Source organism: Cryptomeria japonica, chromosome 3 (assembly GCF_030272615.1).
Source record: "Cryptomeria japonica chromosome 3, Sugi_1.0, whole genome shotgun sequence".
In the NCBI taxonomy this organism is placed as follows: Eukaryota; Viridiplantae; Streptophyta; class Pinopsida; order Cupressales; family Cupressaceae; genus Cryptomeria; species Cryptomeria japonica.
This window is the reverse complement of record NC_081407.1, coordinates 976,483,248-976,771,605: the sequence shown is the minus strand read 5'-3', so window position 1 is coordinate 976,771,605 and position 288,358 is coordinate 976,483,248. Positions and strand designations below refer to the sequence as shown.

At 37.2% G+C, this 288,358-nt stretch overlaps 1 protein-coding gene across 5 annotated transcripts; it reads left to right on the top strand.

Annotated features, from left to right (window-relative positions):
- Positions 1 to 91,779: 91,779 nt before the first annotated feature.
- LOC131076214 (uncharacterized) lies at positions 91,780 to 231,757 on the top strand. 5 transcript variants are annotated; one of them, XM_058013283.2, is made up of 11 exons: positions 91,781 to 91,906; positions 92,042 to 92,191; positions 122,905 to 123,025; positions 123,288 to 124,844; positions 129,541 to 131,373; positions 140,113 to 141,297; positions 149,272 to 149,376; positions 149,676 to 149,765; positions 169,027 to 169,137; positions 229,980 to 231,112; positions 231,230 to 231,757. In XM_058013283.2, exons 3-10 carry the CDS (start codon positions 122,957 to 122,959, stop codon positions 230,832 to 230,834), a joined length of 5,805 nt encoding a protein of 1,934 aa, XP_057869266.1. In that variant the 5' UTR covers positions 91,781 to 91,906; positions 92,042 to 92,191; positions 122,905 to 122,956; the 3' UTR covers positions 230,835 to 231,112; positions 231,230 to 231,757. The 5 variants fall into 5 exon arrangements, with proteins under 5 accessions (XP_057869270.1, XP_057869271.1, XP_057869266.1 ...); XM_058013287.2 differs by lacking the exon at positions 169,027 to 169,137 and having other exon boundaries at positions 91,780 to 91,906; XM_058013288.2 differs by lacking the exons at positions 229,980 to 231,112; positions 231,230 to 231,757 and adding an exon at positions 198,586 to 198,774 and having other exon boundaries at positions 91,780 to 91,906.
- The last annotated feature ends 56,601 nt before the right edge of the window (positions 231,758 to 288,358 follow it).

The following is a 288,358-nucleotide window of genomic DNA, read 5'->3' as shown; positions in this document are numbered from 1 at the left end:
ATGCAAGATGCAATGATGTTTATTGGGTTGAAGGTTTGAAATACAATTTGTTGAGTGTAGCACAACTAAATAATACAGGATACCAAATAGAATTTCAGAAAGGAATCGTCAAAGTTCATGACAAGGATGGAAAGTTAGCTACTACTGGGACACAAACAAAAGGTAACACATTTCACCTTGACTCAACTCGGAATAAGTGTATGTATGCAAACATAGATGATACCTGGTTATGGCATAAAAGGTTTTGTCATGTAAATTTTGATAATCTGATCAAAATAAGTAAGAAGCAACGAGTAAGAGGTCTACCGAGTTTGGAAAAACCTGAGAATGCTATGTGCCGAGGATGCCAGATGGGTAAGATGACAAGATAAAGCTTTACAAGTAAGTCTTACACTTCTAAGGGAATTTTAGATCTTGTGCACACCGATCTTTGTCGTCCTATGAAAGTTCAAAGTTATTATGGTGATAAATATTTCATATTATTTGTGAATGATTACTCAAGGATGATGTCAGTAATGGCTTTAAAAGAAAAATCAGAAGCTTTTCAAATGTTTAAATGGTACAAGGCAAGATTTGAAAATGAAATAGGAAGACAACTGAAATGTCTTAGATCAGATAGAGGAAGAGAGTTCACATCTAATGAGTTCAACTTATTCTACAATGATCATGGTATTAAAAGACAAGTCTCTGCACCGAGAACTCCACAGCAAAATGGAATAGCTGAGAGAAGAAACAGATCTATCGTGGATTGTGCCAGAACCCTAAGGATTGAAAAGAAAGTGCCACAAACATTTTGGAGAGAAGCAATAAGCACAACAGTTTATACCCTGAACCGAGTACAACTGAAGAAAGGAACTATGATGACACCATATGAAATCTAGTATGACAAGAAACCTAATGTAAGTTATTTCAAAATCTTTGGAAGTAGATGCTATGTACACAAAGATGATAGAAATGGCAAGTTTGATCAGAAAAGTGAAGAAGGAACATTTCTTGGTTATTCTTCTAGAAGCAAAGCATTTAAATGTCTGATCAAATCATCTAACAAAATAGTAGAAAGTGCAAATGTGAAAATTGATGAATTTGCAGAAAGAAATGATGAAGGAAATTCCAAGGAACCAGAAGACTACGATGAATTTTTCTATGTTCAACCGACAAGTCTTACCGAGAAAATTGTTGAAGAAAATGAAGAGAATATCCAGTTACTGAGTGATGTAGAAGATTATACAGAGCCTACCAAGCCTGTATTAGCCAAGTATGTCAGAAGACATCATGCACCAAGTCAGATTATAAGAGATAAGGATGATCCAATGATGACAAGGAACAAACTGAGACAGAACACATGTCTAATATTTGAATTTGAGTTGAGAATAGTGAAAGAGGCATTTAACAGTAAAGATTGGATAAATGCTATGACAGAAGACATTGATCAAATCAAGGAGAATGACACATGGACACTAATCCCAAGATTGAAGGACAAACATGTAATCGGTACAAAGTGGATTTTCAAAAACAAGCTGAATGAAAAAGGAGAGGTCATTCAAAATAAAGCAAGACTAGTTTGCAAAGGTTATGCCCAAGAAGAAGGAATTGATTATGGTGAAACTTTTGCACCTGTGGCTAGACTTGAAAGAGTAAGAACATTGTTGGCATATGTTGCTTACAAGAATTTCAAGGCATATCAAATGGATTTCAAATCTGCATTTTTGAATGGAGTATTAGAAGAAGAAGTTTTTATTGAACAACCTGAAAGATTTGTTGAAAACAAGAATGAAGATCAGGTATGTAAATTGAAAAAAGCTTTATATGGTTTGAAACAAGCACCTAGAGCATGGTATGAAAGATTTCACTCTTATTTAATCAAGATTGGTTTTATAAGAACAAGTAAAAACAACAATATGTACATGAAGAATGATGAAAATGGAATACTGATCTCAGCCATATTTGTTGATGATATTATATTTTGTGGAAATGACTCTGTATGCAAGAACTTTGGAAATGAAATGAGCAAAGAATTTGAGATGTCATTAATCGGTGAGATAAAGTATTTTATAGGTTTATAGATACTGCAAATGAAAAATGAGGTTTTCACTACTCAATCCAAGTACATAAAGGAAATCTTGAAGAAATTTGGAATAGAGGATTCAAAACTAGTAAGTACTCCTATGACTACTAACTGTAAACTATCAAAGAATGATGAATCTGCATCTGTTGATGAGAAACTTTACCAATCCATGATTGGAAAGCTACAATATGTTGTTCATAGTAGACCAGACATAGCACATGCAGTAGGTATAGTTGCAAGATTCTCTGCAGATCCTAAGGAAACACACATGACAGCAATCAAGAGAATTTTTAGATACTTGAAAGGCACTAAAGATTATGGCTTAGTATATTAGAAAAGAAATGAATTTGATTTAAAAGTTTATACTGATGTTGATTGGGCAGGCAACATTGATGACAGAAAAAGCACAAGTGGAGGAGCTTTCTTTTTAGGAGAAAGACTAGTGAGTTGGCTTAGCAAGAAACAAGGATGTGTTTCACAGTCAACAGTAGAAGCTGAATACGTTGCTGCAGCATTGAATTGTACCAACATAGCATGGATCAAACAACTGTTGGAAAGTATAAATGAGAAAGTTACTGAGCCAGTAACTATATTCTGTGACAATACTAGTGCCATTAACATTTCAAAGAATTTTGTTATGCACTCTAAGACAAAGCACATCTCTATCAAATATCATTATCTTAGAGAAGAAGCGCAAGAGAAGAAAGTGGTGTTGGAGTATGTTAGCACAAAGGAACAAATAGCAGATATCTTCACCAAGCCACTGCCAAGGGACACTTTTGAGTATCTCATAAATAAGTTAGGGGTCCTACCCCTATCTTCTACTCACTTGTCGAGTTTGGTGAAGGCATCAATTCGATGACTCTGCAGAATATCTTTTAGGAGTTGATGTTGATTTACACACTTTAGGATGTTTTCTAAAGGTGTGCGGGAAACAGTGCAAGAAACAATACAAGAAATAGGAATTGAAGACAAAATGCTCTGACCGAGACTAAGTTGATACATCACAACAGGAAATCACTTCATACAGGAAGAAATTATGTTCTAGTTCTTTACTTTTTGGCATTGTTGTCAAAGGGGGAGAAGACTGGAGAAGACTGAAGAAAAGAAAGACTGAGAAAAGACGAGAAGTATAATGTATGGGGGAGAAAACTGATGATAGGAGGAGAGCATCTTAGAATCTCACAGCAATCGGAATCAATTAGGTCAAATTAATTGGTTTTGCCATCAATGCTAAAGGGGGAGATTGTTGGCATTATAGAAGACAATGGGAGATTGTTGGCATTTCAATAAGGATATTGAGAAGGTTGTTGATGATTATGGATATAACTGATTAAGGGTGATTTACTATCTTAATATTATTATTTTGTCATTGATGTCAAGATATTGATTTTCTAAATCAGTATGATGTTGCCATATCTTGAGAAGTATGATTTGATGAGTATAAAGATGTCGGTAAAAGACACAGAAAGAATATGATGAATAAGGGGATGAATAAGTTATTCAATGGGCAACTATTACCGAGTTAGACAATGATGAGATCATGATGTTTAGATTGTTTTGATATCATGCATATGTTATTGATTGAAAGGTTAATACTATACTATGTTACCGAGCAAAGAACCTAGTCGGTAAACCCTTAGGTTATCGCTATCGGTTAATGAAGGCGAAATGTCTACTGAGTGAAGTTTAGTATTTATCAAGTTGTAACCGAGCTATAACAGAATGCATTAAATGATTACGTGCATTATTTAATGAAGGAAGCTGATGAGCTGGCTATGATTAAATGATTGGTATGTTGTGAATGAAGTTTGTTAAAGAATCTATGGCAAAGGAAAATCGACATGAAGATCTACAGCTCAAATTGAACCGCAATACCCTAACACAAGTTCCAAGAAATGTATGCAAGTTCCAAGGTAGGGTAAAACATTTTCAGATCGAAGGATACATTGAACCTGGTCAAAGTTTGAAGATCTGATGGCTATGATTGATCATAGGAAATGTGATCAAGGAGATTAAGCAATTGGCGAATTATTTATAAATAGGGAACTATTGATAAACAATGTATGCGGGCAAGTGTATGCACAGGGATGCTACATAGTGATTACCGAGCACAGAAGCTTGAAGATCTGTTTTGAATAACAGAGTATAGAGCCCAGCAGATGGACAAGATTAGTTCTATGTCTAAATTGTATTGAGCAAATAAGAATCTGCTTTAGCATTTTAGATGTGAAGTTGCAGATAGATTTTATTACTGTTATTTTGTGAAGTGATAGAAAATCTCTTAATCGAGTGGACTTAACAGTCTTATTTGTAAAACCCTCTAGCAAGGTGACATTATGATTGAGTATTTGAAATCCTTTAACAAGGTCACTTCTAACAAGGTGAAGATCCTAACAGATCTGAGGGAAATCCCTTAATCGAGTCACATCTAGCAATGTGTTTGTAATCTTTAACAGGATTTGCTTTTAACCGAGCATACTCTAGAAGAGTATATTTCTTAGTGGGTCCGAAATCCCACAATGGTTTTTCCCTATTTTTGTTTCCATGTTAAATCTGGTGTTATGAGGTTTATGATGTTTATATGCTTTTGAGTTTGCATGTTTAACAGTTTTGGTTATATTACTGAAATATATGTTACCGAGGTTGAATTTGATGTTTTAATGGAAGATTAAGTTTGTATGATTCACCCCCCCCCCCCCCCCTCTCATCTTATCATCTTGGCATCTGTACTTATTATTAAGTATCAGAACTATCATATTTTACATATCTAAATGCTCCAAATCCACCATATTGTTTCAGATTTGCACAAAAATTATCAACACTATGTACATCTTCCTTTTTACTCTTAACAATCTGAAATTTACTTACGTCTTCAGATTCGGTGTCACTAGACTCTTTATTCAAAATGAATCTTCAAGTAGATTTCTTATAAGTTTTTGTTACCTTTGGAACTGCAATATTTTTCTTTTTCTTGCTTGGTGACACTGCAGATGATCTAGTGTTGGGGCACTTCACTGAAGGAGTCGGTGACACCTGTGATGTATTTTGTTTCTTCCTTTTCAAAATTTTCCCCTTTGGCAACTCGGTGCTCAATGTAATAGTTGCTTCTTGGGCTTCAGATTCCTCCTCGGTGATGACTTGAATGCTCTTAACAGGAGTGGAGGAAGAACCTTCTCCAAATTTCTCCGTTAATGCTTTAATATTTTTTGTTGCTTTCCTTGTAGCCTTTTGTACTATAATGCTCATTTTGACTTTTTCTTTTAACTTCTTCATATGTACCGTATCTAATCTCAGTAGCATGCCTTTGCAGTGCAAGAAAAGAATCTATCTATTGTTGTGTAATGTCAAAATCAATCTTATAACCCATAGGTGGCAAAGATTAAGTTCTTGGTTCTATGGCATTGACATAGTAGTAGTCGGTGTCCACTTCAAAACATATACTATCCTTGTATTTTTCCACTAACTGGGGTGGTATCCTGTGCCTATTATGCATCTTTTCTTGAAACTTGCTAAAATAATCATCCATAATCTCATTGAAGTTATCACCTAGTTGTTTAATGAAGTCATTGATTTAATGGGTGATTGGTCAGTGTAGCTCCCAAACTACATTACCGATTGATGGAAAGAATTTCTCAAAATAGAAAAACATGCATACCAAAAGTGATCCAAACTTCAGTGTGTTTGTCGAGTTATTCTTCTTCGGCTTCCTTATGGTGTTGAGATTTTCAAACAGATTTTTCAACAACACTTCACATAGATCAATCTTCATACCTTTCTTCACAATTTTATAGGCTAAATCAATAGCAACACAGGGTACACTATTTTCCCTTGCCAATTGAAAGAAATAATAACCTATGACTCTAATTGCAAACTTCAGCTCTGCATCTGTGACATTGTTCAGTTTCAGACCTCTGCAATCAGATTCAACTCCGGTTAAAGTGATCAATTCTTTCTATGAAATCATTTTCTGAGCTTGGGCATGGTCAAAAATAGGGTAACCGGTGATCAAGTGGATGATTTCCTTGGTGATCTTGAATGGTTGCTCCTCTAACCACATAAAGTCATCATGAACTCTGCTCAAAACAAATTTAACCCATTAGGGTTTGAAGACTCACGGGTAGGTTAGGGCTTCGATCAATCCCTTGATTTTAATATGTTCAAACTTGCTATCCAGTTTTCCATCAGTACACAATTCATCATATGTGTCCTTGATCTCAGTGTGACCTAGTTCCTCAACACGACACTTAGTGAATAATCTGACATCCTCAACTAATAAAACCCTATCTGGAATGAGTGAAAATGCAGTTTTATCATTCAGTTCAGATGCTACTTTAGGAGGTAGTGAGTATTTCAGTACGAGCTTCTCAATGTTCTCAACAACAACGGGTTTCTGAATCTTAGGAGCCATTTCAAACTTTGGATAATCACTAACGAAAGAGCCTTAGGGTTTGAAAACTTTTAACCAGCAGATGCTTTCCACTAAATATAAAATAGATATTCACAACTGATATGATCGGTTAACTTGCTTGAGAATGCGTTGTGATTGATATAAATACCTTGAACTTCGCTTCGAAAGAGATTTGATCACCTTTGAATCACTTTGCTTTGCTTTCTGAAAACTTGGTAAGTGTAAAATGACCGTGCAAAAGCTTTAAGTACACATTTTACCTTATCGGGCTCCGTGCATTTAGGTCAGAAAACATTAAATGCACTTGGTTCCACTAAACCAATTTACCTTCCTTTTTGTGCTTTTACCGAGTAGCCAAACTTCCTGAATTCACCGACTTGACAGGCTTCCTGCATTTATCGACTTGACTAGTGCTCCAAAAGACTTGATAAAATTTCAAACTTGCTAATGCATCTTAGCTATGCAGATTTTGAATTAAGTACATGATAAAATAGGAACTATTAAGATTTAACCTTGAGAGAATGCAGTCCCTTCATACCTGATTAATTTGGAATAGATGCACCTAACTCGGTAGGTAAGGTGCTTTCTTCATTTGACACAATTTCCTTCTTTTTCCAAATCATCTGGAATTTGCTTTTTATTTCTTCAATATCTTCTCTAGGTTGATCTCTGCAATCTCTAGCCAAGTGTCCAACTTTGTGACAATGAAAACATGCCATACCAGGATTTCTCCATGATCTTTAGTTGTTCATTCCAAATCCTTATAAAGAAGTTGGCACTTATATGTCCATATCTTCCACAACATTCACACCATATCCTTGTATTTTAATCCCATGGTACTGCAGTATATTGTCGGTTATATCTGTGTGAGTTTGGTAACTTCTAGCATTTTCTCAGTGTGCAGACCACATATAGTTCTTCTGCTTAAACCAACACTTCTCGGTACTGTGTCCATATCTATTTCAGTTTTTACAAAACTCTTTGAATTTTGCCTTTTGATAATTGCTAACAAACTTTGTCCTACATTGATTAGATGTGTGACCATACTTATTGCAATTGTAGCAATAACCATCAAACCTAGTGACATTCGGTTGCTTACCTTTTCTGATTTGGCATGAGTTGACAGTATGTCCTTGTTTTCCATAGTAGTTGCAAATAGGCTTCTTTCCTTTGATGTTTTTCCTGTTTCTAGCTTGCTTTGATGATTCTCCTCTCTCGGTAGTGTGGATTCCCTTCTCGGTAGAGTCTTTTCCTTTGTAACTGAGTCTTACATCTTTGTTGGGTCTTCTTGTAGTTAGTTGCCCATCCAACATCTTTGATGCTTCATAACTCTTCTTCAGTGTTTCTTTGGATTTCTTCTCTATTTCAAGTTCATCGGTCAATCTTGATAGTTCAAGTTTCAATTCTTGATTCTCATTTTCCTTTAGACTTGCTTCATGATGTGCATAACCCCATTGATCAGACATATTACTTTGAATTCCAATCATCCTTGTGATTTCATCATTCTTTTCAGACACTAATGCTTCTAGCTGTTGTTTTTCCCTTTCCATATCTCTTAATTTATCCTCATCTGTCCTCAATGCATCAAGATTTTCAATCATCTGTGTGCTGAAATGTTCATGTTCTCTTTTCATTGCTTTTAGCTGATCAGTCAGTGCTTTGTTCTTTTCTTTCAATGCTCCAATCATTTCTTCAGTCTCTTTAGATATACTCTTCTCAGATGATGTTTCAATTTGTTCCACCAGCTCTTAAGAGTCCTGCAAATTATCAGGCAATCTTCTTCTAACTTTTAGTGATCTTTGCATTTGTTTCTGCATGTCAGCAATCACTTGATTAGCATGATCCAATTCATTTTGAAGATTCACAATTCTTCGAGATTGTTTGTAGCCTTCTATTGATAAGATCTTTCTCTTTAGGCAGTTAAACCCTTTTCCAAGATTCAAGCTCTGATACCAATTGTTAGGCCCAATATGGAAAGCTAATGTACTGAGAGGGGAGGGGTGAATCAGTACTTCAAATCTTTTCTTCAACAATAACTTTAGTGTTAAGCATAAACTAAATATTGTTGAAACATAATATAATGCTAAAACAAATAGATAACAATCATACATGATTCACTCCATAACACATATATTTTGGTTACGCAGAAACTCCTTGTTACAGAGAAAAACTGCGGTGGGGATGGCACCCACAACTTCACTACTGTAATAATAAAGGGTGCCCAGTTAGAGCTACATGTTTAGCTATTTTTGATAGCTTACCCTGTTAAGAGTATCAAGATCTTTAGATCTACCTTGTTAAAGTCTTTTACCTTGTTAAAGGTTTCTCTTACAACTCAAAATATTACAATCAAAATCTTACAAAATATCTGCAACTTCACATCTAAAATGTTATGGCAGATTCTATGTGCTCAAAATGAAATTACCTTGCTTATAGCATACCTTGGTAAATCATAAATTAACTCGGTAAACCTTTCTGTTTACTCTGTTCCTTGACTATTCTCTAAAATCCTTCTCGATGACCTCTGTGTATCTGTAACAGTCATAACACTCAGTGCTTTCCCATAATTTTGCTTTTCACATATGTCTAGCTTTACACACATTTGATCCTTAATTCATGTTGTATAAATAGATCTCTTATGACAATGATCTTGTTCATGCTTTGATCTTACAAACATGATTCATCAAATGAATAACCATATAAAATTATTTCATTGGATAGATGTCCTCAAAATCATACAAAATCTTAAGTGCAATTTCCAATGTGTTAACGGTTTCTTGTTCCTCGATCTTGTAACACATTTCCCATATATGTCTAGGTTCAATGAATCTGGTAACATGTTTCACTCGGTGTGTATTAACTCGGTATACCATCTTTGCTGCTCGGTAGTCATAGAACGTTACTCGGTAAACAGCTCGGTGTATACTAAACTCTGTGACTTGTAACTTTTGTAACCGACTGCTCTGTGCTTACAAACTCACTATTTCGATAGTAATAACCGACTAGAGTATATAGAATGACTTTGGACATAAAATTAATGACAACTTAGTAAATAGTAACAGCTTCGGTATATATGTAAGATCTTATTTGATCGAAGTAGAAGTATGGAATGTGAATGTAATAAGGTATATGCAAGAATAAGCAAAGCTATACACATAGACATCATTTGAAGGTTGAAGGAAGGTTTTGTGAAGACATGTCAGAACTACACCGATACTGAATCCAGCATATGAAGATGTTATTTTGAGCAGTACATCATTATTGGATTTAACCATCCAATTGTAGTCAATTTGACTCCCATTTGTGTTTGAGCAGTGAGCTCTAGGCGCTTGGCCTTTCTGCATGTATAGACCCCTTATTGTATACACATACTATCTGCAATAGTATCATTTGATTGTGGGTAAGGTTTCCCACCATGGTTTTTCCCCTTACAGGGTTTCCATGTACAAATATTGGTGTTATATGTTGTGGATGTTATTGTATTTTTGTTTCATACATTAATCTTTACCGGTACTGCAATTAACTGATAAACTGTCTATCGGCATTAAGTTTGGTTTACCAGTATTAAGAATTAAGTTTGGTTAAGTTATTTTGGTTTAAATTTATTAGACAACTGATTCACCCCCCCCCCCCCCCCCCGCCCTCTTAGTGGTCTCCGGGAGCTAACAACTGGTATCAGAGCTTAGTCCTCTTTTGTAAAAGTTTAACAGCTTGATGAGATCCAATGTCTTCTAACTATTTCAGGAAGGACAGTCCTTAACTTGATGGAACCAACTATGGCATATGGAAGATCAAGATGGAGACACATCTGAATTGCATTGGAAAGAACATCTGGGAAGTTACAAAGAATGGCTATACTACTCCTACTCCCGGTCATCCTAATCCACCAACTTTAGGAAAATATGAAGAAAATGATTGTAAGGCAAGAGAAGCACTTTTGAGTGCATTATCAGATCAACAAATCATGGGATTATCAGATAGATCTACTGCTAAAGCTATTTGGGACCATTTGGAAACATTGAATGAAGATGATTTCACAGTCAAAATTGCAAAACTTGAAAGCTTCTGAGTCAGGTATAAAAATCTAAAAATGGAAGAAGATGAAAAGATTTCTGCCTTTATGGAAAGAGTAAATGAAATTGTTTTGGGTATTAAATGTTGTGGAGGAACCTTAAGTGAAGATGAAATTGTTTCAAAAATTTAAGAGGATTGCCATCGACATACAAAATGAAAGTTACTGCTATAAATGAGTTAAGAACAATGCCTAATGCATCAGTAACTAGAGATACATTGATTGGAAAACTTTCAGCTTTTGAAATTGATGAGTTTGGCCTTGTTGCTACTATAAAGACAGATTTAGCTTTTAAAGCATCAAAATCATTTGCATCATCATTTGACAAGTCTGATTGGAAAGCCTTTTATGCAAGAGAACTTGAAGAAAGCAGGAGAGAAAATGAAGAACTTGAAGCACTATTTGCAAGGAAAATGCCTAAAGGTCTAGTTGGAAGTAAGTATGAAGGTAAATCACCCTTTAAATGTTTTAACTATAATAAGATTGGTCATATGGCTTCAAGATGCCCTGATAGACATGCAAGATTGAAAGAAGAAGCTAGAAGAACATACAAGCCTAACCCTAAATATCAAAGATACAGATTTAAGAAAAATAAAGACAAGTCTTGTTATCTTGTTGATGAAGGAGTCACTGATGATTTTGATGAGGATCCGACAGACAATGGATGGGTCTTTGTTGCTATAACAAAAGATCAACTGACGCCTACTGTTCAACCGGTAGAGCAGGCCCTGGTAGCTAAAATTGAAGTTAAGGATGAATGGATTATTGATTCAGGATGTTCAAATCATATGACTGGTGATAAAAGTAAATTCTTGAATTTTCAAGAATATAATGGAGGTCCATTAAGTTTTGGAGATGATAAAGTTTGTTTGATCAAAGGAAAAGGTACTATATCTCTTGATGGTAAGCATAATATTGACAATTTTTACTATGTTGAAGGTTTAAAGCATAATCTTTTAAGTGCTAGTCAATTAGTTGAAAAAAAATTTCAGTTACAATTCAAGAATGGGAAATGCAAAATTATGAACAGAACTGGTTTGGAAATTGCAACCGGTAATCAAACTAGAGGTAATATATTTCATTTGAATAACAATGAAAATACATGCTTGATTGCACATATTGATGAAAATTGGCTATGGCATAAGAGACTTTGTCATGTAAATTTTGATTGCATTGTGAAAATCAGTACAACTAAAGCAGTTAGAGATTTACGTAAGATTGTTAAACCTCACAATCTGGTATGTAAGGAATGTCAATTTGGAAAACAAGTTAGAGCATCTTTTAAAAGTATTCCAGAAAAATACAATAATGCTCTTGACTTAATTCATACTGATTTATGTGGTCCAGCTAGAACTAAAAGCTTACAAGGTGATAGATATTTTATGATAATCATTGATGACTATTATTGAATGTGTTGGGTTACTTTTCTCAGAGAAAAATCAGAAGCACTTGGGAAATTCAAGCTATTCAAGGAAATGGTAGAGAATGAAACCGGTAAGAAAATCAAATGTCTGAGATCAAATCAAGGAGGTGAATTTACATATAAGGAATTTAATACATTATGTGAAGTAAATGGAATCAGAAGACAGTTATCAGCACACGGACACCCCAGCAGAATGGAGTTGTAGAAAGGAAAAATAGAACTATCTTGGATGCAGCTGGAAATATGTTATCAAAAGAAAATCTACCACATGTATATTGGAGAGAGGCAGTAAGCACAACAGTCAACACATTCAACAAAGTTCACATCAAAGGTGAAATTGGTAAGACCCCTCATGAACTATGGTTTGGTATTACTCCTACTCTTAAATATTTTAGAATATTTGGAAGTAAATGCTATATTAGAAGATATGATTATAATGGAAAATTTGATCCTAGAAGTGATGAAGGAATACTTCTTAGTTATTCATCTAAGAGCAAGGCATATAGATGTTTTAACAAGAGATTGCAGAAAATTGTTGAGAGTACAAATGTGAAAATTGATAAACAGTTTAGAGGAACTTAAAGGTATATAGACTCTGAACTGGCAACAAAGATACTGACAAATGAACCTACATTCAACACACTGGTATAGAATGAAGATCTAGTTACACTGGTATCATCTGAAAATTCTACAATAACTGAAGAACAACAGCAAACAAAGACACCCTGGTATGTAAGATTGAACCACTCTGAAGATCAGATAATTGGGAACAAATATCAAGGAGTTATGATAAGAGGAAGACTGGAAAATGAAGAGGTATGTCTTATTTCTCAAATTGAACCAACATCAATTAATGAGGCATGTGAAGATAAACACTGGATTAAAGTTGTGGAAGAAGAATTAGAACAAATTGAAAAGAATAACACATGGATATTAGTTCCCCGGCCTAAAGAGAAAAATGTAATTGGAACAAAATGGGTATTCAGAAACAAACTTAATGAAGATGGTAAGGTAATCAGAAATAAAGCAAGACTAGTGTGTAAGGGATATTCACAGAAAGAAGGAATTGATTATAATGAAACCTTTGCACCGGTAGCTAGAATTGAGGCAGTCAGATTATTCTTGGCTTTTGCAGCACACAAGAACTACAAAGTATATCAAATGGATATTAAATGTGCATTTCTAAATGGAGATATTGAAGAAGAAGTTTACATTGAGCAACCTGATGGATTTTCTTTGACAAATAACAAAGATATGGTTTGTAGGTTAAGGAAAGCTTTGTATGGGTTGAAGCAAGCTCCAAGAGCTTGGCATGCTAGATTGGATAAATATCTTTTGAAGATTGATTTTTTTAAAGGTAATGTTGACAGCAACTTATACTATAAAGTGACTAATAATGACATCTTGGTTATAGAAGTTTTTGTTGATGATATAATCTTTGGAGGAGAAAATGGACTATGTAAAGACTTTTCTATTGAAATGCAGCAAGAATTTGAAATGTTTATGATTGGAGAAATAAAATTATTTTTAGGATTGCAGATTTCACAGACTGATAAAGGTATATTCTTGAGTCAATCTAAGTACTTGAAGGAGTTACTAAACAAATTTGGGATGGAAAACTCTAATCTGGTAAGCACGCCTATGACTACAAATGACAAATTATCACTAAGGGATGAATCTACACCTGTTAATCCAATTAGGTACAAATCTATGATACGAGGTTTACTATATTTGACACAAACAAGACCTGATATTATGAATGCAATATGTATTGTTTCAAGATTTTAGATTAATCCTAAAGAAAATCATGAATCAATAGTAAAAAGGATTTTTCAGTACTTACAAGGCACTACAAATCTTGGCCTATGGTATCCTAGAAATGAAAACTTTGAATTATGTGCATACAGAGATGCAAATTGGGCAAGAGATGTAGATGACAGAAAAAGCACCACCGGTGGAGCAATTTTTCTTGGAAGCAGATTAATTTCTTGGTTGAGTAAGAAACAAAGTTGCACATCTTTATCAACAGCTAAATCAGAATATGTTGCAGCAGCAACCAACTGTGCATAGGTATTATGGCTTAAGCAAATGTTGAAGGACATAAAGGTAAAATGCAAAGAGCCTATAACTATCTATTGTGATAATACATCAGCAATTGATATATCTAAGAATCCGATACTACATTCTAAAACTAAACATGTCTCTATCAAACTGAATTTTCTAAAAGAGAATGTTGAAGCAAAAGAAGTCAAACTGGTTTATGTGAATACTAAAGAACAGATTGTTGGCATTATAACAAACAATAAAAGATTGTTGGCATTATAACAAACAATAAGAGGTTGTTGGCATTTCACCTAGGATATTGAGAAGGTTGTTGATGATTATGGATATAGTTGATTAAGGATGTTTACTGTCTTAATATTATTATTTTGTCATTGATGTCAAGAAATTGATTTTCTAATTCAGTATGATGTTGCCATATCTTAAGAAGTATGATTTGATGAGTATAAAGACGTTGGTAAAAGACACTGAAAGAATGTGATGAATAAGGGGAGAAATAAGTTATTCAATGAGAAACTATTACCGAGTTAGACAATGATGAGATCATGATGTTTAGATTATTTTGATATCCTACATATGTTGTTGATTATAAGGTTAATACTATACTATGTTACCGAGAAAAGAACCTAGTTGGTAAACCCTAAGGAACCTAGTTGGTAAACCCTAAGGTTATCGCTATCGGTTAATGAAGGCGGAAGGTCTACTGAGTGAAGTTTAGTATTTACCGAGTTGCAACCGAGCTGTAACAGAAAGCATTAAATGATTAAAAGCGTTATTTAATGAAGAAAGTTGATGAGCTAGAATTGATTAAATGATTGGTATGTCGTGCATGAAGTTTGTTAAAGAATCCATGGCAATGGAAGATCGGCAGAAAGATCTACAGCTCAGATTGAACCTCAATACTTTAGCACAAGTTCCAAGAAATGTATGCAAGTTCCAAGATGAGGTAAAACATTTTTAGGTCGAAGGATACATTGAACCTAGACAAGTTTGAAGATCTGATGGCTATGATTGATCATGGGATATGTGATCAAGGAGATTCAGCGGTTAGCAAATTGTTTATAAATAAGGAACTGTTGATAAACAATGTATGCGGGCAAGTGTAAGCACAGGGATGTTGCATAGTGATTACCGAGCACAGAAGCTTGAAGACCTGTTTGATTAACATAGTATAGAGCCCAGCAGAGGGACAAGATAAGTCCTATGACTAGATTGTATTGAGAAAATAAGAGTCTTCTTTAGCATTTTTTATGTGAAGTTGCAGATATATTTTATTACTGTTATTTTGTAAAATGACAGAAAATCTCTTAACCAAGTGGACTTAACGGTATTATTTGTAAAACCCTCTAGCAAGGTGACATTCTAAATAAATGTTTGAAATCCTTTGACAAGGTCACTTCTAACAAAGTGAAGATCCTAACAGATCTGAGGGAAATCCCTTAACCGGGTCACATCTAGCAATGTGTTTGTAATCTTTAACAGGATTTGCTTTTAACCGAGCATACTCTAGAAGAGTATATTTCTTAGTGGGTCCGAAATCATCCCACGGTGGTTTTTCCCTATTTGGGTTTCCATGTTAAATCTGGTGTTATGAGTGTTGTTATGATTATGTGTTCTTAAGGTTGCATGTTTTACAGTTTTGATTACATATATCTGTTTAAGCTACTGAGGTTGAATCTATTGATTTTATGGAAGATTAAGTTTATATGATTCACCCCCCCCCCCCCCCTCTCATCTTGTTAGCTTGGCATCTGAACTTAACAATTAGTGTCAGAACTATCAATTGGTATCAGAGCTTTGGACTATGGAAGAAAAAGTTTAAAGGTACTTGAGGAAAAGATCCAAAGATGTATAAGAGGGATGCCCCGAAGCTGAACAAGTCAAGCTTCTCTACATGGCAAAAAAGGATGAAGCTGCACCTATCAGGAGTTGGAGAATATGTTATATATTATCTAGAGAATGATTTCATTACACCTAACACCTATCCATTGACAATGGAAGAGATAAAGGCAAAGCAAGAACATATTCAAGCAATGATTGATATAACATCTGCATTGACTGACTCAGAGTTTAATGATCTATAAGGCTACAATGACGTCAAGGCAATGTAGGACAAGCTCATATCTGTGTATGGCGGTGATGAACATGTTCAAAGAGCAAAAGTGGATAGTCTAAGAGGACAACTTGAATCTATGAGGATGAATGAAGGTGAGAACATAACCCAGTATAGTACAAGACTAAAGGAGATTGTCAATCAAATCAAAGGAGCTGGAGGAACCATTGAAGAAAAGGATGTCACAAGTAAGTTATTGAGAACCCTTCTACCTGCTTATGTAATCCAAGTCTCTGCAATCAATGAATTGAGATCTGTACCCAATATGTCAGTTTATTTCGATGCTACTATTGGTAAGCTACATGCATTTAAGTTAAGTTACTTTGATAACAATGGGTCTTCGGTAAATAAAATTGAGTCTACATTTAGTTCTTTTCATCTTGGTGAATCTAATGATTACAATGATAGAATGAGTAAGTATTCTGAAGGGAATCACAGTGGAACAAGTGAAAGATTTCATAAGAACATGGAAGAAGTACACAAACTGTATGACGAAACCAGAAAGCAAGAAGAGTTTGAAGCACTATTAGCCAGAAGGTTACTGAGAGGCAAAGGTAAGTATACAGGGAAACTACCTTTAAAATGTTTCAATTGTGATAAAATAGGACATATGGCTTCTAACTATCCTAACAAAGATTCTACTGAAAAGAGAGATTATCGAGATGACGGACAGAAAAATAATCATTACAGAGGATACCGAGACTTCAGAAGAAGAGATAGAAAGTCATGCCTAATAGCCGATGAGGAATCAAATGATGATAAATCAGATGAAATTGATACAGAGGAAGTAGTTTATGTGGCTATCAAAGGTGGATCAAATGAAGAAAGGTATGAAGAAAAAGCCCTAATATCTCACATAAATACTAATGATTCTTGGATCATAGATAGTGGATGCTTACATCACATGACAGGTGATAAACTCAAGTTTGTTAAATTAGAAGATTATGATGGAGGCTATGTAAGATTTGGTAATGATGCACCATGTCTGGTAAAAGGTAAAGGATCCATAACACTTCTTGACAATGCTTAATGTAATGATGTTTATTAGGTTGAAGGTTTGAAATATAATTTGTTGAGTGTAGCATGGCTAAACAACACAGGTTACCGAATAGAATTTCAGAAAGGAATTGTCAAAGTTCATGACAAGCATGGAAATTTAGCAGTTACCGAGACACAAACAAGAGGTAACACATTTCACCTTGACTCAACTCAGAATAATTGTCTTTATGCAAAGATAGATGATACCCGGTTATGGCATAAAAGGTTTTGTCATGTAAATTTTGATAATTTGGTCAAAATAAGTAAGAAGTGCTGAGTAAGAGGTCTACAAAGTTTGGAAAAACCTGAGAATGCTATGTGTCGAGGATGCCAGATGGGTAAGATGACAAGATCAAGTTTTACAAGTAAGTCCTACACTTCTAAGGGAATTTTAGATCTTGTGCACACTGATCTTTGTGGTCCTATGAAAGTTCAAAGTTATTATGGTGATAAATATTTCATATTATTTGTGGATGATTATTCAAGGATGATGTTAGTTATGTTTTTAAAAGAAAAATAAGAAGCTTTTCAAATGTTTAAATGGTACAAGGTAAGAGTTGAAAATGAAACAGGAAGACAACTGAAATGTCTTAGATCAGATAGAGGAGAAGAGTTTACCTCTGATGAGTTCAACTTATTCTGCAATGATCATGGTATAAAAAGACAAGTCTCTGCACCGAGAACTCCATAGCAAAATGGGATAGCTAAGAGAAGAAACAGATCTATTGTGGATTATGCTAGAACCCTAATGATTGATAAGAAAGTGCTACAAACATTTTGGAGAGAAGCAATAAGCACAGCAATTTACACCCTGAACCGAGTACAACTGAAAAAAGGAACTTTGAAGACACCATATGAAATCTGGTATGACAAGAAACCTAATGTAAGTTACTTCAAAATCTTTGGAAGTAGATGCTATGTTCACAAAGATGATAGAAATGGCAAGTTTGATCAGAAAAGTGAAGAAGGAACATTTCTAGGTTATTCTTCTAGAAGTAGAGCATTTAAATGTCTAATCAAATCATCTAACAAAATAGTAGAAAGTGAAAATGTGAAAATTGATGAATTTGCAGAAAGAAATGATGAAGGAAATTCTAAGGAACCAGAAGATTATGAATAATTTGTCTATGTTCAACCTACAAGTCCTACCGAGAGAGTTACTGAAGAAAATAAATAAGATATTTAGTTACCGAGTGATGAAGAAGATCATACAGAGCCTACCAAGCCTGTATTCGCCAAATATGTCAGAAGGAATCATGCATCGAGTCAAATTATAGGAGATAAAGATGATCCAGTGATGACAAGGAACAAACTGAGACAAAACACATGTCTGATATCTGAATTTGAACCGAGAATAGTGAAAGAGGCATTTAACAATGAAGATTGGATAAATGTTATGATAGAAGAGATTGATCAAATCAAGAAAAATGACACATGGACACTAATCCCAAGACCGAAGGACAAAAATGTAATCGATACAAAGTAGATTTTCATAAACAAGCTGAATGAAAAAGGTGAGGTCATTCAAAATAAAGCAAGACTAGTTTGCAAAGGATATGCTCAAGAAGAGGGAATTGATTATGGTGAGACTTTTGCACCTGTGGCTAGACTTAAAGGAGTAAGAACATTGTTGGCATACGCTGCTTACAAAAATTTCAAGGTATATCAAATGGATGTCAAATCTGCATTTCTGAGTGGTATATTAGAAGAAGAAGTTTTTATTGAACAACTTGAAGGATTTGTTGAAGGAGAGAATAGAGATCAGGTATGTAAATTGAACAAAGCTTTATATGGTCTGAAACAAGCACCTAGAGCATGGTATGAAAGATTGCACTCTTATTTAATCAAGATTGGTTTTATAAGGACAAGTGAAAATAGCAATATGTACATGAAGAATGATGAAAATGGAATACTGATCTCAGACATATTTGTTGATGACATTATATTTTTTGGGAATGATTCTCTATGCAAAAACTTTGGAAATGAAATGAGTAAAGAATTTGAGATGTCATTAGTTGGTGAGATAAAGTATTTTATAGGTTTATAGATACTACAAATGAAAGATAAGATTTTCATTACTCAATCCAAGTACATAAAGGAAATCTTGAAGAAATTTGGAATGGAGGACTCAAAACCAGTAAGTACTCATATGACTACCAATTGTAAATTATCAAAGAATGATGAATCTGCATCTATTGATGAGACACTTTTCCAATCCATGACTGGAAAGCTACAATATGTTGTTCACAACAGGCCAAACATAGCACATGCAGTAGGTATAGTTGCAAGATTTTCTGCATATCCCAAGGAAACACACATGATAGCAATCAAGAGAATTTTTAGATACTTGAAAGGTACTGAAGATTATGGCTTAGTATATCATAAAGGAAATGAATTTGATTTAAAAGTTTATACCGATGTTGATTGGGCAGGCAATATTGATGACAGAAAAAGCACAAGTGGAGGAGCTTTCTTTTTAGGAGAAAGACTAGTGAGTTGGCTTAGCAAGAAACAAGGATGTGTTTGACAGTCAACAACAGAAGCTGAATATGTTGCTGCAGCATTGAATTGTACCAATATAGCATGGATCAAACAACTGTTGGAAGGTATAAATGAGAAAGTTACCGAGCCAGTAACTATATTTTGTGACAATACTAGTGCCATTAACATTTCAAAGAATCTTGTTATGCACTCTAAGACAAAGCAAATCTCTATCAAATATCATTATCTTGGAGAAGAAGCTCAAGAGAAGAAAGTGGTGTTGGAGTATGTTAGCACAAAGGAACAAACAGCAGATATCTTCACAAAGCGATTGCCAAGGGACACTTTTGAGTATCTCAGAAGCAAGTTAGGGGTCCTACCCCTATCTTCTACTCACTGATAGAGTTCGATGAAAGCATCAATTCGATGAATCTACAGAATATTATGTGTGGATTGATGCTTATTTACACACTTTAGGATTTTTTCTAAAGGTGTGCAGGAAACAAATACAGGGAACAGGAATTAAAGATATAATGCTCTAACCGAGACTGAGTTGACACATAACAACAAGGAATTCACTTCACAGCGGAAGAAATCATGTTTTAGCTTTTTACTTTTTGGCATTGTTGTCAAAAGGGGAGAAGACTATTGTATGGGGAAGAAGTCTGATGACAGGGGGAGAGCATTTCAGAATCAATTAGGTCAAATCAATTGGTTTTGCGATCAATGCCAAAGGGGGAGATTGTTGGCATTATAATAGACAATAAAAGATTGTTGGCATTATAACAGACAATAAGAGATTGTTGGCATTTCAATTAGGATATTGAGAAGGCTGTTGATGGTTATGGATATAACTGATTAAGGATGTTTACTGTCTTAATATTATTATTTTGTCATTAATGTCAAGAAATTGATTTTCTAATTCAGTATGATGTTGCCATACCTTAAGAAGTATGATTTGATGAGTATAAAGATGTCGGTAAAAGACACTAAAAGAATGTGATGAATAAGGGGAGAAATAAGTTATTCAATGAGAAACTATTACCGAGTTAGACAATGATATCCTACATATATTGTTGATTGTAAGGTTAATACTATTGGTTAACGGATTGGATTTCTCAAAATTTACAAATAAATACCCCTGTTGCCCAAATAGAAAACCAATGATAACCAGCAGTTGGGTAAATAGTTATTGTTCTTACCCTTTGCATTAAGGTACAGCTCCCTATATAATATTCAATGAATTTTGAATAATTTTCTCTTTATGTGATTCACTTTTAACCAGAAAGTAAACAAAAGGCTTCAACATTCATTAGTCAACCCAATATGAATGCTTAATGATGGATAATGAAATTCATAATAAGAGGTTTGATCTCAAATGGAAATTAACTCTCAGGATGATAAAAGAATGTTTGAATTCTGATTGACACTCACTCATGTCTCACAGGACAAGGGGAATCAAAAAATTCAAAAGCTTACAACTAGTTTGATTTACCAAATTAATTCGCAGACTTCAAATGAAAAATCAGAGAAAAGAAATTGATACACGAACACATCATCATTCCAACATAAATTTTACGCATTCAAAACACACAGGTTTCTCAAGTTGTATCATATATTTCATTCCACTCAAAGATGGGTATTTCACTGAAATTACAAGTGAAATTAGTCTCGTCCTTCAAGTTTTACACCCAAAAAATATATATCGCGCAAAAACATCCTTACAAATATATATAGCCACCAGGCTTAATTGTCTTTTTAAATAAAATGCAAATATGAAATTCCAGAAACAACCGCCTATAACTGAAATTTAACTAAATGGCTACAAGTCGTAAATAGAGCCCTAACTAAAAGAACAGAAAATGGCCTAAATTGTCTCTGAAGTGTGCGTGGTGCCACATATTTTGCCACTCCATATGAGCCACGGAGAAATTATGAACTACTTGGTAATGCGGGAGACCAATGTGTAGGATGTGTTACTTCCAGACTTCTTTATCCATACCCACCTGCGTGACTTTAGTTTTATGCACCTCTAAATGATCTAAACAGACAACCAACATGGATTCAATGTGGGCCACTTTGGTGAAGTCATCGCGGGTAAAGGATTTTGATTCTTTAACAGAATTGATTTTCCCTTTGAAATTCCGCACCATATCTACTACCTGTTCAATGGTCTGTCTGTCTTCCTTCAGAAGTCGTACATCGATGCACTTCAAGTCTTTCTGCATCATGGCAATGAAATCTTTCAATTATTTTAGCAACTTAATGGACTCTTCATGACCTTGTTTTATGATTGAATTTCTCCATTCAATATTTTCTTTGGCCACATGCAGTACCTTGTCATCTAAATCATTTACTACCTTTTTTGTAAGGAAGTTCATGACACCATACTTCTATACATCTTTCATTTGAACCAGTACTACAGCCCATTTTTTCCTTTCCTTTTCCCACGCTGACACCTCTGTTTCCAGCTCTTGAGTCACAGTCACAGCATCCTCATATGCCTTTACCAGATTAGCAATATACTCTGTTCCTTGCTGAATTATGAACTCAAGCCACTCTTCAAAGGTTTCTGCGAGGACATGATTTCTCTAAACCTTATCCAACAAATTTTGGTTCATGGGAGATCTAGGATCAAAATTTTGAGGAACCTGTGATAGGGGCTGTGGGCTGGGATGATGAATGGCGTTAATATACTCCGCCATCTACTTCATGGTCTACTTCAACTCTTGTTTGTCTTTCTCATCCTTCCATGTTATGGACAACATTTGTTTAGCAGAGGAGTCTAAGTGTTTTGCATCAGCAACCCTTGAAGTAGTTCCTAAATCAAGCTTTTCAACAACAAAATCCTGCTCCGTTGCATTTTCTGGATCTTTGTCAGAAATAGGCCTAGCCACTTCAGCTATCTAGTGCCCTGTATTCTCATCCACCTCTAACATAGCTTCTGCTTTTAGCTTTTTGGACTTAGGTGTTTTTCCAAGGCATTTGCTCACCATATCTTCCATGGGTACACTAATAGGGACTACATTGCATTTCTTACTTATTGATGCTCCTAACCACCTTGAAACATTTGAGGATATCTTAGCTAGGGGCATTTGACATTCGATGAATCCATGGTCACCAAAGTATTCACTTGATCGGGGCCTTCCCCAGACTGCTCCTTTTCTTTACCTGCATCTTGAGCTGCAGGAATGTTTATTTCTGGTTCACCCATACTCACTTGCACATCCTCAGTATCAAGAACTATGATGGTTTCTTTTCCTGTGATGTCTGCACCTTTCCTTTTACTTCTGGAATGGGTGACTCGAACCGATGAGGGGCCAAACAGTGGTTCTTTAAGTCTTCTGGTTTGAACCTTTTCACTCCAAGTACCAATGACACCTGCAATATCAACAACAATGTTAGAAGAAGAAATTGGTACAACAGCATGAGATTGCTCAACTGATTTCTCGACTGAGCTGGCAACAAATTTTATTCCAGGCCTATGCTCTCTTAACCATTTCTCTGTTCTCCTTATTACATTAAAGGTTCTTGACTGAATATTTTCTTCTTCTTTCCTATCCCAATCAATTTCAGGAATAGGTTGCACATGAACTCTTTTATTGAACTCTGGGTCCAATACATCTTCATCTTCCGCTTCTTGTATTCCTGCAATGTTCATGGGCAATTTCAAAGTAATAATTTGTTGTAAAGTGAACCTCGACCATAATCTTCTCTGAACTTCAAATTCATCACAGCAATCCTCCCAATAATCTTCTAATTGGGGTATATGTGAGAAGTTCACATCAACATTCAGTTGCTTCATTGCATATTCTTTGCTGTCGAACCCCTGCCGAGCAACATATGGTGGCAAATTCATCTTCTTGAGCTCCAATTCTAAGTTCAATGCATCAGAAACAGTTTGGCAACTATAATGTCCGAGTTCAACTAGGAAAATTGTTTCAGATTCACTTTTCATCCCAAATCTCTTATCCACATGAGCTAGCTGTCTGCTAACTTCTAAAAGTACATAGTTGTCGAGAGCATATCTGGGTAATCTAAAAGGTTCATCTTCAAAGCCTCCAATTCTGATATAAATGAATCTAGGAAATTGAATGAAACAACTCCCATATGTGGTGACCAACTTTAATGCCTCGGGTGACATCCTATTATTCAAATTTCCCTGCAGTTCAAAAGTTAATCTTCCCGCAAAGACATCATTCCATCTCAAGAAATTTTCTGTGTATCTCTATATTTGTAAATGTGGATAGCACTCATAAACCATCATTCCATTAACCCAGGGTTCCTGATGTAATCCTGGCCATTCTTTGATACATGCTAAAATATAGAACAAGTATGAAGTCATGTGAAAATTAGCTATTCCAACAAAATTACTCAACCCTTCATGCAATCTTTTAGCAATTACTTGCGCCAAGTCCAGGTATTTCTCACTAGCTAATAATACCTGAATGTAAAAATACATCCAGTCCTCCCAATAGAAGGCATGTGAATTCCCCTTAAGCCTGTTCAAAAGGACCACAATATCCCTAACTTTTGTGATGAAATGCTCTCTTGTTAAGGGTTTGGGCAACCTAGAACCTCCCTTTTGTATTTTAAGGAGCCAGTTCCTTGCTATGACGCTCCGATAAACACTTCTCTTCTTAGAGAAAAATGCGTATGAGGTTCCTATGGACCAATCTTCATACGGCTCTTTGTGAGGAATTCCAATTGCAGCCATTACAGTTTCTCTGTCAATCCGCACTAGCATGTCTCCATTATTGGCTCTAATACACCTATTACCAGCATCATATCAGTTCATACATGCATATACTAATTCTGGGCAAGGAGCAGTAATTGGGAATGCAGCGGCCTTCAACAAGACCACTATGAACTATCTTTTCCATCATGGAATTAGTTGTCGGGTTCTTGGCCCTCTCTAAAAAGTTATCTAACTCATCCTGAATGAAGGTTGTATCATCTAACTCTGGAAGGGTACTAACCAGGCATGATGTTCGACCCAATTTGGGCAGAATCGGTCTCATTTTTTCTTTAAATTGTGTCAATCAGACAACATTCAATTCCGAAGCAAAGAATTACACTTTCCAATTTTCAGAACTAAACAGAGCAGGGGAAAATAAGCAATTGAACTCACCTATCTTCAACATCAAACTGTGAAACCCTCAAAATAATTGAGCTAAATTACCTTCTACGTCTCCACTCTTTGCCAATGGCAACAATAATTACCTTACCTAAGACGCCCCATATTTAAAGACGGAAAAGACTGAAATGAACCAACACACGCTTTGACCCAGCTTATTCTCCGTGTGAAACCACTTGTGATTTGATATAATTCTGACATGCTTATTAATTAGAAATCAACTCCACACAGTCGACACGCCTTCTCATGATTTTTTCCATAATTACAATTTGAAAACATGAAAACCAAGGAAAATTTTGTTTTGATTGCGCCGCCTTTTTTTTTCATGACACCATCGGGCTGAGTTGAAAACACCGCTTTGAACCTTGAACTCATTTTTAATTAAGTTCATTGGTTCAAAGTTCAATGACAACAAGTCACATTTGCGAACAAGCAAAAAGAGACAAAAGGAACATTCAAAAGCACGGGAATGAACCTTGAACCTTGAACCATTTCAAAACAAAAGTTCAATGGTTCATGTTCAAAGCGAACACAAGACAAGCACTGAAAAGACAGCCACAAAACACAAGACAAAAGACTGATTGAACCTTGAACCTTGAACCGTAAAGGTTCAAAGTTCAAGTTCAATGACTATGCTAATGACAACATGGAACTTTATGGAATGCATTTCTCTTGAACTCGAATTGTGAACTTTATTAAAGGTTCGATGAATGAGTACGAAGCTCGTTTAATGAAGACTTAAGTCCTAGAAAATAATTACCCTCTTTTTTTTTATAGGCTATAAATGAAAAATAAAAAGGGGGCAACAAAAACTATACTATGTTACCAAGCAAAGAACCTAGTCGGTAAACCCTAAGGAACCTAGTCGGTAAATCCTAAGGTTATCGCTATCGATTAATAAAGGTCTACCAAGTGAAGTTTAGTATTTAGTGAAGTTTAGATATGAGTGAAGTTTAGTATTTAATTGCAACCGAGCTGTAACAAAATGCATTAAATGATTAAAAGCGTTATTTAATGAAGGAAGCTGATGAGTTGGAATTGATTAAATGATTGGTATGCCATGCATGAAGTTTGTTAAAGAATCCATGGCAATGGAAGATCGGCAGAAAGATCTACAGCTCAGATTGAACCGCAATACCTTAGCACAAGTTCCAAGAAATGTATGAAAGTTCCAAAACGAGGTAAAACATTTTCAGATCAAAGGATGCATTGAACCTGGACAAGTTTGAAGATATGATGGCTATGATTGATCATGGGATATGTGATCAAGGAGATTCAGCGGTTAGCAAATTGTTTATAAATAAGGAACTGTTGATAAACAATGTATGCGGGCAAGTGTAAGCACGGGGATGCTGCATAGTGATTACCGAGCACAGAAGCTTGAAGACTTGTTTGATTAACAGAGTATAGAGCCCAGCAGAGGGACAAGATAAGTCCTATGACTAGATTGTATTGAGCAAATAAGAATCTGCTTTAGCATTTTTGATGTGAAGTTGCAGATATATTTTATTACTGTTATTTTGTAAAATGACAGAAAATCTCTTAACCAAGTGGACTTAATAGTCTTATTTGTAAAACCCTCTAGCAAGGTGATATTCTAAATAAATGTTTGAAATCCTTTGACAAGGTCACTTCTAACAAAGTGAAGATCCTAACAGATCTGAGGGAAATCCCTTAACCGGGTCACATCTAGCAATGTGTTTGTAATCTTTAACAGGATTTGCTTTTAACCGAGCATACTCTAGAAGAGTATATTTCTTAGTGGGTCTGAAATCCCACAATGGTTTTTCCCTATTTGGTTTTCCACGTTAAATTTGGTGTTATAAGTGTTGTTATGATTATGTGTTCTTAAGGTTGCATGTTTTACAGTTTTGAATACATATATCTGTTTAAGCTACTGAGGTTGAATCTGTTGATTTTATGAAAGATTAAGTTTATATGATTCACCCCCCCCTCTCATCTTGTTAGTTTGGCATATGTACTTAACATTCTAAAACTAAACATGTCTGTATCAAACTAAATTTTCTAAAAGAGAATGTTGAAGCAAAAGAAGTCAAACTGGTTTATGTGAATACTAAAGAACAGATTGCAGATATTTTCACTAAGCCTTTGCCTAAGGAGACCTTTGAATATCTCAGAGATCAGCTTGGGGTCATACCCCCACTGGTAGAAACTTAGATAGTTGATGTTTGTCATCAACCGGCAATAACAGAGAAATCTTTTACTCCAGCTTTGATGAGGAGAGCTACTTCTCAAGGGGGGTAGTTGGTATACTGAATAAGTTGGTATTTTGTATTTGAACCTAGTTTTTGTATTGCTTTGGCATTTGATGTCAAAGGGGGAGAGATTGATATGGAAAAACACACATTGCTCCTAGGGGGAGAGATTGTTATTTTGGGAGAGATTGATTACTCTCTGTACCTGAATTTTGATTTCTGGTTTTGATCTCTTTTGGGAGATTGTTGGTTTTTGGTATTTGGCATTTCTGTTTTGACACTTTGATGGTTTTTCCATCTTGTGTTGCCATCAATGCCAAAGGGGGAGATTGTTGGTATTTGGGATATGTTGATATGGTTTTGTCATTGATATCAACACTTGTCAACTCTGGCACTTGGAGAATTGGCAATGTTCACCGGCAAGCTATTGACTTATGCACAGTCACTAGTATCTTGTTCACCGGCACTTGGAATGACATGGAAAACACTTGGTTATGTCGAAGACATCATTTGGACACTTTGTCTTCGAGATTTGTTCATTGGTATATTCGTGTTTACATATTTGTTGTTACCGGCAAATAGGTCCAGGATAAGCACCGACAGGCTTATCTATTCCAAATCAGTACGACACGCTATGGAGATGATTTATTAATATTGTAAATGCATTAAGTTGACATGTTGAATCAGATATTGCATCGGTTATTGTTTTACTTGAAAATTGTTTTTATTGTATCTTTTGTAAAGTTGACCTATACATTTTGGTCCTAGGCTTCGGTATATATGTAAGATCTTATTCGATCGAAGTAGAAGTGTGGAATGTGAATGTAATAAGGTATATGCGAGAATAAGCAGATCTATACATGCAGACATCATTTGAAAGTTGAAGGAAGGTTTTGTGAAGACATATCAAAACTACATCGGTACTTAATCCAACATATGAAGATGTTATTTTGAGTAGTACATCATTATTGGATTTAACCATCCAATTGTAGTCAGTGTGACATCCATTTGTGTTTGAGAAGTGAGCTCTAAGCACTTGGCCTTTCTGCATGTGCAGACCCCCTATTGTATACACATACTATCTATAGTAGTATCATCTGATTGTGGGTAAGGTTTCCCATAGTGGTTTTTCCCCTTATAGGGTTTCCACGTACAAATACTGGTGTTATGTGTTGTGGATGTTATTGTCTTTCTGTTTCATGCATTAATCTTTACCAGTACTACAATTCACTGATAAACTATCTACTGACATTAAGTTTGGTTTACCGGTATTAAGCATTAAGTTTGGTTAAGTTGTTTTGGTTTAAATTTATTAGACAACTGATTCACCCCCCCTCTCAATTGTCTCTAGGACCTAATAGTTGCATCATCCATCATATGCATAATAATTTTTCTCCCTAAGTTGCACTTCAGGGGGAGTGTCGGAGTAAATTATATTTACTCACAATCTTAAGTCTACTTAGGCATATCATTTTCCTAGGTAGTAGGTAAAGTTTATTATATTTTACCTACATTAATATTTATGCCAATAGTTGATAGGTAGTTGTACCTACCCCTACACCTCATTGGTGCTCTCATAAATCCTCTTGCCTATATAAGGAAAGCTCATATAAATTTCATTTGCTCTCAATCTCAATATCCTTAATCTATTGGTAAAATATCATATTCTCTATTGTGAAGGTTTATAGTTGTTTGCGGGTCTTGGGAAATTGATAGTTTCTACAACACAACATAAAAAAAAAATACCATATTTATATTGGCCATTATGCAATGCATTTCTTGTGCTTGCCCTCAAATTATTTTTTGATTAGGTATTAAACTCTATAGTTCTCATGACCTATGATTTCATCCTTTGGACCAGAGTTTGTGTCAACGATCTCCACCAGTGCAACCTCTTTGATGACCACTCCACATTCTTCTTCATCATTTTCGTGTACTAGATCTTCAACCCTCAAATACTCCTTTATCAAATCACCCCCTTTATTCATTGTGATCCCCAACAAATTTTTAAGAAATACAATATTCCTTAGAATGGTTGGCTTATAGTTTTAAAAGCCCTCTAGTTCATAGATGGAGAAAAATAGCATCTTGGACACCTCTTTCCCACGACAACGAATGAAAAAGTAGTCTTGTAGGAACAAAACCCTCAATTCTTCATCCACATTGGCCAAGACTATATCCAATTCACCAAGAATGTGTCATGGAATATTTTCTGGCATAGGAGATTCACTCCATCTTTTAGCTCCTCCATCCTAATCATTATTGCCACAAATGTGGCAAAGATACCTGTATGACAATATATGTGGTTAGCATTCAGAAATACCTCCCCCAATATTGCCCTAATTACTTGAATGTAAATAGACAATATGAGTGCTTTAGAATGGTCTTGAGCCTCTTCTTTGTCATCTTCCCTAGATATGACATTTACCTTTTGTCAAAAATTAATCTGATAGGAGTGTCCTTTTTGAGCTCAAATCTTTCATTCCAAACACAAGGTTAACGAGTCACTAAGATCTGTCAAAGGGAATAAATAGGAATTAGCAACTTGTCCATTTGAGAATCAATGCCAACCTCACCCACTAAATGACATCATGTCTGTTGGTTCCCAAAAATGGGTCTACACTATGAGAAACATAAACCAAGTTGGTTCTTCAAATACTCATGGAGAAGCCAACTCAAACTGTCAATATCCTTTAGACTTGGACCAACTGCGACAAGGATACAAGATCCTTCTACACTTTGGGCTTTGAAAAACCCAGGAGGGTAATCCCTTTAGTGAATTTCTTGATCTCTACACCACACTCAAAGATTCACTAAAACAAAGAAAATAATCTCATGTAAAGGCTCAACAGAAAGGGATAATGCTCAAGGAAGACAAATCCTTCAATGATCCTCAACCTACCTAGAGCATGAGACAAGTGTGACAACTCAAACATACATAGAACTTGAAAATATGTCTTGATTTTAAATGATTTATGTCAAATCATAAATAAAATAAACAAGAAATTGATAACCTAACAACACCTTCTAGCAAATACCAATGTCTTATCGATTGGCCTATAGAGTCTCTGAAATATTACTGAAAACTTGACACAAATTTATCTAACAACTGATTTGATCTTAAACGATATTGCCTTACAATATCATTTTATTTGCAATTTCATACCCAAACTACTTATCAAATCCTAGTACAAGCATTATCTCTTTGTAATTTCATTCAAGCATTTTTAATTAACCCCTTGGATTAAACATTTGAATGGAAAACTACATACATTATAACAATGCAACAAGTAAATGAAACCCTTGATTCCATTAACTCAAAAGAAAATAAAGTCACACACAAGAGAGTAAGGATTTGAAATTGTATCTCTGTTAATTTTAAAAGCCATCTTCTTTCAGATAACAAAGTACATTTCATTTACAAAATTACCCACTTGAAATCTAAAACTAGCAACTATCCTGTATCTTTCTCTGCAAAATGATATTACAATTTCTTCTATTTACTCATGACTTCCCAAAACTAGAACCTAATCTTGTAGACCGGACCTACCTAAAGAGACCATATTCATAGATTTTAGAACCCCTTCTTATGGCCTTGATTTCCCTTTTATAGAAAACAAGGGAGCAACAATCTTTAGGCCCAAGGACACATCACCAAAAAATTAAGCCAAGGAGGCCATACGCAATTCAATTACAAAATTTTCCCTATCCATATGTCGACACCCGAGATGAAGTGGAATCAAAATCTTTAACTAATTATTGGTAGAAACAAAAAATGCTTGAGTCGTGTCATTATCACCCTGACACCTTCAAATGGACTTTGAGATTCCTATTCTGTTTTACACAATGTTTCCCTTCTCGAAAAGGAAACCAGATCCTGGCAAGGAGTAAAATCGCCCACAAACTAGAGGAAGATCTCCAATATTTATGCCTCAGATCAGAGGAAGTGGAAAGAGGAGCTTAAGGGAAAACATAATATGTTGAGAAGGCATTTCAACTTCCATGTTGTTGCAAAGATGACTGGCTACCACTTCTTACTCAAACAAATCCTTCTTTCAGTTCCCTATGGGCTCCTTCCTCAAACACTCTACCAACAATTAGCAGAGTAAGAGCAGAGAATATGTCATGGGTGGATTTTTCTGATAAGAAAAGGTTTTCACGCCCCCTCTGAAAATCTTCCAAACTTTCACAACCCCTCTAATAATGAGCAACCTCATACCAGAGAAAAACATCCATCCAGTAAAAGTTATGATCAAGTTGTTAATAGATTATATAGAGCCCTACACCCCAAGTCCTATCAGCATGAATTTGTTGGTATTTTGATGATATTTTGTTGTGATTGTCATTGATGGACACACACTTATTTAATGAATGAATTATTCTCAATCGGTAGTTGTTCTAATTGGTATTGTATGTATAGTCTTTATTTGTTGAAGACTATCGGTGTTTTAAAGAAGAAGCTTATCGGTCAAGTGGTATGAAGACCTCAAGCGGAACGGAGACCCCGAACGATAGTTAATCTTTTGATCAAATCGACTATGATCAATTTTTCCAGTCTTCACTTGATAATCGGTGATTGGTATATGTAATTAACCGGTATACATGTAATGTATGATGAGTTATCATCCACCGACACTTTAGCGGTGTTTCTATGTGGTGTTATCAAATGTGTTTAGATGCACTATACCTAGGAAATTGTAGTCTAATCCTATTCAACCGACATGAAATCAAGTTCCTATTTAAGGACATCATGTCTAGGGTTTTATAAAGAGAAAAAAAGTTGATATGTGTGAGTCTTTGAGAGGAAAGGTATCTCGTGACTGAGATTGAGAGTGAAAAGTATAGAAGACTGAAGTAATGCTTGAATGCATTAACAAGGAGTTGTCAAGGATATAATCAAACATTTTGTGCTACTACTAGATCATTCACTTGTTAATTACTAATATCTTCGACAAGTCTGAAACCCTTAACCGGGTAGGCCCAACCAAGCCTATTGTAAATCCTCTGTCAAGGTGGTTCACACTCGTGGATTTGAAATCCTTTAATAGGGTAGTCTTTAACAGGACTTATCTCCTAACAGAGATCTGGATTCCTAATAGGATTTGTTTTGGTGAAGAACATTGTAAGGCCTTAACCGATATAGTTACTATTCTGTAGATAGTTGACTTGTGAGTCTTACTCACCGTGGTTTTTCCCATTTGGGTTTCTATGTCAAACTATCTTGTGTTATGGTGATTGTGCTCTTATGGGTGAATGCTTTATTTTCTATTTGGCTTATTTATGTTTTAACCAGTTTGTTGTTTAAACTAGTACACCGGTCTGTTGGAAAATTGGTTAAGTTCTTAGGCATAATAATTCACCCCCCCCCCCCTCTTAGTATTCATCAATTGGTATCAGAGCCAACCTTTCTATAAGTCTAACCACTTGGAAGGAGATATGGGAGAATACAACATGAGGAACTCACTCACCATTTGGCTGAATCTAAAAGAGCCTATGATGAACTCAAGATCAAGTTTAAAGCCTTTTTAGCCAAGAGAAGAGAGCTTGTTGAGCAGTTGATGGAACTTACTAAAAACAACTCTTCTGATGAAGCGGACATGGATTCCTTGGTTGGAGAAGTGGAAAAATTAAATGAATCCAAAATTAACTTAAGGAGGGAGTTAGAAGGACTAACTATCAAGATGAGTTAGGAATTGGAAAACAGGAGAAAAGCTGAAGATTTGGTAAAAGACAAGGAGCATGAGATCTTTAAATTAAAGCAAGAAATTGGTACATTACCGCTTATCTACAGGAGGGTAAAGAAGAGAAAGAAGAAATGCAAGCTGAATTGAATGTATATATCTCTGAAAATGAAACCTTGATGAAGACCAATGATGCTCTTTCCAAGGAACTTGCTGAGACAAAAGAAATACTTGCTAAGTTCAACCGGAGTGCTATCAAGTTAGAACAAAAATTTGAATCGGTAAAGCCATCAAAGGATACCATTGGACTTGGTTTCTCTGGATATGAGGAAGGTGAGACCTCTAGAACCAAGAATCATGCACTGAAGAAGTAATCAACACCTAAGGAAAACAGTAGAAGTAAAGGTAAGCAAAAGTTTAAACCTGTTTGCTTTAACTGTCTTAAGGAAGGACATGCTATCAATGTATGTAGGAGAAAACCTTACAATAATTTTCCTTATTTTCAAAACAATGTGGCTAGACCTGGTAGATTTAATGGTCACTATTATACATGCAACAAGTTTGGGCATGGAGCTTTTGAGTGCAAGTCAGTTATAAACAACTCTGGGAATTATCCACCAAGATCCAATGGAGTTGTCCCTAAACCTCCTATGAACTGGAACCCAAACCAGTATAGAATCCATGACCATCAGTCAAATTGTTGTGAAGTGGCAACCAGTTGGAGAGCAACCTGTCTAATTTGTCGTGGTAGCGGTCACACTACTGCAACATGCAAAAGGAAGAATGAAAAAGTGAATATTGTGTTGTCCTCGATTTTAGCATGGCTAAAATCGTGAGGCAACCCTATGAAACTAATCCATTTCATGCCTCATGTCCTTTGGGAAAGGTTGATTGACTCCGTCAATTAGCCTTTTTTGCTTTTCATCTTTTTTTTCTCATTTTTTTTTAAGTTTTTTAGATTTTGCAATTTTGATTGCAGGTCGGACTTTAAAGTCCGACCTGTAGGGTTTTTCTTTGTTAGAATTGCACATCGGACTTTAAAGTCCGATGTGCAATGTTTTGGTTCTTTCCCTACAGATCAAACTTTAAAGTCCGACTTGCAGGCAGTTCTTTTCCTGCAAAGAGGACTTTAAAGTCTGACCTGCAGGGTTTTTCTTTGTTAGAATTGCACATCGGACTTTAAAGTCTAATGTGCAATGTTTTGGTTCTTTCCCTGCAGATCGGACTTTAAAGTCCGACCTACAGACGGTTCTTTCCTGCAAAGAGGACTTTAAAGTCTGACCTGCAGGTGGTTCTTTCCCTGCAGAGCAGACTTTAAAGTCTGACCTGCAAGTGATTCTTTCCCTACAGAGAGGACTTTAAAGTCCGACCTTCAGGTGATTCTTTCCCTGCAGTTTGGACTTTAAAGTCCAACCTGTAGGGACTTTTCCCTTGCACATCGGACTCTAAAGTCCGATGTGTAGTTTGGAAAAAAGGAAGTTGCACATCGGACTTTAAAGTCCGATGTGCAAATTTTGAGTTTCCTTCCCAGCTTGCAGATCGAGCTTTAAAGTCTGACATGTAGTTGCTTGTCAAGTTTTTCCCTTGCATATCGGACTTTAAAGTCTGACCTGCGTATGATGTTGTTTGAAATTGCAATTCGGACTTTAAAGTCCGACCTGCAAGTTTTTCCCTTTTTGTCTCCTAAGTCATTTCTGACTCCTGTTTCTTGTTCTGATTGATGAAATTTGTTGGTCTGATGGTGATCATTTTCAAAACACTAGTGATCCATGTTGAAATGTCCGAGCCCTCTCCCAACAAATCGACAAAGAAAAGAAGATGCGCTAATGAGATTGTTGATATGGCGCTAGACAAAGCTAAGATGCAGGTTGCTTTAGCTTGGTTTGAAGAATTTTATAAATCCAATGAGGAGGAGAAAGATGAATAAATTGTCCTCTTTTTGACACTTTCTTTTCATGTAGTTGCATTGTTAGATGTTGCAAGTTTTCTCGCAGCTGCATATTTTCTTTCTACTGAAGTTGTAGTCAAGTGGGACTGTGCAGTTGAATTAGTCAACTGTGCCCACATTTTTCTCCAACATTTTCCTATATAAGGAGGACCCTCATTTGTAAATAAGATCTTTTTGGCAATGCAACAAAATTTTGCCAGTTTGTATGTGCACTATAAGACTTTGAGTTTAGATGTAAATCAGATTGTTTTCATTAAAAGAGGCAAGTTGTGTTGAGACTTTGTGCCAATTCAAGTTGTTATGTGATGACATTTTCTAGAGTTGATTTTGAGTTTTGTTTTATTGTGAAAGAGGGATTTAAATTCAATCTTGCAGACTTTGAGCTGCTAATTGTATTTAGAGTTATATGTTTGGTTTTTCAGATTTGGTCTTGTAGACTTTGAGCTACTTATCATATCTAAAACTAGTGTAGAAAGTTAAAGTGGGAAGATAGCTTGTAGACTTTGTGTTGCTTCTATTTTTAAGACTTGTGCATGTGAGTTGAAGTGCATCATGTAGTTAGACTTTGAGCTACTACATATTGTGCTTAGTTAGCAGAAAATCATCTAAAAAGGTTGATAAGAGAATAGATAGTTGAACACTTTGAGCTTTCTTTCTATTTTCCCATCCTAGGGAAGTGACGGAGGTCTTTGTGCCTTCATGGAAACTTTGCTTCCCTTTATGTTCCAAAAATCCTACAAAGAAGTCTCGTTTCTGTATTTATTGTTATTTATTCCCAATTGCTATTACTTTTCTGAGAAGAGAAAAGAGTATAGTTTTTCTTGAAAGAAGAAGAAAGACTGTTGTCCCACCCATATTAGATTAGTTTAGTTTGTAGATAGGGGGATCCTTCCCTTGAATAGGAGAGTTTTACTCACACACTGTGGTTGAAGCCACAATTTTGTATATTTCCCCAAGTGTACAAAATTTTCAACCAACAAACTACACCATGGAGAACACCTGGAATGGTATGCTATCACTGCAACAAACTGGGACACACCACAAAAGCATGTAGACTGAGAAAGAATCCATCAAGATACATACCGATCAACATTGAAGGGAAGATTTATGTTGAAACCGTTCAAGCGGATATGGACAAACTTGGAAAAAGAAATTTGAAGTGAAGCCACATGATGAACCAATTTCCGCACCAAGTGTGGAAATCCATGAATCGGTCAACTAAGCTTCAAAAAGATTAGGGGGAACATATTGGTATAAATATTTAGAAACCCCCAGAACATATTGGTAAAACACCTTTATCGATAGTTGTTACCTGTCAGCTAATAGAAGAATCGAAGTGGTAAAAAGTGAAATTAGGGTTTTAACCCTAATAGTGATGCATTTATTATGGTAGGTGGGAGTTTGTTTAAAAGTGACCTTTGTCATCATTTTTACTTACCTAGCTGCCGAGAAACTTTGTTTAAGCTGAGAAGCGCAACCAGAGCTATTCATCTCGCATTCGAAAAGAATTCAAAAAGGAATCTTGCACAAAATCTTGCAACCACTTCATACTATCACTATAAAAGTCAAAGTGGTAATCAAGCATCTGGAGAAGTGTGTTTTTCTCATCATCGACAAACCCTAAAGCTCGAAGAATAAAGGTATTTCTCGCAGAAACATTCTTATCACTTGGAATTCGTTTGATATGGCATCTGCATCTAATGTCCCCTCTAGTTCTACTAAACCTAAGGAAACACCTTAGCTTCTTAAGATAACATATAATGCCCTATCCCAAATTCCCACTGGAGTCATTATCCAAGGCGATGTTTCAGGATACATTGATTGCAAACTAGAAGACCTAGGGTCCCTAGTAATTCACTCCCAGTTGAGTCTGTTCTGTGGAGAGGATAAAAAGATTAAACCTGAATATAGCATAATAGAAAAGAAGAAATTGCACAATGCAACATATTTTCTCAAAGAATTTACCAAGGAACACATTAGGATCATCCTCAGTAGGGTTCATGGTGACAAGATGTACCTTGAATGAACTCATGATATTACACCAGAGGCAATTTATGCCGTGACCAGATTTTGCAATATTGGGGAAGTGCCCGTTCTTAGAAAAATCCCCAAAACCAAAGTAACAAAGCTCACCAGTTATGTTAGTGACCAACGAGCAATGACTGTCAATACCATTAAAGATGACTTGGTAAAATATGCATGTATGGTAATTGGATACAGAAAATTCTATGCTAGCAAAATAAATTATGTTCCTTTGGCAGTTGTGCATGCCGCTTACAGAATGATAAAAGAGAATGCAAAATGTGACCTATGTACCTGTATGCAGAAACAACTCATAGATAACCTAAAGTCAATCAAATCAGATAAAACTCAGAGGTTCAAGTTTGGTCAACTACTTATTGGTTTATTTTTCTACTTTCAAAGTTACTTTCCTGGAGTCGGTGATGTTCAATGGTCAACTGATTCGCCGGTTCCCAAACAAATAAAGGAGAGTCTGCAAGCAGCAGGAACTGCATATCCAGAGACTTTGAATAGGTATTTTGATGAATTCAAACTAAAAATGAACTAGAGAATGAGAATATCTGGTGATTTAGTTAAGAAATGTGAAGATGACATATGTTTCACCATCAAAACAGATGAATGCATAATGGAAGCAATTGAACCCAGAAAAGATGTAGTTGGGCCTATGGGCTATGAGGTGGTAAATGATATATTGATAGGATATGCCTCAACCCTTCTAGCCTCACCATTGGAACCCAAAAAGAAGAGGACTGGTACTTATTTAGAGAGGATCGAATCTTCTGAGGAACCAAAGGAAACAAAAGGTAAAGCAGTACCATCAGCATTGACACCGATTGCATCTGCTACTAAACCCAAAGTGACCAAAAGGTCACCTGCTAAGAAGAAACCGGAGGTGATTCTGACAAAGTTGTTCAAACGAACGAGGAAAACCAGGAACAACTCACTAGATATAGAAGACTCTGAATCAGAGGTAGAAGTAAAGAAGACAAGGCAATCTACCAAGAAAATGAAGTCAATTGGTAATGTACCAACAATCTTTGCACCGGTAAAGTTAGAAATTTCTTCTTACAAACCGATGACACATTATCAAAGGACCATAAAGAATATTAGAAGAAAATTCCTTGATGATTTAAAATATTACTTTGATGATTTCAATGATAATGAAAAGGAGGAGGTTGAACAAGAACTTATTAAATATCTATGCATAAATGATCAGTCACCTTCTGAGATTAAATCTGTTAATCTAAATCCTTGTATGATTCTTTGGACAACAAATGGCGCATTGCTATTGACAAAGAGCAAGACATCGGGGAGAAAATTTTTGCTCAATATTTTCCAGATGTCTCTAATTCAGAATTGTTTGAACTCATTGATAAGAACAAAGGCATTTTCTTCATGTGAAGAAGAAGACTTCAGCTACTCGAAGGCAAATTTTTTGAAGTGGAAAAAGACACCCATTTGAAGGTGAAAACTATTGCAACATGCAAAAAGTCCACGCAGCTAATCTGTTGGATGAACAAGAGCCTAATATATCCACAGCCAAACCTGATGTAGTCTTTAACAGTATGGGTGAAAGAATAGCAGAACAAAATGACCCCATTGATGTTGATGCACTAGAAATAGAAGATACCACTCCAGATAAGGAGCAAGCTGAAAAAGAAATATTAGAGAAAGAAAAGGAAGAGAAAGAAGAAAATGAGAAACTTGAAAAGGATAAAGTAGAGAAAGAAAAACAAGAGAAAGAACAAGCGGAGAAAGCGCAATAGGAAAAGAAGAAAAAGGAAGAAGAGGAAAAGAAGAAAAAGGAGGAAGAGGAGAAGAAGAGAAAGGAAGAAGAGGAGAAAAAGAAAAAGGAAGAAGCATAAAAGAGGAAAGAAATAGAGAAGAAGAAGGAAGAGGAGAAACAGAGAGAAGAAGAGAGAAAGAAACAAGAGGAGAAGGTTGCCAAGGTAGCTCAAGAAAGAGAAGAAGAGGAGAAGAGAAGATAAGCAGAGGTCCAGGCCAAAGAGGAGAATAGATTCCTAAGGCAGCTAGAGATCAAGCCAAGTAGGTTGATTCCACCAGTTCCACTGATTCGACTCTTGCCTATTTGACCCAATTGGCTGATGAAACTGAGCTACTACAAAGCATTCATTTAGTGCACGAGAGATTGGAAGAACTAAGGAAAAAGAAAGAGTAGGATGTCATTCAGTTTGTCATTGACACCCTCTCCAATCTAATTCTCGGTACTAATCTCCCCAGTACCGACTCCTCACTAGCTAAGCTCAAACTACTTTGCATAGTAGTCGATGACCAGGTACAATGTTTGGAAGATGTTGCCCAAGCCACTACAAAGAAAAGCCATGAAAAGGCACTCACAGTTGCCTTAGTACAACACATGAATCATAACCAGGCAAAATTGCTTAAACAAAAAGATGGTATAAGTTCAGCTATGGGTGAAGGTCACCTACTCTTGAGTAAAATATGTCAACCTCGCCTATTCTATGAAGATGCTCTAAAGCAGAAGACACTACTACAAACAGAGTTGCAGAAGTACATTGGCAACTTCAAACTACCCTATGATCTGTTCACAGCCTATGGACACTTTTTTCATCAGTATCAGCATCAAATTGCCAAGCTTGACTCAGAGATCTGCAATCGGACTCAAGATTTGCAGGAGCTTCAATTGCTCCTATTGCCAAAATTGCAGGTTCTTCAACAATGCTTTCTGAACTTTAAGCTATCATTGTGACCCAGGAGTTGAGCACCATAGATGCGATGGAAGAATAAGCCTTCCAAATGAATACTAAGAGTGAAGTTGTTGCCTCACTTCTTGAGTTGTGGTCCTCAGACATGAAGATTTTTCTGCAAAAATTTAAATTTCTTTTTGAGAAATTTTATTCTTTGTTGTCATAAACACATACTCTGTTTTTACATTATGCAAACTGGCAAAATTTTGTATTTGCTTTGTCATTGTTGGCAAAGGGGGAGTAGTGTATCTATCTTCAAATTTTTATGTTCAAATTTTGATGAGTATTTTTGCACATACTTGTAATTTTTGCAAAGGGAGTAGTGTATATGCTTAGGGGGAGTAATTTTGCTTATGCCATTTTTTTTGTTTGTTAGCACTTGGATGTCAAAAAATTTCCTAAGTGTTGCCATCAATGCCAAAGGGGGAGATTGTTGGTATTTTGATGATGTTTAGTTGTGATTGTCATTGATGGACACACACTTATTTGATGAATGAATTATTCTCAATCGGTAGTTGTTCTAACCGGTATTATATGTATAGCCTTTATTTGTTTAAGACTATCGGTGTTTTAAAGAAGAAGCGTATCTTGCAAGTGGTATGAAGACCTCAAGTGAAATGGAGACCCCGAGCAATAGTTAATCTTTTGATCAGATCGACTATGATCAATTTTTCCAGTCTTCACTTGATAACCGATGATTGGTATATGTAATTAACCGATATACATGTAATGTATGATGAGTTATCATCCACCGACACTTTAGCGGTGTTTCTGTGTCGTGTTACCAAATGTGTCTACATGCACTGTACCTAGGAAATTGTAGTCTAATCTTATTGGACCGACATGAAATCAAGTTCCTATTTAAGGACATCATGTGTAGGGTTTTATACAGAGAACATAAGTTGATATGTGTGAGTCTTTTAGAGGAAAGGTATCTCATGACTGAGATTGAGAGTGCAAAGCATAGAAGACTAAAGTAATGCTTGAATGCATTAATAAGGAGTTGTCAAGGATCTAATAAAGCATTCTATGCTACTATCTAGATCATTCACTTGTTGATTACTAATATCTTCGACATGTCTGAAACCCTTAACCGGGTAGGCCCAACCAAGCCTATTGTAAATCCTCTAACAAGGTGGTTCACAGTCGTGGATCTGAAATCCTTTAACAGGATAGTCTTTAACAGGACTTATCTCCTAACAGAGATCTGGATTCCTAATAGGATCTGTTCTGGTGAAGAACATTCTAAGGCCTTAACCGGTCTGACCTTAACAAATTTGGTTACTATTTTGCAGATAGCTGACTTATGAGTCTTACTCACCGTGGTTCTTCCCATTTGGGTTTCCACGTCAAAATATCTTGTGTTATGGTGATTGGGCTTTTATGGGTGAATGCTTTATTTGCTATTTGGCTTATTTATGTTTTAACCAGTTTGTTGTTTAAACTACTACACTGGTTTGCTGGAAAATTGTTTAAGAGCTTGGTTAAGTTCTTAGGCATACTAATTCACCCCCCCTCTTAGTATTCATCAAAATTGTACTCTCCATGAGGAGAAATAAGAAATTTTAGTAAGAGCGCCTACAACTCAGTTGGATGAGGTTTCTGATTGCCTACTTGATGAGTGGGTAAATGCATTTCATTTTGACCCCTTTGATGAGGTCAATAATACTGGCATGGGTACATATTGTATACATGGAGAAGACACCCTCATTCCCAATATTTCAAAGGAATAAAATGACATGCAGGGGATATGGGACATAGTCTTTGATGGTTCAAGGAACAAAAATGGTGCATGGGGCGGTGTATTGCTGATCTCTCCCAAGGGGGAGAAATTTTTCTTTTCTTTCAGACTTTAGTTTAGTTACACTAACAATGTAGCTGAGTACAAAGCATTCATTTTGGGTCTCCAAACAACATAGAGGAGAAGGATCAAATCTTTTAAGGTGCACAGAAATAGTGAGCTAGTTGTAAATTAGGTCAGAGCTCAGAATACCACTAAGAGGATCCTTCTCAAGTCCTACAAACATAGAGCATGGGACCTAATTGAGGGATTTGACACCTTCAATATTTCATGTCCCTAGAAATCAAAATAAACATGATGATAAAATAGCATTAGTAGGTGCCCAACATTACATTCAATCTCATATTGCAGCGGAGAAAGAGCAACAGATCAGACTTGTGATGAGACCTGTAGTGCCTGATAACCAAGTGAATTGGCAGGTCTTTGATTCTAATAAGCAGATTGTGAACTTCCTACAAGGTGAAGCAGAGCTCTCCCATAGGAAGAAGGCCATGCTACAGGACCAGTATGGTGTCTTGATGATGATTGTAATGGACGACTTCATGTGTTGTCATTGATGTAATATGTATACACACACATATGTTCACATTAGTTTAGACAAACTGGTATTACTTCCAAAGTTACTTGTATTACAACCGGTATTGTTAAGATGGTTTATAACATGTCTAACTGATATATGCAGTCAACCGGTATATGCAAAAACAACCTGACACCAACTTGGAGATTCAGCAGAAACCATCAAAGAAGCGAATGGAGGAGAATCAGTTTATATGTTGATAGTGGTTAACTCCAAACTGGTATTAGTGTTCCAACTGGTATTCTTTAATTGTGTGATGAGTTATCACCGGTTGTGATGAGTTACCCTTAATCGACATTTTGGTAGTAATTTATGATGAGTTATGTTTGGTTGTCTAGATACACTGCACCTAGATAATTGTGATATGATTTCTAATTCGACATGAAATCTAGTGTCTATATAATGACATTATGATGAACAATCTAGATATAGAACATGAGATGATGTGATGCAAGATAGAAGTTGAAGGCATTGCAAAATATGCTGGTGGTGAAATTGGTGATGCAGTTTTGAGCGAGTAGAAGAGGATCTATTCAAGTAAGTTGTGCTATTATTAGATCACACCACCTGTTGTTTTCTAATCACTACAATAGTCAAATCCCCTAACTGGGTAATATCTAACAAGATTCATTGTACAAATCCTCTAACAAGGTGATCCATTAGTTTGGATTCAGAAATCCTCTATTAAGGTTACTCCTAACAGGGTATAGCTCCTAATAGAGCTTTGGGATCTTTAACAGGGTTCGCTCCTAGTAGAGCATTTTTCTAGACCCTAACCGATTAGTTACCTATTACTACAGATAGTTAACTTGTCAGCCCCATCTCACATTGGTTTTTCTCTTATGGGTTTTCCATGTATAAACACTTGTGTTATGGTGGATGTTTTACTTATTGTGGATGCTTTAATATCATTTTGGATTGCATGCATAGTATTTAATAAACTTGTTAAGTATCTCAACCAGTCAGTGTTTGAAGTGTTATTGTTCTTACGTCATTGATTCACCCCCCCCCCCCCCCACCTCTCAGTGGTTTATAAGTCTATCAATTGGTATCAGAGCCAAACTTCTTTAAGTCTTAATCACTTGGAAGGAAACCCTAAAGCCACCATGGGGGATATGAGTTACTTAGAGATGGCTAGAGTGCTTGATGTTACCAAGGAAGAGCTTGAAACCCTAAGTGTCAGATTTAAAGCTTCAGAAGTCAAAAGGAGAGAGCTAACTGAATAGCTATTGGAGATATCTGATAACAGTTTTTCAGATGAAGCTAACATTGATGCATTAGCTGAAGAAGTTGAAAAGTTGAACCGTGAGAAGCTAAATCTAAGAAGAGAGTTAGAAGCCCTAACTATCCGCATGAGTCAAGAGCTGGAATCTAGGAGGACAATTGAAGACCTTATCAAAGAAAGAGATCTTGAGATTGCTAAGATCAAACAAGAGAATGCAACTTTGCATGACCATTGGCATACTAAGAAAGAAGAAAAAGAGGCTTTGCAGCTAGATCTTGAAATGGCATCATCCCTAAGAGAGACTCTTACAAAACACAATGAATATCTTACCAGAGAACTCACTGAGGCTAATGGAAAGCTGGAAAAGTTCAATAAAAGTACTTCTATGTTGGATGAGAAGATTTAATCTTAAAGGATGAAAGGAGATACATATGGACTAGGCTTTAACACATCTGAGAAAGGAGAGTCTTCTGGAACAAGAGCAACACTCACAAGGACAAAACTGCTCCTAAGGCTAATAAGCCTACCGGTAAGAGATTCTTTAAACCTGTTTGCTTTGTTTGTCTTAAACCTAGACATATTGCAAATGTGTGTAGAAACATAACCAATGAGAATATTGGCTACAATGCAAATACTAGGTATGTATCTAGGATATTTGAAGGTCATTGTTTTACATGCAACATGTATGGACATAGATTAGTTGAATGCATATATGGAGCTAATAATCCATTATCTCACATGAATCCAAGACCTAATGGTAACAAAATGAGAATCTATGACAACTAGGGAAACGTGAACTGGCAGAGACCCTATATCAACCAGTTTAGTCCATTTGAGATGGAAAAGGTAACTAATATCATTTGCACCATTTGTAACAATTATGGTCATGTGGCTATGAATTGCATAAGAAGAACTAGAAAAGGAAATGCAGAACCTTGGGGATCATCCAGAATGGCCTTCTATCAATGTCATAAATCGGGACACATGGCGAAGTGTTAGGATAACTGGTGAACAACTGAGAGGGGGGAGGGGGCGAATCAGTTATTAAAAGATTATAACTTTTAATCCACAATATAACCTTAAACAGATTAAATATCGATAAAGACAGATGTCGATAGGAACAAATATCGGTAAACAATACAACTTGACAATTAACCAGATAATCAATGCAAAGCAATCACACCACATAATCACCATACCATTAGGGTTGAACATGTTGCCAATGATGATATAGAGCCCTACACCCCAAGTCCTATCAGCATGAATTGTACTCTCCATGAGGAGAAATAAGAAATTTTAGTAAGAGAGCCTACAACTCAGTTGGTTTAGGTGTTCCAAATGGTTAGAGGGTTATGCTTGGAGATATTGTTAATTTAAAAATAATATATATGTATCAAATGAAAAATCATATATATAGCTATAACTTAAAGGAAAAGATTAATTAATATATCTAAAGTCAAAAGCTTATATTAATTTCCAGATGCCTCCTTGGAAGCAAGTACATTACTAACCCCTCCCATTTGGATATCTGATAGATCTCTTCAAATATAGCTTATCAATTATCCTCACTAAATTCTATACAAGCATCTGAAATACAAGGGATTCACTAATTTGATTGTCATCATCAAGGAGAGTTGATATTCAAAGGAAAGAATGTCATCTCATGTGAATAATCATCATCCTGATATTTTCTACTTATCCCACCAGCTATGGATTCCAACAATCATGTTGCCTCTTGCATAGGCTCACCTTACGCGAATGATTTTGTTTTGATCTTATTCCTCCTTGAGTGTATAGTTTCTACTTTAGAATCCTTGTCAACAAGCAATCTCTGATTTCATCAGGGAACCCGTGATCCTTCATATCCAACTCAAAAGTTATTCCAATTCCCCTCATGCCTTTGAAATAGTCATCCCTTCTTGTTGAATCAACCTTGACCCAATAGAAGCCTTCCACAAGGTCCCTCGGGGATAAGTCATCATTCAAAAATTCCAACTTGTCTCTATCTACTCCAAGTTGACAATCTTGTATTCTATTCATTCTATCTTTCCCGCGTGGGCGACAACCAATACCTTTAATGACCCTTTAAAAAAATTAATTTGAAACTTAGCCATAGATCCTTCCTAGCCTAGAAAATCAAACAATCTCTAATGGTCAATATTGCATTCACCTTCCATTGTGGCTTGTGGACCCATTAAACACGTGACATAGCAGTGCCATATCATCTCTTAACCCAACACTATCATTGGCCACACCATCGGTTTTCTTGGTCAGCTCGGGACACGTGGCATCATCTCGTGATGCCGCAGTCTATAAAATTCTTGCATTTTCCTTCACGAGGCCACGAGGAACGTTAGATCTGTTCTCTCTTTACCTTGTAGTCACGGTATCCTCCAACTTTTGTAAATTGAAAATCGAGCACCTTTTCGCCCAGATTATAGCATCATCATTCATTTGAAACATGTGCAAATTGATGAAGTTGTTAGTAAACTAGTATTTACCTCCTGAGAATTGGTAACATGAGGTTTTGAAAGGTCAAACCACCGGTTTACCCTCCTCGGCTGAGAAGTCATGGCATTATCTCGTGATGTCAGGGTCTTTATCTTTCTTGCACCTTCATTCGTGGGGCTGTGCAAACCACAAGATTTACTATGCCTTTATCCACTAGTCAAAATGTTTAAGATTTTAGACTTGGAAAAAATGTAAGGGTCCCAATAGAACACAACTTAATGCTTAGGAAAAACAATGGCCCCGTCGATGGTAACCGGCCCTTGGCTTCAGTGGAAAAAGGTAATGATGAAATATAACAAGGTTAGGGTTTTTCTTTCACAAGACTTAATCAGAAATTCACAAACCCTAAACCCTAGACCTTAAACTTTGACAGAGGGAAAAATAAAATCCAGAGTGACCAATATTTTGATGCAAATATGAAAAATTCTTGTGCAGTCATTTTTAGGACTATCAATATCTTCATCATCAGAAATCAATTCAAATCATCACGAATCTTTGTCGAATCATGGTATTGAAGTTTTCAATCTGACAATAAATAATGTGCCCTATATTTTCATCCTTCATCAGTAGGTCCATCATCCAATGGCATTGCAGGTGGTGGACACATATTCCACTTTCAAGTATGTAAAATCCATCAGTGAGTTGTCAATTGCTAATTCTATTACTCTTGAGCATGTTAGGTACATTAGGAAACATGTCTTCATTGTATATCATGTATACTTTGTCATCTCCTTGAATGGATTTGATATATGATTGAGAGCCTCCATTATGTTGCTTTTATTATGGGTTGATTCAAAAATTACCACTTGGCATTGTTCAAGGACAACCTTATCACCTGTTGTCTCTCTCTATAGCCAACTTGACTAGTTCATCTGTCGATCCATTTCCCTCCTGACAAACATGAGTTAGTCTAAAATTAAAAAATGTGTTAACTAATTCTCAAATAGATCTTAGCCATCTATCAAGCTTCCAGTTAGGTGTTGAGTTTTACCTAATGGTATTGATGGTGATTAGTGAATATTTTTCCCAGTGGAGGTGACTCACTTTCAATTCCCTTACTTATTCTAAACCTAGTAATGTAGCCCTTAATTCTATGAGATTATTATTTGCCCCCCAAGATAAACCGATCTCTCTGCCAAAATGTTCTCATTGTGATTGTGTACTACACAACCCACCCCACTAGGCCTGGGATTGCCTTTCAAAGCCTCATTAAAATTAATTTTAACCCAACCAACATCTAGGGAACTCTAGCTCATACATGCCCATGAATTTTTGGGATGATCAACATTCTTGGCCCCATTAACGAGGGGCACTAAGAATCCCGTGAAGGCCTTACCCATGCCATCATCCTAATTTTTTTATATACTTCCTTATAGAGGCTTATTCCGAGCTGTAGTATATTTTTTATCAATTTTTCATAGGGCATAGCCTTGTCTTAGAACTTTTGGAAATCTCATTCTTTCCACAGTTCCTATATGATGGTAGAGGGGATGATTTGCCATACACCACCAAATAATCCTTTCTTGGGCTTCCTTGGTGATGCAACAGAGGGTGGAATTAATCTTCACTCAACATTCACTTATCCTTCTCATAGGATCTTTTGTCTAATAGACAACATTAAACTTCCTAACCTAGCACATGAAGATATTAGGTTTAGTTTTGAAGAGTGACAAACCCCTCTCCAACCTCTACTGCAGAACCTAGTTCTATCATTAAAACTACCCTACCATTACCTATTACACCTGTATATGGTGAAAATGGATAACATCAACATTGAAAGACTAAATGAATTCAACCACAAAACCCTAGCCTAACAACAACAAAGATCCACCATAACATATGAAGATTACCTAAGACAATTCAAATCAAATGAAATCACAAAGATTATACCATCAAATGTCCAATAGGGTTTTGATCTCCATTCTTCCTATCTCCATTGATCTTGCTTGATATACTTGCTCTCAGATTTTGTGTGCACAAGAGCTCAACAAAGAATGAAATGTGGTTGCAAGTAGGATCTCCTATGAAAAGCGTAGTGTAGTCAAATGCATAAATTGATTAGCCAGTCAGAGTTTGATAATAAAGGAAGCATCTCCTTATATAGAAGACACTATATGAAATGGAGGGATAAGATTGTGAGGTGTAAAAGAGGTCGGCTATGATTAGAGGGTAGGTAGAAGAAATACTAAAATAATGAGAGGGGCAGGTAGTGTAGGAATTAAGAGATGAATGACATGTGTCATGGGTAGAAAAGGCTAATGAATTAATTAAATAAATAAAGATTTATTTAATTAATAGAGGAAGTGGGATCAAATTAAATAAATATTTATTTAAATTGGGAAAAAGACAATTTAAATAAATAAATGTATGTATTTAAATGAGAATTAAGGCTAGAAGAGGATAAATGAATTAATTAAATAAATAAAGATTTATTTAATTAATAGATGAATTAGGCTAAAATAATTAAATAAATAAAAATATTTAATTAGACATGACAATTTTAGGTGTCTACATTTTGCCCATCTTTGAGACAATGCGGCTTGTCGCGTTGTTTCAAAGAAGATAAGATGAACTGATACAGAGTTGCCCCAAGATGGGAATGATATGCCCCCTCGAGAGATTCGATGAAAATGTCTAGAAAGATCACAAACAATCTCTCAATAAGAAAGAAAGGCTAGAAAGGATTGGCCCGAATAGGATAGAGTGACAGAGTCACAGGATAATGAAGACTGACTTGGGAAACGAGGGCTAGGGCTAGGGTAGTCTATAAGATAGACCACGAGGGCAAAACATCCTCATTATCATCCACACATCCAAGAGATCAGAGTGCATAGAGAGAATAGAGCAGCAGCAGTCAGCAACGATGGCATTGGTTCACAGATTCGATCGTGTTCGTCGATTTCAGAGGCCAGCAGATGCAGGAGAGCCGGTAAGTACCGTAAAACCTCCTTGTACTTTGTAGCAATAAATATTGTTATTAATTCACTTTAGGATAATGTCAAAAACATGGAGGCGCGTCTGGGTTGGCTAGGCGCGTCTGCGTAGGTGTTAGGCACGTCTGGGTTGGCTAGGCACGTCTACGTTTGTGTCAGGCGCGTCTATGCTAGGCAGGCATGTTTGTGTCTTTCAGGCGCATCTATGCAGAGCATAGACACATCTGTGTCTTGCAAGCGCATCTGTGCAAAGCAGACGTGGTTGTGCAATATGTAAGCACGTTTATGTCTTCAAGGTCAAATCGGCAGTTCTGTGATGAACATACGCTGTCGATTGGATAAGTTGCTAAGAGGATTCACTCAAGCAAGTCCTCTAGGGAAGATTCAAGATAGGTCGAGGCACTTTGTGATGAACAGTGAGTGCAAATGTGAGCAGCACTTTGTGATGAATAGTGAGTGCAAATATGAGCAGCACTTTGTGATGAATAGGGAGTACCACTAGGATAGAAGCAACACTTTGTGATGAATAGTGAGTGTCACTAGACGTAGTACTTTGTGATGAACAGGGAGTACCACTAGGATAGAAGCAACACTTTGTGATGAAGAGTGAGTGTCACTAGACGTAGTACTTGGTGATGAACAGGAAGTACCACTAGGATAGAAGCCACACTTTGTGATGAACAGTGAGTGTCACTAGATGTAGTACTTTGTGATGAATAGTGAGTACCACTAGGATAGAAGCAACACTTTGTGATGAATAGTGAGTGTCACTATAACTAACATGATTGATTTGCATTTTTTTAGGAGTACTTACCTATGCTGGAGTCACGGGAGAGATTCCCATCAACTCAGAGATTGCGAGCTGAGCTGACAGTTGATGAGAGAGTTGCTATTGATCCTATGGGCTTACGCCACATTTTGTATGTGCCTGAGTTTCGGGCAAACATGGGTTTGCTGACTGCATTAGCTGAGAGGTGGCACTCTGATACTTGCACTTTCCATTTGCCAATGGGTGAGATGACAGTCACCTTGGAGGATGTATACAGGATTTTGAGGATACCGATCGATGGGGAGTTGATTCCTTATGATCGAGAGGGAGATAAGGAGGCCCTGAGATGAGTGTTTCAGGATCCTGGACTAGAGATGAGAGCTGGACATGTGGTATGGGATACCATGACACAGACAGGACTGGCACTACCAGCAGTGCTAGGAGGAGTGATCAGTGGGTTTCTGTGTCTAGACAGGGCGACATGAGGATTGGCTGTGGGCTGGGGGAGCACCTTGGAGACACTGGTTACACAGCACACCAGATATGCCTGGGGACCATGTGTGCTGGCACACTTGTATTACGAGCTACATCAGTTTGTTTATCATGGATCTGTGGGATTAGGTTGTGGAGTTACATTGCTGCAGGTATGGGCCTACGAGCGTCTGCCGGTTACCTGACTGATACACTTCAGGGGCAGGGGTCATGGATGCAGTTTTGTGCATTTATATGACATGATTACCTCACAGCCATGGATTGGCAGGTTGGAGTACTGGCGTCGAGTCTTGGATGAGATCGACACTGTGATATGGAGGTCGTACCTTGGGTGTGAGCAGTGGGAGGATGATGTAGTAGAGTTACCATACACCTTCCAGAGCTGATATCTGATTGGGCGGACGCCCTATGTATTGGAGAGGCAGCTAGTAGACAAAGTGGGCAGATAGTTTGGCAGGATTCAGCAGATACCACGGGGTTTTGGGATGTATGCTCGGACAGTTAGGGATCAGGCACACTTTGGGCCATTGTTGTCGTATGATCAGGCCGTGATGCAGCTAGTGGAGATGGTTCCCTTGCCGTGGGATATGTGGTCGGATATTGAGGATGCAGGTATGGATGCAGAGTACACTGCATATTGGGCTGAGCATCCATTCCCACGACTGACAGACCCAGGGGAGGTGATAGATGGAGATGGTGGGGGGGATGGAGATGATGATGGAGATGGTGGAAGTAGAGGACGATGGAGGAGACGGGGTGCTATTAGAGAGAGGAGAGTGGCTCCACGGAGAGAGGGTGGGGAGGAGAGACAAGCTTGGGTGGTGAGGGGTCATGGTGGATTGCCACTATAGGTGCCAGTAGCACAGGGTCCTAGACAAGTGCAGGGACAGGGGCAGAGGTAGGTACAGGTACAAGCACAAGCACCAGTACAGGGGGAGCCACAGGCAGAGGCACAGGGGGCCGAGGAGGAGGAGGATGAGCTGCTTGAGCTGAGGGAGATCTGCCAGGGATAGGAAGATGAGATTCAGGACCTAGAGAGGGAGACAGCTAGGCTCAGGAGGTGACTGAGGGAGACAGAGCACGAGCGAGATCAAGCTATCCAGCGCTACACTAAGGCTGAGACAGCACTGAGGGCTAGGAGGCAGGTGACAGAGGATATAGGGGTTGGATACACCTATGTTCTATGGGCATGGGAGGAGATAGGTTACTGGCGAGACCTATATTACGGGGCAGTGCTACCAGAGCAGTGGGCGAGGAGCTTCCACAGACCATCGCGGACAGCGATAGCTATGGGAGGGAGCCAAAGGAGACAGGCATCCAGCGGTGGGGTTATGGGTCCTCCACCACCACCAGATAGAGGGGACATGAGAGATGATCCTAGGGCGGGTCCTTCTAGGGCTCAGACTCTATCGAGGCCAGGCGACTCCGAGGGAGGGAGTTCATCATAGCCGTAGAGGGCTCCCTATGTATCAGTGTGTTGTACCATTTTGTATTATGATGTAGACACCTTCGGGTGATTTTGTAGCCATATGATTTTGACATCATTGTATCATGACACATTATATATATATGAGATGATTCATCTTTGCGGTAGGTATATGCATGTGTACCTATGTGATGAGATGTTTCATGATGTATGTTTTTTATGTGATGGTTATGATAGGGATGCAAATATGTATATAATGAAAGGCAATATTTTTGTTCTTTTATGTTTTTAAATGTTATGCCAATGCAAATGTGAATGTATGAAATGCTTATAAATATGATAATTCAAATGATTATTTACATGATGAAAATGTAAAATGTGCTAACATGTGTTGTGTGTAGGATGTGATGCATTTAGAATATCTATATGTATGTATGAAATGTTTATATGTGGTAATGCATATGCAACTACATGAAATGCAAATGTTTTTGGCATGTCATTATACTCAGTCATGTGATAGCAGGCTACACGGACTCAAGAAGGATGATGGAAGTCAATCAAGAAAGGGGGATGAAAGACAGAAGATATGAAAGTGAAAAGAGCTTCTTGTGTGTTATCATCATTGAGCTTTATTATGGCAAGTAGGTTATGACAATCGAGGCATATGTTCGACCCAGAAAGTCATTGTACCTGTTTGCATGGAGATAAGACATTCACAAACAAGGAATGCCCCAGTTCATACTAGACTCTCAATGTCCTCACATCCTTGGACAAGTTATAGCATTACTAAGAGACAATCCACAGACAACAAAGAAAAATAGGTGATGATACCCCATCCTCGCCTTTCTAGTCAAAGGCATCCTGGAGATAGAATCTCTAGTCAGAGACATCTTGGAAAAGCTAAAAGACATGTCACCAAAAAATAAAATCAAAAGAAAACCAAGACTCGACACCAACATCCACTGTAGTCCTCAAGTTTAGGGTCTCTTGTCACTTGTATAAATCTTATTTGATTGTGGTCACAATGTTTACTTTCACAAAAAGGATAGATAGCACTGAACCATAATGTTGTCTGAGTATGTTGAAAGATTTGATTTGTTTTTTTGAAGTCCATTGTTGTTGTTGTGTCTCATCTGAAACTGACTTTATTGCGGAGAAGACAGAACTTTATTATGGATTGGCGATGCAAATGTTGCTTTATTGTGGATTGTACGCAAATAGACTGGAGAAAGTCGGAAGAAACTGTACTCCTCGAAAACATGTGATGCTCTCAGTTCCACACCCATCACTAGACGTAGGATTAGCCTTAGCCACAGATAGGAGTTGATTTATTATGAATGGAAAGAGGTGAAAAGGAAGGTTTATTATGAATGGCTAACCAATCTTGGGTAGATCAATAACAAGCCATGATGGGAATGGGTAAAGTTTATTATGGATGGATAGGTTGTGAGTGTGTGCAAAGTGAAGGGATGAAATGGAATCCTAAAGGAGGGAGGAGCAATGTCTCTACGCATGGCGCTGATGACCCAGTTTTCACCATGGTACTTGCCCAGGGCTCCACCAAAGTGGTTTTCACTGTTGGAGGAAATGTTTTTCTTTACTTTTTTTATTTCTTTTTGTGTCACAAGGCGCCTGTTTGCCAGGTTTTCACCAAGTAACGATTTTTGTATTTTTATGATTGTTTTTGTATTTTTGAATTTTTTGAATTTTTTTTTTTTTTTGAATTAGGATACTCTGAAGAGCTATGTGTGAAACTTGCAAAGGTGCATGTTGTTGATAGGATCCTACAAAGGTTCGCCCTCTGTGGTTGAGAGTTGATATGCACCGGATCCATAGGTTGCTGTAATGATGTAAGGACCAAACCAATTTGGTTCGAACTTGCCCTTCTTCTCTCTGTCTTGCTGATTTTTAGGATTTTCTTTGAGAACTAAGTCACCTACCTCAAATGTATGAGGTTTTACCTTATGATTGTAACTGCAATGTTCCTTGACTGAATGATGTGTATCTTGAGTGACTCTCTTCCTTGATGAAGGAATTGAGATAGAATTACTAGTGTGTGGACTATACAGGCCTGTATGCGTGTCACCTAAAGAAGTTTGGGCACCCCTGATAACAAAGTCCTTCGAGGAAGCTCCATTAAAGGTCCATGATGTATCACCAAAAGGGAAAGGATGTGTGGAACAAGTAGATGAGTGATGAAGGCTTATGATTGTGAAAAGAAGTGAAAGTAGGATAGCATGATGGAGACTTAGGATCAACAAGTATGTTTTTTGACTTAAAATTGTAGAACTTTTGCCCCCATTTATTTTGATATTAGGGGAGATCAACTCTTGCTCTTTTTGCTTCATAGGATTTTTATCCTTGACTTTGATTTTTGTGGAGTAAAGTAGCTTTTGATTTTGATTTGGACTAAAGGACTTTTCTCTATTTTTGACTTTTAGATTTTTCTTTTGAAAGCTTAATTTTTGATCCCCAATGAGTAAGGGCTTTTGTAATTCTTGTTGATCCAAGTATGGAAGTGGACTAGAAATGGAATGAGTGAATGATATGGTAAAGTTACATGAGTTCTCAAGAGGGTTGGTGATACGCTCAATAGATTCTTTGTTGGAACCACTCTTAGGACTATTGATATCACGAGATGCTTGCACCACTAGAGGAGATTTGCATTCAGACTTAGTAGCCACAACACTAGGTGGTTCACACCCAATTCCTTGGCATTGCAAATTGTTTGTACATTGTTCCTGTCAATTGAATACCTTAGGAGATAGTGGGAGTTGATCAACATGAAAGATATACTCACCACATCCCACGTCTTTAACCTTGAATTTTTCTTTGATCTCTGCTTGCTTTGATGTAGAAGCTTTTAAGGATTCTGGACCCACATATGATGATGAAGGAATAGCTTCTCGATTGACTAGTATTGTTATTTCTGATCTATGTCTCATATTGTTGCAATATATGAATGGATTTGGATCAGCTTTGACGATCACTTCAACTCCATTGTGTGGAAACTTGATACATCAATGATATGTAGATGGGACTGCGCTCATCTCATGAATCCATGGACGTCCTAGCAATATGTTGTATGTAAGCTCTAGATCAAGGACATGACAAACCACATCCTTTGTAACCGGTCCAACTCTGAGAGGCAAGATGACTGTGCCCTTGGATGAATGCTCTTCATCATCATATGCCTTGATGGTAATTTTGTTTGTAGAATTCATAGCCTTGTCTAAATATCCCAATTGTTTAATAGTGCTCAATGTACAAATGTTTAGACTTGCTCCTCCATCTATCAAGACTCATTTTATTCGATGTTTGTGTAGGAAGGCTTTGATTTGTAAAGGTGCATTATGTGGCTGACTTACGAAGGCGTCATCATCAACTTCTATGAATGTAAGGGAGTGTGGAATGGAAAGGCATCCCACCATGGCTTGAAATAGGTCCACGTTCATATCAGTAGGGATAGAAGTGTCTCTCAAGATTTTGTCAAGAATGGCTTTATGTACGGGGGATATGCGTAAGAGCTCAAAGATGGAGATGAGTGTGGGTGTCTTCCCTAACTGTTCTACAAGATCGTACTCAGGCTTGGTTGATGAGGAAGCGGTGTTTTTAGCTGGAGCACCTTGCAAAGTGAATTTACCTCGATGAGTTGTAACATTACATTTAGAGGTAGGTTCGGAAGAAGATCCAATTCCTTTTAGGACAATTTTGGGTCTTTGGGTAGAATTCTCAGGCGTTTTGTCCTTGATGATAATGGTAGAGACATAATTGTCCATTGAAATGTGATTAACAGTTGAATCATAGTTATAAGATGCTCTTGTATAGTTGGTTTGGTCATCTATGGCTACAGCTTTTCCCTTGTCATGCTTTGGGAATGGTTCCTTAAACATCTCATGTTCTTGATTAGATGAGTGTCCTTCAATCTCAATGTCACCTCTATCAATGAGATCTTGTATGATGTTTTTTAGTCGATAAAAATTTCCTGTTTTATGTCCCTTGCTTCTATGAAATTCACAATACTCATCATCATTCCACCAATTTGGTTTAACCTTTGGTTCATATGGAGGAAAATCTGGAACTGTGATTACTTTGTTTGCCACTAGCTTCTTGAAAACTGACTCAAGTGGTTCTCCCAATGGAGTGTACTTCCTTCGTGACTTTGAAGTTGTTTGAGTATTCACTTGATTGTTTGTAGAGCTTGATCCTGGAAAAATGATTTTGGGTCATACTGTATTAGCATCAACAACACCATCATTGACTGTGTTCTTGTTTTTATTCCAAAATTTTGGCTTGTCTTTTCCTTTAAAGTCATCTTTGTTTTCCTTGAATATCTTAATGACTCCTTGTTCAATTAGGACCTTTTCTGTCGCTAAGTCTTTTTCAATGACGTCCTTAAAAGTGGACAACAAGCTTTCCTTAGATCATAGCCAATGTCTTTGTTAACATTCTGGGTGAACATTTCTACCATTTGTTTTTGTGGAATTTCACAAGAGCATCTGCTGGCTAGATTTCTCCATCTTTGTAAAAATGATGAAAAAGACTCTCCTTCTTTTTGCTTGGTGTTGCACAAAGTAGTGACTGATATGTTTGTCTCTATGTTGTATGAGAAATGTTGGATAAATGCCTCTATTAAGTCACCCCATGACTTAATTCCAGGTGGGAGTTGAGAGAACCATTCCATAGCTTGATCACCTAAGCTTTGTGGGAATAATCTCATCAAATATGTCTCTTCTACTGCTACCTCAATGCAAGCTATGAAAAATTGTCTTCTGTGTGCCTTAGGATCCCCTTTTCCTCTATACTTATCAAACTTAGGCGTCACAAAGTGTGTAGGAAAAGGAGGCATTGGAATGCTCTTGTCAAATGAATAAGGACACATGTCTCTCATTGTGTAAGTTGGCTTCGGTGTATTTGTGTCCTCCATTTTCTTTTGTAAGTCCCTAGTTTGCTGTTCCAAATTGTTCTTCGGTGGAGACCGACTTCTTGGACCATACCCCATGCCTGAACTACCGTGTGGAAGAGCATGTTGCATATACGGATGATATTGATCATACACATGTTCATATGGAGGAGGTCTATAATGATGTTGCGTATATGGACCACTTGGTATAGAGTCACGTTGAGGAATGAAATATCTACTTTGTCCATGTATACCATACTCTACAGGGATGTCATGAGTTTGTTCTAATGTGTTGCCCCCAAATTTGACACGGGGTTTCGTTGTGTCCAAATTTTGAGCATGCCTTTGAATATCCAATTTCTTTGATGGTTGATCCTTAGCATTGGTATGTGGTTGAGCATATTTCTCTGCATAAGACTTCCATAATGGTCTGCGAAGAGTATCATATGCTTAACCATGTGTGTATGGGACCTCTAGTTTTTGAAACAAAGATGATGGTGATTCAGGTACAAGATGTGGTCCTCTATTGCCTCCACTATTAGGCCTCCTTTGATCCATGTTGGAGTGAGTTTGTTGCAAAGGTCGATTTTCCATTATTTGAGACATGTCGAAATCATGAGGGATCTTGGCTCCACTTTGTGCCATCACTTGTAGAAAATATTGTCTATCTCTCCTCATTATTTCCTCAACCAATCGATTAAAATGAGGATTCATAATGGTGTCTTCCACTTCTGTTGAATGTACAGAAAAGTTGTCCATATTGTCATTGTGTGTATCATTATTGTTTGTAGTGTCCATGTTCTCAACATTTGGAATGTTTCTATAAGCATCCATGTCAGGTAATGTAGTATGATCAGAATTGAAAAAGATGTCATTGTTATACTCATAGGAGCTCATGTTTGCGGACTCTTGAGCCTCTTTAGTTTCTCTCCTAGATTTTTGGGAATGAGTTTCAACCATGAACTAGGTATTGACCAAGATGTGTGAGACTAGATGAAAATGGAAAGAGAATGGAAGACCAAGAGTTGGATGGAATGTAAATGACTCTGAGGTGTACTTGCAATGTCCAAAATGTAAGACCAAGTATGTATGTAGTAGAGTAGGTGTGACTTCCAAAGAGAGGATAGTTTCTCTTGATGAGGTAAGTTGACCTTGACTCTAAGTAAGACCAAATGAGACCCAAAGGTGATAGACCTTGATGAGGGACCACTTAGCAAAATGTTGTTGTATGTAGTGTGTTGACAAAGTATGATGAGGACAAGAAAGTGACCTTTTGACTCAAGTTTAGACAAATGTGAATGTAATGCAAGGTGTAAAGCAATGATGGACTTTGTGAGACCCAAAGACGGGTTGAATGCTAGATGAAAACCTAAAGAGATAACCTAGGAAGCTCAATAAGTCTAAAACTGACTGTTCCTGTTTGCTGAATTATGAAAGTTTTCAACCCTGAACACAGACGTGCCTGTATACTTCACAGACGCGCTTAAAGGACACAGACGTGGTTCTGCCAGACACAAATGCATTTTTGAGATGTTGTAATGTTGCTCAAGAGACACAGACACGTTTCTGCCCTTCACAGATGCGGTTATATGACACAGACGCGCTTCTGTAAACTTTGTGCAATTTTTTTCTATCTGTGAAGTTTTTGTTGTGACCCAATCTGAATGTTTGACTGTTTTTCATGACAAGAGGACACAATGTTGATGAAGACTCAATGTTTGCAAGTGTTTAGACTCCCAACATGACTCAAAGAAAAGTGTGTTGTTTGATGTAAAAAATTGTTTTGCATACACTTGAAGACACAAAAGACACAATGTTTGTTGTTTGGTCTTGAATGTTTGATTGTTCAAAATAAGTCAAGCACAATTCTTATGGCTAGCCAAGACAATAAATGTTGATCCCACATGGAGTTTTACCCCCGAGGCTACGCTATTCAGAGCGGATACTTAGATGCTTGACCTCACTGGCTCCACCCTCGGCATTCACTTCTCGGGTCAGCCAAGCATCAGTCCCCACGAAAACTCCCCGTGGTGAACTTTGTATCTCTACTAAGAACCATATGTGTGTGGGCCGCTACCAGAGGTCCGACCTCTTGCCCCAACAACTAGAAGGATTTGGGCTTCTAAAACAAAAAGGTGCTAGTAAGGGCATCCGCTCATGTGGCCATACATGCGACACTTTCAGCTCTGTAAATACATAAGGCTCCCAGACGGTAGGGGTTACGCTCTACAAATGATCAAATAAATTTGATCAAACGGGTTTATGGGGAGACATAGTGTCGGTATGAACTAATCAACACACGTTATTCATAGTTTTCACCATGAATACAATTATTTATAGTGGTTTGGAAGAAGATGGCTTTTCTTTTGCTACCACTTGGGTCGTTCTCTCCTCACTAGTAGTCCTAATGACCACACGGGGAGACAGGCCCTCTAAAGATTAAACAAAAAGAGCTTATTGCTCAAGACACAAAAGACAATGATTCAATTTTAAAGCACCAATTGAAGTGTTTGCTAGTCTATGAAAACAAGGCACACAATAAAAATAAAATACCCTTGCCAAGGTTCTGCAACAAAGATTTGTTAGTAGTTTGGATTGTTTGAAATAATCACCCCTTCCTGCAAGCACACAAGTTAGGTAAATTTTAGATCCAAAAGACTTTGTGAAAATAGGGGCCTTCAACAAAACATTTTTGCTTTCAAGACAAGCTGCACTAATTTCGTTAGCTAGATCTGAAAATGTTAGCTCAAAATAAATCAGATCTAAAAAACCGAATGACTAAAAATTGAACCAATGAAAACCCCAAAATGAAATTAGTGCAGACAGACGTGGTTACCATAAACACAGACGTTGCTTTTGGATGCAGACGCGCTTCTATGAAATACAGACGCAGCTCCGGAACACAGATGTGGCTTCTAGACGCAGAAACGCCTGAAAACCCCACAAATGCGATTAGGGAACACAGACGCGATTTCCAGAATCTGCAAAAAAATAAAATACTGTTGAGGGTGCAGACACGGTTCCAAATGTCACAGATGCGGCAGAAAATCAAAAACATGATCCGAAAGTGCGCAAACGCGAAAATATCAAAACATTGTCAGAAATGTCAGATCTGCAACTTCAAAACACAAAATTTGCAACAAGGATGTTAAATGCAAAAGGGACAAGTGTCCCACCGGGCATGCCAAAATGTATATGGTGAAAATGGATAACATCAACATTGAAAGACTAAATGAATTCAACCACAAAACCCTAGCCTAACAACAACAAAGATCCACCATAACATATGAAGATTACCTAAGACAATGCAAATCAAATGAAATCACAAAGATTATACCATCACATGTCCAATAGGGTTTTGATCTCCATTCTTCCTATCTCCATTGATATTGCTTGATATACTTGCTCTCAGATTTTGTGTGCACAAGAGCTCAACAAAGAACGAAATGTGGTTGCAAGTAGGATCTCCTATGAAAAGCGTAGTGTAGTCAAATGCATAAATTGATTAGCCAGTCAGGGTTTGATAATAAAAGAAGCATCTCCTTATATAGAAGACACTATATGAAATGAAGGGATAAGATTGAGAGGTGTAAAAGAGGTCGGCTATGATTAGAGGGTAGGTAGAAGAAATAATAAAATAATGAGAGGGGTAGGTAGTGTAGGAATTAAGAGATGAATGACATGTGTCATGGGTAGAAAAGGCTAATGAATTAATTAAATAAATAAAGATTTATTTAATTAATAGAGGAAGTGGGATATTTATTTAATTTAGGAAAAACACAATTTAAATAAATAAATGTATTTATTTAAATGAGAATTAAGGCTAGAAGAGGATAAATGAATTAATTAAATAAATAAAGATTTATTTAATTAATAGATGAATTAGGCTAAAATAATTAAATAAATAAAAATATTTATTTAATTAGACATGACAATTTTAGGTGTCTACAACACTTAGTCTTATCTTACAACAAGGTGGAATGGTAATCATTTACATCTTAGACTCTCAACCTCACAGACCACTCGGATTCAAATACTTCCTATCACATAAATGATAGGGACTCCTATCTTCCTTACCACTCGAACTTCAGACAAATGCAAGAACAGATCAATTCATAAAATCATTGACAAAAGATGAAATACTCCTACTGAATGAGACCCTACAAGTTGAGCAAACAAGAGCATAAAGAAAATTCAGAAAACACCCGAAATGAGCAGCAAAAAATGAAAAGACTTTATTTCTTCTTCCTTCAGTCTTCCTTCAGCAACATAACATTCAACAACCTCTACCTCATAGCTTTCAAGGCATATAAAAAACTTCAGCTTTTAGACACCAATAGTCATACCATGACTATTGGTGTTCCAGTTACAACCGACAGAGTAATTTTGTATTCCAAAACAAACCCTACAAGAAAACATATAATTTAAGAAATACAAAATGGTCACCATGGACCTTTATTCAAACCAAAATAAATCAAAACCCTAAAACTCCTATGACACACTTAGACCAAAATGAAGTTAAGTCTGTGCTCCTGCACCATACACCTAGAGAGTAAAAGATTTCATCCTCTGATGAAATGAGGTCTTCAACTTTTACTCCATGTCGATTAATGTCTTCTTCAGACATTCAGGTTGCATCCTCATTTGGTAAACAAGGCCATTTGACCGGGTACTCTTTATACTCCTTCCTTCTTGTTCTCTTCACCATTTTGGAATCTAGAATAGCTTCAAGTTGCATAATTAGGTGGACGGTCTTTAATCCAGTCCACAACATCCTTAGGTTCACTTGCTTCCTGACTTGCAACAACAAATCCCTTAAAACGGTATAAATCAACCACATTAAAGATTGGTGAGATGGCAACTCCTTGTGGGAGTTCAATCTCATATGTATTGTGACCGAACTTGTGTACAATCCTGGAAGGACCAATCTATTTCATCATCAACTTGATGTATTTCCCTTTGAGAAGCCTCTCTTTTCTAAGATAAGCAAACACCATATCCCCAACCTTGTATTGAACATCTTTCTTCCTCAAATATGCACTCTCCTTATACTTTCCCCCACTCTTCTTTAAATTATCTCTAAATTGCTCATGGATATCTTTCATGGTCATAGCAAAATCTTTAGCTTGTGCACTTCTTTTGTTCAATCCACTTATGTCTCTTAGCTCATAGACTCCCCTTGGATGAATTCCACAAACATCCTCAAATGGACTTTTACCAATACTACAGTTGATTGAGTCATTATAGGCACATTCAACTTGTGACAAGATCAAATCCCAAGCTTCCTTATGTTATTTTGTCAGACATCTCAATAAATTGCCCAAAGATCTGTTCACAACCTCAGTTTGCCCATCTGTTTGAGGATGGTAGGCAAAACTGAAGGTTAAATCAGTTCCTAGATTCCTCCACAAGGCTCTCCAAAAATGGCCAATGAACTTGGGATCTCGGTCTGATACTATTGACAATGGCAAACCGTGAATTCTAACAATCTCTCTAAAGAACAAATGTGCAATATGAGAGGCATCATTAATTTTCTTACATGAAATGAAATGTTCCATCTTACTAAATTTGTCCACTACTACATAAACACTATCAAACCCCCTTGAAGTCCTTGGTAGTCCCAACACAAAATCCATAATTATAGACTCCTATAGTCTGCTTGGTATGGGTAAAGGTTGATACAAACTGACATTGGAACTTGAGCCCTTAGCCCTTTGAGATATCATACAACTATCAACAAAAAATTTCAAATCCAAGTGCGTCTTTGGCCAATAGTAAAACTTCTTGACCTGTTCCAAAGTTTTATCGCAACCAAAATGTCCTCCTAAAGTACCACAGTGTTTTTCCTTCACCAAGTTCTCCCTCATTGAGCATTTAGGCACACACAACTAGGGCCCCTTGAAGAGAAACCCGTCTTGTATCGCAAAATCTTCATAGTCTTTTTGAAATGAATCTTGAAATTGTTAGCATACATTAAAAGCATCACTGAAATCTACATCAGTAGCATACATACCTCTAAAATTGTCTATTCCCACACTTTGGAGTTGCACTTTTTGTACTAGTCATGCTCTCCTACTCAATGCATTAGCTACTTCATTGGCTTGTCCTTTCTTATGTTTGATGGTGAATGTATAAGCCTAAAGATATTCTACCCATTTTATGTGTTGATGACTTAATTTCTCTTGACTGTTAAGAAAACGCAAAGCATGATAATCAGTGAATACTACAACCTCCTTAGGTAGAAGGTAATGTCTCCATTTTTTAAGTGCTTGGACCATGTCATAAAGCTCCAAATCATATGATGAATATTTATTTTTGGCTTCATTTAGTTTTTCACTAAAGAATGCAATTGATTTCCTTCCTAACTTAATACTGCCCCTATTGCAAACCCACTAACATCACACTCAATAGTAAATGCTTTACCAAAATTAGGAAGTGTAAGGATTTATTGTCGTGATACCTTTTTCTTCAAGAATTCAAAACTTCGATCTGCTTCCTTTGTCCATTGAAACCTGATCTTTTTATCCCCCTTAATGGTATCAATCATTGGTGCAACAATATGACTAAAATTTCTGATAAATTTGTGGTAGAAACTTGCCAAACCATGGAAACCCCTAACTTCTGCAACTGTCTTAGGTGTAGTCCAACTGATTATTGCTTCCACTTTAGTGGGGTCCATCTTCAAAGTTCCTTGGGAGATCACAAATCCTAAATAGACAAGTTCCACCTTCATCTACACACACTTCTTGAGGTTGATCATTAGCCTTTCCTCATGTTCAATCTCCTTAACACAATGTCCAAGTGTTCCAAGTGTTCTTCTTTTGTCTTGTTGTAGACTAAAATATCGTCCAGGTATACTACTACAAACTTATTGATAAAATCCCTCGAGATCTCATTCATGAGTCTCGTGAATGTACTAGGGGCATTAGATAACCCAAAGGGCATCACTAACTATTCATAGGGGCCTTTATTGGTTTTGAATGTCATTTTCCATTTGTCACCTTCTCTTAACCTCATCTGATGATAACCACTACTTAAATATATCTTTAAAAAGTAGCTTGCACCTACTAGGCTGTCCATGAGGTCTTCTATCTAAGGTATAGGAATTTTGTACCTAATTGTGATTTTGTTTATAGCCCTGGAGTCTGTGCAAAGTCTCCACTTCCCATCCTTTTTGGGTGCCAAAATAGTTGGCACAACACATGGACTTGGGCTTTTTCTTACTAATCCTTTATCCAACAAATCCTGCACCTGATTTTTGAACTCTCATTTCGTTGAGGGGTCATCATATATGCTGGCTTATCGGGCAGACTTTCCCTAGGTATTAAGTCTATGTGATGACTAGAGGAAAAGCATTTGACAACTCCTCCACTACTATATTCTCATACTTGTCAAGTAGACCCTGCACTTCATTTGGGACTTATTCATTGTCATTCGCTGTAGTATTATAGATTGGCTTAGCTAGAATGACATATCCACATACTTCCTCCTCAAGGTCCTTCAAAAACTCCTTATCCTTCACCACCATGACACTAGCTTCCTCATGAGTTGCACCCATATCTTCTTGCAGTGGTTCAAGGGTATAAGACACTCCATCCTTCTCAATAACATAAGTGTTTTTATGCTCATCATTTTGGGTTGTCCTATCAAATTGCCAGGGCCTTTCAAGAAGAAGGTGGCACACATCCATTCGAACAATATCATAGAGACCTTTGTCCTTGTAAGGACCCATATTAAACTCTATCGATGCCTACTCATTCACAAGTACCTATTGTCCCTTACTAAGCCATGATATCTTATAAGGATTTTGATGAGGGATTCTCTTCAACTTAAGTTTTTCTACCATTTCTAAAGACACTATATTATCTGTTGAACCTGAATCAACTATAACTTTGCATACCTTGACTTGAGATTTGCAGGTTATTCAGAATAAAGCTTTCCTTTGTAGAGGCTCCTTGATGGTTGGTACTTTTATTAGAGTCCTTTTAATCATTAGAGATTCTCCTATCTCTAGAGTGACGTGAACAAAAGGAGACTTCACACTCCCTTCATCCTCCTCCCACACTAATTGATTCCTCTTTTCTCCATTATAAGAACTTCTACCAGCTTTATCGGGACACTTCCATGCTGGATGTCCAACTTGGTTGCAGTTATAGCACTTTTCTGAGAAAGTATTAGAACCCCTTCTTGGTCCATTGAATCTTCCTCTGCCCCCTAGTCTCCTACCTCTAAAACTTCCTCTTGAATCACCATTAGACTCTTGGTTTGTATTCTTCTCACCTAGATCCTTTTGTGGTCCTCTTCCACTATGATTTCCTCTGCCTCTAAAATTTCTTCCCCTACCTCTTCCTTGTTGTTCTTGCTTTCTCATAATATTTTCTTCAGCCTTACAAGCGATTTGATAGCATTCCTCCATTGTCCTTGGGGTGGCCAAGCTCAATTCATCTTGTATGTTGAATCTCAACCCATTGAGATACCTCACAATATTTTCCACCTCATATTCATGGTGTCTGGATCTCAAAGTTAGTTTATGGAATTCTTCAGTATAGGACATAACATCCATATCCTTCTACTTCAGATTTTGAAGCAATGTCTGCACAACATAATCAACTGGTAGGAACTGGGCCTTGATTTTTGAGACCATTCTATCCCATAACACTATCTTTGTTTTACCTCCTTTCACCCTTTATTTTTGAACAAAATTCTACCAAGTGAGTGTTGCTCTATTCAGCTTTGTTTTGGCATACCTTACTTTCTTGGTATCCTCTACCTCCTCAAATTCAAATAAATTATCAAGTGCATCTACCCATGCTAGGAGCTCTTCACTATCTCTTTTTCCTCCATACATGGGTACTTCAACCTTCACCATGCAAACACTATCCCATTTCATAGCCTTGAGCATCCTTACCATTCTCAACTCTTCAGGGTCCATTGGTGGTTCTAGCACCTGCTAAACTACATCAGGAGGGTTGTTACCATCACCCTCTTTCAACTCCCAAATCTCCCTTGCTACAAAATAACCTTTATGAGGCATCTTGTACTTCAACTTACTTGCACCTAGTTTCCTTCACTTCTCCCTCTTGATCTACAATCGTGCTCTGATACCACTTGATGCAACAGAAGGTGGAATTAATCTTCACCCACCATCCACCTATCCTTCTCATAGGCTCTTCTATCTAACAGACAACAGTAAACTTCCTAACCTAGCACATGAAGATGTTAGGTTTAGTTTTGAAGAGTGACAAAAACCTCTCCAACCTCTTCTGCAAAACCTAGTTCTACCATTAAAACTACCCTAACATTACCCATTCCACTTGGTCTTATCTTATAGCAAGGTGAAATGGTAATCATTTACATCTTAGACTCTCAACCTCACAGACCACTTGAGTTTAAATACATCCTGTCGTAGAAATGACAGGGACTCCTATCTTCCTTACCACCCGAACTTCAAACAAGTGCAAGAATAGATCAATTCATAACATTACTAACAAAAGATAAAATACTCCTACTGAACGAGACCCTACAGGTCGATCAAACAAGAGCAGAAAGAAAATTCAAAAAACACCTAAAATCAGTAGCAGAAAATGAAAAGACTGTATTCCATCTTCTTTCAGTCTTCCTTCAACAATGTAACATTCAACAACCCCTACCTCATAGCTTCCAAGGCATATGAAAAACTTTAAATTTTGGACACCAATAGTCATACCATGATTGTTGGTGTTCCATTTACAACCGATAGAGCATCTTTATATTCCAAAACAAACCCTACAAGAAAACATATAATTTACTAAATACAAAACGGTCACCATGGACCTTTATTCAAACCAAAATAAATCAAAACCCTAAAACTCCTACGACACGCTTAGACAAAAATGAAGTTAAGTTGGTGCTCCTGCACCACTTGGCTACATACCAAACCACACTGTGATATCCTATGGAAGATGACTCTAGAAGTTCAGTTTTTCCATGTGATGTTTCCAACATGCTTCAGTGTATGGGTAGGTTAATAATAGATGATCCACAGTTTCCTCATTTGACTTGCATATAATGCATCTTTTGAGTTTGAGGATTCCAATTTTGTCGAGTCTATTATGTCTTAGAGTTCTTTTTTGAATAGCCATCCACGCAAAGACCCCTACCATGGGCAAGTAATTTTTGCCCCATAATAGCTTGATTGGCCAATTCTGCTTAGCCAAGGCCACCTCTTTGACCTTGTATCCAACTTTGACCTTGTATTCCACAGTCACCAAACTACACTAATGAATAACATCTACCACATTGGATGGTGGTAAAACTCTATTATTTAATATTTCCCGCAAGGCTTCTTTTTTTATCCCTAGGGACATTAAAATTATCAAAAGATCGACATTTCCATTTCAAGATTTCACTCTCCACGATCTTCTCCCCAAAATTACTGACTTTGCTTCCCCATATTCAAGTGGTCTCCCTTTTTATGTGATGCAAGAGCATCCGGTAGTGTAAGGGTAATCCTGCATCACCCAAAAATATTTGTCTTTAGTTAGTTTTCGTTTAATGTTTTTTGCATTTATGGATACCCATTTGGACAAATAAGAGATTCCAACTTTCGGAATTGACAAGCTACTTTTTCTAGTTGACTGCCAAAATTAGAAAGTATTTATTTAAAGGCAAATGCAGCTAGAATTTTGTGGGAAGCTTGAGAATGGAAAACTAAGAACTTTGGCGAAAGAATTAGGTTAAAATCATTTATGGTTTGAAAGTTATTCAAGTTTTGATTTCCTGAAAAAATTGAAAAAAAAATCTTCCAAGACAGATTTGAGGCATTAAACAGCCCTGAAAATGGTGATACTTGGTAGACTAGATTCTTAGCATATTCTTCACTTAGAGAGGTTTCCAACGATTCAAATGGCGCATCAATTTGATTCCCTGATCAAAAGTTATGGCTGCCAAAAGTTGGACAATTTTTTGGAAACTTTCTAGTTTTCAAATTTGGCTCAATTTTAAAATTCAATTTGTATGATTTGGTGCTAGACTGCCAAATTTTAATTTGTAAATTGTAATTTTGGCTCCAAACTAGGGGAAAGCTATGTTGGAATCAATTAAAACTAAGAGGAATGATGAATCAGTGTTCTGCAATTCATGAATTTATTAAACTAAATCTTAAACCACCAGATGCATAAGAATGAAAGTAAAGTGCAAAAACATAAACCAATCAACCATAAAATCATAACACTAGAATTTTTACATGGAAACCCAAAAATGGAAAAACCATGGTGGGATTGAGACCCACAATATTATTATACTTTGATTAGGAGTATGATAATATTACAAAAGGGGAATGCACTTGCATTCAGGCACACTGCCTAGAGCTCACTGCCAAAATACAAAAGAGGGCTACAACCTCTAAGGACTCACTATCCTTCAAATGAGTTAGAAATAACAATAACTGAATTGATGTATAGCATCTACAAATGCCAAAAAAAAAATTTGATTAAGCATAATCTGACTGTCTTCCTTTGTTCTGCTTATCTACTCTATTTTGTTACACAGTCATATACCGTAGCACCAAATCTACATACGAATGCTCATTCCCTCATCACACATTAACATTTGCACATCTACCATACCAAAATGGTCATAAAATTTGATCTTATATATCCACACCGCCAAAATAGATCTCCAATATATCAGCTTCACAATACTCCAACATATGAAACTTGTACCAACAATCGGCTTGATTCATCCACAAATTCATATGCGGACCTAAACAGGATAATAATAAGCTTCTCAAGTGTCGGCACAATTACCTCTAACTCAACAACAGCCATTGAAATCATCCCAAAGATTCTAGATCATACGTTACAACACTTAACATCAAAATAACTCAGTTCTACTTGAATTTTCGGATATCTGACCTTCAATCTCGCTCATGAATCAACAGCAGATACTAAGATTACAAAATAAGCTGCCTCAAACCTCGAATCATTTGCCTCTATTACCGCAACCAAAATCAAGATCTACACAATGTACTCATACTTTGGCGGATATTGTATTCCACCTTCCAGACTTATGCCTAATGAATAAACAACTTCCCGTAAATCAAATCTATGTATACCAAATATTATTTCTGAATTGAGTTGCCATCAATGACAACTCCCAAACATCTCTCATGCATCAATATTCTCCGAAACAATATCTCTTGCTAACAATCTCTCTCTTTGGCATTGATGGCAACACTGTGAAAAATGACATTGTACACTCAAGACTACAAAATTTCAAAACTCAAACTCAAAAAATCTCCAAGACTCAACAAGCTCCCCTTGAGTATATACACCATTTTTCACTTTGCTCTCTCCCCCTTTGACAATAATGCCAAATATGGGAATTTGCCATAATTTATATACAGGGGTATATATAGTGGCTTACAAAAAATTGTAGATATCAGCAAAAATTATCTTCAAGGACTGTAGGTGATTATCCCATCCTTTCTTCAAATTCTCCAAAATATTGATCAGAGCACTAAACAAGTAAGCATGTATCTATTCTCTTGTATTGTCTATCAGAACACTCTTATTCAAAGCATTCATTGCATCTTTCTTACTACTGATCAATGTGTGAGGTAGGAAAATGAGCATAAGATTCAAAGCACAAACAATTAGCCAACCATGAAACTAAATGCTATGAAAGTAACTCCTATCACAATCAATAGAAGAATTGAAAACAAGACATTCAAAAGAAATGAAAACCATCACCAATGTTTCCTTCAATTGACCTCCATTGTCCTTCTTTCTCCTCCAAATAGCTTGTTTTGTGGATCTCACCTATGAGTGCAATAAGCATGAAAGCAAGATGATTTTGACAATGTAAGGATACTAGAAACGTGGTTGATGTCCAAGATTAAAGAAATGCATCCAATTTATAGGCAAATTGGAGAGATGAGCAAATTAGCATGAAAAGAGTTAAAGATGCAATTTGATTCAAAAATTGGGAAAAAGGATTGAAAGAAGAAGATTATGACACCTTCTATGTCATAAATCATGACACATTTCCAATGCAAAGTGCAAAGACTAAATGCCAAGTTAAGTGCTATGACATGTTGCTATGTCAAGCACTATGACGCATGAGAAATTCATGCCTCCACTTTATGACAAGCGAAGCACGAAAATAGGGACAACTAGAGAGGGACAAATTACTTGGAAATTAGAATTGGAAAATTAGAAAAATAAGTGGAAATTAGGAAATTAGTAAATGAGGGAAAATTAGGGGAAAAAGGAAAAAAGGTGAAATTAATTAAAAAATTGTCATTCACTAATTAATTCACAAAAGGAGGAATAATTATCCAATTAAATGAATATTTAATTATGACAAGAGGAGACTTAGGATTAAATAAATAAATTTATTTAACCTAAAATGGAAATGATGAATAGGATTAGATGAATAAATCATAAAAATCTAAGAGAAAATTAGAGATGAAAGGATGTTGATTAGGTCATGACAAGATTAGAATGATTGATGCAATTGATATAAGGTCGATCATTATTAAATGATGAAGACTGATAATTGAGAAAGTGTTAACATTGGTTGACAAGGATCAATGACAAATTGGTTGTAAATTGACAAGGGGAATCAAATTGATAGGGGACAATTGATAAGGATGTTACAAGCTAGGGTTGTCATTGCACCAAAAGATTGACCTATCAATGGCCGATACAACCACTAGACTTATAGAATCCACAGGAGGTTGTTAAACCATGTCATGAATCCCCGCGAGGGATGATAGCCCACTGCCAACAATCCCCCTCCTAGTGTCACTCATCACAGCCTGCATGATTTGAACCTATGGCCAAGCTCTGATACCACTTTTTACAAGCTAGGATTGTTGTTGCACCAAAATATCAACCTATTAATGTTTGATACAACCAATAGAGTTATAGAATCCACAAGAGGCTATTAAACCATGTCATGAATCCCCGTGAGGGACGTTGGCCTACTGCCAACAAAGGATCAATGACTAATCGATCCAAAATTGATGAGAAATGATGATTGATTGAGACCGATGACAAATCAATCAAAGATTGATAAAAGGTAGACTTGATGAAGGTCGAATGACAAAAGACCAATGACAAACCAGTCGCAAATTGATAAGGGATCGGCAATTGACAAGGGATCCAAAAGGATAAAAAATGATGATAATTAATCAAAGATGGTTGATAATGATAAAGATCAAGGAAAAAACCCTGATTCAACATCAATTAGGATTGATGATGTCCAATTGACATGATAAGATGATTACGACCAAAGATTACAAGTAGAAAATGATGTTGACAAGACCTAATTGAAAATGCGAAAAATGCAATCGAAGGGGAAAGAAGTGCAGAAGATTGACAAGATGCCAACAAATGATAAAGACCAAGTGCACGACATAGAAGAAATGTTAATAAGATGCGAAACCCTAAAATAAGGTCACGCAGACATGTGAAAGTATGACATCGCAAGCATTGACCATTTTTAAATGCCTACGCAATGTATCTAGTCGGAGAGTGATAAGGCTTCTTAATTCTCCCACTCTACCTAAAATTTTATCCTTCTCCTGATTTAAGCTCTTTATCTTATCAAGTATACCCATAACTTGAGCTTCAAAATTGCTAGCTGAGATTGATTGAGGTGCATAGGATTGAGATATGCTAGCTAACTGCCCTTCACACTCTTTTATTTTCTTGTTAATGTTAATAGTAACTTAGGAAAAAATATTCATGACTTATATATTTGACTATCTTCATCTAATGCATCTTGTATGCTCTTCATAGCGGTTATCAAACTAGCCCTATCTCCTTCAATCATCTTCAAAATTATCCTCAATCTCATAGCATTAAATTGAGTCAAAACTTTAGCATATGTTGCACTCTCCAAAGACATAAAATGAGAGTCTACTATATTAAGAATGCTTCCAACATTACCAGAGGGAGTATCACCCGAATCATGCCTAAAGGATGGAAAAATTTTCTCCAATACATTCATGGCCAAAGTTATCAACTCTTTGTCTTTGGTGTGAGACTTTAGTAACTCCTCGCTTGTATTTTCTTGAGCAAGAGTTGCTAGCTTCAGTGCTTGGATGGGAGATAGTGAACTCAGATCTATTGATCCTTGAGTGAAATTATTCGAGTAAGTGACAATCTGTTTTCCCTTGTCTGCTAAAGTGTCTCTTGCTACTGTCACTGGAACATGTTCACTTTTCTCTTCTACCTTCTCCTTCTCTACCACTTTTGCATCTGCATCTTCCTCTGCAACTTCTTCCTTTTCATCATCTATTCCCTTTCATGCATCAACTTCTCCTTTACCATCTCCAATCTCCTCAACTGCCTTTTTTGACTCAACATTTATCAACAGAGGATTCTTGTCAACTTCACTGGAGTCATCAACCTTAGCAGTATTATCTGCAACTATATCCTAATCAATTGTCTGCACATCCAAAGTGGAGGGATCATCATATACATGTAATTTCAGAGGGGTGACAACTTTTTCCAAATTAACCTCATATTTGTGCTCTTCCAAAAATTGATTCTATCTCCTTGGCAACTTCACCTATCTTCCCAAGCATAATCTTGTTCACTCTCTTTTTGCTTATGGATCTATCTTTTGCAATCTTAAGCAATTTGTCAACTCCAACCTTAGAAATGATAGAACACAAATTAACTAACACATATTCTTTTATTCTCTCATCCTCCAAACTAGTCGTATGCCTCCTGGCATCCAAAATATCATACAAACCCTTCAAAATCATAGATGATGATTCTATTGGAGCTTTGATATACACATTCATATATTGTACAATGGCTTCCTCTATTGCTCTTTGGTCATTTTCATCAAAATTCTCATAATATACAAATATATTCTAGAGATTTTCTTCTTTTACCACTTCATCAACTATTTCACTTAATATCATTGGGGGCACAATAGTATAAGTACCTTCTACTTTATCAGATTTCAGAGCTTCATCAAGCTCAAACTTAAGCTTCCTATCGGGATGAGGTCTATCGAATTGTTCAGCTCCAATTTTATGCTTCTTGCTTGATTGTCCTTCATCGGATGGTGGCTTCTGTACTACCCTAGTAGAGGTAGCAGTCTCCTTCACCTATCCCACTGCTTCATCAGACTCTATCTCTTCCTCTACAATGATTGCTACATATTCCCTTTTTGGCATTCCTTTCTTTCGCTTCTCAGCTCCACTGATTGACTTGGTTTGTGGCTTGGGTGGAGGGACAAGCTTCTGAGCACCAGAGGTATACGTTGAATTGGTTTGCCTTGGCTTGGTTTGATTGGGAGGAGTGGATACCAATTTTGTCTTTAGTTTTACCATGTCCTCCTCTTTCAAAATATTCAACTCTGTAGCCCTTTGAACAACTTCCTTTGTTATACCCATTTGCTCTACAAGCTCTTCTACTTCTTTTCTAACCTTCCTCTTTCTTTTGGGCTCTGTGAATTTCTTATGAAGGTCTAGAATTTTCTCCCTGTAAGTGCCAAACCTTTCTTCTTTCTCATCAACCAGTTTACTCAAAAGGTGTTGAGCATATGCATCAAGAGTGTTTCCATTCACTTCATACCCCATGGGCATGATCCATATTGTTCTTGGTTCTACTGCCTCCATGTGGAATTAGTCTTTATCTACCATGAAACAAACTGTATCCTCATTTTTTCAACAATTCTTTTAGGGATCCTCACTCTGCTCTACATCATACCTTCTTTGATTTGAATTGCCACTGGTTTGTCATATGCCCCCTGTACCTTTCCTACATCGAGGATCTCATTCATAAAGTAAAATGCCAAATAGACAATCAAAGAACCAAACTTGAAAACATGTTTCTTATCTTGTTTAATCCTTTTCAGGTTGCTCATAAGCTCACTGAGAAGTACTCCACACAAGTCATACAATTTGTCCTGCTTCAATATTTGATAGGCTGCATATATTGCAGTATTGGATACTAAATTTTGTCTACTAGATTCACATAACTTATACCCTGTCACCATCGATACAAATATCATATCATGTTTGACTATATCACTGATTGTCATGTTGGGATCCGGTTACCATAGTCATAGTTTTGTTCTTTATATGCCTTAGAACATGGATCTCACATGTTCCATTTGAACAAATTACCACTTGAATGGATTGCTTTTTGATCTTATGTAGTCTATCTAGCCATATAAACTCATCATGAATTTGGCTCAATATATACCTAACCATTCGGGTTCATCAAAAATCAAAAAGTGAACAAACTGGATAAAACCCTTGTCTTGCTGTGATTTTAAATCGGGCTTCAGGTTCCCCATCACATTCATCATATGCTTAGTGTATAATGATAACATATCTACGTTGCCAAGCTCTTCAATATTGTAGTTAATGTATTCCCTAATGTCCTTGTCATGCAACACTCCATATGGCATAGAAGAAAATGCTCCATTCGAATCATCTTCTACTGATTTGAATGGGTGTTTCTTGAATACTAGCCTTGCCCTATCAGTAATCTCTATTACTAACTAATTTGCAACACTATATGATAATGCCATTTCAAAATAGGGTTATAAATAGATAGCTCGAATACAGATACATAACTTTCCAACTACCAAATTCTAGGAATCTTTGTCGGATCACTTTAAGCTTTGTTTTGGCTGCTCAATCTCTTTTTCCTCACTCCTCTTCTCTTTTACTTCATTCGCAATGTCATTAATGAATGATAGAATGCCTTTTTATTTACCAAAAACCTAACTTTAGGTTGTAATAAATACACAACTTGAAAGGTTTCCCGGATACTCTGCTTCCCAAAAGTTCATCACTGGATTCTCAGATCACCATGAAATCTTCTGGATATTATTCAACATCAATTGTACTGTCACTCAGAATCTTCAACAACCTTCTACAGCTGATTACGGATCTCATGAGGCAGTTTTAAGAATCTGCATGAAAAGCTTCCCCCAAAGGTATTTGGCCTTAGTTATCGGATGAGGTTCCAACATCAGAATTAGGTGTGGAGCCATTCCATGCATTTGAATCTTCCTTCTTAACCCACATCTTCTTATGCTACTCTCTAACCTTTTCAGCCTTCAGTTTGCCATTTTCATCTGATTTGTTCTTGTCTACTAGAACATTCTTGCTCACATTCTTGTTTTTGCAATTTTTTGTAGTGTGACTGAATTTATTGCATGCATAGCAAACGATATTTCCTTGCATAGGCCTAAAGTTCATTTGATTAGGTCTCACCCTGCATTGGTTAGAAACGTGTCCAAACATTCCACAAGCATAGCATATCTTATTTTGGAAAATATTCATCACTGCTCTACACATATTTGACTTATGACCAAAGTTGTTGCATTTGAAACATTGACCGGTAAAGGTAGGACCATTATTCATCATCGTATTTATGCATTGACTTGCCATATGACCAAATTTATTTCAAACAAAACATTTACCATTGAATTTATAAGCATTAGGTTGTCTTACCAGAGGTCTCTTGTTCTTTCGATGATTGCTTTTTGCAGAACTAGAGGATTCTCCTTTCTCATATCCAAGTCCTTGCATGTCTTTTCTACTTCTCTAACTTTCTAGCATCTCATCTAGCCTGGCTGAGCTAGCTTTGAATTTTTCTTTGTACTCATTAGCAGTGGAAAGTTCATCTCTCAAAATTATGATCAACCTTTCAATTTCTTGTTCATCATTCTTGGATTGCACCAATTCAAGTCTCAACCAATCATTCTCATAGCTCAATCTGCAACATTCATTAGATCTATCCTTTAATGACTGATTCATATTTTCCTCATTCTTCTTCCCGTCTTCAATCTCCTTTGTTAGCTTCATCACAACGGATTGCATCTCATTTTTCAGGACCGCATTATCTCTAGCAAGCTTCTCACATTTATCTGTCTTGTCTTGTAGGGATTGATTGTCAATGTTTTGTTCTTCTTTCTCCTTGAGTTTATCCATTAGTTCCTTTCTCTTCTCTCTAGATGTGTTCACTTGTTCATTCAAAGATTTAATACAATTTTCAACAGCGTCTAGACTTCTCCTCAGGCTACTTTTTTCTTTTATTGCTGCATCAATATCTTCAAGTGCCATAGTAAGTTGCTTCTGCAAATCAGAGTCCATTGATTCAATCTTCCAGATCTCCCTCAAGTTGTTAGGCTTCTTCCGAGGAACTAAACTCTGATACCAATTGTTGGAATCAATGAACTTTGAGAGGGGGGGTGGTGAATCAGTGTTCTATAATTCACAAATTTATTAAACTAATTCTTAAACCACCAGGTGCATAAGAATGAAAGTAAAGTGTAGAAACATAAACCAATCAACCACAAAATCATAACACCAAAATTTTTATGTGGAAACCCGAAAAGGGAAAAACCACGGTGGGATTGAGACCCATAATATTATTATACTTTGATCAGGAGTATGATAATATTACAAAAGGGAAATGCACTTGCATTCAAGCACACTGCCTAAAGCTCATTGCTCAAATACAAAAGAGGGATACAACCCTAGAGGACTCATTGTCCTACAAATTAGTTACAAAATCAATAACAATAATTGAACTGATATATAGCATCTATAAATGCTAAAAAGCAATTTCGGTTAAGCACAATATGGTTGTCTTCCTCTGTTCTGCTTATCTACTATGTTCTGTTGCACAGTCATATATTAGAGCACCAAATTTGCAAACGAATGCTCATTCACTCATCACACATCAACATTCACACATCTACCATACAAAAATGGTCATACAAATCGATCTTATATATTTGCACTACCAAAATAGATCTCCAACATGTCAGCTTCATAATATTGAAATAAAATGTGTATAAACAAGTCAGCTCAATTTGTCCATAAATTCATATGTGGACCTAAACAAGATGATAACAAGTTTCTCACGTATCAGTACAATTACCTCAAACTCAACAACAACCACCAAAACCATCCCAAAGATTCTGGATCACACGATACATCGCTTGACATCAAAATGAATTTATTATAGCTAAATTATCGGATATCTCACCTTCAATCTTGTTCATGAATCAACACCGGATACTAAGATTATAAAACAAGCTACCTTGAACCTTGAATCATCTACCTCTATTACCACAACCAAATTCATGTGTTACAAGCTAGGGTTGTCGTTGCACCAAAATATTGACCTGTCAATGCTCGATACAACCACTAGACTTATAGAATCCACATGAGGTTGTTAAACCATGTCGTGAATCCTCACGAGGGACGTTGGCCCACTGCCAACAATCCCCCTCCCAGCATCACTCACTATGGCCTGCGTGATTTGAACCTATGATCAAGCTCTGATACCACTTGCTACAAGGTAGGGTTGTCGTTGCACCAAAAGATCGACCTGTCAATGCCCAATACAACCACTAGACTTATAGAATCCACAAGAGGTTGTTAAACCATGTTGCAAATCCCTGCGAGGGATGCTAGCCCACTACCAACATTCATGCAACCAAAATCAAGATTTGCACAATGTACTCATACTCTATCAGATACTATATTCCACCTTCCAGACTTATGCCTAATGAATAATACAACTTCTGATAAATCAAATCTACATATACCGGATATTATTTATGAATTGAGTTCAATGACAACTCCTAAACATATCTCATGAATCAATCTTCTCTAAAACAATGTCTCTTGCCAGTAGGCCATTTATGACTCATTTGAGGAAACTTGTGAGTGAGTTGTAGTATGTGAGTTTCTGGGAGATTAGTTTCTTGGTTGGAAATTGCATTATAAGGGTTTTCCAGAAAAAACTGTAAGTTGTAGTCTGTTACAGCCTATGAAGATTATTTCCTCTTGAATGTAATTGCATGTATTGAGGATAGTTTGCTGATAATTATAATATAATCTATTTTTTTCTACAATTTGTTGTGTTCTTTTGTGTCTCGGGTTCTGCCCTCATCATCATGTCATCTAAATTTGGTTTATTTTTAATGGTTCATATCATTCATAAGAGTCTTACCAAAAGGACGCACATCTTTTATTCCTAGTTTCCCAGGTTACATGTTTGGTGATTATATCTCTAGACTCTAAAATATAATTCCAAATAATCAATCTCTTTTGTGGATTTCTCATGGTGAGTATTCAAATTGGATAATTTGAGACTAAATATTCCCTTAAGATAATTTGAATCCATTTTGGGTCCCCTCTTGTATATAGGTTCCAAAATAATTTAGCACCCATTGCTAAATTCATTATGCTCAGTTGTTTAATACCTACACCACCGACTTCTTGTGGCCTACATATCTTGTCCCAAGAAATGAGCAAGAATATTTGGTGTTCCTTTGTCCCACTCCAAAAGTACCTCCTCATTATTTGAATCATAATTTCCTCTATTGCCTTGGGGATTTTCATACAAGATAGAGAATAAACTAGAATGGTAGATAACATTGCTTTTAACGTCGGGACTCTCCTGACAGAGGTAAGCCATTTACCTTTCCACATTTCCATCTTTCTCTTGCAATTGTTGGTCAGATTCTCCTAAAAGCACTTTTTGTTTATCCCCACAAAAATTGGCATCCGTAAAATTCTTTTCGGTGAGTTAGCCACTTTTAGGTCTAAAATTCTTTCAATATCTCTCTATAAATTGGGCTGAGCAATTAGGAAAAACAATTATGACTTACTCCAATTGATTCTTTGACTTGATGCCTTGCAATAATTATCTGGTAGAGTTTGGATGACTCTTGCTTCTAATTTGTTGACACCCCCAAAGAACATAATGTCATCAACAATAGTCACTGGAGTTAAGCTCATGGCAACATCCATCTTTTTCCACCATCCATTAGCTTGGAGATGATTAATACTCCCTCAACTATTGTGATGAAAAGGAAGGGCTAGAGAGGATCTCCCTATCATATTTGTTAAAGTTGAGAAATACAACCTCACAAAACCCAGTGAACACCTGCATGCAAATAACCTGTCATGTACAAGAGATACTGAAACACAAACAAGGTGCTTTGAAATCCTGAAGCAAAAAAGTATATGCAATAATAAAAATTACAAAGGGATCAATCCTTATAAAAGGAGATCAAAACCTAAAAGTAAAAACCCTAGGATTAGCAATTAATAATTAATAATTAATTATTAACAAGCCTAAGTTTAGCTTAAGTGAAATAAAGTAAAAGGCGACTTAATTATTAAATCAATATGATTTAATTAATTAAGTAAATGGCCTTATTACTCCAACACCCCCCTTAAGATTAACTTAGGAAGAAGCTAGAAAATTAAGGACTAGATGTATAAAAGCGAAAATGGGTCCCGACAATGAGGCTTGATGAGGTACCCAAGTACATGAAATATTTGTAAAGTGGAGAAAAGGAGAAAACTCGGTGGGAAAAAACTCCTATGCTAAAAGAGATGAAATCATGCTAAAAAAAACATGAAGGAAGGAAGGCCTCACAAAGACCCCCCAAGGGCAACTTCCTTCACCCCATGCATAGAGCACAATTGAAGATAGTGCGATGATGCCAAAGGTTTTGTGAAGACATCAACAACCTACTCCTCTATAGGAATGTACTCCGAGATGAGTGAACCATCCTAAATCAATTTCCTAATGAAGTGCATGCGGATCTCAATGTGCTTCATCTGTTGATGCTCAACTGGACTGCGAGAAATATGTATAACACTTTGATTGTCACACCAAAGAAGTGTGGCACTATTAGGAGGAAACCAGAACTCTATCCAAAGCCATAAAATCTCTTGACTGGCTAACACCGCTACTCGGTACTCAGCTTCTATAGATGATAATACAATAGCGGATTGCTTCTTGCAAGACCATGTGATAGGACCAAAACCAAGGCAGAAAACAAAGCCAAAAGTAACCTTCCGATCATCAACATCGCCAACCCAATATGAGTTAGTGAAGCCAATAAAGTGAGGAGCCCCTAATGTGTAGTGAATGCCATAATGTGTAGTTCCCTGAATGTACCTCAAAATACTTTTGGTAGCTTGCCAATGGATCTCATGTGGATTATATGAGAACCTAGAGACAAGGCCAACTACAAAGGAAAGATCAAGACAGGTACAACAAACTACCGACCAACTGCCTATATAATGTAGAGTCTACTGAAGGAGTAGAGTAAGTGGAAGATAGAACAACACCCGACTGAAATGGTGTGGGGGTAGGATTGCAATCAAGCATGCCAAATCACTGGAGCATGTCAAGAGAATACTTTTGTTGATATATGGAAATCCCATCTAAATACTAAATAACATGTAGACCAAGAAAATAGTGCAAAAGATCAAGATTTGTCATCTCAAACTACTTCATTAAAGCTCTCTAAACACTCTGAATCATAAAGGATGAGCTACCTGTAAGTACGAGATCATCAACATATAGCAGAAGGATCAAAAGATCACTCTCTAGATGTTGAATGCAAATTGTGGGATCGAAATGACAACGTGTGAATTGAGAGGAGATAAAAAAAGAGTCCATCTTCTCATACCAACCCGAGGGGCTTATTTGAGACCATATAATGAATACCGAAGTATGAAAACTAAGGAAGTGTCCTGCACAAATCCATTTAGATCTCCTCATGTAGGTCTCCATGCAAGAAATCACTCTTCACATCTATCTAAAAAATTGGCAATCCCTATGAAGCTACTACAGATAGTACAAAGCGAGTGGAATTCATCTTGGCAATAGGAGAAAAAGGTCTCAGAGTAATCAATACCCTCGACCTGAGAAAAACCCTTTCCAACAAGATGTGCTTTGTACTTATCTATCAAACCATCTGCAACAAACTTGGTATGGTACACCCACTTGCACTGAACCAACTTTCTTCCCTTAGGAAGAGGACAAAAATCCCAAGTATTATTCTTCATCAAAGAAGAATACTCCTCCTCTATAGCGCTATCCCACCTAGGGTGGTTTGTAACCTCTGAAAACATCTGAGGATCATCTAAAATTGCATGACTCAAGAGACTAGAACCTTAAGTGTGTGCTCGTGTCTGATGGGAATCTGAAGGTTCACTTGCCATAGATCCAACTGCCTTTGTAGTAAATTGGGCCCTCTTGAGAAAATATGGTGGATATAGTGGTAGATCAACACCTGCATCATCCTCAAGAGATAAACAATCCTTGAGAGATGAAGAGGGAGGAGTAGGTAGTGAGGGAGAAGCCAGTGATGGAGAATCCACTAGAGGAAAGCGCTCATCAAACTGGACATCCTATTGAAACAAGACCTCTCTAGAATCAAGATCAAACAAATTGCACGTCTTAACATCCTCATAGTAGCCAACAAATATGAGTGGTCAAATCTTCCTCTCCGTGACTTTCTGCTGAGAATTAGGAATAAATGCCCAAGGCTCACTGCCAAATACTCAGAATGTAGAAACATCGAGCTTGACATTGGTTCAAGCGTCCTCAAGAGTCATATGTTGTAATGCCTTATGAGGCATCCGATTCTGAATATAAGTGTCACAATTGATTGCCTCATCCCAAAAAGAAGAATCTATAGACCATGATTGTATCATACAATTGGCCATCTCCCTTAAAGTCTCATTCTTTCTCTCAATGACATGATTTTGTTGAGGGGTGTAAGGTACTGTAAACTAATGCTGTAAACCATGCTCAGTAAAAAAATCTCTGAAGGTTTGATTCACATACTAGACTTAGAAAATTTACCCTACTTAGGGTTGGATTGTGGTTTAGAAGTAGACTTTGGTGGTGGCCTAGAGGAACTTTCACTACTTGTTGAATCTGTCTTCGACTTTTGTTTGTGCTTCTACTTCTCCTGAGATGGTTGAGCTACCAATGCTTGGTTCTTTAATCCTAGGAGAGTATCCAATTGTGTGAGCTTGGACTGCTCTCATGTCAATCAATCACAAAATACCTCAAATGTAGGCATGGTAAATTGTGGACCCAAAGTATCCATGGTGGATTAGAAGGTAGAAGAGAATATTTGAAATGAACCTCAAAGATTAGATAGAATCATGTATATACAATCTGTGTTTGTTTTGTTCTTACCATAACCTTGTAATAATGATCGCAGTGATTTGAATTTCATCAAGAAATCCTCAATAGATGGAAAATAATTAGGTGCCAAGGTGGTCAATTTTGCCTCAATTTGAAGTGCCCTAAACTGACTAATGGTGTGAAAAAGATCACGAAACTTAGTCCATATAGCTCGAGGAGTTGTGCAACCCTCTAGGTGAAAAAGAAGACTGTTTGTAACATGTAAAGACATCAAACCCATGACCTCATCCATTTTGTTTCTGTGTTGTAGAACCTTAAAGGACGTGTCAATGGGGTTGATTCTCATCTAAATGGGACCATAACCCCTTAGACATGAGAAGTCTAGAGTCATATGTGCCTTCTAGGTATGATAATTGTTTGGAGTAAGACGATCACTTTAGGAGTTATCCGCCATGATGTTTATGGTTTTGAAATGTGTTTAATGATAGAGGTTTCTGATTTCTGATGTGAATCTACAAAAAGCAAGAAAACAAAACCCCCACAACAAAAAAACCAAACCCCAATACAAATTGGAAAGTTGTAAAGCAAAAAACACTTTTGACTATTCTCTATGTACTTGGTAAATTTTATGATAAAATAAACTGTAGATCCGGAAAGAGCATTCAAACACCTTTCTGACATCTTTTCATGTGTGAAAAATGGAGTCCGTATGCAAAAGTTACGCCCCCGAAAGTGCAAAAAACAAGTTCTTACTTTGACTAGCTATAAATGTAGAAAAAAAACAAAATCAGGAAAAATAACCTCCACTTCTAGATCATATTTGGAATCAACTTTCCGAAGATATCTTGTTTGTGCGATTTCGATACCGTATGCTCTCAATATCGCAAAAAGAGACCCAAGGTGCTCAAAAAAAACTTCAAGTGGTGACTGGGCAGCTTTGTTGGTGGTTGATCGGTAGTGGTGGCGAACCGGTGGCGTGACAACTGACCGACGACAAAGGGTAGTGGGATGGTTAGACTATGTCAGCGGTTTTAAAAACTGATGGTAGCTTTGAAAGGTCGTTGTCAGTGGTGGTTTACTGACCACTGGTTTAAACTGACAATTTTTTTTAACTGCGTTTTTAAAAAAAAACTTTCACCCATTGCAATGAATGCATAGATCTATACTATACGACCTGTATGGTACATATTTAAAAAAATTTGCCTTAGAGGTCACAAAAGCCAAAATGGTTAAATTGATAGTCGATTTCAAGGTTCTTGTGCCTTCTGAGTGCAATGGTGAGGTCCGTTTGGGCCCAAAAAGCTCTGAAATTGCAGGTACCCTCTGAGATCTAGAAAATCCCAAATCTTCAAACTCTCGTAGAACTGTTGCCCTGAGTCCAAAATTGACAAACCAAAGGTCAATCTTGACTAATTCAAGCATTCCAGACTCAATGGTGAGGTAAAAAAATGATTAAAAATGTACAAAAACTTTTCTTTCAAGATAGGATCCCTTAAAAGACGAACAAGAAGCGACAAATCTAAAGCTCTGATACCATGTTAAAGTTGAGAAATACAACCTCACAGAACCCAGTGAACACCTGCATGCAAATAACCTATCATGTACAAAAGATATTATAACACAAACAAGGTGCTTTGAAAGCTTGAAGCAAAAAAGTATATGCAATAATAAAAATTACAAAGGGACCAATCCTTATAAAAGGAGATCAAAACCTAAAAGTAAAAACCCTAGGATGAGTAATTAATAATTAATTAATTATTAATGGGCCTAAGTTTAGCTTAAGTGAAAATAAAGTAAAAGGTGATTTAATTATTAAATTGACATGATTTAATTAATTAAGTAAATGACCTTATTACTCCAACATTATTCCTCTTGAAGAGGCAAAAAATCTTTGTGAGGCACCATTCACCAAAGTAGGTGTTGATGCAACTATTGATCCAAACTATTCACATGCCACTAAATCCATTTTTTTAGGACATTTGTTAAATTTGCTTGTTAACAAGGTCATAGACTTTTAAAATATTTGATTTTATAATCATACTTGCTGCTTTGGCTTTCCTTGTAAAGTGAATTGCTTCATGTTCCACTATTATACCCTCTACAATTGACTGCCCTAGGGAGAAATCACTTTGTTCCTCCGGTATGACATTCTTGAGTATCCCTTTCAACATATTAGCTATGATCTTTGTGATTATTTTGTAGATAGTATTACATAACACAATTGGTTTGAATTCGTTCGTGCTTTGAGATTCCTTTTTCTTGGGGATTAGAACAAGAAATGTGTGATTCAGAGTACTAAACATAGTTGTTTTCTTCTTGGATTCCTCAAATGCCCCATATAGGTCCTTATTGACAATATCCCATAAGTGTTGAAAGAAACTGGCTAGAAAGTCATCTAGCCTTGGGGCTTTGTCTGGGCAGAGTTGGAAGGTAGCTTTACTAACCTCTTCCTTTGAGATTTCTTTATATAGCTAGGCATTTTCTTCATCCTTAATTGGGGCCGGTATGTTTTCTAGGATGGTGTGTCTTTCTAATCTATGCCATGAGACTCTCTATTTAGGATTGCTCCAAAACATCATATTACTTCCTAATTGACGTCCTCTATGGATTGTGTCATAACCCTATCTTCTTCTTTTATTTTGTCTATCCTCTTTATGTTCATGTTTGCAATTGTAGTTTTGTGAAAGTATTTGGTGTTTTTATCGCTCTCCTGTGGCCAAAGTTCCCTTGATTTTTGGTGCCTGTAGCATTCCTCCTTAGCCATCAACTCTAATAATTCTTGCTTTAGACTTTTCTCTATTTCATAATCATCTGTGCTCATGCCATTTTTAATCACTACTTCATTAAGGGTTGCCAACTCTTTTTCCACTTTGTCTTTTTCTTCAAACATGTTCTTGAAATGCTCTTTGTTCCATATCCTGAGTTTGTTCTTAGTGTGACTTAACCTATTTCCCTTCAATAAATTATTACCCTAATAAAATCATAATTAAACACTAACTTTGACCCTAATTAAATCACAATCATTATTAAATTGTAAAGGGCTACCTTAATCCTAATTGAAATTGAGCCCTAACACTAATGATAAAGCTTGGGGTTAAGGCTAGAGTTGGGATTCAAATCAGGTTAGGACCAAGGTTAGTGTTAGGGTTCATTTAGGGTTAGGAATATGGATTAAATATAGTTACCATTCAATTAGGGTTTGGTTTAAGATTCTATTATGGTAAGGGCTATTGATAAGGTTAAGGTTAGGGTTGGATTAGGGTTATGATTTAATTTACATTCAAGATTATGGTTGGACTTTAAATAGCATTATAATACATTTAAGATTAGGATTCAATTATGGTTAGGGTTCAAATTCAATTGGTTTTAATTTTTAATTAGGATTACAGTTAGGATTGAATTTTAGTTAGGGTTTAATAAGTACTAGTGTTGAATTTGGATTAAGGTTTACTTAGGGGTAGGATTTAATTATAATTAGAATCAAGGTTAAGGTTCAAATAGACTTAGATTTAGGGTTCGGGTTAATATTTAATTAGAGTTGGATTTTAATTAATGCTAATTTAGGGTTGCAATTTAATTAGGATTTGAGTTAATATTAAGGCTCAACAAGGGTTTAATTAACGTCTAGCTTAACATTTTGATGTAAAAATTAGGGTTCAAGTGATATATAATAATGTTTTTAAAATAAAACCTTAAAAATAATTTCATTTATTAATATAAATGTAATAATCATTAATATTTATATTAATTAGATCATATAATTTAAAAAACATGTAACTTTAATAAATTCAAGTTAAATACTTCTACAATTATCATTTTTATGTTTTCCATAGTTTTTTTCTTAAAAGCGTATTTTTTGTAATACAGTTTTTAAAAATATTTTAATTTGAGTAATGCAAATTTAATTTATATAATATAATTGTTCTTTGATAATTTAATTTTTTAAAATTATCTTTAATACTTTATCAATAACAACTTATGCTTAATAATTTACCTTTATTTTTACAAAAATTAACTTTATTAATTTAATTTTTTTATTATATATATTTCCTGTGATGTATTCTTCTAAATATGCTTATTGTTACTTTATATTACTGGCATAATTAAAAATACTCATATGATTATCATTTTTACATTATCTATATAAATTTTTATTCATTTTTGGTTAATGACATTTCTTATAATTTTTATTTTTTTTAATGTTCATATAATAATGCTATAGTCAGCTTATTCATATATAAATAAATATTTTAAAATGTATATTTTAAATTTGTTTGTGCAACATTAAAAGTTTAAAATTGCTTTAAAAAATAAATGTCATATGCTAGCTTTTTTTTAATCAATAGTTTATCTTTAATTGGGTCAAGAGTTACAAGGTTTAAGTAGGTTGAGATGTGAGCATATTAACAGAATTAGAAAAATTATAGAACCGACATACAAAAATAATAAAAAATTAAAACTAAGTGAATGCAAAAGTAAAATCTAATTGAAATTTTCAAATAAATACTAATACTAAAAACAATATTTATTTCAAATTTTATATGCAATGGCACATTAATGGGCTAACATGGGCTAATCCATCTTCTATTCAAAATGAGAGGATTGATTGGCAAAGACCGGATTAGGGGTGGATTAAGATTAATTTTGATGGGGCTTCGAAAAGGTAACCCAAGAATCTTTGGTGCGTAATGTTTTGGTTAGGGATAGAGAAGTGCAAAGCAAATGAATATTGATGTATTAAGTGACATATGAATGGATACATCAGGAGAGGAGTGGAGGTGTATATAAAGGACACATATCTTACCTACCACTCTAGCTAACTTGCCACATGAGCATAACTCCCTACTAATTGAGCAAGATGCCACATAAGCAAGCCATCCAAGAACTTAAGAATGATTATACACCAACAACCATATCAAAGAGTTTAATCCCACGTAATACAATGAGGAAAAAACTTGTACATAAGAGCAAGTATTAAATGAAAAATAAAAATGTAGATAGATCATCATTGTTGAACACAATGTACCACTCAGAAGGGGGGGGGGGGTGAATCAGTGGTTGCTAAAAACTTTTCTTTTTAAACCAAGCTTGGAGTACCGATTAACAACCTAAACACTAAATAATCAAATCGGTAAGATAAGAGTGAATGTCAAAAGAGGCAAACACACAAATGCATAACCCACAACACGAGATGTACGAGGAAAACCCAATATGGGAAAAACATCAGTGAGAAATGTTGTTGGAGTCTACTGCTCCAATCAAGCCTCACAAGAAACAACAGGTTACATTGATTTAGGGCACCAATCCAAGGAGCACCAACCCCAACTGATTTAGGGCACCAACCCAAGAAGTACCAACCCCTGCACCAAGCACCAATTGGTGTATTATAATGAAATAAATTTTTAATGCAATGATAACACCTAGTTGCAAATGAGTTATGCAACACCTAATCAATGGATGTCTACCAGTTATCAACTTCCTCTGTTTCATCAGTCTTTCTTTTGTCGATTATCAGATTGTTCTCTCTGATCTCTTACCGGTTTCTCTCTACCTCTCTTCTCTTTCTCAAAACTTTTCCCTACACAGTATCACACTTGGATGCCTTCCTAACCTTTCAATACCTATCGGTATGCTTGATTGTTAAGACTATAATAGTTCACCGGTTACTTAGTCTCTACCGGTTAGAACCTCTCACCGGTTCAACTTGCTAACACACTCTAACTCTCTGTGAAAGAACTCTTAGGAAGATAGTATTTTTTCTTGCTCAGCTTCTCTTCTCTCTCACGACTCACATCTAGCATCAATCAATCTCAGTCTCAAGTTCACATATTTATGTATGAGGGTTCCCACCAAAAGCAACATTCAAACAGTGGCATGTTAGGGTTTTCCTTCACCAACTCAATTTGTATCGGATCTGATTTGATCTGCTTTTCTGGAATGGTGATCTGCATCACATCAAACAACACTGCCATCTCTTCACCTTTCAATGTGCATTTTCTATTTTTGGATGTCTGCAACATGCTTTTCGATGTTGCTCTGTCAATCGCCTTTAATGGCTCGACTATTTCCTTCAACCAATGAGTACAAGGATCAGATAATTCTGCAAGGTTAGTTCAATCACCTTGCCACTTTGTCTCCCTCGAGCCGCAACATCCTACCATCGTCCAATGATTTACGGGTTCTTCATTTAATGTCGACCTGCTCATCAGACTATTGTTGAGATTTTTAATTGCAAATGAGGTTGGAATACTAATTCACAACTTAGGGATTTTTATCCACACTAAGCAACCCTTCATGAACTAGAAGCTACATTTAATTATCAACCCAGGGACGTGAACTTGAAATGAGACAACACTGTATATGCACTATGGAAGCCTTCTAAGCTATTGTATTAGTTGTGTATTGAAAATAAACTCAGAATAATAAACTGAACTAAAAACATGACAATGCTGGAAATAAAACTAACTACACAACAGTGGCTACAGGAAGACTAGTTATTTGCAACAACAGTGGTTGCAGGATGACTGGTTATTTGCAACAACATTGGCTGTTGGACAACTGTTCTAAAACTAGTGAAATCAAATATGTTGAAAACAAAACCTATCATAAACCAACTCACTAATTAAATTAAAGAATAATGAATAAAAATTTAAACTATGATGAAATCACAATTCCTCAAGTGGCCCTTGCTTGAGTTGAGTCAATCAATCATTAGCATTTCATCTTCAATAGACAAGCTTCAATGCTCAAATAATCTTCTTATTGCAAATCAAATATTACATGAACATGTATTAGACTTGCTGATCGAATATGGACACTACTAACAAGACTCGACACTAACTGGATACTCTCTACACTATTCTTAACACTGCTATCAACACTGCCTTTTTCACAGCTCAACAAAATCTCATATTTATGCTCGAGGCTTGAGAGTTGAAGTAATTTACAAACTCAACAACTTATTACAAATTTCATTTCTCCTATGACAACAAGGAGATGTCTTATTCTACTCATGACTCATAATAAAGATTAAACTAACGAGAGTTGAGAGAGTTCTAATCCTCTTCAAACTCTACAACTATAAAATACAGTCATGGTTGAACATGTGTACAAAACATGTTATGATTATTTATAAATCATCAAATATTGTTTCCAAAAGATTATACAATATTCCTTCACTTTAATAACTCCAAATACACGAACTCATGAAGAGGTAGAAGAGTCCAAGTTGAATTAGAACTCAATCCTTAACTGCTGCCTGGAAATCTGCTAGTTTGTCTCAGTCATCTGGTGAATGCTACTCATTAACTATTGCGAATCAGCTCAAACCGTTTAAAAAAAATTTAGATCTCCTTTTTAGATTTCCAGATCATTTTGAAAATCTGAATTTGTTAAGAAACTAGTGAGATATGACCGTTTTACCGAAATTGGTCTTTTGACTTTTTTTGCACTTCCAGTCAACTGCTACATCTGTCAATTGCCAACTTGTTCCTCCTTCCTTCTAGTTGTATGAACAACTCAAACCACTAAAAAAAACCACATGTTAATCATTCTTAAGTACTTTACATTCAATAATAACCATTTATTATAACATGTTACATTTATTTAGCATCAACTAGCTAGACACACATATGCATATCAAACACCATTAATCCTAGTTAATGCTTCACAAAACCAAGGTAATGTTTGGAAATGATTTGGAAGGACATTATAAACACGAGTTAAAGTATTATAAAACATGAAATGATATGGTCAATTTATAGGCTCATCATCCCCCCCAGCTGAAATCTTGCTTGTCCTCAAGCAAGGAGTAGGCATTGTTTATGTATGAAAATTTGTGACTGTCATATCCTCTTCCTTGGCTCTTGTCTTTTCTTCTCATTGTATTTCCTGCTACAAGGGATCTAAAAATATTTTTCCATTCTTTTCTATTTATAATCATCCCTTGATCTTGTTCCATCATCTCTTTTTATGTGTATGATCAATTTGTAGAAACTTCTCTATTGCTGCACTAATATGCTTCATTCTCATCATTGTCTTCTTGTCAACTTCCATCCTCTTTGTATTATATTTTATTGTCTTTTTGACTCCTTCATATGATAATATTTTACAATGTTCTTTCATTGTTGATTGCTGCACAAAACATTTTTTAATCTGCATCCCTACTACGATTTGTACTTTGTTATTCCTTTCCACTATCTTAAGAGTGTCATTCTTGTTTGGTACATCTGCCTTTAAATACTCTTCTATTTCGTCACTTTGAGACAATAATGGAAAAGGGAAATGAATACAACAACATATCAAATGAAGAAAACATTGTCATGAATCTAGAAAGTAAGTATGAATATACACAACTATGTCAAGATCATCTTTCTATGGTGTAGGGCAACAATACAAGGTATGGATGTTTCCCCCCAACTAAAAGGTCATTTGTTCTCAAATGGCAATTAATGGATGAGGGTGACAAAATAAATTAGTTATGGAGCATGTAACTAGAAAAAATGACAATTGACAAACACACTGTAATGCATAGATAGTCAATTAACTAAAAATGATAAATATTACAAATAAATGGAAATCGTAAATGTAAGTACCTCGAGTGATTTGAACAGCTGCAAATGTGGTGAATATCTGAAAGTACAGGTCCTTAAGTAGCTGAGTTTATAGGTCCCTTTAAGAGTGCTGCATATTTGACATTAAAAGTTGTTGTAGACTTCTTGGAAGGTTGCGTAGGTTGACTATTTAGTCACATTACAACTGACGCAAGTAACTTAAAAAGGTTGCAAACTTATTGAACAATTACCACACCTCCATCCAATGATTTTAATACAACTTTATATAATGTCCATTTTTCAGTAAATAGAACATGAGTAGATCAACTGGACTACACCCTTTTGGTAGACATTTTTTTCATTCCATGAAGACCCGACTACCTAATGGAAACTTTTTTGACAATATATGCAAAGAATCTCTTTCAAAATTGAAGACATGACTAACTCACAACCTTGAAATATGACCAATAAACCAGCTGTAAACACCTCTGAAAGAGTCATTTAAATAAGAAGAATTTGGAGAAACAACTCCACTAGACAACACCTAACTAACTATGCATGAACAATTGAAGAAAAAGACATCTAAGATATTGTGCAAGCACACTTATTGAATCAAAAACCTATTATAACCTATTATAACCTATCCTAACCTACACTAAATAAGACTTACTCAAATAAAACCATTCACTGGTTCTATGAAATATTTGCCCTTTCTTAGCAATTTACAATGCTTCACATGCTTATGTGCAACCAAAAAGAGTTGCAATATCAATAGAAACTTAACAAACAACTGCAATGACTTTTCAAAGACACTAAGACACTCATGTACAACTTCATTATGATAATTTATACTGCTATTTTGAAGTGGATAAGAGAGTTGAAACCATTCTTCTTCAGCTACACAACTATAAATTTAGCTTCATCTTCAACTACAACTTCATGCTTGGATGCAATAAGTTGTGATGATTTTCTTGCCTCCTTCTTAGCTAGATGTCTGATGGGACATCCTCGTGAAGGCACAAATTTATAACCCTCCTTGGTGCTTTTGTGTTGATGGGCTGCCTCTTTGTCCTCTTCTTGATTTGTAAACTCCATTTTGTGCGACTTATTTGACTGAAACATAGAAATTTCTACACTTTGCTCTTGCTGCACTACGTCGATGAACACTTCACCGGCCTCTGCGTGCTCACCACCTGGTGTCCACCTGTCATCCTTGTCAACATCCACCTATGCTCAAACTGCAAAGTCAGTTTGACATCCTTCACCGACCAAGGCATACTATCGGTTCAACACACCTTATCGGTATAACCCAACTTCACCGATGGACCTACATACCTGCTGACCTCTTCTCTGTCGGTGGATCAACTTGGCCTTCCATCAAACATGCTGGTCCATCCATTGAATCCATTTACCGACTGCATTATACTTCTCTTTGTCTATCGGTGATCACATCCCTATGTTCTTCATTGCTTCTTTGCTTGCTTGCCAGTGGTCTTGCTTTACCGGTAGATGCTGCACTTCATGTGTACCAGTAACATACCTTTTCTATCTACTTACACACTTCACCTTTCATACCGGTTGACATCATTACTTACTACATCCATATCGGACACCACTACCTACTTGCTGGTGACCATTCCATACCGGTTGACATCAATGACAACACAATGCCAACAATAATCTTAGATGTGAAATTGACAAGTAGATGATACCTAAATAAGAGTGAGAAAAGAGAATATGCCGATTTCGCAAAAGGGGGACAGTAGAGAGATGACAACACTTTGTCATAAAATGCTCAATGTACAACAACGTATGTACTAGCTGTGCAGATACCTTAAAAATTGTCAATCTAAACACCTTCTTTGAAAAGACAAAAATGAACAAAATTGTTTGTTTCCTAATTAAAATTCACCATAAAAGATCAAACTCATGAAAAGTCTTCAAACTTTATAAGACTATTGTACTAGAAAGTTCTTTGATCCCATATCCACAACATTATTAATTCCTTTCATTTCATTTCCATCCTTATTGCAACCAAGGTAGAACATTATTAAATCATTTCATTTCCACCCTTATTGCAACCAAGGTAATGCTTTAAGTAGTGGGAAATCTAGCCACCAAAAGGCAAATGTGTGGTGAGGTACAAGTCACAGGGAGTTATTAGGAGACGGCAATTCAATGTGACACGGAGTGCCGGTCGGTGAAAAAGCTTACAACCAGACGACCACGACCACCATGTCTGTCAGTATCTTATGTTCTTTAGTGCTGACATGCCATCGGTGTGGTTCCAAACGCCTCCAAAGATAACAAAAAACTCAATATAAATTTACGTCGACCTAAAGACCACAAGCTTTTAATAAATTTTGTGTCTCACATGTATAAATCCTTTATAGAAATTAATTCCCTAAAACACATTTTATATTAAATTAATGAATACATTTAGCGTTTTAAATCATTTCATTAGGTACAGGACACGTTTTCTTTGCAATTAAATTCAATTTTTTTATGCAGAAGGCAAAAGCTTGCGAGTACAGAGCTTGGTTTTCCTCTTCCCGCCCCAATTTTAGGGGAGCATTCTGCCTCTAATTTCCGTCTAATAAAGATCGAATTAAAAGTGCATTCATCTTCGTGGGGATCGATTGCTGGTCGGTTGCAAGGATAGTAAGTTTTTCGAAAAATACATTTGTTTGGTTTTTTGGTAGATACATCTTCCAAGCTTGGTGTTTTTTCATCTTGCTATTCGTTGGACTGAAATTAAATAGTTTTTAAGTGAACAAATTTCAAATTAATGCAGTGTTTGTGTGACATGCTTGTTGCGAGAATGGTTGAGCACTAGGTTTGTAGGTGGTGTAATTATAGGCAGGTTTTATGCGAGGTTTATGCTGCATATATTTTCGCTCCGTTATTGCTTTCCAGTGCTCTCTTATTATTGTGTCAACGGAAAATCCTCCTATTCTTTGATTTCATGGACAGTAGGTTTAAGGGAAGAGGTTTCAATATATCGCGTTTTTCTTGCAGCTTGTAATGTCTGGCTTGGGGTAAAATATGACCAGTTTTGGCTAGTCTCTATGTTAAAATGGCTGTCGCTTTATCTGTGAGATTTCAAAGTAAAGCAATGCTTATGGATGTTATGCTGTTATTAGCTTATGTAGCTTTAGGCAGATTTAGGTGGTTTGGGTTCTTGTAGACTACGAGCTGGCACTGTTCAGCATATTTACAGACCCTTTCTAGTTAAACTTGGCTGAGTGATTTGTCCAAGATTTGCAAAACCTTGTGATACCTTTTGAAATCGACAATGAGAGTTTAATATATTGCTAACTGAAACCTAGGTTCCCAAGAGTAGAGGAGATGCACATATTTATCACCGGAGCAGAGGATTAGGCCCATCTCAGATATCTTCCAAAGCCTTTCAGAAAGATGATAAAACTATGGGAGGAGAGGAGATTGCCCTGTCTCAATCATCTTTGAATCCGCAAGCTATCAATTTGTACGAGATTCATTTGGCAAAGGTCGCCTGAGAACAGCAGCATCTGATCCGCTCTATCAAAGCCATGCTGAAACCAAAGGACAACATTTTCTTAAGGAACTCCCATTTTGTCATACTTCTTAGTCACGTACAGCGAGTTTTTTGAAGATTGGGAAGCCCACTAGATCCCTATAATGCTGTTAAGGATTTGATGAGTATAACAAAGCTTTCTTGCTTTGTAGAAACTATGTAGTTAGAGACACGTTTTATTCATTTTTCTACCAATTTAACTATGAATTTATAGACAGAATTACATACAGTAATGGGCCTTGGTGTTTCTGGCATAGCTGCATAATGATTATTTGGTAAGGTGTTGTTGAAGGTCTGCTTATTTGGTTAGAGGCACAGAAGTCTCTATTCACTTCGAGCAGGTCATTTTTAATTAGACTGCAAAGCTCTTGGAAGAATGTTGCTGTAACATGCTAAAATGACATAAAGAAATTAAACATAAAGTAACATGCTGAAAAGAATATAATCGTTAACAAATATAGCCGTTAACATGATTATTGCAACTTAACATAGAAAGGAAGAGACATTTTTTTTCTTCTTATGAGATAACAATATCTGAAAGCAATTACATCGATCTAAACCAAACATAACATAAGATAAGAAAATAACTAAACATTGCATTAAAGAAAAAGAGAGGGTTTAGAAAGTACATTTCATCTGATGCTCATATTACGAACTTCATAACTTTATCAAGATACCAGTGAGGAGGGAAAGTATCATCAAGGCGCTTTTCCGTCCAACCACGGACTTACTAGTCCCCCGTGCCATATCCAACTGGATTGGCCCAACCCTTCACAAGGAGGTAATGAAAAGTGGAACTCAATGCCATTTGAGACTTGGTGTTAAGAACCTGCACACACTAGTCGGTCATACACTAAGGGTAACTCCCTACTAGTAAGACGCTCCTATAGAGGTGTATTTGGTACTAATGATCAAACGGTTGCATGCATTATGCAGCACCACCTTGGCCAAGGTTTAACATTGCAAGCACGAATTAACGCGTAGTCAATGATCACCACTCTTCTTGTTAAGTTTAATGATCAGATTATAAAATTCAGATGTAAGATAATTCAGACACAATTGCACTGCATATACCCTGGGAAAACCTTCCAACTTGAAGGTGAAAAACCCAGCAACAAATGTCTTTTACTATATTAGATAAGATAGCAAGATGTCTTTACAAAATTGCTTCACACTTTGAAGCTATATAGGATTAATTGCTTCACCCTAGATCGCTGTATATGCAGTTTGAACTGTCAAAGAATGATATATAATCTTCAGTCTGCCTTATATATTCGATCTGCTGATATGTAATGTTTTCGATCTGCTGAAGGAGGAATCGATCTGTTGGAGGATGTCAATCAGCTAAAGTCTCTTATTCGATTCCTGTTGGAGGATGGAGACAAAGTCTTATATACACCCGATATGTGTTCCTTTAACCTTCACAACTCTTCCAAGAGTTGGTCATCATAAAACATCATGTCTCTTCATTAACGCGTACCAAGGGTGGCGGGTTTAGTTATTAAATGATATCGGCACAATGAGGTAAATATATTTATACAAATCGTAATAGTTCTTTTCACGTCTTTAATTGTTAATCGACGTGCCATTGTCTTGGACAATTGCGTCAGTCCTAAAGGAGTCCGACCTTAGCTATTTACATTAACACTCCCTCTTAGCTAGGGAGGAGTCCTTCTTGATTAATTGAATCACATAGTGACATCCACAATGGCTACTCCCAGAGGATGAAAAGCACAAGTGCTAAGTCATGAAGCTTTTCACATGACATCCACCATACCTACTCGCAGAGGGTGGATCCACCATACCTACTTGTAGAGGGTGGAACAAGGGCTGAAACCTCAAACTTCTCTTCATAGAGAAGAATGCACAACGAGGGCTAATACCTCAAACTTCTCTCATAGAAAAATGCATAACAAGGGCTGAAACCTCAAACTTATCTTCACAGAGAAGAATGCACAACAAGGGCTAATACCTCAAACTTCTCTCATAGAAGAATGCATAACAAGGGCTGATAACTCAAACTTCTCTCACAGAGAAGATTGCTCAAAAAGGGCTGATACCTCAAACTTCTCTCATAGAGAAGAATGCTTGACAAGGGCTTGCACCTCAAACTTCTCTCAGAGAGAAGAATGCATTATAATACATATCAAGTAATCACTGATGCTGAGACTCCCTCTCAACAAGAGCTTCATTTTCCACAATTCCAAGCTTGTCTCGAACATGCACAAATTTCACTTTTGCAAGAGGCTTGGTGAAAATATCAGCCGTCTGTTCCTTAGTACAAATGAATCTCAACTGAACAACATTCCTTTGTACCATATCTCTGATATAGTGGTACTGAATCTCTACATGCTTCGTTCTGTCATGAAATACTGGATTGACTGAAAGTTTCACACAACTTTGGTTATCACAATGTATGGTAGTAGGCTCCAATTTTTGTCCATATAATCCTGCAAGAAGCTTACGAAGCCACACTGCTTCGCGAGTTGCCACACATGCTGCAATGTATTCTGCCTCTGCAGTGCTTAGAGCTACTGAAGACTGATTCCTGCTACACTAGGAAATCATAGCAAATCCCAAGCTGAAACAACAACCAGAGGTGCTCTTCCGATTAGTAACACTCCTTGCTCAATCAGAATTAGAATATCCTTCAAGAATCAGGTCCATACTGGAAGAGTATTTCAAGCCATATCCAACTGTGCCACGCAAGTATCTCAAGATATGCTTGACTGCAACTAGATGTATCTGTCTAGGTTCACTCATGAACTGGCTGAGTGCACTCACTGCATAATAAATATCTGGTCTAGTTGTAACTAGATACATCAGGGACCCAATCAATTGCTTGTACATAGTAGGGTCCACAAGATCTGAACTAGCTGCAACTTCCCTTAATTTCTTCAAGTTAGTTTCCATTGGTGTGGGCATAGATTTACAATCTGTCATTCCAAATCTCTTCAATATATCGATGGTGTATTTTCCTTGACTTAGGATAATCCCATTAGGCCTCAGCCAAACTTCCAACCCTAGGAAGAAGTGCACGAGTTCTAAGTCCTTCATCTCGAATTTGGAAGTCAACTCCTTACATCTAAATGAGATGATCTTCTCCGGTAACAAATAGGTCATCAACATAAAGCACCAAGATCAACATATCACCATTGAATACCTTGAAGTAAAGGTTTGGATCAACATCATTCTTGTAGAAACCCAAACCCACTAAGTATCTATCAATTCGTTCATACCAAGCCCGAGGAGCCTGTTTAAGATCATATAGGGCTTTCTTTAATTTACACACATGAGACTCTTTTCCATGAATCATGAACCCCTCAGGTTGCTCGATGTAGACTTCTTCTTGAATCACACCATTGAGAAAAACAGTCTTTACATCCATCTGATGCAACTTCCATTCCTTAGTTGCTGCAATGGCAATGATGATTCTAATGGAAGTATAGCGAGCAACAGGAGTAAACGTTTCTTCGCAGTCTATTCCCTCTTGTTGAGAGAAGCCTCGAGCCACAAACCTAGCCTTGTACTTTTCAATGCTGCCATCAACTGCATGTTTTATCTTGTAAAACCATTTGGAAGATACAACAGACCTCCCTTTTGGTCTAGGCACAATATCCCACACATTGTTCTTGAGAATGGATTGATACTCCTCATCCATTGCATCTTTCCAAACTTGTTGTTTTGTGGCTTCCTCTACACTAGATGGTTTAGACTCGATAAGATTACACATTAATGCAATATAACGAGAAAATCTTTGTGGTCTTTTGCTTTCTCTGAATGTTCCTCTAGGAGCGGCAAACTGTTTTGCTTCCTGCATAGTGTTTCGTGCCCAAAGAGATCTCTTTCGAGATACAACAATATCTCTAGGCCCATCAGTGGGATCCAAAGGTTCAATTGGGTCATTACTCATATCAGGTTGTGTAGTCTCCCTTTGAATCTTAGGAGTATGATCAACATCCATGTCTTGAGGAGTCTCATCATCTATCTCCATGCATGAGCCCTTTGATTCCTGAATGCAACATCTTTCTCAAATGTGACATCCCTGCTAACTTCTATTTGCTTCTGACCAGGAATGTAAATATGGTAGGCTTTAGAGGTTTCATTGTAGCCCACAAATATTCCTCTCTTGCCAGAAGGCTCCAGCTTGGTTCTCTTGTCCTTGGGAATATGGACATACACAGGACAACCAAATATTCCCAGGTGGCTGATATCAGGCTTGATACCTTAGAAGGCTTCTTCAGGAGTCATATTTTGTAATATCCGATGAGGACATCTATTCTGAACATATATTGCTGTTCTAGAGGCTTCTGCCCATAGAAAAAATGGAAGGTCTTGATCATGAATCATAGCTTTTGCAGCTTCAACAATAGATCTGTTCTTCCTTTCAGCAACCCCATTTTGTTGAGGGTTGTAAGAAACACAAAACTCCCTCTCGATCCCTGCCTCAATACAGAAATCACGAAAGCTACTTGAGGTGTACTCACCTCCATTATCAGACCTTAAAGTTTTAATTTTCTTTCCAGATAAATTTTCTACAAGAACTTTAAACTCATTAAACCTACCTAGGACTTCATCAGACTCTTTAGACCTTAAGAAATAAATCCAAGTCTTCCTAGAGTAGTCATCTATAAAAGTTACATAATACAAACATCCACTTAGGGATGGAATTGACATTGGACCACATAAATCTGAATGTACAAGATCTAGTATTTCTTTAGACCTACTTTCACTGCTATGGAAAGGACTTTTAATATTTTTACCCATAGCACAACCTTTACAAGTAGCATCATTTACATGAATGAGTTTAGGAATACCTTTTACCATCTTCTCCAAAGATGGAAGAGCCCTGAAGTGAAGATGTCCAAGTCTTCTGTGCCAGAGTTCGCTGGAACTTGCAGAATCATGAATAAGTGCTTGAACTGGGAGAGTAGAGAGTTTGTATAAACTCTCATGTCGATTTCCGATCACACGAGCAATCTTGATATTGGAGTTCTTAGGCCAAGCAAGAACTCTTCCTTCAGAAAATGGAATTTGATATCCCTTATCCTCCAATGCTGAAATGGATACTAGGTTCCTCTTGACCCCTGGTACGAACAATACATCACTTAGGTGTAGAGAAACTCTTGATTCAAGTTTTAGAGATGTAGCACCAACTCCTCTTATAGCATAGCGTGCATCATCCCCAATGATGACTTGGAGATGTGACTCTTTCTCCACTAAATCAGAAAGGTGCTCCTGATGACCGGTGATATGTCGAGAGGCTCCACTATCAATTAACCATGTATCACTGTTCGTAGGAACATTGCTTGATAATGCTGATATGAAAAGAAAACCATTGGAGTTATCTTCAACCTCCTTCTGAGATGAGACTTCATTGATGTTTGCTTCTTGATGATTAGGTCTTGTTAAACAATCCTTTGCAAAGTGACCAAACTTGTCACACCTAAAACATTGGATGCGAGAGAGATCTTTCTTCCTCTTCCTAGAATCAGGTGTTGAATCTGATTTGAAATCTCTATTCCTTTTGAAGTTGCCCTTCTTCCAATACTTTCCTTTCTTGGTAGATTGAGTGGCAAGAACATGTGTATCTTCATTTTGAGAATTCTTGACGATTCCTCTGGCAGTCAATCTTGATTCTCCTTGAATACAATCTACACGAAGTCGATCAAACTTAGGTAATTTTGACCTTCCACTTATGCTTTGAATAAATGGCTCCCATGAATGAGGCAGACCATTCAAGGCTAGCATAACAAGGTCTTTATCTATCACTTGATCCCCAATTGCGCATAGTTGATCTCTCAATTCTGAAATTTTCATGAAGTAGGTGATGACTGAATCTCCTTTTGCCATCTTCATTTGGTGGAGTTGCTGTCTCAAGGCAAGAGCCCTACTTACGTTGTTAATCTCATATAAACCCTCCAAGGTCTTGAACATATCTCTTGTAGTTGTCATCTTGGAGATGAGAGGCACCAGGTGATCCCTTACGGAGTCGATTAATATCTTCTTTGCCTTGATTGCATTCTTCTTGAATTGCAGTTTCTCCTCATGATCTTCAGGTTCGGATAAATCCTTCTCCTCTATGAATTGAAGAAGATCATTTTCTTCAAGTGCAAGAAGCACTCTGAACTTCCATGAGGTGAAGTTAGATGCACCTTCAAGCCTATCTTCGACTTTAAGACCGTTCACCATTTTCGAGACTTACTGCTCGACGGAGAGAGAGAATACTTAGAAGTTGTAGAGAATCTGATCACGATCTTCTTTCACCATGGCTCTGATACAATGTTAAGTTTAATGATCAAATTATAAAATTCAGATGTAAGATAATTCAAACACAATTGCATTGCATATACCCTGGGAAAACCTTCCAACTTGAAGGTAAAAAACCCAGCAACAAATGTCTTTTACTATATTAGATAAGATAGCAAGATGTCTTTACAAAATTGCTTCACACTTTGAAGCTATATAGGATTAATTGCTTCACCCTAGATCGCTGTATATGCAGTTCGAACTGTCAAAGAATGATATATAATCTTCAGTCTGCCTTATATATTCGATCTGCTGATATGTAATGTTTTCAATCTGCTGAAGGAGGAATCGATCTGCTGGAGGATGTCAATCTGCTAAAGTCTCTTATTCGATTCCTGTTGGAGGATGGAGACAAAGTCTTATATACACCCGGTATGTGTTCCTTTAACCATCATGACTCTTCCAAGAGTCGGTCATCATAAAACATCGTGTCTCTTCATTAACACGTACCAAGGGTGGCGGGTTTAGTTATTAAATGATATCGGCACAATGAAGTAAATATATTTATACAAATCGTAATAGTTCTCTTAACGTCTTTAATTGTTTTCATTAAATCGACGTGCCATTGTCTTGGACAATTGCGTCGGTCCTAAAGGAGTCCAACCTTAGCTATTTACATTAACACTTCTCAGCATAGGTCTAGGGTCAAATGGGTTCAACTGAACTCATAAAGGAACTAAGACCAAACATATATTTAACATTCATTTGTTAACAACTTTAGTACTCTTATAAGTTACTGTTTATTTCTTCTCATTTATTACTGCAAGATTTGTATCGATTCAACTAAATCTCCAGGATGGGAAAATAGGGGGCATAAGAGCTGCCAGGTGTACATTCAACTCATAAGTATGGAATATAAGCCATGCCTGACATGTCTCTGCTATCCCTTGAGAGTACTCTCACAATGGTGATGCTATCTGCGTTGAAGTACAACGGTGCCCTTCTACCCACTACCTACCTAGGCTAGGGTTTCATAATCTAGAGATGATAATCTCAATTAGTTAGGTCGTCTGATTTTGCTGTTTTGGTGTTATTTCAGACTTAGACAAATCTGAAAACGCTCAATTAAGAGGTCAGAAGTCTTCTCAACACAAGACTTGGACAGGCATCCGCTCTAAATCTGAGGAATACTGCTTGCATATCTATTTCCAGCTTATTACGCTGACTATGGGTTAAATAATCCATATACTTTACACATACCGGTATAGAGTATTATACACACATGCTTACATACACACACACACACATATGTACACACACACACATATATATATGTTTGTATATGTATAAGTATGTATATATAAATTCATCTACCCATACTTGTTCGGGTTCTTAAAAATGTTTAAGCTAACATCCATCTATTTATTATAACCAATTAGGATGTACTGCTCCTTTTAAGAGATTTAGATTTTATCCTCTTTTCTTTAAAAAAACAACAACATCAAATGACTGCTGTTACAGAGAATAAGCTAGTGAGAAGGGTCTATAACAGCCATTTACCCAAACAGTGAGTATACTTATTTTCAATTTGAAGAATCCCCAAACCCTACTAGTTATCTTAGAAAAGTCACAATATTCTGGAACTGTCTAGTATGTCTTTTTGTTTAGAAAAGAAATGCTATTAAATACATACAATCATTCACCCAAATGGCCTTCAATTATACTTGTACATACACATACATATATATCTTTGTAGGTACATTGATATGCATGTATGTATATATATAAATCTGAATATATCAGGGATATATCTGATTTCAGAGAAATATAAATTGGTTCAGACTTTTTGATATCCTTCCCTAACTAGTAATGCAGAAATTTCAGAAATTACTCTTCCTTTTCATAATACAGGAAGCAGAGATTAAACACATTTCCATTCCTCTCTTTTCCTAAATAGGAACCAATATACCCAATGCACTACGTATTGCTCAGACTTAAACATTTCTCTTATTGCACACAATTTGAGTAAAAAATATTCGATGCTAAATGAAGAAATAGAACAAATACCACTAACTGGGTTTTTAGATAATACATGACCTGTATTAAGAAGAGAAACGTTTGAAGAATGTCCTCCAACACCCTTCCTCTTGGCAAAACCTTCAATTCTTGAAACACAGAACAAAAAAATGAAAAATCGTAGAGCAAATGTCTTCTTCTTCCTACTGAAAAAACCATGGAATGATGATTCCTTCTAGGCATAAACCCCTTGATATATTCCCCAAAACGTTTTTCCTCGTTATTGCGTCCTAATTCTCCCATTCACGAGAGTTTCCTTTCAGTAATCCTCAGGCCAAAAATGTGATTGTTCTTCCTTCTCCGTGAAGATTCCAGTCATGCTAAAAAGTCCTCTCCCATTCGAAGTTTCTTAAAAAAATATCTCATAATGCAAAAGTCGATATAATATATCAATTTTATGAAATGAAAGAGGCTTATTCGTTTTTTTAAAACAAACCATCTTCCTTTATTGCCTGATAAAATACAAGGCATGGTATATAATGTGCATTAATATATAAGGATTAAACAAAGATTGATGTTTTATTCGCTTCCTTGCTTTATACCCCATAATACATTTGGTAACTTAAGGAAATTTCAAAATTTATTAAAATAAAGGCTTCCCTCCTTATCACACCCCATTTATAATATTCACCAAACATAGTTGGCTTAAGGTTAATTTTTTTTAAATAATAAGGTTTTTCCCATTTCTTTTATTTTTAAGGTTACTTAACCTTTCAAGAATTTTGCATAATATATTCATATATGTAACATATATGAATATATACGCCTTAGGTATGCATGCCTATGGGGGCACGTATATTGTCAATATACGTACTCTCATATTCATGCTATGCCTAAGATGTATAAACTGATATATATACATACAGAAATATATTTACCTGATGAAACATGAGCCTCTGCGAGATTTAATTGATAATTAATTAAAAAATCCTTTAAATAATAATAATGAGTTACCTCAATACGCAACCAAAACCTAGGGTTACCTGATGCAATGGCCAACAAGGTTTGACAAGGTCAATCATAAGTCTACTTGGCTCAGGGTTAGAGTTTTAGAAGGCATGAGTTCTTTCTTCCCTTTACCTCCCGACCTAATGATACTTTCCCTCCCTTCGCGGAGGACGATGATCTCCTGCGCACACTTGGCCAATTAAATCAATTAGATCCAAAATCTTGTCCTATTCTGACATTTCATAATTCATTGACAAAGATAAAACATCGTGTCATAACGTTAACTGTGCAGTCATCAATTTACCAATTAAGATTCATCAAATCATCATTATAAGCATAGTTGACATCATTCAAATAAGCATGAACATCTGAGCATATTCATTCAATTAAAGCATGAAAAACTAGGGCACACTCATTCAAATTAAACACGAAAACTAGGGCACTTTAAACATCTTGCAAGTATATCATAAATGCACTAGGGCAACATAAATCATGGCGTAAATACTGCATATTAACAACTAGGGCACAAGTGGGATGTAACAGTTGCAGGGCAACCATCTGTTGCAAGGGCCTTTCCTTTGTTTATGCTGGAAACCAAATTCTCCATCGCTTCAATGTTCACATGCTTAGTTAGGACTTTGTGCTGCCATTGGAAAAGGAGGAATCCAGGGTAACATTTCTGCAGTGTTTTGATGCAGGAGCATATAGGCCCATGGGTAATCTTGCATCACAATAAATTAAGAAATAAATAAATATAGTTAATTATAAAGTTTTGGCTGCATTTCCCCAGCAGTCAATTTGTCAAACACTTGGAAGATGCATGGTAATGGTTGGAAGTCCTCAGGCCACCTAAAGTTTGGAGTGCTACCTAGGCATGTAGTTTGTATTGAAGGCATCTTAAGGTTGCGGCCTTTATGGGTTTGAAGCTATCTCCAAATCACTAGGAGGTTTTAACCATTTTGGACCACATTCAGATATTTTAGAAAGTTTATAAGGAGGTACACTTAAATTTTAGCACCTATAGAAGAATTGTTGCCAAACGATCGCAAATCTATTTGGAAATCAAAATACTAGGGGAATTCAAACAAATTGAAGCAGAAGTTGGGCATAGTTACATTTTTCTTTTTTCGAATAAAAAAAAAACATTTAATGTGCATAGGATGCCTGGGGGATCATTGCTGGTATAGTGCTACCTCGTCCAAGAGAAGAAACTATTCCACAACCCATATTCTTTGCAACATGAAGCTTTTAACTGCAAAATAAAATTATTCTACTGCAAAGAGACGATCATTGCTATGGTGTATGCATTAAAACAATTCAAGCATTATCTCTTTGCAACACCATTTAATTCTAGTCATATCATTGGGTCACATTGAATAAGCCACTTATTGGAGGAATAGTATCAAGGTAGTTGGTGTTTTTTTCAAAAATATAAGTTCAAAGGGGCTTGATTAACTCTAATTGTGTGTTTGATTAGACAAATTACTCGTAATTTAGGTTTTGTTATGGCCATCAAAGAAAACTTGGTGGACTCATATGGTGTTGTATGTATAGAATCAAAGCATTTATATGGAGTGACAACACAATCAACTATATTTTGGATTGGCCCAATGATAAATTTTATAGAACCCTTGTGCGCAACAAGTGTTTCTTGTTGCTCTTGACCCATCCTTATTGGCATGGGCATGTATTTGTTGTAGATGGCAAACATTTGTCAATTTCTATGAAATTAGGTTACTTCAGCTGCCATAATCAAGGTTCAAATCTTCCAATTTGTCCTAGGCTGTTCAAATCCACCAAGCTTCAAATCTCTAGAAAAATATTTGTTGGCCATATAAATTAGTTGAGGATTAGAAGTGTTGGGATGGATATCTAAACCTTTGAATTTTTGTGCTATGATTTTTGCTTAGCTTGAAGAGCCTTGATCTTTGATGATTTCAAGACACTACATGGAATGTACGATCTTCTTATCATAAGCACAATAGATATTTTGAATTTTCCCCATTGCTAGAATTTTTAGTGTAGCCACTCTAGGTGTATGAGATCCACTATATATAGATGTTGTTTCTGAAGGAATTACTAAGTGAGACATCAATTTGGTGTATAAGACTCATGTTGTGCACAATAGATATTTTCCCCATTGCTAGAACTTTTAGTGGAGCCACTCTAGGTGTATGATATCCACTATATATAGATGTTGTTGCTTAGGTCATTACCAAGTGAGACATCAATTTGGTGTATAATACTCACGTTGTCACAAGGGAATTAATTTTCTCATTATGTCATATATTGTTGAAACTTGTACCTCTTTGGGTTTAGATCCTTGGACCAAGGCTTGCAATAATACCAAGCCTTGGTGATCCACATAATATATATTGCTGTTGGGATGCACATACTAATTTAAAATTGGGACTCACTTGAGATCCAATGGCACCCATATTGGTTGCAGTTGGGGAATGCACCGAAATCTGCACTTGGAGTGCGCCAGGTGCATTGGTATAACTATAAATCTCATACTCAGCAGATTATAAAACACAATATACTGAAGAAAATTAAATTTGGAAGAAAGAAAATGTAAAAATATTTGTTTGATTGTAATCTACAATGTTTTATAATCATGATATCTGACAAGTTTGAGTTTAATGTTTCAGTTTAAACATTACAGCATGGCCAAATTTGTTTTGTTTAGCAACCTGTATAATATTGTTAATCTAAAGAAATATGTCTCTTACATGCCATTTGGAGTGCTGCCTAGGTAGGTAGTTTATATGGAAGGCATCTTAGTGCATCAAGCAAGGATTCTACCATTATCGTTTTGAAGCTAACTCTAAGCCCCTTGGAGGTTGAAAACTTTCAAAGACCACATTTAAATGTTAATCGTATACACTTATATAACCTGTGCCAATGGAATAATCCTTTTCAAAGGATCATAAATTTGCATGGAAATCAAAATGCTAGGGAACTTTAACAAGTTGAAGTAGAAATTCGGTGTTTTGCATTAGACAAAACACTCCATGTGCATGCGATGCTTGAGGGATCATTTTTGGTACTGTACTAGCTCAACTGGGAGAAGAAACTATTGCTCAACTTGTTTTGTTTGCAATTAGGAAGCTCTTAGCCACAAGAGTTATACTACCCCAGAGAGAGAAGCATTGCCTACACTCACAGTATATGCATTACAAAATTAAGGCATCATCCCCTTGCAACATCATTTAAATTTTTTACAAATTATTAAGCCTTAAAACATTCAGTGAATAAACCACTTCTTGGAGGGAGAATATCAAGATAGTTGACACTTTTGAAAAAATGTCAATTGAAAGTGGCTTGATTAACTGTAATCATGCATATAAGTGGACAGGCTATTTGCAATTGATAGGTACTGTGGCAACTATTAAAGACAACTTTGCGGTGCTGCTAACTGAGGTCTGTAAGTATAAAACTACAGGAGTCTTACATTTTGATGCCACAATCAACTATTTCAAGGAATGGCCCAATGGTAAATGTCATATAACACTTGTGAGGTACATGTGTTTGTAGTCCTCTGATCCATCCCAATTGGTATAAGCACATATGTGCTATATAAGTGGCAAATTATTGTAGCCATTTAAAATTTTCCTTTTGTGTCAAGTTTCAAAGCCAAGCACGAGTCACAGTTTGAACTTTGTCTTGTGTTGTATATGATGGTTTTGTTACTTTTTGTTTATATCTTTGTAGATCAACAATGGAGTTTTCAAACACGTTTGTGAAGGTGGAAAATGGAGTTCAAAGCAATTAAGAGGTTGCTCAGCTGGTCTGTTGGATCATTCTCAAAGACAAAGCAAAACTTCTAAATACTTGTTGTTCCATCGCTCTGGAATGAAGGTTCAGCTGCAGTAGATGATCAATAGGGAGAGTTCGTAGGTTTCACTGTTGGCTGATATAGATTTTGTTTCAAGTAAAGGATCTGCAAGGGTATCATCGGGTGCATTCTACAAAGAGGTTTCCAATTCTCAAAAGCTTTGTAACAACATTACAAAGTGTGTGCCATATGACATGAAATCATAAATTTCAACAAAAAAATTGCAAGGTATAAGATCGGCAAGGGCTGTTGATGAAATATGGAAATTTTAAAATCAAAATTTGAGCCCTTTATGAATGATTTCATGCTTAACAAAAGGGTCTGTAAGGTTTAAAAAAAAGGTGTCCAGGCAGACCTGTGTGGTCCACTTAAGGGTATAAAAGGAAAAATTATTTCGGACTTTCAAACATGAGCAAAGGCACATGCCCTAGGGCATACAAACCAAAATTCAAAGTTGTCAAAATGGAGGTGAAGGTAGTGACACACACCTTGGAGCCTAAGATTAGTCTTCCAAAAATAAAAATCACAACAATGCATGGTAGAAAGAAAATGTTGAACTTTTTGAGTTATGAACCCTTGCATACACAGCACCTCTACAAAAGAGATTCAGTTAAAAATTTGCTAAAATTTCACTATGTGTATTGACCTGCACTTGAGCAAAGGGAATATGGGTAAAGAAATTTAAGGAAAAGTTACAAATATAAATGTTTTCCTTTGCAAAGGGCCAACCAAGTTCGGGATAAAAAACCTATACATATACACACACCCAACAAAAGGTCAACTAAAGTTTTGGTTAAAAAGGAATCAAGTTATTAATAGGCACACTCCTTTATGAATATACACAAATTTTCAAAACACAAAGCAAAGTTTTTATTAATAGAGTTGCAAACTCAGATTTGTCCAAGCTAAAGTGTGTTTTTAATCAGGCTAAAAAAGGAGCTGTTATAGTTAGTAGATGTTGACGTTTGATATAAAAGGAAGTTTGTGCTTAAATAAATCCTTAACATTTTGTCATTAGACTTCATTTCCACCAATGTAGGTGCATTTATAGTATTTGTGTGATTTCATTGTTAGTGGGGTCTGTTGAGACATGGGCCAGCTAGGACTCGAACCTAGGACCTTCCATACGTTGCTGGAGTGCTCTACCACTAAGCTACTGGCCCCTCTTAGACCAGTCCATCGTCGGCCCGGGTGTGGCTTATTTCCAACACCAACACCCCCCTTAAGCCACATCTCTTGTGTGCTTGGGGCTCCTAGCCTGGACCTGGCTCTGATACCATGTTGAGACATGGACCAGCTAGGACGCGAACCTAGGACCTTCCATACGTTGCTGGAGTGCTCTACCACTGAGCTACTGGCCCCTCTTAGACCAGTCCATCGTCGGCCCGGGTGTGGCTTATTTCCAACACCAACAGGGTCTTGGAATTAATCACCAGTATTTACCAACCATCCCTTTTTCTATCATGTATTCATCTTTTTAACAACAGATGTAGCTCATAATTTTTATATTCTGACATGAGTGACTGTAATTCCAAAAAGTTTTCTGTCAAATTTTAACAAATATTGTTTGATATTCCAGGGGGTCTTTCTCAATATTTCAAGCTATCTACTTTTATTTTCATAACAAGGGTTTTATTTCTCAAAAAATGATAGACAGTGAGCAAATTGCCATTCGGTAAAGTAGTGGTTTTTTAATCTTTTGGAGTTGATAAGGGAAATATAGTGGAATTATAGAGAAAAAGGTCGTCAGATTCAAAACATTGAATTTTCAAATGTTGAGGTTTTTCGGGGATTTTCAGAGGATCCACCATGATTAGAATAGAGGTTTTTAGAATAATCATTTAGAGCTACTTGTTAGAAGTCTTTTATTAGCCCATGCTGACTATTTCCAAGGAAGAGCATATAAGATTTGTTATTTTCAGCTGTCTCTAATTTTTTCTCATTGTGCTTTTTGAGGAGTCATTGATTTTTAGAGCTCTATATTCTTTTGTTATGCAAGAGATGAGAGTTCTAATGTTAGTTTGTAGTAAGCTTTTCTGGCAATATAACTAAAGATTGGTTGAGTTTAATTTTATAATTAATGAATGGAATTTTGTAATAAAGCTTGTATTGCATGCAAGTATTCAATTCCTAGAGTAGAAGGGCAGTTAGTTTTTTTGATTTATCTTCATGTAATAGCTTTGTAAACACTACATATAAATGCCATTTGCATTTATTAGCTTTTTCATGCTTACTTGTTGCTGAAATTACTGTTCATTGATTATTTGTTATTGTTAATACAACATTCATTATTCATTCAATAGAATTTAGTAATGCATATTGTGCTTCTAGATTGCTAATGAGATGTTTTGTATTATTATATTATTTTTTTACAGGTTTTGAGGTAGATTAAATTGTTTTAAACAAGTTTGCAAGCTTTGTATTGCAAGTTTACTTGAAGTTGGAAATTGTGGTGGTGTTATGATATTTTGACTCAATCTACAAAAGCATTCATGTCCTTAGTTAAACCTATTCAACCTTTAATTGTACTTACTTTGATCAGTCTCTAATTTTAGTTGAACAAAATAAGCATGTAGTAATTATAGGGCTATTTTTTGTTAAAAATCATAAAATATGTTGCCTTGTTTAGAAGAGTGTGTTAGCCTTTTGCTTTAGGTGAATCCAAAAAGACTCCATAGTTTTATTCAGTGTGAGCGTGAACCACCCTACAAAACTCTATATAGGTTGTAAATAGCAAGTATATGCCTTTTGCTTTAGGTGAATCCAAAAAGACTCCATAGTTTTATTCAGTGTGAGCGTGAACCACCCTACAGACTCTATATAGGTTGTAAATAGCAAGTATATATTGTTCATATTCGGTTAATTTTTGTTCATAGGGAGCTTTCCCTTCTAATTGAAGAGTGTTTCTACTGCACATTTGTTTTGTTTTGTGCTGCATTGAAAGATGCAGATTAAAATGCTAATGCAAACAAAGACCATTTACCATTTTTTTATGAAATTAGATTGTTTAAGTTTTGGTTGCCATTATCATGTATCAAATCAGTCAATTTGTCCATGATTTGGCAACTATAAGTTAATACAACTTCACAACAGTTTGCAAAATAGTCATTGGCCTTGAGAATTACTGGAGAATTTTTTTTTTTTTTTGGATTTGATATATAAGCTTTTGAATTAGTAGGTTATGATTTCTACTTATCGGGAGCTTTTGAATCGGTAGGTTGCCATTCTAATTTGAAGAATGCTTCTGTTGGCGATTTGAGTTGTAGGCCCAAATCCCTAAGGTCTAGTAATTTCCCAAGTGCTAGGGGTGCCAAACCTAAGGCCTAGTAATTTCCCAAGTGCCAGGGGTGTCAAATGTGGGAAGTTCACTACAAACCTATATTCAAGCTGGGTAGCTAAGGACCAATTGTTGATATTGGTAAGACCTTGTTCACTTTTGGCTCTGCAAAATCAAGGAGGGTTTACCTAAGGTGCTGGGATAGTTGTACCATATGAGCACAATATTTGCCTTGTCGTAAACCATACCCTTTAGCGTAACACACTCCTATTTTGGTTGTCACTTTGTGCCTATATTCCGGTTTAAGGAATACAAGGTTAACACCTAATTACAGTATATGACTTGCCATACAAGCGTCTGAAAATGTGTTTTTATAACAAGCCATTATGTTGTTACATATATTTAGATATGACAGTGGGACACACACACTAGTAAAACTAAAATAGATGTTTAAGTTGATATATTTAAAGTGTGTTGAGGATGATGGAGAGAGATAGCCAACTATAGGTTGGTGCCTTTATCCAATTGGGCAACAAAGTTTTTTAATTTAAAAAAAAAGATGTAATATTGAAACCAAGGTTATGCATTAACCAACACATCACAAAAGATAAGACTTTGTAGGATGCACAAGCAAGTTAGGCTTTACATATACATTCAAGAGAACCATGTATGGTTGCAAAATATTAACCAAATCTACTTATTTATCCATAAACATATTCAAACATTCCCTTTATTTCATTGAAAAAACATTTTACAAAAGTTTTCCAAGGATTTTTATAGTCTTCTGGCCGACCAACTAAACAACACACATCCAAAAATGTAGAAACACATTTGGAGACACTTAATAGAGGCTGATTTTGCCTTTAATCATCTAGTCTTCAAATGTCTACAAAATGAAGTTACAAGTTTGGGATAACTAGATCATTACCATACAATGACAACTATACCCAGATGTGGAATCGTGATTATCTTTATTTTTACTCGCTCTCTGTAATTGATCTCTGTTGTAGAAAATGTTATCTTCTCTTTCAAAATGATTTTTTTTGCCAATATACCCATAATAGGGAGGCATCCAAGCTGTAGAGGGCTGTGCAAGAAAAGGAAACATTCACCACAGCCTCCTCCAATGCACAATTGATGCATGTCCACTACAAATCAAATCTAGCCACTAGAAAGCGTGCAAGAACGTTCCCCTAACCCATGCCATGCTCTTGCATTGATGAGTTGTGCATATGAATGCTATAAGTAGGGGATAGGTTGCCCATAACATTCGTCAAAATTGTGCTTGGGAATGGTGCATGTCAGTAAAAGGGCTTGCAAAACATTAAATGGGATGTGGGTGCCACAAATCTTCCTGAATGCATGCCAATCTGCATTAAAATTGAATTATTCCTAACCATTTCTGAACTATTTTTTAATCAAATGTCAGAAAGAGTTAAACTCAGATTTCAATGAAGCATCACAGACAGCCATCATATATTTATTGATTCCCATACAATACATCAACATACATACTCAGAATATATATAATTTCAGAATATAAGGCTGTCTTAGGTTAAAGATTCAATGTAACCACAATAAGAATGAACATCAGATTGTGCATGGAGAGTTCAATATGTCCAAAACATACTGTCGCACACAGCCTGCTCTTTCTTATTAAATCTGAGGAAGAGTCACTGTCCATAGACACAACAGCAAGGCATTTATGCCCACAAATCGATCTGTTTTAGTTATTGATGCTGGGCGCCAAATGGAATGGCGCCACTAACTTATGATGGCTCCCTCCTTTACTCACAGCGTGTCTGTCTTCGGGGCCTCACGCTAACCACACGGGTTCTGGTCCTCCTTCCTACTAAATGCTGAGTGTGTGCATTAGCTTGTCTTTAGTCTGATTCACCTTGTCAATTATGATCTTCATTCCCTTTACTCCCTGCAAGGAAGGGCGGGTATGATTCAGGATGTATGGGAACAGAGAAAGCTTAGACTATACTTAATCAGGGAAGGGATTTCGTCCTTACCCTGCTGTAGGATATCAGGGGTAACGTCCCAATACACCTGCGTGCACTCAGGCAAAGAAAATATATTTCAAGCTTGCCACAAATCAAAACCAAGAGCCATATAAATAGAACCCGTGCTGGGTTACTAAACCACCCTTGGGTCGGCAAGAACAAGTCGGCCCAAACAAAATAAATAAAAAAAAGTTTATTTAATTAAAAACAGTGGCAAAATTGATATAGGAATTTTTTTAATAATTCCATTTATTTTCCAAAATTCCAATTTATTGGAAAACGATGAAATGCACAAGGGCTTGAGACCCCCATTATTTTGGGCACATGACAAAAATCCCATCACAAAGCTCCATGGATCAAAATTGGGCGGCTGTAGCAATTTCTGGGCATTAATGGTACCTTTGAGAAGATAGGCAAATACACGCCATTGGTGGCTCCTCATAGCCTATTGGCACCTTCTATGCCCTTTTCTTGCCCCTTATTACTTTTTTAAAACGATCACTAGAGTTAGGGGGGGACAAGAACTAAGTCGTCGGTTCCATTGGTTATAGGAACCATGAGAATTGCCTACAGCGTTACTTGTGCTTTGCCTTTTTTCTTGGCCATGCTTCTCTCTATTGCTTTCTATTTAACTTTTTAAAACTTGTTGTCAGCACTTAGAAGGGTAGAGGGAACCAATCGACACTTGGTTTCGAGTGTTCTTAGAACACTCAGCATCTTTGATTTCGTCATCTTCTAACTTTGTTCCTTGACGTTATTCATGCCCATCCATTTGCCATTTACTTGCATGTTTCCTTTTTCACCTTTGACAATTGCAAACCTTGCCATGTGGCCTTGGTTGGCAGTCAAATGCGATCTTGAAGCTTAATTAATGATTTGAGGCCAGGCTTGAGTGTGGTTTGGAACGAATCGGGGGTTCTCAAAACACTTGGAACCTTTGACAAATTCAATTTAGCCTTTGCTCTTTTTCCTTTTTAGTCGATGGTCGATAATTCATTATGAACCAGGAACTGACTGGCAGTTTTGATGGTTCCATGAACCACCGCAAGCTTTGGTTGTGCACAACTTAGCCATTTTTGCTCAAAGTTTTATTAGATTGAAACTAGGAACACCCTTTAAGCTCTTCTTCAAGATGACCACTTGAAAATGCACGTGTCACATCAGAAGCAAAATTCGTGATAGGAAAGGAATTAGGAACTCATTGGTGGTTTTGACAGTTTGTGGAATACTTGGTCAACAAAGGTTAGAACTAGGGAAACCTACGACTGGCCAAACTTCTTTAATTTTCGCACATATTCTTTGAATTTTGATAGAGAGTTACCCATTTGGCTCCTCTACAACATAAGAAATCTTTTGCAATTCATATGTAGCCAAAATTTGGATTTTATTGGTGTAGCCTTGAGGACACGTGGCGCTCATTGATTGACTTCCAAGATTCGCCCTTGCTGGTGTTGTGGATCCAATAGGAGCAATGGAACTTTGACAGGCACAAGGAATAGTGGGGTTTCAAGGTGGTCGCAGAAATGTTCTTGATGTTGGGAAAATCTTGCAATGGATGTTCACATAGAGAAACAAGGCATAAAGGATAATTGCAGAAAATTGGGGAGGATTGGATATTTTCTCTTGGCTTAGAAAGTTCAATAGATCTAAATGAAGTTGTGGGAAAATATGTGGAATTAGGATACATCTTGTTGCAATGTGAAGTTTCGCAATGGTGTGGAAAAGGAACCCTGTAGGGAGATTTGATCAAAAGGTATTTGTTGAATTTCATGGATGCATGTATATTGTGGAATTATGCGGTAGACCAAAACATATGCAAATATGCATTGGATTTCCACAACTGGTGAAGACCTCGTAGGTTCAAAGAAAACAAAGGAAATTGTGGGATTTCACACAAACAAGGAAATTGTGGGATTTCACACAAACAATGAAATTGTAGAGAAGTAGAGGAAAATGGGAATTGTGGAAGTTTGATAGGTATTAGGATAATTCCTCACGACATGAAATTTTTTATAGGAAACTCCAATTCACAGGGATTGCAGGGGTCCTATAGGGATCAAAATCATTCCAAAAGTTCCACAACATCTAGATAGGGTTGGAAAAACTGCAACTCTATAACTTGCACAATTTTGATCCAAACTGCAACAAACTTGAAGCATGTTTAGCCCTAAAGGTATAGTGGTGGATAATCAATAACCCAACAGTACCTGCATATACTAAGCATTCATAGAACAAAATAATTGTACATCATAACACGAATGACAGATGATAATAATCAGACCAGAAAGTTATATCTTTATTCCAATGTCTCCAATGGTTCATACATGATCCCCTGCCGAGGTTCCAACCAAACACTATATAGACTCGACAGTTGGCCAAGTTGCCAACCGTCACCAACTCCCAACTACCCGACGGGAACCTCTCGGCAATAGCAAAACATAAACACACATAACACACTTATAATTATTATTCGTACTAACATACGTTTTTACCCCTAACATTATCCCCCCCCAAAAATGTAGTCGTCTTCCAGATGACTCAGACAAGAGAAACTGAAATAAAACATGGCTAAGATTGAGAAGAGGGAGGAGGCGTCCCTGTAGTGGTAGTAGGCTGAGGTCGCTGCTCGGCCTGAGTTTTCAGATTCATTTCTGCCATTAACTGCCTTTCCCATGCTTTCTTTACCATGTGAACAACTTCCATTAGCTTTCCATCTTTTTGCTCCAGCTGTGAAGTGAGCGTCGCCACCTGGGCTGCCAATGCCTGTGCCTGCTTCTCCTGCATGCTGCAGCGGGCCTCATATGTAGTCATCTTCATTTCCATCTCCTTCCTCAAGCTCTTTTCAATTGTGGCCAACTCCGTCTGCTTCCTGCTCTCTTTTTCCAAGGTTACTATGTAGATCTGTTGGGCCTCTTTCTCCACTTGATGTTGCTGCATTTGTAAGTACACCTCGCGAAAAGTTCCCTCCATACTGCGGAAAGTGGTGCCTAAGGTACCTGTTGATGTGTATTTTGTACACGACCAAACACAGAATAAAATACCTAAAGGTACCTTATCCTCTCTTGAATAAAGTCTCCGAATGCTGAAGATGTCGCGAAAAGGATCAATCGAGATGACTTCAAGGTTCTTTGTATGTAGGATCTCTACGTGTGGATAAGCTCTCTGTGGTATGATGTGATTTTGCTGGAATCACAAGGGGACTTACACTTGACGACCTAAACGTCTGTTTTGCTGGAATCACAGGATTTCACTGGCTTAGATTTTGAAAAAAAGAAAAAGGACGAGGGCGAGGAAAGGATCTAATTCTGATACTAAGAAATGTAGGAGCACTGATTGATCTTTGATGAAATTCTAACTAAGTCTTGTTTTGACATTGCAGGACCATCTCCACAAGGTTAGTGCGATCTTCGGAGGAAAGCTTTATGATGTTCAGATCATCGCTACAGGCATAGACACCATCAAGCTGATGCATATCAGTGAAGAAGCGACAATTGAAGTTGAGCTTAAGCTGAATGATTCCAGTTGACTACACAAGGCAAGTCTGCAATCAACAAACTGCTAGTAGTATGGAAATACAAATTTCACCATCAATCAAACACATTTCTTCCACTCATCTAATAACATGAAATCAAATTTGAGAAGTATAGAAACCATGTAAATTGTTGAATCGACCCATAGATTTCACCATTTCTTCAATGAAGTTTTACAAGTCTTTTACAACATCTTAGCAACAATCTTTGCCTTCTCTCTCTATTCTATTCTAAGTGCTATTCTATCAACTGACTATTCACTAACTATTTACCCACTATTTTTCCACTATTCACTAACTACTTTCTATTAGCCTTTACAAAATGAAGAGCCGGGGCTTATATAGTGCCCTTAATACAATTCAATGGCTAAGATCAATTTGAGATCAATGGCCAAGATTCTACAATGAAAACCCTAATTAGGGTTTGTTACAACAAACTCAATTTTGACCAATGAAATAATTGTATTAATTGGACACATGTCTTCTTTGGAATATTCGACCAATGGATAGCTGGGGTAGGTACATCGAAGTTTGTGCCACCTTTAATGAGTCAGGTACATTGAATCTGGACATGCTGAGGTGGACCAACCCAACTGGAGGAGTGATGACTAGGATGCCACCTTGTCTGATACTTGCAACTTGGCAAATATCCAATTCGATGATGCTGAGAAGCTAGCTTTAATTAATTCATCTGAAACTTTTTGCTTCTTCAACGAACCCTTGCTCTGACTTCTTTTGTCTTTGATGTGCAGGATGATGATGTACCTTGCCTTGGAATGTTGGATTGGATGAGGTTATTCCTGATGATGCTTGACCGAAGAAGGCCGTCCTTGTCGATGCTCGACGAGAGGAGGTTGCCCTTGTCCTTGCCCGATCTTCTTCGTTGAGAGTCTGCTAAGTAATAGATCCTCCGGCTTTGGGTGGTTATTTGAAACCTACATAAAAACTTAAAATTAGTCTTTGAGCATCATACCTTAAAGCATGAAATTTAAGACCTTTCAAGGGTATAACTTAAGATATTAATTTGAAAAAGACATGATAAATCAAGAATTATACATTTTCAAATTAATTATGAATGGAAATTGGATTTTCAAGACTTAGACTTTACAAAATTGCTATGAAATCACAATAAGTCTTGAATAAGAACTTTAAAAAAAATGATTCTTCATACCTCCTCCTTGAATGTCTAACTATGAACCTTGAAAAAATGGAAGAAAGAAGCTCAAAATTTGCTGGAAAAAGATTGAATTTCTGGCCGTCTTTTGGATGAAATATGCCTCAATTAGCCTTTTCGCCTTCCACTAGCCTCCAACCACTCAACAATTTTTGGAAATTAGCCTCCAATCTTAGCAAGAAATTCGCTCCAATCTGCCAGAATTTGCTCCTCGAATCTGCTCTTGAAATTCGCATGAGAGGAATAATGAATGAATGATTTGAAAATGCTACAACACTCCTCTCTTATATAGGGCGCTCACCCTAATCAACCATGAGGCCGACCTAGCAAATAAACAAAAATAAAATAAAATGCGCTTTTAGAAGGAGGCCGACTTGCTTGTAAAAGCAAAGAAATGAATTTTGAGTGCTCACCTTGATTTTTTAAGTTTTAAAATTGATTCCAAGGCTTCAAAGGTGGGTTTTTTTAATTTGTTTTAAGGCTTGGAAATTAGTTAATTAAATTATAAAGGCCTTAATTCATGCGAACTTGATTTAGCTTCCCAAATGTCTTGAATTTGGCAAATTTAGTGAAAATTTGGGAATATTAGGTTTTGATTGAGACTTAATGACGTTTCCTGATGATTTCGCCCTGGACCCTTTGGAAGGGTCAGGAGCGATTTTTCAAATTAGGTCTTGAATACCTCATTCCTTGACTCCAAAATCTCCTGGAAGGTGAGTTCATGTGTGCCTTGACCTACTCAAAGTCTTGCATTTCGAATTTATATCATTTTTCATGAGGGAATTAGGTGAAAATGTGAATTTCGCCTTGGACCCTCTAGAAGGGTCAGGAGCGATTTTTCATTTTAGGCTTACTCCTTCATCAGCTTTTGTTGAATTATTCACTCATAGCTAGGCAATGTTCTTCCTCATTCACTCCACCCAAGTTTGGCTTGTTCTTGCAAGGCAAAATAGGGGATTTGGAAATTTCGCCTTGGACCCTCTGGAAGGGTCAGGTGCGAAATTCTTTCTTGGCTTCAAAATTTTCATTTTTAACAATCCAATTTCACTTCAAGGCAATTCAAAAGTCTCCTCAAATCCATGCTTAAGTTTAGCTTTGCCCAAACTTTGGAAGAAAAGATAGGTTTTAGAATTTTCGCCTTGGACCCTCTGGAAGGGTTAGGAGCGAATTTCACCATTCCAGGCCAAATTGCTCAGTGCTCAAGTTTCAAACCACTTCACAAGGCAAAGTTAGACGATTTTCCAAGTTAGGAACAAGGTTTCAAGCTCAAACAAGGTGGCAAATGAAGTTTATGATGAATTTCGCTCTGGACCCTTTGGAAGGGTCAGGAGCGAAATTCTTCTTCCAGGCTAGAATCCATCATTTTTTCAAGGTTTTCAAACATTTCCAAAGTCCAAACATGTCTGCTTTTCCCTTCAAAATGCCTTGCAAATCAAAATTTGGTCAAATAAGGCAAGAAATGAGTCCTAGGTTGATTTTCGCTTTGGACCCTCTGGAAGGGTCAGGAGCGAAAATCACTTTTTAAGCAAAATCTTGATCTTTGAAATTATCCAACTCCCTCTCAAGGCAAGAACATTCAAAAACACCTCCACACGGGCCTTGGAAACTAGGAACTTGGTCTTGATAAGTGATAAATTGAGGTGTAGAAGGATTTTCGCTCTGGACCCTTTGGAAGGGTCAGGAGTGAAATTCCTAATCTTGGCCAAAATCTTGACTTCATTTTCACATTTTTCCATCCAAACAAGTGTTTTGCCCTCAAAGATGCCTGGGAACGAGTTGGTTCTAAGTTTGGGTCAAACTAAAATGTCTTATGGAGAATTCCGCTCTAGACCCTTTGGAAGGGTCAGGAGCGAAATTCGCTTTGGACCCTCTGGAAGGGTTAGGAGCGAAATTTGACATTTTTAGACTCTCCGTCAGGATAATTTTATGGAATATAACATTTTTAAGTTATATTCCATATATACTTTCAGGATGTTTGAGAGTGGTTTCAGACCTCCAGGAGTTATATTGCAAAATCTAGTTTTTGGAGGATTCTTCAGTTTTCCAGACTTAGTCAAATTTCAGGATCAGGGCATTGCAGACTTAGCCAAATTTCAGGATCAGGGCATTGCAGACTTAGCCAAATTTCAGGATCAGGACATTCCAGACTTAGCCAAATTTTAGGATCAAGACATTCCAGACTTAGCCAAATTTCAGGATCAGGACATTCCAGACTTAGCCAAATTTTAGGATCAGGACATTCCAGACTTCATCACTCACCAACTTGACCTAACTCAAGCGGAACCTGCTATCCAGGTGATCCCCCTGGCGACACTCGAAAGCTAAAGGCTAACAGACAAAACCCTAAAAGACCTAGAAAACAAACCCTAGAAAGCAAAAAGCAGGGGTCCCCATTTGCAATGGGGTGATGTGTGAATACGTCACAACAGTACTTGAGCCTCCTATCACGCGCCTGTGGGTTCAGTTCTGAATCATCTCAGGTGTACTATTATCCGGCCATCCCTGCTGCTCGAGGTGCTGCGTGAACTCATCTTTGCACCCCTGTGCCATAAAATGACACAGCTGTGTAGCATCGACTGAATTACCAACCTCCATCTGTCCAGTCAGTTGAGCCATGTCGTGTGCAACATCCGAGAGTCCTTGCAGCTCCGTCAGGAATCGTCTGAGTGAGCCTGCTGGGTCACTCGGATTAGGTAGTGTGATATGGAGTCCAGTGAAAGTCCCCTCCAGGCCACTGCTTTGCCCGTCCTTTCCCTGCTGTGTCTGATCAATGGGTCTCTCCTCATCTGGGATCATGACCTCGCTATCTGGAGTCACGTCAGGCCTGATAGCCATGTTATGTGGTGCGGGGGAGGGGGGCAGGTGTGGGGCAAGTGCGAACTGTCCTAGCCACCCGTCCAACGATGCGTCTATATCCTCATCTGTCATGGTACCCAGGGCTGCCTCTAAGTTAGCTGATGCCGTACCAGTCTTTGCTGCCCTCGTACCAGTTCCCGCCGTACTCGTTCCTGTTGCCGCTGTGCTGGTCTCTGCTGCCATCGTACCAGTTCCTACTTTCGTCGTACCAGTTTCTGCTGCCAGTATGGCTAAACTGATCTGTGGCAACGATACTTGTCGTTGTGCCGGTGGCTTCCCTTCGCCAATCTTCTGGAATAGTACCCCCACAGGTCGTACGTCCCCTTTGGGGCTGGCGACTGCAAGTGCCTCCTGAGGTACCAGGTGTGCCGAGGCTAATTTTGAGGGCGTAAACTTTACCCTCGTGGTCTTCCATTGTGCCCGCAATCCCCCTTGTTGCTCCTCTTCTTCATCTTCTTCTTGCTGGCATGATTCTGTTTCCTCCTCTTCCTCTATGGTGGTGTGTTCCGACAGATGGAACCCTTCATCCCCATTTTCCTGTTCTTCTGTTTCTTCCGCTTCCTCGGACCCTTTAGTACTGCTACCCTCTTCCACTTCCACAGATGTGTCTAGCTTCCTCCTCTTCCGTGTGGGCTGCACTGTGTCGCCAAGGGTGTCCAGTTGAATGTAGTAGTACATAGTGGGTTTATTTGGTTCCACCCGTCCGTGAGGTTCGAACGTCCCCCAACCCTCTGGCAGTACCTGTAGGCATACTGCATCTAGGAAGAGACTGATGGCATGATGGCACATGTAGAATGCTTTGTATTCTAATCTCAGGAAGTCGTGGATGCGTTCTGCGAGGAGTTGCCCCCAGTTGTACACTTTCCCGCATCTGTCCCCGTTCATTAACCCAATCATCCATATGGCGATATATGAAGCCCGACTGGCCCCTGTCAGGCGGCTTTTAACCAGGTCCATCAACATCCTCCACTCTCCTGGTGCGATAAAACTATTATTATTCGTACACATAACACACTTATAATTATTAGTTGTACTAACATACATTTTTACCCCTAACAAAGCACTAGCACCCATTAGGCTTCTTAACAAGATGAAGGCAACATTTGGCCGAGAAACAACTGTAAGACTTGGAAATTTTCAATTTGGGTACTTGACCAAGGACTTAAAGGGGAAAACTGCAAGAACCACAAGCACCCCCTAAACAATAAAACCCATGTATATTTTCTTAGATTGATTATCAACAATGGGCAAGCAAAGGCAAAGATCAGATTGCATAAGGAAGCACAAAATGAGACATGGAATTTGGTGTGCTAACAGGTTCTATTGCACATCTGTTTCATTTTGTTTTGCATTGAAAGGTATAGATGAAAACGCTAACACCAACAAAGACCTTTTACCATTTTTTGTGAAATTAGGTTCATTAAGTTTTGGCTGCCATTATCAAGTATCATATCCACCATTTCATCCTTGATTTGGCAGTTATGAGTTAATAAAACTTCACAATGGTTTGCAATTTTGTCATTGGCCATGAGAATTAATAGAGAATTCAGGGTGTTCGGATTTGATATCTAAACTTCTGAATTTTTAGGTTATGGTTTGTGGAATGTATGGTGTGCTTGTGATAAACACAATTGGTGTTTTTCCAATTGCTAGAACTTTTTAGCAGAGCCATTGTAGGAAGAAGAATATATATTTTTGTTCAAGGATCAAAACCCAAAGAGGTTCAAACGATAGATATAATAAAGTTGATAGAAAACCAATCCCCGTGTGCCTTCTACAAGGTAGGTTTCATAAGGCAGATTGTTGTCTTTCTTGGTATTGACCTAAAAAAATTCATTTGCCTTCATGTGTGTGAATATATACAATGTTGTTGGGATGCACATATCCAACTGAAATTGGGTCACACTGGAGACACATTGGAACTCATACTAATTGCAGGTGCAAAATGCACTCAAATCGGCACTTGAGGTGTATGTGCTGTATTTCTCCTAAATTTCACATTATGAAAAGCACAATGTACTTGAGAGAACTAACTCTTGGAAGAAGGCAATGAAAAAAATATATATTTGATTTCATTGTACCATGTTTCATGATAATATTATGTTTTAACTTTTAAGTTTCAAGTTTGGTTTTTCAGTCCAGACTTTAAGGCATACCCAAGTTTTTGGGGTTAAGCACCCTGTAGACTCTGTGTCCTGACACCGTGCAGGCCTATGGTTTGAAATTTAGCACTGAGTTCTGCATACCTGCAATTGCATACCAGTGCATCCTTTATATATATAAAAAATGAAGCTGCATGTATTTTTTCCTTTTTATCATACATAGGGATATGTTGTTCTACTATTGTTTTCTCCTGTATGTCTGTCTACTTGCAGCCATTTGTCAGAGATACTCATGTGGTAGACTGAACTGACAGTTATAGTGCTTTATGGATTAGGTATTTTTGAAATTGTTTAATAGCTAATTTAGTAGTTTGCTAAGAAAAGCCCGTCTCTGGGTCAAGTTTGTTCTCAGTCCAAGTTTGTGGTCTGGTTTGCTGTGGGTGCACGCAAGGACTTGGGGCCTCAGATTTGGTTGGCTGCATCCCAGGAGAAACTGGGTCCAAATTCTTACCCCAGATCAAACTCTCTGCAAACCATGGCTTTTTTTAGTTTATTTTGGTTTTGCTTTTTCTTCACATTGCAATTTTTGATTTTGTCATCACTTTTCACAGAGAATAAATAATACATGTTCATGGTGGGGAACTTATACAAGTAGCACTGTAATGGTTAGGGAGCTGAGCGTAATATGGTATCAAGGCCATTATTTCTCGAGACTTTTCTTTTACTTACATCTCTGTACAATGATGGCTAATTAGTTTGTTCTTAAAAATGGTGGTGGTGTTATTTTTTCTGGTGCTGCTGCTGTTTTAAGTTCATATGCTACTCTTTCCCCCTTTTCTTTTTTTCTACTTTTGGGGATTTGTACAACTGTTGGGGGCTTTTATGGTTTGTCGGTTGTCCTTTCACAGTAAGTCTTGAAGTTTTACCTGCTGCATTTCTCTGTAAAAAGCAACAATAACTGGCTTCATGTTATAAAAAATAACACATTTTACTTATTAAACCTTGTGTGTTCACTACATTCGTATCCTGGCATTAATTTTTTCTGCTTTCATGGTTCTAGAGTTTATCCTAGATGTTGCTACCTGAGTGCAACATCAAATGTTGCTCTTAGTGGGGTCCATGGAAAGGGGGTCACATCTTTAGTATCAAGGTAGAAACCATCTTATAAATTTTTTTATGGTCGCTTTGTTTATTATTTGTTTGTTATTTGTTATCTAAACTAAATTCCTGTTTATAGGTTAAATATGTATATGTTTTCTGTATGGACATACCCAACCCCGAACATTTTTGCTTTACCAGTGTACCTGATTCCAACCCTGAAGCCAAATTGGTAACTTAGGTTAGTAACCAAATATTTGAGATTTTCACAGGGAAACTTCATATCATGTATCGGGACACAACTGTGTAAAGTTTTTGATTCCAGCATTTTGAGTCTTCTATGAGATTTGTTTTCAAGGAATTCTAAGATTTTAATTTTTCTTGATAGAAATTTATATGTTAACTAATATTCCTGGCTAAACCTCCCTCTCTCCCTCTCCTCTTTTGGTTTGTGTTTTGATAAATGGCCCTTTTTGCTATTCACATTTTTTATGGCAGCTATATTTCTCTATTTATTGGATAAATATATGGAGGCACATAGTATAAATAAAAAGTAAAATAAATATTCTCATACTGTTTGACCTGTGCAGGACTTGTTTAGGATTTATAGACCATTCATCTTCTGAAAGGATTTCTTCTCATTATCTAAGTTGCATTGCTAGGTATTTGAAGAGATTTGATGTATTGTAGAGGAATGAAGGAAGGACGCTACATATGCACAACATGGAGAAAAATGGCAGAGATGGAGATGACATTGGCTCTGGGTGGCTTGAAGTCAAGAAGGTTGAAATTCAAATCAATATGTCTGCTTTCTTATTTGGTATCTGTTTATTTCAAATTTAGTTGCTAATTCTTCGCCATGCTCTGAGGGTTAATTTGATGTAACTCATGGTTTTCTATTGCATTTGAGTTTTAGTTTGTTTTATCTCTATTATTGCAGATTGTTATTTATTTTCATAGCTTTAGATGGATATATGTTTTCCTATCCACATCACAGCACAAACATTCAAAAAAGTCCTCTTATTCTGTTTTATTGATTTTGCAGAAGCACAGATCAAATACCAAACTCTCCATTGCCCAGAGTATTGGCTCTGGCATAGCGCGCCCTGAGTTGTTGAGGAAAGGACAAGTGGGATTTTCACAGAATCACACTTCAATATCTGGGCAAGGAAGGCAAATTTCCTCTAATAAATCTTCAAGTTCAAGGAACCCACAAAAAAATGAAAATGATGAGAGAAATGAACTTAACAAAAAGACAATGCTTGAAAACAAGGAATCGGATATCAGAGTACAAGTTCATAATTCGCAAGTCCTCGAAGAGGAAACGGTCAAGAAAATAGTTGAGCATTCGCTTCAATTTGGTGAAATTAAGCCTTCTGTTCAGGCAATTGGTGATTATCTGGAGAATGTTGAATTGAAAGACAGGGCAACTATAAGAAAGCATGTTCAGGAGAATTGTGTAAGAGACACTTCTAATATTGTTAACCTTGAGGTAGTTTCTCCAATTGCACAGGTTCCCAAAATTAAGTGGGGGAATCTTGAAGAAGATGAGCTGAAAGGAACTGACTCCACAGTGATGGGCACTGAACTAAATAAGCATCAAAATCTGGATGGTCTTTATATGGTGGAAGATAAAAGGCCCTTAGTTGTAAGTGCTGCCCATGTTATTAGCAAGAAAAATGACTCCTCTGGCCGGGAAACTTCAAGAATTGCAGAAGAGATGGAAGAAGCTGTATTTAGTGATGCGTCTTGTGGCAATTCCAAAATGGCATCGGTTAATTCAGAGAGTGACATGTTAATGGAAAGTTCCATGGATATACCTGGAAAATCTGAAGTTTCTGTTAAACAACTCAATGAAAAGTCTACTGAGATTGAAGAGTTTTGTAAGGTACAGGGGGACAGCTCCATCCAAAATGAATCTGCAAAAGTTGATGAATGTCGAAGCAAACCATTATCAATTTCAGATGAAACTGAACTGGCATCTAGTCAAGATCCCAATTCTGGTTCCAAGGATGATTGTTGTTATTCTTTGGAAATAACGATTCCAAACAAAGTATCTGCTGCAAGTGAAGAAATTCAGGAATCTGTCTCTCCAATAGATAATATAGATGGTTATGAAGGTAGGGAAAATTCACCCAAATTTGAAAATATAAGTACAGCAGAGGACACCAATACTACAAAAGATACAATGCAATTGAGAGCCCCAGCAGAGATCATAAGTGCAGATTCTCAGGTAGATAGGGAGAAGTTTAACGAGGACAGAAGCATTGCAGAAAACTTGTTGATAAATGCATTTGAGAAAGGAGAAACAGGAGAGAGCAAAGAGAGGTTTAGACAGCGGCTTTGGTGTTTTCTTTTTGAAAACCTGAATAGAGCTGTTGATGAACTTTATCTTTTATGTGAATTAGAATGTGACGTGGAACAGATGAAAGAGGCAGTTCTTGTGCTTGAAGAAGCACAGTCTGACTTCAGAGAACTAAAAACTAGAGTTGATGGATTTGATAAAGCAAGAGAATCCTCTTTTGCTTCCCAAACTTTGTCAAATGCAACAACTGTCAGTGCAAAGGTTGAGCACCGTCGACCTCATGCTCTTTCTTGGGAGGTTAGTGTTTATGATTTTATCACATGCAGATTGTTGTTTTGGTATTTCTTGCATTTATGCTTAGAACCTTTTCATACAAGAGACAGCAAGAGGAGAGGCTTTGAAGCTTGAACATGTTAGCTATTATTTATTTGATTCTACCATAGCTCTTGGATATTGAATACAAGTGAGTGGATGTGGCTATTTTAATATGCCTGAATGGTATACAGTATATATGACTTGTGGTTCTGAAATGCTATACAGTGTTCCTTTGCAATGATTATACTTCCTTTGATTTGCTTAAAGGTGTGACTATTGTATAACAAACTAAGGGTTCCCTTCGAGCTTCATAACATAACTTAGAATTTTCTTGCATATTTTAGTATTTTTATTTTTTACAAAATACATCTGATATTACTCTAGAGAATAAATGATTTACTTAAGTTGAGCATCTGTGTTACTAGAGAAGTCTTTCTCTATGTAGGCAAGAAAAGACAGCTCTTGTGCCTGTGCCTGTGCCTGCATGAGCAAATAATTTGTATGTTCCTAAAACTACTCAAACTTAACTTGCATAATTGAAGCTAAATTTTATCTAAAAATTTGCAACTTCCCCTGTTGGGTAGATAGGTATTTGTCTGGAAAGTAGCGTTGCATCTTGTCCTATGAAGGGGAATGGTTGGTGCAAACCTTATTGTATGCCAGAATCTCTGGCAGCTGTCCTTGATCATCCAGGAATTCTAGGAATAGGTTCATTCCAAGAGACGGGCATTTTAAAGGAGGTTGCATTCAGTTGTATCCATGCCCAAAATCCTCTAGATTTTGAGCACTTAAGAAAGATATGGTTAAATTCTCTGCTCTTTTTGACACACTGTAGAAAACATTCACAATACCCGCCTTGTATTGTGACAACTAAATCTTGATGCATTACCAGCCATCCCAACATCTTGTATTTAATGAAGGTTCTTTCTTTCCTTATGACATTACAATATCATCGCCATCTCTCTTTAGGGTTGTTGAATCACTAATGCTTATTTAGCTGGAAGGCAATAGTTATCGATTGTTTGTTGCCTTGAGTTTGTTTTTGCCATTTATCTTTCTCCTTTCAATCATTTCCAATCCTTAGTTGTGTGTTTTCTTTCGAAAAATTGTTTTAAGTATTGAGTCATTGGCGAGCTTTTTAAGATTCAAAACTTGTGTAGGCTCTCAAAGAGGTTATGACAACCTTGTTGGAGTTTGATTGTACCATCACAATCTCGTTGTTTTTGAAAGAAAATATTTGTTGATGTCTTGCCCAAGTCCTAAAGTTTATGTCAAAATCTGATGAAATCTCCTAATTCTATTCAAATGTGATAAAAAACTCTTAGAAATGATGTTGAAAAATTATTATGGTTTAAGAATCTTTGCAGTCCTTGACAAGGCAACCTTGTCAGAACTCAAAGTACTATTCAGAACCTCTGAAAATTAAGCATCATGAAGAGTTCCTAAAGTTTCAAAAATAATATTGAAGCTTAAGGATGTTGGAAAAAGGAAGGAAAATGTTCCAGGGAGACTTCATGAGCAATGTATCAAAGAAATAAGAGACATTTTGAAGATTACAAAGAAGTGTGGTAAAGGCGAGTCTCCTCTATCAGCCCCTTAACCTAGTTTCAAAACCATTGTTAGAAGCTGATAAGATTTTGAGAACCTCTCAAATCTCCAACGCACAAGTGGATACAGAATTCATTTCAAAATAAGAGCTATTAATATGGCGGGACTTCACACACACCAATGTTAATAGAGCTTTTAATATGGCGGGACGTCACACACACCAACATTAATAGATGCCATAAATGTCCTCACGAAACACGAAGACATTGAATGTAGATTAATATAAAGATGCAAGGCAAAGGGGAAGATTCTTTAACAAGTGATTGTTGGGAGTAGATGAAAAAGTGCAAGAGCAAATTGTAGAGTGCATCTTGATTGTTGTGCACAAAGGATTTCAAAAGTAGTATAAAACAAAAAGCTCTCCAAAATTCAGAGGCACATAATTGCCTTCTGTCCTTGTAGTTCATAGAGAAGGGTGATTTAGTTTTACAATGCCGGTTCATAAAAACTTGTTCACCACAGGATTTCTTGCCAAAATCAAAATTCCCCTAGATTTGCTTGACTTTGTGTTGAAAAATTTGATTTGCTTCCTTTATAAACTGGTCTTTGCAAAAATGAAGTACAAATATCTTGGATATAAGCATCTGTCGGGTTTGGAAAGCATGCTACTTGAAATTGGAGATATGAAGTTAGGGCATGTAAACTTTTAAGACTTTAGGAAAATAATGGGTAATAAAGATAGGTCTCCAATAATGTAGTAACTGGTGAAGAGTGGGCTCCTACAAGGAGTGGGATTCCTCATGGTCGTGCAATGCATAGACCTGGTTTCGGAGTGCATAAATCACTATGACCCTCAAACTAGAGAAGGAAGATGGCAGATGATTGGGTGATAGCTAAATTGGATGGGGAATCTCTTAGTGCATTTTCCCGGTTGCCTCAAAGGGAGGTTTGTCCAAATAGACACTAGGGTAACATGCTAGAATTTCGTTGAGAAGAAAAGTGCATGTCGCAACACCATTCAAGGCGTTGGTTGGTAGTTCCTAAGAAAGGGAAGGCCAAAAATCCTCCACAAATCACATTTCACCGATGGCATTCTGGATATCATTGTGCTTCTCCACAGATTGATTGGTAATGAGGATGCTCTTCCACTTCAACTTTGTTTTGCAATAAAGCAGCAGAATTGGTTCTTTAAGGAATTGTTAGTTACTATTTGACATTATGTTTCATTGATATGTTAGTTATGGTGTATGGTGTATGTTATCACATATGGTCTAGAGTGAGTTTTCTGTAGGAGAGTGGACGACCAAGAGTCATGCTTTTAGGATCGATTAAGCTCAAATGGCAAGAGTGAATTCTGGTATTATTTGTAATGTAGGAGTACTAAATTTTTTAGATTATTTTCCTCCCAAATATGTTGTATACATTCATTTTGTAGGTTTTTCATGTAACACTTTTCTTAGCTGTTGTATTTCATGTGTGATGATGCAATCGATTGTAATGTCCCCTACTAGGAGGCTGCCTGTTTCCCAATGATTAACATACATCACTGTACATTATTATGCTTAAAATCAGTTTATTAAAACTAGGGAACAATTAGGATTCATGATACATTTGACAGTTACTATACTTAAATCCCAATTCTTACTTCCTTTTTAATCCTTAACCGTGGATGGGGATTTACTTGTCTAGGGCGTGATGACACCACCTTGGAACCTCCATAATTGGGCCCAGGTTTCAGGAACATCCGTCCAGACCACCCTTGGGGCTCACCTAATTTGGGATGGATTTACTTCGCCTCTCCCTAACAACACCATTCCTCTCCTTATGTAAGGGGGGGGGGGGGGCAATAGAAATGATTAAGTAGTTGGGGTATGAGTATAATAACTTCTCATTTATTATGAGTATATATGTAATTAAGTAGGACTGTCATACATATTGCAGTCTATATTAATGTTACTATTAAATTCTGCATAAGAACATTATCTGACCTCATATATTAAGCACATCCCCATGCATACCACCAAGAACAAAGATGTTACTGCCTGTAACTTAATAACAGTTCTGATCTGATCTGATCTGATCAATGGTGATGTTACTGGATGCTTTGATCCTTTCCTTTATATCTCTCAATGTGAGGGAGAGGTCACACCTCTTCATCATGTATACCCTTTGGCAAGAGACACCCTTTCACAATCAGATCTGCACTTCTTATTTAAATCTGATCTGTACTTCTGATTCCCAAATTATCGCCCCTTCAAATGAGTTCTCTTCTCCCTTTTATACCTCATATTTGAGGGAGAGGTCACACGTCTTCATCATGTATACCCTTTGGCAAGAGACACATCCTTTCACCATTAGCACCCTTTGAAAGAGTGCAACTCTTCATTATTTCTGCCCTTTGAGAGGGACATAACCTTTCACAATCAGATCTGCACTTCTTATTTCAATCTGATCTGTACTTCTGATTCCCAAATTATCCCCCCTTCAAATGAGTTCTCTTCTCCCTTTTATACCTCATATTTGGAGAGTCGCAACTTATCATTTCATGCCTTTTGACTATTCATTAACTTCAATCAAATTTTATTATATTCCTTTGTATTTTAATTTAATTTTTTTTTTTTATTCTTTTGTATTTTAATTTTATTATTTTTATTTATTATTAAATTGTATTTCAAAGTGGGGACATTACATCAACGAACTTTTTTAACATTAATCCACCTCCTACACCTCATATTTGGAGAGTCGCAACTTATCATTTCATGCCTTTTGACTATTCATTAACTTCAATCAAATTTTATTATATTCCTTTGTATTTTAATTTAATTAATTTTTTTAATTCTTTTGTATTTTAATTTTATTATTTTTATTTATTATTAAATTGTATTTCAAAGTGGGGACATTACATCAACGAACTTTTTTAACATTAATCCACCTCCTACATTTCTTGTGTTTCTAGAAAAGAGTGTCATGTGTATTTTGTGTTCACCAAGATATCTTGCAGTGGCAGAGTAAACAACCTTATATATGTGCTTTTGGTTTAGTCATGGTGTCATATAAGGAATTTCATGTTTCAAGTGTGAATTATATATTTGTTATCTAGCTTTTATCTCATTGATTGGTCAAACTGTAGGTACGAAGAATGGCAAGCTCACCACGCAGGGCAGAAATACTTTCTTCATCCCTTGAGGCCTTCAAAAAAATTCAAGAAGAAAGTGCAAGTAAAAATGCAACTCGCTCGAGTAAGAGAAGAGATACCACTTATCCTCCATTGGCACAAAGCCGTAGGGAAAATGTTCCAGGGAAATCGTCTGCAACAGCACGTGACTCAGTGCCGACTTCTAAAGAAGTTAGTGCAAAGCTGAAAGGAAAGCAAATATATAATTCTGAGTCTGGAAACCGTGGCTCCATGGGTGAAAAAAAGCATGCTGAACTGGTTAAGTCAGCTAAAGAAATCTCATCAGAAGCTAGAATGGTGCAAAAAAATCCACATTTTACATCCCCTCAACTATCAGGCAAGAGGGAAGGAAACTCATCAACATGCAATGGTTCAAGTTCTAGTTCAAAAGTTGAACTTTTTAGGCCTGTTTCTGAAATGGACGCAGCCAGTACTCGGCGATTAAAATTACCCTTGTCTGAAAATCGGGCTAACAAGAACGGTAAAGGAGGTGATCCCTTTCGGCGTCAATCTGCTATGGACAAAGAGAAGGACAGGAGACCATTACTAACAAAAACATTGGATGCTTGGAAAGAGAAAAGGAATTGGGAAGATATACTTGCATCACCTCTGCGAAGCTGTTCTAGGACTGCTCATTCTCCAATTGTTAGCAGGAGAAGCACAGAAAGGGTTCGGGTTTTACATGATAAATTAATGTCACCTGAACGAAGGAGGAAGAGCCCTCTAGACATGAAAAAGGAAGCTGATGAAAAGCATGCCCGTGCAACAAGGATAAGAAGAGAGCTAGAGAATGAACGAGCTCAACGCTTACAACGAGTATCTGAAAAATTGACTCGGGTTAGTGAGTTGCAAGCTGTAAGAAACTCCAAACTTCGAGAGGGCATGCATGCCCGGCAACAACGTGGTGAATCACGCCATGAAGCTTACCTGGCACAGATTTCAAGAAGAGCAAGTGATGAGAGCAATAAAGTAAGTGAGGTTCGATTTATTACTTCTTTGAATGAAGAGAACAAAAAGTTGTCATTACGGCAAAAACTACAAGATTCAGAGTTGAGAAGAGCTGAGCGTCTGCAGAATATCAAGATTAAACAGAAAGAGGATATAGCTAGGGAAGAAGCAGTATTAGAACGAAGAAAACTACTAGAGGCTGAGAAATTACAGCGCCTTGCTGAAATACAGCGTAAAAAGGAAGAAGCCTTAGCAAGAAGAGACGAGGAACGTAAGGCAGCCAGTGCAGCACGAGAAGCAAAAGCTGTGGAACAAGTCCGGAAAAAAGAAGTCAGAGCCAAAGCTCAACGTGAAGAAGCTGAACTTCAAGCACAAAAGCTAGCTGAGAGGTTGACTGAAAGTGAACTTCGACGGAAAGTCTACTTGGAGCAGATACGTGAAAAAGCTTCCATGGATTTTCGAGAACAAGCATCTCCCTCATCACGGCGGCCATCAAGTAAAGATGGGCAGCAAAGATCTGCATTGAATCAATCTTCTGAAGGGTATTCAGCAACTGCAGTCACTGGATTCACATGCGTTGCTACAAGTTCTTCTAGTAGTCTTTTACAGCAGCAGTCGTTTAAAAAGAGGGTGAAAAAAATACGGCAGAGACTGATGGCATTGAAATATGAATTTGTTGAACCTCCAGTGGGTATTGAGAGCAATGGGCTTGGCACAATAGCAGTGGCAGGAGCTGCCAGATTAAAAATAGGAAGATGGCTACAAGACCTTCAAAGGTTGCAGCAGGCCAGGAAGGCAGGGGCTGCAAGCACAGGCTTAATAATTGGAGAAATGATAAAGGTACACAAGAATAATTCTTTAGGAGTCGAAATAGACTTTTATAATTTTTCATCTCCAATGTTCAAATTGGTGAAATTAATGTTCTTTATATTAAACAGTGAGAAAAACTATAGCTGAGTAAAGTTGAGTGGTAAGATTATGTGATATTAAATTATTTGTGGACAGTATAATACTATAAAGTCACGCGAATGTATCTGGTTTCATCTTATGGATTGAATCTTTTCTTCTGTTATTTTTTTATTGATAGGGATCTAAATGCTACACTGAACTCCCAAATTTTATGAAACAAGTTTAGTTGAGACATACCAAGGGTTGGAATTGGGAATCAAATTCATACCAAGCCAATTGCTGTCCAATCATGAGCTATGTTTTCTTATTAACTTATGGCTTTGGTGGATAAGGTTATATACCCCGGAGCATAAGTTTTGCTTCTTTTGGAAGTTCAACACGAATTCTGCAGCTCTTCTATTTTGAGGTGAAAAACAAATAATTTGATTCATACATCTAGAAGCAATATAGAAAGCAATATGATATGCCCAAGATGCAACCTCTGCTAGTTTTTTTTTCCAATAAATTAGATCTACTAATTGGAGACATATGCCTTTAGCTGCAGATATAAGTTTACTAGATTTGAAAATTAGCTCCAGAGCAGCTATCTGACATCTATAGGCAGAGGCAGATTGAGTATAATCATTTCCATGGCATTGAGATCAGAGATTTTATTGCTGGCATTAAACTAATGATTTTGCGTTACCCAAATATATTGGCCATATAACTAGGTTGTTAGTTGAGTTTGCTAAATGCAAAAGGTCCAACTTACAGGGCATATGTAGATTGAGAGAAAACATAAGATGTTAAAAAAAGATCACACATCCCTAAGCATATTACAATTGGCATTCCTCTTTAGCAGTGGCAGCCATGATTTGAGCTGTTCTATGGTAGAGTGACTTGGTCCTTCTCCTAATTTCACTGACTGGATTCAGAAGCAATAAAGGCAAATGCTCTCCATATCGTATTATATTCTTCAGTAGAGCCACATTTTGTGGATGTAGTAAATCAAATTTGATATCCCATAGAATTCTGCTGTGTGTTCAGACCTTTGTTGTAGATTTGTCATCTTAAATATTCTATTATTATTTTGTTGAAATGATTGGAATTTGAGTTTATTGCACTAACCATTTCCAATCAACTTGATAAAAAATTCACAAACTTAACAGAAGCTTTATGCTTTATAAACATTGTTCTTGGATATTGTATAAATTGAATTGAATGTTGATAGATATCTTCCAGATTTAAAGGGGATTTCTTTTAAATTTCATTGCTGATAATTCTCCTTTTTAAGGATCTCATTTCCCTTTTCATTTGTGGAATCCTGGTAGCCCATGGCTCTGTTGTCTTTGTTGCAGGGTTGTGGTGATAACCTAATCCTTATGCTTTCTGCCTCTGCTTCTTTACCCCTGCATTTTGATCTCTCAAAATTTTGTTCACATAAATCTGCATTGGGAATGCTCTCATTTGTTCTTTTGATTCATGGTAACGAGATTGTTTTTAATGTAGCTACTCCATGACTTGAGGCTCTGTAAATGTTTTACGCTCTTCTTGTGTTTGTGCTGCAGCATTGTTGCCATGACCTAAGCCTTAAGCTTTCTTCTTCTGCTTCTTGACCCTTCCAGCTGATCTCTCCAAATTTTCACCACATAATTTTTTATTGGGAATGCTTTTATTTTACATATTCCTGTAACCTAAGTCACCAGGTTCGAATTCAAATTCGAAGTTCGACAGCTTTGAAATTCGAATGAAGTTCGATGAGGAAAAAATTCGAATTAAATTCGCCATATGTAATTTTTTTAAATTTTTAATAAATATATGTAATATATCTATAATATTATATTAAATTTAAAATTAATATAAATATTTTACAATATAAATTGAAATTATTGGAAATAAAAGTATATTATGAATTTATAACACATTATCTTTATACATTACTAAATTAAAAATACATCTATCATAATTTTAATACTTTATCTTCGGGGTTGGGGGGCTCACCACAACTATAGTACATCGAGCCTTTAATCACTATCTTTATATATTAATAAATATGTTTAACAAATACGATAAACTCCTCTTTGAAGTCGATTTTTCGCAGTGGGACGGCCAGAGCAATATTTCATCAAATCGATGGTTTTCACCCATTCCTCCCGCCACTGAAGAGTAATCTCCTTTCCGCGATTCGTTGCAACTGATCAAGCATGGAAGAATCGAGTTGGCACGAGTCTTAGTCTCCCCCCATCCTTCATCTGATCTGCAAAAAAGCCATTCGATCCAAAGAGTCTCCTACACTTGTCAGCTTGGATTAAGAAAGTCGGGCCTGTCTCAGTCCCAGTGTGATCCTGTGCGACGCCTTTCACGTCTGTGGGCAAAAAACCCTTGCTCCAGCACAGCATAAGGAGAATACATTTAACCATTTTTGGATTCGCGACGACAGAATATATTTCGATTTTAAAAGCCCTAGTTCTGCTCCGTACGAATTTTGGGCCGAATTTAAACGAATTTTTAATGTTTTATTGAAATTTGCCAAATTTCGAATTTCATGTATGAAATTCGGCGAATGCGGTGACTTAGCCTGTAACAATGGCTCCATACTTGATTTCATGTAATTCAGTTGATTTTAAAGTACTAAATTCCAACTAAACCATCACTTCTTTCTATAGCTTAAATGACAGCTGTCAGTCATATAGCTAATTATTTTCAACAATCATTACTAGTCTAAATGGATGGAGGAAATTACCCAAAAGGAACCCTTTAGGGATATTGAAATATTCTAAATTATTGTCAAGAAAAAACACAGTTTAAATTTTTTCTAAAATGAATGCTTAAATTAGCAAGCAAATCTGTAGAATTTTATATTGCCCCTTAACAAAGATGCTTCTTCAGTAAGTCACTGAAGCAACCACAGCTGATACTCGTTTTATTTCCTGGCTTTATTGGACTAAAATTGCCTTTATAATGAATTTGCAACTAGTGCACCAACCTATTCTCAACAATGAGGGCTTTGCTTCAGGAGATGGCTAAATCAGGGGTATAAAAACCTACGACTTCACATATTTAGTGTCTGATGACACCTCTTTCATCTGGACTGGGCCTGCCCCTGTAAAGAGGAACAATTAAGTAAAAAGATAGTTGGTTATGTTCCATTTGACCTTAGATAGGATTCTAATGGATGTGATTGTTTTGTGAGTTGTCTGTGCAGGGCATGATTGATATATTTTTGCATTATGAATGAGGCATTTGTTGTTGACTACGATGTAACTCGTATTCAATAGTTAGTGACCATGGCATGCTTACTTTGTCTAGGCAGTCCTTGCATGTTGAATATGTGTCTAGTGCATGAAATGAGAATCCTTGATTGTGACTTCGATTGTGAAGATGCAGAGATCTACAACAAGAGATATGTATTTTGTAGATTTGTGATCATGATTAATCATTGTTCTATTACTTGGTTAGACTTATAGTCTGTTGGGGGTTTGAGGGAAATTCCCCTGGCAAGGTCAAGGGTTAGTTGCCATCCCCAAAATGAAGACCTTCATAGCACACATCATTTTCATATTTTTTTCTATATCTTAGATGGGCATGTTATAAACAAAACAAGCATTGAATGGTTGTAAATTAAAAAAAAAAGTAACTAAAATGTGCTTGGGTATGTTAGGGGTCAACTAGCCAACCCCTAGCATGCCTGGCATACCTTGCAAATTTTTTGATTTGTAATGTCCCCTTTTTGGGAGTGCCCTAAATTTACCTTTCCGTCTGCTGTTGCAATTTAGCCAGATCTGACTTGATGCTGATTTCCTCTTTGGATGCTGATCCCTGTTTACTTGGATGAGTGCTATTGCTGAATGGTTTGATCAATTTATTGGATAGCTGGATATTGTTTGTTCTCCTATGAGGATCGATGTTCCCTTTGAAAAATGATTCCTTGATGCCTTGTCCCATCATGGCCTTCCCCAATATACATCTCAATGTCTCCATGAAGATGACGTCCCTTGGGAAGTTGCTGCCCTTTCAGAAAGGATCATGCCTCTTCAAAACAGAACTTCAATGATGCCTTTTCATAACCAATTGTTACTATTGATGGTTCTCTTAATCACACCTCTTAATGCTTCTTCCATCGCTGGTCTAATTATTGCTGCTTGTAATATTTGATCACTGTCTAATAAATGGCTGTTTCTATTAGTCGCCGTTCCTTAAGTGATTACCTCTGCTCATTGCCATGCTGTTCAATCACCAATTCTTAGAAAATCATGAAATCTTAAAGATAAGATGATTTTCTTTGGCATCGATATCTCCATCATGACGGGGCCACGATAGTCTGCCCTTCCCAAGATTGCTTGCACTCAAGCAATTTCAAATTTGGATGCTCGAAGATTTCCACTCCTTCCTGTTGTGACCTAATCACACATCACCCCATTCCAAATGGGGACCCCTACTTTTTTTAGGTTCTCTTAGTCTTTTGGCTTTGGTTTGTTGGGTCTTTTTGTGACAATCTCGTCAGCCTCCTTAGTTTGCAAGTGTTTAGGGGTCGATTTGATCAAGTTTGCAGCTTGTTAGAGCAAATTTTGCAAGTCTAGAACTTGTTTTGTCTGTTTTAGGGTTTTGCCCTTCAGACTTGGATTTGGCTAAGTCCTTTCCTTTAGGGTTTTGGAAAAAATGAACATTGCATTGGAATCAGAGCCCTCCAAGGAACCCACTAGTGAAATTATAGCGAATTTTGAGCAACTTTCTATTTTTAGAAAGTTCCTATTTTTTAGGGATTTCACTGCCTCTTGGAGTGGTCTAATTTTGCCAAAAATCAAACTTACTATTTTTACCAGTTTCTATTTTTAGTAAGTGTCGTCTCGTCTTGTTTTGCCCTAATCCTAACACGTTGAAGCACTTACCATATATAGTAAGTCTATTTTGGCAGGTTCATCAACAGGCAAGGCTCCTGGTACTAAAGACTGCACATTCCTGAACATGTCTAAATTCGGAAAGTTTGAAAAAGCAGGGTGACTGATTGAAAAATGGCTAAGTGTGGACTCCCATTCCAGAAGTGGAAAGCATTGAAAATCCTCTAAGTTTGGCAGAGAAAATCACTTCAATTCTGAACTTGGCATCCTAATCTGGAAGTCAGAAAAATTGACCAAGTCTGGGAGAAAACCAAGCAAGAATCTCGCATCGGAAGAACGCATCCAAATACACAAATGGGCGCCAAAATAAGGCCATGGAGGAATTTTCCTCAATGGCAAATTTTCCATGACAAGGAGATTTTGGCGCTCAAGAAAGGAAGTGGGTGCTAGAATGGGGTGGTGGAGGAATTTTCCTCCACGTCCAAAATTCCATGACCACATCAAAACAGTGCCCAAGAGTTCGGTAGACCACTAGATTGAGGGTGTTGTCCTCCACACCATGAATTCCTCCACTGTGCCAAGTTAGCTTCCAAGTCAGGTGTGGGGCACCAAATGGAGGGTATCAAGGAAAAGCAAAAAGTTTGTAAATTCCTCCAAGGCATGTGTTTGGTGCCCAAGTTGGAAGATGGGCGCTAGGTAGGGGGTATGCAGGAAAAGCCAATGATTATCATAGATTCCCCCAAGATATCAGATTCATGCCTAGGTCAAGGAAAGAAAGTTGAATCCCAGGCATCATGGAAGGGTCAAGCAGGGTCAGATTCCTTCACCACATGATTTCCATGCGTAAGTCCAAGCCAGAGTGTTAAACCAAGGCGAGCAAGAAAAAATTCTCCACAAGGTGTGTTTGGCGCCCAAGAAGAATGGAGAGCGCTAGAAAGGGGTGACAGAGGATTCTTCCTCCAAGCATAGAATTCCTCCATGGGGGTGAATTAGTGCCCAAGGTCAAGGTAGAGCGCTGGATAGGGGGAATCAAGGAAAAAGTCAACCAAGTCAAATTCCTCATGATGGTTTTCATGCCCAAACATGTGTGGAGCGCTAGGGAGGATAGATTGCTTTTGAGATTGTTGCGATAAGTTGTTGAAGTAGTTAACTTAATACATTGTTCAATATGATGGTGTATACTTGTTCTGTTTTATAACTTGCATGATCTTGCTCTCTTCACTTAGAATAGATTTGTTTTCTAGTACTTAGATGAATGGGATTGATGAGATTGTTTGCAGTGAAACCCTTGCTCATACCTTTTGTTAGTAGCTGATTGTTATTAACTTTGTAAGGTTAGTCTGACCCTTTTATATGTGGAAACTTAACTTCAATTATTGGGTGAACATTGTTCGTTGATGGTGTTCATTGGTGGTATGAAAAACTCCTGCACAACCTTTGAAGATTGCACCGTCGTTGTGTAGTTGTACGAAGCTGGCGAAGCAAAGTGTGGTTGTTTTCACCCAAGCAATCATTGTCTCTTTGTTCTTAGAGTTAGCATAGATTTCCTAAACCCTCTCTTATTTACTTTCAACATATTTAAATCCAAAAATCCTAAAAAAAGAGCTTCCCATTGATAAATCATTTGCAGGTAAATTCCTTGAAAGTTGCAAAATTGTTTAATCTTCTTCTAGTGTGCGTAAGTCCCCTTGGATTACCAGCAATCACATTAGCCAACTGAGTCACGTCCATTGCACATAGGAACCTTGGAATGAATTGTCTGAACTTACTGCAATCTTAGCATACAATCGTACTTTGATCAAGAGAGAGTAAAGTGACCGTTGGGCAACTTTATTCTGTGTTAAGCGCTGTCATAAAAAACACGTGAACACTTCCTAAGCAGCATCTTTTGTGGGTAGGTCCTTCCACTTAATCAAGTACTCCGAAATGGATTTGTTCCTTAATTTCTTCTCTCTCATATCAAGAACAGTTTTACGTTCCAAAATTAACTTGCCTTCATCATCAAGTGGGGGTAGTTGCAAACATGTGGTAACATGTTGTCCCAACACCTTTTTGAGTCGGGATACATGAAAGATATTGTGGATCCTGGTGTTTGTTGGTAATTCCAATTTGTAGGCTACCTTGCCTGCCCTTCTCAAAATCTTGTATGGCTTGTAAAATCGGGGTTTAAGTTTCTCGGCTCCATTGACCTTGATTGAAGACTGCTTGTAGGGTTGTAATTGTAGGAAAACCAGATCCTCAACTTCAAATGCTCTTGAGTGTGTTCATAATATCCACGTTTTGCTGTACTAAGTCCTTGGCGCTTGGTACCCGGCTCTCTTGGAGGATCAAACTTCCAAATGAGGTTGCCTCGTATCCATACACGGCCTTGAATGTCCTATCAACATACGATGGGTGGTAATATAACAATACTCCCCAAGGTGTAACTGCTTGATCCATGCATTCTGTTGTCCTGTAACATAGTTTCTTAATTATCCTTCCACCCATTTGTTTACAATATCTTTTTGTCAATCAGTTTGGGGATGATAGCTTGTACTTGGTGTGAGTTTGGCCCCTGCTAGATGGAAGAGTTCTTGCCAAAATAGCTTGAGGAACCAGATGTCTCTATCATTGATGATGTTTCTTGGGAGGCCATGCAGTCTGAAAATCTCCTTGAAGAAGACTGCTATGCTGACTTTACCAGAACTTCTGTTGGTCAAGGATGGCCTGGACAAGACCTTTCCGAATGCATTAGCAATGGCTGCCTCGTCATTTTCATCCAGTCACCTTTCTAGTTTAAAAGGTGCTACATTCCTTAGCACTAATTAAGCACACCTTGAGATACCGATATTTCGTACTCCAGTCCTCAATGTCAAAACAATGTGAGGCAGATGGAAAAAGGATAGTGTCCTTTTGGAGTTAAAGGCCTTGAAACATGAGCTCCAAGATCAACAGACTCGTTTTTAAGAAAAACTACAGCAGCAGACCCAGCTCACCCAAGCACAGGCAAAGCAGGCCTCTGAGGCTCAAGATATATTAAATTATTAATGATGGTTGAGAAGTAATGCAGGCAAAGGAAAACTTCAAGACACATCTAAAATGATGGTTTATGGCAGCCAAGCCCTTGCAGGAGCAAATAACTCAAGTGTATGCTCTCCATGCATAATTCAAGAAACTCAAGGCTGACTGTGCTGCTCTAGGTAATTATTCTACTCACCAACCCCACAACATTTCCTTGCTGATTTACTGCTTTGTTATTAGTGTTGTCAGAGGGGACTGACTTGTCTAAAATGAGGAATAATGTTTACTGTGGATTTAATGGTGTTTTGTGATTGCCTACTTGATATATTTTGCTGGCATTAGGTAGTGACATAACGTTTTATGTTCGGCTGTATAACTAAAACCATATGTATTGTCATTTGAAAACAAGTCTATGTCAAGGAAGGTATGCAGATTTTTTACCTCCCTTTACCAAATAATTGTAAAGGCACTTCCTGGAAGAGAACATCTGATTATCTGTTATTTATTGTGTTCATTATTATTGCTGTTATTATTTATATATTGCTGTAATTTTGTAGTGTTGAATCAGTAGCGAAATGAACAGACTAGAGCTAGGATAAAAATTGTGAGACCTTCTGATGGTTTAGTTATTGTCACTTTGAGAAGGAAAGTGTATTTTGAAAATCTATGGGAATTCTCAACATTTTTAGATGAATACTACTTTGGCTATTGAAGCATGTCTATTTCCTATAATTGTGATGTTCTGCAAAATTTATCGTGTAGCCTATTCTTCTCCCACAATTATTATTTTTGCACTGTTAGTTTTTTCCATGTTTTCCTATTGTTTTATACTGACAGTGTTGGTTTTTTACAGTACCTTGAAGGAAAGGAAGCTGAGCTTCATGCGGCTCGCCAGGCAGGCTTACTTGATTTTATTGCTTCTGCACTTCCTGCCTCACATACATCAAAGCCAGAAGCTTGTCAGACAACAATTTCACTTCTTCGAATAATGAAAGTGGTGTTAGCTTTAGCGGCCAATCGCAGCTATTTTATAGCCCGTAATTTATTGCCCCCTCTTATTCCTATGTTGTCGACAGCTCTTGAAAATTATTGTACCATTGCAGCATCAAATAACAGCTATGCTGGTGTGTCAGGAAACACTAACACATCAACTGATAAATTTTTTGATGAGAAACTCGAAACAATAGGTGAAGTGCTGGGAGGGCTTTTATGGTCTGTCGCAGCTATCATGGGTCACACTTGCTCCGATGATCGTCAATTGCAGATGCAGGATGACTTGGCTGAACTGATTGTGGCTTGCAAAGTTATTCACCATTTGCGTGACTTGTTTTCTCTTTTTGATAGACCTCAGATAGAAGGGGCTCCTTTCCCAGCTCCTGTACTTCTGGGGCTAAAATTATTGGGAATTTTGACGTGTAAGAGGGGAAATCTTTCATTTGAAGGCTGGGAAGCATGCTCAACCCCAGTTGTTATGTTACCTGCAATACAGAAATTTGAATCTGCAGACAATGAGGGAACTTTGGCTTCTGTGCAGGATTCTTCTTCAGAGAAAATAACTGAATATTATCCATTTGAATGGAATTCAAAGGAGGGAACACAGATATCTGAACCTGGTTTGATCAAGAAAGAGGAGGCAAAGAGTGAACTGCCTGCATTGGAGGAAAATGAGGAGCTTAAGAATGCTGTTTGTGAAAATGTTGTAAACACCAAACAGTCAGAGTCAACTAGAGTAAATATGGCAAATATCAGCCCAGAAGAAGCTGCTACTTGGGAATGGACAAAGTCATGTAGCTCACAAATGAAAGGTGGTGGAAAATCAGCAGAAGAGGCAAAGACTGAGCCAGATAATACTTCATCAGAAAAGGTTGATGACCAGAGGGTTTTGGCAAGAAACAGAAGTGAAAAAATGCCAGGAGCAATCACCAATCGATCTATTGCATTTTTGGTATCAGTTATAGCTGAAACAGGCTTGGTAGGTCTGCCATCACTGTTGACTGCCGTTCTTTTACAAGCGAATCCTCGAGCGAATTCTGAGCAAGTAAGTTATACCGATAAATGCACCAATGCCTTTGACTCTGGCCCCATTATTAAACATTATCTTATATCATGTGAAACTTACTGAAATTTGTAGCTTTTATTTGTGATGCACGTCTCTACCTAAGGTTCATATCTGGCTTGGTGTATAATCTTATCAGCATTATTTGTGATACATATGTGCCTCAATTCACTTGTTCATTGGCCTAAATGTTAACAATCTTACTTTGACTAGAACTAGCAACTTGTTGATGGCATAGTCTGACCTGATTGACAAGGCATACCAGCTGTCTATCACTTCATTTTGCTAAGCATACTGGGAATCTTTGACATAGTTTGACCATGTGATAAGTCATTGGCTTTATAGGTAATCTGTTTCAATTATTTAAAAGTACGTGAAACTCTCAAACAGAATTTGTTGCAGATTTACAAATTACAGATTTTCACATTCATTATTTACAGACAGGAATCGATTTTTCTGTCTGATGTGTCTACAGACTTATGTATTAGTCAATGCAGCCATGAACCTGTGATGCTTTTATATATTTTTACTCTTTAATGTTTACTTTTATATTTATTATTGACATGAAAATACAAATATTATAATAAAACCTGCCTATTTCTATTTCTCTAAGTTGCCAAATTGGAATTGGGTGCTGATATTGGTATGTGGGTATGGTATTCTAGTATGACAATTTGGGAAGCTACTTATGTACTGGGTACATCCGTAACAAAATTCCTAAATATACAATAATATTTAATTAAATAAATAATATTAATATGTTTAAATATTAATGAATTAAAATTAATTAATTTATGAAGTAATATATAGTATATAGAACTAAATAATAAATATGCAGATTAAAATATAATTAAATATCATTTTAACACATTAATATTATTTTTTATGAAATAATATATACAACTAAATAGGAAATGTGCATAATAAAATCTAATTTAATAATAATATTAATATTACATACATAAAAGTAAAATGTTATAATATAAGTAATTTATATTTATAATTTATAAATAGATTTATTTATAGGCTCACCCCTCAGCTGACCCAAACATCTTGAAGTAGGCTTCTCTATGGGCTAAATGAACATTCATTGGTGCAATCATCAAGTCTACCAATCATGTCTAGGTGTTTGGACCCAACTAGGTCCTAGCAATATGGCCCAATTGTTAAGCCATTTGTTGGTGAATTGTCTAGGGGTTAATTTGCCCAATCGTCGAGTTAGTTAGATCATATGGTGTGGTGAAATTGTCAAGGTGTTAAATCTCTCCGTTGTTAAGCCAGAGTGTTGTTGTGGGGAAGCCAGATCCCTCATGCACTGTATAATGGGGTGGAGGTGTTAAGTCAACTAGATCAACAATCGGGGCACAAGATCAAAGCCAAGATTGTAGGTCAAGCCAAACCAACCTTTGGACAAAAGACATTGTATTATAATTTAACCAATATAGCTGGTTCAAGCAACAAGAGGGTTAAAATATATTGTAATTCTGATTGAGCAATAGATGATGTTGAAATGTAATGAAATTGGTTTCTTATAAAACTTCAAAGATTCAATTTCAGTATATTCCTAGATAAGAGCAGTGACATAGAAATGCTATGTAAGTCTATCTTGCTTACATGAGCTATGTTTATTTCCTTGAGTGATAACAGTATATTTTTACCTTTGGAAACATTAGAGACTGAAAAGTGGATATCAAGCTAGAATAGGAGACTATAGTGAAAACAGGCAAAAAATGCAGATTTGGACAACTTTGCACTTTTTGGGCGCTATCACAGAGAAGTGGCCATGCCGCCACATAGAAAGCAAGTTATATAAGAGAAAAAAGGCACATCGTAACATGTGCCCCTTATATAACCTGCTTTTTATGTGGCTGCATAGCCACTTCCCTATCACAGCTGTACTAGAGTTTGTATGATTGTGTAAACATCCATGGTGCATAGAAAAGTAACAAGATGTATAGATTCCAAATATCTGCAAAACATAGAAAGTACAAGACGACAACAAAGGGGATACTACAGAAAAATAATAGGAAAAAATACAGGTTGCTTTGAATAATGCAAATTAATTGAAACTATATCGAATCAAATCAGATGATGGAAATACAAGAGAGGGGAAGAAAACTTAAACCAGTGAGTGAGATGCTGAATTTTGGAGAAGTTACACTCATGAAGCCACCTACATCTAGGACAGGGGATAAGGGGTTAATTGCTTGGGAATTTACCCAAATTGTCAAGCCCTTATTTTGGGCTTTCCACCTCCATTGCAATAAAATAAAAAAATGGATTGTTTGTGTGTGCTCCTGTCCTATGTGTATCTAGAACTAAGAGCAGCTGTATAAATAAATACGTGAATAATATTAAGTGTGTCTAACACTATATTTTGGTGTATGGTGAGGAAAAGCTGGGAAAATGAAACACCAAGAACTGGCAAGAGAGATGAAGTAACACAAAACAATGTAATAAACTACAAGTATGAATAATAAACTGCAAACAAAATATTGTTGTCTCAAGATGAGGAGAAAGAAGCAACATTAAAAGTTCAATGGGAAAGGAAACAAACTAGAAGATGGTTTCCGTAAAACTATAGAGAAACATAGAATATAAAATAGAGATAGTTTCCTTAAAATCATAGACAAACATAGAATATAAAATAGTAACCAATAAAGCTACAACATTGATATTTTGTTAACAAAACAAGCATAGATTTTTAGAAATCCATAAAGAAATGTAGATAACAAACTTGGAAGTCTAAGAGGAGTAGATAGCAAGCTTGCAGGGAATATGCCAAAGTTTTTCTGACTCGCTTGTAGTGACTGATGCTCGCTGACACAAGCGTATGGATGGCTGTACATCCGTACGGAATAATGGCAACGAGGCAATAAAAACCTTTGAGGGCTTGGAGCAAAAGTCTCCAATTTTTGTGATTTGACAGTTGACTTGGGGCTTTTGGGGCTTCGGGATGCAATGGTAGGGTCTGTTTTGGCCTAAAGTGCTCTAAAAATTCAGCTACCTCTTGGATTTGGCAACCTCCTCCCAACTTCAAACCCTTGTAGATCTGGCCTCACAAGCCTGATTTGGGTGAAACAAAAGTTAATTTCAACTTTTTTTGACTCCCTAAGGCCTAAACTCAATGGTGAGCTCATATTTGCTCCAGCATGCTCCTAAATAAACCTGCAATAGAAACCCACAAAGAGGAAACCCCCAAAGCTAGTGTTGTTTTCAAGTTTTTCTCATTTTCTAGGTCATCAGACGATGCAAGAGAAGAGCATACTCAACTTTACTATATTCACCAAGATATCTCATTTGGCAGGAGCTCTACACTTAGTTCTGAGAGGTGTTTCTGCAAGGCTGGAACTTTGATACCATGTAGGAGCTAAAGATGAAAAATTCAACACCCCAGGATCTCTTGCAAAAACAAAGACAACCTCCCACAAGAGAGTATGCAGGAAATGAGCTTGTTTGATATTAAGATCTATGAGATGTGTTACAAAGTGTACAATAGCCATATGCTTATATAAGCAAGGTGAGTGATAGGATTAAACTAGATGTTGACATGCCTTAATTCTATAACATGAGACAACTTAACATTACAACCTAGGACACAAGATTAAATGCCAAAAAGATAAGATAGAAAGACTCCTAGGTTCTAAGTTAAAATGTGAATAGGATCCCACTAAGGATGTAATTCTCCCTCCCGCTTAGTCGCTCCTGGAGGACTTATTAGCTTATTTCGTTTCAGTAGGCTATAGTTGGGATTAAGGGAATTAATTAATTTAATTATTTAATATCATCCCTCAAAAGTAAAATATAAGGGTAATATTTCTTAATTAATTTTATAGAGTTATAAAGTGATTTAATGGCTCATTAAGTGGGATTTTTGATAAAGTCAAATTAGTATTATTTCCCTCAAATTCAAAGTCAGATTAAAAGAGAGGGAAAATCAAAAGTTAAAGAAGAGGGAAGATCAAGGGTGTCTCTAGTGGTTATAATAGAGCAACTTGGGCTTCATTTGTATCATGCTTGGTTTATCTGTCTTTTAAGTCTGGAGAGCTTTTCAAAGTTATAACCATAGGACGAAAACCCTACTGGTTTAGGTAGTGCAGCGATCTGCCCTAGCCAGACTATTGGAGATATCACCTCTGATATTTCACATTGCATCTGCAGAGTGTTTTCAATTTTGTGAAGTCTCCGTGAGAGACAAAATTGAAGGATATTGAATTGTATTGACATATCAAATTATTATTATTATGTGGAGATTAAGATTCATTTTGGTCGTACAATTTTGAATAGAAGATCAGTGTTTTTTGTAAAGCAATATGGTGCGATTGCTTCATAAATTGGTTCAGCTTCTATCCCTAGCTGTGGTTGCTGTATTTTGAGTCATGTTGATTATCAGCTTTTAATCTGAGCATTGTTGTGGAGCCCCAGAAGTATTAGCAGTTTGTGTTGATTAGCGTAAGGAGGATTTCTACATCGGATTGAAATTAAAAAGGAGATGTATATAGCTGAGCATTTATATGATATCACAGCCTTAAGTTACTCAATGTGATTCCATCCTAAGACCGTGGGACTCTCTCTCCTCATCATGGTTTCTATTATTCCTGATGAAAGATGATTCTGGGAACAAATCTGGAAGTGACGGGATACATTCTTGGTAGCACGGGTTTCTTGTGGGTGTAGAGCATACTGTTATCACCTTTCTTTGCACACCTGGCGTTACCCTTCTTAGCAGCGGGAACTTCTGCCAGATAAGTGAAGCATTGAACATTTGGTTGAACGTAGCACATGGAAACTAATTTGAGTGATATCGATGACTGTTTTTTTTTTTTTTTTGATAGGTAATGGGCCGAAGTCGATAAGGTGTACATATCCTACCCCCTTTGTGGGATTTGAACTTGTGACCTCTATTTCAAGAGGACAAGTTCTTCACCACTAGGCCAACTCAGGTTGTACAAAGTGATATTGATGACTGTTAAGTTTATTAATATTAGTGAATTCTGCAAAACGCTAATATTAATCTTACATCATCTATGCTACTGTCATAACCTTCCTATTCAATGTTGCTGTTCATAAGAGATAAACTCATATTGTTCGTGGAACATTTGATTTTCAGTACATACTATATTTCTGTTCCTTTTACATATGGAGTATTATTGCTATATTCATTATTGGATGCAAAATAAAATAAATTCTGCGACCTGAAATATAAAATAGAAATTTGAAGTTGTGAGTGTGTGCAAAGTGTGAAATTTGGAAGAAAAAGTGCAAGGGGCCATTTCAAAGGAATTAGTTAGGTGCAAAACCTTATTTACACCAACACTATATAGATTATCATTAAGTTATAGAATATAGACAAATGGATATATAATATTAGATGGCAATATTAATCTACGATTCAACATTGTTATAAACTTATACATATGTGAGATATTTTATATAGTATATACATATATACTTATCATGATTGTATTATTCATTTCTGTGTTTCTAATTTATATATATCTTGATTTGTGTTATTGGATTCAATATTATACTCTTACATTGTATTATTCAAACTCCTTGTTATACATCTTTTAGCACACAGTCATAAATTTGCCAATGCATTTATTCCTATTTTTTTTTATGCATTTATTTCTATCTCTTCCCCTTCAGTCTTTATCTCTTATTACTACTTTCTTGTCCTTTGTTTATAGCTTGTCCTATCACCTTCTGCCTCTACTTCCTTTTAAAGGTTAATTTTGCAATCTAAACCATACCTATCCTCCTCCTGGTGATGGATCACCAAATGTGATCGAAAATATTGACAGAAAAATATATATAGTTGAATGCTAAAAGCACTCTGGCGAACTCATGCCGATTAGTATCCAAATTAACTTGTGCCTCGTATAGTAGTTGGCCCCCAAATGATCTTTTTGTTGATGAGATCGATGGGTTGGAAGAGATTGAACATGTTGTAGAAAAAGAGTTTAAGTGATTATTGATCCAGTTTCTTTCCATTCATAATGTTGCTCCAAATCATCCCTTTGTTGCTGCAACTTTGCTATCAATTTGTCTACCCTTTCTTATTGAGATTATGGAGGCGAGTAAGATCAAGGTTCGTCACCTTCTAGACCATGCTTCCTCCACTAGGACCTTGTGTGAGCAGACATGCAAAATTTGAAGAAGGATTTAGATGAGCAACTCCAATAATTCTAGGATTTGATATACAAAACGAGATGCTCTGATTCTATTGACCTGAGGCCAAGGTGTGTTTGAAGGACAACACACTTGAATGAATTCACACATGTTATGAACAAAAGTGAATTTAAGAGTTTTATGAATACAAATATTCATAAGATTGGTATCAACAAGAGAGATTCAATAATAAGAAGACATCATGGTAGAACTGTAAATTACAAGATCATGTCGTGCAAAACTTTTCTACAAAATTGGAGAGGTCAGATGTATGTCATGTTGAGACATGGACCAGCTAGGACTCGAACCTAGGACCTTCCATATGCTGCTGGAGTGCTCTACCACTGAGCTACTAGCCCCTTTTGGACCAGTCCATCGTCGGTCCGGGTGTGTCTTATTTCCAACACCAACACCCCACCTTAAACCACACCTTTCGTGTGCTCGGGGCTTCTAGCCTGGACCTGGCTCTGATACCATGTTGAGACATGGACCAGCTAGGACTCCAACCTAGGACCTTCCATACGCTGCTGGAGTGCTCTACCACTGAGCTACTGGCCCCTCTTGGACCGGTCCATTGTCGGTCCGGGTGTGGCTTATTTCCAACACCAACATGTCCTAAGATGTCTATCTTCTGATTTATGTTCTGGAATTACCTCAAACGACAGTCATATTACATTACTATAAAAGAATGCAAGATAAAGGATTAACAGAAACACAATCACTTACATTTTGTTGTTTTGTACACTTTGACTTGTTTTTTAGAAATGCTGTAGAATAGCTGCACAAAACAAGGCCAACATTATCAGAGCTCGGAGGCATAAAAGAAGAGAAATAAGAGTTTCTTTGTATGTCCATGTGATCTAGGGAAGGTCCTGAGGCTAGTGGTGAAGATGACATATGGTGTGATGTACTGCCATTGTACATTGAGCTTATCAAAGACTGATATCCTCTTGGATCAATTATTTCAATGATGTCTTCACGATGGTAAACGTTCAGGTACATTAGTGTATGGATATGACATAATGTTGGTTTTCATCTATCCTAAAACCTGTTTGGTTGTGATTACTAACATTGTGCAATTTGTTCACATGTGGCATCATAGTTAAGCATTGTCATTTGTATTTTTTAATGGTGGATTCAGTTGTGCAGATGCCCATTTGTGATGCTGAAAATGAACACTGCTATGGAATAAAATCACCACAATAACTGCTGCAATTACTAAAAATGAATGCAATTTAAGACTAATAAAGAGGACAATGAAAATTACTGAATATCATCTCCTCAAAATTCCCCTTATTTCTGTTGGCATGGGTGAACTTTGTTACTTTAAAAGAGAGTAGCAGAAGTGAAGCAGAGACAAAAAGAGGCAACTTGGTTCAATCCTTCATTATATCTTTGAACAGGCAATGTAAACAAGAGAATAAAAAGTATATGTACAAGCCTTCTGATTTTCTAGATTATGTTACAAATACAAACAGAAACAAATACTCTCTTAGGTGTTCTATACACATGTAATTATGATGATATTATGATATCCAATGACCTTTATACGTAAATTAATGTAGTACATGTATGGTTTCATTTCTGTGATAATAATGATTCTTATGGATTTGCCTCAATGAATTATTTTGACCTCAACTAAGGTGTTTTAGTGATTTTCATTTTATCTATTCAAACCATACACACTGTTGGAAGTATCTTGCTTAGAATTGAGTCAAGATAGATAGTGTTTGTTCAGATATTGAAGTGACTAGAGTTACTCTAACTATTAGATTTGAAGTACAGGCAGCATATATGCTTCCAGTCAATTTTGAAGAAGTGGCAACTGGTGTTTTGAAGATTATGAATAATTTGGCTCACTTGAATCTTAATCTTGTACAAAGTATGCTGGTGAGTTGTGTACTATTTTTAGTAACTAGTCAACTAAGGTATTCGATGTTTCTTTACTCTACCAAAAGCATTTATTTCTCGTCTTGCAGAAATTATCATTTTATTATTTGAATCTGATTATTTCATCACTGTTTAGCATATTTTAATAGCTATCACCAATTAAATATTATTCAGCTTCCAAGTGTGATCTTAGTATACCAGTCGGGAGCATCATGCAAAGGATTTAATATGCATGATTTGAAATAGATTTTTCTTTTGATTATCTATCCCTCAAAACTTTTTATGTTTTTGGTCTACAGGCAAGGCCAGACTTACAGATGGAGTTCTTCCATTTGATGAGCTTCCTTCTTTCTCATTGTACAGGCAAGTGGAAGACCACAACTGATCAGGTATTTACGCAGGGAACGTATTTTGTAATTTTGATCATAGTGATGGCTTTTAATCTGCTCGAGTTATACTTGATGTTTTGACTCTTTATTGAACCTTCTCTAGTATTTCCATGCTATTTATTTGTTTTCAAGATTACAGATAGCTTTGGCTGATATGCACCACATTTGAAATCTTTGCACAAAACTTGTAACTCTTATTAAGACATGCTATTCAAATAGGCTTTCCACAGAGTTGGTCACGAGAAGTATACTTTTCCTTCCTTTCTTGTATGTTGAGGCATCTATGGTCAGGTGCTTGTTCGCCACAACCATTTTCCTCGAGTCCATTGTGCGTATTTTCCATTACAGCTTGTTGCTCATCCTTCAAGGTCAATCAATTTCCACAGATTCATAATCTCTAGTCAGTCACTCTATAGAGCATGTATGGTGAAACTCACGGTTATACCTTAGGATCATTCTATGATGTGATTTTATCAATCCATGTTCAATAGGGGTTCTAGTTTGGTTTGCCAACTACATCAACGAGTTGTGGCCTTTTCAACTAAAGTCATAATTGGATATGCACAAAATGTGATTTTTGACAAGAAGCCTTGGAAATTTTTAAGTAATTGGAATCTATTGTTGAAAACTGCAGGATTAAAATTTGAGGGAATATAAGGATGTCTTTGTATATACCGACAACAATCTTAAATGATTACCTTGTAATGTCCCCTTGCTGGAACACTCTATATTTTGTCCTAAATTCACAAAACCAAATGAAACAAAGCATATAATATAGCTAGGGGTACATTCTTTACTTAAGAATAAGATGAGCTAAGCCTCTTCTGGAAACCTGCAATCAAGTTAGGTAACATTGCAGATACAATTCATGAAATAAATCTATTATTAGAGCAGGGAAAGCATATACTCATCAATATGCAGCAAGTCTGATTTGTATGTGAATCTTAGTCATATAAGATATGGAATAAGGAGGCATGATAGTGTAATGTCCCCCAAATGGGAATTTCCCTTATTTTATCCCAAAACAACAATTTTGACCTAACATGAGAGTTGTAATAAATTACTAAACATAGTTCTACCAAAACTGAACACATTTCGTTATAACATTTAAATTTTTAATTTAAAATTCTAAGAACAATTTGAAAAATACTACTTATCTTGATAGCTTTCCCTTAAACAAACTGCTTCTTGGCAAAATTGCTCTGTAAATCTAGTATAAGTCTACAAGAATACTTTCTTCTTAAATCTGTTATACTTCCTTATAAATCAGACGTAATCCCTCATAGAAATCTGTTATGAACTCCTCACATTCTTCTTTATAAATCTGAAATAATGATCTCATACTTTCCTTCGTTAGGTCTGCAACCCATCTTCTGATTAGTAGTTCACGGTGCATATATGTTTGCCTATTAATACATGCATCCTCCCCTCTTTTTCATCTTATCAATGTCTCTATTTATATTTGTAATGTTGGGAAAATGGTGAATGATAAATCAAGAAGGAAACTACCCTTTTTCTCAAAGAGAGATGAGAGTTTCGCTATCGATTACCATTCAAGCACTTTTCACCATTACATTAGGAAGAGGAGAGGATAATTCACTGGATTCAATCTCTCCACACAAAGGTGGTAGATTGAATCCTGAATGAATTGGGAAATGCTAAGTTGATCCCCTCTTCTTTGTTTGATTTGGAAAGGAAATTGATTGAATTATGTAGTGCAAAAGTGACAAAGAATCGATTATAACTTGAGATCGGAATATGGGATGAAGCTGTGCACCTGGATCTGGTAGTAAAATGTTGAGATGAAGTTGTCCTGCAAATTTGAAGAAAAGTTCCGTGGACCGTGGTGGGAATGTACATGGTCCTCCGAAAAATCCGCGAAACGAAAAGGGTTTTTCCGTCTTGCAAATGGAGCCCGAATCTGAAAGTACAGCTGGGCACTTGCAACCTACACATAGAAAAGAGAGGAAAATGGGTTGGGATTGGGGGTTTGCCTTTTCAAACCCCAGTTTTGGAATTAACCAAGTAATGAAAGAAAGTACTTGCAAGTAGATGTAAATGAAAGATTGAATTGTAAATCACCTCAAGGGAGGTTGTAGTAGCAATGTTGATAGAAATGCTTGTGTGGAATTGAATGTTGGAATCAATCTCCTCTTCAATGGTCGAATCCTTGACTTGAATGCAACACCTAGCCTTGAAGGGAGACTTGAGAATGCTCAATGTTGGCAGAGAATGCTTGAATGTTTGAATGCTCAATGCTAACAAAGAATGCTTGAATGTTTGAATGCTCTTGAATGCTTGATCTCATGTAAACTTCCCACTCATCCAACTTATTCCACTTATGCAAATGAGAGGACTAATGCCCCTTAAATACATGTTAGTGGATTTGAATTTCGTCACAGGCCGACATTGGGGGAGTTTCCCGCTCGAGGCACAACCAACAATGCAACCCTAGGAAGGGTCCTGCCCCAAAATAGGCCAGGGACAAGGGCGCCACACCCCTGTCCTGGGAGGACAAGGGCGCCATGCCCCTGTCCAAGGGGGGACAATGGCGCCACACTCTTGTCCAAGGGGGGACAGTGGCACCACGCCGCTGTCCTACCCCTTTCTCCAAGGCAGAGTGCGGACAAGGTGATGCAGACGCCAAGGAAGAAGCTGTTTCCGCAAGCTAAGCAATCTCCGGTCTCCGATCAGGCTAGAGGATTCAAATTCGCATGCGTGAGGACCCTAATGCGGTCGAAAATTGCTAGGGTTGCAATTTTATGACACTACAATATCCTCATATATTATAGAAGAGATATCTCTTACGAAAGTAGACATTTTTATAAACTAAAGAAATTGCACCCTTTTGTTAATATCTCCTTTCATTAATTAAATCTCACCTCTTGGTTATACTTTGATCGGTTACTTAATAAGTCATAATCTTGTTTTCTTAATGATTTTGCTGATCATTGATAATTCTTATACAGATCGATCATTATAATGTAACCGTCTCTCATATAGTTGACCCAGTCAACCATCTTGATAATAAGTAAATTTGATTGGTTTTATCTTTGTTCTCAACAGACGTAAGTGTATTAAATACATTTCTTAATCTGATTGCTGCTCATAGTTGGGTTCTATTACGGTGAAGACTGAATGATTCTTTGCCTTGCATTACTTCTTGGAAATCATTAAGGTGATAAACCTGGCGATTTGATACGTTGCTGAATGAATAAATAATATCAGTTCTGTGAAGCAGTTGTGTTTTGGAGTGACTATCATCTCTCAGCGAGAGCATGTTAAGATTTTCATGAACTGAAGATCTCACGAGTTTACCATTGGGCCATATTCTTCTTAACTGGTGTGTGGCGGAGAAGTTAGGCAGATTCATTCTCACATTATCCCTGACTGCCTGTTATAGTTAATAAATTGCTTTCCATTATATCGCTAATCTATAGTGATTATTCTTTTGTCATTTTCTGATCGGTAATGGAGATATCACTGAGTATTATCTTTATTATTAGATGCTAAGGTCTTACTTATGATACTTTGTACCTGGCCACTATATTGTATTAAATATTAGTCTTTGATGATCTTACTCGATGCTGTTTGCCTTGTGTAATAAGCAAAGGTCTCAATACAATCATTGCTTTGAGCCAAGTGAGAATTAATTTAGTATTGCTTCTTTAGTCACCGCTGGCATATAGTTTCATGTGTAATCGTTAGCATTCCTTTGAAGCAGCTAATATAAAGATATATTGTTGCAAGGGAGACCATTCTGACATGCATCAGATCTGGTCTGCCCAAAGTTTACCATTTGATAAGCTAGCAGCGGCAATCAATCTCAAGGAACCGGTGAGTTGGGAACTTATTTGATAAATATGAAATTAATATTAATATTTAATAAATATAAATTATATATTAAATCTTGTTTATTATTATTAAGATTTTATTTAGTTTATTCTATTCATTTATTTGGTTATATATTTATTTTTTATATTTTAATTGTATTATTATTTATTATTAAATTGTATTTTACAGCGAGCATTATCATAAGTTACTAAAAACTTACGATTGAGAACTAGAGATAGAATAGAAAGATTCTAAATATTAATTAATTGATTTACAAAATTGAAAGTTACTAAAAACTAACTATAAATGACCATTATAAGCTAAATATTACAATTATTACTTTACTATTTCTTACATATGTTATTTATTTTATACAGTGAAAGTATACTCATAAGTCTGTTGTGACGTATTCACACATCGCCCCATTGCAAATGGGGACCCTTGCTTTTTGCTTTCTAGGTTAGTTTTCTTAGCTTAGTTTTTTAGGTTTGTACTATTAATCTTTGCATTAAGGGGTTGCCAGAGGGCTCATTAGGATAGGAGGGTCTGCTTGAATTGAAGTGGGTCAGTAGGTGGTCTAGATCAGGGTCTCTGTTGAAAGCTTCCTCTTGGTTAGGCTTGGGGACTTGTTTCTGGGGTTAAGTCTTGATTGAGAGTAAGGGAATCTTTGTACCTTGCCATGAGTCTAAGTGAAAACCCAAGAGTGGCCTTGCCTTTAAGACCTATGTCATTTAGTCAAGGAAGTGAATGAAGATATGTAAGTGTTGTCAAGGATTTTCCCTTTGAAGGTTTGAGTTGGTCAAGTCAATGGATGATGGAGTTCTTGTATTCTAGGCGTTGATTGGTATGAAATTGACCTATTTATCCTTAGAAAATGCCTAATGATCAAGTCCAGACTCAAAAGTTTGACAAAATGTGAAGAATTTGAGCTATTAAGCCACATTCGCTCTTGACCCTTTCAAAGGTACAGGAGCAAATTTTTCAAATGAGAGAATTCTTCCTTTAATTTGGATGGATCCTTCCAATTCAAGGCCTTGTTTGATATAAATTCACTTGCTTATCCCTTTGGAGGAGTATAATTATGAGTTTTAGACTTGGAAACTTGTCAAAGAGTGGAGAATTTGAGCTAGATTGTCAAATTCGCTCTTGACCCTTCCAAGGGTACAGGAGCGAAATCTTCCAAGACTCCCTTTTGACTCCTATTTTGGACGAAGATCTCACTTTGAGGCTTGGATTAGAGGAAGATCAACTTGAGTTCACCTTTGAAAACAAATTTCATCACACTTGGACTTGAAGATTTGATGAGGAAGATGGGAATTTGATTCAAAAGCCAAATTCACTCCTGACCCTTCCAAAGGTACAAGAGCGAATTTCCCTAAGACCTCTATTCTTGCTTCCCATTTGGATCAAACTTGTGTCTCCAGGCTTGGATTGGTAAGAAATCAGCTAGAGCTTGCCCTTAAGAATGAATTTGAACAAGCTTGAACTTAGGAATTTGGAGGAAAAGTTAAGAATTTGAGCCCTAAAGCTAAATTCGCTCCTGACCCTTCCAAAGGTACAGGAGTGAATTCCTTAGAATCTTCCCTTACACCTAGTTTGGACCATAAGCCTTGCTCCCATGGCGATTGGAAGAAGATTAATGTCTTAAAGTGAATTGAGACCTAGTTGAATGCCCTTGGACCTTGAAAGAGTTAGGAATTTGACCAAGATTGCCAAATTTGCTCCCGACCCTTCCATAGGGACAGGAGCGAATTTCCTTAAACTCCTCTCTTGTACCTAACTTATATCAAAAACCTTGCTCCTATGCCTTGATTGAATGAAGATTGATCTATCCATGCCTTTGAGGTAAGTTGCAACAAGATTGGATGAGGAAATTGAGCCATGAAGCCAAATTCACTCCTGACCCTTCCAAAGGTACATGAGCGAATTTCCTTAGAGGGTCATGTACCTCTCCAAGGTATACAAGCGAAAAAGTTAAGACGTGTTTGATCCAATAGTTTGAGCAAATAAGCCTTAAAGATGACCTTTTTGCATGCCTCAAGACCATAGCAACGTGGATAAAGAGGAAGAATGAGCATTTGGTAGGCATCTAAGCTTCATGTTCCAAATTCGCTCTTGACCCTTCCAAAGGTACAGGAGCGAATTCCTCCTAAACTCCCTTTGCCCTCCTAATTTGGATGAAATCCCACTCTAGAATGATTAATTGAGAGAGATTAACATGAATTCACCCTTGGGGATGCCTTTGGACAAACTTAGACTTGGTAATTTGGAGAGAAAGTCAAGAATTTGAGCATTATCGCAAAATTCGCTCTTGACCCTTCCAAAGGGACAGGAGAAAATTTCCTTAGACTCTTCTCTTGCCCCCAGTTTGGATCATGAGCCTTCTTCCCATGGTTTGAGTGAGAGAGAAAATGATCTATCCATGCCTTTGAAGGTGAGTTGACAGGAAGTTGAGCGAGGAAATGTGAAGAATTTGAGCCCTAGAGCTAAATTCGTTCATGACCCTTCCAAAAGGACGAGCAAATTTCCTTAGATCTCCTCCCTTGGTCTTAGCTTAGACCATTACCCTTGCTTCTCAGCCCTAATCGAAGAAGAAGTGACCTATCTATGCCTTGTGAGCGAATTCAAACAAGATTGGAAGAAGATTAATGACTTAAAGTGAATTGAGACCTAAATGAATGCCTCTGGACCTTGAAAGAGTTAGGAATTTGACCATAATTGCCAAATTCGCTCCTGACCCTTCCAAAGGGACAAGAGCGAATTTCCTTAGATCTCCCTTTTTGCTCCTTGTTTGGGCCAAAATCTTTGTTCCTATGGCGTGATTGAGAGAGGATTGATGTATACATGCCTTTGAAGTGAATTGCAACAAAGTGAAGTGATGAAAATGTTAGGAATTTGAACTTAATTGCCAAACTCGCTCCTGACCCTTCCAAAGGTACAGGAGCGAATTTCATTAGAAGGTCATGTACCTCTCTAGGGTACACAAGCGAATTTGTAAAACTTGATGTTTGACCTTAGCTTTTGAGCAAGAAAACCCCTTAGAGTGATTTCCTAGCATTGTTGGCTTGATGATGATTGTAATGGATGACTTCATGTGTTGTCATTGATGGAACATGTATTCACACACATATGTTCACATTAGTTAAGACAAACCGGTATTACTTCTATAGTTACTTGTATTGCAACCAGTATTGTTAAGATGGTTTAGAAGGTGTCTAACCGGTATATGTAGTCAACTGGTATATGTAGAAATGGCTTGACACCCACTTGGAGATTCAATGGAAACCAACAAAGAAGCAAATGGAGGACAATCAATTTTTGTGTTGTTAGTGGTTAACTCCAAATTGGTATCAGTGTTCCAACTGGTATTCATTAATTGTGTGATGAGTTATCACTGGTAGTGATGAGTTACCCTTAACCGACATTTTGGCGGTAATTTGTGATGAGTTATGTTTGGTTGTCCAGATACAATGCACCTAGGTAATTGTGATATGATTTCTAAGCCGACATGAAATCAAGTGTCTATATAATGACATTATGATGAACAATTTAAAATATAGAGAACATGAGATATGATGTAAGATTGAAGTTGAAGGTATTGCAAAATATGTTGGTGATGAAATTGGTGATGCAGTATTGAGCGAGCAGAAGAGGATCTATTCAAGCAAGTTGTGCTACTATTAGATCACACCACCTGTTGTTTTCTAATCACTACAACAGTCAAATCCCCTAATCGGGTAAGCTCTAACAAGCTTCATTGTACAAATCCTCTAACCAGGTGATTCATTAGTTTGGATTCATAAATCCTCTACTGAGGTTACTTCTAATAGGGTACTACCTTTAACAAGGTATAGTTCCTAACAGAGCTTTGGGATCTTTAACAGGATTCGCTCCTAGCAGAGTAATTTTTGTAGACCCTAACCGGTCAGTTATCTATTACTGTAGATAGTTAACTTGTGAGTCCCATCTCATCGTGGTTTTTCCCATTTGGGTTTTCCACGTATAAACACTTGTGTTATGGTGGATGTTTTACTTATTGTGGATGCTTTAATATCATTTTGGATTGCATGCATATTGTTTAGTAAACCTGTTAAGTATCTCAACCGGTCAGTGTTTAAAGTGTTATTGTTTTTACTGTCACTGATTCACCCCCCCCTCTCAGTGGTTTATAAGTCTATCAAGCATGAGCTAAAGCCAGGGCAATGTGGATAAAGGTGAAAGAATGAGTATTTGAGTGACATCCAAGCCTAATGCCTCAATTTCGCTGCTGACCCTTCCAAGGGTACAAGAGAGAAATCCTTAAAGGGACCTCCTATCTCACCTAAGACATTGAATCAATCTCATTTTGAGCCAAATTGAGGGCAAATTGACTTGGTTATGGTGGGAGAAGGATTCAAAAGTTGAGTCCAATGTGAGGTAATGAGGAATGGCGAATGAACTAAGCCAAAGGAGAGATTTTGCTCCTGACCCTTCCAAAGGTATAGGAGCAAAATTCCTTGGTGGTCTTGAATCCTGCCTTAGCTAATGACCTAAACCCATTCCTAAGCAATTTTAAAGGCAAATGACTTGATAAGGTAAGGTTGAGAGATGAATTTCTATGAAGGAAGAAATGAGCTAAAGAAGAAATTCACTCCTAACCCTTCCAAGGGTACAGGAGCGAAATTTTGTTGGTGTAAATAATTATTCATCATGTTTATTATTACACTTACTTAAGTTTACTTAGGATAATGCATTTCATAGTAGTTTGGGTATGAGACACTTGGGTGTTTGTGCCACATTGGGATAGTGTGTGTAGGAGAAATTCCACCTTTTTTGGTGTTGATCTTGTTGTTACACTCCACATTCAGTGGGTGATCCATCTCATGTGGACTATTATATTATTTCTCCTACCTACCCACACCTATTTCCTACCTGCCCTTGTTTCTTATTGAGCCACATGTCATGTTTGTGTGCTCACATATCCCTAGCCTTGCCTATATAAGCAAGCTCATCTACATTGTATACAACTATTGAATCTTGATTATTGATCATTTTCTATTGATGAGAATACAGTTTATTCTTGTCCCATATTATGTCTCTATTTTGTACATTTCATTGAGCTCTTGATCTTGGCAAAATCTCACATGGTATCAGAGCCATTGGGGCTTCATTATTGCGACGTCAAGAGGCAGATCTGAGGAGCAGCATCTTTTGGAGGCGTCCTAGACCAAATCCGACCTCGCCATTGCGTTCAGAAGGCCGTTTCCATGAATTTTGGTTATAAAGTCGGCCTATTTTGGTGAGAAAAATTTTTTCTCCAATTTTGCTAGTATTGTACGGATTTTAAAAAAAATTTATATTTTTTACGAGAAAAAAAAAATAAAAATTCTTTTTCTGAATTTTTTTTCAAAAATCAAAAATAAAAAAAAAATTGAAAAGTCGAAAGAAAAAAAAAAAAAAAAGCAATTTTTGGGGGTCCGCAGACCCCCCTGTGACCCGCAGGTTGTAGGTCTGCCGTACGCGCCCGTACCCTGCAAGTCTGTCGGAATAGGTACCTTCCGGACCGCCAACGCCTGCCGCCTCGTCTTGCGCCCGCCGTTGCCATGATGCCGCTGCCGTCGCACAAGGTCCTCGCCGCGTCCTCCCTGCTCCGCCCAGCGGCGTCCGCAACCACCGCCGGCCTCCTCTCTGGCGCCCTCAGCCTCCACTGCCGGCCATCGGCTCCAGCCGCTTCCTCCGCCGGCAGCCAACCAGACCGGCGAACCCGCGCCCGCCACGTGGCAGGCGGCCACTGGCTCGCGGGTACAAACCCTTACACATCATCCGTACAGCCGCCACGCAGAGTTGCCCAGTCAGCTTTTCCATACGCCACGTCGACAGTACGGCTTGCACAGTCACCGCGCCACGCAGTTCGTCCGTACAGTGCCACATCAACATCTGTACTGTAGTCACCTGCGCAGCCATCTGCCACGTCACTTGTCTGTACAGTACGGACGCCCAATCAGCAGGGGCGAAGTTTTTGCGACGGTCATACGGCCATCAAATTTAACCTAGTGACTTGCTGACGTCAGCGCCACGTCAGTATTTTTCAAAAATTTGGCAGGCCCCTCTCATTTGCATTTTTGATTTTGCAGTTCAACTTCAAATGGCCATAACTTGCTCATTTTTGCTCCTTTTTGGGTGCAATTTTTTTTGACATGGGTTAGAATTTCGTGCTCTCCGCAGTGGTGAAGAAATTTTTTGATTTTGATGCACGGATTTTTCAGAAAATGCAGTTTTTGGTGACTGTACCTGAGTAATCTCAGTTTTTGCAACTTCAGAGGCTTCGTTTGGGGTCTCATACGACTTCCTTTTTAGGTGCTGTTTTTTTTGAAAGTGCGTATTTTTTTGTCTACTTTCACATGATGCTATCAGATTGATGCCGTTGTAAGTAGAAATTGTACTTTCAGATTTTGGCCATTATGGCTCTCTTGGTACTTGTATATTTGCTTGAATCTCAGTTAGATTCATTGCACTATTGATTGAAGTCTCTTGTATCTCATTTGAGAAGTTGTAAAATTTGCATCATAAGTCCACTTTGCTTTGTTTTGCAAGTGGCTCATTGTATAAAGTGCCAAAATCATCACTTTAGGGGGGGTACATTGATTGAGTGAATTTGGGGGGGTGTCTTGTGCTTTTGTGCTCTTGTGTTCCTTCCTTTTTGCTGGTATGGGTTCTTCTAAGTTTCCTCTCTTAACTCCTCATAATTATGCTACTTGGAAAATTGATGCACGGAGTAAACTTATGGAAAAAGGACTCACTCATTACATTGATGGAACTATTGTTGCTCCAGCTGATCCTAAGGCTGATCCAGTTGGTCAGTTAGATTGGCTCACTAAAAATATCATGGCAATTGGTACCTTAAGAAAGTATGTATCAAAGGATCTCATTTTTCATATTGAGAAATGTACTCTAATCAAGGATGCTTGGCAAAAGTTTCCAGACTTGTATGGTCAAGTTGATGAGATTAGGGGATATCAAATTGATAGTGATCTCACCATGTTAGATCCTAAGAACTTTGATACTATACAAGATTATGTCATAATAACTTTGATCCTTTTTCGATTGTTGCGAGGGCACACTCTGACCCTCTTGTTCATTCTCTACATGATCATTCTTTTGAGGTTGACATGATTGTGGATACTTATGTACAACAGTTGGAGGAGGTCTCTTTTTTTTTTGAGGAGACATGTGAGTCTTTGGGACATGTTCTACATCCATCTCCACTAGATCTTGGAGTGCCTTTTTCAGTAGTGTGGCACAGTTTACCACCTTTGGAAGGGGTATCTTTTAGCATCGACATGGGGACACTTGAGCAGTTTTCAGAGATTCCTTTCATCATGAGTTTTCTTCATACATCTTCCCTTCATGATTGGGGAGACTTCATGGATACACCTTTGGTTTTGTTTCTTCCTAAGGGGAGGAATGTTGTTCGACGTTCGTGGAGCAGTTTCTTCATACATCGAGCTTCTATCATTGGTGCAGATTCTCCATTGAGGGGGGGTCACAGTTTGACTTCTCTTCTTCTTTCATATGGGTGGGACTTTTTCCTCACATGGGGTTTTGTTCTTCACATTCTTCTATGAGAGTTCTCTTGTATGTTTTTCATCTCTCTTTTGGGGGAGGGTTTTTTCCCATTGGGTTTTTCTCTCTTTCCCCACTTTGTGAGAGATTTCATTGCATTGATTTGCATTTGTACATGGGTACCTAACATGTCCTCGTAGCCGAGACCCATCTTGCATTGCTTAGTTGCATTGTAGACTTAAGTGCATTCCCCTAAGTTGCACTTAAGGGGGGGTGTTGGTGTAAATAATTATTTATCATGGATATTATTACACTTACTTAAGTTTACTTAGGATAATGCATTTCATAGTAGTTTGGGTATGAGACACTTGGGTGTTTGTGCCACATTGGGATAGTGTGTGTAGGAGAAATTCCACCTTTTTTGGTGTTGATCTTGTTGTTACACTCCACATTCAGTGGGTGATCCACCTCATGTGGACTATTATATTATTTCTCCTACCTACCCACACCTATTTCCTACCTACCCTTGTTTCTTATTGAGCCACATGTCATGTTTGTGTGCTCACATATCCCTAGCCTTGCCTATATAAGCAAGCTCATCTACATTGTATACAACTATTGAATCTTGATTATTGATCATTTTCTATTGATGAGAATACAGTTTATTCTTGTCCCATATTATGTCTCTATTTTGTACATTTCATTGAGCTCTTGATCTTGGCAAAATCTCACAAATTTCTTGAGGAGAGTGTCTTGCTAGAGAAGGAGTGTTGAGAGCCTCTTTGAAGGTCATTTTAACGTTCAACGTATCCTAAGCCTCCGTAGGATCCTAGGTTTTGAGTAAGATTTCATCAAAGAAGTGAGAAAACCAAAGACATCACCCAATTCGCTCCTGACCCTTCTAAAGGTACAGGAGCGAATTCTCCTTAAGAGCCCTATACCTTGCTATGAATTTAAGCTAAAACCTTTTAGAGGTCAATTTGGTTAGGAGGGGTTGAAAATCGAAAGAGAAAAGCAATGAGGATCATGTTCAAGCATGAATTGAGTTGAGAAGGTCAATTCGGTCATGTACCTTCCAAAGATACCAGAGCGAATTTCCTTGAGGCCATGTACCTTCCAAAGGTACCAGATCGCAATTGCCTCAAGAACCTTCTAAGTGAGGTAAAATGATGTGAACATCCAAATAATGAATTGAGTAAGTTTTGTGCTAAAGCTAAGCCTATCTTCCAAATTCGCTCATGTACTTCATTGGAGGACCAAAGCGAATTTCAATAATGGCATGTACCTTGCTACACCTTTGGAGCAAATTTCCTTAAAGTCTTGTCCCATGTTCTCACAAGGGGTTATTTTATGTTAATTCAATTATCCAAAGATGCAAACTTCATGTATATTTAATACTATCTTTTGTTTGTTTTGCAGGAAGCAAGGGTGAGGATGACCTCTTCAATCTCCATCATCATCAAGGATACCTCAAATGCATGGAGGAAGACTCAAAGTGCTACTAAGTTGAAAGACCTCAAGTGTTCAAACAGTTGCAAGCAGTGGAGCCAGATACCCTCAAAGTCCTCATTCTATCGCATAGAGAAATCACAAGATATCAGAAGAAGGATCATACAAACATTTCAAGGCGAGATGAGCTTCCAAAGAAGAAGGAATGATTTGATCATCAAATACAAGAGAGCCAAGGAAAGGTGCGCCATTCATCAAGTACATCAAACACAAAGGAGGATCGACCAAGGTCATCACAAAGCAAGTACCAAACAAGGTGGCATCCCAATCACTACTCCTCCAGTGAGAAAGGTCCACATCAGCATGTCTAGATTCAATGAATCACACTTATTCACGAAGGCACAAACTCTGATGTACCTACCCCTGTTTCCTATTGGTTCTCATTCGTTGAATGTAATTTTCTCATTGCCTAAAGGAGTTTGTTGTAACAAACCCTAATTAGGGTTTCCATCTTGTAATCCTAGCCATTGATTGTAAATCAATTAGAGCCATTAAAATGTAAAGAGCTCTCTTTATAAAGCTTTGGCTCTTCATTTGTAAAGAAATATAGTTAGTTAATAGTGGTTAGAACAACCAATAGTCAATAAGTTAATAGTCAATAGAATAGAAGTTAGAGTGGAGTAGGAGGAGAAGGCAAGAAATTGTTGCCTTAATTGTAAAAGATTTATTTTCATTGAAGATATGGTGAAAAATGTTGTCCCTTTGCAATGTGCATGGTTTCTTGTTGAATCTTCATATTAGATGGTAGATAATTAGATTGAATAGAGAAAAAATGTTGAATGCACTCGTGTGGAATCCACCTAGTCCATACCACTAGCCTCTTAGTGATTGTAAGGGCGCCTTGCATGGTCAACTGACATTGAATGAGCTTAATCTCAAATTGTTATGCGTTTATTGTTCATGCATTAACTTGAATGGTGGTTAGTGTCTGATGGTGTAACGATTTGAACATATTTGAAGCATCCCTTAGAAGATTGCACTGAGTTGGTGTCGGATTGTTCAACCTGATGGTGAGACCCAACCCAGTAGGACTCCACCTAGTCGTTCATCTACCTTCTTACATTCTAGGTCTTAGATTAGATTCACTAAACCCTACACCTTTTGCTATTTCTTTATTCTCCCTGGTGAGTAGATAGGACTCGGGTTCCAACAAATCAAGCATTCAGGCATACAAATGCAAGTCCCCTTGTGATTCCAACATAATCACATCATACCACAAGAGCTTATGCACACGTAGAGACATGTTGTGACCTTTTCACACATCACCCCATTGCAAATGGGGACCCCCTACTTTTTAGGCCCTCCCGGTCTTTTGGCTTGTGTTTTTGGGGTCTTTTCACAGCAGTCTCATTAGTCTCTTTGCTTTGCAAGTGTTTGGGGGTCATATTGGTCAAGTCTGCCTTTCGTTTGAGCAAATTCGGCTAAGTCTAGGGCCTGTTTTGTCTTGTTTTTGGTTTTATGCCTTTTGTCCTTGATTTTTGGGGTTTTTGTTAGGGTTTTCAAGAAACTGAACATACAACTGGAATCAGGACCCTTCAAGGAACCTCCCAGTAAAATTTGAGCCCAAACGGAGCAACTTTCTATTTTTAGAAAGTCCCTATTTTTTAGGGATTTTTTCGGGTCCCAGAATGTCTTCATTTTGCCAAAAATCAAACTTACTATTTTTAGTAATTTCTATTGTTAGTAAGTTTCTATTTATAGTAAGTCATTCCTGCACCTTGTCTAGGGGTCTAACGCTGACACTTTGAAGGTTTCTATTTTTGGAAAGTCAGTACTGGCAGGGTCAGTCAGACAAGGCGACAAGGATCAGACGCTCGCAGACATTTCTAATTCCGGAAAGTCAGACAACATACAGAGAAAGCCAGAAATTGATCAAGTGCTGGAAGCCTATGCCTAAAATGGAAAGCTCAAAAATTCACCAAGGTTTAGGAAGTCATTCTAAAACTGCAAAGCGGGAAAAATTCCATGAATCCATGGCAGAGTGAAAATTGTGCCCAAGTATGCAGTTGGGCGCCAAAATGAGGAAGGCAAGGACAGATGGAAAATTCCATGAATCCATGGCAGAGTGAAAATTGCGTCCAAGTATGCAGTTGGGTGCCAAAATGAGGAAGGCAATGACAGATGGAAAAAGAGTGAAAATTGCGCCCAAGTATGCAGTTGGGTGCCAAAATGAGGAAGGCAAGGACAGATGGAAAATTCCATGAATCCTCCACAGAGAAAATTACGCCCAAGCTAAAAGTTGAAATTTCGCCTAAGGCATGGAATCCAAGGAGTCAAGGAGGAATAAAAAACAAAATTCCCCTCGGGCAAATTTCTGAATTTGCTATTTTTAGACATCGAATCTCGACGAAGTGTGGAAAATTCTATAGATTCGGAATTGTGGCAGAATTCTCCATCCAATGAACCTGGCTCCTAAATTTTAGGAGGATCCCTAAAAAATAGGGATGTTGAAAAGAAGACATGGACAATTCACTAAACAATGAATTCCTTCCTCAGGAGGAATTTCTGCCCCAGCCTTGTGGAGGGTGCCAGAATGCATGGAGAAACAGGCAAATTGCAAGAGTCCTTGACCAAGGCATTTTAGCGCCCAAGTGAGAGAAGGAGCGCCAGATAGAAGGAGGCATGGAGGATTCACAAATTCACTGAATCCTCCACCAAGTCAAAATTTTGTCCCAGATGAAGGACAGGCACCAAAATGAAGGAGGCATGGAGGATTCACAAATTTCATTGAATCCTCCACCAAGTCAAAATTCCGCCCAAGATGAAGGACAGGCGCCAAAACCAAGGAGGCATGGAGGATTCACAAAATTCACTGAATCCTCCACCAAGTCAAAATTGCGCCCAAGAAGAAGAAATTCCAAGAAAGTGAAAAAATTGGCTGTGTGTCGGAAATTCCTTCTTTTAGGACAAAATTCCAAGAAAGGTAAAAAATTGACTAAGTGTTTGAAATTTCTTCCTTCAGGACATAGTTCTTGGAAATCATGAAAATTGGCTAAGGCATGAAGAATTTCCTTCCTCGGGGTAAGGAACAAATTCCTTTCCAAAAGAAAATTCCTCCACAACAAGAAATCACACCCAAGGATGAATTGAAGATAAAATTTCTAAGGCAAGGAAGGAATCAGGGATGAATTGAACAAGAAATTCCCCCCCTAGGGAAAAATTTGAAAAATCCATTTTCAGGGCTCAAATGACCTCCAAATTTAGAAATTTTTGAAGATATGGATATGTGAGAGAATTCTCTCTCTCCTGGACCAAAACCCTAAAATTGTGGAAATTCCTAAAAAATAGGAGATGGTGGAGAATTGTTAAAAATCTCCTCCAAAGCAAGGAAGGTTTGAGAAACTTCAAGAAAATTCTTCATGGATCAAATTCTTCTCTCTTGAAGTTTTCTCTCTCCAAGGTTGTCTCGCCAAGTGGCAGCCGAGTCAACGCACGCTGAATTGATGAAGCATCTCTTTGCATGCAACCGTCACATTTATGGCATTGACAGAGTCCTTTGCATGCAATTGTCACATTCAAAAGATGATGGTGCATTTATGGCATCACAGGCGATTTTTGCATGAGGGTACATTCATTGCATAGTGGGCACTTTTGGAATGTAATTAATTGTAATGGGATGGAATTAATTGTATATGGGCATGATAGGTTATTAATTGGAGATTCCCACCTTGTTGCATCATGTGTGGAGAATCTTTTGGGCAAACCCTAATTAGGGTTTTGCATGTAATCATGGCCTGAGGCCTATATAAAGGGGTGACCCCCCTCATTTGTTAAGGAGGGAGCTTTGTCTGAAATTGTTGCGATAAGTTTTGAGATAATAACAGTGAAACATTATTCTTTGATGGTGTCCCCTTAAATTAATTTTTCAAAGCTTGCATGGTTTCACCTTCCTCACTTAGATTAGAAGTAGTAAAGTGCTTTGATTTCAATGGAGAATGTAATGGCATTTGATGAATTTCCATAGTTCGTACTTTTTGCATCTTGCTGATTGTAAGTTGCAGTGTAAAGTTAGCCTGAACCCCCTAAATTTGTGCTAAGTTGATTGTAGATGGTCGTTTGGATTGCGCCGTTTTTGGGTATTCAAATGTACTTTCTCGATTTGAAAATCCTCTAGCATCCCCAGAAGATTGCACCGGTTCTTGCGGAGTTGTAGTTGATCTTGGCGAAGCTGAGCTTGGTTTATTTGGAATTTGTCCACCAGAGCACTATTCATTGTTATCACTGCCCTTAGGAGTAGATTTAGATCCTTCTAAACCCTTTCCCTTTTACTTTTAGTTCATTTTAGTCCGTTCGAAGCAGCAGCATCGCAGAATTGCCATATTCGATGATGGAGTTCCAGCCACAACAAAGAAGTGAAAGAATGATGCAAACGTAAGGCCCCTTGGATTACCAGCAATCACATCAGCCAACTGAGTCACGTCCGTAGCATAAAGGAACCTTGGAGTCGATTGTTTGATCTTCCTGCAATCTTAGCAGACAATCGCACTTTGATCAAGAGAGAGTGAAGTGACCGTTAGACAACTTTATTCTGTGTTCGACGTAGTCATAAAAAACACGTCGACAAGACCCTACATACCAAAACCTTGGAGTTATTTCGATTGATCCTTGGGCAAATCTTCAACATTCGAATAACTTTGTTCAAGAGAGGATAAGATACTTAAGGTATTTTAATCCGTGTTCGCATGTGCATGAAAAACACATCAACAAGTTCCTATAGGCATATTAAACTAACTACTTACAAAATGTCTTATTTTTCTTTGCACTTAATTTATTTGTTAGTTGCAATATTTCAATGAAATTTCTATAAAAATGTGGAAGACCATTCATAGTTCTGATGTTTATTGCATCAAAATTTTCTTGGCTGATTTGTGAGTGGACATTTTTTATTTTAGACAAATATTCACCTCCCCTATTTTTTGTGTTTTAATTATATAATTGTTGCATTAGATCATTCTTCTTGTCGTACAAGTCATGAATTGTGTGTGATGCCTTCCATCTATTGTTTGATGAGTCTATGTGAACATTTGTCTTTGATGTGTAAGTTGGATTATTGCAAGTGGTTTTTGATTTTTTGAATCAAATATGGTTTTATCAGTAGCATCTATAGGAATAGTGAGTCCATCTTTCTACGACCCTTCCTCACAAATCATTGTAAATTAATGTTAAAAGTAGCCTTTTCCATCCTATGTAGTTTGTGGCATTTAATATATCTGAGCCACTGACTAGTTGTGAAATCTTTCACATGGTTAGGAGAGTAAATAAAATCAATGAATGTCTAACAAATTAAAGACGGCCTTCAAAATTTTTCAAAGAACCTATTTATTTATCCAACCATTGTATCCTCTCCCTGTCCTCAATCCTAACGCCTCAAAAAAATAAAAAATAAAAAAATGATTTGGAGAAGACGTTGGTATGCACAATATTTTATATGCCCAAGGAATGGCAGCAGTAGGTCAGATTCAATTTCTTAAGGAAAACAATCAAACACAATCTCAATAATTTTATTAATCTCAACAAAAAAGGTTATGAGGTTTGTGATGGGCATCTATGGACTGTTCGCTCATACTTAATAAAACTTGCTCAACGAAGATAAAATACTAATGGGATTGGAAGAGCTTGACTCCTTTAATTCCTTATCATAAAATACTCAACAGACACAACATAAGGTAGATGGCCTTTTAATTTCTATCCTCATGTGCACATAAAATAAATAGAAAATGTTTTATGTACAAAACTGAATATACTTTAAAACAAACCTATTATTCTTTGGATCAAATTCCCAATTCCTTACACCCTTGTCATGCATACTCCAGCTATGGATGATTGAGAATGATATGTATTATTCTTATAATACATTCTTCAAAGAGATTTAAAGTGCATAAAAGCACAATTTTTTTTCTAAGAATTAGAAAGCTGTTTATCTTATTAGCAGAAAGAAGTTATCCTTAAAAGTGGCATGGATATTGTATAGCTGCATATAACCTTCATCTGGATTTGATTGAGATTGTCATAATTTTTCTTCTCCCTTTTAGCAGCTGTCCATTCTTGTAAATACTGTTGTAAGCCATGTTCATGTATTTAAGTGCAACCTATCCGTAACTCCTCCTACGTGGCTCAGCCATAAGTATTGTTGATTACATCACAGCAAAATTGCTACACCATGAACTGTTTGCTACTTTTTTCTTTTTATATTGTGTTTAATTTCATTTCTTGCAATTATTTGAGAAGGAAAATAAAGAAATGGAGCAAAGTGTCTTAAATTGGAGATAAATTGATTTTTTTTCTAAAGCAGATTAAATGAACATAAATATATTTTCTTATTTTCTCAAAATCAGTGTTAATACTAAGACATGTAATTTTTTTATTGTTGATTTAGGTGGCATTACTATTGTTCGAAACGCTTTTACTGCTTGGTTATTTTGCGTTGCTTCATTCCGGTAATCAAGCTGTACTTCGTTGGGGGAAAAGCCCCACAATACTTCACAAGGTAAGACACTATATTATTCTTTTTATATGGTGCAGAAGTGATGATAACTGTATGACAACAAACAATTGGGCTGCCCCACAGTCATATAGAATGAGAATCTGAAAAAGAAAGATGCCATTTCGGTTTGTTTGAAAAAAGGGATTCTGTTTTGAAATGGTGAGATTGTTTTTTCATGGCTTTTACTTTGTTGAGGATCTAGACTTAGTGAGGATCAGAGTTACCAGACTTGAAGCTGGCACAGACTTGGCAGGCTGATTATGGACTTTGACTCAACACAAAAACTCTCTATATATTCAATAATTTAAAAAATAAAATATGATATATAGAGAATTTATAAGGTATCACACGCTTTTCTATTCATTCTTCTTTAAATCAACTTTCAAGACAAAAATCCAATTAATTACAAACTACTTTGCTTACATACATAGGTATACATCAAACGGATGCTTGCAAAAGTGGATTTGAGTGGAAGGAAACAAAATTTCTAAAATATACAAAAAATCTTGTGTCTTTGGCAATGTTCCACAGGCGTTGGGGACAGGGGGACAAAGGGCTCGGGCTTCTGGGACGGGTTTCGGGGACAGGGGGACGTGGCCCAAAGGGGGGGGGAGTGCGTCCTCGCGGAACACTGGATTTTGGTGTACAAAACTCATGAATTAAGATATTCATGACCAAAAACAAAAAGCCATGAACTTGGCCTAGCATCACTAGCTCTATCGTGTGTCACACTCATGTCCGTTATAGATCCTCAATGTTGTTGCAATTGTGATATTTTAGCATGTGTCAACAATTGTGATACCTTAGCACGTGTCAGCAACATCAAAGGTGTTTACTTGTTCTTTCTCACACTCTACTATTGCTACTACCTGTTGACGTGTATTTTGTACACCATCATACACAGAATAAAATACCTAAAGGCATCTTATCCTCTCTTGAATAAAGTCTCTAACTGCTGAAGATTCGCATGAAGGATCAGTTAGGATGACTCCAATGTTCTGGTTAGTAGGGTCTCTACGTGTGGATAAGCACCAGTTGGTATGATGTGATTTGCTGTGTCGTCAAGGGGATCTTACACTCCGAAATTCCGAAATCTTACTAAACTAAGAAGCTTTTCAAAAAATAACAAAAGGGATAGGGTTTTGAAAGAATTTTAGTCTAGTCTAACCCTAAGAATGACTTCGTGTGAACAAGACTTGGCAAGATTCAACCAACTTCAATTTTGCCATAAGATAACAACTCAATTGAAATTGATGCGATCTTCTAAGGTAACAAAATGATTTTCAATGCATTAAAGATCAAAGACACTACCACGAAGGTACATATCCAAGATACAATAATGTTTGAAGGTTAAATGATTCAAATATCTCCAGTTGACCACGCAAGGCGTTCCTACAATCAGCAAGAAGCTAGTGGTTTGGATTACGAATCCTACCAAAGATCAAGTCTCACACTATGTCCTTCAAATTAACACACTACTTTGATTGAGCATGATTCAAGTAAATTTAACAACCATGAAGATGACCAAGAAAGTTGCAACAAAACACCATAACTTCAATATTTCATTGATTTCAAAGTCATCATGTACAACAATTGCTTGAATTCCTCTCCTCAAACTCAATCTTGCTACAAAAGTAAAATTGCTTCTAATTTTAATCTCTCTAATCTCTCAACTATCTCTATTCTCTATTACTCTAGTTACAAATGAAATGAAAAATGAGGGTATAAATAGCATCCTCAATTACAATGAATGGTCTAGATTGAAAGTAGATCAACGGTCAAGATCATGACACCTAAACCCTAATTAGGGTTTGTTACAAATGGCCTCCTTTTTACTGAACAATATTAAATGCATAGCCAAATATTAAATTTGGCACAAAAACCTAGGAGACATAAACCAATGACAAATAAGATGCCATGTCATCTATAACAACCTCTCATCTAGAATCTTTTTCCCTTTCCAATTCTCTTTTTTAGCATATGCAATGAATCTTGGTACGATTCCTTCGATCTCTGCAATTGGAATCTCGGGAAGATTCTTCATACTTTCTTCCAAATGGATGACTTGATCGAATGCATCTAGAAGAGCTGCGTCCCATGAAGATTCAAGTTCCTTTGTTCTTTCAATCAGGAGCATGGTGTCAAACATCTGATCATATTGCTCATCTGTAACATTAGCGTCCTTGCAAAAGATGACCTTGATTCTATCCTCTAATTCCTGCATATCCACATCTGTCTCGACCTCGATCCTTCTGCCAAGAATGGTACGAAGTACCTCAAATACTCTGTCCTGGATAGGATTGATCACCTCCTCAACTTGGCTACATTTAGTACTGATGTCCTCGAAGAGAACACTCTTCATATGGAGTAAGGTTGACCACTGAAGCAAACTGTGAGGTCCTCCATCCATGATCTTTTCTTGCGCTAAGACCTTCCTTGATGTGTGTCTAATTACTTTCAAGACAGGAATGATAACATCTTTGGTATGGGCAAATGCGGCTACTGTTATCATCAAATTGTGGATTATCTCAAGAACCTGGATAGCTTGATGAATAATCTTCATCATCCTTGTTACAAACTCTATGGCCACTGTATGAGATTTATCCATCCAAGTACTTGTACGCTGGACCATATTCCTGAATCTTTCTGCCTCATTGATTGATTGAAGTGGAAGTGCCTGCACTGGTGATCTAGCTGGATCCTGACGTCCCAAAGGTTCATTGATGTGACTGAAATATGTCCTCCATGCACCTCTCTCTCTCTCAAGCTTTCTATTCTTCTCCATTTCTTCTCTAAGCTTGTCCTTCAATGCTTCAAATGAATCGGTGGCATCATCCAACGTCTGCTCTGCTGTGGATGGTCCTGGCTCAAAAGTCTGTATATCATATTCCTCTGCTAGGATCTCACCTTCATATTTGTCTACTGCCGGTGTAGCTATCTGCAGTTTTCTGGATCCAGTCTCATCTCGAATCATCTTGGACATCTTGGTAGCCTTTCTCTTCTCTGTTACTTCGTGAGAACGTCCAACAAGGCTCTCTAAATCAATTGCATTGTCCTCGTCCTCTACTACGATCACCTTGGTTAATCTTTCCTTCAACCAATCTGAGATAGCCGATCTTGTCTCTTGAACTTGAATTTCTTTATGCACTATTTCTTCTTGTCTGGGAGGAGATGTTATTTCATTGTCTTCTTTATCTTCATCTAACTCATAATCTCGGAGAGATCCATCTGGTGACCCTTGCGGTGCCTGTCCTCCCTCCTGCTTGTCGTTCTGTACCATCGACTCCATGGATTCTTCCACTTGAAGTGTCCTCTTCTCTGGTCTAGAAGAAGTACCGGATGATCGATCTCTGTTAGCCTCTTGTTTCTTCTTGGAAGATTCTCTTTTTCCAGGTCTCTCTTTCCTCTTCGAACCTCTTGGATGGAGATTGCCCTCACTGGCACATCGAAGGTTACCTTCACCTGAATTTCTAGGATTAGGATTGCCTTCACTCACACTAGCTCCACCTTCGGCTGGTTTCTCTTCCAAAGTGAAAGTCATAGCTATGCCTTGCTCTCTCAACTTCTGATGCTGTACGTCAACCCATCTGCGAGTACAAGACAAAACTGGAGCTATTAAAGCATCTAAATCCACGACCTTGGGCTCATTCCAATCTAACCTTATTGATTTGCTTTCTCGATCATAGGATGACTGGATATGTCTGCCACTGTCCTGTGCTTGGTCGGCCACTCTGTAAATCCTGCATTTCCTGATGAAATCCAAAGGCAATCTAGAATGCATTTTTCGTTTCACTTCAAGATCATCTAAGAGATTCATCATAAAATCTTCAATTTGGTACTCATGCTTAAACTTCCTACCGACTGTCTCCTCTAAATGTCCATGTGGATCAAAGCTTTCCCTCAAAGCAAAGGTTGAAAAAGAATACATGGCTAACTCCTTCTCTGCGTCATCCATAGCTAAAGCATTAGGACATACCTCAACTGAATTGCCCAAAATGATAGGTACTGGAACTCCATTCCCATGTCTGTGTCTGAATGCCTTCGCATACGTTGCCAACTGCCTTGTTACTTCAAGTAACACAATTCTGTCTGTTGGATATCTCGGCAACATGTATGGAGGTAAAGGACATCCATGCACTCTAATATAAGTGAACTTCGGAAATTGGATAAACCAAGCACCGTACCTCTTCACCAATTCTTGTGCATCCTGAGATAATCTGTTGTGAATCCCACCTTGCAACGTCCTTGTGATGTTCATCGTGAAGGTATCATTAACTAGCTTGTAGTTGCTCCCTGGCGGATGATGCAAGTAGGCATAGGAATCACACGCTCTGACCTCGCCGGGTCCTCTTCCAATCACTCCTCTGTGAGGTAGTCCTGCGTACTCAAAACTCCTGATCAAGGCATAGATGACGTATGAACTCATGTGGAAGGACTTGGTAGCCTTGAGTCTCCTCAACTGTACGTCTAAGCAATGGCTAATCATTCTAGCCCAATGTATGGTACCTTTTCCCTGAACTATCACCTGGATGAAGTAGAACATCCACCTTTCAAAGTAAAAAGCTTGAGGGGCTCCTGTAACTCGGTTGAACATTGTAATCAAATCTCTGTACTCCTCCTGGAAATCAATCCTGTGTGGTGTGTTCGGTACCTTGCTTAGACGGGGACGGCTCTTATGTAACCAGTTCTTATTAATTATGCTTAGACAAGCATCTGGGTCATCTTCGTACATTGACCTGGCTCCTTCTATGCTCTTGTATATCATGTCCCTGTGTTCTGGAAGATGGAAAGCTTCACTTATAGCTTCCTCTGAAAGGTACGCCAAAGTGTTTCCCTCATTGGACACGATCGTTCTGGACTGTGGATCATAGTGACGAGCACACTCGATCATCAACTCATGGCACTGAACAGCTGGAGGAAAGCCGGCCGCCTTAATGATGCCACTCTCGATTATTCTCCGGGCGACAGGTGATGGCTTGCCAATGTAAGGGACCTCTCGAAACTTCCTCGTGCTGAAGTTACCCAAGTTAGTATCTCCAATGTTGCTCCACTTCGACACGATCTTAGTCTCCACTTCTTCGGTCTTCTGATCTTCTTTCATGAGAGCTGAACGACTGGTGGATGCTCCCGCCTTCGGGGTTGCCATACCTACACAACATTTCATAATGAGAAACTAGATCTTGCAATGTATAATATAGATTAGAGAATATTTTTAGGAAACCTCATGATAAGTCTTAGAGTTATCATTTCCTAAAAAACGATTGAGCTAGGAATTCAAAATTCAAAATTCAAAATTTAAGCTATGACGATCTAAAACTTAAAACAATAAAACCAAATCGCCATACCTCACGAGAGAGCTAAATCTAGAATGCAAATGAATAAAATCGCCTAGGCAAAATTGATATTAGATGGCCTTCAACGTGATCTTTTCTTCAAAATAGCAATTTCGCCACCTTTGGTATGTCCTTGACGTAGTCTTCCAATGCTTGACAGGTTCGCACAATTTAAACTTCAAGTTCGCACCTCCTTGGATAATATTTGCGCCTTCCTTTGGATATAAATTCGCACCTCCTAACTTGAAATGAAATTCGCACCACCTTGAACACAACTTCGCACTTCTCCCTTTGTCTTCCTTAAATCGCACTTGAGATGATAAAATGATAATGTGAAAATAAAAATCTTCACCACCCTTTATAGCGCTCACCTCATATTCACCTTGAGGCCGACTTGGTAATTAAATAAGGCAATTTCAACGATTTTTAAATAAATACAAGGGCCGACCTCCATAAAACAAATAAATACCAAGCGCTATATTTAATTTTTTATTAAAATAATTAATTAATTATTTGCCAACGTTTTTTAATTTAACAATTTCGATTTTTACAAGGCAAAAACAATTAATTAATACCAAGCGCAAATATTAAATGCCATTTTAATTGGATTTTCAAACTTATCGAATTTTCTAGCATTTAAATAATTTCAAAAATGTGTTTGAGCGCCAAAATTTGAAAATGAAATATACAAACCTCATCGCCCTGGTCCCTGACTGAGGGACAGGAGCGATCCATCATCTTGGTCTCGATCTTTGCATTTTTGATGTTCAAAGTCTTCATCTTCACGTTGAAGTTGGCATTTTCGTTGGGTCCTTCGATCTTAATTGACTTGCTTGTGCGAATGAATGCATCTTATGACCATTATCGCCCTGGTCCCTTGGAGAGGGATAGGAGCGATCCCTATTCTTTTACGTGAGATTCTTCGTTCTTGATATCAATTCCTCGTTCATTATCCTTCAAACAACGTTTTGAACCCTTTGCAAGTTTGTTTTGTCATGATCTTCGAAGGATGATAAGTGCTTTAGCAAATATCGCCCTGGTCCCTTGGAGAGGGACAGGAGCGATCCTCATAATTTCTCCTTGACCTTTGTAACTTTGAACTTCAATCTTTGTTGTGAAGGATAAACAATGCTATTCTTTCATTCCACTTTCGTTTTGCTTGAATTCCACAAGACACCTTGATGTTTTAGAAGATCATCGCCCTGGTCCCTTGGAGAGGGACAGGAGCGATCCTTGTCTTCTAGCTTGAAATTCTTCGTTCTTGACTTTAACTCCTCGTTCACCACCTTTCAAAAGACGTTTCAATCCTTTTGCAACTTGGTTTTGACATAATCTTCGAATGACAACAAGTGCTTTAGCAAATATCGCCCTGGTCCCTTGGAGAGGGACAGGAGCGATCCTGGTGTCCTGGCTCAAATTTGCAAACTTTCAATCTTTGTTTCTTGTTCAGAATCTTCCAAATGACGTCCTCGATCTTGCCTATCTTTGCATTGTCTTGATTTTGAAGGAGCATGAGTGTTTTAATGAAAATCGCTTTGGTCCTTGTCCAAAGGACAGGAGCGATATAAGTTCCTTGGCTTAATTGATAGCATTTTGACGTTTGGAACCTCCGTATATCATCTTCAAAAGATACCTTTGACCTTGTGCGATCTTGCAAAACCTTGACTTGGCATGAATTTTGCATGAATTGGCAAATATAATGGATATCGCTCTGGTCCCTTGGAGAGGGACAGGAGCGAACTTCAAGGCCTTGGGTCCATGCTTGCCTTCTTCAACTTGCTTGCCTTCTTCAACTTGCCACTGCCTTCATTGGGTAAAATAAAGTCCTTCAATCCTTTTTGATCATTTGATACTTGTTTGACTTTTGAAATCTATGCCTTTATGGAAATATCGCTTTGGTCCCTGCCTGAGGGACAGGAGCGAACCTAGGTGTCTTGGTGTAAATCCTTTAATGTTGCGACCTTTGATGCCTTGTGTTTGATTGAGATGCCTCGAAACGCCCTTTGCCACCTTGTTCTTCATCTTGGAGTGTCTTGAACTTAAAGAAAAGGCAACATTACCATTATATCGCCCTGGTCCCTTGGAGAGGGACAGGAGCGATCTTGCTCTTGTGGGCTTCATCTCACCTTGTTAACTTCAAAAATTATCTTCAACGTATTCGTAATGTTCCTTTCCACTCATCCATGCCTTGGGATCCATTGTAACTTGGCAAGAAAATCATCTAAGACAAAAATCGCTCTGGTCCCTGCCTGAGGGACAGGAGCGAACTTGGGCATTTGGGTCCCTTGTTGATGTTTCATAATCTTCAATTTATCTTCAACGGGTTTAACTCATATCTTTTCTTGCCTTCAAAACAAAAACTTGGTTGATCTTTGTCCAGAACATGCCCTATGAAGGACTTCGCTCTGGTCCCTGGGAGAGGGACAGGAGCTACAAAGAACTTCGCCCTGGTCCCTGACAGAGGGACAGGAGCGATTTTTACATTTTGAGTCATTCTCCTTCACGACGGCACTTCAAGTTATATTCATTTGGTAGAACACATCTCCTTGGACCTCTTCAAATCATCAAGTCGTTAAAATCCTGCAAGGACAAAGCAATATTTGATTTTAAGCTCCGGTCCTTCACTGAGGGACAGGAGCGATTTTCTTCCCTGAGGCATTTCCGTGTTCGTGAAATTCTTCAATTTATATTCAACGGAAAGATCACGCCTTTCTCTACCACTTCCCATTCGAAATTCATCTTGACCCTGTAAGGACAGTGAGATTTTTGAAAACGAGCTCCGGTCCTTCACTGAGGGACAGGAGCGATTTTGCTCCTACAGGCCAAAATAACATGATTTCACAAATTTAATCACTTCACAAGGCAAAAACAAATCATTTCCAATGTCCGGGATCAAATATCAAAAAGGTCAAAATTTGGTCAAAATTACTCAATTGGACAAAATTCACATTTCATCATCAACACTTAGACAAATTTAAAACTCTGCACTCAAAATGTCAATTGAAAATAGACCATTCTGGCGAATTCATTTGATTCAAAATTTGCATCCTACAAAAGGAAGCTCAAAAGCTCTCAAGACTGACTGGACTCTGGTCTGAAAAGATCGAAAAGGAAACCCTAAGGCTTGACCCTAAATCCAGACAACTGACAAACTACCAAAACCCTAAAAAGCAAAGCGAAAGGCGAGCAAAAAAACGAGCAAAAAGAGGGGGTCCCCATTTCAAATGGGGCGATGTGTGAAATGGTCACAACACTACCCTAAGTTACCGGTTCGGGTTCGGGTTCGGGAGCAGGTTTGCCAACGCGAACCCGGTTCGTGGGTTTGGGAAAATTTATTTTTGCCTTTTGGGTTTGTGGGTTGGGTTCGTCTGCATATATATATATATATATATATATATATATATATATATATATATATATATATATATATATTATATGCAAAAAATTAAAGAAATATACAAAATTACAAATCTAAATACATTTGATAGTATGCTACTGATCAATGCCGGATGCCATTTCAATTGATAGTTCAAAATTTCAATAATATCATATTATGTCATATACTCATATGCCATATAATATATATATAAATGTATCATAGATTCATATATGTCTAGGTTCATGATTCAAATGAAAATCATTACAATTACAAAATTGATAATAAAAAATAATAAGGGTTTTCAAATGCATTTAGCAAGGGCAGGTTAGGGTTTTTGGCTCCAAAAAGGCAAAAATATTTTTTTAATATGCAAAGTCACTTTTTGGTGACTTGACATTGCCCAGCCCATGGGTTCACTCGAGTTTGCGCTTGGGCTCGCCTTGGGTCTGGCTAGGGTTCACCCCAGGGACTGTGGGTTTGCTTTGGGTTCGCCACGGACTCAGGTTCGCCTTGGGTTTAGCCAGGGTTCACCTCGGGGACTGTGGGTTCGCTCTGGGTTCGCCTTGGCAAACCCACAGTCCTTGGGGTGAACCTAGAGCGAACCCATAGTCCCCAGGGTGAACCTTGGCGAACCCAGAGCGAACCCGCAGTCCCCGAGGTGAACCCTGGCCGGACCTAGGGTAAACCCAACATGGACCTAGACTCACGCGGACCTGGTTCGCGTTAGGAGGGATAGAGGCGAACCCGGTTCGCGTTAGGAGGGCAATAAAGGCGAACCCGGTAACTCAACTACTACCTCTACCTCAGGCTCAACATGATAAACTCAAGTGTGGTCATCTTTGGTAAACACAAGATCCTCAACCTTTGCATTCCACTTGATTATGGATCAACCTTTAATGTAATGCAAGATAAATTTGAGCTCAAGATTTGCTTGTGACAGATGTGGAGGTTGTAACAAACATAGACAAAGTGATTCAACCTAAATTTCATTGTTCAAGAAAATGGAAGAAATGCAAAAGCATGATCTAAGAAACTTTATTATGGCTTGTCCTAGTTGCCTTAAACATATCTATTGTGAAAAGGCCACCTTGTGTAAATCTAAAGATGTCAATTTGTAATGTCCCCATTTTCAGCTTAGTTTTTTGGAAAAGAAATAATTTAATTAGTTAAAGTGTCTAAATTAATATTTGTAGGCAACTTGTATTTAATTGATTGTGTTTTAAGTGGAAAATTTTATTTTTATAAAGTGATTTTATCTGGAGCCAAAACTAAAATATCATAAAGTCACTTTTATGGAGCAAAAAGATTTAATATTAAAAAGTGATTTTATAATTTATTTTTTTCTTGGTGGGGTGGGGGGGGGCGGGTGGATTTAAAAGGAGGTTTGTGGAAGTTCATTTGATCATTCTTGGTTATTCATTCTGGTGAGACTCTTATTGGGAGTTTGTGCTTTTGGTCAATTATTCAACCTAGGATGAAAACCCGAAGGCAAATATTGGTTTTGTGGACGAAAACCCAAATGATCAATTCTGGGCGAATTCATAGAGGGTTTGTAGGTGTGCAGAAGAATTGAAGATTGTGTGAGAAAGTGTTTGAAAAGAATCATTTTTCCAGAAAATACAGATTTACAGGTCTGCTAGGTTTGCAGATACAAATTTATTAAATCTGTAGGCAAATAATAAATTTGTATGTGTGAGTATTGGAAAAATAAGAGATTTCTAGTGCTCTGTGTGCAAAGTTTTTGGCAGAGTTATTGTGTTGTCGAGAAATAAATAAAGATAAAATAAAAATATTGTAATTTATTGTTGGGCATAAGTAACCAGTTGTACCAATCCTACCCTAAACCTGCTGTACCATTTAAAAAAGGTGCTAAAGACTAATAAAAAAGGACGATTCATGCTATTGAAAGCATTTTAGCGTTAAGCTTAGTTGCTGCCTATTCTGGAGGAGTCATGCTGTTGAAAGCCATACAAACATATGCCAAGCTGCTGTAAGCTTTGTGAAGAAAGGCATGAGTCTTAAGGAGGGAGTCAATTCTTTTTTCGATGATATTTGGTAACTCTTATTCTAGCTGGCACAGTTTGAAGACTAAACTATTATATTAAAGCTTATTGTTGAGTCAACAAAGTCAGCGGTGCAAGTAAAAATGCATCAAGTCTCAAAGAAATCTCACTCAGCCTCAAAGAGTCCTAGCTAAGCCTATTGCAGCACTTCCTAAAAGAGGTTGCAGCCCATTTGAAGTTGCTGTACATGTGTGAGGGGAGTAGCGTATCACTATAAGGGAGTGCAAAGGTGAAGTTTGGATGGAGTTTGACCTTCCCAAGTTCTGGTCAGCAAATTCTAGTCCATAATATTGAAGATATCTCTACTGTATGAAATTTCCTGTGTATATCAATTTGTAACAGCAATGCAAAGTGCTAAATTAAATTTCTCTATGATCTTATTAAGCACAATAATTTTGTTTAAATTAAATGATGATAATATTTGGAGTTCTGAAGTCAATGTCATGCTGATTATTTACAATATCCATTCAAACAAGTTGAAAACAGGCACATACCGGCAGAATGTCAACTGCTTGATGAAATGTTAATGAACTACATTGTGAAATTTGGCAAGTTTAATCACATATTTCGATAGATACGTTGCAGTTACATGATTAATGATAATATTTTTAAACAAACAAATTAAAAACATTTTTTATGTTGAGTTGATGCCAAGTGTTTGACAAAATGCTTCCAAGCAAGATTCCAAAATATTGCTAGTTTGGCATGAAATTCCTTGGCTGGGTTACTGTACAATTTCAGAGTCAATTGTTGTCTTGTTACCCCATTATTTTGTCGATAATTAAAGTCTTTGTCTTGAGCAAAATAATGTGTCATTAATGTTGCCACTCCCCCATTCAGCTCGATCCATCCTTGGCTATGTACCTTTTTATTTATGATTCACTTTTTCTGTCCCTATGAACCCGTGTGTTGAACCTGCATCTTGGTTCAAGGTTCAACGGGTGCCTTTGTGTGTGTTGTGGCTTTGTTTTGTTGTTAAGCAGGCGAGCGTCAATGTGTTAAGTTGGTTTTCAACTGGAACCTTTGAACCATTCTTAAAGTGGTTCAAGGTTCAAAGTACAAGGTTCTCCTTTATGTTTGTAAAAAGTCTTCGCTCGTTCCTAGTTTAGTTGTATTGAGTCGTAGGGTGGAAGTCCTTTTGTTCTCCCATGTTGAACTTGAACCATTGAACTTCTTGTAAAATGGTTCAAGGTTCAAAAGTTCATTTCAAGTTGGCCTCGAGGACATTAATAAAGCAAAGGTGGCGCGGCAAAAAGGAATATTCAAAACATATCGTGTTTTAAAATTCCAATTATTCAAAGAAATCATGAAAACTCAAGCCATTTGTGTGGAGTTGATATGTAATAAAGAAAACTATCACAATCCCATCAAATCATGGGTTATCTCACATGCTTGAACGAATTATTATGAGGCGTGCGCAGGTATTATTCAGTTTTTCCACCTCTTGATATGTAAGTTCTCAAATTGTGAAATTAGTAGCTGTTATTGTTGGAGAAGCGAAGGGTGCCGAAGGTAATTTTAGCTCCATACTTCCAAGGGTTACACAGATTTGAAGGTAGCAACAGGTGAGTTATGGTACTTTCTTCTTCGCTGTGTTACTAGCTCAGAAAGTCAGTATAGTAAAATTCTTTGTTCTGGGATAGAATTTTGTTCTTTCTAGAAATTGTTTGATGAATGCAAAAGCGGCCATCATGAGGCCGACTCTTCCAAAGCTTGGCCGCACATCATGCTGAGTCAGTTCACTTCCAGAACCGGGTGACACTTCTTTAGACCCAGCTGACTTAGGAGATTTGAGCTAGAAACCCTGAGGCTAACTCAATGATGGAAAGAATTGTTAAAAGTGGCTTGATTGAAGCTGATGCATTCCCAACAACCGCTCCTTGCCCATAATTGGTGATAGCATGTATGAACGGGTATGATGCTGGTAACAGGTGCATTAGGACCAGCAGTGGTGAATTGTTAGTAGAAATCAATAGGGAAACAATGGTGGCTGCAATTGGTATTCCTCGTAAGGAGCCGTATGAAGATTGGTCCATTGGTACTTCATGTGCATTCTTCTTTGAGATGAAAAGCACTTATAAGAGCGTCATTGCTAGGAATTGGCTCTTAAAAGTTTAGAAAGGGGTTCCCAATTACCCAAACCTCTTACAAGAGAGCATTTCATAACGGAGGTGCGGGATATTGTGATTTTGTTAAACAGACTCAAAGGGAATTCACATGCTTTCCACTGGGAGGACTACAAGCATTTTTACATTCAGGTATTGTTAGCTGGTGAAAAATATCTTGACTGGGCACATGTTATTGCTAAAAGGCTGCATGAGGTTTTGAATAATTTTGTTGGAGTGTTTGGTTTTTATATGTCCTCATATTTATTCTATATATTGGCTTGTACCAGAGAGTGGCAAGGGTTACATGATGAGCCTTGGGTGGATGGCATGAAGGTTTATGATTATTAGCCACACCTGCAGCAACATAGAAATGCTGAAAATGTTACAAGATGGAATGATGTTTTCACAGGCAGACTTGTCTTTGAACTGCAGGGAGACACAAATAAAAGAATGTCAGTCGAATCTATGGAGCTGGTCAGTATGTACAAAAGCTATTTTATCGAATTTTGCAGATTTACTTACATTAGAGTAGGGGGCTTTGAAGGTGAACCATTCAAATTGCCCAGGTATGCCTTCGATAGCTATATACTTATTGAAGTTTGCAGACAACTTGCCCACATTGATAAAAAGTTAGGGGCGAAGAGTAAATCTGGAGTTGCCTTCCCAATTGAACTTGGATATTATAGTTGCAAATCTGTTTCTGATGCTTTGAACCTAGAATTAGAGTTCAAGAAACTGAATTTACAGCCCTACATTGCCCGACATAAGTTTGATAGTAGAGGCTATGCTGTGGAACATTTAAATGTTGATGCCAATTTCTTTCATGAACCCCACTTAGAAGATTATTGGGAAAATTGGTGCGATGAATTTGAAGTAAGAAGGAGATTGTGGTCAAGGTTCACTTTGCAACAGATTGTTACAATGAGATTGTCAATAAATGTGGCAGGAATACAAGAAGAAGAGGGAGAAGATGTGTTAGATCCTAAATTCAATGTAAGGGTTCAAGGGCAACCCATCCTTGAAATTGATTGGGACAGGAGAGAAGAAGAAAGTATCCAGGCCAAGTCCTTTAATGTTATAAGGAGAACGTAGTAGTGGTTGAGGGACCGTAAATTCAGAAAGGGGCCAATCATTACTCCTAAAGAGATAACAGTTGATCCACTCCATGCTGCAACATAAATTCCCATTTCCTCCTCTAATGTAATTGTTGATATTGTAGGTGACACAAAGCCGAAAGTTGGAAAAGTTCAAACCAAGAGGTCACATAAATCCCCATTGAGTTCCTCAGCGGTTCGAGTCACCCATTCTAGGGGCAGAAAGAGAAACAGGGAACCAACAACGGACTAGATTGTTGTGGACTTAGATTCAAGTGAGGAAACCCAGGTGGCCATGGATGATCAAGTGTCAAATAATCCTTCAATTCAGGATGCGGATACAGAGAAATAATCTGAAGAAAATCCAAACCCAATGAACACCATGACTATTGTTGATCTACTTGATCATCAGACACCTCCGCCCAAAGAATCTTCTAGTGTTTCTTAATGGCTAGGAGCTTCTATTGTCAAGAAACGCAGTGTGGTTCCTATTACCATTCCCATGGAAGATATGCTTAGTAAGTATCTTGGAAAAATATCCAAACCCAAAAAGCTTAAAACAGAGGCTATGATGGAGGTTGACGATGATACAGGGCACTGGGTAGCAAAAGTGGCAAAGCCTATCTCAAATAAGGACCCAAAAATTGCCACTGAAAAAGATTTTATTGTTGAGAAAATTTACCTAGTAGTTGCTTCAAGAGCTGTGTATGCCAAACATTTGGAATCCTCCACCAAAAAAATGATATCTAGAACCTGGAAAGATGAGAAGGACAAACAGGAATTGAAACAGGTTGTTACACAAATGGCAGAATACATCAATGCCATACATCACCCGAGTCCTCAACCTCTGTTGCAGATGTCATTGTCTTTTGACCCTAAATGACTAGTAAACCAAAAGCTATTGGATCAGGTTCAAAGAGGCCATATGATAGCTGAGATTTTTGATGAATGGCTTGACTCCATAGTGCAACAAGGCACAAGTTACATTGCGAGCTTAATCAAGGTGTATGAGAGTGCTATAGTCGTGAGTAAAGAGCTGGAGTTAGAAGCTACAAGATGGGACAAAGAAATAAATAAATGGGTAACAGTTTTAGCACAAATGAATGATGTACAAAAATGTGGAATTATTATATTTCTTGCTGAAAAGCCTGTGGATAACTTGGATGACAATGTACTGTATGTATCAAGGAAAAACATTGAATGGAGAAACTCAATCATCAAACAGGGCCATGAAGAATCCATCAAATTATTAAAGGGATTGAAAGAGCTCATTGATACGATGCAGAAAGATTTGAAATGCATCGATATACAACTCCTGAAAGTTGATGGACAAACAATCGAGCATGCAGCGGACATGGCCAAAACTTTCAAGGAGAGAGTGCAGTTCATTAAAGAAACAAAGTCTCTAACTACGGATGGCTTCTCCAAGGTGGCTAGGATCGAGTTAATGCTAGCAGTTTGCTTCCATCATCTGGAAGCGCATAAAATAAAAGTCATGCAAGTAAACATGGATAAAGAAGTCTGGAAACAACGTATTCTGCATATTGGCCTCCCACATTATTAGGTCATCCTCAATTTCTCAACGACGCACTTGGACTAGCGGAATGTACGTGGCACTGCGACAAAACGGGATAAACCGGCCTTTTCGTCTACCACGTTGGAATCTTGATCAGGTTATGAATGAGCTGCATTCTGTCTGTAGCTCTTAGCTATTTAAGTTTTATTCGGTTTTAGGCGAGTCAGTTTCTTTAACTTTAGAATAGAGTTTAAAAAGAACTCTATTTATTTTCAAAAACTATTAGCCTGCAGGCTATATATGTAATTAAGCAAGCTTTTATGAGTGTCCGAAAAACTTTGATTTGGATTAGCAGACTTAGCTTTCTTTTGGAATTTCTAGTGAAGACATTTTATCTGTGAATGAAATGATATACTTTGCACAACCTTCAAATCCGTGCGTTTGAATGAAAGAACAAATCTCTGTTGGGATATATGTTTGTGTGTAGAATATTTTACTTCTTTGATTATCCACTTATTATAAGTTTGTGAATTCATTTAATTAAGGAAATTAGTTGTTTGTTGTTGTTTGAATGATTTTGACCCCCCTTGTCTTTTAAGGCATGAGTGAGTCTCGATCAGAATTCATAATACATTGAGTACAGTTTTTGAAATAAGTTTTATAAGAATGAAATATTCAAAGTTCAAGCCTGTGGGCTTTACATTTATGAATAATTATTTCGTAGCATTCATATTGTGTGGACAAATGGATGTGAAAAGCCTTTCTCGCTTTCTGGTTAAAAGTGCATTTCTTTGTGATTACTTTACTTTAAAATTTATTGAATATCATACGGGAGCTGCACTCTTGTGCAGAGGGTAAACCAATAATCGGTTCACCCAACTGTTGGTTTCTTTTGCTTTTCAGCAGGGGTATGCATGAGTCCTTATAAAAAATATTAGAGAAAGGCAGATCTGTTAACCAACATGTCTAATGTAAGAATTCTTTTCTATCAATTCTCATAATTGTGTAGAGCCCACTTCAAAACATCAATATTGTTTTTGAAGTCTAAATAGAATTGTTATGTTAGATTTAGGAAGTAACCAGCTATACATAATGTCTTGTGAAGTTGATGGTGCCATTGTTGATCAATGATTTCACATACGGGACAAAATTTTTTTTGTGAACCCCACCATCAGTGGCTTTGATGATCTTTATAGCTTTGATAAGATCCACGCATAATAATGGAAATAATACATGGTAGAAGATAGATCACACACAACATGAGATGTTTGTGGGCCAAAATGCCCTTATATCCAATATTTGTAGACAAAGAATCAACCTTCGAGGTAGGGTAACACCATACAATAATCCTTATGGAAGAAGCCACTTCATGCTAAATCTTCAAAAGATCTCAAGCACAATGGCACGCTCACAATGATAATAATCTCCTTTATATAGACCTAATAACATAATGGAGTGGTAATCCCAATGAGGGCCTACTTGTCACTTGATATAATTAATTATTCAAGTTGTCCACATGGCCCAATATAATTAATGTAAGTGACGTGTGCCACATGTTAGCATCTCCATCCATCTAAATACATTATAATATCTTATCGTTTTGTACATAACATGCTATCTCTCCTTGATATGTTTCATCCCTAAAACATGAGATGTCAAATGGTACGACTATTGGAAATCATTACAAATATGATGCCATGACCAATTTTCTAACCATCCATAGTTATCTTCGCAATGCTTTTAGCTTGATGGTACCTATATCCCATCCTTGATTGAGCTTTTGTTCAATCTGTTTGATTCCATTCTTCATCATAGTATGTTTTCCTTGTTTTCTATTGGTAGTCATTAATTTTATGGTTCCATTGCTTATTGTAGTCTTATTTGATTTCATGTAGATTCATATTGATTGGCTTACTGATTTCCCCTATGATCATGCCTTTGTGATAGTTTCCTCCATTATTCTTGCTTTATAATGATGTGAATGCCCATATATTACACCCTTTGCTATCTTTGGATCCTTGTTTGTTTCTTCACCCTTTGTTGTTGCTTGCTTTGTTGACTCAGGAAGGAAAACAAGCTTTTCCTCCTTTTCCTTTATATCCATCTCCTATTTTGTGTGCTTTGATTCTTTGGTGTAGTCTGGACGAATTTCTTGAACTTTGGTCTTCATTATGTGTAACTATTTGTTGGCCCAAGGTTTGCCGTTGCATCAAAAGATCGACCTATCAATGCCCGATACAAACACCAGAGATAAACAAACCATAGGAGGCAGTTAAGCCATGCGATGAATCCTCGTGGGCAGCGTTGAACCACCAAGGGGATGAAGACACCAACCTTCCAACAATCCCCCCCAAGCGTGACCAAGGGATTCGAATCCATGAACTGAGCTCTGATACCACTTGGTGGCCCAAGGTTTACCATTGCACCAAACGATCGACCTATTAATGCTTGATACAAACACCAGAGATAAACAAACCATGGGAGGTGGTTAAGCCATGTCATGAATCATCGAGGGTGGCGTTGAACAACCAAGGGGACAAAGGCACCAACCTTCTAACACTATTTTCCTTCTATACTTAATTTTTCATGAACTTCTTTTGCACATTAATGTTTCATAATAATCCTTAGAGGGTATTAGCTTGAATCCACAACAATTGTTTAGCAATCATTGCCAAGTTCTTGATAAGATGAGAGCATATCGAGACTAGAATGAGGACAATGGAATTACTATGAAAGATATTGGTAGTTAGCCCACCAGTTTATAATATAAGCAAAGTCATAGAATTGATCTAGTCAAAATGGTTGATAGTGAAATGCAAATTGTGATTAAGCCAAACCAATGGAATGTAAGTGGAAAATGATAGACTAAATCACTCGATTTTGGTGCATGCCACACATGGCAGATACTATATTGAAAATCAAATAAAAGATCCAATGGATAAGCTGAACAGGAATTGTTTTTTTAAATTTTATTCTACACTTGGAACTCCAACTTAAGATGTCACTTCGGGGACTTGAACATGGATCTCCTTCTTGAGAACCTTATGCCTTTGCCATTTAAGCACAACCCATTTGACATGAATAGGATTTTTAACTTTTTTACAATGAAGAAAAGGGATCAATCAGTGAATCCTCTAAGATCCTTGCAATGAAGCACTATAAAAGAAAGAATCCAATGGAATACTTTCCAGATTATTACAATGATTATAAAATCTCTATAATTACAAAATTAAAATATTAATTTTCATACAATTGCTGATAAGAATAATGCTGTAATAAGATGTTAAATTTATAAATTTAAAGCTTCATTCCTTTGAAAGAAAGCTTGCATCAATCCATAACTGTATGGCTGGAAATGGTTGGCAATCACCTCCATTTCTTTGAATATATGATATATCTTTGTATATAGTGTGGTTGGAATAGTAATAGCAGGAATTTCAGATTATAAAGAAAAATTCTTTCCATCAATTGCAATAGGATTGTCTAGAATGCCATAAATAATAAGAAGCAATAGATAATTTCTGACTTATTGTTGATGATTGAGCTTCTAGTCTCTTTTTTAATATTCACCATATTATGTAAAGGACAGCCTAGAATATCCTATGGACCCTCCTTAAACACCAAGTAGCTGATAAAAGATCAGCGACTCATCTTATGATGTGATGCGATATTACTGTAATGTTCCCTTCTCGCACGTAAGAAAATTTGTAGCCATTAGTTTATTTCCCATATTTTCCAATAAGTTAATTGGTGTTGAAAAAGGGTAAAGCAAATTAAATAATTAAATTAAGCTGTCAAAGGTAATATATCTAATATATTTAAATAGACAGCTTATTTAATTATTTAAAAAGTGCAAAGTGACTATAAGTTGTGTAAAATGGAGGTGTTTGGCTCAAGGGGAAAAAATGTGGTCATTTTGCACAATTTTTAATGATTTTTAAATATTATAGTGAATAGGGGGCTGAAAAGAGATTATTATTTTATTCATTAGGAAAAATTTATAAAAAAAAAGAGCTATGAAAAGAAAAGGGTTACCTTTTTTCATATATGGTTTGCTCTGAGGAGTTCGAGAGTTTCTTATTTCTTGAGGATGGAAACCATCTAGAAATACCAGTTTCGAGGATGAAAACCCTCCAAGTTGGACTTGGTGATTTCATCTAGAAGTCACAACTATTTTTGCAAGTGAAGTTTTCTAGATTGTTGTTTAAAATCAATGTTTTTTATGTGTTTTGATTTGCAAAATATAAGATATTATTTGCTTGAGTATCTCAGCTGTTTTTGGAGTTTTTGTAGGGCAATATTGGAGGCCCTTGTGTAGGTCGTACCAGTGCCTTACCTCTTGCACGTTGCAATCATGATTAATTTTGAAGAGTTTATGTGGATATTCCTTTATTCCTTCATGTTATTTTTTTAGCCTGTATATTTTTAAGGAAATTTGTGAAGAGGCCGTACCAGCTACAGGCAGATTGTACATGCCAAGAAGGGCGTTTGAGTTTCCAAAGGAAGTGTTGTAGTTTTCCTCTCATTTTGGGTGTTTTGATGGTACCTAGCTCTCATAGCTTCAGTCATAACACTTCGGTGTTGAATTTCTGAGTTTCCATGGAATGATAAGTATGTAGATGTTGCATAGGAGGCCACACACTGCTGTATTGAAGCCTCCTTAGTTTTGAATTTCAGTTGTACTGCTGCTGGGTGTTATTCTACCCCAAAGTATGCTTTTGGGAATGCTCTCTTCAGTGGATTTCAGTTTGGAAATGGTCGTGACATCATCTGTGAGTGTTTGTTGAGTGTTTCCATGTATGATAGACCTCATTGTACCAAGTTATTAGCTGTACCGAGTGTTAAGAGACCATTATCAGTTACATGCTACCGTCTTTTGAGGTATAAATGAGTTGGTTTGATGAATATGCTTATGGGTGTCTTACTTTGTGGTTGTTACGAGCTCTCTAAATTATTTTGTTTATGAACAGCAGTTCTAATTTACATTCAAAGCTTAATGTCAGATTCATATCAGCCATATATTATCATTTTGGGTTAATTTGTAATGCGTTTTACATATATTTTGCAAACCCCAGATGGTAGTATTGTTGGAGGCTTCATTTGAATGCATTTTCATTTTGTAAGTTGGATTTTACATGCAACCTGTTTTGGCATGACCAAGTTGGCATTTATTGACCATTTTGGTTTGAATCAAGCTTATAAATTCTGCTAGCGGCTTTGCATTGCATATGCACAGTCTGTTGAATAAGTGTTGATAGGATGGTTTTGTTGTCTGCGTGTCATAATACATAGTTCATTGAAGAGGTGTCAATTTGGCTGGCTTGGCTGCCAATGTATTTGGTTGAGCTTGCCACCATTTCATATGTAATTGCATTCATCTAGACTAATCGTGTGGTTGGAGGCTCTGTATGCTCTCACCTTGCCTACTCCAAGATTTGGGTGATCAGAAAGTGTTGATGACATTGCATTGCATTTTATATACAATAACAAAAATTAGGGTAAGTTGTCATAGTTGTATCATAGCTGGTGGTTTTGTCAGCATGTGATTTTTGTGTTAATGTTTTCATGCAACAGTTGTTATCTCATGCATCCAAGTGACAGAAAACAGATATTATTTAGAGAAATTGCAAAAAGTAGTTTTAATTTCCACATAACTTATTTCAGCAGTCAATCCTTGAAGACGGTATTGAAACTTCAATCTTTGAAAATGACCCAATAGTGTTAGTTGAGAAAAACAAGGTAGAAAAAGGCAAAGAGATCAAGATGGGTGATAATCCTGATGAGTGGGTAGAAAGGAAGCTTGATGTAATGTGGACACGATGGCACAGTTGATCACGAAAATGGGTCGACACATGAGTATCCCCATCAACAGAATGGTAATGAAAGTACTTCTAGAAACACAAATCGGCATGTAAACAATGCAAATCAATACACTAGAACCATTATGGATTGTACTGTTAGACCATTCTAGCTAACTTTAATCATAACAAAAGAACAAAACCATAGACCAAAAGCTGAGTTGCTCACAGTTGATGAGATTATTGCATATTATGTGGAGTACTGAGCTCTTCCCCAAGAGATTTGGAATGAGCTATCACTCAAACCATTTTATGAATCAATAGAGATCAAGAGGTGGAATGCGACAAGGCCACAAGCCCAACAAAAGTGAGTGGAAAGAGCACAACGCGTGCTTGGATTCAGAAGCTAGACACATGCATGTCATTGAGGCCTATGGCGGAAATGAGGCCATAAAATTTGCATCTTTTCATCTTGAAGGAGTTGCCCATGAGTGGTGGTACCGTGGGATAGTTACTCAAGGCCATGCTCTCATAAACTCATATGATGAGTTTTGCAAGAAGTTGATGGAGAGATTTGATAGGAAGGACCCAAAAGTGCATTTATGTGAATTAGCTTAGCTTAAGCAGAATGGTGCTGTTGAGAGCTATATTGCTGTTAAAATTAGTCTCAGTCTTAACTCTAAACAAAATCGTAATCTGATTATTAGCACCCAGAATTTGATTATATGTTACTTGCGATTTATTGGGATTTAATTAAGTTAGCATTAAACTAACATATTAGTTTGCTAAATGTGATGTTTGGTTTAAAGTAATTCCGCCGGTGTAGAAGGATCGTGGCTCCACACAGGGGTCACAACCCTATGTGGAACCACGTGGTTCCACATAGGATCGCGACCCCCTGTGTGGAGCCACGATCCAATGAAGACAAAAGATATATATCTGCCTCCCATTATTGAATAAGATAATAAGTATGATACACGCGGTGCAAGGGAGAATACATATAATTGCTTGGTCTTCGTATCTACAAAGGCAAACTGATAAGACATAAAAATCAGTTTTATATTTCTTCATATCAAACAATAACAGTATAAATTCATTGTCTCAGAATTCTGATTGTTCTGAAAGTCATCACAGTCTATTTACATTTACATGGTATCAGAGCCTAACTACTTAAAGATCCAAATAGTCTGAAAGCGAAGTTTACAAAATTGAAGAGTTCTAAAATGGTGAACACAATCAGATTCGAGGACAGACTCGAAGGAGCAGCAAATTTTTTGGCTTGGAAAGTTAGAATTATGATAGTGTTAAAAGAGAACAAAGTAATCAAATTCATAAAAGAAGACAAGCCCGAACTTGTAGACGAACTTGAGAAAACTGTATGGAATGAAGGAAATGATAAAGCTGTAAAAATCGTGATAGATGCAGTAAGGGATCACATAATACCACTTATATTAAAATATGACAACGCATATGAAATGTTCAAAACCTTTGAAAGGACGTATGAAATAAACAATCCGAGCAAAACCCTAGCTCTAAAAAGACAGTTGAACCACATAAGTATAAATAAAGGTGAAACAATAAACTCATACTTCATGAGGATAGGTTCACTCAGAGATCAACTGCAAAAACTTGATTATCATGTCGAGAAGCAAGAACTATCAATGATTACCCTAGATGGATTACCTGAATCCCGGGAATCATTCAAACAAGGCATAAATGCAAGGGATAAATTCATAGAATTTGATTGACTAAGGGATGACTGTCTCCTTGAAGAATCAAGGAAAATGAAAGGGAAGACCTCCACATTCTGAATACTGACTCCCGTAAGAAAGGCAAGAAGAGAAACTTCAAGAACAGAAAATCCCATCATGGGAAAAGCTTTCATAAGAAAGACATGTCAAAAATCCAATGTCATAGATGTGATCAGTACAGACATATGTCATTTAACTGTCCTGATAAAGTAAAACAGCAGGCATCATTCGCCAAAGTAGAGAGGAACACAGAACTTGAATCTGAGAAGTTTGTATTATATTCAGCACTATCAAGTCAAGCTTCAAACAAGTCTAACACTTGGGTGATAGACAACGGATCGTCAAGACATGTCACCGGATTCAGAGAATTACTAGACTCAATGAAAAAGGGATCAAATGAAGAGGTAACAATAGGGGATGACTCTGCACATCCTGTAAAGGGTGTCGGGACATGTACAATCATACTGAAGTCTGGAATCTCAATCCAACTCACCGGGGTACTATTTGTACCAGGCATCAAAAGGAACTTAGTCTCTATCTCTGCACTTGAGGACGACGGATATAGAGTCTCATTCATAGAAGGAAAGGTAATGGCTTGGCCAAAAACAACCACCTTCAAAAGAGCACAAGTGATTGGTTACAGACAAGGGCACCTATATGAATTGTGTAATGAGCCAAATCAAACCTTACTTCATGAAGTCATAGATCAAGCAGAAATTTGGCATAGAAGACTAGGGCACTTACATTTTCGTGCTCTAACCTCTATGGAGAAATTAGTCACAGGACTACCTAAACTAAAGCCAATTCATTCAAATGTTTGTAAAGGATGTGCACTAGGGAAAAACACTAAAAACTCTTTTCCTTGCAGTTCTAGAAAAACTAAAGGGGTACTAGAACTAGTTCACTCTGACTTATGTGGGCCTATGTTTGAACCATCACTAGGAAATGCATTATACTATGTAATCTTTGTAGACGATTTTTCTAGGAAAACTTGGATTTATTTCCTTAAAAGTAAAGAATCTGAAGATATTCTTAGGAAATTTAAAGAGTTCAAATCTATTACAGAAAATCACTCTGGTAGGAAAATCAAAACTCTTAGGATTGACAATGGTAGGGAATACACATCAAAAGTGTTTAAAGAGTTTTGTAAAGATGCTGGGATTAAGAGGGAGTTCACTGTACCTTACAATCCTCAACAAAACGGGGTTGCTGAAAGAAAAAATAGAACAATAGTAGAAGCGGCAAGAGCTATGTTGTTAGATCAAAACCTAGAAACTGCACTTTGGGGAGAAGCCACTAATACCGCTGTATACATTCAAAACAGATGTCCTCACTCTCATATTGGTGACAAAACTCCTGAAGAAGTCTTAACTGGAATTAAACTTGATATTACCCATCTCAAAATATTTGGATGTCTTGTTTATATTCATGTACCTAAGGAGAAAAGAACTAAATTAGAACCTACTGGACAGAAAGGGATTTTGTAGGATATAGTGAAACATCTAAAGCCTACCGAATATTCATCCCTGGTCAAAGACAAATAGAATTAAGCAGAGATGTCATATTTGAGTAAGATATAGCTATTAACAAAACAAGGAGTTCCATCACACCTGAAATCCCAACTAATTCCATTAATTTGGAAGAAGATTCTCTTTCTGAAACTCAGAGGGAGCATCCTGAGGATAACACCTTGGAACTTGAGAACACTACAACAGAGAATCCCAGGAAGAGATCACTATGGGCCACTAAAACAGTACAGGAAGCAGAATCCTTTGCAACACCTAGAGGAACAGTTAGAGAAAGCAAAAGACCTTCAAAGTTTTCTAGCTATGTTACTCTAATGACAGACCTCATAAATGCTGAACCTTCAAGTGCCGGAGAGGCTCTTAAACAAGAAGTATGGAAGGATGCCATGATAGAGGAATATTAATCTACCTTAAAGAATGATGTGTGGAAAATTGTGCCTAGACCTAAAGGAAAATCAGTTGTATCTTCTAAATGGCTCTTTAAAATTAAGCATGTTGTTGATGGCAGTATAGAAAAACATGAGGCAAGATTTGTTGCTCGAGGCTTCTCACAGAAGGAAGGAATTGACTATGAAGAAACATTTGCACCTGTTGCACGATACACTTCTGTTAGAACAATCTTGGCTATAGCAGCATCTAAAGGATGGAAAGTTCATCAAATGGATGTATAAACTGCATTTTTGAATGGAACAATTGAAGAAGAAGTATATCTAGAGCAGCCTGAGGGATTTGAGGTAAATAATGCTAAAACACATGTATGCAAGTTAGAGAAAGCATTGTATGGATTAAAACAAGCTCCCTGAGCATGGTACGAAAGAATTGACAGTTACTTATTAGAGATAGGTTTCTCTAAGAATATTGTTGATCCAAATCTGTATTTCAAAATAATCAAAGGTGAAATGTTGATACTCATATTATATGTAGATGACTTATTAATTACAAGCGAAGATCATCTCATTGCAAAATGCAAACAGGAACTAGCTTCAGAGTTTGAGATGAAGGATTTAGGTCTACTCCATTATTTCCTTGGATTAGAAGTATGGCAAAAACCAGATGGTATTTATCTAAATCAAGGTAAATATACCATTGACATTCTGAAGAGATTTGGAATGATGAATTGTAAGCCAATGTCATCTCCTATGGAAACAAACCTACATAAACTAAAAGAAGCTATAGCAGATTCCAAATTTGCAGATTCAACATTATACAGACAGATTATTGGATCATTAATGTACCTAGTCAATACCAGACCTGATATATGTTATGCAGTAAATGCACTCAGCCAACACATGGTTGAACCCAAAGAAATACATTTGGTTGCAGTAAAGCATATATTGAGATATCTACAAGGTACCTTGGACTATGGATTGCATTATGAACACACTGCATTGAACCTACATGGATACTCTGATTTAGACTGGGCTGGAAGCGTGATAGACAGGAAGAGCACTTCAGGATGTTGTTTCAGCTTAGGATCAGCTATGGTATCTTGGATCTGCAGAAAACAATCATCCGTAGCTCAGAGCTCCACAGAAGCTGAATATATAGCTGCATCCATGGTAGCTAAGGAAGCCGTATGGTTGAGAAAATTGATAGTACGACTGTTTGGTGAAAGTTTGAAGCCTACTATCATTCGTTGTGACAATCAGAGCTGCATTAAACTTTTAGTGAATCCAGTTTTCCATGATAGATCCAAGCCCATTGAGATCCCATATCACTATGTAAGAGACATGACAGAGAGAAAGGTAATAAGACTGGAATATGTCAATACAGGAGATCAAACAGCTGACATTCTCACCAAACCCCTAGCAAGAGTGAAAACTGATCACTTCAGGAGGTATCTTGGTATGGTTAAAATGTAATTGATGTCTAAAATTATGTAAACTTCTTGGTCATATATTTGAGTATATGAAGTATGTAACCTTTCCCTGTGTTCATTCCTAAAGGATGACGATTCTTTAGTTAATGAACGCTTGTATTTTAACATTGTAAGGTGACGATCTTATAAATGTTTGGAAGATCATATAAATTGAAAATCAGACAATTTGAATATCGGTAATATGATAAGTTATAGTAGACATTATGTAAGCGGATTAATGTTAGTGCACATACTATAACAAGGATATCAAAGTGAGTATATCCTTAGTATCACAGGCTGATACTTAAAACAAGGATATCAAAATGAGTATATCCTTAGTATCATAGGCTGATACTTAAAATTGGATATCAAAGTGAGTATATCCTTAGAATCACAGGATGATTCTTCACACCTAGGTGATGTAATTATCATGAGATTAGTGTTGAGCTAAATTAAGTTTTAGATCTATACTCCTAAGACTAAAAGGGAGTGTTAAAATTAGTCTCAGTCGTAACTCTAAACAAAATCGTAATCTGATTAATAGCACCCAAAAATTCGATTTTATGTTACTTGCGATTTATTGGGATTTAATTAAGTTAGTATTAAACTAACATATTAGTTTGCTAAATGTGATGTTTGGTTTAAAGTAATTCCGCCGGTGTAGAAGGATCGTGGCTCCACACAGGGGTCACGACCCTATGTGGAACCACACGTGGTTCCACATAGGATCGCAACCCCTTGTGGAGGCACGATCCAATGAAGACAAAAGATATATATCCGCCTCCCATTATTGAATAAGTACGATACATGCGGTGCAAGGGAGAATACATATAATTGCTTGGTCTTCGTATCTACAGAGGCAAACTGGTAAGACATAAAAATCAGTTTTATATTTCTTCATATCAAACAATAACAGTATAAATTCATTGTCTCAAAATTCTGATTGTTCTGAAAGTCATCACAGTCTATTTACATTTACAATTGTTGATTTCCAAAAGCTTGTTGTAATATGTAATGTCCCCTTTTCTAGGTGACATGAGATGAGCAGGGGTTGACCTACCATTCGAGTTCCCGTAGGTCAACGATATGGTTAGGGGACTCATTATGAGGGTCATGGAGCTTTGCAGGGGCTTTGTGAGCCGTTTTGGACCTTCAAACGATAGTTCCTATTTTTTAGGGAGGTCTCCTATTTTTTAGAAATAACTAGCAGTTGATTGGATGACCACCCATGGGACCAAGGAGCAGAGAAGGATCCTTTTTGAGTAGTTACAGGTGTTTGGAGAGAGGTTCCTATTTTTTAGGGTGAGTCCCTAGTTTTTAGGAGGAATTGTCAGTTGGCCTGCAGGACTCAGACAATATCAGTGATCACAGTGCTTCAGACGAAATTCAAATCTGAGTCTTAGATTTCATTTTATGAATAAATTAGGAAATATTAAGTTGGATTAAATAAATAATAATAAAGTGAAATAATACAATCACTTTATATTAATAAAGTGACCCCTTGGCACATTTTCCTAGAAGTTATAACTTAAATATATGGTCACTTTTAATGAGGAATTAGACCCTCAATGGGTCAAATCACTTAGGGGAAGTATTTTTTTAATAAAAATAAACATTTTAACATGCTTAATGATGCCAAAAGTCCAACCCTAACCCCAAATTCGAATTAGGGTTTGAGGAATGTTAAAAGAGCATTTGGGAACTCATTTTTGCATTATGTGATTGAAGATTTTTTAGAAGAAAACTATTTTGAAGGTTTGCAACACATTTTGCAGGTGTGTGGATTGGAATTGGGGACGTAGACCTCCATTTCTGAGAGAAAGGACAAAAATGTCATAGTCCCATGTAGACAACAAGCAATGATTAGAAACATTAAACAATACATGTACATAAATATATATATTTTCAATACATAAATTATTTTTACCGCTCAAAATACATTTTATTTTAACTAGTGGGAGTAATGAAAGGACGCATCCCTTCCCAAGCCATCTCTGGAATAGACGCCATGTTTCAAGGGGAATCGCGTGGTTTCAAAGAGGTATAAACCTATACCCCAAGGAAACATGGAAGAGGAGGTGACAAGGAGAGAGGGGCAAGGAGAGCATCCAGCAGGTAACTTCATTACTCAGTAATAATATTTATTTCAGTTTTCATAATTTATGATGCCTAGAAAATCATGAGGACTGCCCTGGGAATGCATTAGTCAGCAGACGATGTGAAAGGGCTAGGTGTTGGTTCTTCCCAGCGATGAAGGACCAGCGCCTTGCAAGCATCCCTCCCCATCGCCAGCAGGCTGGTATGTCCCCAGGCCAATCCGCTTAAATGTCGAAATGATGAAGTATGTCTTTGTGCAAGTTGTATTAAATTTGCTTTCATTCCTCATATAACAGTAATGAATCTAATTTAACTAGTGGCCTAGATCAATTGCTAAATCGGTTCCATGCCTAAAAAATGTCTTGTGAAATGAACTAAGCACATTTGTAATGTACAAAACGGTAAAATGAACTTAATCTTCACGCCAGATAGTTAACTTGCAATATCAGGTTTAGTATGCTGCATTAAAATACACTTTAGTGACAGATAGAAGAATAAAAATAATTCATTCATTCTCAGACACAACTAATAAGTAAAGAAAAGGAATGCTAATTAATGATAGTCATGTTTCTGCAACTAGGCACAAATATAATGAATTAATCCCTACAAATTTATATATAATGGATAAATGTTAACCAAGTAATATAGTCATGAATCTATGTTTTCTGTATGCATTTGTTATCTTCCTGATATCCTCTGTTTGTTAGTACACTCAAGATAAATGAGTGCAAGCCAGGGGTATGCTGGGCCCATCCTCAGGTGGCCCTATTAGCCCTAAGAGACGGGATGGGTCTGGATGGGTAGCCCAGCCAACCTGGAAAATTCTCAAAATCTAGAATGGGTCGTGTATGTATTTTGTGCTGCAATAATTATGCCACTGATCTAATATTACTGCTGACATATAAAATAAAATATCTAAATGTTGCAGGAAATCGTAATTTCCTTTTGTGGCCCTAAATCCAACCTTCTGTGGATAGATCAGGCCCTAATTATCAGGAAGGCGAGGCAGGTACAACAAAGGTTCATCACAGAAAACCCTTTCATATTTTGTCAATTTGGAGTGTTGGGAATGCTTATATCTGACCAACAAGGGTATTATTGAGAGGAATTTTGACACTTACAGTAGCAAATAATCATGAGAATCAGATCTGAGCAGTTAGAGGGCAAATTTTGGTGAATTATTGCAGTTTGTGGCCAGCCATACCTCTCCCAGCCTAGCTGTGCACTGTAGCTTGCCTGGGAATTCACAAAAAATAAATTGAATGGTTTTACTTGGAATTTTCTATACAAATCTCATTGTCAGCAGTAGGAATAAAGATTGGAATCATTCTTTCAGGCTTATGAAGTCACTGGAGAGAGATAGGAGCAAATCAGTGTGGAAAATTGTCTATTTTCAGTGAAGTCTCCTGTGGGTTTGAAGGAAACAGCAACAGTTTGGTCTATTTATGTTAGATTTGTTTTTGATAATTATTTTCTAGAGGAAATAAACTCATTGGAGCAGTTAGGACTTATTGGTAGCTTCTGTAGCAGCGCCTGGACTCATTTATGCTAATAAAGTAGCCCTCTAGGCAAGGCTTTGGACCTCTGGTAGGCCAATTTTGGCATGTCTATCGTGAATTCCATTGTTTATTGGCTTTTGATAATTGCTGTTACAAAAATCACTCAATGTGAAATTTTATTTCAGTCATTAGTTAATGTTTATTGTTGTCTTTCAATTGCATTATTTAAATTCCAAGGCATACATACTTTGCAAAAACACAAAAAAAGCAAAAAAACCATAAAACAAGCAAACAAAACCAATTTCCTTTTCCGCTGGCCAAAGAATTTTAAAAATCAGAAAACTAAGTCAGATTGCTACATTCCGTAGTCGACATCTTTCATAATAGTTCCTCATATCACAAAAAGGAGATTAGTTATGCTGTTTATAGAAGGATTGACAGACAATCTGAAGGGCTTGGTTAAAGCCTTTGAGCCTTCATCTCTGCAAGAGGCTATTAAGAGAGATCTAGTTCTTGAATCCACTCTTCCCTAGCAAAAGTTTTAGAAGAAGTGTTTCCCATCTAAAAGGCCATTTCATAAAACTTATCACCAGCCAAAGAGTTTACCACCAAAATTGGATGAAGAAGCCAAAAACGAACTAAGGAGGAAGAAATTGTGTTTTACATGCAAGGAGCCTTGGGTTCTTGGTTGTAGGTGCCTTGGTAAAGGTCAAATTCATTAATAGAAGTGGTTTTTGATGATGAATCAGAATCAGAAAATTTAGAACAGCGACTCGATCAAAAGGACAATGAAGAAGAAAATGAACCAGAGTAGCCCAATGAAGAGAAGACTATTGAGGGAAGAACTAGAATAGTCAAATGAAGTGAAGACTATTGAGGGAACCTTTGCCCTACTTTTGGGTATATGAAAGTAAGACCTTTTAGTATCTGTGGAGTGCTATGTGGATGATTGACTTCATGATTGGCCTTAGCATGTGAAAGGTATACAATTGGGCAATACTTTTGTCATACAAGATTAGAGAATTCCTATCCCTAAAACACAAGGTCTTCTAGATGACCCAACATGCCATTGCCTTGTTCGTGGATGCTCTCTACACACGGGTTCTTGCAGATAAATGGTGCAAGTTCGAGCGAGCCTCTTAGTATGATCCTTCATGGCAGATTGCATTTTGTTGGACTACTTTAGACATTTAGGCACCAACAGGGGAAGAGGTGCAGCCAACAAGGAAGAAAAGGTAGCATAAGGATGTGTCGAGAGAAGGTGAATATAGCACGGAAGATAATCATGAGCCCATTGAATTGTCTTTGTCCACATTTGTCACCATACCTTGGGACACTCCCATGATAGACGATGCTCAGTCCTTGGTTCCATTGGATATTGATATGATAAAGGGTATTGTTATTTGTGGCATTGCCACTTTTGCACTCTAGCCTCATTGTTTGTGGAAGGCACTTTACCAATGGAATCCACTTTGCTTGAGGAGGTTACTTAGGTTAAGGAAGCCACCTTGCCTATGGAGTAGATTAATTGTTGGTTGAAGCTACTTGGGCATTTGGTTAAGGTTCCAACATTCCCTTCACCTGGCTCTCCATAAGTCATGGTAGAAGGAATCAAGTAGTAGAAGATAAATTTGTTGGTGATGGTTGTTGGTGGTACTCAAACATTCCCTACACAAGCAACTTGGTGGAGTGTTGAGCACATATAGGAGGAAGGTGATCCCTCCCACATTAATAGCCACCTATGGCTACTTAGGAGTTACCCATGGCCATTCCAATCAACTCACCTCTTTAGGATTAGGATCTAGTGATTCAAAAGGGATCATAATTGAGATTGCAAAATATGATGAAGAGTATCCCCTGGTCACCATTTAGAGGTACATCTAGGACTTGGAGTCTATTGTAGTTGTGATGTAGGAGGTAGGAGACATCTCTTAGCGGTTCAATAGAGCTCATTCTCCATTGGTGGGGCAAGAAGCCCAACATATACTAGCATTCATTTAGGGGGAGAGAAGCCCCACATATACTAGCATTCATTTAGGGGGAGTGTGACGTTTACTCGCCTCTTCACTTCAAGAGGGTGGCTTGGGGCGGAGACCCCTGAGATGTTGCGAGGTTGGCACTCTACTAGGCCTATTGTTGGAGGGAGAGATGCTTGCGTGATCACATCTTTATTTGGCATAGATACCACTTTCAAAGACTTTTTTAATAGGCTACAATGTCAAACAGTCTCCATTGACCAGCTTACACTTCAAAGAGATGAAGCTCTATAGATGGTGCAGAAAGTGCATGTTGAGATGGATGAGCATACTCAAAAGTTCTAGGAACAACTTGACCAACAAGCACAACTTACAAAAGATGAGTGACCAAAGTGATAGCTATGGAGACAAGGTTGTTAGTGTTGGTGTTGGAAATAAGACACACCCGGACCGACGATGGACTGGTCCAAAAGGGGCCAGTAGCTCAGTGGTAGAGCACTCTTACAACGTATGGAAGGTCCTAGGTTCGAGTCCTAGCTGGTCCATGTCTCAATATGGTATCAGAGCTAGGTCTAGGCTAGGAGCCCCAAGCACACGAGAGGTGTGGCTTAAGGGGGGGTGTTGGTGTTGGAAATAAGCCACACCCGGATCGACTGGTCCAAGAGGGGCTAGTAGCTCAGTGATACAACACTCCAGCAGCGTATGGAAGGTCCTAGGTTCGAGTCCTCGCTGGTCCATGTCTCAACAGTTAGGGATGCAAAAAGAGAGAGCAAACCAAGCATCAATTAGTTGAAGCTACATAGATGGTCAAGGTGGCGAGAGAATGAGAATTGGTAGCAACTCACCATTTGAAGGTCCACACGCAAGAGGTACACAGGCTATGACAACTCGGCTTCTTAATGTCCACTCCCTCATCTTTGGTACATCCAACTATGTGACGTTTTCTCATCCATCTTCTTAGTAGTTTGTCATTTGGGAGACAATTTTCTTTTTTAGGGGTTTGATGTAGTTCGTAAATAAATAAATAAATTGCTTTGTAATTAAAAAGCTAGTTCTTGATAAATTATTGTTAGTTGGTGCTGTGACCTTTTCACACATCGCCCCATTGCAAACGGGGACCCCCTCTTTCCTGCTTTCCGCGCTTTGTTAGTTTAGGGTTTTGGTAGTTGGATGGCAATTTTGAGCTTTCAAGTGCCCAAGTCTCAGTTTTAAAATGATCCTGCTCGTGTGCTAATTAGGGTTTTGAATTTTGAAATTTTGAGGTCAATAGGATCATTAGTTTAAATGCCCAAAATGTTTGTGATCCTAAATTTTGCCAAGTCTAGGGGTTGCAACAAGTTGTAAATTGTGAATATATATGTCTAAGTGTTGCAAATCGGGGTTATTTTTGTGTTAGAGCATCTAGAGACCCTATAGGAGTCAGTTTCTTGCTCCTAGGAGTAAAATTTGGTTGATTTGCACAGTCCCGATGGACCCTTATTTTCTCCCACTCAAAATGATGAAAGTCTTGATGCAGAATGATTAAATTTGACAAGTTTTGACTTTTCCAGTGTGAAAAACACCATTGTCCTGATGGAAAGCGTTTCTCCCCCATGTAAACAAGGCATAAAATCAAGTTGTCCAGATGGGAGACATTTTTCCATTGAGTTTTGAAGGCAAATTGGACTTCATCCTGATGGAGGGTGTTTTTCCACCAAGTTGGAGTGTTGGGGAAAATCCCGATGCATCCGTATTCTCCCTTGCATTGTCCAGACAGATCACGTTTTTCCCCTAGAGGCAAAAAGACTAAGTCAAGTACTGTATTTTGTCTAGATGAGGTTCAAATTTCTACTAGGCTTGAAAATGAGTGTGATGGAGTTGAGTGTGGACAAATTTACATTGTCACGATGAGGTGTGTTTTTCCAATGGATGTATTAATGAACTTTGATGAACTTTGATGTGTTCAGATGAAGATTGAATTCCCCTTGGAGGCATCATTGATGAAGATTGACATGTTTTGATGAGATTTTGGAGTCCAGATGGACCATGTTTTCTCTTCAGAGGAAGATTTGTGGACAAAGTGAACAAATGGATGGATATTTGTTCTCCAAATGGACATCGATTTTCCCCAAGGAAATTTTTTAAGTCTAAATGAGGGTCGATTTTCCCCTCAAGGCCTCAATGTGCAAGCTAAATGGAATTCAATGAAAATTATGTCCAGATGGGGACCGAATTTCCCCAGTTGGCTGGAATTAAATGCAAATGAAAGTTTTGAATGACAAGTGTGCCCAAATTAATTTATTTTTGCTTTGTTACAAACATTTAATGATAAGTGGATTACATTTAATGTCAAATGTGTTATCCCGATGAGGATCGATTTTCCATTAGGCTGTTATAAGGCAAGTTTTTATCCCACATTGCTTGTGTGGTGAAAGGTGAAAATAAGAATAAAAGACCCTCCCAGCATTAAAATATTATTATGTTTACCTTGATGTGGCAGATTGAAGGCTGATTGCGAGGATTGGCAAACATATTGAGGGGCCACATTGCTGATTGGGGCGATTTCTGTGCATGTGGCGCCATTTTTGGGGCAGTGATTTTATTTTTGTGGCTGATTGCGCCACATTGGGGTGCTTCTGTTTGGCGCCATTGTGGTAAGAGGGCGATTTTGCCTAAGGGAATTTTGGCCACCATTATTGCGAGATTGAGGATATTTTGTTTGGACACCATTGCTGGTGCAAGTCTGAAGCACCATTTTCAGAATTGTTCTCAGTCTGAAACTCCATTCCCAGCCACTTGTTTGTGCCCAGGCATGACCATTTCAGAGTTTTCAAAGACAAAAACGCTTAAGTGTGAGGGTACGCCATGGCTGTGACCACTTCCAGCCACTGATATTGATCATTTCCTGAGTGTTTTGAGGCTTTTGGAGGGCATTTTCAGACCTTTGGAAGCCATTTTTCAGACTCTTGGAAGACAGTTTCAGACTTTGTGATCAGAAATTAGACTGTGTTATCACTTTACCATAAAAAATCAGTCACTTTCTGAGTGTATATAGACTTCCAAGTGACATTTTTAGACCTGGGTATACAGTTTTGAGCTCCAAATTCACCATTTTCTGAGTATACCAGGGTGTCTTCAGACTTATGTTCCATGATCAGACCTTAAATAAGTCTGAAAATAAAGTTTTAGAAGGGTTTTATACCCTATTTTGATTCAAAATCACGTTGTTTTCAGAATTTATGTTACTAATTGGTGAAATTTCTGATTTTAGACCTTTAAATTTGACAAAAAAGAAAACAAACTGTTCGAATTATTTTCCATGATACTAACTACGAGCTTCATACAGGTACCATGTCTAAGGCAGGGATAGCGGCAAGAAAGGAACAATTGAAGATCGTACAAGAGGGTTTCTATTTGGAGTCATTGCTATCGTCCTGATGGAAGAGGATCACGGATACGAACATGGAGTACTTGGACATTAAGTAGATGAGACAAAGAATGTTTGGAGTGAAGAATCATCTTCCTTCAACCCTATCAGTTAATATCATGAAGAGTGGAATCTACCAAGCGGCTGGCTTTTCACCATATGTACAATGCAGTGAACTTGTTATCAAGTGTGCGAAGCACTATGATCCAAGAGCCAGAATGATCAAGTCACCTAAGGGGGCAATGCTTGCATACTTAGCCGAAGAATTGATCATGGAAGTGTTTGGAATTCCCAGATGTATGGACATGCAAGAGATGACTACGGATGATGCCTTAGCAGAATTTGTGTAGAGAGCTGATGCATGTATGACAGTTGTGAACAATGAGTGGGTCATCAAGCCGAGGCGTCACCACTCCAGATTGCCCAAGAGACTTCAATGTTCGGACTTCAAAGATGAGTACAATGACTTAGTATTTCTACCCAACTGAGTGATGGGAGCTCCTCAAGGGGCATTGTTCAAAAATTGGATGTATCATTGTATTGCAGAAATATCAAAGGGAACGGTGTTCAACTGGGCGAAGATAATCAGTGATAACCTCGACTTCCAGTTGAGAGGTTTGGAGAAAACATGGACATTCAGTATGACCTCCTACCTTGTGGTACACACTAGCTAGATTTGTTGTGTACAAAGGACTGATATACAAGGGCAAAGTCGGGAATGGACCAGGACAATATAGAGTTTATGAGTGCTATCCACAACTCCATATGCACAAGATTGAACATTACAAGAGGGTGGACGGTGCTTTCACCATGTACATCACAAGACTATTGCAAAGCAGGATCCACAAACAGTTGTCCAAGGAGGCGATGAAGCTTATTGAGAAGTATGGATCATGGTATATATAGTTTCCTACCTTCACATACCTATGGATTCAAGGATTTCGATCCAAACCATACAAGCTTCCTAGGTATCCGACAGATAAGATGATTATACTTGAGGTAGTGAGACAACTTTTGTAGTATGCTTTCCTCCAAAAGGAAAAGCATAGAACATGAATAACTCTCCCACTTGCACTTGGGATGACATTGGAGGTATGGCACATTGCGGCCGCAACAAATTCAGTTATTGAAGAACTTGAATTCTATCGCCTTGGAACCTATAAGAGCAGGGATTGATTTGATCCATTTAAGAATATTGTGAAGATCAAAGGAGGATGATTCAAGCATAGAATCGACATCGAGGACTATTGGGCTAAACTCATGGATGAGCACGCAGTTAGCAAAAGGATGTGGTCTTGTATGTTAATGGGTTTCATGAGGAAGTGCAATCTTTTCTCCAATCTAGATCAAGTTCAGGATGATGGTGACCATGCCCACCTGCAGTATGTAAATGAAAAGGATAGGCCCTTCTTGTCACCCAATTTGATGCAACTTGAGCTGGTGTATTTGAATGTTTTGATGAGAGAAGTAAATGATTACTCCAAGGAGTGGGTTGACATGTATGTCAATTGAATGAGAAAGTTGAATGTCACCTTTACCTATGAGAATATGAAAGATGAGGAGCCATATCTCAATGATGACGAGAACAATCAGTGATATAAGGACGCATGATGATGAGGAGAGTCAAACTCCCAAAAGAAGGAAAGGTATGTTTGGAGAATCATAAGCGAGAGGCAAGGAGATTGCTAGCTAAGAGTTGAGGCAAAAAAAACATAAGTCTAGTACTCAATCCGCCATGAGTTCCTCATCAATGAGAGAGAATGATATGACGGAGGATGATGAGACAGGGTTTCGATACGGATATCCTGCTAGAAAATAATCAAGAGTAACTTGCTACAACACATGATGATGATGATGAAGAACAGTCGGGATCTCCTACAATCCAATTGGAGGTCACCTTGGGCAACAATGTGGTGGACCTAACTGAAAATAAGGATACAAATGATGATGTGATTTCAGCCTTGAGAGGACTTGATCAAGACATGAGCCTCCAAGATGGGATGGAGATTTCTACTATTCCTGATTGGTTGCTGCAAAGCATAGAGAAGAAGAAAATGATAGAGGCACAACCTATAGAGGACATTGATGATTTCTTAGCCAGGACAGACAAAGGAAAAGAACAAAAGAAGGCTAAGGTGCTCTCTAGGATTGCTAGAGATGATATGGGTGCATGCATTTCACAAATGGCTGTCCTGATGGGTGATGAGACCAAGGATGCAGTCACTTCTATGGATTATTAGATCAACACGATTGACTTGGGGCCAACTGCAAAGAAACGAGAGTTCTAGGAACTTGATGATATGGTCAAGGCAATTAAGGCGTGATTGGATAGTTCATAGGACTATTGAGAAGAAAGATATGCTTGCAAATGAGAACAAGAGACTTAGAGAATACATTGAAGGGATGAACTCCCAAAGCCATTAGGATCCTACTTTTGCCTCACCTATTGCAATTGATTGCGGGTTTCCTTTCAATTATGAGGCAAGAAGAAATACACATTTAGAGGTTGGAAAATGGATTGAAGATGTATTGAAATAGACAGATGATTTCCTAGCTCAGTTTGTCCAGGCATTTGACAAGATGCCAATGTTCATATTTAGGATACAATATCTAGGAGTTTGGGATGATTTCCAACCTGTGCAGGAGAAGACAATTCCTCGTCTCAGAGTGTGATCCAGGAGGGAGTTGTGCATGCAGGTGATGTTTATGATTTCTAGGGATGGTATTGTTCTTTGGCTATGCGGAAGTCTGCTTATGATCATGCAAGATAGGATTGCACAGAGATGGAAGGATTGATCCAAGAGATTCAATCCAAGATCCTTACATCTATTGATGAATTATTGGGAATGGATGTTCATGCTTCCAACTATTTACACTTAGAAGAATTGAAAGAAAAGATGAAGTTTGTTTACTTCAATCAGTTAGAATCTTTGAAGAGGAGTTAGATAGATGATTTGGTTTCTCTTGTGGTTCACATCCACAATTTATAGAAGATTATGCTGAATTGGGAAAGTGTCTTTGATGCTTGCTCAGATGCCTTGGATATGATTGATGCACAATAGGAAGCTTTACCTAGCGTCACCATGGAGGAGCTTAACTTAGTCTTAGCCAAATTCAAGGAGTATGCAGCTAGAGAGAGGGATGTAGGACGAAATCTTCTAGAACATTTCTTGCTTGATGACTAGGTGCCATCCTAGTGGACCTCTTCTTTTTTGTTGCAAACCCTGATTATTGTTATTTTAGGGTAGTGTTGGCAAGATCCTAGCCCTTGATTCTAAATGAATCTTGGCCATTCATTTCATTTGAGACTATATACACCCATTTGCCTCTAATTTGTAAGAGAGATTTTTGAGAATTGTCGTCTACATGTTGGAAATTTGAATATAAATCATTGAAGTGTGGTGGTTTTGTTTAAATTTTGTATGCATTTGTGGTTCTCATTGCCTCCAAAATTTAGATTAGAGTTTATTTCAAGTATTTTAGATTGGATGAAAGAAGTGTTGAATGCATTTGAATGAGATTCGTATAATCCATAGCACTACCTTCTTGCTGATTGTAGGTTTGCCTTGTGTGGTCAACTGTAAATTAAATTGAACTTAACTTCAATTATTGCACATCCATTGGTATGCATTGCCTTGATGGTATTGATGTTGATGTTGATAATCTGAACATCTATAACATTACCTTAGATGATTGTACTAAGCATGTGTTGAATTGTTCTTTGATGGTGAAACCTCACTTAGTTGAATTTCATTGAATTGTTCACTACGTCTTGCATTCTAGGTTTTAGATTAGAACTCCTAAACCCTTATTCCTTTTGCAAAATCTTTTGAAACCATTGGCAAACCATACCCATTCATGAATAAGCTTGATATTGTTAAGTACATTTACGTAAGTCCCCAAGTGAAAACAGCGAATCACATTAGCCATTGAGTTATCCATGTGCCAAGAACTGACCGTAGAAACCTTGGAATCGTCTTAGTTGATCAGATATTTAGCATTTGAGGTGATTTTGTTCAAGAGAGGGTAAAATACTTTGGTATTTTATTTTGTGTTCGATTGTGCCTAAAACACACATCAATAGCTGGTAGTTATTGACGGTTGGCATTCTCAACCATCATCAGCTATTCTATATATTTCTCATTGTACACATAGTTGGGGACCGCATGCATGAACTCTTGTATCTATTGCATATCTCATGAATGAATGAATGGAATGACATATCTTTCTATAAACATTGTTGTGAATGATTAACTATATTTTGCTATTGTTATTTTGTTATTCCATTTACTTGTTACTTATTTAAGTAGAATTACTGAGTAAATTGTTGTGGGTTTTCTCTATAAAACCTTCAAAATTGATTTTCTAATTTTTTCACTTTCAAGTAGCAAGCAAACAAATTTTCAGACTTTCTTAGGCAATTGCAAACATGGAACTAGGCATTTTGTGACTATTAAATTAGATGTATTGTAGTTTTTTTATTGCTTTTTGTTTTTCCAATTTATTGGAGGTTTCTAGGGTTAGGTAAGTTTTTTTTTGGAAAACCTAAAGTTTTTCCCCTAGAAGCATTAAATTTGACTAAGTGTCAGGATGGTATGGATGGAATTGCGGATGACATTCCACGCCTTGGTCAATTTTCCACCAGGTCTTTTGTGACGAGTTTTGAGGATTTTTGTGCAGACTCTCAGTCCAGACTCAAGGTGATCTTTTGCTGAGAGCATTTTTAATGATTTTATGTCCGGATTTTCATCCAGACTGAGGTCGATTTTCCACCAAGGGGTAGTTTGAATGAATGAAGTGATTTTTAAGTCCGGATTTTCATCTAGACTGAGGTCGATTTTCTCCTAGCCCCATTTTGTGTGCATTTTGATGGATTTTGTTGGGAAATTTTGGTCCATACTTAGATCGATTTTCCCTTATGGGGAATATTTTGACGTTTTAAATGATTTTGATGGGATTTTTTTTAATCCCTACTTGGATCGATTTTCCCAAATGGCTCAGATTTTGATTTAAATTGCAATATTTTAATAAAGTGAGCTTTGTTTTAATTGTTTTTTAATAAATCAACGATTATTTAATAAATTTAAAAAACAATTAAATGATTTGCAATAAGCATTTAATGTTTTAACCTTCTAGAAGCAAATCGGTTTCACCAAAGCAAGTATAAGAACCGGTGTTTTATCCCACATTGCTTGTGTGGTGAGATTTGATGATGAAAGTGAGTTCAAATAGAGAGAAGTCCAGCATTATTTTATTGCTAAGTTTGCCAGGTGTCTTCATGCAAGGGCGATTTTCTCTCTTATTGGCGATTTTTTTTGATGAAGTGTTTTGGAGTGGTTGATTGAAGACTTCCATTTATTCCTCCATTTTTCCAGCTTCGTGATTCACTCCATTGTTTTCAGGTTTTTCGATTTTTGGGAGTTAGCGTTTTTTCCTAATTGGCAACTTTGATTATTTTAGAGGACTCCTACCTCTAAGTTGGCGATTTTTTTTGGGGCTGCCATTTTTGCATTGCTGTTATCAGACTGGTTTGCTGTGATTGAAGACCCTTCATGCCACGTTTTTTGGTCAAAGTTCGCTATTTTTGGAGAAATCTATGATTTTGGTGAAGGGGCGGTTTTTCATGTTTGGAGTTTCTTCCTCCAACTTTGGTGATTTTTCTTGATGCCACCATCCTTACTTGCTGTTCTCAAACCATTATTGACAGATTTTATGCAGATTGAAGACATTTTCCAGATTTGAATGTGATGCCATAGTTGGGAAAATTCAATTTTTATTTGGCAAGTGTTTTGGGGGCATATTTTGATGAAATCCATGCATGCTTGATACTCCCATTGCTCCTTACTTGCTGTCATTCCTCAGATCTGAACTTTGATGCCATTGTTGCAGCAGGGGTGACCTCCATTGATTGGCCGTCCATCTATTTTCAGACTTAAGCTTTCATTGCCAGCCAACTCTAAACTTAACGATTTGCCTTTGGGGGAGTTTTCAAGTCATTTTCAGTCAATCACTTGACTATTTGAGGGCTGCTACAGGTCTGCAACTTCACTATGGCTGCTTGTCCTCAGATAATTTACCTTTTACCAGCCATAGCATTTTTCCCGGATTTGATTTGCTTTCATTATCTAAGTTATTTTCCATCAAATTTATGCACATTTAGGTGATTGCAACTTGTTTTGAAAGGTCAATTTGTATTGTTGCAGGTTGTCTTCAGACTCTGTTGACCTCCATTGTTGACTTTGGAAGGTGTCCTTAGACATAATTTTGTGTGAAAACACAATCTTTCACGCCTTTCCTTAGTCACTCTTGATCTGGTATACTCCTTTGCACTATAATTTGCACAAAATTTCTAAGTATAAGGAGGTGTTGATTTCATGAGGGTTTCGTACCCTAATCTTGTCACATTTTGTATTTAAATTGTTAAAATCTACCTAGAGTGTGAACTATTTTCTTGATTTCCATTCCCTAATTGATCTAAATCATCAAGAAGTCAGGAATTTTATTAAGAATATTGTATTTTTTCCTAAGTTCTAACTTCAAGCTTCGTATAGGTGCGATGCCGAAGTCTGGATTTAAGGAAAGAAGAGAACAACAAAGAATTGTGGAGGCTGGATTTTATCCAAAATCCAAGATGTCATCCGGATGGAAGGAGATTACGGATACAAACATGCATTTTTTGAGCTTGAACCTAATGCGATAGCGAATGTTCAGAGTTGGAAATCAAATTCCTTCCCCAACATATGTAAACATTATGAAGAGTGGTATTTTTCAAGCTACTGGATTCCCACAATCCATAGTGCAGTGAGCTTATCCTGAAGTGTGCACATGATGTTATGATCTTCGCTCGTGAATGATCAAAACTCTTAAGGGCGTTGTCATTGCCTACCTTGCTGAGGATGCAATTGTTGAGGTGTTTGGAATTCCACGTGGAGCAGACATGAAGAATGTAACTAAGGATGAATATGAAGATCGATACATGAAGAAGATGGATGCGTGTAAAAATGTCGTAAACAAAGAGTGGATGATCGAGCCTAGGCTTCATCATTTCAAGGCTCCCAAGACACTCATGTGCACAAACTTCAAAGAGGAATATAGTGACTTAGTATTCCTGCTTAACCGAGTGATGGGGATGCCGTAGGGTGCTATATACGATGGATGGATGTTCTATTTCATCTAGGATTGTCTTAGAGGGATGTTGATAAATTGGTCTAGAATCATAAGTGACAATCAAGACTTTCAGTTGAGGAATGTAGAGTGGTCCAAGTCATTCGTCATGACTTCCTACTTGGTATACCTGCTTGCACGATCTGCTACATACAAAGGATTGATATGCAGAGGTGAAGTTGGGAATGGGCAAGGACAATTCAAGAGTTATGAGTGCTATCCCCAGCTGAGCATGTATAGAAGTGAAGATTATAAGAGAGTGAATGATGTATTCACAATGTACATCACGCAGATGTTGCAAGGCGGAATCCACAGGAGGTTGTCCAAGGAGGCAACAAAGCTAATAGAGAAATATGGATTGTGGTATATACAGTTTCCCACTTTCACGTACCTTAGGATTGATGGGTTTCAATCTAAACCCTACAGGCTTCCTAGGTATCCTTCCGACAGAATGATCTTGTTGGAAGTGGTGAGATAACTTCTAGAGTTTGTATCTATTCAAAAACAGAAGTATAGGACATGCATGACATTCCCTATTTCAGTTGGGAAGATGTTGGAGGTTTGCCAGTCTGCCTTAGCTGCTAGCACTGCGAGTGAGGAGCTTGCATTATATCAATTGGCAACCTTCAAGAAAAGAGAAAGATTTGATCAAGATAAGAAAGTTGGGAGGATCAGGGGGGAGAAGTTCATCCACAAGACAAACATAGAGGATTATTGGGCCAACCTGATGGACGAGCAGATGGTGAAGAGACAAATGTGGTCTAGAATGTCAGTGGATTTCATGAGGAAGTGTGGACTTTTCCTCATTTCTGATCAAGTGTTAGATGATAGAGATCATACGCATCCACAGTACGAAAATGAAATGAAGAAGGCAATCTTATTGCCTAATTGGTCAGAATCAGAAGAGATATATTTAAAGATATTAATGAGAGAGGTCTTGAGTTTCTCCCGTGCATGGGTGGATATTCAGATGAATAAGTTAGATGACATGGGCGTTTCCTTCACTTATGAAAAGATGAAGTCGGAAGAATCTACTTCCAAAGATGATCAGAGGACTTCAGTGATGTCAGGATTCATGCAGATGAAGAGAGTCAAGCTCCCAAGAGAAGGAAAAACACGCCAAGAGGAGTCAAGGCCAGAGGGAAGAAGATTGAGGAGGTCAAGAAGAAGAAACAAAAGACTATCATTCCTTCACCCCCTCTCAGTGTCTCATCAATTAAGGAAGTTGAAATAACAAAACAGAATAAGGAGACCCAACAATGTTCCAACACAGTGATACTACCAGAGAATTTTAAGGATTTACATGCCACAACGACATCTGCTCCACCAAATGAGAATGATGATCAGTCGGGATCCTCTATTGTCCTTTTGGAAGTAAGTTTGGGAAATGAGATATATGATTTGACCAGGAATAATCTTGATGATGATGATCATGTTATCTCGGCATTGAGAGGACTTGATCGAGATATGTGTCTCGATGATGGTATGGAGATATCCGCTATTCCTGGTTGGCTGATGAAAAGTATGAAAAAGAGTAAGAAGATGATAGAGGTACAGCCTATTGATAACATTGATGACTACCTAGCTAGGAGCAATAAGGAGAAAGAACCCAAGAGAGCTGAGATTTTGTCGCACATAGCTAGAGATGAGACAAGAATGCGGATTGCGTAGGTGGTTTTTCTTATTGGAGGTGTGACGGTAGACATTGCTACTCCTATGGATTTCCAGATTACTTCAGTTGCCCTCGACCGTACTACAAGAGCAAGAATTTTAGGAGGTTGGTGATAACCTTAGGGCGATCAACGCAAAATTAGATAGAGAAATTGAAGAGAAGGAGAAGTACAGAGAGGAGAATATCAGACTTAGAGAGTATATTGCGCGGATAAGGCGTGAGAATCCCACCCTTATTTCCCCTATTGCAGTTGATCATGGACTACATTCACACTATGAGGTAGCAAGAAATACGCTCTCGGAGGTGGAGAAGTGGATTGAAAGTGCAAGAAAACAGGCGGATGATTTCCTTACTCAGTTTGTCTAGGCATATGATAGGACAACAGGGCAAATGTTTAGAATCCAGTATTTGGAGGGAGTTTGGGAAGAGTTTTGGCCTATCCAGGAGAAGACTATTCCACGCCTCAGAGCTTTGAAGAAGATTCCCAAGTCCACGTTGATCAATGAGAGCATTGTGCATAGTGGAGACAGGTACGATTTCCATGGCTGGTATTGTTCATTGGCCATGAATAAATCAACTTATGAGAACGCCCAGTTGAGTAGTACAGAGATGGAAGGATTTATTCAAGACATTCAGATGAAGATCCTTGCCTCAATTGAGGAATTATTGGGTGTTGATGTTAGTGATGCTAGTGGTTTACACTTAGCTGAATTAAGAGACAAGATGAAACTTATGTATTTTTGTCAGTTGGACTCTTCGAAGATTTGGTCTCTTTATTGATTCATGTTCATAGTTTGTAGGAGAACACTTTGGACGCTTGATCGGATTCATTGGACGTGATTGATTTGCAACAAGATACCTTACCTAGCATTTCCATGGAAGAGTTAGATTCTGTATTGGCTAGATTCTTGGAGTATGCTAGGAGAGAGAGAGATGCAGGGAGGAATCTTCTAGAAGATTCCCTATTTGATGACTAGGTATCTTTTTATTGGGCCATATGTTGGTGGCACCATTTTTAATGTAAACCCTAATTAGGGCAATTCTAGGGGTTTGTTGGCATGATCTTGGCCATCTGTTTTTGTATGAGACTCTATATATACCTCTTTGTCTCTCATTTGTAAAAGAGAGTTTTTGTAGAATTGTTGGTATATGCTGCAGCTATTTGAATCTAAATCATTGTTTAGTTGTTGGTGATTTTGCTCTTCAAATTGTTGTCGAGAATAATCATTATGTTATGTTGTCATATTATGTTTATGTTCTCGTCGGTAACAATGAGTTACAATAGTCAGTTAGTTAGTCGTCTCGAAGGGTAGTTGGATGCGACGGTTGGTCGCACCCCTTCGAGTATTATATATTGTGTACCTTTCCTTTCTAGTATCATCATGATAGTCGTATCTGGGTTTAATGTTATAAGCACTTGATGTACATGGACTATTGAATTAATACAGAAACTAGCTCTTAAATATATTTCCGTTATGTTTTGTGCATTTGCTTCCTGCGTTTAATCGTTTATCGTATGTGCCAATTTGAAGGAGACAAACCTTGGGGGGACGAGTGACCCCAAGATCATCCTTGTCGGAGATGATTGGAATCCAGTGCTGAAGGCCGCAACCTTCAAAATTTTCCTTGAATACAAGGATGTTCTTGCATGGACGTACAAGGACCTGAAGGGCGTGCCCCCAGAGCTATAACATTGGTACCGGGAGCCCAACCAGTAAGGAAGCGGCCTTACCGTATGAACAAAAATCATGTTGCACGGGTGAATTACGAAATTGAGCGGATGTTGGAAGCGGGCATAATCTTCAAAGTGCAGACAAGCGAATGGGTATCTCCCATTGTGATTTCCCTCAAGAAAGAGGCCAATCAAATCTGGATCTGTGTAGACTTCCGGTGTCTGAACGCTGCCACTATTAAAGACTCGTTTCCCATACCCTTCACCGACAACATCCTCGAAGAAGTGGCTGGGCATGAAATCTATTCTTTCATGGATGGGTTCTCTGGGTACAACCAGATATCCATCGTCGAGGAGGATAAGTTGAAAACGACCTTTGTGGTGGAGGACGGTGTGTATGCATACAACCGAATGCCCTTCGGTCTATGTAATGCACCCGCGACCTTTCAGCGCATCATCTTGCACATCTTCGACAAGATGTCTGTGGGGAACTTCAAAGCCTTCCTGGACGATTGGTCTATTTACAGCGGATAGGACATCCACCTAAAAGCCCTCCAGGATTGCCTGGAGAGATGTCGAAGGGCACGGTTGGCCCTTAATCCGAAGAAATGTAGATTCATGGTACCACAGGGAAGATTGCTTGGGCACATTGTGTGTAAAGAAGGATTGAAAACGGACCCTGACAAGATTCGGGTCATAGTAGAAATGGAACCTCCTACGGACGTCACCGGGGTAAAGTCCTTCCTTGGTCATATAGGGTACTACGGAAGGTTCATCAAGAACTTCGCTGAGGTGTCCCACCCGTTGGATAGTTTGACACGGAAAGGGGAGCCATACATTTGGACAAAGCCATAGAGTAATGCATTTGAAGAGCTGAAGACGAGATTGATGGGAGCACCCATATTGGCATACCCGAACTGGGATAAGGAATTCCATGTTCACGTGGATGCCTCAAATTATGCCATCGAGGATACATTAGCCCAGGTAGGAGGACACGGGTTGGACCATCCCGTTTATTTTGCGAGCAAGTTGCTCTTGAAGGCTAAAAAGAACTATAGTACCACAGAATGCGAAGCCCTCGGCATGGTCTATGTCGTACAGAAATTCCGTCATTACCTACTCGCCACACCATTCACATTTTACGTAGACCACCAGGCACTCATGTACTTGGTAAACAAGCCTATTATCCAAGGGAGGATAAGTCGTTGGCTATTGCTACTACAGGAGTTCACATTTACAATTGTGGTAAGACCGAGGCGAAGCCATGTCATTGCCGATCAGCTGTCCCGGATTAAGTCGGGGGAACCCCCAGAGGGAGTAAATGATGATTTCCTGGATGCGCACTTGTTCCAAATAGCTGTACTCCCTTTGTGGTACAGTAAGATTGGAGAGTACCTGTCGACGTCCCGATTTCTAGGGGATATGCCCCTAGGGGAGCGAAGAAAGCTAGTACTAAGGAGCAAGACCTTTTCATTGATCAATGGCTTACTCTACAAAATGGGGCCAGACCAGGTACTAAGGTGTTGTGTCATGGAGGAAGAAGTCCCCAGTGTATTAAGGGAGGCACACGAAGGACCTGCAGGCGGACATATGGGCCCAGACACTACGGCCTGCAAGGTGCTTTTGGCAGGACTGTGGTGGCCAACCGTACATCATGACGCTAGGGAGTGGGTCGTGGGGTGCGACACTTGCCAATGGGTAGGCAAACCTTTGAAGCGGGACTTCATGCCCCTCAACCCTTCGCATGCACAGGAACTCTTCGAACGATGGGGACTCGACTTTGTAGGGCCTCTTAAAGCTAGCCGCACACGACGGTGTCGTTACATTGTGGTCGCAATAGAATACTTGACTAAGTGGGTGGAGGTGAGGGCTCTTCCGGATAACTCCACAGTAAGCACGGCTAAATTTATCTATGAACAAATCATTATGTGATACGGCATACCTATTCATTTGACCAGTGACCGAGGGGGCCACTTTGTGAACCATGTCATAAGGTTGTTGACCACAGAGTTTAAGATTTTCCACTGATTATCGAGCCCGTACTACCCACGTGCAAATGGGCAGGGCGAGGCCATGAATAAAATATTGGTGTCGGTAATCTACAAGTCCTGCGGAGTAGAAAAGGAAGACTGGGAAGAGAAGTTACCCTTCGTATTATGGGCCTATAGAACGACTTACAAGGTGACCACTGGGCAAACTCCATTTCAACTGATGTATGGTCAGGAAGTTGTGGTGCCTATCGAATTTATGGTACCGAGCCTCCGAATAGCAATTGAAAATAGATTCAGAGACATAGAAAGCTTGCGGAAGAGGCTTTACAATTTGAACAAACTGGACGAGTGTCGAATGGTGGCGTAGTGGGCCACAGAGACTGCACAAGCCAGAAGAAAAGTATGGCACAAGCATTTTAAATGGGTAAAATTCACCTTGGGACAGCTGGTTTTGAAATACAACGGGAAAAACAAGATCAAACCAGGGAAGTTTAAGGTGAGATGGCTAGGACCCTTCCGAATTCGCGAAATCGGGGCCAACGGGGCCATCCGGTTGACAGCGTTGGATGGAAAATAGGTGCCTGAGGCTGTGAACGGCTCCAAATTGAAACCGTACCGCGAACGACAGCTGCACTAGCAGCCTCAGGGACAAAAATAATTGAAAAAATAAAATAAAAATTATATATATTTCAAAAAAAATTAAAAAAAGAGGCCACGGTGGGAACACCGACGGTGGAAACCACCGCATAAAGGCACTGCATAAATACGCAGCCGCACAAACAAGCGCACATAGCGCACACGCAACACAAACATCGTCACCCAACAGCAGCACACAAAGCCACGCATAGCCGTAGACCCTCGATAAAAAAAAAAAGAAAAAAGAAAAAAAGAAAGGAGACAAACTACGCGCAACCATTGCCGCAGAGAAGGGGAAGTGGTGTAACGGTTTTACGGGTAGCCATATCTCAGCTGGCTGATTAAGGAGGCAACCTACAGGGAATGCATTCAGCAGGCAAACGACATTGGCGAGCAAAGTTGCAGACAGACATGGACAAGACCACGAGGGTTTTACCATCGAGAGTTCGAGTTGCAAGAGGCACCAATACAAGCACCAGCGCCAACAAATAGAGACACAGGCCAAAGATAGCCACCGCCACAACCACGGGAAAGGTTACAGCCGACACGATTGTATTTGAGGGTGTGAATGGAGCCGAGTGCAGCAAGTGGTGGCAGGAGAATGCTGCCGATCACGAAGTGAAAAAGAATTGACAGCGAGTAGGAGTTCATTGGGCTATCCAGATGTCAGTTTTTCCCATAAAGAAATTCAAGGTACCGCTGCGAATGATGGTCAACGTGTTTGACGCCACCTCCAGAACGAGCACGTTTGACTACGACAACCATAGGCTAAGGGTTTCCTTCACAACAACAGATTTTACGAGGGTATTTGGCATACCGGGCCGCAATGGGAAGAAAGTGGAGTTGAAGGCTAAGAAAATGAATAAGGACACGAAGAAACACTGGGTGAAGATGGTCTCCCACAACCTTACACCAGCTAAACTGGCCTCTGTGACTAGCGCCACAAAAAATAGGGGAATGAAGAAGTCATTTGTAGCCGAAGGGTCGTGGCGCTGTATCATGGATGTAGTAAAGAGCCGACTCACCTGGTCCAGTCGAGCATCAGATATCGCCCTACCTCAGATTATTTGGATGAATGGGCTTATGAATGGGGTGCAGTACGACTGGGCTACAATACTTGCAGACAGGATGTGTGAGTTCATGACTCTACACCACCGCACCTTCTACATGCCGCACTATGCCATTGGATTGTTCCTGGAGGCTATGCATTCCCAACTGCCGGAGGACGAAGTGGACATCAAACCGGAAGGTAGTCTGGCACCACGGGAGCCACCCATCTTCTATTGGCGACATATGGATGTAGGGCTCACACCTATGGCAGGACAGAAGAGGTGAAGGCAGGATGTGTCCGAGTCCGACGACTTTGACAGCGGGTGGGAAGAGACCTCGGAAGCCTCGAGTGACTCAGATGGAGATAGTGGGGCAAGCTTAGCCGAGGCCGTACCAGCATCCACACCCCCACCCCAAGTCTTGTTCGCCACACCCATGCTAACCGCCTCAACACAGTTGAGTCCGTCTACGAGTGGCTTTGCGTCCATTTCGGCCTTCGGGGAGCAGCGGTCGTCGGTAGTAATGGGGCTGCCATCAAGGACAGAGGAAGGGAGGACAAAGATAGTTCCGTCAAAAGAAGTAGGTGATTCGAGCCCACAGGGAAAGTGCAGGGGCACGATCAGGTAGTGACAAGAGCAATAGGCGGGGGGATCCTACACCCCCTCGAGGAGGACAGTTGGTTGAGCAGGGAGTTCGAGATGACACCCATGTCGACTAGGCCGGTTACTACTATTTCTCCCTCACGGGATACCCCGATGCGCGGTGACCCTTGAGAGGACTTAGACGCAGAGGTTGTGGACTTAGATAGCGAAGGTTCTCCCAGGGATGTGACACACTCGACGGAGATACAGGGCAGGGAGTTGGAACTGGAGTAGATAGCAGAGGTCCACGTGGACAGCCAACCGGGCAGGGTAGAGAGCCACACAGAGAGCAGGCAGCCAGGCCGGGTAGACGTGGAGGCGTACCTCCAAGATATGATAGGCCGAGGATAGACTTACTTTCACGAACTAGTATAGAGTTATCTGCAGGAGGAGGTCCGTCGAGGGCGGGAGATGATTGCTTCCCTTCAGTCAGTGGGCCTCGACAGCATCGTTCAGGAGTTGGAGCGGCTGCTCAGATTTATGCGAGATGGGTTGTCCGTAGGCATTTGCTGCCTGTTTTGAGAGAGTTGGATGGCCAAAAACTGAGACAACAGAGATGTTGGCCGCATGGGCAGTGAGCATGCCACTAGTGGAGAGTAGAGTGGAGTCCCTCGGGAGGCACAGATTGAGCAAACCTTCAAGGAAGTGTATCACACTCTGTGTCGGACGAAGTCCGTATCTGCAGTACATCTGATTGCGAGGGTGGCCGCGGAGAGAGTGTAATGGACACCCCGGAATGCCCAAAAACCATACCAATTGCTGCTAGGAATTTTATCAAATAGTTTGCATCCAACTCCTTATTTCTCCGTTTAATGTTTTAAATTCCCTTATGGCTCTGGAAATGAAATTTTGGTTTGTTTTACATGGAATTGAAATCACAGAATATGGACAAGAATGAAACTACAATAATATGCAAACTGAAAATTGAACTACTGCTAATAAGATGTTATTTTCAGATTTTTAATAAAATCAAATACATGGCAGATTATCAACTCACTAATTATTCCAGCATTATTGACATAATACTCCAGCAATCATTTTCAATCTTGCTGCTACAGTGACATGAATAGTTCCCGCGTGAATAGTGTTGCAGCAATATTAATTTGTCTTCAACAGGTCCAATATCTTCATAAAATCATCTCCTCAAAATGGCATAAGCATCGGACAAGTAGGGAAGAAGATATGAACAATCATTAAATCTGTTTGTAGCTGGAAATGCACCCAATCTGCCTGATAATGAAGCTGATAGCAATGGATTCCAAAGGCCAAACCCCAAGGGAATGACGTCTAGAATGTCACAAGAGAGGATAGACGTCCTCTAATGCCAAGAACGGATCTGCAACTCACACATACCAATTCTTCTCATATTCAACATATCTAATGAAGCCATAAACGCTTTCTTTTATTCTTTTTCCAAAGTCCACTCAACTCTCATGGGCAATGTGGGATAAAAGATGAGAAATATAAAACATATATTAAAATATTCACTTATGTCTCCCTTGGGTACAGATCCCCATAAAATAAATATTAGAGTAACACTTTAATATTTTACAGTTAAATTAAATGTTACTTTAATAAAACCTCAGGCATTAAAATGTATTAGCAATCGAACTTCGAATAATGCGAGTGATAGCCCGTCGGAAAGCTCTCACCGAGGAGTATCAAATCCAAACACCAAAACTGGCCTCCACTATGTCCTGTTGACTTACTAAAAATAGTAAGTATGCCTGAAACTGAGTAAATCAACTTCGTTTTGGCCCAAACTGGAAATGACTAGGCCAAAACACTCCAGGATCCCCTTAAACCCTTCATTAGCCCTCGGGACCATGTAGAATAAGGCTAATGCACACACACTTGGTCAACTGCTAAAGTGGGGACATTACAGAGAGCTCGAGAGGAGTTGGCCACCCAAGTTGACGTCGTGCAGAGAGACTTGGACCGCCGGGAGGTGGCGTGGGAAGCCGAGAGGGCTCAATTTGCTGCCGAGAAGGCACGGTTAGCTGCAGAGTTAGAGGACGCAAGGGCAGAACAGGCAACCCTGACCACTAGTTTGGTACAGGCATGAGAGACAGTGGATGCTAAGGAGGGAAAACTCCTGGAAGCTGCCCAGATGGTTAAGTCTGCAATTGAGCGTAGGAAGGTGGCTGAGCGGAACCTACAAGTGCGGACACAACAGGTGTATGATCTGCGCGCATGATTGACACCAACATCATCATCAACCCTACCACCTGCTGCTTCAAGGACACCCCCTCCGCCCCCTTCTTTTTCTATACCTTGATTCTGTTTAGTGTATGCACATCATCTCTGTTTTTGTATTAAGTTGTTCGGAGTCAATTTCTTTTCTTGGGGGGATGATGTTGTCGGGAATAATCATTATGTTATGTTGTCATCGGTAATAATGAGTTACGGCAATCAGTTAGTTAGTCGTCTCGAAGGGCAGTTGGACGCGACGGTTGGTTGCACCCCTTCGGGTATTATATAGTGTACCTTTCCTTTCTAGTATCATCATGATAGTCATATCTGGGTTTAATGTTATAAGCACTTGATGTACATGGACTGTTGAATTAATACAGAAACTGGCTCTTAAATATATTTCCGTTATGTTCTGTGCATTTGCTTCTTGCGTTTAATCGTTTACCATATGTGTGTTGTGACGTTTTCACACATCGCCCCATTTAAAATGGGGACCCCCTCTTTTCGCTTTTGTTTTGCTTGTTCTTCTCTTTGCTTTTAGGGTTTTGAATGAGTGAGTTGTCTGTCTGGGCTAGGGCTAGACATTAAGGGTTTCTTTTGGATTTTTTTTTAGGCTAAGTCCAGTCAAATTTTGAAAGTTATTAAGCATCCTCCTGAAGATTGAGATTTTTTGAAATAAGGTGAGTCTGTCAGGAAGGTCAGATATGTCTCAGGTTAGGTCTAGTTAGGGTTTTTTGAGGGAAAATTCAAATTTTGTTTAAGTGTTAGCATTTTGAAGATGAAATTGTGTATTCTTGCCTAGGTAAACTTTGATCAAATTTTGGAGGCAAGATGATGCCTGAAACAGAGAAAGTGCTCTTGTCCTTCACTGGAGGCCCAGGGCGAATTTCATTCTAAGTGCAATTTCTTGTTTTGCGAGGGCTTGCTAACTTATTCCTGGCCTTGAAGATGACCTAATTTTGCCTTGTGAAATGATTGGAGACCTAAATTTTGAATATTTTAGCCAGAAAGGACGAATGTGCTCCCGTCCTTCACCAAGGGACTAGAGCACAAATGTTATTTTATGCATGTTTGTCACTAACTTTTCTATTTTGTTTTGTGCAGGGTCTTCCGGAATGATAATTGGACATGACTTGATACTTTTGAAGATTTTGAAGGCACAAAAATGGTGAATTTTGAAGGTTGAAGGAAAAAGTGCTCCCGTCCCTCTCCAAGGGACCAAGGCAAAGTGCTCCCGTCCCTCGTTGAAGGACAAAGGTGAAAAGACTTATTGGAGCCATTCTTGGCCTTGTTTGGTCAAATTGGAACATCAAAGGCATAGTGAAGGGCGAAATGAACATGATAGAGCATCCAGACTTGATTGAAAACAATGAAATGATGAAGTTTTTGCTTAGAAGGTAAAAAGTGCTCCCGTCCCTCACTGAAGGACCAGAGCACTTTTCTTTATATGCACAATTTTAAACCTTTATTGGACATTAACTTCTATTCATAGCATGAAGTAAGATGAAATCTTCCCTAGCAAAGGAATTTCAAGATGAAAAGTGAGACAATTTGGCTTAGAGAGCAAAAAGTGCTCCCGTCCCTCACTGAAGGACCGGAGCACTGAATTTCAAATTCGCACTATCTTTGCAAGGTTAAGGGGATTTTATGATTTGAAGAGATTAAGGGAGGCATGTTTTGTACATTGAATATAATTTAAGCGGTCTACAAAGGAGTAAATCAACCTAAATGACAAAAAGTGCTCCCGTCCCTCACTGAAGGACCATGCCACTTTTTCAAGTTTCTATTCTTTGTTTGATATTTTATGGCGAAACTTGACTTGGATGGGAAGGACGAATGATGTTCTATGCCTTGGACGCGATTGAACTTTCAAAAGAACAAAGAAGTATGCCAAAATGACAAAAAGTGCTCCCGTCCCTCACTGAAGGACCATGCCACTTTTTCAAGTTTCTCTTCTTTGTTTGATATTTTATGGCAAAACTTGGCTTGGATGGGAAGGACGAAGGATGTTTTATGCCTTGGACGCGATTGAACTTTTAAAAGAACAAAGAAATACACCAAGATATGAAAAAGTGCTCCCGTCCCTCTCCAAGGGACCAAGGCGATTTTACAAAAGTGCTCCCGTCCCTCTCCAAGGGACCAGAGCGATTTTCCAAAAAGTGTGAATTTCCTACAAGGCCAAGGCAAGTTTGTGGTTGAAATGAATGAAAGAGGACATGATTAGCCCATTGAAGATAATTTGGGAAGCTAGCAAAGGACGGATAAGCTTGAAATTGAAAAAGTGCTCCCGTCCCTCACCAAGGGACCAAGGCGAAGTGCTCCCATCCCTCACTGAAGGACCAGAGCACTTAACATGTTATCTCGCCTTTCTCGCCAATTTTGGACAAATTGAGGCCAAGGCGCAAATTTGAAAAAGTTTTTAAAATGCCTTGAAGTGGAATTGAGATGCGAGAGTTGCAAATTTTGACGACAACTGGCAAAAGTGCTCCCTTCCCTCACCAAGGGACCAGGGCGCAATTTCCAAATATGACTATTTACCTTGAAATGATATTTTTATTACCAAGGCTTAAGATGGAGTGAAATGTGATATTCTACGCCTTGAGGGTAAATTGAAGATTAATGTGATCAAGAATTTGCACATGGACTCAAAAGTGCTCCCGTCCCTCACTGAAGGACCAGAGCGCTTTTTATGAAAACAACAAATTCCCTCCGAGATTATGCTAAGGCAAAGTTGTATGAGATGGGAAGGATCTTCTAAAACATGGTGAACAAAGGTTTGACTTCAAAAATTGAGAATCCTAGCCTAAAAATGAAAAAGTGCTCCTGTCCCTCTCCAAGGGACCAGAGCGCTTAACATGTGCATTCTTTATTTTTGCCATATCCCAACGTTGACATCCTCCAAATCGCATGAAATGCCAAAATCATCAACTTCGAAATAAAAAAAGAATTAATTAAATTGGCATTTAATAAAAGCGCATAGCATTTAATAAATTAATTTTGAGCCTCAAAAAATCGATTTTTTATTATTAAGGCATTTAAAATTAATTTTTGTGAAATTAAAATTAAAATTGAAAAAGGAGCTCTTGAGGTATTATTTTTATCCATTTTATTAGGTCGGCCTCTTGTTTTTGCAAATTTATTTATTTTTTGGCCTATTTTGCCAAGTCGGCCTATGGGGAGATGAAATGGTGAGCGCCCTATATAATGGGGGTATTTTGAGCAATTTTAATCATCATCCATTCATTATTTCAAGTGCGATTTGAGGAGCAAGGAAGGAGGTGCGAAATCTGGTTTAGTTGGAGCGAATTATCTTAAGTGTTGAAGACTAAAGGTGGTGGAATTGATGCTTGAGAAGATTAAAGGAGGCGCATTTTGCTAAAGGAAGGACTTCAATCTACATTTCGCCTAGCCAAAATTCACCTTATTTTTGCATCATTTTTTAGAATTAATTCTCAAGTGGAGGTATGGCGAGATCATCCTAGTCCCAATGTTGAAATTGTGAATTTTGAACTTCAAGTTTTTGAAAATTGTGTAGTTATTAGGAAATGATAACTCAAGATTTATCATGAAGTTTCCTAATTAAAATCTTAAATCTTCCTTTTGAATCCTAATTTCTACACTTCAAGATATATTATTAATTGTGAAATGTTGTGTAGGTATCAAGATGGCGACTCCCAAGCTCGAAAGATCTACAAGTCAAAAGACTCTCCTCAAGGAAAATCAAGCCAGTTCAAGGACGGTCTCCTCCAAGAAGATCAAGCAAGGACAAGGGCGACCTCCTCCAATCTAGCATCGACAAGGACAACCTTCTTCGATCCAGCATCGACAAGGATGGCTTTCTTCAGACTAACATCATCAAGGGCGACCTCTTCCAATCCAGCATTCCAAGGCGAGGTACATCAATCATCCTGCAAATCAAGGACAAAAGGAGTTAGAACAAGGGTTCATTGAAGAAGCAGATAATTTCAGATGAATTAATTAAAGCTAGCTTCTCAACAACATCAAGTTGAATATCTACCAAGTTACAAGTGTCAGACAAGGTGGCATCCTAGTCATCACTTCTCCAGTCAGTGTAGTCCACCTCAACAATGTCCAAATTCAATGTACCCAACTCATGGGAGGTGGCGCAAATTTCTATGTACCTACCTTGGCTATCCATTGGTTGAATTTTCTAGAGAGGACATGTGTCCAAGCAATACAATTATTTCATTGGTCAAGCATTAAATGTTATGTAATGGTTGTAACAAACCCTAATTAGGGTTTTCATTATTGAATCTTGGCCATTGATCTCAAATTGATCTTAGCCATCGAATTGTATTGTGGGCACTATATAAGCCCCGGCTCCTCATTTTGTAAAGAGCAATAGTTGGAAGTAAATATATAGAAGCAGTTAATAGAAGATAGATAGAGAGTAGTTAGAAGGTGATTAGCTAGTTGATAGAATAGCAATTAGAGTAGAGTAGAGAGAGAAGGCAAAGATTGTTGCCAAGATGTTGTTGTAAGAGACTTGTAACTTCATTGAAGAAATGGTGAAATTTATGGGTCGATTCGACAATTTGCATGGTCTTTATACTTCTTATATTTGATTTCATGTTATTAGATGAGTAGAAGAAATGTGTTTGATTGATGGTGGAATTCGTATATCCATACTACTAGCAGTTTGTTGATTGCAGACTTGCCTTGTGTAGTCAACTGGAATCATTCAGCTTAAGCTTAACTTCAATTGTCGCTTCTTCATTGATATGCATCAACCTGATGGTGTCTATACCTGCAGTGATGATTCGAACATCATAAAGCTTTCCTTCGAAGATCGCACTAACCTTGTGGAGATGGTCCTGGGATGTCAAAACAAGACTTAGTTAGAATTTCATCAAAGATCATTCATTGCTCTTACATTCTTAGTGTTAGGATTAGATCCTTTCCTCACCCTCATCTTTTTTCCTTTTTTTTAAATCAAAGCTAGTAAGAGCCTGTGTTTCAGCAATATTCAAAGCAGATCAGACATTCAATCATCAAATGTAAGTCCCCTTGTGATTCCAGCAAATCACGTCATACCACAGAGAGCTTATCCACACGTAGAGACCCTACATACAAGAACCTTGAAGTCATCCCGATTGAACCTATTCGCGACATCTTCAGCATTCGGAGGCTTTATTCAAGAGAGGATAAGGTACCCTTGGGTATTTTATTTTGTGTTTGATAGTGTACAAAATACACGTCAACAATGTGGCAAACACAAATGTTGTCTTTGCATTCATGGTTCTCAATTCCTCCAAGATAGATTAGAATTTGTTTTCATGTTTATTAGATTGAGTGGAAGATTTGTTGAATATATTTGTGTGGAATCCTTAATCCATACCGCTAGCCTCTTGCCGTTGGTAAGTGTGCCTTGTGTGGTCGACTGGAAATTTGAGTAAGCTCAACTTCAACTATTATGCATCCCTTGACAAGCATCAACTTGGATGGTGTCAACGTTTGATGGTAATAGTCTGAAAATCCTCGAATATATTTTAGACGATTGCACTAAGCTCGTGTCAATACCTGTTTGTGAGACCTTGCCTAGTTTGATTCCCACTAAATTTGTTCATCATTTCCTACATTCCTAGGCCTAGAATAGATTTCCCGAACCCACTAAAATGACGGAAATTCACCAAAAAACATGCAGAAATCCATTGCCAAGCCCTAGCCATAATTGAAAAATGCAGGAAAATCCACAACTTTGAAATTTGAAAAAAATCATCAAAAACTGTCTCATGTCCCCGTCATGATGCTTCTCAAACCTACCTTGAAAGGGAAACAAATACATAACAGATAAATGAGATGTTTAATGCATTAAAAAAATTGTCTTATTAAATAAGACTTCACAATTTTCTGTACTGCTGAACCCAAGGAATAAGTCACACTTTTTGTTGTTATGGCCAACCATGGAATGATAGAATAATCAAATAAAAGTGAGTACTTCCCATTGCTAAAGATGGGACCACGTGCAGTGCTTCACACCATTGATTAATGTGTGGATTATTAAGATTAACAAGGGCATGGGTTGTTAAGATAATATGCATAAATTAAGAAATGAAGGAGCAAAGGACACGTAGGAAAGAATCATCACTTCTGGGAAGCTTATGATCGATCAAGAGGCACAACCTTTCATGCCCTTTTGAGGGATACATAGGCCAGGACAATATCTCAAGGAAGGATCAAGCGATCAGCACTTTGGAAATGAGGAGATCATTATCAATTACTGGCAGGTCATATGCTCTGCAGATTGTATTAATTTACAGGCAGATAATATAAAATTACTGGCAATCATTGCTATTACAACAGATTTGTGTGCTGTGTCTTACGTATGAATTAAATACTTATTTACAGTCATATTATATTTGAATTCAATTAGGAATAAGGGCATATACATGGCCTGTAATGCAAACATGTTTCATTTATTCTTATATATACATTTAATAGATTTTTGTGTTGGTAATAGTGTAATCAAATCTATATAACAATTATACTTAATTTCATTAATTTACATATAAAATCATAGTACCAGAGAGACTAGCATATTAAAGACCTAATCCTAATCATTCTTTTTTTCCCTCATGGGGATAGGTTGGTTTTGTTAGGAGGGTAGTAATTCATTCCCAAAATAGGTGAGTCCAAGAGGTGGTATGTACGGGTGTTCCTGAAACCCTTGGGCCTATTTGTGGAGAATGGTTTCTTAGTGCTTTAACAAGTAATTCCCTATCCTCCATTAGGATTGATAATTAGGAAAGGATTGGGAACTTAAATATGGTAATTATCACTTGTATTATAAATTTTAATTGTTCCTTAGTATTAATAATCTAATTTAAGGCATAATATTATAATAATGTATAATGATTATTGGGAAACAGGCAGTCCCTGGCAGGGGACAATACAAACTGGTAAAAAACCTGTCGTGCAGGTCTGAAATAAGAAGCCATCAAAAATTTGTTGAGTTCTATCAGCCATATTTATTCAGAAAAAATGGCACAATTTCTGTTGAAAAATGAGCAATTTTTTGTAAGAAAAATGTAACAATTTTCAGACAAACAGGAACTTCCGATTTTCAGACAGGTGCATGATTTTCTTTTAAAACATCATGATTTTTTGATGGGAAAAATCATGATTTTGTTGAAGAAATGGGTTGCACAATTTCAACAGAAAAATGGTGCGAATTTCTACAACCTGCAAGAATGCCCAGCAAACTGTGATTTTGTGAAAAAATCTGCCAAAAACCCTTGCACATATCTGTATGTAACCATATTATTCTGTACAGCAATCTTTTGGGAGGTTCTGTGTCACTGTCAGCAGCAGTGCCTAAGATGATTCGTTGTCATGTATTTCAAGGCTCCAAGGCTCTAGCTATGCTCTAACACTGCATTATGAAAAATGTGAGACAATGATTACCAAGATATTTGATATTATTAGGAGCAAAAGTCCCCTTAAATAAGAGATACAAATGATTTATCTGTAAAAAATAAGATCAACAACTAATAAAGTAGAAGGATAAGAATGACGACTAAAAGAATAAAGAATATTCCTAAAGTCTATTCTTAAGACTTAATTGACTATTATAAACTAAATATTACAATATTACTTTAATAGTTTGATTCTCTAGTGAACTGTTCAACATATAAGAGCAATATTCAAAGTTAAATATAGAGAGACCATGAGCTTACAACCAAAACCTTTGGCCATCACTCTATGATTTCAAACATGTTCATTTAGCTTCAAATCTCATAAATGATTTGATGTGTTAAATTTTTTCATGGTGAAAATTTGCCCTAGCTCATGTCAATTGGATGTTCGTGTAAGAAGATTGCTGCACATGATTAGAAAATGTTGTTAATGGAATCAACCATGTGCCTCTATAGATTGTTATGAATTTTCTATTAAATGAGAGATATACTATATCTTGAATTGGCGAAGTAGGTTTTGCAAATTAAGCTTAAACTGATTTTATCATATATAACACTTTTTGCATGTCAAAAAGCTCAATTAACAATAAACTATTATTATATTCATGAGAAGAGATTATGTTGTTTGAGGTAAAATGTTATATTCAAATCAGTTTATTTGCTGTTGCCATTGTAGCAATGATGGTGAAAAAAGATATCAGGAAATGTACCAGCATATTACCTTGTACAAATACTAAGATAGAAAGATCTAATATAAAAAGAAAAGTACAGCCCTACCGGTTGGTAGAGGCAAAGAGGAAATTCCAACAGAAGAAACAAATTATAGTAACAAGACATTCCCAAGAAAATTATTATGAGTCACCATGCACGATGCAAGGAAACTCAAAATACATTCATTACATAGGAAGATAATACCTTTTGTTTATTAGGATGATAATCAAAGAACATTTTACTCTCACTGATATGTTCAATGTGTAATTCAACAGATATGTGATCTGCCATTTGCATTCTTCAGTGATCCACAGTTAACGCCAGTTTTAGTTGGGACACTGTTAGCTGTGTGTTATGGATGTGAACAAAATCGGGATGTTGTTCAACAGGAGCTCAGCATGGATATGTTGCTTGTCCTTCTGAAGTCTTCTAAACAAGATTTACAGGCATCTCCTGATTCTAAGCAGATGATTGTTCCGAGGGTTGGTATTCAACTAGATGTCCAGTCAAATTCTATTTCTTATCAGAGTGGAACTATGGATGTGATAATGGAAGAGTCAGAAGAGGAAATGCAAAGCATACAAGAAAAAGACACATCTTTGAACTCTCAAGAAATGTCAAGAAAGCTTCCTGCAGCTTCACCAGTTGCTGACAATTTTAGTCTTTCACATCAGCAGCCTAATGCCAAGCCATGCAAGATTAGTCTTATTTCAGATCATGCAAACAGCATAAAAAGGTCAAACAGAATTGTCAGTAAATCAGCTTCACAGGGAGACTCTGCTTTAAAGGAATCAATTAGTACAAGAATCAACACTACAGGTAAAGCTGCTAAGGGAAAGCTAGTTTCCTCTAACAAAGAGTTTTCAGCAAACCAAGGAAAATGTTCGAGGGTGCCCAATCCGGAGAGTGTCCAAAGAGCTCCTATGTCTATTTCATCAAAGCGTAGTGGGTCAGTAATATTTCCAGATCTGAAAACCAGTTCATCTATTGGATTACATTCACATGGACTGAAGGTTGCCAAAGAATACCCAGAAAATTTTCTGCTTTCACCAGCTTTCAAGCTATCCAATCGATTCCCTGTCAATCTTATAGATCATGCACAAGAATTCTTTGCAGCTGGTCTTGATTAAGTGCCAAGTTTTCAGTATAGAGACTATTGGTCACATACTTGCATGGAACTGGAGCTAAAATATGCGTTCTATCATTTGGTGGTTTAGTAGCTGCCTTCCTAAATAAATAATGGGCCTTTTCAGATTAAATACTACTAAGCCTAGTTACATGTTATTTTTTATCTAATATGGGCCAAAGTGGCATGTTGGGCATGAAAGGGCTAAGGTTACGAAGGTAGAAACAATCATGTTGGGTTACATAAGGACTTGTCTTGCGTCCATGCAGTGAAAGGTTTTTGGTAAGTATTTTACTTTATCTATCAAGTTGGAATAGCTAGTTGCTACTTTATTTTAATTTTTTACAGAACGGACTAAGAATGAGGGCTAATTTCATGGACAATGTTTGACTGCCACAGACAGAAGCATTTTGGTTCACCTTAAAAGAAAGTTTTCTATGTTGCTGCACCAGGTGTCTCAAGTGAAGATATCAAAGTGATTTTGAATTTCGTTAAACACGAATCATCTGAATACAAACATCTGCATATGAATTAATATTTGCTTATGCTGTAAATTTCAATTTGGGTTGCTATCAGATGAAATGTATATTTCTTTCTCCTTTGATGGGCACATCAATCTTGTGTGTTCTTATAATTCCTATTCTATAACCTGGTATACTTTTTAGGTATTAAGTATAACAGTGTTTAATTTTGGTTTAGATCTGTTCCACATTTCTGTCATCGTTTTCCCTTCCTAAGTTGGGTTTGGAAATTTTTGGGAAAATCTGCGTTTCATGTTCTTATCATATACTGGTCTATCAACATCTCTTTTTCTATTAACCTGTTGATGGATCAGAAACTATTGTGCATTGCTCTAGAAATTTGTTTGTCTAGACTCTTAATAGATGCATAATTTATCAGGAGTTTTCTCCGATGTGTTCAACTTTCTTCTCCATCATCTTTGTCACAAGGGCATCGCTCCTTGAAATGTATACGTTTACTTGGGAAGACACAAGGTGCAATGCACACATTTCCATGCAGAGAGTATTTGTTTTGTTGTGTTTGGGTGACCTATACATAGAAAAAGGGGGTATTTAAAGATCTGATTGACTTTAGATGTCATGGAGTCAAATAATAGATATAATGTTAATAATTGTGTGGTATTTTAATTTTTGAAGTATATGCTGAATAATGTTGACTTTTTAAACCTTTCAAAACCTTGTGGAAGCTCTGATTTTGTCAGAGTTTCCTTCTCTTGGTCTTTGGAACTTTTGAACTCCAACTATTATGCTGATAAAGCAGAAGGCTTGACCTAAAGCATTCTATTTAGTCAGACTATGTTAATGATAGTAATCCTGTGTTCTGCACCCTATACATCATTTAAAGAAATCTTCCAAATTCCCCATTAGAATAAATCATGTTACACCATAATGGAATGATGCTTACACAATAATTGGTTGGGATATCTTTGGCTGTTAAACGTGCATCATGAGCTGTACACTCCATGAGAACTTGATATGCAAGGACATGCTATATAGGAGGGTGTAGAAGGATGTAGGAATCTGAAGATATGAACGGTACAAATGGACATGATATTCCACGAGGCCATTAAATGGGAAATTATGTACTGAAATGCAGCATAGCAGTATATTTGTATTATCTGGTAAAATGAAAGGCCATATATGAACTATATTGAAAGTGAGTGAAGTCAGAGATGCGGAAGTAATAGGAAAATTATAATTATGAAATATTTAATTAACACTACATTTCAGAGGCCTACCAATATATGGAAACAGTATGCTAGGGCCAACATAATGCCCTACATTGATAATAGTTAAGATAGGCTTATGAGAGCATTACATGTGTAAGATTTGGCTATGGAGATAGTCACCTCAGATTTAGAGGCCTAATGAAAAGCACAACAAAATAAGATCAATATGAAAAGAATAAATATACTTCCTTCCTTGGCTCAGTGGTCTTTGTATTCCTATCAATGAATGCAAGTATATCTCATGAATAGAATAGATAAGATTATAAAGGAGAGCTCTTCGTTGTGTAGGCTGAAGTGAGCATATGATTGCACAAGATTATGGCATCTTATAACTTTAGACATGAAGTCATTACCATCCACTTAAGTTGGAAGAATCCTATGTGTTCTTTAAGTAAACTTAAGTAACATGTGTGATGAACTTACTAGGTACAATTCTTTTTACAACAACAAATTCCCCTTTAAGTGCAACTTAGGGAGAATGTAGGCAAATGCAAACAATGTAGGATGCAATTTGGATCTCGGCTATTGGGCCATGTTAACTGCTCGTACAAATGCAATGTAATCTTTCACAAACAAAGAAAAGGGAAAAACTTAGTGGGACAAAACTTCTCCCCAAAAGTGATGAAAATACAAAATACTCTTAAAGAAGAATGAGGACAAAACCTTATGTGAGGAAAAAGTGGTGCAGGAGCACCTAAGTTGCCATCAAGCCTTTATGAGGCAAATTATGAAACCTATGTGTTTTAAAGAATGAAAGTGGTAAATAAGGTCTTGAAAGACCATATGTGATGTAATAAGGTCATTAAGACCATTAGTTTGTATGTGGAGTCTTAGTAGGAGTCATGTTGATAAAGTTTGTCAAATTTGTCATTTTGTGGGAATGTGTCAATGGGTCTAATGTGGCAATTCAATGGTGTATTGATGTAGAGCATCTAAAACAACACTACTCTTAGGGTACTCATTGACACAAACATCACTAAATTTAATAGTTTTAAGGCATCTAACAAGATTAAATCCCAACATCCACAATTTTTTCATCAACCAATTCAATACAATAGAGGCATTGTTGTTACAAACGAACAATCATCTTACCAAAGCACAACTATCATCAACCAAATGCAAGATCTGATCAATTCAAACGAAACTGTCCTTTTCATTATGATTGTCATAATATTTCAGCAGTTTTGTATGTCGTTAATAAATTTTTCAAATGACCATATTTAGCCAATTGCTTCGGTGGAGTTTTAGATAACTTCATGACAGACCTTCAGTTTGATTTAGAGGGAGATCTAACGGTGAAAAACCAAGTTATGCCATTTTTCGTATGACAGGTAACCCTAGGAACAGATTCTAGTGAGTTTTAGAAAATTTGTCAACTTTCAAAATACTCAATGAAAAGGCATCAAATCAATTCCAGAGCAAAGTTAACTCTCCCTTCTACAACTTCCAATAGGTTTTTAGACTCATTCAATCAAAATACCAAATAGAAATATGCCTTGGAAGCAGTAAAAATGTGATTGTCATAAATGTTGAACAAGAACATCATTTTATCCATTGATTCTTCAAAATGCATTGCAAATGATTCACATAGAATTCACTTCCTTTCTCATTCTTTCCACCACTATTACATGAAAGATTTGCATTAAAAAAAAATGGTTTACAAACTTTGTAACTATCAACAATACTGCAGAATTGTGTGACAGTCAGAGGATAAAGTTCTAACTCTACAAATTGTTATAACATAATGTTATTAGGGATCACATCCTTACAACATTTATATTTAATGTTCTAATATGAGGTTATAAACCTTATATATTATGTGCTTTATAAGCATATCCCATTTGAGATAATTATAATCTAATAATTATTAGATCATTGACTAGATAATTATTTGTGAGTGGGGTTATTGAAAAGGTGTGACTAGTGAAGCCACCCTTCCTCCTATATTTAAGGAGGTTCTCTCTCATTTGAGAGTGGGTGAACTTGGACCCTTATGGTGAGTTATATCACTATGCACATGAGGTATTATTGGTCATGTGGAAGTATTGGAGGAGTATCCTTGAGTTCATGTCTATTTTATGATAGATTAATTTGTATGTGTTTAATTAAATGATGCTTTATGGGGTTTTTTACCTGAAAGGGTTTTCCCCATGTATATCTTGTGTAATGTGTACATTTATGCTTGTACGATTCTCATTTTATTTATTCTATGATCTTGTTTATAATGATTAGTATCCTAAGATCCTAATTTCTAACATGGTATCAAAGCAAGTTAGGCTATTTATTTATTTATTGTGCCTTCTCTATTGTTTTTTAGAATCAATTTATCAAGGTCAAGTAAGGAGATTCTAACTATTCTTTACCATTAAGTGATATTTTCAAGAATATTTCAATTTTTTTTCTAAAATATTTATAATGCATTGGATTGTGATTGGCAACTAGATAATTATTAGACGGTTATGATTTTATAATCTAACTAAAAAATTGTTCTATTATAAAAGAACTATATTATCAAAACCTTTTAGTGCTAATTCTAGAGAAAGTTATGCTTCTTTTAATAGATTATTATCCCTTATTAAAATGTCAAATTATGTTTTTTAAAATTCATGAATTGAATGTTCCTTCTCCATTAATACATTAAAAATCATCAAATTACATTCTTATTATCATTCAATTTATTTTTTTAAATCAACAAAAAATAGTGACATAATTGTTCATTTCTAATCTATTTTTTGAGGAAGAAATATATCATATATTACATTAGTTGAGCAACATGATTACAAGGACACCATTTTAGAAAAAGCAAAAAAAGGCTAATATTTGGGCTTGCATCTTAAAAAAGAAAATTGGTACTCATCTATAGTATATATGGTAAGAAAAGTTTCAACAATCTCAATCATCATTATTTTATTTTATATGAATTCATCAAGAAAGAATAATATCAAATGCTAACCAAAATTATATTCTTATAATAATAATTTCTTAATTTTCTTAAAATGACCATTCAATTATTTTCAAAAAATATTTTTAAAAAAAATTGATTTATTGAAAAAAAAATATTACGATTTGTATTTTTTTTTAAATATCACATAATCTTGTGTTGAGACTATGTAGCTTCGGTAAGATAAATGATTGAATGAGAGACTTCACTCATCTCTCATTCAATCATCTATTCTATCGATAAGACTACAAGCTAATGGTAGACATCATGATTGATTGAACTTGTTATAATCATCTTTATATGCATTTCATGTTTCAAGTATTTCTAATCTATTATCGATTGAGATATGATCGTATTTCTTATGTAGAGATTTCAGTTATATTTCTTATGTTGTGAATGTGATCGGATCTGTATATCTATTATAGAATTAGTGTTGTCATATGATAACTATAATAGTTATCTTATAAACTTGCTTTTTCTCTTATACCGATCCTCTATTTGATTTACATAAACGAATTACACTTACCATGTTTTGTATCGATTATCATTAATAGCATTAAGAATAAACCGATTGGTTATCGGTTGAAATGATAATTAAATTGCATTGGAAATAAATCGATTTGTTATCGGTTATGATTATGATTGAAACAACATTAGACATAAATCGATTGGGATTGGTTATTATTCTTTATGTATCGACATTTATATAAACTGATAGTTATCGGTTTTTCTTAATGAAAAGGCACCTCTCTTGGATTGATCAAGACATGTCTTGATCGGACATGTCAAGAGACATGTCCGGTCAAGGCATGCCTTGATCTTTCAAGGCTATGCCTATATATTTGCCATGAAGGATGTTGTAGTAAATATCGAAATCAATAAATGTTATCTACAACAATTTGCAATATAAGAAGGAACAGTCAATACAAACAATAAAAGATTAAATATATTCCTTAAGCATTGAAGTAATTCAATAAGAAAGTAAAAGAATATCTAAATTCTTACAACTTCAAATTTTGAACATAAATTTGAATTACATTTACATGGTATCAGAGCAAGGTTGATCAAACCTAACGCATTCAAATTTGAGAAGTTCAAATCAAGGATATAAACATCACATTTCCCATGGCTAATGCTATCAGATTTGAGGATAGACTTGAAGGAGGTGATAATTTCTCAACATGGAAATTCACAATTAAGATGATTTTAAAAGAGAATAAAGGTGAATCATTTGTAAGAGTTGAATCTAAAGAATCAGAGAATTAACCTGACAAATCGACATGGATTGAGGGAAATGAAAAAGCCATGAAGATCATAGTCGATGGAGTGAGAAATCATATTATGCCAATAATAATAAAGCATGAGACTGCCTACCATATGTTCAAAGCACTCGAAAGTGCATTCGAGATAACCAATGCAAGTAGAACCTTGGCTCTAAAAAGGGAAATAAATCATATAAGTATGAACAAAGGAGAGTCAATCAATGCATACTTTATGCGGATATCAGCCCTAAGGGATGAACTAGCAACACTTGGATATGAGATCCAAAGCAAAGAGGTAACGCTCATTGCTCTAGATGGGTTGCCTAGTACATGGGAAACATTCGTCCAAGGCATTAGTGCAAGAGCTAAATATCTGAAATTTGAAAGGCTAAGAGCAAATTGTCTTCAAGAGGAGTCAAGGTTAAATAAGAAGGGGATCAAGCAAAAGAACATAGATGAAGATCTCCATGGTCAAATACAAACTCCAACAAGAAAAGAAAGAAGAAACATTTCAAGAAGAGAAAGAACCGACGTGAGAAAGGGTCATCTAAGAAAGACATATCCCACATTCAGTGCTTTAGGTGTGATCAATATGGGCAATATGTAGCAAAATGTCCGAATAGAATCAAACAACAAGCTACATTTGCAAAAGTGAAAAGGGAAGAACATGACTCTAAGAAGCATGTATTTTACTCTGCCCTCTCTAGCCAAGTATCCAATAAATCTAACACCTGGATCATTGACAATGGGTCTTCAAGACACATCACTGGCTATAGAGAATTATTGGATTCCATGTTAGAAGAATTTGATGAAGAAGTAACCATTGGTGATGACTCTGCACATCCAGTGAAAGGCGTCGTTACCTGCACCATTAAGCTAAAGACAGGCATGTCCCTCCAACTCATCAGACTCCTATTCATTCCCGGCATCAAGAGGAACTTAATCTCTGTATCTGCACTTGAAGATGATGGGTACATAATAACCTTCATGAATGGTAAAGTTATAGCATGGCCACAAAACTCTTCCATCAAGAAGGCTATAACCATAGGGCATAGAAAAAGCTATGTGTACGAGGTATGTACTGAATCTAACCTAGCCCTACTTCATGAGATTGCAGATTCTAATGAAATTTGGCATAGAAGATTAGGTCATTTAAACTTTTGTGCTTCAAGTTCAATGGAAAAATTAGTAATTGGTTTGCCTAAGTTAAAACAATACCATTCTGGTACATGTAAGGGGTGGTGCCCTAGGCAAAAATACTAAGAGTTCCTTTCAGAATAGTTCTAGGAAAACAAGCAATGTTTTAGAACTAGTTCACTCTGACCTATGTGGGCCAATGTTTGTACTATCATTAGGAGGGTTCCTTTATTATGTAATATTCATTGATTACTTCTCCAGGAAGACCTAGATCTACTTTCTTAAACGTAAAGAATCTGAAGAGATCCTCAAGAGATTTAAGGAATTCAAATCTTTCTTTGAAAACTCTTCCGAAAAGAAAATAAAAATCCTAAGGACTGATAAGGGAATATACCTCAGAAATTTTTAGGGAATTTTGTAAAGAAGTTGGGATTAAGAGGGAGTTCATTGTTCCTTACAACCCCCAACAAAATGGGGTTGCTGAGAGGAAAAATAGAACTATTGTAGAAGCAGCCAAAGCCATGCTTCTTGATCAAAACTTAGAAACTCATCTTTGGGCAGAAGCCTCCAACATTGTTGTATACATACAAAATAGATGTCCTCACTTCCACATTGAAGACAAAACTCCTGAAGAAGTTTTCACCGGGATAAAGCCCGATATCACCCACTTTAGGATATTTGGATGCCTTGTTTACTTTCGTATACCTAAAGAGAAAAGAACAAAACTAGAACCCTCTGGAAGAAAAGGAATCTTTGTTGGATATAGTGAAACCTCTAAAGCCTACAAAATATTTGTGACTGGACATAGCAATTTTGAACTTAGTAGAGATGTAATATTTGAAGAAGACATAGCCTTCAAAAGGGCTAAATACTCTATTGAGTCAGAAATCTATGCCCCGTCTTCAGACCTAGAAGAGGATCCCACTCCTGAGATTCAAAGGGAGTGTTCAGAAAAAAATGAAGTACAAATTCCTCCCCAAGAAATCCCTAAGAAAAGACCTCTATGGGCTCACAAAACAATGAAAGATACAAGGGACTTTGCAGCTCCATCAGGGACTTTTAAAGAAAGCAAGAGGCCCCGAAGATTCACTAGCTATGTAGCCCTAATGAATTATCTCTCCAAATCAGAACCCTCTAGTGTACCAGAAGCTCTTAAAAATCAAGTTTGGAAAGATGCCATGTCTGAAGAATATAAATCCATCCTAAACAATGATGTGTGGGAAATTGTTCCTAGGCCAAAAGGGAAATCCGTTGTCTCATCCAAGTGGCTATTCAAAATCAAACATGCTGCAGATGGTAGCATAGAGAAACATAAAGCCAGATTTGTTGCCTGGGGGGTCTCATAGAAAGAAGGAATAGACTATGATGATACATTTGCTCCAGTCGCTAGATACACCTCTGTCAGAACAATACTGGCCATTGCAGCAGCCAAAGGTTGGAAATTCCATCAGATGGATGTGAAAACTAATTTCTTGAATGGTACAATTGAGGAGGAAGTCTACTTAGAACAACCAGAAGCGTTTGAGATCCACAATGCAGAGACACATGTGTGCAGATTAAAGAAAGCCCTATATGGTCTAAAACAATCTCCCAGGGCCTAGTATGAAAGAATTGATAGCTATCTCCTGGGATTGGGATTCTCAAAGAATGGTGCAGATCTGAATCTTTACTTCAAGAAATTCAAAGGTGATATGTTGATATTGATCTTATATGTTGATGATCTTCTGATTATAGGAGAAGATCACCTTATTGGTCAATGTAAGAAAGACCTTGAAAAAGAGTTTGATATGAAGGATTTAGGCCTTCTACATTACTTTCTTGGATTGGAAGTTTGGCAAAACTCTGACAGTATTATGCTTAATCAAGGAAAATATACCTTAGACATATTGAAGAGATTTGATATGATGAACTGCAGATCCATGACTTCTCCTATGGAAACTAATCTTCACAAACTGAAGGAGACAACAACAAATTCCCCATTGGTAGATCCTACTCTCTACAGACAGATGATTGGATCATTAATGTACCCGATCAATACTAAACCTGATATTTGTTATCCAGTAAATGCCTTGAGTCAGTTCATGTGTGAACCTAAGGAGATTCATCTTATGGTTGTTAAACATATCATGAGATACCTTCAACGCACTCTTAACTATGGACTCAAGTATGAGAATGTTGGTTTGGATCTTCACGGGTTCATTGATTTAGATTGGGCTGGAAGTGTGACTGACAGGAAAAGAACCTCAGGGCGCTACTTCAGCTTTGGTTCAGCCATAATATCTTGGATTAGCAAGAAACAGTCTTCAGTAGCTCAGAGTTCTACAGAGGCCGAGAAGTTGTATGGCTACGGAAACTACTTGTGGGATTATTCAGAGAGCCACTGAAGCCTACTATAATTCATTGTGATAATCAAAGTTGTATAAAACTCTTCATGAACCCTGTATATGGCTACAAAAACTACTTGTGGGATTATTCGAAGAGCCACTAAAGCCTACTATAATTCATTGTGATAATCAGAGTTGTATAAAACTCTCTGTGAACCCTGTATTTCATGATAGATCCAAACACATAGATATTCCTTATCACTATGTGAGAGATATGGTGGATAGGAATGTGATTCAGTTGCAGTATATCAGTACAGGAGACCAGACAGCAAACATACTGACCAAGCCTCTATCCAGAGTGAAAGTTGAACACTTCAAGAAAGGACTTGGTATGATTGAATTGTAATTTGCTTTATAATCTGTACTAATAAATGAGATGTTTAATGTGTAAACTTCTTTGTTCATGTTATGACTTTATGGGCTCCACCCCTTGTGTACATTTCTAAGAGGTGAAGATCTTTTTTAGATAATGAACACTTGTACTGAACATTACAAGGTGACGATCTTGTAATGTTGATATCATGTTGACTTGATATCATCTTGACTCATGGATGTGCCATGATATGTTATGGTAGACATTATGCGACGTAATGTCAGTGCACATACCATAACCTGGATATTAGAGAATTCAATATTCTCTAATTATTCTATAACCAAGGTATCGTGTGTTATGCGATACTGATATCACATGCTATGTGATATCTCTATATCACGAGATGATGTGATATATTTTTCAGTATCACGTGTTATGTGATACATCATGTCACGAGCATATGTGACATGATCTTTTGTATTATGAGGTCATGTAATACATTCTATTATGAGAAATGTGATGCTATATAATTAGATGATTATTTCAATGTTTACATAGGTCTTCATTTATCTTCCTTGGCTAAGAGGGAGTGTTGAGACTATGTAGCTTCAGTAAGATAAATGATTGAATGAGAGACTTCATTCATCTCTCATTCAATCATCTATTCTATTGATAAGACTACAAGCTAATGGTAGACATCATGATTGATTGAACTTGTTATAATCATCTTTATATGCATTTCATGTTTCAAGTATTTCTAATCTATTATCAATTGAGATATGATCATATTTCTTATGTAGAGATTTCAGTTAGATTTCTTATGTTGTGAATGTGATCAGATCTGTATATCTATTATAGTTGTCATATGATAACTATAATAGTTAGCTTATAAACTTTCTTTTGCTTTTATACCGATCCTCTATTTGATTTACATAATCGAATTACACTTACCATGTTTGGTATCGATTATCATTAATAGCATTAAGAATAAACCGATTGGTTATCAGTTAAAATGATAATTAAATTGCATTGGAAATAAACCGATTTGTTATCGGTTACGATTATGATTGAAACAACATTAGACATAAACCGATTGCGATCGGTTATTATTCTTTATGTATCGGCATTTATATAAACCGATAGTTATCGGTTTTTCTTAATGAAAAGGCACCTCTCTTGGATTGATCAAGACATGTCTTGATCGAACATGTCAAGAGACATGTCTGGTCAAGGCATGCCTTGATCTTTCAAGGCTATGCCTATATATTTGCAATGAAGGATGTTGTAGTAAATATCGAAATCAATAAATGTTATCTACAACAATCTGCAATATAAGATGGAACAATCAATACAAACAATAAAAGATGAAATATATTCCTTAAGCATTGAAGTAATTCAATAAGAAAGTAAAAGAACATCTAAATTTTTAGAACTTTAAATTTTGAACATAAATTTGAATTACATTTACATCTTGCAACCATTAACAATATTTTATGACCATATTGATACTATTATAATCCATAAAGTGGTTATGGAGGACCTTCTACGTGGCTATACAATAAGTACATGTGACTATGAATTGTTTATAGACCACACAAAATGTGTATCTTGATGTAGAAGAAGTTGTGTCTTTCATTAGATATGTGACCATTCACCATTCAACATATGATTGATTTTTGAAAGGACGTGTTTCTCTCATTAAAGAGATACAAAACTAGAGTGTAGACTATAATATTTTGTAGATTACACATTTTTATTTCTTTCACCTATCGTGGAAAATATTCGAATAGTCATGCAACGTCCTATCTATCTATCTATGTCTGTGTAGATCTTCGCATCTTTTTTAATCCTTTTACTTTTCTATGGATTCCTTATAATTGCTTTCAAAGAATTATTTCAAGCAATCGAGGTCAATATTTGGCATACACGTCAACAAATCAATTTGGGCTACAAGTTGTCATTACTCCTCTTTCATTGATTTCCATTTCATGAAAACAATTTTTGTTTTGAATAAAAAAATCCATGACCCTCGAATGCTTATAGTTGGTTTAATCATACAAAGCTTATGAAAGTTTTGAGATTCAATTATTTTTTTATTACTGAATGTTTTTGGATTGGATTTATTGATTAATTCAAATTTGTTGGTAATCAATTTTAAAATTTATAGTCAATTTTATCTCTACTCTTTCAATTAGAAGTTATGGGTTTAATCAAGCATATGGTGTAGTAAGGACTGAATTTGCATTGACCCTGATGATAACATGTCTTAATTTTCAATATGAAACCTTAATAAATTTTAGAGATTTTTAGCTCAAAGATCCACCGAAACCTCACAAATGATTGATAATATGTAAGGCATAAAAACTTTAAAATTAGAATGCATTGCCAAAGTATTTACATCATACTTAGATGGAGCAAAATTGTGCTTCATTGAATTGATCTCTTTCATAAGGTATAGCTACACCTTGAACCTCATTTTAAAAAAATGTTTGTATTTGGATAATCTTTTCCAATCTTGCTATTGACAAATAAGATTTATAAATTCCCTTAACAAAAGAGTTTCTTATCTAAGCATTATATCAAAATGGACATGATCAATGAAATAAAAGAACAAGTAAAAGATAAGCTAAACTTATAGTTGATACTACTATTAAACATCTGATATTATTGATCGCATGATGCAAGGAATTACAACAAAAATGTCTTTTAATTTCCCTTGTGTCTATATTGATGAGATCTTCTAGACTCAACCATAACTTTAATGATAATTAACTTTGAATATAACCTAACTTTAATATGCATCTCCTTGCTAGGAGTCTTGTTACTCTATATTGTATTTGATCCAATTTTTAACTATGCTATTATGAAAAATAAATTTCCTATATTGATCATTATAATGGGTGGCTATCACCCTTCTAAACTGTTTGGGGAGCAAACCTAGAAAGGATAGCTCACCTGTTGCTTCAATTTTTTATGGATCATTATTTTACATGTAATAGCATGTCTATTTTTCTTTTAAACATGACAACTAATTATCATGCTTATGCTTGTGAAAATATATATTGATCTCCTTGTTACTTTTATGAGGAATACTATATGATCTTTGGCAAATGACAAATGCATAATATTATGGTTTTCTTTGCACCAAGAATAAAGTTTAATTGATTACTATGTCACTAACTATATTGTTTCTTGTATGGCGAGGTTATGCCTTCAAAACATATGGTGCAAGTGCTATTACATGGATGGTGCAATACTTTAATAAGAAGACTATCTTCCATGTGTCTTTGAATCAAATGGGCAAAAGATGAATGTAGCGCATGAAGAATCAATATGGACTTGAAGATTTATGGAAGAGTTCCATTTGGATACATGTAAAAGTACCATCTTACTTGAAGTTACTTTACTCTTTCTAGAGAATATCATTTCTAAAGATCAAAATGAACATTGAAGATCATGGGCACCTCACTCAAGTGAAATCATTCCATAATAAAGACATCTTGAAGATCATGGTCACATGCTATATGTTGGAATTTTAGCCATCACTTTGAAATCCTCTATGCAGTGATTGGTTCTAGGTGACGCCATTAAGGGGGAGTGTACATGAGACCACCTTGTGGCTAAATTCTAGATGTAAGACCTAATAGGCATGAGAACTTTAGGCACTATATGCTCCAAATTCAAATAATGCTTGGCTTTAGGTGATGCCATTGAGGGGGAGTGTGTATGTCAATGACACCACCTAGTCGCTATATCCTATTTTTCAGTCCTACAAACACATTATCATAAGTCCTGCAGGCAGATGTTTTTTAAGTCCTATAGGCACATTATCATAAGTCCTACGGGAAGATGTTTTTTAAGTCCTACAGACACATTATCGTAAGTCCTACGGGCAGATGTTTTAAAGTCCTACGGGCACATTATCATAAGTCCGGCAGATGTTTTTAAGTCCTACGGGCATATTGTAAATTCGCCTCCTTGTAAATCTTCCACTTGTAAAAACATTGTATTAAGACCTACGGGCACTATGTAATGAACATGGGAGAGACTAATTTGAGGAGACCGCGGCTCCAATATAAATTTTTTAAGACCTCATAGCATCATTTTTAACACACTCGGATTATAAATTATGACAAGATGACGTTCATGTAGTCTTGAATGCATGATCTTCATGTTGGCATATATTTGTGTCCCTATATATCATTGTCAAAGAAGACCTACGTTACTAGGGTACTTCAATTTTTTCCTTTATGGAAATTGACATATGGTCCCCTATTAACATTAAGGGGGAGTGCTAGAACATAATGTTATTAGGAATCACATCCTTATAATATTTATATATAATATTCTAATATGAGGTTATAAACCTTATATATTATATGCTTTATAAGCATATCCCATTTGAAATAATTATAATCTAATAATTATTAGATCATTAGTTATTTGTGAGTGGGGGTTATTGAAAAGGTGTGACTAGTGAAGCCACCCTTCCTCCTATATTTAAGGAGGTTCTCTCTCATTTGAGAGTGGGTGAAATTGGAGCCTTGTGGTGAGTTACATCACTATGCACAAGAGGTATTATTGGTCATGTGGAAGTATTGGAGGAGTATCCCTAGGTTCATGTCTATTTTATGATAGACTATATTTGTAAGTGTTTAATTGAATGATGCTTTATGGGTTTTTTTACCCAAAAGGGTTTTCCCCATGTATATCTTGTGTGATGTGTACATTTATGCTTGTATGATTCTCATTTTATTTATTATATGATCTTGTTTATAATGATTAGTATCCTAAGATCCTAATTGCTAACACAAACTCTCCTCCAAACTTTGTCATTGTTTTGAATTCGACCAAACAAGGGATTTTATAACCTCCCATCAGTTTCGTTCCAACTGCTCCATGACCAAACTGCAACACTTTGACAACATTTTAAGCACTTTTTTTAGCTTAACAACCTTTGATGACAACTTGACATGTTTTGTGTTTGAACTCCAAACTTAATAAAACTTTGTATGGACACTCTAAACATCCTAATATGGACTCAAATAGACATTTTACATCAATTTTCCCCTTCTTTGGGCATTTTGCACAATTGGACCTTCTTGACTCAATGAGGACCTTAATGGACTATTTGAACCATTGGCTTATATCACCCTACAAGATGAATCATAATACTTTGAAATGACTCTTATTTCATCAAAAAGACTCATAACCTCATGAAATTGCCCATTGACCACATGGTACCTCTAGTACTAGGTGCTCCTGCATCATGTATAAGGACCTTTTAGCTCTATGTTGGCTTATTTGTATCAATTTGAGTCATAATGATTTTAGTTTGGGTTTATGTCCTATTCTAGGCAAAACTTGTCAATGTTGACAAAAAATTGTTAAAGCAACTTTTGTGTTTGTAAGGGTAATTAGGTGTTTGTCAGTGATGTTGGTTCAAAAAGTGATTATAGCTATTGGGAGGCCTTGGAGTCATTCAAATAGGTCCTTCCCACCGATTCATTCAAATAGGTCCTTCCCACAACCAAAAAGGGGCCGATATGCTTCTGAAAAGAAAATCAATAAAAATATTGGAGTTCCCTACACTTTTTTGAGTTTTTCCAATGTGACGATTTGATAAAAGGTATTTTCCATTAAGAAAACTCATTTATTTGTATTTGTTAACCATTGGAGATGAAAGAGGAAAGAATCCTCTCTGATTTGGTTTTTGTCTTATTCATTTTGGTTGTATTTTGAGAAAGATATCTTAACTTTTGTAAAAACTGTTAAAACCGTAGGTAGGGCAAATAGGGACTTTGTAAAATGTAGTAAACCTCCATTCCACGTTGATCAAATGATAATACTTGGTGGAATGGAGGAACATAGAATTTTTATTTATTTATTTTTGGTTGCAGGATTCCATGATCACTTTGGGACATGCTAAATGGTGGCAAAATACTAAATTGATAGTGCCACAGTCTGAAATAGCAGTGATTTGAGGGAATTTGGGTGGTGTAGATGTATCAAAGGTCCCTGAGTGGACAAGGGAAGGAAGAGACGAATGCTTGAGGGTTCCCCTAACATGTGTCAAACATTACCAAGTTGAATAATCACAACAAACAAGTAAACCCTTTGATTGTCCATACAATGTCTATAACTGTCACAGTTTGACAGTGTTTTGAATCATTGTAGTTGTACGATTGACAAGTGGGCTTGTTGATGAGTTTGGTGACTGAGAGGAAGGTAGAGAATCCCTTCATAATAAGTCCAATTATTTGTAGACCAAGGATTGAGTAATGAATCAAGAATTATTGGTTGTCCTTGCACAAGTATGACTGTCCAAAAAATAGTAAGTCTGCAATAAACCTTGTTATGAGCTCTTGGGTGGTTGGGAGGGTAGTGAACCTTGTTTGTGGATGTTAAGAGACCTTTATAGGAATTTCAGAAGGGTTATATGTGTTTGGGAGTATCCATTACATGTTGCGAATGGTTGTTAGTAGAGATTGAAGTCCTAGGAAGGGAATGATGTTGAGCGAGTGGCTACAAAGGGGTGTTGATGGTGATTGAGAGTTGGAAAGGTTGGATTGAGGTCTAAGCATGTTGTATTGCCTATTTCTATGTATGTCAAGGGTTGGAGGTGTGTTGAGAATCATGGGTGTGTTGGTGGGGTATGGAAACATTGTGAGTGCTAAATAACCTTGTGAGGGGTTTTGTGAGTGAGTGACAAGTTATCACCTAATTGGATAGGTGAGTTGGGAGAAAGATCTCCTTTAGTTGGTTAAGTGTGTGGATGCTCTGCATCAAAGTGGTATCAGACCAAATGGAGTAGGTTCCCTGAAGGAATAAGTTGAGAAGTTGAAAACAATATGCCTCCAAAAGGTGGATCAACAATTGCTAGGGAATTGAAAACCCTGAAAGAGAAGGTTGTAGCACTGGAAGGAAGAGATAGGAGAAGAAGAACCAATGAATGTGAGAGTGATCAAGAAGAAGAAGAAGGTGGGGATGAAGTCCCTCAGGAGGTAGAGTTGAATCTAGAGGAAGCAACGACAGTTAGGCTCTTGAAGGAAGTTAAGGCAAGTGATCACAAAGTCAAAGCATATTTACCCATGTATGGAGGAAAACTAGATGGAGAAGAACTCATAGATTGGATTGGAGCATTGGAAAATTATTTTGAATGTGAAGAAGTGGAAGAGAATCAAAAGGTGAAGGTGGCTAAGTCAAGATTGAAAGGACATTCTCTACTTTGGTGGGATTATGTGCAAGTTGATAGGTGGAAGAAGGACAAACCAAAGATAACTTCATGGAACAAGATGGTGGAGAATTTGAAAGGAAATTTATTACCTAATGACTACAATGTCCAGCTGTACAAAGGTTGCAAAATCTGAAACAAAAATATATGGATGTGCAAGCATACACTGAGGAATTTCATAAGTTGGCTATAAGAGCGTCACATGAGGAAGATGATGAAGAGAAGGTGGCAAGGTATCTCAATGGGTTGAGGTACAATATTTAGGATGAACTTGGTATCACAACACCAAGAATAGTAGAGGAGTGCTATAAGTTGGCTCTGAAGGCTGATGAGAAGTTGCAAAGAAGGCAAGAGAGACAAGGAAGAGGTAGAGGAAACACCAACAGAGGAAGATGAACAAGACAAACTCAAGAAGACCAAGGAGATACAAGCAAAGGTAAAGAGAAAGTTATTGATTTCAGAGGAGGCTTTAGAGGCCGATTTGGAGGAGGTAGAAGTTCTAACATATTCACAGGGAGGTGCTACAATTGCAATGAAGTTGGTCACCCAGCATTCAAGTGTCGAGAAAGACAAGGTTCATCATCAAGAGGTGAAAGAAGAGGTGAGAAGAGGGTTCAACTTGTGCAATAAGAGGATGAAGGAAGTGTTAATTCTCCAAGAAGATGTGAACCAAAAGTTGGAGAGACATTGATGCTAAGGAGAACACTATTGTAGACTTCCAAGAAGAAAGAACCATTGTATAGGAAATCTCTCTTCAAAATCGCATGTAAGTGCAAGAATAAGGTATGTAAGGTTGTAGTTGATTCAGATTCTACTGAAAATATGGTCTCAAGTGAAATGGTTAGTAAATTGAATTTACAAAGGATTCCTCATGAGTTGCCATATAGGGTGTCAGGGTTAAGTGATAAGCAATCTTTTTGGTTAATGAACAATCCATTGTTGAGTTTTCTATTGGTGATTATAAGGATAAGGTGCTTTGTGATATTGTACCCATGGATTGTTTTCATTTACTTCTTGGAAGACCCTAGCAGTATGATTGGCGTACATTGTATGATGGGAAAGACAATACATATACCATGTATAAGGAAGGACAAACATATACATTGTTTCCACTTTTAGAGGGAGATGAGGGTGCAGATACAAAGACTAAAGTGATCATGTGTGGGAAGAAGGAACTTATACCGGTTGACAAAAAGGATCAAAGTATTGTAGCAAACAAACTGAAAACAAAATCAAGTGTAAATGATGAGTGGGTAGTTGATTGGCAATCTAATATTTTGATTGGAATGGTAGTGTGCCCCTTGGTGAAGGGTAAGGTCATTGAACAATGTGAAAGTGCAAGTACAAAGGTATAAGATGTTGTTAAGATGGTGAATTTGATGACAGATGTACAAGGACAATTTGGAAAATGAGATGAACAACACCATGCAAATGAAGTTGCAGTGGAGAGGAAGGAAAATGAATGGGTTTCTCATCAAGGTAAGAGTTTGTTTGAATTTAGGAGGACAACCCCAATGCCATGTCTTAGTCCAAGGATAGTGGATAGACCACATTCAGATTTGAACACAAAGGTGTAGTCCCATTTATGTGCCAACAAGATCATGACTCCAAGATGGCATCCACAGTGTCAATGCTTGAACCTAAGGAGTAGACCTACAGATGATCATGCATTTGGAAGGCATAATGGAGTGGATATCAATCCTCACTCATGGGACATGAGTTCTCTTCTAGGGGGGTTGTATGCTGCAAGAGCATCTAAGTTGCCATCAAGCCTTCTTGAGGCAAATTATGAAACCTATGTGTTTAGAAAATTGAAAGTAGTAAATAAGGTCTTGAAAGACCATATGTGATGTAATAAGGTTATTAAGACCATTATTTTTTATGTGGAGTCTTAGTAGGGGTCAAGGTGATAAAATTTGTCAAAATTGTCAAAACTGTCATTTTGTGGGAATATGTGTCAATGGGTCTAATGTGGTGATTCAATGGTGTATAAGGTCCTTTTAGATCTATGTTGGCTTATTTGTATCAATTTTGAGTCATGATGGTTTTAGGTTGGGTTTATGTCCTATTCTAGGCAAAACTTGTCAATGTTGACAAAATATTATCAAAGCAACTTTTGTGTTTGTAAGGGTAATTAGGTGTTTGTTAGTGATGTTGGTTCAAAAATTGGTTATATCTTTTGGGAGGCCTAGGAGGAATTCAAATAGGTCCTTCACATAACCAAAAAGGGGTTAATATGCTTTTGTAAAGAAAATCAATAAAATCTTGGAGTTCCCTGGACTTTTCTGAGTTTTTCCAATGTGATAGTCTGATAAAAGGATTTTTCCATTAAGAAAAATCTTTCATTCATATTGGTTATCCATTGGAGATGAAAGAGGAATGAATTCTCTCTTATTTGGTTTTTGTCTTATTCGTTTTAGTTGTATTTTGAGAAAGATATCTTAACTTTTGTAAAAACTATTAAAACCCTAAGTAGGGCAAACAGGTAATACTTGGTGGAATGGAGGAACATATAATGTGTTTTGGTTTTTTTGGTTACAGGATTCCATGATCACTTTGGCACATGCTAAATGGTGGCAAAATACTGAATTGACAGTGCCACATCCTGAAATAGCAGTGGTTTGAGGGAAATTGGGTGGTGTAGATGTATGAAAGGTCCTTGAGTGGAGAAGGGAAGGAAGATATGAATGTTTGAGGGTGCCCCTGACATGTGTCAAACATTAACAAGTTTAAGAATCACAACAAACAATCAAACCCTTTGACTATCCATACAATGTCTATAACTGTTACAATTTGACAGTGTTTTGAATCATTGCACTTGTATGGTTACAAAGTGGGCTTGTTGATGAGTTGGGTGACTAAGAGGAAGGTAGATAATCCCTTCATAATAATTCCAATTTTTCATAGACCAAGGATTGAGTAATGAATCAAGAATCATTGATTTTCCCTGCACAAGTATGACTGTCCAAAAAATAGTAAGTCTGCAATAAACCTTGTTATGACCTCTTGGGTGATTGGGAGGGTAGTGAAACTTGTTTGTGCATGTTGAGGGACCTTTATAGGAATTTCAGAAGGGGTATATATGTTTGGGAGTATCCATTGCATTTTGTTAATGGGTGTTAGTGGAGATTGAAGTCCCAGTAAGGGAATGGTGTTGAGCAAGTGGCTACAAAGGGGTGTTGATAGTGATTGAGAGTTGGAAAGGTTGGATTGACGTCTAATCATGTTGTATTGCCCAGTTGAGTGTATGTCAAGGGTTGGAGGTGTGTTGAGAAGCATGGGTGTGTTGTTGGGGTATGGAAACCTTGTGAGTGCTCAATAACCTTGTGAGGGGTTTTGTGAGTGAGTGAAGAGTTATCACCTAATTGGATAGGTTAGTTGGGAGAAATATCTCCCTTAGTTGGTTGAGTGTGTGGATGCTATGCATCAAAAAGTCTCTCCCATAAGAGAGGAGAGACTATGTATAGCTCCCCTCAATGTAAAAAATATGTCAATGGTAGATATTTAAATTTGGATGTAGAAGACGGTCCAGTTTCGCTAAACATTCTTTCTCCCTCTAAGAAGAAAATCCAAAGGTGTATGAATGATGTCTTCCCATTACTAAAAGGAAGATGTTGGATGGAATCACAATGTAATGGAGTCTTAGAAAGGTGCTCAAGTCTCTCCATGTCAATGTTGAACTTTGGCCTCTCTAAATCAGCCATTCTAGGCCACATTGTTGAAAAGACAATCTAGGATCTAGTGGAGATGAATGAAGAACAAGATCCAAAGACTCCAAGATCTCCTCATAAGACAAAGATTCCTCCTCCAAATATTGTTCCAAAGTTTTTACACTCATGTCAAATTGTAAAGAATGATCATGTAGATAATGAATAAAAAGGCCAAAGTGTTCCCTCACAATAATTGAAGAAGGACCATCTCCATCAAATAGAAGATATATGTTGTCAGTGGTGTCTCTCAAATCTGTAAAAAAGGATTCCACAAACAAACTTGCAATGTTTGTCAAGTAGTTATTCCAAGTCACTATATTTGGAAGACAATAAATATTTTGTTGAACTAAATCATAAGAAGCAATAGATGTAGCAACACTAGCATCATCGATTGTAATAGTAGGTAGAGGAGATGGAATGCAAGGCTCAAGAACTTGATCACATTTGAGAATACCCAAGTTCAACTAACCAAAGTTTTTAAAATCAGAATCAACACTAGAAGTGTGATCATCATTTGAAGGATCAAAGCCATCAATAAGAATAATGTTTGAAAATGATACAATTGAGATGCGTGATCCACCACTCCAATAAATAATTGCTACTTTACTCTCCAAGTATTTGACAATAATTGAATCGGGAGTGAACTCCACAGTCTTTTGTGCTCCACCATGAGTAATTTAGTAGATGGAAAGGAGATTGTTTGTCAAGTGAGGTACACACAACACATCATCGAAGGTGTCATCCCCAATATCAATAGATTCCCTCCCAATTACATTGATAAGTAAGACCATCAAAATATGTGGCATATTACTAGGCTCAAATTAAGAAAGCATAGCCTACGAAGATGCCATTAGATGAGAAGCTCTTGAATCTAGAACCATCTCCTTGATTCATGACTTGTAGAAGAACACAAAACTTATCCTTTGTTCTTGTCGCAAAAGTGTAACTCTTTTCTTTATCAAATTTTGTTTGTTTTGAATGAGAAGAAGTTGAAGCAGACATTCTAAAAGGCAAACTAATATTCTTCTCAAAGTATTTCAGTTCATCAATGTACTTATAATAATAGTGCTTTTCATGTCCTCTCTTCTTGCAATATTCACAAGTAGGCTTCTCCTTCTTAGATGATTCCCCATTGGGAGAGAAATTTATGTTCTTTTGTGGAATTAAGTGTGGGTTGTGTGTTCTTCTTAGGATTTTTTTTTAATAATCTTTGTCACTAGAGGACTTCTCTTGTTTCATAATCAAGGCATGGGATTTTGAAGACTTCAATACACCCATTTGAATAATCTTGTGTTGCTCCTTAGTGAGATACATAACAAAATCTTCAAAAGAAGGCATATTAAACTTACTACCAAAGACATTTTTTGTAGCATATAACGTAGACAAACACTAGATATTTAGGTCTAGCTTCGGAAGAACACTTAACACCAATTGTGTATCTGATTTTTTTTTCAATTTTACACTCTTTCAATTGTGTTCTTAGTGACTTGAATTTTATTATGAATTCTTGTATGTTGTTTAAATTGCATGGATTGAGTCTTATTGATTCATTCTCCAACACATCTTTGAATTTCATTTGTTTGCCAAAAGACATTTGATAATTTTCTCCACATAGCCATGGGTGTATCCAAGCTCTCTCAATGTGAAACAATAACTTATGAGATAATACAAGCACAAATAGCTAGTGTCTTCTTCACAACTATTCAACCACATGTTCTTTTTAGCTTCTTTTTCTTTTTGTTCACCATCAAGCCCATGAATCTTTTTATTCTTAGCAATTTGTTCATTTCAAATTTCCATTTAGGATAGTTGTAAGGTGTTAGAAGTGGATTGCTCCATGATGAAACAAAAACACAAATAAAGAGGAATGCAATCACAATCACAAGAAGAATCCCCTCCAAATTCACTCAATGAAAGATCCTCCCAACAATATAGAAGCTTGACAATTATGAGTAGTGTGATTATAGGTACTACTTGTGAAAAACAACATTGTGGTCTTGATCTTGATACATATAAAATATTGAATTTGGCTACAAGATTAAAGTGCATCTTATCTAGAGAATGAGACCAATTCGATCACACCATTGCAAAGTATAGGGAAAATCATTCGCTTTTAATAAAGAATGTTAGCCAAAAAAGTTACTGCATGAGCTCGAACGAAGCTTTGGAAGTTCTTGAAACGGCGATCGCTTGGCAACATCTGTGAAAATTTAAAATTTATTAAAAATCTAGACACCAAAATAAAAACCCATTTGAACCACTGTGAAGAGCACAAAATTTTAGCCCAAATAAAATTTAAAAAATCACTAGAAGGAGCCCAAATGATTAAGACATGACCCTATGAAGTTGAGCTTTAAAAATAGAAGTTGCATTGGAGAGGGTGGGGGGTCGGGGAAGGGGAGAAAAAAGAGGTTTTTTGACATCATATCCTTTCATTTTTAGAATATTCCTTGACCTTGTGCTTGGGATAAAATATTCTTGTATTCACAAAATTTTCTCCTTTTCTGCTTTTATTATTATTATTTTTTGCATATATTTTTGTTTTATAGAAAAATTAAAAAATTTAAAGGAGGGGGGCCACATGGGGCTCACCCAAGACCCTAAGGGGTTGCAACAAAATGTACACCCCACAAAAGGCTATAACACTTATGAGATGTTTGTGACCAAGGATGCAGAGGTACCTTGTGGTTTGTATGCAGGTTCCCAAAATATTCCTTAAGCAAAAAGAGGTTTGTTGACATCATATCCTTTCATTTTTAGAATATTCCTTGACCTTGTGCTTGGGAAAAAATATTCTTGTATTCACGAAATTTTCTCCTATTATTATTATTATTTTTTGCATATTTTTTTGTTTTATAGAAAACTTCAATAAATTTAAAGGAGGGGGGCCACATGGGGCTCACCCAAGACCCTAAGGGGTTGTGACAAAATGTACACCGCACAAAAGGCTATAACACTTATGAGGTGTTTGTGATGAAGGATGCAGAGGTACGTTGTGGTTTGTATTCAGGTGCCTTAAATGTTCTTTTTTTAATTTTAAAAAATACATTAAAAAATCTTGAAATAATATAAATTTTTTAACTCGCAAAAAAATAATATAAAAATTTATTCTTAATAAAATCATATTGTCTATAATTATGGCATCAATGACTGTACGACTAATGAGACACAAATTTTATGAGGGTTATGGGAAAAATGGTTCGTTTTGGATAATTTGACAATCAATATTGGGGTTCTTAGGCCTCTTAGACGTGATGTCAAGGTTGGATTTGATACAAAATGTTCCAAATTGTGGCTACCTTCTAGATCTGTTAACCACCTTCCCAACTTCAAACCCTTATACATCTGGCCTCTAGTGTCAGATTTGGATGACACGAAAAGCAAATTTGACTTTTTCAAACCTTTTGAATTGAATGGTGAGCTCAGATTTGCATCAACAAACTTCAATTTTGAATTGCAATATAAATCCATAAAGAGAACTTCCCCCATTATCTGGTATTTCTATCAAGTTTTTCTAGATTCTTCATGTCATCATTTGATGTAAGAGAAGAGCATACTCGACCTCTTAAGATCTACCAAGATCTGCACTCAAGATCTTTCAAAATGATTTACTTAAGGCACCCAACCTTCTCTAATACCATGTAAAATTTGGCTATGGAGATACCCGCCCAAGATCTGGAGGCCTAATGGAAAATACAATGAAATGAGAAAATCAATACATTAAGAATGAAATGTATTCCTATCAATGAATGCAAATATACAACATGAATAGAATGAACCAGATTACTAAGGACTAGAGGCCAAGGTGAACATAAGATTGCTTAAGATTATGGCATGTGTCTTAATCTTATTGTAATACCCTAAAAATGGTCATCTAAACCATGGGCCCCTAATCTCGACAACATCACCAAGGTCCTAATCAAAGGCAATTAAATAAATCTTGGGCACACAATTAATTCTTTAATCATCAATGTCACATGGCAAAATTAATCAACCAATATTTATTAAATATTTATTTAATTAATTAAATCATTCCAAGTAAATCATTTTAAACAATTATCTTATTTATTTTATTAAATATCCTAGCATATTTAATTAAATAAATCAATTTGCCATTAAACCATCAAAAAGAGGAATTAATTTGAAAATAAAAAATTGTCACAAATCTTCAAAAAAGGAAACAAATCAAGAAAGAGGAATTGGAAATTATGAGCACAAATCTTCAAAAATGGAAATAAATCAAAAAAGGAATTAATTGACCAAAAAAGAATTAAAATTTGAGAAAAGAAATCAATTGGAGATAATCTTGAAAAAACAAATTAAAAATTGATAAATAATCTCAAAGAAAGCAATTAAAACAATTAAATCTTAAAATTGAATGAAATCGAGAATAAATCAGTTTTTTCTTGATTTTATCTTAATTTTAGTTCAATTTCCTTTAAAACTGAGAAAATCATCCAATCACATCAATTCACCTGAATTGTGCTTCCTCTTGGAAAATCTTGACCGCTCATCATCATTTGATCTCAGTCATTGGTTTCTTTCTGAATTTTCTATAAATTCAGGCTCTCATCTCTCATTCAAAAATCCTCGAGAATATATTGTTATTATGTTGATTTTTCTCTAGGTTCATTGAGAATATTGCATACATATTTAGATCATTTATCTCATTTATTGCTTAAATCTTGTTTGATTAATCTTGCATCCATCTAGCATTAATATCATGCTCATATAGATTAAAATCCTTCATCTTGGTGTAGTCTAGTCACTGGATTGCTTATACAAATCTAAGAGTAATCTTATACTCACATCTTTTAGAAGGCAATGGGTCACTTTGTAATCGTTTATTATTCATTGATTATTGATTTACTAACCATGCATCTAATGACTGAATTGAAGTGTTGTGTATTCAGATACAGATACAGATACAAGTCCACTTTTCACACACACATTTTTGGCGCCCACCGTGGGGCTCGAACCCACAAATACAAGATTTCTAATGTTTCTTGAACAAATTTAATGTTTGGTTTTTATAACTAATAAACATGCGTTAAATTTGCAGATAAAAATCTTTTTTTTTGTTTGTTCTTCTATGACAGTGAAAAATGGTCTTGGTTTGGAAGACATAACTTTTTATTGAACTGTTGGATCTAAACCAATTTTTTATATGTTGTTGAAAACCAAGTTTTCTACAAGTTCACCGAAGGGATTTTCCTAAAGATATTGGGTTTGAAAGTTATGATTGACATAGTGCACAACTATCATTTTACTTATTCTTTTGTGATAGTCAAAAATGGTCTTAGTTTGGAGAGCATAACGTTTTATTGAACGGTTGGATCTAAACCAAGTTTTGAACTGTTGTGTAAAACCACGTTTTCTACAGGTCCACTGAAGGGATTTTCCTAAATATTTTGAGTTTAAAAGTTATGATTGACAAAGTGCAAGACTATCATTTTACTTATTCTTCTGTGAAAGTCAAAAATGGTCTTGGTTAGGAGGGAATTACTTTTTATTGAACCGTTGGATCTAAACCAAATTTTAATATGTTCTTTAACACCAAGGTTTCCACATTTCCACTAAAGAGATTTTCCAAATTATCTCTGGTTCAAAAGTTATAAATGACAGAGTGTAGTACTATCAAAACTGTCATAACTAGGATAGTCATAAAAAATGGAAATTCTTGTTAGATTAGTTTAATTTACAATTTGCATGCTAGAATTTTCTTTTGATAATTATTTTTTATGTTATTTTGGCAACTAATTTTGGTCTTTTAATGTTTTCAGGATACTTGTCAAAGAATCTATCAATCAAACATACGCTTGCCAAAGAATCAAGAAGAAAATGACTACTGACATATTGGTTTTGCAGGTTGCCTAAGGAGAATTGACTAAACATTGTGTATTCATTTAGTATTTTCTTAGGCACTTAAATTGCTATCTAGTTAAAGAACAAATCTGTTTTCATGTTTTTAGAAAAAACTAAGAGGTAGGAGAGTATGCTCTTGTCTTTTATAGACAATCAAAAATCTAGACCCTCAAAGCTTTTTTCTAAGTTTTGAGATTTATGTACCTTTAGCGAGCCTGTCACAGTGGGAAAAAGTAATCACCCAGTGAGAACGACCCATGTGAGTACAGCTGGACCTGAGCATTCCAACTCACTATAATAAATAGGCCTCTGGTGATTAAATTCTCAGAGGATGGGATTATTTGAGTTTTCTCTTTGAGATCTCTCATCTCGACTCTTTAGCTCCTTGTTGGGAAAAATGGTGTCTCAACCTTGCATTTATGCGAGGTTACTATTTATAGTAAGTTTTCATTTGAACACGAAATGGTGCGAAACTCTCCCTGAAGCTTCTGGTTGGCTAGATAAGCATTCCGGTAAAGTTGCGTCGCAAGGTCACAGCTAGTTTTGAATATATTAATGTTTTTGTCTTGGAGGGGTGCAATAAAATATTTAAACTTAATTTTGGGGGCTTTAGAGGCTCCGAAACGCCCTGAAAAGTGGCCGTAACCGGTGCAGCTTGTTACGAGGTGATAGAGCACTTCGCGAGCTTTCCGGTGCTTCAAACGGTTCGTCAATCGAACACCCGGTTCTCAAGTTATGGCCTCCGGAAGTTTGTACTCCTAAAATAGGAAAAATAATTTGTATCGGATACATAAATGAGCTGTAAAAGGGAGTGACACGTGTTGATGTGTGCTTTAACATGTCATTGGGCGTCTAGAAGGGAGATAAGGTCGGCTACACCTTATTGGGTGGTTTTAACCCATGGTTTTGTAATACCGTTTGACGGTTTCCTGTATTGTATCTCCTATTTATGAGGTGTGTGAGATAGAGGTTGTGTGTAAGAGTCTTATGGCTATTGAGTTGCCTCTGAATCTCTGATTAGTGGTACTCCTGCGAAGAGCTTGCTCTGCAAGTATGTTGTAATCTGTTTTGATTGCTGAATAAAATATTGAGCTGCTTTTGGAGGGTGGGGTTTTTCTCCCGAAAGGGTTTTCCCCACGTAAATCACTGTGTTGTGGTATGAATGCTATTATATCTATTTCTATTTTCTGTAACTGTTGTAACAATCTGAAAAAGTTTTGCATTACCCTCCTCTCAAGGTTAGTGTAGGAAGTTGTTTTCACTACTTAACTTCCTTACAAGTGGTATCAGAGCCTGATCACCTTTGGTTTCAATTGTGGGCAGTTGGATTTTTTGAACTAATCCAGATTTGAGTGGGAGCTTGTGCAGAAGACACTTTTTGATCTTGTTGCAGGAATATTCAGATGGCGAGTTCGTCAGGGAGAATAGAGGTGGAGAAATTTAATGGAAGTAATTTTGAGATGTGGAAGCTGAAGATGGAAGATCTGCTAATAGATCGAGATCTTTGGGATGCTGTTGATGCGAATGTCCAAAGGCCCTCAGATCCTACTGCGGCAGCTCAGTATGATGTTATGGACCGAAAAGCCAAGGGTCTAATCAGACTGTGCCTGGCAGACTCTGTTCTAATTAATGTCCATGAAGAGAACTCTGCAAAGAAGCTATGTACTAAGCTTGGTGAGATGTATCAAGTGAAATCTTTATTAAATCAAATTTTCTTAAGAAAGAAATTGTATTCCTTGAAGATGGAAGAGGGTGGATGAATTGCAAACCACTTGGAAGCATTCAATATGTTGGTGGCTCAATTAGTATCCGTCAGTGTTAAGATGGACGAGGAGGAGAAATGTCAGATCTTGCTTTGTTCTTTGCCTGATTCGTGGGATTCTCTTGTTATGGCTATCGGTAGTACTTCTGTTGTTTTGAAATCTGAAGACGTGGTGGGTGCCCTACTCAGTGAAGAGATGTGAAGGAAGGTATCCATCAGTTCAAAGGAAGCCCTAACCGTTCGTGGAAGACCTAAGGAGAAAGGCAAGAAGAGTGAGAAGCGCGACAAGTCCAAATCCAAAGGGAGATCGAAATCTCTTGGAAAGTCCAAAGTCATTTGCTGGAATTGCGGTAAACCGGGTCACATCCGTAAGGACTGCAAAGAAGAAAAGAAGAAGAAGAAAAAGAAAAGGTTCGATTCTGATTCTGAGTCCAACAAGGAAGATGGCGATGCATTTATTGTGGCTTTGGCAACTCATACAGGTAATGATGCCTGGCTAATTGACTCAGGTGCATCTTTTCATATGACTTCCAATAGAGATTGGTTTTCTGAATATGAAGAATTTAATGGAGGTAAGGTGTACTTGGGTGATGATTCACATCTAGACATTGTTGGTCGAGGTAAAGTTAGAATCAGGTTTTCTGATGGTAGAATAAAAAGGATTAATGGTGTACATATCCCTGGTTTAAAACGAAACCTGTTATCTGTGAGCAAACTGATAGATGCGGGTGTGCAGGTAGTCTTTTCTGAAACAGGATGTAAGATGATTAAGGGTGCTATGGTAGTTGCTAGAGGTGTCAGGTTTGGCACTTTGTATAAGCTTGATGCATACACTATTGAGTGTAATAGTACTTCTGTAAAAAGTAAATCTGCGGATACTTCATTGGAAGATTTGAAGGTTTCACCTTCAGCAGATGGAAATGGTTTTTGGGTACCTAAGGGTGCTCTTTCGTCTGAAGCAAAGTTACCTGCAGAGAAGACTATGTTATGGCACCAGAGACTTGGCCACATTGGAGAAAAGGGTCTAAGGACCTTGAAAAATAAAAACCTTGTTGAAGGTTTGAATGACTGTAATCTTGACTTTGATTTCTGTGAGCATTGCATTTATGGAAAACAAAACCGCGTTCAGTTTTACTCAAGTTCTCATTAAACTTGTGGTGTTTTGGATCTTATCCATTCTGATGTGTTTGGTCCAGTAGATGTCTCTTCGATTGGAAAATCCACATATTATGTTTCATTTATTGATGATTTTAGTAGAAGGACATGGGTATATTTTCTAAAGAGTAAATCTGAAGTTTTTAGTCGTTTTAAAGAATTTAAAGCAATGGTTGAGTTGCAGACTGGAAAGAAAATAAAATGTTTAAGAACTGATAATGGTGGTGAGTTTTGCTCTAATGATTTTGATAGATTTTGTAAAGACTGTGGAATTAACAGGCAGAAGACAACTCTGTATTCTCCACAGCAGAATGGAGTTGCAGAAAGAATGAACAGGACACTGATGGAGAAGGCTAGGAGTATGTTGAGTGGTGCTGGTCTCGAACAAAAGTTTTAGGCTGAAGCTATTGCCACTGCTTGCTACCTGATTAACAGGTCTCCTACATCAGCTCTTGTTGATAAAACGCCTATGGAAGCATGGTCAGGTCACAAGCCTTCATTGAGACATCTTAGAGTTTTTGGTTGCGAGGCATATGCACATGTGCCAAAGGAGAAGCGAACAAAGTTAGAGAACAAGGCTGTGAAATGTATCTTCATCGGGTATAGTTATGGTGTGAAAGGATACAAGCTTTGGGACCCTGTTGCACAAAAGGTAATTCACAGTAGAAGTGTTATTTTTAGAGAAATTAAGTCTCCTTCTGTTACATTGCAGCCAGAACAGACTAAAAAAGAAGATGTGATTCAACTTCCTTCTACACCTGAAAAAGTTGAATCGAGACCCCTAGATAGGCAAGAAGTTGAGGAGAGCTCGTCTAGCTCTGAATCTTCAGAAGAGGAGGAAGAACCTCCAACTCAGCTTGTTCAAAGGTCTACAAGACATAGACAACCACCTGAAAGGTACTCACCTAATGATTGGAGATGTATTTTTGCTCTGAATACTAGTGTGGATGAACCGAAATTTGTAGAAGAGGCATTAGGTATGAATGATGCAGAATCCTGGAAGATTGCTATGGAGGAAGAAATGGCAGCTTTGAAAAAGAATGATACATGGGATCTTGTACCATTTCCTGAAGGACAAAAACCTGTTGGTTGTAAATGGGTGTTCAAGAAAAAGATTGGTTCAGATGGAAGCATTGAGAAGTATAAAGCAAGGTTGGTTGCAAAAGGCTACTCTCAGGTTGAGGGTGTTGATTACGGTGAGATATTTTCTCCTGTTGCAAAAATGACATCCATTAGATTTTTGCTTTCTATTGCTACTGCTTATGATTTAGAAGTTGAGCAAATGGATATGAAAACTGCTTTCCTTCATGGTGATTTGGAAGAAGATATTTATATGACACAGCCGGAGCACTATGTGGTGAAAGGCAAAAGTAATTTGGTCTGTAAATTGAAGAAATCTTTGTATGGCCTCAAACAAAGTCCTAGGATGTAGTACCAGAAATTTGATACATATGTGTTGAGTTTGGGATTTGAACGTTCTAAATCAGATCACTGTGTTTATTATAAATCTGATGGTGATCATTTCTTATTCATTGCATTGTATGTTGATGATATGTTATTCATTGGTAAAGGGAAAGGTATGATTTCAGAACTGAAGTCTCAGCTCACTGCTAAATTTGAAATGAAAGATCTTGGTGCAGCAAAGCACATTCTTGGGATGGAAATTAGAAGAGATAGGGTGAACAGAAAGCTATGGCTAGGCCAGAGTAAGTATGTGAATTCAGTGTTACAGAGGTTCAACATGCAGAATTGTAGACCATTGAGTGTTCCTTTTACAGTTGGAACGAAACTATCTGTTTCAGATTGTCCTACATCCCCATTGGAGATGGAAGACATGAGCAGAGTGCCTTACCAGAGTACGGTTGGAAGCTTGATCTATGCTATGGTCTGTACTAGACCAGATATTGCCCAAGCAGTGGGAGTACTTTCTAGATATATGTCTAATCCTGGTAGAGTTCATTGGGATGCAGTCAAAAGAGTCTTCAGATATTTGAAGGGTACTTCAGAGTATTCTTTGTGTTATCATGGTAATTCAGTTGGAAACATGACTTCCCTTGATATCCATGGTTATGTGGATTCAGATTGGGTAGGTGATATTGATAGCAGAAGATCCACCAGTGCTTATGTGTTTACTTTGTTTGGTGGTGCAATTAGTTGGATGAGTAAGCGACAGGTTGTGGTTGCTTTATCCACTACTGAAGCAGAGTATATGGCAGCTACTCATGCTTGTAAAGAGGCCATTTGGCTTAAGAGACTGTGTTCGGATATTGAAATAAAACAAGGTACAATGACAGTTTACTGTGACAGTCAGAGTGCAATTAGCCTAGCTAAGAACTCGACATTTCATGCCCGGACCAAACATATTGATGTTCAGTATCATTTTGTTAGAGATATGGTCGAAGATGGTAGGGTGAAGCTGGTTAAGGTGGAAACTTTGATGAATGTTGCAGATGCTTTAACTAAGGTTGTGAGCACAGAGAAGTTCAGATGGTGTTCAGAGTCTATGGGCCTTATGGCCCCTAGCAATTGATTCATTGTGTTGGCATTCCCTTCCGCTCTTGCAAGGTGTTCGACAAGTGGGAGATTTGTTGGGAAAAATGGTGTCTCAACCTTGCATTTATGCGAGGTTACTATTTATAGTAAGTTTTCATTTGAGCACGAAATGGTGCGAAACTCTCCCTGAAGCTTCTGGTTGGCTAAATAAGCATTCCGGTAAAGTTGCGTCGCAAGGTCACAACTAGTTTTGAAGATATTAATGTTTTCGTCTTGGAGGGGTGCAATAAAATATTTAAACTTAATTTTGGGAGATGTAGAGGCTCCTAAATGCCCTGAAAAGTGGTCGTAACCAGCGCAGCTAGTTACGATGTGATAGAGCATTTCGCGAGCTTTCCGACGCTTCAAACGGTTCGTCAATCGGACACCCGGTTCTCAAGTTATGGCCTCCGGAAGTTTGTACTCCTGAAATAGGAAAAATAATTTGTATCGGATACATAAATGAGCTGTAAAAGGGAGTGACACGTGTTGATGTGTGCTTTAACATGTCATTGGGCGTCTAGAAGGGAGATAAGGTCGGCTACACCTTATTGGGTGGTTTTAACCCATGGTTTTGTAATACCGTTTGACGGTTTCCTGTATTGTATCTCCTATTTATGAGGTGTGTGAGATAGAGGTTGTGTGTAAGAGTCTTATGGCTATTGAGTTGCCTCTGAATCTCTGATTAGTGGTACTCCTGCGAAGAGCTTGCTCTGCAAGTATGTTGTAATCTGTTTTGATTGCTGAATAAAATATTGAGCTGCTTTTGGAGGGTGGGGTTTTTCTCTCGAAAGGGTTTTCCCCACGTAAATCACTGTGTTGTGGTATGAATGCTATTATATCTATTTCTATTTTCTATAACTGTTGTAACAATCTGAAAAAGTTTTGCATTACCCTCCTCTCAAGGTTAGTGTAGGAAGTTGTTTCCGCTACTTAACTTCCTTACACTCCTCTCCATTGCTCACTTGCATCCTTCATTACTCCCTTTTGATCTTGCTTATCATATCTGCCTCCTATCCAAATCTATCCCTTGATCTTGATCAACACTATGGACAAAATGCAAAAAACATGCTTTCCACAAACCTCTTGACATGGCCACTTCTTTGGACCATATGGCTTCATTACGCTATATCCTTGCTTTACATTGCTAAAATCCTTTCTTTACATCGCTAAAATCCTTGTTGTACATTGCTATATCTCGTCCCTATGCTGGATTAACATTGTGAGATAGTCCTTGAAAGCATCCACCATCATTCGCTTATCCATTCATGTACTCAAAATCCCTTTTGCCTTGCTAGACACTAGGGGCAAACATTAAAAAATCCTAAAAATCATAAAAAGTCCTGAACAAAATCCTTAAAATCATAAAAAGTCCTGAACAAAATCCTAAAAATCATAAAATGTCCTGAAGAAATCCTAAAAATCATAAAATGTCCTGAAGAAATTAGAAAAATCAGAAAAAGTCCTGAAAAAATTCACAAAAAAAAAAGAAAAAGAAAAAAAAAAGAAAAAAGGGAAAAAGAGAGAAAATGCCTTGGTGAAAACCTGGTAAACAGGCACCTTGGTAAAAATAAATAAAAATGAATATCTGCCAAGGAAGTGAAAACCTGGTAAATAGGCGCCTCTTGTACTTGAGTGCTCCATCTATCAACACAACGTTGACATTCCCGCTTTCATGCATCTTTGTCTTCGCTTGTACATATTTCAGTCACTTTTATCCTAGTTCGTTGGAACCCTCATGGCTTGAAACCGATCATTGTCATAGTCTTAGGTTAATCGACAAGAGCACATTACATGTCCTAAGCAGTGTCAACCAAGTCAACCTTACGTCAGTGAAACCTAGTCGTCCACTCTGAGTCAGTCACCTGTCTCCTGACTACTGAAGAGTTTTATCACTGAGTTAACAAGCAAAACAACATATCAGAAAACAATTACTAAACAGTTTGAGATATGTAGGAAAATTTTCTTTGTGTGTTGTCTTTTATTGGTTTTCCGATATGTTGTTTTGCTTGTTAACTCACTAAACAGTTTGAGATATGCAAGAAAATTTTCTTTGTGTGCTGTCTTTTATTGGTTTTCGATTATTATCCCTCTGAGTAACTCGAGGAAGTCTATCTTGACTAAGAGGAGCAAGGATTGGCAGCATAATATTTTCTTGTTTTCTGCTTGTAGGAATGATCCCAATGATCTGGAAACATCTAAATTAGTTGGGTGTCTATGATAAGAGCCTTCACATCAAGGTGAAATCGCCTCACATACCTTGACTCCGCCTATTTGAATGCTATAGGGAGGTTCCATATCATTTCTTTGTCTGGTTTGAGGGAATTTCTTTATTATACAGTCCGGGTCCATGCGTAATCTGTCCAAGGATATGAGCGAAAAAAAAAAAAGGTCATTGCGGACAAGATAATTAATATTGCACATGAAAAGAAAGGAACTCTAATCTGCCTGCTATGTTTGTAAAACGCTCAATGATGATAATTAAGCTTTTCAAAATCCAGTGACTAGGTTTAGGTTGCATCAAGTTTTGCATCTCATCTGGCATTTCATTCTGCATCTCGTAAATTTAGCGTGATTTCAGTATGGTAACACTAATCTCTGTATCTTCTAAATGAGAGTTGGAAGCATCATCATTTCTTCACTAAGTGGTCTCTTTTCATCATTTCTCTGATCGAGTACCTGTGTTTTTGAGATATTAGCTGCATACATAAGCATCTTATATAGATTCATACATTTCATTATTACTCATTTGCATTCATCTTATTGCATAGAAAAATGAAAAGAAAAATTGCATTACTCATTCTAGTTACTCATTCTCATTCATTTATTTGCATATGAAAAGAAAGAAAAATAGACATTCATATTCCATTTGCATTCATACATTCATGCTGAAAAGAAATGCATACATATAGAATAAAGCATATAAAAGACATTTCATAAGCGAATCAACACAAGTACGATGAAGTCAAATCGGATCTCGTATATATATATATATATATATATATATATATATATATATATATATATATATATATATATATATATATATATATATATATATATATATATATATATATATATATATACGAGATATATATATATATATATATATATATATATATATATATATATATCATGTCACGTCTAAAGGTACAAAATGATGTCAAAATGACATATACAAACTCCCATCGGAGCAAGAATCATATAGGCTACAAAAAATGGGTGTGTCTACAAAAAATATCCGAGCTACAAAAAGAAATAATCTAGCTAGCACCCTCTCCCTCATCGCCTGGTGGAGGAGGAGGAGCCTGATGCTCGGGATCCTGACGAGGTGCCCGAGCTCCCTCTGATCGTGCCATATACTGCGAGTAGGGTATCACCTGCTGTGCAACAGGAACTGCGACACTATATGCTGCCACATAGTAGGCCGCCCTACTACTCTGGAGAAGGACCTCCTATTGTAAAGCCTCTATCTCTGCTCTCGACTTTGTCGTCAATGATGTGATCTGGCGATCACGCTCGACCCTCACCTCGGCAAGCTGTCGGTCTTGCTCCGCCAGTTGAGTCTGAGCCACTATCAACTATGATTGCAGCTCTACAAGACGTGCTCTCATCAACCGCCCTGCGTTAGTCCCCTGCTCTCTCGCAGGATCTCCACCCCCATCTCCACCTGTGGCTCCAACCTGCTCATCTCGTTGTTGTCGAAACTGTCTCGGAGCTGCTCACTCCTTCTCGGTCCCACCCAATCTCACTCCTACATGCCCTACAGATCCACCCTCACCCCTCTATTGTCTAACATCAGCTGGAACCCTGTTGCTGCTAGCACCAGGATCACCACCACTCCGTCGTGGAGCCTTAGCTCTCTGTGCTTGTTCCTGCTTGTGGCTATGTCCCTGTGGCAGTGTGGGAACATCATCCTCAACATCCTCAATATGAGGAGCTTGCTCTGCTAGATCTGTGAATCGAGGGAACAGATGCTGCTGAAACCAATCTCTATACTAGGGCAATACCCCCGCATCTGCCACATCATCCATATAATCCCACCTCAGGCGATGTAAACCAGTCAACTCTTGCATCGCCAAAGCATAGGACAGCCATGGAGACCATCCCTGTCTCTCCTCATCTGCATAACGCACATAAGTTGTGTACTCCTGCGAGATCCCCTGAGGCCGGCCATACTGCCTCATCACTTGAGAAATGATGAATCACTCCACAATGGTCTGTGATCTCCTGATAAGAGGGCGCGTAATAAAAAAGTCCCTGCGAACCATCTGCCAGTCATCCCACAGCTCCAAGCCTCTATACGGTCTCCATACAACGGCTATTAGGTCATCTAGCTGTTGTCTCCAAAAATTTGTCTTGCCCAGATGGGGCTACATAATGTATCCGGCATACCTGTATATAATCGGTTGCCCAAGCTCTCTACTATCATCTACTATAGGCCGACAAACGGGAAGGTGCTCCCAAGCCCACACCTGCAAAATATATACACCAGCGGCCATGCTCTGCCCATCTTTATACACGATCTCATGCATCTCTCGATACATGTGGGCCAATAAACACGAACCCCGGCCAAGTCTCTGAGGGGTCTCTATCAATCTCTCTAGCATCCGACCCCATCCGCACTGGAAGCCCTGCTGCCCTCTGTTTGGCATCAAAAAATAGCCTATGAACCCTGCTAGAACACATGCCAGAGGATACTCCTCGTTGTACCTGCTCATCAGTATGTCCCAACTAATGGAACGAGTCAAAATGTCAGGATCACTGAAGACATGCCTCACTGCCTGTAATCCTGGAAGGTGCCCTGCATCATAATCTACCTTATCCCCAGCAAAAGGGATACGGAGGATCCTATATACATCCTCAGGAGTGATAGTCAACTCCCCCACCGGCAGATGAAACGTGTTATGCTCTGAATGAAAATGCTCAACCAATGTCGTGAGCATTCCGTGATTCACACAGATATCAGGTAATCTCAATAGATGAGTCAAGTCGAACAAGTCAATATGAGCCTGCTCAACCTCAAATAAATGTCAAACTAATGCCATCGTAGGAGGATAAACGTATCTAAACAACACAGGAGGTAATCGAACCTGCAAAAACCCAACAACGAAGCATCAAAAAATATTCCACATGAGCCTACAAGAGAAGTAAAACATCACGCAAATCCAACTAAGTCAAATGCAAAATCAAAATTTCACGTTTAGACCTTCAAAAATGCTCATTGTCTCTCAAACAACAAAACACAGAAAATCATAATCTCGTACGAGCCAGGAATAGCTCTAGCACGACAAAACAAGCTCAAACGACAAACTATTAGCTTTTGCACGAGAAAATGGTCTTTTAACAGACCTATTGTATGAGACAAGGGTGCATCCCGAACGATAATTCTAATGACCCTAAACGACAAAAGAAATTTTACCAGTTACTCGTACGAGACAGGATCCTATCTCGCACGATAAAACGTGAAACTTGACCCCACACATGCGGAAAACTTGAAAAATGAACCAAAAAAATTCAAAATTGAAAACATAAATAGGCTTAAGATCGATCACTTACTGCTGGCTCATAGTTTCGAGGCCAATTATGTCTCCTCTGATGCTCGAATCGATGCTGACGAGTAGGGACCACCATTTTCTTCCCAGAAGGCTTTTTGAATTTTCAAACTTGGAGGGTTAAAATGAATTGAAAATGACACTTTTGTCCCATATATAGCCAAAAACCTAATTTTTCAACTTGCTCCGATGGACATGAAAATTGTACCCTTAGCTAATTAGGTTGTCCTGAGTCCATTTTCGGGATCGAAATTGAAATTCAAGATCATTTTGCTAGTCAATTTTAGAATTTGGACCACTTAGCGCTCTTTTCATCAAAGCTTATTATTTCTTCTAATTGCGCTCAATTTCTCGTGAATCAACGTTGAATCTCAATCTAATTTCTACAAATCAACTTTGCGCTCAATTTCTTATCAATCAACGCAAAAATTTCAAAAATTCCTCTGAATCAATTTATGCTCAAACAACTTATCATCGCTAAAGAAATTGCCTATCATCATATACCCTCACTACCTTTTGATTTCGCTCCCGAGGGGGCATACTTGTGACCTTATGACCTCACATCTTCAAATGTCGAGAAAATTTTCAAATCTTCATTGAAAGTCGAGTAAAAAAAAAAAAAAAGTTTTTCAACTAAAGAAAATCAATCAAATAAGACCTCATCGCTAGGGGCATCTCAACTTCATCGCTTTATATCAAGTTGAGATTTCTCAATCATCGGAATCGAATCAATCGCTAGAGGCATATCAGTTTCATCGCTTCATATCAAGCTGATATTTGTCTTTTATCTGAATCAATCTCTTAACGTTAATCAGTTTCATCACTTTTCATCAAGCTGATTATTCATTTAAACTCAATCAAGGGTTTAAAGAGTATCTTTGATCACACTCAATCTAAGCAGGTGTTTAGTATTTGTTGCTTTGGATCAAGTTGGACAGTTTATTTTCATCGTATCTTGATCAATCAAGTTCAAGATCAATTTTTATCATCACTCACTGTGTCTAGTTTAATCAAGTTCTAGATCAATAAGATCCGCTTCTTGATCAATCAAGTTCAAGTTTGGTATCTTTGTTTTCTATCGTTCCTAGTTCAATCAAGTTCGGGATCGGTATTGCTTTAATCAGACTTCATTCAGCTTCGTCGCTTCGAATCAAGTTAAACACCTCACTTTTAATCTAGTTCATGATCAATCAAGTTCAGAACTAGCATCTCCTAGACATCAACTATTCTTTGAACCAACGCGTTGCTCGCACATTAATTCAAAGAGAGGCAAATGTAATACCCTAAAAATGGTCATCTAAACCATGGGCCCCTAATCTCGACAACATCACCAAGGTCCTAATCAAAGGCAATTAAATAAATCTTGAGCACACAATTAATTCTTTAATCATCAATGTCACATGGCAAAATTAATCAACCAATATTAATTAAATATTTTAATTAATTAAATCATTCCAAGTAAATCATTTTAAACAATTATCTTATTTGTTTTATTAAATATCCTAGCATATTTAATTAAATAAATCAATTTGCCATTAAATCATCAAAAAGAGGAATTAATTTGAAAATAAAAAATTGTCACAAATCTTCAAAAAAGGAAACAAATCAAGAAAGAGGAATTGGAAATTATGAGCACAAATCTTCAAAAATGGAAATAAATCAAAAAAGGAATTAATTGACTGAAAAAGAATTAAAATTTGAGAAAAGATATCAATTGGAGATAATTTTGAAAAAACAAATTAAAATTTGATAAATAGTCTCAAATAAAGCAATTAAAACAATTAAATCTTAAAATTGAATGAAATAGAGAATAAATCAGTTTTTTCTTGATTTTATCTTAATTTTAGTTCAATTTCCTTTAAAACTGAGAAAATCATCCAATCACATCAATTGACCTGGATTGTGCTTCCTCTTGGAAAATCTTGACCGCTCATCATCATTTGATCTCAGTCGTTGGTTTCTTTCTGAATTTTCTATAAATTCAAGCTCTCATCTCTCATTCAAAAATCCTCGAGAATATATTGTTATTATGTTGATTTTGCTCTAGGTTCGTTGAGAATATTGCATACATATTTAGATCATTTATCTCATTTATTGCTTAAATCTTGTTTGATTAATCTTGCATCCATCTAGCATTAATATCATGCTCATATAGATTAAAATCCTTCGTCTTGGTGTAGTCTAGTCACTGGATTGCTTATACAAATCTAAGAGCAATCTTATACTCGCATCTTTTAGAAGGCAATGGGTCGCTTTGTAATGGTTTATTATTCATTGATTATTGATTTACTAACCATGCATCTAATGACTTAATTGGAGTGTTGTGTATTCAGATACAGATACAAATCCACTTTTCACACACACACTTATGACTTGAGATATAAATTTGAAATCCAACTAAAGAAAAAAATCTTACATGTTTGCTAAGTAAACTTAAGTAACATGTGTGATTAGGACCTAGTTGATGAACTTACTTGGTATGGCACCCTTTTCACGCTAACAATGTGCACTACAAGCTTTGGCAACTAATAAAGATGCTATAGGATGAAACACCCAAAGTGGTTGAGTATAGTAGTAAATGTTCAGAGGCATTTATATATTGAGTTTCCTTCTTTGTGATTATTCTTTTATGTACATGATTTACATAGGCCAATTGTTGGTGATTAGAAAATATATCTTATCATGAAAAATAGTACAAAACTAATGTCTAAATAATATTAAATTGTAAAAATGTAGAAGTTTCCATTACAAACAATTTCTCGTGCATGGAATATTTCACATGAATAACAATTGAGGCAAGACAATTGTAGTCTTTGTAATTAAACTTATTATATTTTGGTATTTTTGTTGTGACATGTTAATTAATTTTGTGCTTGTTGTTATGTGAGGATTTTGTTATAAGTAGTTGACGACAAATATGTTTCATTTGACAAATGTTAGAGGCTCTATATATGATTATTGTAGTTAGAACATAGTCTTATTTCAAAGATCTGCCTTAGTCTACATTTTTGTATGAGAATCACTTTGAATGAATGAATATTGAATGGATAAAAAAAATTAATTATATTAGTCTACAATCTCTTGGTGTGTATATTTGTATTGTTTTTAATTAAAAAAATAGTGTTAACTAAGGCGTCGACCCTTAACATAGTCAGAGACTATCAAAAAGACAAAACAAACCAAGGGAGCAAGCCTCTTTACAACAATGTCAGATCAAAAAACAAACTAGAGCCAACTCAAGGAGGGGAAGAGACGCCCAGGCCTTGAGAGGGAGAGGTTAGGACAAGGGGGGGGGACTACTTGTTTTTTTGTTATTTGACAAAAAAAACATATGGAATTGTTGCCTTTAAGAAGTTAGGTCAGAATTAAATAATGAATCATGAATGAACAAAGCAAACAATTATATTAGTCTAAAATCTCTTGGTATGTATAGTTGTATTGTTTCCACATTGCTATAGATAGTCTTGTTATTTGAAATTGTTTCCATTAAGTTGGGTCAAATTTAAACAAGCATTAGCTTTTGTAAAATTTTGGTAGATGGCCATATAAATGGGATGATTGGTTGAGTATATAATAGAATCTAACTAAGAAGGAAATGATGATCTCACAAACTCTTTGATATACCTATGGCATATATTTATATGAGAACACCTCTACAAAGAAGTTGAAAGAAAACACTTATTATAGAAATGATTTGAAATAATTTGGTGGTGTTTAAACAAATGGACATACTACTTAAACTATCTTATTGAGAACCTTGCCAACCACTTAATAGAATAAGACCTTCATGTCAATCAATATTGTGAGGTAGATAGGCAACAAAAAAATAAAAGGTGTAAGGGGAGTTGTGAAGAGTAAAATGACCAAACTCAAAACAGAAATTGGAGTTGGAGGGTAAATTAGAGCCATAGTGGGGAGTAAATCAATTGAAATTTTAAAGAATTGTGTGCTACAGTAATATAGTACTCTAGTGCTTAAGCTTACTTAAGACATGTTCCTTTTAGTTGTCTTGAGTCATATGATGAGGACACATGACATGATGTAGTTCTATCTTCACATAAGGTTTTCTTAAGGTTGCTTTATTTATCTTTTAGGTTTTCTTTATAAAGATTGAGTGGATCATTATTTTATCCATTAGTTAATTCAATTATTCATATAATCAATATGATTCATTGTCTTTTGGACTTCCCTTACCGGAGTACAATTGCAACACTCCATGCACATTATTTCATGTACATGTGAATTTTTACACTTATTATTGTTTTTTGGGAAGCAAACTAGATTTGGCGACCTTCCACAATGCAAGTGTGATATTTTGCATGCATCGAATCAAACATGCATAGGTGTGAAGTTTTTCAAGGGCTACAAATTTGAGAATCTTTGGGAATTTGCCAAATGGTTGACTCAACTTTACTACAATTTTGGACATCAAGTTTTCCATTTGCGGGTGTTTTATATTTGTATTTCCAACATTTTTTTCATGCCCTTAGATGTTGCCTACCCTCTCATGCAGGGTGATTTATTTTAACATGCAAAGGTACCTTATTCTTTTACTTGACAATGCTTGTCTTTTGACTAACAACTTGTGATTCTAATCAGTGTCATCTTGCATGCCATATTTCTCAACTTTTATTCCTTGCATGGTATTTTTTTGTGTTGCATGGTGTTTTGTTGGTAGGATTTGCATGTTTGGAAAGCTACCTTTTTATATATCAATACATTTTTCTTAATATTTTTGGACTTTTGAGGTATTCGATTTGGCATTTCTTGGGCATTGGATTTTTTTTCAATCTAATGAGATTTTTTATATATTTGATATTGTTTTTTGATCAACTTTGACATTTTTTGATGGATTTGACTTCTTTCTAACACCTATTTTTTGATGACATCAACAATTCATTTGATGATCTCATCAACACTATACTTTTGCCTTCGCTCCAACTCCCCTTCATCTTGCATTCCAGTTTTGTAGATGTTTGAGTAGTGCCATTGGGGTCATTTGTGAAAATTCATGTGCCATTTGTATCTTCGATGGCCAGATGTTTGCATTTATTTACTATTTGATTATTCAAGTAGTGTCGTTGGGGGCACTCATGCATATTGTTGTCTTCAGACTGTTGGCATATGTATCTATGGCTGCCAAATATTTTGTCTTTCTTTGTCATTTGATCATTATTTGTTAGAATATTTAATCTTTACTTGGCTTAGGTTTATTTGTATTTAGTTTAGGATATTCCTTTGGAATCCCTACATGTAATTTGTCCTCTAGTACATGTGTGAGGACAAGTCATTTCTTTTATTTTCCTTTATTAAGGAATTTTAGATTTCCTCCATAAGAGGATGTGGACACATGGCACACACATTTTATGAATGGTGGCATTCATAGATTTGGGAGTTACTTTGTAACTCATCTCCTCGTCTGTATTTAAGAGATATCTCCTCTCTTATTTCTTCTTAATGACATTATTGTAAAGAGCTTCTTGCTCACTCTCTCTCTCATTTTAGGCATTGCCTCATTCATAATAACACAAGGAGTTTTTCTTTGTTTTTCCCCTTTCAAAATTTCTTGTGCATCCTTCTTCACATTTGGGTGATTGCTCCAAGGTTTTTGCATTTCTCTTGGTAACATTTATTTCATCAATAAATTTACTTGGATTTTGTTTTTCTTTCTTTGTTCTTGTATTTCCTTTCATGGTATCAAAGAAGGTTTCTAATCCTTGTTTTAAGTTGAGATTGATGAAGGTTACCATTATGTGGAGTTCACCTTCTTGGAGGCATTCTTGAGAGGAGAAGAAGTTCCTTCTCTAATATTTTCTATTGTGTAGGTTTTGGTTTCAGTTTTAATTTTTTTTCGAACTTGTTAACAAAGGTTTAATTTTTTTTAAATTCTACTTTAATTCTTTTTTTAAGCTTTGGAAGGCTTGCCGCCAAAGTCTTGTTGCTGGTTTGAGTTTTGGTTTTGGAATTGCCGCCAAACCCATTTGATATAACTTGTTTTGGAAGGCTTGTTGCCAAGACATTCTCTGTTTGCTTACAGGTTCTAACATTTTTTGTGTTTACAGATTTTTGTTTGTAAGAAGTTTCATATTGATCTTTGTAATAAATATCTTTGATTTTCATATTATATTCACCAGTTTGTGTATTGCAGGTTTCTGATTAATATTTTAACATATTATGCATGTTGTGCTAACAACATATTCCTTCATTCCATCTCTCATTTCATTCTCCTCTTGCCTTGAATCGCATTCTACTAGTTCATGTGTCTTTGCCCATCTTTTATGCATCTTTGTAACATTTTTTGTCCTCTCTCTACTTCGTGTCTCTCCTTCCTGGTCTGTGTTCTCTGCTTTCTCTTAGTCCTTGCAGATATTCTTCTTATGTTTCTACATTGTCTCCTCTATAACGTTTTTGCATCATTTCATTGCATGCATTGCCTCTTTGTAACGTTTCTTTTATTTCTTTTCTTATGTTTCATATAACTAATTTATAAAACTTCAACTCATTCAGGTCTATTATAGTTTTTAACTATTTTATAAGTTTATAACATTTTTTTGGTATAAAGCAAACTAATCTTTCCATAAAGTTTAGTTAAGTTATTTCATAATAAAGTTAAGTTTTAAAAGTTTTTCTCATGAAGTTTTAATTTTTTTTTAAAATTAAGTTCTTTGTTTTTTTCAATATATTCTTTTCAAATCAAGTTTAATTTTAAAAACTTCTTAATTATTGTGTAAAGTTTTATTTTTTAAAGAGTAAAAGTTAATTTTTATTAAAGTTTTTTAAAATATAAAGTTAGTTTTTTAGAGTTTTTAAATCAAATGTTTTTTTTAAATTTAATTTTTCAATTTAAATTTATTTTTTGAAAATAAAGTTTTTTAATAAAAAAAATCTTGTAACAATTCGTTATTTTTATATACAAGTTTAGATAGCAATTTTATTAAATTTGTTTTAAAGGGAGTATTAATTGTTTTTAACTAATTCGTTATTTTGTTATCATGTGTCTACATTAATTGATAACAAAATAACGATTATTTGGGGGCACTCGTATAGATTTTTGCCTTCTTGATCTCGATTTTAGAGGAAATTCTTTATTTCAAGACTTTACCAATCCTTTCTCAATAGTTGTCTGCACCTTCTTCATTCTTTAGAGGAGGTTCTTCATGTTCCTTAATTTTTGGGAGATTGTTTGAAGGCTTCTTAATCTTTGAACTATTTTTCTCTCTTTTGGAGAAGAGTTTCTACTACTGGATTTTTTTATTTTTTATTTTTTATTTTTATTTTTCCGCTTGTGAGAGCTTTTTTTATTTGTACATGAGAACCTCATCGGCCTCAATTTCTAGGACCCATCCTTTGAATTGAATTTTCATTTAGAGGTTTTGGCTTGTCCCTAAGTTGCAATTAATATTGCAAATATGATTTTGTGTTGTCATTGATTTCAAACTTGTCATTGATGTCAACCTGAAAGTATGTGATCAATGGTGTTATATCAGGAGTCTACTCGTGTGTTCACATTGATGTATGGAGATTGATGGTGATGAATGTATATGGTATATCTATTTGACTTATGGATATTTTGAATTATTGAAGATGTATTTAGATGTTTGTAGTAGATTTTGGCTAAGTGTGACTGTTCCGGTGAATAGTTTATCAAATAGAGATCAGCTTTTTTTATCTGCATTGTGCTACATTGATTCATATGTGCTTGGGGTTGTAGTATGATCGTAGATGCAAAATAATTTTATATCCAAGGTTTGATGTTCTCATTTGATATGTAGTTGATCTAGTGTCTATCTGAGTGTTGATTTTGCATCGACAGTGTACTTGTTTACAAGAATGCTTTGCATTCCTTCACTTTTTATGTTTTTAGTGTTGTGATTATTTAATGTGGTATTGTTAGTGTTAGGTGATGTTATGTTGTGCATCCACAAGTGTTGGGGAGGTTTGCATCACATTTTGAATATGTTTGACTAAGTTGCTTTATTAGTTCTATCCTCTGGAGTCGACTTGAGTGTTTTTGGTTTGTGTGGTTGTGTGCAAGTTGAAGGCAATGATTTAGAATTAATAGGAAGGTGTGCTAACATTGTGTGATTCTTCACACATCTTTTTTCCCTTTCACATTTCTTTGAAGAAATTATTTGGGGCGGACTTAACTCTATATATTCTACACATTACATCTAATTAGGCCAACTTAATTGATATATCTTCTTTGTGGGGATGGTATATAAAAGATGAGATCTTTTGGAGGATGGTATGAGTTGTGTATGGTATATTGTGTAAGTGTGAAGGTACGCAATTATAGATGAGAAGTAATAAATTCAGTTTCAAATGTTCATAATAGTGAACTATAATGAGCATTTCAGAGGATGTACTTCTACTCAATTAAGAAATATTTACTCTTTGTAATCAAATCTATTGTATCTTGCCCCGAACAAGTGACCTTCAATGTTTTTCAAGTCTATTGTATCTTGCCCTAATGTTGTGCACTTTATCCTACAAGCCTAAAGCAGGAGCAGTGAGCTTCCTTGGTGTGAGATTTTGCCAAGATCAAGAGCTCAATGAAAAGTACAATAGAGAGACAAAATATTGATAGGAATAAATTGTATTCTATCAAGATGAAAATACTGATCAACTGGATCATTAATCAATCGATCGATCAATCGTTACATGCAATGAATATGAGCCTGCTTATATAGGCAAGGCTATATGGATATGTGAGCACACAAACATGACATGTGGATCAATAAGAAACAAGGGTAGGTAGGAAATAGGTGTGGCAGGTAGGAGAAACAATATAATATTCCACATGAGGTGGATCACCCACCAAATGTGGAATGTAACAACAAGACCACAAAAGGTGGAAATTCTCCTACACACACTATCCCAATGTGGCACAAACGCCCAAGTGTCTCATACCCAAACTGTAAGGAAAGCACAGTGCGGAAACGCCTTCCTAATGTCAATTAACAGGGAAGAATGCAGTTTAAAAAAATTTACAAGACGTTAAGAATCATATAGACAAACAAATAGAATCAACATAGAGACAGAACACCAAGAATTACGTGGGAAAACCCTTTCGAGAAAAAACCCACCACCAACAGTTGAACACTTTATTTCCAGTAAATGAATTTACAATAAAGTTTCAATCTGCAACTACTGGTATTCGTTCTCAGATTCTCACGAACTGGACACTACAATCGACATACAATAATCTGTCACACACACCATAGTTATCCAATGGCTTCATATATAAGATTGTCGACAGTTCATCTGAGCAACTGCACCAACGGTTTGAATTCTAACCGTCTACGTCGGTCTACATCCATGAGAAACACAATATCCCATATGCACTAGGAAGTCGGGTCGGTTCGTATTCATATACACCGACAAGACCATCTTCAATGTCCAAGTGTTTATCTTTTGGACTCTGGTTCGAGCGCACACGCGTATTCAATCTCTACTCCATCGGTCATCGGAAAGACCACAAAACCATTGCTTTGATATCCCGATGAATCAACGACTCCACTAATGCGGCTCCATACAAATCGGCTCCATCGGCTTATCGGGATAGCTTCTATCTTGTCAACTTGATCACCAATATCAACTCGATCGCCAAAGGCGACCTCATCAGGTATTGTTGTAGCAAACAACCAGTTCTCTCGATCTCCGATGATACTCCGATCACCGAAGGCAATTCCATCGGGTCATTGGCAAGACAACCAAACAGTTATCCTGATCATCTGATCTTCCTTGATCTCTTTCTGCGCTCCACCACGTGGCACTCCCTGATTGGCTCTAGGGTCCCTGTCCTGCCACCTTAGCACGGCCTCACTAACCACCCAGAATGAATCTCTTCTTTGTTGGGCCCCACCTTGGTCGCCAAGTCACGGAGAATAAACTTCATGCATCTTGCCATAGCGGTATAGTGACAATCGTCTGATCATCCAGGACTTGCCTGCAAGGTAACTCGCCTGAGTTGCTCTCTTGTCAGGTCCCACCTTAGTCGCCAAGTCGCGGGAGATAACCTTCATGCATCTCGCCATAGCGGTATAGCGACAGCCGTCTGATCATCCCGGACTTTCTCACCCGTTAACTATGCAAGAGTTGCTCTCTTTTCGGGCCCCACCATGGTCGCCAAGTTGTGGTGGATAACGTTCGTGCATCTCCATCATGCGGTATAGCGATAGTCATTGATTCACCTTCAACCTGCATGGTCTTTAACTTGCTTCTTTTTGCACGTGCTTTGTTGCCAAGCCGCAGGGAATAACTTTCGATCATCTTCCCATCGCGGTATAACGACAGTCGTTGGATCATCTCGGACTTGATCACTTGTTAACCGACCACAGGAACAAGATTCCATCGGCCCGACAGTTGTTTCATCGGGATAGGTTACTCTGATCAGTCTGAACACAAGTCAAGTTAATTCGAGGCAACACAAACTACTATGATATGCATGTACCTAAGTAAACTTAAGTAAGGTGTAATAATATCCAACATGAATAATTAATTACACCAACACCCCCCCTTAAGTGCAACTTAGGGGAATGCACATAAGTCTACAATGCAACTAAGCAATGCAAGATGGGTCTCGGCTACAAGGCCATGTTAGGTACCCATGTACAAAGGCAAATGCATGCAAACCAATGCAATGAAATCTATCACAAAACAGGGAAAGAGAGAAAAACCCAATGGGAAAAAACCCTCCCCCAAAAGAGAGATTAAAACTATATACATAGAACTCTCATAGAAGTATGTGAAGGACTAAACCCCGTGTGAGGAAAAAGTACCCCCCATATGAGAGAAGAAGAGAAGCTAGGTAGCCCCCCTTCAATGTATAATCGACACCAATGGTAGAAGCTCGATGTTAAATGAAGAAACTGCTCCATGATCGTCGAACCACGTTCCTCCCCTTAGGAAGAAACAAAACCAAAGGTGTATCCATGAAGTCTCCCCAATCATGAAGGGAAGATGTAGGAAAAAAACTCATGATGAATGGAATCTTTGAAAACTGCTCAAATGTCCCCATGTCGATGCTAAAAGATACCCCCTCCAAAGGTGGTGAACTGCTCCACACTGTTGAAAAAGACACTCCAAGATCTAGTGGAGAATAATGTAGAACAATATCCAAAGACTCACATGTCTCCTCAAAAGATAAAGAGACCTCCTCCAAATGTTGTACAAAAGTATCCACAATCATGTCAACCTCGAAAGAAGGATCATGTAGATAATGCACAAGAGGGTCAGAGTGTTCCCTCGCAACAATCGAAGAAGGATCATCTTCATCAAAGAGAAGATGAATGTCATCAATGATGTCTCCCAAATCTACAATGTAGGACTCCACAAACAAACCTGCAATGTCTGTCAAGTACTCATCCCAATCAACTAAAGCTGCAAGACAAGGAATATCCTGTTGCACTAAATCACAAGGCAAAATTGTTGCACTAGCTGCATCATCAGGTGCAATAGGTGGTGTGATATCAAGAGGAGGAGATGAAATGCAAGGCTCAAGAACGGGTTCACATGTGAGAACACCCAAGTTCAAGTACCCAAAGTTCTCCTCAAAATCTGAATCATCAACATAGGAAGAATCAACCTCGTCAATAGGACCAAAATGTGAAAAAGAGTACAACCAAGATGCATGATCAACCATCTTTGTCGCAATGATAACTCTAGTCTCCAAGTCTCAAATGATAACTGAATCAGGTGTAAACTCCATAGTTTTCCTAGTTGCCCCATGTGTGATTTGATAGATGGAAAGAAGATTGTTTGTCAAATGGGGTACACACAACACATCATTGAAGGATTTATCCCCAATGGAAATAGATCCTTTCCCAATCACATCCATGTATGTATGATTGCCCATCAAAATTTGTGGCATGGTGCAAGGCTCAAATGAAGAGAACATAGACTACGAAGATGTCATGTGATGAGAAGCCCCTGAATCTAGAAGCCATATCCTTGAATCATGACTTGTAGTAGCACAAAGAACTTGTCCCTTTCCTTTATCTATCCCAAAAGAGTGATCCTTTCCTTTATCCTTTTCTTTGGAAGCCAAAGTAGACATTCTAGAAGGTAGGTTGATTTTGTTCTTCTCAAGAAGATGCTTCAACTCATCAATATCCTTCTTGTAACAATGTTGTTCTTCGTGTCCTGACTTCTTGCAATATGCACAAAAAAGATTGTCCTTATATGATTTCCTCTTAGGTGAGTCACCTTGTTGTGGAGAGGATGAATGTGCTCCATCTTGTTGTGGTTTTGACTTAGGTTGCTTTTGATTCTTGTATTTTCTTTGATTGCTTTGATTCCCCTTATTAGCCACCAAAGCTTGTGACTTTGAAGATTTGAGAATCCCCATTCTGGTCAACTTAGATTTCTCAAGTATCAACATCTCCGTGAATGCATCAAATGAGGGAGAAGTGTATGAGGAACCTTGAGCTAACCTATAGGTGTGAAAGATAGATACAAATGTTGCATACTCTGAAGGAAGTTTGTCCAACAAGTTATAAACCAATTGAGCATCCTTTTTGTCAATGCCACAATCCTTTAGCTTTGCTCTTAGCTCATTTGCTTTTGTGACATAATCTTAGATTGTGTCAAAATCCTTGGGATTCAAAGTTGTGAGTTCATTATCAAGCTTGTAGCCCTTAATCTCATTAACTTGTCCATAAAATTTCTCATAAATATCCCAAGCCTCTTTAATTGTAGTACACTTATCAATGTGAAAAATGACGTCATCTAATACATACTTTCTAAGAGTTCCAAGTGCCATAGCATTCTTAATGATCCATTCAATTTGAGCATTAGATTCAACCTTAGGATCAGGTGGTGTTGTTATAGTTCCATTTACATAATGAATGAGTCCTTTTTTCCATTAGTTTACTCCATGCCTTTATCTTCCATGATGCATAATTATGAGGAGTTAAGAGTGGAAATTTAGGAGAACCCATAGCACCAAAATGAAAAAAACACAAGATAGAGAGAGGCACAATCACACAAGACACTACCCCCCCCCCCAAAAAAAAAAGATGATTTGACACTTTATACTTAGTGCGTATACAATGGGCCACTTGCAAAACAAGGCAAGGTGGACTTGTGATTTCAACTTTACAACTGCCTCAAATAGGCTATAAGAGACTCCAACAAATACTGCAAGAGATCTAAACTGAGATCCAAGCAAAATACAAATATCAAATAGGCCAAAAATGACCAAATACTGAAAATACAATTTCTACTCAAAATCACTGCAAACTAATGGCAGATTATGAAAGTAGACAAAAAAATATGCATTTTCAAAAAAATGGCACCTGAAAAGGAGGTGGTATGACCCCAAACGAAGCCTCTGAAGTTGCAAAATTTGGGATTAGACAAGTACAGTCATGAAAGCCTGCAAATTCTGAAAAATATGTCCATAAAAATCAGAAAATTCCTCCACCACTGCAAAGAGCACGAAATTCTAGCCCATTGCAAAAAAAATTGCACCAAAAAAGGAGCCAAAATGAGCAAGTTACGACCATTTGAAGTCGAACTGCAAAATTGAAAAACCAAATGAGAGGGGGGTAAAAAAAATTTAAAAAATTGTTGATGTAGCACTGATGTTAGCAAATCGCGAGCTTAAAATTGATGCTCGTCTGGCCGTCATTTTGACCATCGCACCCCCTGCCCAAATTGTCTAGATGATGATGTCATATGTACGGATAATGATGTCAGCAAATGATGTGAGAGTGTGTGATAGATTTCGTACTGTACGGATAAGATGACATGTCATGCGGAGGTGGCATACGGACTGTCGATGTGGATGCTGACTGAGATTCTGAAGTGGTCATCTAGGTGTCACGCTGACGTGACAAAGTGTTGATGTGGCACCATGGAGCTCGAGCGAATAAAGTGTCGCGTGGCAAGGAAGGCGCCATCGGGGGAAGTCAAGGTCGATTGCCGGCAGTCAGAGGATGGGAGCAGAGCACCGAAGGCGACCCAGGAAGGCGGTGTCGGAAAAGGAGGCACGGTCGGCGGCGGACCACACGGCGGTGGCAGTGGCTAAAGGTCAGGCATCGACGAACGAAGTAGCTACCGGGTGCTAGAAGTCGGCAGGAGGAACTGGAGGGCCACCGAAAAGCAAAGAAGAACCAGCAGAAACACAGCTGGGAGTTGGAGCAAGCGGTCAGGGAGGTTTCGGTGGCAGCTGAAAAGAATACAGCGGCAGCGTCGTTGGCACGGCAGGGAGATCGCCGGCAGGAAGGCAGGAAACCACAGCAGCCAGGAAAAGCAAAGCCCAGCAAGGAACAACAATGGCGTCGGGCGAGACCGGCATGGAGGAAGCACAGGCTGGATGTAGGAGAACGACCGACAGGGGATGATGTTGGTACGGTTGCCAACAGACCCTGCAAAAAATGTTGCACGGTATAGTGGGGTGGGGTGGTCTACGGACCCCCCAATAAAATATTTAATTTTTTTAATTTTTTTCTTTAATAAAATTTAAATTCCCCCTGCCCAAACTGTACAGGTGATGATGTCATATGTTACAAACTACGTTAAATGCTCAATCTTTTAATGGATATTGTTATGTATGCAACAAATATGGGTACAAGGTTGTTGAATGCAGATCAAATGTTAGAAGGAATGGAAGTGGTCCCCAACTAGGTCCTACTTGTTATAGTTGAAAAAAAATAGGACACATTGCTAGGTTTTGTAGAGGAAAGAATGAGAAGACCTCTGCTCTGAAAAAGAAGGTTAATATAAATGATATAAAGGAGAATATGTAGAGCACATGGGTGAAGAAATGTGATGATAATCTAGAAGGAAAGAGAATAGATTAATGGGTATGTATTGGTGGTGCAGATGCTTCCTTCGGCAACTAGATAAAGTGTATTATCTAAGGGGGAGATTTGATTGAAGACCTCGACAATACCTTATTGTTTGGATGTTGGATTGTTTTCAACATGGTAGATGTTATGAAAGAATTTTTAAAGTTTTCCAAGTTTTTGTGATGATTTGCGGAGGTATTTGTGATCTCTATTAATACAGAGTGACAACTTTTTGTTGTTCTAACAATAATTGTAAAACCCTAAGTGGTTGAAGGCAATAGATAAATTGTGTTTTTGAATTCATTTTGATCTCTTGTGATCTTGTGAATTTGAGAGCTATAGTGTGTGAAAGAAGATCTCTTATGCAAACCCTAATGCAATAGCGATCAAAGGTATTCTGCAAATCTTGTGTTATCAATTCTTTTTGTTGATTCAAATGGTTATACATATTATTGTCAACCTGTCCTTGTAGCCACAACTCCAATTCAAACCTTACCCATTTGTGGCAATGAAGAAAGATAAGGAAAGGACATTGTCAAAGGTATTGTTGGGTGTAGTATACATGGAGGATGTTAGGGCTTATATTCATGAACCCCTAATTGAAGTTAGTCATGTGAAATTCAATGATATATGGATGAAGCTGATGGAAGGTGACCTAATGACTTTCAAGCAACAATACAAGCATATTTCAAAGATGGGGTTAAATATTTGGAAGGAGTTTCTTGATTTCAGCTATTAGCATGTATGGATTCAAATCACCTTGAGCTAGATCCATGGAGCTATTATGTTTCTAGATCATCCACATAAAAGAAAAAATGATATAATAAGGGCTTTGATAGGGTTGTGTACTTTTGGCACTCTTGATGCAGAGGAAGGACTTATTCTACCTTAACTTGACACATTTCATACAATGATTTGTTACATTCAATAATTAGGTGCATCCTAGTTCATCCTAGGCATATTGTTTTTAGGCCTTGGTGAGTACACGTGATTCAAACCCAATCCAAAAGATACATTCTTGACCGAATTATGGCCTCTCACCATGAATTTTGATGGCATACAAATCGTCATTACATCAAACAACTAAAACAATGAATTGCTTTGTTAAACACTACAAAATAGGACCAACGGTCCTAAACAACTTGCACAAATCAAAGACTTAGGAACTCCCTTTGAAGGGATTGAAGATGACATGAAAACATAACATTCCACCAATTTTCATGGATTTCAAACGATGAAAATTCAAGTTATGAATTATTTGCACTCACTGGAAACCCTAGTTTCTGAATAGGGTTGTTAGAAAGATTGACTTATTAAACCAATCAAACAATATTTTCTTTAGGACTGGTAAAAACAAAAAAACATCTGCAACAAAATTATCTTTCCATCCTTATAAGTTTCAAACCCATATTATTTCGTACTAGGATGTACCAAACAAAATACAATCTATTTACAAAAGAAAAAAATGTGCCAAAATGATGTTTCTTCTCATTCAATCCTTCTCCAACCTCTCCATTTGAGTTTGGATTACATATTTATACATTTGCAACCATTTCCTACTATCTAACCAACCACCAACTGCCCATAACCAAAAATGCAAATTTTTGACAATTTTGACATGACAACTTTTTGCAACATTTACATCTTTTTGACAGCATGCCATGAAACATTCCAAAATTGATCAAAATGACTTCAAAAGGTCTCAAATGACTTTATTGAACCTTATTGGACCCAAACACATCCAAAAAAATCTAAAAACCAAAAATGACCATATGCTTACCATGACGCCTCTTCATTAACTCTTCATGTCCTAAAAATGGTAAAGAATGATACAGTGACTCAACTAATCAGTGCAAAGTCTAATAGAAGGGATGTGATTGTTGAGGGCATCATTGATTCGGGTATCCGCTATGTGACCAAGGGTTTGGAATAAAATATATACTATCAAAATCGTGAGGGTTTCATCATCACCACTGCAATACACTACTTATCAAATGGTGGTTGAAGGAGTGAAGTTTGATCTTTGCAAGCTTCTGAGACAACAAATTTCGGACAATCTGGATAGAATGAAGAACACCAAGTATCCATTCAAGTATGGGCCACTGAACCTATTTAGCATTTATGTTCATGAATGAGCTTCTGAGAGTTAGGAGTAAAGTCTAGAACAAGTTCACCCCTAAGCAATACAAATAAAACATGTTAGGAGTTGCAATAATGACACAAAGGCATACAACGCCACATATTTAGGTTGGTTCATAAATTTTCAAGATAAAATGCAAAAGAGAGAGAATCCCTAGCGGATTTATCTGAAAATACAAAAATAAAACCACTTTTCTAGTTAGCAAGGACCATTGTTACATTGAAGTTGTTGACCCAAGGATTGCTTGGTTGTTGGAACTACCATATGAGATATCTGAGGAGTATGTTGAGAATAGCATTGAGACAATGTTGCATTTGCTAGTAGATTTTTAGACAGAGAGATTTGAAAAAACTACTGAAATTTTGAACAAGATGATTTGAAAGAAGTCTAAGCAAACTCATATTAAAAGAATGGAAAATTTGTAGAATAAGATTAACCTACCCTTGGTGTCTAAGGCTTGGTAAGCAATCTTAAAGGAAAATTAGGTCTACTTCTAAATCCCCTCCGATGAAGATTGGTTCCTCTAGAACCCTTGTGAGAGATGTGTCGAGTGAGAAGAAGGGCCAAAGATCCAAGCAGAAGGCCACAAGAGAGAAGCCAAGACAAGAGACTGATGTTGAGGAATTGGACAATAGTAGTAGCACTGATGAAGAAGAACAAAAGGAGAAGTTTGTGATAAAAAAGAGCTCCAAGAAGATAGGAGATGAAAAGAAGGATGATGTGGATGAAGATAATAATGTCACTCTCATCCAAAGAAAGGGAACATCCATGCTAAGAAGGAGATGGTAGTTGAAAAGAAGAAAGAAAAGGAAAAGAAGAATAAGTCTCATACCCCTCCAATTGATATTGATTATCAACCTCTTGATCTTAACAATTTGGTGAATGCTATTTATTGGCATGATTATTTTGAGATAACTACAAAATTGTATAAGGATGCCCCTCTAGTAGATAAGGTCACAATAGAGAAGGCCATTGTCCAGTACTTAATAACTTTCAACAAAAATGTTAATGGCATTGCTGATAACTACTAATGGAGTTGTTGGAGACCTTGACCAAGAGAAGAAAGGATGGTGTAAGGAAATTAAAGAGTATAACATACAGGCATGTGCATTGTGTTGTGCATAGCACACACATCCTTGTCTTCTTTGACAGGGACCCCCTCTTGATAGCTTGCCCATGAGAAGAGCCCATGGATGGCCATTTTTGTTGTCACACGTGCTAGAGCCCGAAAAAATATCCTAATGTTGTGTCCAAGCGTTGATAATCAAATGCAAAAGTAAGTTCAATTTTTTTAGGACTTCATTTCATGTCTACGTGCTTCAAACCTTCGCCTTCATACATGAGCAAAAATAGCCCTATAAAAAATACCAAAAGAGGCCAATGTTAATATTCAAAGCCAACGAAAATATTAAGTGCAAACATTTATTTATTAATCCTTCTATCGTGCCTTCCATCCCTGTGAAAATCACCGAAAAATACCTCGAGATAGCAAAAAGGTCAAAACACAAAAAGTATAATTTATATGTTTTTGAAAGCCAAAGGTCTTGTGTTCCCCTTAAAAAACCCAAGAAATATACCAAAAGGAATTTTCCAAACGCCTTCATGTCTCTTGATTTCGCAGTGATCTTTTGGTGCAACGACAACCATGTTTCTAACAAGTGGTATCAAAGCCTAGGTCACAAATTCAAACCCCTCACTTTTGCCGGGGGAAGAGGGATTGTTACAAAATGTGAACCCTTGGTTTCCGTGTGCTATGCAAAGCAAGGCTCGAGTTTGTGAGAAGTTTAACTGCCTCCAATGGATTCATTAAATCTCACAACATCGAACATTAATAAGTCAATCTTTTGGTGCAACGACAATCACGTTTCTAACAAATAGTTTACATAACAACTCTATACAACCCCTTACAATTTTGTGCAAGATAGTGATAATCCCTTGCTTTTTAGATTTTAGATTTTATAGTGGCCTTTAGTTGCAATTACATGGAGGGACTTCAAGAATTATTTTTAAAAAGCAAGGGGTATACAAAAAAACAAAAAACAAAAATACAATTAAGGTAAGGTCACATGAAGGGGGCTTCTGGGTCTATTTTCATGGAGCATGAGGTCCCATGAGTAAAAAAAAATATGCTACAGAATAGTTTGGAATCTTTTCTTGGAAAATATCAGCCCCTACATTTTAGGACTGCATATTTCAGCGGGTGAAAATGGATGGAGCTAAAAATTGCCCCACCAGCTTAAGGATTTTTTTTGCCACTTGTCACTTAGTTTCTATTTAAAATTCCCACCAGAAAAGAAATAAAAAGAAAATGTTATTCATTTATTAATTTTTTATTTGCAATTCCTTAAATTTTGGAACATAAATAGGACAACCAGGTTTAAAATATTCCTGAAAAATCTCAGCAGCACCCACTAAATTTTTTTAGGAAGCCCCCCCTGCATGGGACCGTACCCTTATAAAATTTCCCTAATAAATAGCAGCCCCTACTTTTCAGATTGTAATATGCACATATGAGGTGGCGTTAAAAATTATTGCAAGTTATTTTTTCTATCATTTTATATATTTATATACTATATTTAATTGAATATACAAAATAATAAAATTCAAAGCTGCAATATACAATTCATGGATCCACTATATACTCCTAAAAAATTTCAGCTGCACTAACTGAATTATTTAAAGAAGCCCCTTCCATAGGATGGCAGCCTTCAAGAAAGTCACAAACACGCTTCATAAAATTTTGCTGTTAATGTTATTCCTCTATTTTTTTTAAATTCCTACTAATATTTTTTTTGTTTTAGCTCTATAATCATATCATAGATTTAACTTAGGATGTAGCATTTTTTTTTTAATATCATGACCAACAGTTTTTTTAAATTTTGGAGCTTAAAATTTTGAACTTGTTTATTATTGCAAAATCCACAAAACGACTATCTTATTAAAGCTCCTAAAATTCTCAGTAACATGCATAGATATATTTTAGGATTTCTCCC

What these genes read in the sequence shown, in the direction of transcription:
- LOC131076214 (XM_058013283.2), top strand. Translation starts at nt 122,957, where the DNA reads ATGCACAACATGGAGAAAAATGGCAGAGATGGAGATGACATTGGCTCT. An exon ending in CTCATGCTCTTTCTTGGGAG is followed by an intron (nt 124,845 to 129,540) that starts GTTAGTGTTTAT and finishes GTCAAACTGTAG; the next exon opens with GTACGAAGAATGGCAAGCTC. An exon ending in ATCTTGTACAAAGTATGCTG is followed by an intron (nt 149,377 to 149,675) that starts GTGAGTTGTGTA and finishes TTTGGTCTACAG; the next exon opens with GCAAGGCCAGACTTACAGAT.